At 41.9% G+C, this 225,452-nt stretch overlaps 6 protein-coding genes and 1 long non-coding RNA gene across 40 annotated transcripts; 3 read left to right on the top strand and 4 right to left on the bottom strand.

The window, feature by feature from the left end:
- Nucleotides 1-1,407: 1,407 nt before the first annotated feature.
- On the bottom strand, nt 1,408-73,520 carry CAB39L (calcium binding protein 39 like). 13 transcript variants are annotated; one of them, XM_065053585.1, is made up of 11 exons: nt 72,598-72,731; nt 53,911-54,135; nt 53,486-53,826; nt 45,417-45,560; nt 34,000-34,164; nt 22,616-22,734; nt 17,001-17,169; nt 13,463-13,522; nt 11,862-11,927; nt 11,047-11,190; nt 1,408-3,480 (listed from the first exon to the last, which is right to left on the bottom strand). In XM_065053585.1, the coding sequence occupies exons 4-11, from the start codon at nt 45,516-45,518 to the stop codon at nt 3,301-3,303; spliced, it is 1,005 nt and encodes a 334-aa protein (XP_064909657.1). In that variant the 5' UTR covers nt 45,519-45,560; nt 53,486-53,826; nt 53,911-54,135; nt 72,598-72,731; the 3' UTR covers nt 1,408-3,300. The 13 variants fall into 13 exon arrangements, with proteins under 13 accessions (XP_064909657.1, XP_064909668.1, XP_064909700.1 ...); XM_065053596.1 differs by lacking the exon at nt 72,598-72,731 and adding an exon at nt 72,460-72,577 and having other exon boundaries at nt 53,433-53,826; XM_065053628.1 differs by lacking the exons at nt 53,486-53,826; nt 72,598-72,731 and adding an exon at nt 73,408-73,520.
- On the top strand, nt 73,446-94,281 carry SETDB2 (SET domain bifurcated histone lysine methyltransferase 2). Of its 6 annotated transcripts, none has more exons than XM_065053492.1 (14): nt 73,446-73,619; nt 74,375-74,434; nt 77,567-77,689; nt 79,260-79,352; nt 79,990-80,092; nt 80,789-81,355; nt 82,864-82,983; nt 84,703-84,872; nt 85,286-85,514; nt 87,507-87,591; nt 88,576-88,684; nt 89,479-89,810; nt 90,992-91,080; nt 93,302-94,281. In XM_065053492.1, the coding sequence occupies exons 5-14, from the start codon at nt 79,998-80,000 to the stop codon at nt 93,417-93,419; spliced, it is 1,914 nt and encodes a 637-aa protein (XP_064909564.1). In that variant the 5' UTR covers nt 73,446-73,619; nt 74,375-74,434; nt 77,567-77,689; nt 79,260-79,352; nt 79,990-79,997; the 3' UTR covers nt 93,420-94,281. The 6 variants fall into 6 exon arrangements, with proteins under 6 accessions (XP_064909564.1, XP_064909573.1, XP_064909568.1 ...); XM_065053501.1 differs by lacking the exon at nt 79,260-79,352 and adding an exon at nt 79,129-79,194 and having other exon boundaries at nt 81,191-81,355; nt 84,730-84,872; XM_065053496.1 differs by lacking the exon at nt 79,260-79,352 and adding an exon at nt 79,129-79,194 and having other exon boundaries at nt 81,191-81,355.
- A 5,425-nt stretch (nt 94,282-99,706) lies between these two features.
- PHF11 (PHD finger protein 11) lies at nt 99,707-120,069 on the top strand. Of its 5 annotated transcripts, XM_065053676.1 has the most exons (12): nt 99,713-99,891; nt 102,254-102,398; nt 103,023-103,141; nt 104,034-104,169; nt 106,117-106,224; nt 106,967-107,100; nt 109,146-109,192; nt 112,712-112,770; nt 114,223-114,289; nt 116,171-116,293; nt 117,648-117,719; nt 119,195-120,069. In XM_065053676.1, exons 4-12 carry the CDS (start codon nt 104,062-104,064, stop codon nt 119,332-119,334), a joined length of 858 nt encoding a protein of 285 aa, XP_064909748.1. In that variant the 5' UTR covers nt 99,713-99,891; nt 102,254-102,398; nt 103,023-103,141; nt 104,034-104,061; the 3' UTR covers nt 119,335-120,069. The 5 variants fall into 5 exon arrangements, 4 of the variants coding, with proteins under 4 accessions (XP_064909738.1, XP_064909748.1, XP_064909755.1 ...); XM_065053683.1 differs by lacking the exon at nt 102,254-102,398 and having other exon boundaries at nt 99,721-99,891; XR_010470601.1 differs by lacking the exons at nt 102,254-102,398; nt 103,023-103,141 and adding an exon at nt 117,491-117,531 and having other exon boundaries at nt 99,725-99,891; nt 119,195-119,338.
- An 855-nt stretch (nt 120,070-120,924) lies between these two features.
- RCBTB1 (RCC1 and BTB domain containing protein 1) lies at nt 120,925-147,496 on the bottom strand. Of its 5 annotated transcripts, XM_065053538.1 has the most exons (13): nt 147,176-147,407; nt 140,903-141,073; nt 140,612-140,750; nt 139,917-140,067; nt 139,275-139,441; nt 136,455-136,613; nt 135,293-135,400; nt 134,026-134,168; nt 130,814-131,004; nt 126,912-127,038; nt 126,252-126,403; nt 125,471-125,601; nt 120,925-121,891 (listed from the first exon to the last, which is right to left on the bottom strand). In XM_065053538.1, the coding sequence occupies exons 5-13, from the start codon at nt 139,296-139,298 to the stop codon at nt 121,751-121,753; spliced, it is 1,176 nt and encodes a 391-aa protein (XP_064909610.1). In that variant the 5' UTR covers nt 139,299-139,441; nt 139,917-140,067; nt 140,612-140,750; nt 140,903-141,073; nt 147,176-147,407; the 3' UTR covers nt 120,925-121,750. The 5 variants fall into 5 exon arrangements, 3 of the variants coding, with proteins under 3 accessions (XP_064909610.1, XP_005501892.1, XP_064909615.1); XR_010470567.1 differs by lacking the exon at nt 140,612-140,750 and having other exon boundaries at nt 126,252-126,423; nt 147,176-147,401; XM_005501835.4 differs by lacking the exon at nt 140,612-140,750 and having other exon boundaries at nt 147,176-147,496.
- ARL11 (ADP ribosylation factor like GTPase 11) lies at nt 147,426-164,243 on the top strand. 9 transcript variants are annotated; one of them, XR_010470609.1, is made up of 2 exons: nt 147,426-147,555; nt 155,382-155,522. XR_010470609.1 is itself a non-coding variant. In XM_065053710.1 (2 exons), exon 2 carries the CDS (start codon nt 156,671-156,673, stop codon nt 157,214-157,216), a length of 546 nt encoding a protein of 181 aa, XP_064909782.1. In that variant the 5' UTR covers nt 147,464-147,555; nt 156,252-156,670; the 3' UTR covers nt 157,217-157,989. The 9 variants fall into 9 exon arrangements, 2 of the variants coding, with proteins under 2 accessions (XP_064909782.1, XP_021142502.1); XR_010470611.1 differs by lacking the exon at nt 155,382-155,522 and adding an exon at nt 164,021-164,243 and having other exon boundaries at nt 147,435-147,555; XM_065053710.1 differs by lacking the exon at nt 155,382-155,522 and adding an exon at nt 156,252-157,989 and having other exon boundaries at nt 147,464-147,555.
- Nucleotides 164,235-170,551, bottom strand: LOC135578652 (uncharacterized). Its single transcript, XR_010470616.1, has 3 exons — nt 170,418-170,551; nt 165,075-165,189; nt 164,235-164,370 (listed from the first exon to the last, which is right to left on the bottom strand). It is a non-coding gene; the product is annotated as an uncharacterized LOC135578652 (long non-coding RNA).
- Nucleotides 170,552-170,656: 105 nt separating this feature from the next.
- On the bottom strand, nt 170,657-224,541 carry KPNA3 (karyopherin subunit alpha 3). The gene is made up of 17 exons (XM_065053515.1): nt 224,358-224,541; nt 203,815-203,859; nt 190,583-190,672; nt 190,395-190,424; nt 190,242-190,294; nt 190,058-190,153; nt 187,661-187,746; nt 184,671-184,757; nt 184,108-184,277; nt 182,950-182,994; nt 180,277-180,408; nt 178,978-179,106; nt 177,980-178,084; nt 177,773-177,844; nt 177,515-177,677; nt 176,476-176,570; nt 170,657-173,232 (listed from the first exon to the last, which is right to left on the bottom strand). The coding sequence occupies exons 1-17, from the start codon at nt 224,439-224,441 to the stop codon at nt 173,134-173,136; spliced, it is 1,581 nt and encodes a 526-aa protein (XP_064909587.1). The 5' UTR covers nt 224,442-224,541; the 3' UTR covers nt 170,657-173,133.
- Nucleotides 224,542-225,452: the final 911 nt, after the last annotated feature.

Genomic DNA, 225,452 nt, shown 5'->3' with positions numbered 1-225,452 from the left:
GATCGTACATCGCATGTTGGCAGAGATTCACTCGAATGAGCCAAACCTCCCTCAGTGCCGGGTGGGGATTGGAGTAGAGAGGTTGCAGCCCAAGCATCCTCCATCTCCTTTCTCTCTCCAGACTACACTCACCTGTCCTGACTCTGATTAACTGTGTCCTGCAATCACACAGCTACCCCCACATATTCATTTCAGAGAAACTGTAAGCTCCTGGTGGGAGCTGTTGCTTAGGGAGAAGAATCACCTTGATTGAATGCATCAAAGGAAATTGGAAGTTCTATTGTTACTTGAAAGTTGCATTAGAAAAGACCTCATTTTCACTTAATTAGGGATGTGTCCCCACCTGCTGTGAACTATTATTATGGTGCTTAATTTCATCTGCACCATTTATTTTGCTTTTTCTTCTTTCAGATAGCTAAGCAAGCTCAGCTTCGGGAAGACTCAGTTATTTTGAGGTGCATTGGCAATTTTTACTTCAGGACTGGCTTCTTGTAGGACAAGCTGCAAGGGGCCTGGCACATCATTTTACTGTAAAACCACTTGTTTTTTCCTCTCTTGCAGACACATGTCACACACATCCCTTTTTCACAAGCTCTCCTTACCACTTACTCCTGATGGACGGCTGCTGGCGCTGGAAAAGGCTGCCCATGCCGGGATGGGGCTCGGCACTATGCTCCCTGTTGGCCTCCCACAGCTCTGCCCACGCAAACACCAGGGTGTGGGTGTTACCTCGTTCCTGCTGTTACACCCCGGGTTTCATGTCTTCAATGGCACTTCTGTGTCCAGACCAGAGCAGCCCACAGCACTGACGTACTGGGCACGTCCGCATGGGTGACACTCCCAATGTCCGGGGCAGCCCCTGCCCAGCAACACACCCTTAGACACTTTTTCCAAGCATGGGCTGGAAGCCCCATGTTCTGATGTGACTCCAGAGGCTGAGGCAATGGCCACGTGTTAATCTCGGTGTTAATCCAGCCCTGGAGACAGCCCCACCCCAGGAGCTCCGAGCACAGCCAAGCACCCTTCGCTTTCAGGCTCCGAGTCTCTGAGGATCAGACTTAAATGACCAGCTCTGCGGAGCACTGTTCTGGAGATGGTCCTTTATCGACCCACAAGCTCCTGCAGACACTGAGTGCTCCCCAGGGGGTGGGAGCAAAGGTGACAATTGGGCTGTAAGCCAAACCGCAGCCCGGTTTGGGTTTGCCAGGCCCCCCGGCAGCCAGGGCTGCAGACACGATGCTTTTGAGCACGCCAGCTCAAAAGACAGTGCTCGTCTCTCTCTCCCTCTCCATCTGCTGACATAGGCGGGCAACGGAGTGAAAGAATTGAGCAGTGCACAGAGTCTGGCTATCTATCCAGAAAGGCAAGCAAAAAAAAACCCCAAAAAACAGAGATAGAAATAAAAGGTGATCAGTAGTCATGCCTTTAATAGCTTGTAAATATATAATTTTTTTTAAATTCCAGGCAACTAAGATGTACATTTGTTGTGTGTATCTGACATTTAAAAAAACCAAGAGTCCACAATCTGTTCTGTTTCATCCCTTTTCTAAAACACATAAGTTAAAGTACCACTCACTCCAATATACAACAGTTCTATGAAGGAAAAAAGTCTTGTTCTGTTTTTACAATTCATTGTCACCTTTTTAACTGAAGCATTAGCTAGACTTTTAGCTAGATAACTGTCTTACAACAAACAGGAAAACTCAGAACTTCCGCTGTCAGAAAATTCAAGAAATTTCCACTCCCTGCTCTCAAACTTCACTTCCTAATAAAGCATCAGAATAACATTTTCATTTCCCACTAGAAAACAAGAGACCCCAAGAACTCTTTGAACACACCTGGGAAACACTGTTTGGACTACAGAGCTTATTAAACTTAAAACATTAACAGTGCAATGATTCCCCTTCTGCAACTTCAACACAGAACCTGAATTCACATCGGGACCAACAAGGAAGAAACTTTTTTGAACAAGGAAGAAAGTTTTTACACTCAGGGTGGTCAAACACTGGCCCAGGTTGCCCAGAGAGGTGGTAGATGCCCCATCCCTGGAGACATCCCAGGCCAGGCTGGACGGGGCTCTGAGCAACATGATCTAGTTGAAGATGTCCCTGCTCATTGCAGGGGGTTGGACTAGATGGGCTCTGAAGGTCCCTTCCAACCCAAAGGACAGAAAATGCCAGACTGCAAGTAGCCTTTGGTGCCTGAGGCTGCTAAATGGGCTCCCACACTTGGTTTAGGTGCCCAATAAATACTGTCAGCTTTGAGTGGACCTGCAGACTCTGGGACCCCAGGCTACTCAGACATTCCAGCATCCCCTTACTGCACTTGGCTCAACCCCACCTTGCACAGGCGGGATTTAAATCCAGATGGGAAGATGCTGAAGACCCTCCTCCTGCACTGGGGCTCAGCTCTTGGCACGATTCAGCCACCACCCAATGTCACTCCCACTGACACTGGGGACAGATTTCTTGCTGATTTTAGTAGGTGCAGGATCACTTTGTCAGCGATACAGCATGGGCCTTGATGGAGGGGGGTTGGTCCTACATTCTCCCCATTGAGGAGTACGTGGGCACCGTGTACCTGGGGCTGTTCCTCATCAGTCTGCTTGGGAGCTGGTGGGAACAGCCTGTGTTCTACCACAAGGCAGAGGCAGACAGCAACAGCTCATCTGGCTGATGTCTTCATCCATTTCCTAGCACTGAATAGAAAACCTCTGATCTAGGGGAAAAAGAAGCTTAAAGACAAAAGAAAACAAAATAAAGCAAAAATGTATACTGCTTTTTCATCTCCCACTGCTTTGACTAAAAAATTTGATTTGTAAGTGCAGCTAACTCCAGAGACAAACGTACTCTTTCACAGTCTTGTGTGTGAGCGGCGCTAGAACAAAGTCACAATTACAGGTGCAAAGGAACAACATTACAGTCCCCTGGAGACCAACTCTGTGCACACACCAACAGCTTGAGTTTGCTGATAAAGTGAAGCAAAGAGGTTCATTCTTCTTGAGCAGTCAAACCAGCTTCTATTACAGAGAGATTCTAAATTGACATAAATAATTAGTCTTGATTAAAAAGAATATATTATTCTAGATTTTTGTGGTGGTGTGGTTCTTTTGTTTTGTCTTGTTTATTTATTTATTTTTAGTTTTCATGTAAAACCCTCTACTCTTGACATCTAGGAACAAAGACAAAATAAAACCCAGGCACTTGCTGTGCCTTCTCAAGCACTATTGTGGTATTTAAGGGACACAGAGAAACTTAACGAATGAGATTAACACCTACAGTGGAAAACAAGAGTAGTTCTTCATGCTGTTGGCTTTTTCAAGTCTCGGATTTGCTTAATCAGGTAGTTCTTCTCATCAGTGAATTGCTCATCATCCGTCCTCTCCTTCTGGAAGTTACTCAGAAACTCAATTAGCTTGGGTTGGTTTTTCAAGAGGATCTCCACAATAGGCTGTGTTTTGTTTGGACTGGCCACAAAAACCTAACATGCAAAAAAAAACCAGGCACAGTGAGACACAGAGAGAGAGAGAGAGACACATCAGTCACAATATCACCCTAAATTATTTTTTAAGAAGTCACCTGAAGGCTGCCAGGCAGCTGCTCTTCCACTACACACCTTGTCCCAAGGCAGAGAGAGGAGTTACAAACACGTTGGTTCAACAGCAAGCTGAAGCAAAGTTACGCCTGCATATGGTATCGCTTCCCTTTAATTTTGCTCTTTGTTGATAAAGCATTTGATTGTAAACCCAGCTGTTGAGAGCGAGCTATCAATCCTCAGCCTCTTCCACATGCAAGACTTAAATACACAGAAATTAATTATCAGGAGAACGGAAAAGCTTTGTGTCACTATTGATATCATTTCCATACTAAACCAGGCCTAAAATTAGACTTGCCAGCTTTGTTTTGGTTTGGAAAAATATGTCAGAGGCTCCACTTCCCTCTGCCTAATCCATTCACGGGAGCGTGGAAATTTCCAGCAGCGGGAGCAGGAACGCCGTGGTGCTCGCAGCGCCTGCGCTGCCCTCGCCGAGCAGAGGAGGGTGGCCACGCAGGGAGGCCATGTTTGACAAGACCAGCACCGTGGGCTTATTGGTCTTCTCAAATAGTAGTTTTTATGGATTAACCTAGCCATGTGGTGCTTCTTCCTTCTGTAAAACTTAAAGCCACAGAGTTTTCCAGCTCTGAACACGATCCCCTATGCCACAACGCTGTTTAACATTTTCTCTGCCTTACGCGCTGGCTGATGACAGGAAACTTCAGGCCGGTTGTAAAGGCCAGTGGTGACAAACTCTTCCCAGGGACCTCAGGATGCCATGGAGATGCGGGTTCTGCAGACATCAGCCATGGGGGACAGATGAACAGGGGTGCAGCACGCCCCTGGCCACCCCAGGAGGAGCTCCCACATCTGGCTCACACCAAGGTTACCATGGCTGGTCAACAAAACACCGCCCAAGTACTTGTGCAACAACATAAATAACTTGAGTTATTCTCTACCCAATGAGAAGAAATTAAGGATGGACAGAACTGGAAAATGTCCAGTTTTCCTTCAAGCCTGTCCAAACTAGAATGAAAACAAACATCTGCTGACTGGGCAGAATGGCACGTTGTCAGGCCCAGCGCAGGCGGCACCACCACTTGCCCAGCCCCAGAGCCACTGCCTCCAGACTTGGGGCTCCTTGCAGGGTCATTTATCTCTGCTGAGATTGTGTCCATGCGAGAAGCTGGGTCATGTCCAGCCGCACATGCAGGTGCTGTGTGATGTGACGTGATGTGATGAGGAACACACACACACTGTCCTGGGGGGCTGAGTTACAGCCCCTTGCCCCCAGAAACAACACCCAGTAAAGCCTGGGAGAAGATTCAGACTGGACCCAGCACCAGGTTTTGTACCCCCCAACTAGGGGGTTTTATATGAATGCTGTGGAAAACACCACATGTGGGGAATGTGTGGAAGGCATGGGGTTCTGCCCACATCAATAGTGCCACAATAAGTACTTCTGCCCAGACAGGGAGGTAAGACTGTTTTATTAATTCCATAAAGGTGAGGCAAAGCATCTACTCTTAAACCTTGTAATTTTCTGAGGCCAAAGAGCCCTAATCCCCACCTGTGCTTTTGTCTCCTCTGGATCCCTCCTCCTCAGATCACTCCTAGGAGTCCCTGTTTCAAGGTACTTTTCCCTTTGCCCTGGGGAAAGAGCTACAACCTCCCCTATGCTGGGTGAACTGGCTGCATGGCAGAGCTCAGAGGGTTGTGATCAATGGTGCAGAGTCTGACTGGAGGCCTGTAGTTAATGGGGCTCCCCAGGGGTCAGTACGGGGTCCAGTCCTGTTCAACCTGTTCATCAATGACCTGGCTGTGCTGCCATTCAGTGAGACCTGGACAGGCTGGAGAACTGGGCAAAGAAGAGCCTAATGAAGTTTAACAAGGGCAAATATAGGGTCCTGCACCTGGGGAGGAATAACCCCAGGCACCAGTACACGTCAGGGGCAGACCTGCTGGAAAGCAGCGCTGCAGAGAAGGACCTGGGACTTCTGGTCAACAACAGGTTGACCATGAGTCAACAATGTGCCCTTGTGGCCAAGAAGGCCAACGGTATCCTGCGGTGCATAAAGAAAAGTGTGACCAGCAGGTCCAGGGAGGTTCTCCTCCCCCTCTACTCTGCCCTGGTGAGGTCACATCTGGAGTACTGTGTGCAGTTCTGGCCTCCCCAGTTTAAGAAGGACAAGGAATTACTGGAGGGAGTGCAGCAGCAGCTACAAAGATGACGAGGGGCCTAAAGCACTCTTCTCTCAGCCCAGGCCCAAAGTCTTTTACAAAGTTTTTCTCGGTTAAGTGGCCAGGCCCATGGTCCCTGTGACAGTATAATATACAGTTATTCACACTCTCTTTGCACAGGCCTCCATATTGCCTTCCTCTGATCACCCTGAGCTAAAATCTCAAATTATTTCTTTTTATGCCTCCTTGCTACCTACAGCTTCTCAGGAGTAGCCCCAACTCCCAAGGATCCCTTCAGAGCAGCCCCTCTGAAATAACAGCTTTCCTGTGCGATGGTCCAAGCACTCAAGTGCAACATCTTACCAGGGAGATGTCTGTCAATCAGTGGGTCGGACAGCCCAAGCTGTCACTACACTTGATAGACTGTCAATAGCTGACTGCTCTGTCACCGCCTGCAGCATCTCAAAGCAATATCCCTCCCCTTGCAAATAATTTTGAGATGCTGCTATTCATGCATTGATTCCCTGTATGAGAAATCAAGGGTTTGGGGATGTAAATCACCACCGAATGTACTTTTACAGCTTCCAGTCTGTGCCTTATCTAAGGAACACGAATCTTGAAATATCGTGTGTACAAATGTTTTGCTCAGTCTGGGACTGCGGCAGTTGATGCCCTCGGCTCGAGCAGCCCCACGATGCATCTCCCCACGGGCTGACCTACAGCACGTCATCACGTTGATGAAGGCTGGATACTTCAGGATTTGGGCCACGGTTAAGCCCTAAGTAGCCTGGACAAGTTTCCTTTGAGAAAAGCAGTACCTAGTCCTACAGGCAGGGATGAGGAAAGTAACCGTTACAGATCTTCATTGAAAGTTTTTAATTTTGGATTTCAGTTCCCCCTTTGTGAACAAGAGAAGAAAACCATCAAGCACAGCGGCAGGACCCACATTTTCAGAAATAATCTGATCACAGTGCAAATGCGATCCATTAAAGAAGGCCTGGCCTTGAAGTGCTGAACATCTTCCACCATTTAATATTAGGCCTCCTTATAAAGATAGCTGAAGGCTGACTCTCAAATGAATAAATCTAAATCATTCTTCTTGTAAGAGTTATCTGGCCTGGAAACAGAACTGGAACGTTTTAGTGGTAAACCTAGTAAACACCAGCATTTTATATCGGTCCTACAACTGGCATTACCATAGCAAAAAAATAAAGAACTTGGTTTAATAGAAAACATCACATCCTGTTTATCTTCCTGCTTGATTATTTATAATCTTCCCCTTGCAAACCAAGCATTCAAACAAAGATCATCTTGACTGCCAGTCTTGCTCAGTGTCAACAGGGACTCGTAAAGAGAGAAGGTTAAAGGACCAGAAAATTCCTGAAATGTTATTCAATACTTCAGCTAAGCAAACAGAATCAATTCTGCTGTATCAACTAATCAGCTTCACAAAGGCCAGGATTAGGACCACCATGAGACTTTACTTTTAAAAGAGCCCCCTTCATTCAGAACTCTGTATTGTCATAGAGAAGGAGACAAATCCCTGAAAACAGAAATCGTTATTCATGTTATCTGGAACATTTCTACTATAATGAAGTTCAACTGAAGCTAAAACACTCCACAGAAAATCTTGTTTCACCCACGGTTTTATTATGAAAGGTCGCATGTTCTAGAGCACTTAAGTCAGATATATGAGAGGGACAGAGACCAAAATAAAGACAGTACTCATGTTAAAATTCCAAGTCTAAAAATAGCTGCTTCAGCACAGTTCCGTTTTGTGAATATCTGCAAAAGACCTAGAAAGAAAATCAGCTCTGAAGCTTCAAAAGTTGTCCAGAGTGGAAATGTTGCTCTTTTCTCCATTCAAAGTTACACACCAGATTTCTTCAAACAAACACCAAAATCACTTCATTAGAGAACCTGACCTTGTTTCCTTGCAATTAATAATGAGGCATCACCACCCTCTGGGACTACAGCAGGGCAAAAGCTATTACAGAGGTTGGATACCCTGGACTGGGTATTTTAAGACTTACTCTGGGGTCATGCAGAATCTTACTGTGCCAGGAAACTGCACACAGAAGTGCCTTGTGCTTCATGTTGCTTATAGTACAATGCTTCACACAACACGTTTTGCCCTTTAAACTCTCCACCTAAGAAACAGAGAGGACACATCCCCACAAATGTGGTTTCAGCTTCACACCAAGAGGAAACTGTCAGTACGGTCCAATTATGTGAGACCATTTGCAGAGCAAGCTGCAGGAGGTTGCTCTGTAATGTGCACGAAAGAGCATGGAAAAACGAAACTAAGGTCACAAAACACAGTGTACCCATTATATTTTTAGATTTAAGCAGTAAAATATATCTTGCTAAATGTCTGCTTAAGAACAAGAAAGTTGCATAATCCCAATTCACTGCTACAGGGTGTTTTCCTCAAAATAATCTCAGTGTTTATGTGAAAGCCAAGAGAGCTCGTTATTAGCCTTTTTTTCTAAATGCAGTGGGTTAAAGGAATATCTTCACCGTGTTCACGTATGTCTGAAAGCTTTGGCAAACTCAAAGTAGCCTCCACTAATAACTCACAAATCTGCCACAGGAGCTGGATAGCCCTTCCCAACATTCGGTCCCCAAAGTGTGCACACTCAAGACTGAGACCTCTCCACTAAAATCAGTGCAGAGAAGAACGGGTGACTCTGGAAGCTTACAGCTCTAGGTGATCACATTGGATTACTTATGGAGCAGGAGAGAAGAGGTGAGGTGTGCCAGCCTTTTCTAATGATTAAATACTGGCTAATCCTTATGTATGCATTGTCTGGGATATCCAGCTTTACAAAGCAGCCACAGGCCTTTAGGACGGTGCTGCAAGGCAAAAGCTCCATTTGCTCAAGCAAAAGGAAGAGAAGGAGCTGAAGCTAGGAGGAAGATCAAGCATCTCCTCAATGGAGAATGGAAGCCCACTGCAGGTGGGCTCTCTGTCTTCAGTTTCTCACCCAAAGCACCCTGGATGAGTGAAATGTTCTTAGAGCTTGAAGGGGTACTGACATTTTCAGCCACAAAATGTTCCTGCAAAGTATTTTTGCACTAGAGGTGTTCATCATTTTCATCTCTGTCTTACAGTTTTGAAACTTCAACAGCTAGAAATTGCCTCAGGGAGGTGAGAGTCACATGCCTTTTTTTGGGTCAGTTGGGGCATGGGAGTGTTGGAATCTGAACGCTTACAAAACAAGCACTTTTTCATTTCAAATGTGTCTAACTGGTGAAACATCTAAATCAGGTAATTTAAACCCAAATCTTTTGGCAGTTCAGACAGAGCAGCAACTATCTGCTTCTCAGCAGACCTTTGATTTCAAATTACTGTCGTTAGTCTACTGTAATTTCAACCAGGACCGCACAGGTATTTGCAAGCCCAATTTAAAAACGCAGGCACAGTCTAAAATTTATGAGATTAAAAGCTGAGGACAAGATTCCTCTCCCAGCTACATTAGCATGGAATTATTACAGATGACATGAGAACTGGGCTGAGGGACCCTAACCCAGAAACAGGACACAGGGGCATTGCAGAACAGGCCACAACAAGGCAGTAGTGTTTTCCCTCATTCTCTTAAATATTTTAAGATTTCCTTTAGTAGTTCTCAAAAAGTTAGAATTCAATTTAAAAAGTGAAATCAGAAGTAAACACTCTTCTCTAACCCATTCTACAAAGCTAAGTCACCATGTAAATTTCTATAACCTACCCTATACCTACCCTGCGCATGTGAAAAAAACATCATCTCAGGGAGGTTGGTACCTGAGGACAGAGTCTGGCTCCTTGAACTGGAGAGATATGACATTACCACCACATGTTCTTTTGTGCTGGGTACCCAAAGGCATCAGCGTTACATCCACATGGTTGCGATTGCAAATACTCAAGCAAGGCTGTGCCTACAATATCTCCGCTCTAACTGCAAATGGGATGCAACATACTGGAAAAGGAAAGGAAGAGAGGAATGGGAAGGCTGAATGGGAGCAACAGCAATGTGTGACGTGGTTGCACACTGGAATCCTTTCAAGTTATTCCAAAGCCTTTCAAATGTCTGTTAAAATAAGCAAAATCAGCTGTTCCCAAGGCCTAGGCCATGCCTATCATTAATTCAGGAGCAGCAACAAATGTTTCATACATAAAAGCTTGGCATTTATTCACAGGGTGGCTAAGAAAGCCCAGTCCTCTGAGATCCCTTCCCTCCATAGACATCGCAAAGGCTGCAAGTGTTTGGAGCCTGACTGCTCTCTTGTCTCGGAGCCACATACCTCCTGATAAGAAGGAGGAGTAGAAGTTACAGTGGTTCAGCTAACTATAGAGGAAGTCAGCAAGAGAACAGCTTACCAAGCTGCTTATTTCAGGGAGATGATTTTTTTTAATCCTTCTTGAAGCTTTTTTTTTTTTGGAAATGAAAAGCTTTGGGGAGAGGTTGCACATCCTCTAAGCCTCTGCACTGAAGATCTGAAAGCTTTTTTTCAAATCAGAAATGGCAGAAGTACAAAACTCAACAAGTCAACCTGAATTTGTGGAGGGTGATGTCACCTTTTTCACAATAGCATGCCTTTTGCTGTGATCTGGTATCTTCCTTAACTATCCTGGGGAAGGATAACCTCCCAGGCTTAGTATTCCTTTTCCGAAAATCATTAACAACTCTATTTACATAGTTTGAAATGAATGCATTCATTCACAATTAAAAGTAGTTTTGCATAATAACAATCCAATTTTATAGGAAAACTGTAAACTTTTCATTTATTAATCATCATGAAAAAAGAGACACTGGGTCTGCTTATTGTTTAAGACTGCATTAATGACCACTGCAAAGGACGGAAGGATTAAACTCATTTCAAGCTCAGATTTAATAAATCTTTCTAATACCTTTAAAACCAAATTGTGCTCACACTTGATGCACAGCGCTAACACCATCTACTTCTAGTCTTAATGTGGAATGTTAAGACTTCTTTTTTTAATCTCTACCCAGAATCACACGGGAAAATGACCTAAGAGTTGGGGGAAGGTACTGAGGATACAACTTAAAAGCTAAGATTTTATTACCTGTAGCATCAATGTCATAGCTACTTGAGCGACTACCCGCAGCACAAACCGAAGTGATGCTGCTTTAGATCTCAACTGAAGAAAGACAAACAGAAATCAGAGGCTAAGTGATAGGAAGGTTTTCAATTAAGATATTCTCAAACACTGTAAGTGACTGTAAATCCCAGCCTTCAGCCTTTTCTTTTTTTTCTGGGCTTTCTCTTGCCCACCTTGACAAACACTTTTATGAGGAGAAGTCTGCCATCTCTACAGCTCATACTAACCTTGAACACATGGAATGCTTCAAACTGAATGTTGGGGCTTTTATCTCGCAGCAAGTTCATCATCAGCTTGAGATTTTCTGGTTTGCTGATGTATTTTGTCATGATGGCAAAGTTGTGTCGGTCCAGAATCAATTCACCCAGCAGCTACAGAAACAATTACAAAATAACACAGGTTTTTCAATTTACCACACTATTTTTGAATGCAAAGAAAGCACCATGTATTTTGATGCTTGCCAAAGAGGTTTCAATGTCACTACTTTAAAAAAGAAAACAAGAAACAAGATTTGTTATCATGCAGTGAATTACTTAGTGCCCAGTAATGCTTATCTTGTAAATACTACAGAGAGGGATCCCACATATGGGGAATAGGAGCTGGCGTGAGCCAGCCAGGACAGAAGCAAGTGTAGCACAGCTGTCCCACAAAGATGCCTTCATTTCATGTGGATGTTACATTAACACACCTCTCTGGTCCTATCTGCAGGTCACGTCACACTTGGCGCTGTAGCAGCAAGCAGCACCAGACAGACCATCGTGTTACTCTCAAGTTCTGGTTAACCTACGCTCTGAACCAAAGTACAAATCTGAGGTCAGAAAAAAAAATGATAGTGCTTGTTCCTCAGAAATGGCCCGATGCTTCATCAGAGATCCAGGAAAGAAAATTCACAGTGAACTCTTGTGCACTGTAGGAGCAGCATCCCCAAGCACTTATTTACTTTTTTTAGAAAGTACGTGGCTGCTCTGTTGCCATACACGCATCTTCATATTACGCATAACATGGAGTTCAAATTTAGAAGGAAAGCGCTGAGAAACTTTACCTTCAAAGATTGTCTCTTCGTTACGTAATTCTCAGAATGAAGGAGTTTTTCATAATCCTCAAAGATCTAGAGTAACAAGAAAACACAAATGTATCTGATTCATGTCTATCCTTCCTTCTCCCGGTCCTTCCCACCCCAGAGGAGCAGCAGAGGCTGCAGAAGTGCCACCCTCAAACATCTCACTGCAATGCCAGCTCCAGCTCTCATCGCCTTTTTTCCTGGCTGGTTACCACGCAGTGAATTAATGCCCAGGAACACTCCTCTTCCAAATACTGCAGAGAGAGATACCACATATGGCTTGGATGTATCAGGAGCTGGTGTGAGCCAACTAGGACAGAAGTAAAGCCAGTGCCTGTAGAGCCTTCTCTTACAAGAGGGCAGGACATGTGGGTCCCACACGTAACGTCCACTCACTCATGTCATGGTCATGACTTGTTTTGTGATTCAATGCAATACCCCAAACTGGTGACAGTGCATCCCATACTGACGTATGCCAAAAGCTCCTTCGGTGAGGTGCCACCTGCCTTCAGCACCTTTACTTGTTAAAGCCCAACAAGGGCCACTGGGCACCAAGCACATGCAGGCTTTTGTGGGATCAGGCCAAGGGAATCTTGTGGTCAAGAAGACTGAGTGAGAGGGCGCTGCTATCTTCAAACCATCTAACAAACAAGCAAAAAACCCAACACTGCTGTCCAAGGATCATTTAAAAAAATGCTCACTTCCACAAATTATACTTAAAATTTTAATTGTTAAACAAAGGTAGAACAGGGGCTCTTCCAATGCCAGTGCTTCAGTACTAAAAGATTAGCAGAGACACTAATTTTGCTCCAGTTAAGCTCCATTTGTGACTCAGCAATAACAAGTCTTATTTTTATTTAACCTTCTTGGTAACTCTAGAATTAAATAAATAGTCTTCAGCCTTTTCACTTTGGCCAATTAAATAAAGAATATTTCAGGTAACATGAGAACACAACCTGTAGACTAAATCCATGATCCATATCAGCCCAACTTTAGTTGATTCTAATGGAATTTTTCTGACCCACATTTAGTTCAAAACTGAGCCAAAATTTCAAAGTGAAAAATGGCAGGAAACCAAGGGACTAATTGTTTTAGGATGGTAAGAAGAATACTTGCACCTTAGTCCCCCTGTCAGATACGTGTAATTTCCAGTAATGCTAAAACTTCTTCCAGCACCTTTTCTCCTCTGTCTCAGAGTATTATATATCACACTGGTATGGCCCTATCAGTGCTGGAATATCACAAAACTCTTCAAAAATGCGCACACCTTTTTCCCCATGATCTATTCACATACAAAGTTGACAGTTCCATTCACATATGAGGAGATGTGATGCATGCAGAGAGGAATAAAACTTGCTTTTAAACTATGAATGCTCCTGAAACCTTGGCGCATACCCCCATGTGCGTGCAGGGGGGGTACCTGTATTTCAAACACCACGCAAGGATTCTGCTTTACTAAAAGCAATGTTTTGCAGTCCTATGTGACTATTTTATGCGGAGCATGAAGCCCTCTGCTATTGAAAGCTCACTTCTTCCAGCTAAGTACGAACAGATTTTCTTAAGAATTGTTCTTTTACACTTACCGCATCATAATTCTGTTCCAGAAATTCGGCTACCAGCAATTTGTGTCGCGTTAACAGGTCCTGGGGAAGAACAGAAAAAGGTTACCTGAGAGACTGTGCTCATTATATTGTCCCTTGCTTCTCAAAGGTATTTTAGAGTATTTTTTTTAACCAGGTCATCTTTTAGAAGGTATTTACAATGTGATTTCTATAGACAGAAAGCATTTAAAAAACAAAGCTGTATTGTGCTTTTATTAGGATTTCAAGGAGAATTCAGTGAATGCTCACAGAATCAATATAAAACTATTCAAACACTTGCTCTTTATATTCCTTTTCACTCCCACCTTTTCTTAAGGCCATCGTGCACAGTACTTACAATAAAATGGGGCGTGGGAAAGGAAGAAAGTAAATTAAGCCTTTATGGGGGAATCAGCTATGGTCCCAAAGCCAAAACTGATCTACATGCTACACCACAGCTGGAAAATTGTGCTAAGTTTGATCAGACTCAAATTCAACCACTCTATACATACATTTCTTTATTTAAAGCCTAAAAGTTAGGCACCAACCTAAGCCAGCCATGCAGGCTCCCTTCACAGCCACTCCATCACCAGAAAGGGTCCTCGGGTAGGTGGGATGAATCCCTTCTGCAGCTCTTTTTCTGCCCATGGTGGGCTGACAAGAAGCAGTAGCAGACCTTTTAGTCAGCTGGACGGGATGCCTCCCATGCTAAAAGGTCAACTAATTCATATTTAAATTCAAGCAACCTCTCCCACAGAATGGGAACGCTGGTGCACAGTGACAGAGATGCGAATGTTCAGCTCCAGAGGAAATCAAGTCTCTTTGCTGGATGAATAGTTATGAAATGGCCAGTTTGAGGCATTTAAGTTTAATTTTTATCTTATTGCCTCTTTTAAAACATAAAATTGATCACAAAGAATGCCTGATGAAGTCCATTCAAGTCGGTATTTTTCCACTGAATCAGCTTCTGCTATCTTTTTCACAATTTTTTGCCTTGGTTTCCCAACCCAATCAGAGACTGAAGCTGATGAGCAGTTGAAGCAGATGCACAGACACGTCCTCTACAGCATCGCAAATAAAAGAAATCCTTTACATACTAATCCTTTAATTTATTTTTACCATCAATTATAAGAGGAAAGCAGAGTGCTATAAAATCCAGTATGTGTTTTTAATACATTCCTTTATTTAGCAGGACTGCAGTGATAGCGGTTTAAATGGCTGAGTGCAACAAACATGACTCATGAGCTTTTACGCAGGGCACTTAGGAGAGAAGTACAACATTTTTCAATAGGGGGCACAAATGGAATATAATCCAAAATGAGTTTTTCATGAAGAATCACGAGAGAGCACAGAGCAACGGTATTCAATAAGTACTCTTTCCAGCCGCTGCTTGTACCCTCCACAGCCAACTATATCTCTTAAATACACGTCATCTTCTTCTGCATTTTTAACAGCTCTGTTTCCTCCCTGCAGTACACCTGGCTGCATTTAATTAAGAAGTACATCTCCAGATCACCAAAAATTCCAATACTTCCCTACTATAAATATCCTCAGACTTTGATGCACATTTAATAGAGCACTCCTCTGGTGCACAGGCTATCCAAGGTTTTCAGCTCTGAACCAGACACCCTGGTGGCAACACTACAAACACAACACAGGGGCGACAGAACCGAAAACATGAGTTCAGTAACCCAGCCAGCAAGAAATCAGAGCACTTATTTCTATGGTATTAGAAATTAGGTAGCTCCATATTTCATGATTCAATGACTTCCACATCAGTTCTTGCTGTTCCAGCTATGCAGAGTAAGACAAATGAGAGATGAGCAGCTGGTTTATTTCCAGACCTGACCATGTATCAGGTGCTAAGACGGAATTTTAAAAGAAAAAATACAGTTCCTAGATTTTTCCCCAAGCATTTTAAAAGGTGATTTCTGACCTATGTGTGAGGATGAACTGCCCTCACACTCCTCTCTTTCCAGTGCACATGAGGATGTGGAATCCTATTTTTAAATCCTGCTAAAAATACACTTGGTTCACAGGGGTTAGAAGTCAGTTCCACAGATGTAGATCTGTGGACAACATCAATCTCTGTTTTTTTGGGGGAGGGCTGCAGCAGACTGTGGTCCTTGCCCCAACTTAACTGACCCTCGTCCCCATCCTGCCTCCTGGTTGGGGTGAAGACTGTCCATCACCACCAACACAATCTGCTGTCGTGCTCAAAGCAGGGCCTGGGGAAAAGATGTAAATCTGTTCTGTCAAGCTGGGAACAAAGTCCAGGAGCACTTTTTCTGACCAGAGACAAATATTCTTCCGAGCACAGGGTAAAATGCCAGAGACAGAAGATTTCAATATCTCAGTTACGTACCATTTTTATACAGTCCTACACTGTACTTTCACTTGTCTGTGTTTCTGTGCTACTTTCACTTTCATCACATTTACACTACAACTTAAAATAAGTGGAAGATGCTGCTATTGATTAAAGAGTGTTTGAACTGGCAATCCTGCTCATTACTGACAAATGAAATGTTATTTCCATCATGCAAATCTTAACCCCATTCAATAGAGTAGTAAAAACAGAAGCCAGATTTAAGCATGCACTGAATTGCTGAACTGAATTCTAACATTCCTTACAGTTATTCCTAAGGTCTATCTAATCATGTTTCTAATTAGCTTTGAGAAGAAAGAATGAACAACTTGTTTCTATGACAGCAAGGAACCCGATGACAGAAGGAAAAAAAGAAAAAAAGAGAGTTACATCTATATTTAGAAGAGTCTTTACCTGAAAAGAATTTTCTCTGTATTTCTTAAATTATTTTACAGAACTAAATTAATCCTCCCTGCACATAAAACTCATAGGCACCAAATTTTGCTCAGAGACTGTATTAACACCTTGCAGGAAAGACAACGGTCACAAACTCCAAGAAACTTGGCAAGCTTTGCCCAACCTCATTTTTAATACAACTCAGACTCTATACAGAGTCTATGCAGTGCTTTCTCCTACTTACAGCAGTATGGTCCTTACACTGAACTACGGGTCACAAAAGTAAGCATACAAATAAGCTGGAAAATAATCAGTGGGCATGGTGTTAGTCTAAACTTGACTGCCAAACTCAGAATGGTCAGCAAAAATGAAAGGATTTTTAAAAGTGAATTTTAAATGATTCGTTTTATTTACAGGTTGTGGTTATGATGGATAGTGGTTTTGTCTCCAAGGGAAGTTAGGGAGAAAAAAAATGTTATGCATTTTACAAGAGCTGTACATAGTACATGATTAATTTGAGTTTTAAAAGGCTGCATAAAAGACCTTGGGTTATCAAGATGAAGAACATTCGTGAAATGTAAATCTGTATTGAATTCAAGATTCTTTGCAGACTTGATCACTGTTGTGAATCCTGTTACAAACAGACTAAAGATTAATTATATCCTTTACTGAACAACAAAAAAAGTCACCCAGTTTAAAGGCAACAAAACATTCAGTGGCAACTCCTGATGGAGTGACATTTTTGACACAACACTATGATGCAGGCATTGAATAATTTACCTTGAATGTAGCGAAGGCATCAGAAGCTATATCAAATGTTGACATTTCCACATATTTAAAAAAGTCTCTGAACTGTTCCGAAAAAAGTATGATTTTGGCCAAGGGTTCATGCCGGATACACTCTCTCAGCATAATTCCACAGCGTAAGGCAATATTTGGGGATTCATACCTGAAGAATAAAAAGAAACAGAGAAGATCAAGCCTAGAAGAACAAAGATAAGCAGGCACTCTTCTAGCAATGAGGAACTTTGTAGCACAGGGAGGATGTGTGCCAGCGGGGACACGACACAAAGCTAAGGAGCAGGCGCACATAAAGCTGCCAGTGCTTTCCACTGCAAACCTTTGTCTTCCCAAGCCAAAACACATCCTGGTGTGAACGTGCACTGCACCTCCTCTCTGCCAAAAGGCCATGGGGAGCATGTAATGTTTCCGCAAAGCTCCCTTTTGGATTGATGAGAAAGCAAAGTCCATACAATATAACAACCTCCCTTTTCAGATTTAATTCTGAGCTCCCCAGTTTATCCAAGAAACATGTAACACCTCATGACCATCCATCACCTCCTACTCTCCTTCTAGAGAATGTCGTTCTAGAATATTAATATCTACTGAGGAAGACAGGAGGAGTTGATGCAGGAAGTCTACACAGGATTAAGCTTTCTGCAGGTGTGAAGATCTTTGTTGCAGTTTAGGAGGAATTCTGCTCAATTCCCCCTCTGCAGAGGCTATGACTTTGTTCAGGAGACAAGTATTCGTTCCTCAAGTTACGATCCTGTTACGGCACAAGCACTGCAATAGCCAGGAGCCAGCACGCTGCTCCATCTTGGAAAGGGAGGGAGGGGGGAGGAGATTCAGATCATCTTCTATTTCTATAAAGTCTTGATTACTTTAAAGCTGAAATTAATCTGAAACAAAACTGTTAGAAACACCAAAAAAAAAAAAAAAAAAAAAAAGGAAAGAAAAAAAAAAAGAAATCCAACAGTCAGGAAGGACTTAAAATGAACTTCTTCCAACAATCTTCAGTCATGTGAAAGTGGTGAAGTCCTGGGGGACAGAAAGCACGCTCTGTTTCAATAAGCCGGTCATACTATATCAGAACTGTGTATTATCAGCCAGAGTTTATCAGCATCATTTTTCTTTTGCACAATTCATTCTTATCACTAGGCCAAAAAAAAAAAGAAAAACACAAAACGCCATCTGTGCTATAAGTGAGTGGGCCCTCCATTTACCACCAGCTTGCAATTTAAAAGAATGGTAGTGTTTTGCGAGCATACCAGAGCGGCATACTTCAACCTGATGTCAACAATAGCTGTCTTAATGAAAAATGAACTACTATTCCAAACAGGCAAATGAAACTTACCACCCTCAAGGAAATGCAGGCACTCAAGCCCTTATTTGTTTCCTTCTGGGAAACATTTGCAAATGTGAATTTATAACCCTCTAGACAATGGAGATTCGCTGATGTTTTCCGCTGAGGCGTACCTCTCCTCAATGTCATTAACAGGAATACTAATTTCCAAGCAAAAAGAGGCGGAGTTGCTCCTAGGAGCAGAGCCAGGAAAATATTAAATAGTTGGCTACAGAATATTTTGGTTGGAATAAGAGCAAATTATATTGTTTCCAGCACAATAACTTTTTAAAACACAAGTATCAACAGAATCATTCTTAGTCAAATAACCCATTATCTGGAGGTGGGTTATGGACTTTTGGCTGTTCACATAAGCGAGGGAAGTTGGGTTTGGCTCCTGAAATATGCCTGAAGAAGTTTACAGGCTGCCTGGTCATAACTGGTATGTTCTCCTCACCCACACTTACAGGCAAAGCCACCAAGCACGAATGATAAAGATGTGGTTCAAAATCACTTCTAATGAGCAATTAGTGCTCTATGCTAATATACTCCTGCAGCAGAAAAAAGAAGTATAGAGTACGCCTCTGTTTGGATGAGCTTACAACCTAAAGAAACTTCCACATACTGGCTACCAGGGACAACCAGAAATGGAAATAATGGACTTGAAATATTTTTAAATACTTATTGTAGAGGCTGAAAGAGGCAAGACTGAGAACAGAGATGCATTTCAGCGCAAACGGAATCATACTTGTGTGGCTAGTGTGGAAGACGGCACAAGGTAAGGATCACAGGCAGGACATAGGAAGGCACTGAGCCTGGGAGACACAAGGTCTTGACAAACAGCTATATTCTGATCTGATTTTACACTAAAACTCCTATAGCTTAAGTTTATCCTTGGATACGGAATTTATCCTTGGATAAATTCAAGGGGAATTCTGCAACTTTAGCCAATATACCATTAAAACTTTGACTGCACTGTGATATGAAGAGATCATCACAGAACAGATTGAGGCAGTGGCTGAGTACATTAGACAGCATGTGGCAAGATATATATTCACAAAGGAGCTTATAAATTTGTCACTTGGAACAAACAATGCAAGTGCCACTTCAAGTCCTCTACAGTCATAGTACTAGAGGGAAAATATTTTCAATTACAAAGGACCAAAGTTATTTCTAGGCTAATGCAATATGCTGACACAGGAGAAAAAACTGGCCCAAATATAACCAGTACTCTATAATATGCACCAAACATTGTATTAATCTGAAATCCTATTCATACACAAAGGCTGCACACAGAGAAAATAAGATACTATTAAAGCAAGTCCTCATGCAGCAGGGAAGTCAACTTATTAAAAAAAAAAAAAAAGAAGGAAAAAAAAGTAAAAAAAAGTAGTGAACTATGTGTTCCATGTTTTTCTGGAGCTTGGAAGCTGGAAGGAAGTAGCCAACAAGTAAAGCAAAGCCTAAAAGGTAAGAACAGTTATCTCAAGCTGGCAGTGCCACGGGAGGATTAGGCAGGAAACACTGGGCGGGAGCTCTGATTCAGGATCCTTCCCACTCACATTATGTAATGAAAAAGCAACCTTTTGTTGAGAATTTTGCATCCAATACAAGTAAAACAATGACGAGTCTTCACAATAATGCCAGGCTGTTTGTTTTATAGCCATGGCTGATCTTTTTTTTTTTTTTTTTTCCCTCTTCAAATAATGCCATATACAAGCCAGATAAATCCACTTTCCTTTAAGCAGATTTTTATATCATGTATTTCATTTAACTTCATCTTCAAGTCACGTTTTCAAGTGGTGGTGTCTAACACATGAAGTGTGCCGATGGCACACCAGCACCGCATGCTGCCTGTACACAGCCGCACATTCGGGGCCCTACCCTTGCTTTCGGCACATATTTTAAGTATCATTTTTAAACAGCCCTGGCAGCAGGTCAGAGGCAGGTAAGACAGTATTGCGTCTGACGTCATTACACTGTTCTGCGGCAGCTGCTCAGACACTGTCAGGGTTGGATAGAACTGTCTTCTGGACTGCTACTGATGAATTCAACAGCACTTTCTAACGAGAAACTCCAGCAATGGCAGTGCTGATACAGTGCAGTGCTGTGGAGAGATAGCCAAGAAATCCAGAGCAAGGAGCCTGACGACCAGCTAACACAGACATGCTGCTGCATGCAGCAGCAATCTCCAAAAAAGCACCTAAACAATGACATTTGAATATATCCAGTGGTTCTGATCGCCTACTGTAAAATGTCTGTCAGCAGTACGTATGCATAACATAAAATCTTTATTATCATCTTAATATCCTTGGTTGTTACAGATGCCAAGGAATATCTGGAACATCACCCAAAATTATTTTTTAGCTTTAAATAAAACCCAGACATATGGTAACGATACATGCGCAACATGCAAAACCAAATTGAGTGAAAAAGCGAGGAGGAGATCGCCAAAGCAAAGACAGAGATGAGGGAAGAAAATGATTGTATCTATATATACGAAATTGAAAACAGTTGCACAACTTAGCGACAACTGAGAGAATTATCACCACTGTTCTGAAACAACCAGTTCGAGGTTCATATAAATGGTGAATTTTAATGAACAAACAAAACCAAAATGCATTTAACTAGCTTACTCGTTTCCTCTCTGAGGAAGCTGGCATTTAGTAACACAAAACAAGTCAAGAGTTTCAAAATGAAAGCTAAATCACAACAAATCGCCATACTTGTAAGAGTAAGACCTGGCTCAGCCCGGCTGCCCACCTGGGCCTCCACCAGCCTGCCCGCAAGGACGGCAGCAGGTCCAGGCCTCCTGTCACAGCAACCAAGAGCTCTGGCCACCACCGCCAACCGCAAGCTCAAAGTTCCCGAAATCCCTAGTTTTGACCAGTTCCCTTGGTTAATTCCCCTCCCCCAACTACTCAGCTGTGCTGGAATGTGGCCAATTTTGAAGGAAAGAACTATTTTGGAAGACTCCCATGCAAATCCCTCTCTTGGCTCGGGTCCGCCCCTGGGAGAAGAAGGAGGGTGAGGGGAAGTTTATCCTTGGGGTTCCAGCCTTGTCCTGCACAAATCTTAGATGGTGTTTGAGTATTTTCCTAACTCTGGCTGTGGAACAAATGGCAAAATCGCAAATCTTCAACCTCAAAAGCAAGACAGTATATATATAAAAAAATATATATATAATTATCTTAAGTACCATTAGTTTAAAAGGCTTATGTCATGTTTTTGAATGGTTGTTACTAGTGTGACCATACAACTATAGGAGTCCACACAGTTTCATCCTGATCAGCTAATACATGCACTTGTTTCTGCATCGTTTCTTCAATCCAAATCACATATATTCTCATTTCCTTAGGGAAAAATAAACAAAATCCTAAAGCTTAGGCTTCTTTGGCTTGTGTGGTTTGGAAAACCACAGGAAACTGAGCAGAAAGCAGCAGACTTCACGGGGCTGGAAAAGCAAAGCTTGTCACTGAATGGAAAGTGCTTTTGGTCAAAAGCAAAGGAGATAAGAAACCTCAAGAGTTTTAGGCCAACACTTGTGCACTCCTGAATGCAACTCCAGCTGATGTCCTCTCCACACAGCAGTCTGCTCCACATCCTTAGCCAGCTTACCTTGGGAACCACCGACTTATAGCTGAGCACTGACTCTCTCAAAGGTTAAAAGACACACACACACAAAAAGCTGAAAGTTGTGGAGTTCATCACTGAATTAATTTGAAATTGAAATTCACATGTGGCTACAAGCATTGGAGAAGTCTGCTGCACAGACACAACTATTCTTTTTATGCATTTTTGCTTCTCCCTGTTCTACCACATGGTGGGTCCAGCATTTGACTCCACTTATTTACAGACAGCGCTGTAAGTCACTCCTGCAATGCAAAAAGCTCTAAACGAAACTCAGTTGTCAACAACGCTACACAAGAGTTTACGGCAAGAACTGAAGTACACATCGTGTGGGGAGCAGTCAAAACCAATCACACATAATTACTCCAACATGAAATTTGGTGAAGAAATAACGGCCAATTAAAATAATCCAGTCATTGAAAAGTATGCAGTTAAGTCGAAAGAAAGTCAGTACAAAAGAAACAAAATAAGAAATCTGGAACAAAATCTGAAAATCCCTCTTATTAAAAACAAACACACAAAAACCAACCAACCAAACAAAACGACAACAAAAACACCCAAAAGTGAGGAAGCAGATCAACTGCATTGCCAGCCTGTTCCAGGCAACGCTCTTTAATAAAAATCAAATTAAAGCACCCACCCTTTTAGAAGCATGAATAGGATATGTGGATGGGCACTAATGTATTCCACAGTAGGGCTGCGTGTGCCAATTTGTCTTCTCAAGATGTTGTTAAATATCTGGGAAACATCCTTTTTGCCCTGTTAAAAAAAGCAAAATATATCTTCAACAGGAAAAACATGAACAAAAGACCATTTATGATAATCTCTATTTTAAGTGGAAATGAAATAGAAACCAAAACAAGTCAGTCTCTTTTTTTTGAGCCCTCCACAGTCCCACCACCTCATACTTGCTGTTGTCTTCAACACCACGAGAAGGCTTCCTCCCTCAGGTAGCTCTCCCCCAATTTACACTTTTCTTTTTTGAAGTGAAGATGTGCATCCCCCTTATTCTGTCAAACAAGTCCCTGGCTATCTAAATAGCAACATTACAGTACCAAAAAAGCAAGACACTACCCTGAGGCAAACAGGTTTTTGCAGCGTGTACTACTGCTCCAGCAGCCTCCAAATTTAAGTTGCCACGCTAGTACCAAGTACACCACCCCACAGCCTAGACTTACTAAGTTAAAGCTTTTCATTATTCAAATGCAATCAATGTCAAGTCTGATTGCATTTTTGGAAATTGGGTTTAAATTTAAAACTGCACCCATTATTTCACTATGAAGAATGAAAGAACTACTACTCGTAAAAAAGGCTGAGTCACACACGTCTCTGCTTTTGTCACAACTAAAATCCTTCATTTTGTCCTAATTTTCTCCTGTATACATGCATCTGCACAATTACATTTTGTCTTAAAACGTTTCCCTGTGCAAACAACTTTTCAGAAGGTCTTTCCAAATTATGTTCTACTCAGCCACAGTGTTTGCCAGTACATCTTGCGTTAGATGTCCTCCTCCTCCCCCACCACTTTCTCCCCTGGCCACAGGAGACAAGCTGATGTGTGAAATTAATGGAGAGGGGAGACTGCTGCACTAATGACCAGTAACCAAGGCATTGAGTCAACAGTGGGTCACTATGCACAGGGCAAGCTAAAGCAAAAGGTTACTTACAATCTGTACATGCTCATCGATCTGTCTTCAGAGGACAAACATTCCTTGGCAGGGAACTTACTGAATGTTTGAAGCCAAGGAGCAGATAGTTTCACACAGAGGGAAATTCCCTAGTTTCACCTCTACAAATAAATCACCGCTGAGAAACACAAAATATTCTGCTTTCATACTCGTTCCAACCCAGCTGGCTTGAGTACTCGGGGACTCAGGGAATTAAACAGGAGAATCAAATCAGAGCAGGCCAGTCCATCTGCCTTTGTCTGCAACACTTTTGACCCTCAGACATTTTTTTCATTAGGCTAATGCTTTATAAAGTCATCCCATTCTCCTCTGTCTTTACAACACCCATAACATATGTCTGGAATCCTGTGATCTTCAGCAGCTTCAGCAGTTACTCCAAGACAAAACCAGTGCAGATGGAGAAGAGCTGTTGAAAGGGTAAGGTGAAAATGGCCAAAAAATTCCATGATCCTCTCTGCCATGCCAAATTTTACATGAATTACTTAATATGAGGTGCACTACGGCATTATAGCAAATAGCAGAGAATATATACATATATGTAATTATATCAACATTTTCTAGAGACCAGCAATGGTAAAAGCCAGAGAAACTGGTCTCTTTGGGTTCTCCTGGAATGAACGAAGCCAGACAGGAGGGAACCAAGACAGACTTCCCTCACTACCAGACATCTATAAAAATTGTCAGAATGCTTTTGCATTACTGTTACTTGGATCTGCAATTTGATTTTACCTTACAATGAAATACTTATGGCCACTGAAGCACAAGGTAAGGCAGCACAGAGAGACAGCAGTTAGATAACAAAAGAAGAGCCAAGGATGCCATTATATAAATAACAAATTGCACAACACCTATACCATCATTTAGCTTCCGTTTCAAGACAAAATAAGGGAAAGCTTCTAACGTCACCAGTCCCGGGCTTGTGGCTATTAATTGCCTCCCTGAGTGGCTTTACAGTTTGTGAACCTTTAGGCTTACATGCACACAGTAGCACAACATCTTTTAATTAACTTTTACTCTGTGCACACTTCCCTTAGCTTTTCAAAGTTCAGAGAATCACAGAATGTTAGGGATTGGAAGGGACCTCGAAAGATCATCTAATCCAAACAATAAATTTTGTATTTTAAATTTCCAAAAATCCAGCCTGACCTTGATTCTGGGCTCCTGCTTAAACGCAGCTTTATTGCTTCATAAACAGTACCATCAGCAAAATTATCTATTGTATCATGAGTGGCAGAAGCAATAAACCTGTGTTTTCTATAAATGACTGATGAACATGATGAACTCAGTTCCTCGGATCAGCTGACTGAAGCCAGCTCTGCCGGAGCCGGGAGCGAAATCTCGAAGCTACAGAGGTAAGAGAGGGTAAAGAGAGGGGTTTCTGGTCGCGTTTTCGATTCCGCTACCCGGGAGTCCCCGGCAGCCCTTGCGGAACCGGCTGACGTGGCGCGACCGTTACCACGGTGACGCGGGAGATTTAAAAGCGGCTGTAACTCGAGACAAGCACTCAGTTCCTCGGATCAGCTGACTGAAGCCAGCTCTGCCGGAGCCGGGAGCGAAATCTCGAAGCTACAGAGGTAAGAGAGGGTAAAGAGAGGGGTTTCTGGTCGCGTTTTCGATTCCGCTACCCGGGAGTCCCCGGCAGCCCTTGCGGAACCGGCTGACGTGGCGCGACCGTTACCACGGTGACGCGGGAGATTTAAAAGCGGCTGTAACTCGAGACAAGCACTCAGTTCCTCGGATCAGCTGACTGAAGCCAGCTCTGCCGGAGCCGGGAGCGAAATCTCGAAGCTACAGAGGTAAGAGAGGGTAAAGAGAGGGGTTTCTGGTCGCGTTTTCGATTCCGCTACCCGGGAGTCCCCGGCAGCCCTTGCGGAACCGGCTGACGTGGCGCGACCGTTACCACGGTGACGCGGGAGATTTAAAAGCGGCTGTAACTCGAGACAAGCACTCAGTTCCTCGGATCAGCTGACTGAAGCCAGCTCTGCCGGAGCCGGGAGCGAAATCTCGAAGCTACAGAGGTAAGAGAGGGTAAAGAGAGGGGTTTCTGGTCGCGTTTTCGATTCCGCTACCCGGGAGTCCCCGGCAGCCCTTGCGGAACCGGCTGACGTGGCGCGACCGTTACCACGGTGACGCGGGAGATTTAAAAGCGGCTGTAACTCGAGACAAGCACTCAGTTCCTCGGATCAGCTGACTGAAGCCAGCTCTGCCGGAGCCGGGAGCGAAATCTCGAAGCTACAGAGGTAAGAGAGGGTAAAGAGAGGGGTTTCTGGTCGCGTTTTCGATTCCGCTACCCGGGAGTCCCCGGCAGCCCTTGCGGAACCGGCTGACGTGGCGCGACCGTTACCACGGTGACGCGGGAGATTTAAAAGCGGCTGTAACTCGAGACAAGCACTCAGTTCCTCGGATCAGCTGACTGAAGCCAGCTCTGCCGGAGCCGGGAGCGAAATCTCGAAGCTACAGAGGTAAGAGAGGGTAAAGAGAGGGGTTTCTGGTCGCGTTTTCGATTCCGCTACCCGGGAGTCCCCGGCAGCCCTTGCGGAACCGGCTGACGTGGCGCGACCGTTACCACGGTGACGCGGGAGATTTAAAAGCGGCTGTAACTCGAGACAAGCACTCAGTTCCTCGGATCAGCTGACTGAAGCCAGCTCTGCCGGAGCCGGGAGCGAAATCTCGAAGCTACAGAGGTAAGAGAGGGTAAAGAGAGGGGTTTCTGGTCGCGTTTTCGATTCCGCTACCCGGGAGTCCCCGGCAGCCCTTGCGGAACCGGCTGACGTGGCGCGACCGTTACCACGGTGACGCGGGAGATTTAAAAGCGGCTGTAACTCGAGACAAGCACTCAGTTCCTCGGATCAGCTGACTGAAGCCAGCTCTGCCGGAGCCGGGAGCGAAATCTCGAAGCTACAGAGGTAAGAGAGGGTAAAGAGAGGGGTTTCTGGTCGCGTTTTCGATTCCGCTACCCGGGAGTCCCCGGCAGCCCTTGCGGAACCGGCTGACGTGGCGCGACCGTTACCACGGTGACGCGGGAGATTTAAAAGCGGCTGTAACTCGAGACAAGCACTCAGTTCCTCGGATCAGCTGACTGAAGCCAGCTCTGCCGGAGCCGGGAGCGAAATCTCGAAGCTACAGAGGTAAGAGAGGGTAAAGAGAGGGGTTTCTGGTCGCGTTTTCGATTCCGCTACCCGGGAGTCCCCGGCAGCCCTTGCGGAACCGGCTGACGTGGCGCGACCGTTACCACGGTGACGCGGGAGATTTAAAAGCGGCTGTAACTCGAGACAAGCACTCAGTTCCTCGGATCAGCTGACTGAAGCCAGCTCTGCCGGAGCCGGGAGCGAAATCTCGAAGCTACAGAGGTAAGAGAGGGTAAAGAGAGGGGTTTCTGGTCGCGTTTTCGATTCCGCTACCCGGGAGTCCCCGGCAGCCCTTGCGGAACCGGCTGACGTGGCGCGACCGTTACCACGGTGACGGAAGTCACACCCCTCCCCCTTGCTTTGAAAAAGCCTCTTGGAGGGCAGCGACACGTCGCTGCCCACCAGGCGCTGGAAGGTGAAGTGCTTGTGAGGCAGGTGAGCACCACCCACACGGTGCTGCAGCAGCGACTGGGGCTGCTTGTGCAGTGGGGCTCAGAGGTTCTGTCACTCCTCGCTGTTAGACCTCTCACTTGCTGCTGGTGACACAGACTGGGGTGTGGCAGGGCAAGTAGACTGGACACAACTAGCTCTTGTAGGTGAGTTTGTCCGGGGTTACATTTGTTTTCTTGTCCCCAATTTAGCTAAGGGTAGCAATGGTTTCTAGAAAAAGGAAAGCTGTTGCTGCCGTTAATACAAAGAGTGTGTCTACACAGACACTACCTGCCAAGAAGGATGCAGCCACCCAGGCTTCTGGCTGCGCAGAGTGTCTGTGCCTGGCATTGGTATCCGAGAATGGTATGGGAGACACCTGTGTACGATGTGACCAGGTGAATGACTTACTGTGCCTAGTGGCAGAGCTTAAGGAAGAGGTGGAGAGACTAAGGAGCATTAGGGAGAGTGAAAAAGAAATAGACTGGTGGGGTCAGGCTCTTTTGACTCCTAAGGGTGTGCAACAGGAGATGGCAAAGCCTTGTCCCTCCTGCCATAAGGCGGATACAGCAGATCTAATTAATGAGGGGGAATGGAAACAGGTCCCTGATCGGAGAGGTAAAAGAACCCTCTCTCGAACCCCATCACCACCCTTGGTGCCCCTAACAAATAGATATGAGGCCCTGGACCCTGAAAATCAGGCAGAGGATAGCCAAGAAGATCCACCTGGAGAGCCCTCTGGATGGACCTCATCAACAAAAAGAATCGTAACTGCAGCTGTAAGAGGAAAAAAAAAAAAAAGAAGAGTGGTAGTAGTCGGCGACTCTCTTCTGAGGGGAACAGAGGGCCCTATATGTCGCCCAGACCCATCCCACAGGGAGGTCTGCTGCCTTCCTGGGGCCAGGGTGAGGGACATTAATAGAAGACTTCCGGAGCTAATTCAGCCCTCAGACTACTATCCCCTGTTAGTAGTCCAAGCTGGCAGCGAGGACATCAACAGAAGAAGTATCAAGATAATTAAGAAGGACTTTAAAGCACTGGGTCAGTCAGTTCATGGGACGGGAGCACAAGTGATATTTGCCTCAGTTCCTGTGCTAGCTGGGATGGGTGAGGAGCTAAATAAAGAGAGGAGTAGAAAAGCCCATCTCATCAACAGGTGGCTTAAGGATTGGTGTCACCGTCAAAATTTTGGGTTTTTTGACCATGGGCCAAGCTTCGTGGTACCCAGTCTCCTCAAATCAGATGGGCTTCATCCTTCTAGGGGGAGCAAGAGGACTATAGCCCATAAGTTGGCAGGGCTGATCAGGAGGGCTTTAAACTAGGTTTGAAGGGGGAAGGGATTGAAACTGGGCTCTCCAAAAATCAGCCTACGGATGGAAAGCCCAAATTAAGAGGGAAATCAGCAGCCCACTTGAAGTGCATGTACACTAATGCACGCAGTATGGGCAACAAACAAGAGGAGCTGGAAGCCATCGTGCAGCAGGAAAGCTATGACATAATTGCCATCACAGAAACATGGTGGGATGACTCATATGACTGGAGTGCTGCTATGTGTGGCTACAAGCTCTTCAGAAAAGATAGGCAGGGTAGGAGAGGTGGAGGGGTGGCTTTATATGTTAGAGAGTCACTTGACTCTGTTAAACTTGAGGTCAGCAGTGACAAGGTTGAGTGCCTGTGGACCAGAGTCAGGGGGAAGTCCAACAAGGCTGACATCCTCGTGGGTGTCTGTTACAGACCACCCAACCAGGACGATGAAGGAGATGAATTATTCTACAAGCAGCTGGCAGATGTCTCAAAATCGACGGCCCTTGTTCTTGTGGGTGACTTTAACCTGCCAGATATCTGCTGGGAGCTCAATACTGCACAGAAGAGGCAGTCTAGGAAGTTCCTAGAGTGTATAGAGGACAATTTCCTTCATCAGCTGGTAAATGAGCCCACCAGGGGCAAGACCCCGCTAGGCCTACTGTTTACAAACAGAGAAGGGCTGGTGGGAGATGTGGTGGTTGGAGGCCGCCTGGGGCATAGCGACCATGAAATAATAGAATTTTCAATACTCAGAGATGCAGGGAGAACCATTAACAAAACCTCTACGCTGGACTTCCGGAGGGCAGATTTTTGCCTATTCAGAAGTCTAGTTCAGAGCATACCCTGGGAAACAATGCTTAAAAACAAGGGGGCCCAGGAGGGTTGGACATGCTTCAAGCAGGTGGTTTTGAGTGCACAGGAACAGGCTATACCAGTGTGCCGAAAGGCTAGCCGGCGGGGAAGACAACCGGCTTGGCTAAACAGGGAGATTTTGAATGAAATCAGAAATAAAAAGAGACTTTACCGACTGTGGAAAAAAGGGCTGGCTACTTATGAAGAATTTATGGAAATAGCTAGATCATGCAGAAAAAAGATCAGGGAAACAAAAGTGCAATTTGAAGTTAACTTGGCCAATTCTGTCAGGGATAATAAAAAGTCCTTCTTCAAATATGTTAATAACAAAAGGAGGGGCAAGGAAAACCTCCATTCTCTGTTGGACTATGAAGGAAATATAGTTAACAAAGATGAGGAGAAAGCTGAGGTACTTAATACCTACTTTGCCTCAGTTTTTACCAGTAATACAGGTGGCCCTCAGGACAACTCATCTCTGGAGGTGGTTGGCAGAGATAGGAAGCCAAATAGGCCCCTTGTATTCCAGGAGGACATAGTTGGTGATTTACTGAGCCATCTGGATCCTCACAAGTCTATGGGACCAGATGGGATCCATCCTAGGGTGATGAGGGAGCTAGCAGAAGAACTTGCCAAGCCGCTCTCCATCATCTTCCAACAGTCCTGGCTCACTGGGGAGGTCCCATATGATTGGAAATTGGCCAACGTTACCCCAGTCCACAAAAAGGGCTGCAGAGCTGACCCTGGCAACTACAGGCCTGTCAGCCTGACCTCGGTGCCTGGCAGGGTTATGGAGCAGATCATCCTGAATGGAATCACACAGCACCTTCAGGATGGACAAGCGATCAGACCCAGCCAGCATGGGTTTAGGAGGGGCAGGTCCTGTCTGACCAACCTGATCTCCTTCTATGATCAGGTGACTCACCTGGTGGATGAGGGGAAAGCTGTGGATGTGGTCTATCTGGACTTCAGCAAGGCCTTTGACACTGTCTCCCATAATATACTCTTGCAAAAGCTGGTAGCCCATGGCTTGGACAAGTGTACTCTACGCTGGGTTAAGAACTGGCTGGAGGGCCGGGCCCAGAGAGTGCTGGTGAATGGGGCTGCATCCAGCTGGCGGCCAGTCACTAGTGGTGTTCCCCAGGGGTCGGTGTTGGGTCCAGTCCTGTTTAACATCTTTATTGATGATTTGGACGAGGGGATTGAGACCATCATCAGCAAATTTGCTGATGACACCAAGTTGGGAGGGAGTGTCGACCTGCTGGAAGGCAGGAGGGCTCTGCAGAGGGATCTGGATAGACTGGAAAAATGGGCTGATTCCAATGGGATGAAGTTCAATAAGGCCAAATGCCGGGTGCTGCACTTTGGTCACAACAACCCCCTGCAGCGCTACAGGCTGGGCGCAGAGTGGCTGGAGAGCAGTCAGACAGAAAGGGACCTGGGGGTGCTAATTGACAGGAAGCTCAACATGAGCCAACAGTGTGCCCAGGTGGCCAAGAAGGCCAACGGTATCCTGTCCTGTATCAAAAACAGCGTGGTCAGCAGAACAAGGGAAGTGATCCTTCCCCTGTACTCTGCATTGGTGAGGCCACACCTGGAGTATTGTGTTCAGTTCTGGGCCCCTCAGTTCAGGAAAGACATTGAAGTGCTGGAGCGGGTCCAGAGAAGAGCAACACGACTGGTGAAGGGACTTGAACATAAGACCTATGAGGAGAGGCTGAGGGAGCTGGGGTTGTTTAGTCTAGAGAAGAGGAGGCTTAGAGGTGACCTCATCACTCTCTATAACTACCTGAAGGGAAGTTATAGCCAGGTGGGGATTGGTCTCTTCTCCCAGGCAGTTAGCAATAGGACAAGGGGGCATGGGCTTAAACTCTACCAGGGGAAATTTAGGCTGGATATTAGGAAGAAATTCTTTACAGAGAGAGTGATCAGGCATTGGAATGGCCTGCCCAGGGAGGTAGTGGACTCGCCGTCCCTGGAGGTTTTTAAACTGAGATTGGACATGGCACTTAGTGCCATGATCTAGTAAACGGACTGGAGTTGGACCAAGGGTTGGACTCGATGATCTCTGAGGTCTCTTCCAACCCAGTCGATTCTGTGATTCTGTGATTCTGTGATATGTGCAAGGACATGACAGTCTCCCCCTACACACATGCCCACCCCAGCCACATGTGCTGTAAGGTACTGGTAGATGAAACACAAACGAGAAAGGACTCGAGTCTCTGCTTCTGTCTTTTCCTGGGTAGAGGCATTAGCTCTGGTCTCACTCTTCTAAACAGCCATCAGGTTTCATGAAGTCTTTGAAAACACATCTTCAAAAAGGAACTACAGCTGTGCAAAACTGGGCAGGCGCTGATCTCTTCTGTCTGGTGACCAGTGACAGAACCCAAGGGAGTGGCAGGAAAATGTGGCAGTGGAGGTTCAGGTTGGACATTCGGAAAAGGTTCTTCCCCCATATGGTGGTGAAGCACTGGAACAGGCTCCCCAGGGAGGTGTCACGGCCCCAAGCCTGACAGTGTTCAAGAAGAGACTGGACAACACCCTCAGACACATGGTGTGAACTTTGGGGTTGTCCTGCGCAGGGACAGGAATTGGACTCGATGATCCTTGTGGGTCCCTTCCAATTCAGCTCATTCAGTGATTCTCTGATTCCCTTCAGAAATCAGATTTACAAGTGACTTAGAATTTTTCTTTCTACTATTGCATATGGATCAAAAAATTAATTTGCATATTATAAAGTGGTGAAATTGCTTGTTCAACAGAGAAACGTAAATGCCAGCTGTGGCCACCAATATGACAAAACGGAAGCAGAAAAGTTAAGGAACTGAAAATCTCAGTGAGAATATGAACACAGAGCAACAAATGCTCCTCTGTCGTCTTCTTCAATGACATTTCATCCACACTGAGAGTACACGTAACAGTTTTGCTAAATGACCGAAAAAATTTTATCATGGAAAAATCTATTTTGCAATAAAAGTTATTAGAAGTGTTTGTAATAACAGTAACTCAGCAATACATTTGGTATTTTATTCAATGCTTGCATATGAAGACTACGTTTGAAATGTCCAAACATAATTTTTTTGTCTGACAAAATCAATATAGACTGCCAGGCAAATAAAATAATGCAGTGGTTTCCATTCCATGGTGTATTTGCTAACAATATCTTCCCCCCACCTCCTTTCTTAAAAATAAATAAATATTTTTAAAGGGGTTTGGGTTGTTGGGGTTTTTTTTGTGTGTACTTAAGACATCTAACAACAACCAGAGGTGGCAGGGAGATGACAAATGAAAGGATCCGAAGAAATTCTAGCATTAAAAAAATAAAACTCCTGAACTCAAGACCTGAGGAAGAGCGGGAGGACTCCACTAGCAACATTTTCAAAAAGGAATAATCAATAAATAAATCTATCTGTCCCTTGGATCCTGGATTTACTGGGTATATAGGGAAGATGGGGCAAAAGTAAACATACACCTCCCACCATCTACAAAACTGAAAGAAAAGTAAAAACAAATAACTTCAGTAAGAGGAGAAATCTTCCACAGAAACTAACTCCCACAAGAGGTGACTCTGAGAGCATCAGATGATCTCTCTGGAGACCTGATTTTTAAACTCAGTGGCTGCCCTGCCCTACCTGTCAGGTTCAGACCGCAGTAGCGGAGCTTGGTTCCTGGGGATTTCTCACTGCTCTGTGATGCTCAGGCACTTGTGATGATTCACCAGCACCCGGGAGCCATAAAAATCAGAGGACTCACAAAAGCAGTCCCTGGGAACCACTATCCCATCTGAACCATGGACCACAAGAACACTATAATGACCTGCCAGCGACAAAGCTTCTTGCCGGTCCTTGCCAGTCAAAGGTCAGTTAAAAGGGTTTATATTTATCCCAAATTACTGCAAGACTTTCTATCATAACTCTTCTTATTTATAAGCAAGTTCAGTTATCTTAGTAGTTATCTACTAAGTTCTTGGCTTTAACAACAAAACTGTCAAGGACTTCCATGAACCAAATAATGAAAAAATATATTACTATTACTCTTTCTGCTGGCAAAAAGATATATTAGTTTCTTTTTTTTAAATCTAAATAATTAAGTGGGAGCAACCCAATTTGCCTTGCTACTTGCTGTCAGTTTTTAACACCTTTTTCAACTCCTTTCCTCTCAACAATACCATCCCAATTTTTCAGTTTTCTTCACACAACATTTTCCCATGCTTCCAATTATTTTCCTTCCCCATTCCTGGACCCCTGGAAACACTCTTCAGAGATGGCATTTGGCTCTACTTGCACTATCCCAAAGTAAGAGGTTAGTCACTGCAGCTTACGAGGCTGGTCACGGACAGTGTTCTCAGCATTATTTCCTATCTTGCTTGGATACACATGGCAATATTTTTTTTTCTTGTTTTTGTTTTCAGAAAATCCCCCCAAAATAAATCAGATGCATTGCATTTGCTTCCAGTATATAGGCACATCTATCAGGACACTGATCAATCTACAGCTGCTACTTTCTTCAGCATGCAAAAAACAGTCTCGATGCAATAAAATTATTTAGACCTCAGAAAAATACAGCTATACTCACTGACAACACTGAGACCAAGGAGACAGAAAGGTTTATGGATGCTGACCCACCTCAAAATCTATCAACTGGAGGTTGGCAATAAGCGTCACTAGAAGGCCACTGTTGTATAGCTCTTGAGCCAGCTGAGCCACGACTTCTGTGGGCGGCTCCTTGTCTGCGGTCCCACACAGAATTTCTTTCATTGCTTGCAGAGATTTTGACACTTCCTCTGATGCCTATTTGCCAGCAGATGCAGGTTTTGTTTGAAAAAAAGAAAAAAAAATAGCATTTTATTTTAAAAGACAAGCAGTTCAAAACAAAAGCTTCTAACCGTGCTTACAATGATCATTATCTATTGTAAAATGGTTAAATAATTTCACGTAATCACTAAGCCTGGAGCATCCACCCTGGATCCTGCAGGTCCTACACATACACACAGATATATGCAATTTAAAGACAGTGTGTCTTCATTAACAGACCAGGGGCAGGAGTGCAATTACTAACCAGCACTAGAAAGATCCTTTAAGGCTTTGGAGGCAGGTGCTGCCCCACAGAAGCAGCAGCACTTGGACCATCTCTCCCCACATCCTCCCCAGTGAGGTCCATCAGCACGTGTGGGGCAAGAGGTGCCAGACAGAGGTACCAAACTGGCCGGCTTCTCCTGTTGGCAGAGTGGCTGCTGTGCTGCTTCCCCACCAACTGCTCACTGATGGACTGTCCTGATTCCCCTACTGGTAACCCAAATAAATCCTTGTACCCCTACCAGCTTTGCATTGCCATCACCTGTTTCTCCTCATCATGTGTGGTTTTGGCCAGCATCTCCTGCAAGGGATTTGCCTACTGAGCACCCAGGCATGCCAGTCTCAGGTTGGGAAATTAATTAAATTAAACTATTTGCTTTAGGAAAGCTCCTTGCCACCAAGCAAACTAAAATCAGTCTTTCATCTCTTACTCCCACCTAGTGTATACTAATTTCGTGCCATGTTTCAGGTACCTAATGTAGAGGACAAATCAGGAATTACCTTACAAAATGTCTTGAACAGAAAACGAAAGAGCAACGTGTATAAACAGGTAACAGTTTGGCGTTCGTGGCAGTCAGCAGGTTTAAATCAGATGTGAATTATACCGTCCCACTTCCCACGGGAAACGACTGCTGGCCACAGCACGGCAGCTCTGGCTCACCCTCCTCTCCCAGGTTTGCTCCACTTTGTATAAATAAAGACTCATGGAGCAAAAGTGTTATTTTTTTCATGTATGTGTGTGTGTGCGCTTTAAATCCCACCTGCTCTAGCCATAGTGCTATGGAGACAATGACTCTTTCTGGGTCGGGGTATATTTAACACACGCGTGACCCGCAGAAACGCTGGTTGGATTTTTTGGCAGAGAGTGGGAAGGAAGCAAGGGAGAGGTTTGAAAGCAAATCTGAGAATGGAAGGAAAGTGCCAGGCAAGATAGTTAAAGATGCTGAAGATAGGACAGCATTTCACGCCTATATTGCAAAACATTTATTTGAAATGAGCATTTTGTTAGTTTAGCAGGGACGGGAAAAAATAAATAATCAAGAGACACAGAGAAAACGCAAGAGTCATTTGTAAAAGCTAAGCAGACATTAATGGATGTTCAAAGCCAGATCAATAATTTCAATACATCTCCCACATACCTGAAAGGAAAAATGTCATGCTTTGAAATACCACCCCATCAATCTGTATAAAATAACCCCACAGTGCTGCAAAAAGACATCCCTCAACTGCTGATCTCCCAACACTTTAACGCTGATTTAAATCGCAGATTAGTCAATAAAAATCCTAGAAAAAGCCTAGAAATTAAAAACAAACAAACAAAACCCAACGAACAAAAAAAACCCCCACCACAACAAAACCAAACAACAACCAAAAAAGCCACCTTCACATTACATCTACCTGGAAGATTCAAGCATTGATTTTGTGCAGCATAAATGTTCTCCCCCAATCTGTTTGTATCTGCTACGTGAGATAGGTCAGCATGAGCAGCATGTAAATGAATATGACTATGTGATAACTTTGACCACAGCAGAAGTCTTGTTGTTCTTTACTGTTGCTCAGCAAAAGAGCCTATTTTTACCTCAATGTTAGTGGTATGTCACCAGAGATATCCCACAGAGTCCAGATGGGATTAACAACAGGGGTGCTATCTTGGAAACTAAAGCTCTAAATCTTTATAAGAGCTGTGCAAATATTTTCATATCAAAGGAAAAAGCCATACATTCTGCTGGGCAGGGTGTGAATATCTCTGACATTCTGTGGTTTAAAAAAAATACATTCCCTTTCAAGTATATGTAGTTCTTTGTGATATGTAGAAAAATGTCTGCAACACCCAGCTTTAGGTTTAATTATCAAAAAAGAGGCCAAAAAGTAAAGCATTGCAGGAGAAAAAGAAACCACAGAACACCCCGGTGTTGACAGGCACAAATGGGCACAATAGTTGTATTTCTCTAATCACCTGCCATCCCATCTGCTCATCTTCTTGGCTCTTCTACATGCAATTTACATTTAGTGTTTAACTTCCTCCCCCTTCATTTCCTCTGGATGGTCTGTGGTTTGACATTCAACCCACCATCAAAAGCTATTCCCGGTCAAATCTAAGGACTGCTCTTCTGTGCCTACTCCTCATCATCTATCTGGAGAATAATCCTGAACACAGATTCTTAAATTAACAGCCACTTCTAGCTTCCACTTTGACATTTCCACTTAATCTTACAGCATTTTAAAAATAATACCGTAAGCATATAAGCACCATTTCTGGGATAGAAGCTTGCTCAAGACTCAGAAGAGAGAGGGAAAAAAAAGAAGACATTCCAAGATCCAAAGGCCTGAGATCTGTCCAAAACAAATAACAAAGCAAATACATTACCTTGAACATATGAAAAATACAAGATGACAGAAATATAGCTGCAGAACGGCTTGTTGTAAGAAGCCAGACCAGTCCTGACTCCCTTTAGGAAAATTTGCAAAACCCAACAAAACCCTCAGCAGCACATCCTTTCCCCAACAATGTGGCAAATAGAATTTTGTGATTAAAAAACCCCACAGATTTGCTAAAAGCTCCAAAATATATTATGACTTCCATACTACTGCTTGTTCTCCACCAGTGGCAACAGCAACAATAGCAGAATGCTGCAACTCTCACTTCAGCAGAAGTTATAGAGCAAAATAAAAGGTTACGTGAAATATCTAAGCACTTTAAGCCATTCGTCTCGTTCTTGCATTTAAGCACAATCTTATTTCCAGAAGATTTTCCTTTTGTCCTCTAGCTATGGGTCTTTTATATCATGACTGAGTTTGTGTTGTTATATTTAGAGAAGTCGGTGATGAGCAGAAGGAAAAAAGAGGGAGAGGAGATAACTGAACACAGAATCCTAAACTGAACAGCTTATATATATTATATACAAATGTCGAAAGTGAGATAGGCTGAACTTTGGACAACAAAAATTGCAGACAGGGACAACAAAGCACAAAATGAACTGCAAGCTGATTTATACCACATGCATTTATTTAACATTTGCATTGCTGTCACTGTACAGATATCAGAATCTTGACCTCCTAAAGCAACTCACTGTTTTCTAGTCTACAGGCATCTCAGTTCACAACATTCAAACTTGAGAGGATCCAATTTCACCACAGAATACTAAAATTCAAGGTGGGTACATGGGTAACTCACAAATGAATGACAAGTTGATTTGCAATAGCTGTGTAAGGGGGCTGAAGGAGAGCACAACCCGCACCGATCCAGGCAGCGAAGGCAAGATTTTTTCAGTGATAGCATTTCTTCTCTACTTTGGCCCAACACTGGACTAACAAGTTTTTTCCAACAAGAAATAACTCTTTATCCACAGAACATAGTTTATAGTGACCAGCAACTGACAAGAAGCTTCTGGGTCCATTTATAAATATAACATTTTGTGTACACGTGGAAGTCTAACAATTCTTGTATCACTTTGCTAACCCTACTGGACTAGATGACACACAATAGGCTTGGAGCTTGAGAACTGACAGCATAGATAAGCACATACAATGTTTTTAAGTTAAATTACGAACATACTCGATGACCCCTGCTTATAAAGTTGCGAGTTTGTCAGTGTTCATGTGTCTCTCCAAACTTACCAACAGCTTCAACAACAAGAGATGGAAACTTTTATGAGTTGAAGATACTTGGTCTCAAGCTTATTTTCCTCATAGATGAAAGTCTTGTCATTGTTGACTTAATGCAATCATAACACAAAGACAGGAGCTTACGAAGACATTGTTTCCTGAAACTCTCTATTTTTAAAAAATTTTTCCTGAAAGACCTCAAGACTCTTCTCTCCACAACGTAACACACATGTGAAGACCAGTTGATTTTGTTGCAACAGTCCACTCTTTATTAAAGAATGGATAACACTACTATTTCACTACTACTGAAATATTTCCATACTCCAGTGTTGATCTTCCTTGCCCACAGTGCTTATATATTGAGTTCTTCAGTTTAACTTGCTCTGTGCAGTCTAGAAGACAATTTCTGAGTTTTATCCATTTTTTTGACTGATCTCTACAGCAGGGCCAAAGAACATGACAAGGTCCTTAGGGCAGTAATTTAGCATTATTGAGGAATGCTGTCAAAGAGTTAATTTTTTCCCTATATTCCACAATTATACAAGACAGTTTGTTTTGTTTTTTTCATTAAGGGATTACAAATAAATCCTCCAAGACTTAAAATTTCTCTTCTAAAATCTTCCAGAGAGATTTTTAAAAGTAGCATGGAAGGCTAAAACAAGGGTCTTATCTGTTGTTTATGCAGAAAGCAGGATTTTTATTTCCATATTACAAGAGCTGGGACTTTCCATACTCAAAGGATAAACTGGTTTAGCTCCAACGCTGCTTCTGTGTGATACAGCGAAGCAAACAAAGCAGATCTTCTGGTTCAGAAATCAAAACTTCATAAAGGCAGTTTTTTAAAAACCCGATTAGCACACCGTAAGATCCTTTACCAAGAATCCCCAACATCAGCAACTTAAATTTCTACCTATTCCAACTGGCTTAATAAAAGTTGCCTCTACTTATGAACTTTACCCTTCCCCTCTTCTTAGCTACTTAGAGCAATTTCACATTTATCTTACAAGTGCCAATATTAAGTACTCGTGATCCAGACGTAATAAGCTTGCCAGAAGGACAGAGAGATGGATCTCCTGTTGTGCAATGTAGATTCATTGCACCTTTTTAATCCTCTGCAAGAAAGATGTAAAAAAAAACCCCACCAAACAACAAAAGAACAAAAGGAGAAAAGTATCAGGCCTTGAATAATCAACAGTCAGAGCTATTACACCTGAACTGCAACTTTTTGAAGCTTTCAGTAGGTTGTTTCTATTTTACCTCTGTTTCACCAACAGGTTAAAGGTTTCACATATATGGACATATGTTACAAGTCAGAAGGACTTACTCTCACTTTTATTTATCTGGGAACTTAATATAACATTTATGAGCAACCATAACAGTGAAGAAAAAACAGATTGCGCGAACTTCTTCCACCTTTCCAAACTCAGATACCAGACATACATAAGCAAAATACAGGATGCCCGACACTGGCATCTGTATAGCCATAAGGAAATCCTCAGTTGTTCACAAGAATAAGATGAATAGGATCATACAGCTTCTGTTTGTGTACCTAGCATATTTCCAGGGCAAAAATATCTTTCTAAACTGTTCCTATCTTGCACAGCAGCAGACAGTAACACACACAGACGCCTGCCAGTGTGATGTTAAATACTCCAATGTGTGATTCAGTGAACTGCCAGTATTCTAGGCTATACACTGCAACCAAAACCATAAGGCTCCTTGGTTTGGCTTTGTCTTGTTTTAGCTTACAGTCCTGCTTAAATATATTTGCACTGTGTGATTCAAACAATGTTTTTCTCCTAAAAGAAGAGTGCCAACACAACTCTATGTGCAACTGTAAGGACTCCCAAGATAAGCCATGAGCAGAATCCGAATCCAACATTTACACAGCTTCAGGATCATCCCAGCTGACTTATTCTTGGTACAATTTCATGCTAAATGGATATATAGGAAAAAATTGTGGACATTTAGGACCAGGAATTTTGTAATTTAGCAACATATTATGGCCTAGTACCCAAGGAACCTGGCAAAGACAATTTGGCCAAGGAAGCACATCAGGGAAGCACCTTTTAAAAGGTCTTATGATTAAATGGAAGTGACAGGCTTGCCTCACCTGGACATAAATTCCTTTCCCACTGTTAATCCTGCATATAAGACAGAACTACAGGTTGTAAAGTCCTTAAAAATATTTAAAAAAAAAAAAAAAAAAAAGGGGGCAACCAGAAGAGACAGGTTTTAAACCAGAACCTGATAGCATCTGGAGCTTCTCCCCTCTCTAGAGCAGCAACAGGCTTTAGCAAAACAGGGAAGTTGAAAAATGAAACGCTCCCAAAAACACCAGGACATGCAGAGCGAGAAGGAAGTGGTGCCAAACCCTTCTTATCTCACTCGCTTCGTTTCAATGTGCAGCAAAGAAGTTGAAGGCAATTTTGCAACTGACTTTGGCAGCTGCAGAATCGCACCCAGGGGCATTTGCCTTCCCAGTAGTCAGGCAACTGTTCTTCTACGCAAATTCACATCACGTCCTCTGCACGCACCTCATCTCACACACCAGTCCCCAGCCGCTTTATTAGCACGGGGCGAGCAAGGTGAACAGGAGCCGATAGCGGTTTCATTGTTGCCATGTAAAAAATCAGGATTTATCAATATAAATATTTGTTCTGGAAATCTGAAAGTCTTTTAACTGTAGCTTTATTTAAAGGCTGCTCTCCTGATCCTTCTGAACAGTACACAGAGATGAAACAGAGGACAGATTACAGTGACCTACCTAAACAAGCAGCCTCATTAAATATATTTAAGTGAAAGGAGAAGACGCTAGACACTTCAGGTTATTTTACAACCAGCTTCACTATGTTTCTGAGCATTGACTAAGGGCGTTGCAGCCTGCAGTTCTGCCAGGAAACACTCAGCACAGTGCCCTGAACCAGCTCTAACTCACTTGGCCTCAGCTTCCACAACGAAGCCCAGTCTTGGACCAGCTATGCCAGAAACTGCAAATCTTTCAGCCCATCTAGGCCAAGCGCAAAGATTAGGCCAGGTTTCAACTGACCCTAGACCCATTTGCTGTTCTACGTTAAAAGCCTGTGACATTTTGAAGGCTTTTTTTGCAGAACGGGTTCAGAAAATGTTACCAAACCTGTATGCGCCACAGATGGCACTGAGTCACGGATGCCGCACCCAGAGGTGTGTGGTTGGCAGCGATGTGCTCAAGGACATCCTTCAGTGACATGCTGGATGCCACCTGCTCTGCTTTGTGCTGACTGGGCTCGGTGGCTGAACAGGAGACTCTAAGAAGTCAAGATATCACCCCAGTTTTGTGAGATAGTTCAGGTATCCTTGCTATTAATGTTCTTTTACAACATCCATCAACAAAAGACATGGCAGCAGGTCAGTAATCAATGAAGCAGCGTGACCAGCGTGTCACATGCTGTCCATTCGTCCTCACGTTCAACAGATCTGTCCACTCCTGCTCCCTGTTTACATGTATCCTCCAAACGCTACAGGAGTTCGTGCCAGAAAGAAGGATGAGAGTCTAAGCTCTAAAGGCTTAATTTCATAGTTATTTAAATACTTCCCTGCTTTTCTAGTTAATTCCAGAACAGGTATTTCTCACTAAATCCAAGCACAGTTTGGTCTACCTGACTGAGATTAACTTTTTATGATATTTATAGAATTCTGTAATAAAGCATAATTAATTGTTCTTCACCGCATCAAAGCCTGAAAAAGGATGTCAGCAATTCTGCATTTCACAAGAAAACCTTATTTATTTCAGACGTTGGAAGGGAGAAGGATGCTTGTTAAAGAAGGATTCAGTCCATTTTTCCAGCTCAGTCTTACCATACTTAATCCCCCAGTTATTACATTTGATTTGCCAGTGCTGCAATATCTTATTTAAAATACACATTATTTTAAAAAAATTCAAAAACAAGGTATTAGAAAGAGCAATTCAGAGGAAGAGGAGCCACGTGTGGTGGCACTTTTTAACTAGTGGTCTATCAATCCCACAAGAATGTAGCTAAGAAAATTGCAAACAAACAAAACAACCCACCCATAAAATAAAAGTATGAACCAAACATTAAAACTTAGCCTACTTTTCAACTGAGAATGTTTAAAAAGCATTATGGCATTACTGCACATATTAATAGGGTGTTTTTTTTTAAAAAAAAGGACACATGGAGGAACTGGGTCAAATTCAATCCTTATCTAAGACAAGTGCTAGCATAGTCAATAGAATTTAGTCAAAGTCTGAATGGATCCGATTCTACAACTAACAAAAAGCATCATTAAGAAAGAGTACAAACTTCCGTATATTATGTGTGTGCATGGAAATGTGTCTCGGGAAATATGTGTAATTGCCTTTATACCTACAAGTGGCTTCTCTGCATCCCATCTATAAAGTTGTGTCCTCCCCGCTCTTCCCGTTACTCAGAAAGTCTTGACTGATCTGCTGCAAAGCTCCAATTACCTACCTACCGCATAGCTTGGTAGGAACGATCATTTCTGCATTATCTAAAAACAGCCCCTCCGAGGCACAGATGGTTCCTGAAGAAAGTTGCACTAAGTTGTATTAGAAGCATCAACCCTCTCCCTGTTCAACTTTGCAGCGCATCCCCCCGCCCCAGCTGCCCAAGGCATCTTCACCCCATATTTATGAGTTCTCAACTGAGAAAGGAAACAAGGAGGTTCTCTGCTAGCCCTGCAGTTAATTTAGGCTTTGCCACACTTCTCTGCCAATTCCGGCTGTATTAGCAGCTTTTAGCTGTCTCAGCCCACATAACACACTGGCTGTGCTACAATAACAGCTCAATCGTCACAGGATAAATCTTGTTTAAGCATCCAAGGCAAGTCCTAGTTGGAAGCTATTCTGCATGCGACCAAAATCAGGGGTGCTATGGAATTGTACCCCAGAAGTCCTGGAAACTCCAGTTTTACGGTGAGGCAAAATGGCACTTCTCCAGTTCATATGGAAGACGACAAGGAGCCAGAAATCTGAAAAATCTGAGAGCCCTCATCACCAAACTTCTGCATTCATAGGCCCAAAAGGTCTAAAATCAGCTCTGGGATATCTAGTGCCTGTGGCTCTTGCAGGAGCCAGATCTCTGGGCTCTTTTATGAAAGTGTGACACATTTAATCTCCCTTTGGAAATAAAACTGGAGGCAAATTTTAAAACCTTGCCAGGTTTTGAAGAGCAGAGTGCAGCGCTGTGCTTTGGTTTTCTTTGCTTTTGTTTTCAGTTTAATTTATCTAATCATACTCATGAAAATACATTATGTTATTCATAAGTATTACTAAATGAGTAAGTATTGAAAATCTATGCACCTTTGAAAGTCTCCCCATCATTTTTTCTTCTTCAATTCAAATGTAAACAACACTTAAAAAGGGTTTTACTAAGCCCAGAAACCACTATGGATAGTAAGAGATGTGATGGGGTAATTATTTTTGCAAGAGTTATCTTTCCTGCCATTTTTTAAAGTTTATCATTGTCACAGTACTAAAGATATTCCTCATGATTTATTTCCCTAAACTCTGGAGAATTAATCTGGCTATTTTCTTTAACGGGTATTTATTTCAGGACAGCTCAGTGCAACACTTTCGATGAAAGGCAGCGATACTGGGCAGTCTCACATCTTCCCTTCCGAAGGGAGAAAGGCCCTATGTGCTTCCTCTGCGTCACACCGCTAAGTCCTGAGTCAACAAGCCATGTAAAGCAGATGTGTAAATACAACCCAAAAAAGGCTGCTTTCTTCACTTGCTGCTGAAGTGGCTGCCTTGTCCCCCTTTCCTTCCCTCGTCCAATCAGCCACATTCACCTCAGGAACAGACTACATCCCACAGCAATGAACTACAGCAGAAAATACTGAAAACAAACCTCCTCCTGCAAAATAAGCTTTGACATTAAATTCACAAGCTATTTCCATCCTAATATGCCAGGAGAACGTTCCCATATCTTCTGCTTTGTGAGGAAGACACACACCAGCTGTTTTGACTTTTATGCAAAATTTGCATTGAGTTCTTGATTTTCTAAGAAGTCTGAATTTCTCTGCCTTTGTCACTGACACCCAAAAAACCAAACCAGCTCAAAGCCAAAAATCCTGAAAACCACAACCCAGAGGAGTCATGCTGCAAAGTAAATCAAAAAGAAACCCAAGTCTAGAGCTTCTGCTTTGAATGTCTTCTTTAATCAGGCTCTGAAGGATGAATTCAGTAGGGCACGACACATTCTGTTGGTTTATTTAGTTACTTATTTTAAGTTTTAGTTCAGAGTCAAATCCTCTCAGTGTTTTGCAGTTAACTGAAGGTATTTCAGCATGAGACAGCAAGTACTAGAGGCCTCCCTGAAAGCTGTGTGACTGATCTTACATAATTAACGTACTCTGAGCTACTTGCTTTGAACCAAAAAATTTCAAGAGGATTTCACTAAGGGCACAAAGGGCTCCATGCCTACCTTTTGGGCTGGGTTCATTCTAATACAGGCTTCTGCACCAGGTGGGGGAAGCACAACATGCACACACAAACAGCAGCTTCACAAAAACTGTGTTGATGTCACTTATCAGATATTTCTGTTTCCAATGACATTCAGTTTTAAGCTAAAATAGTTTAGTTTTGTTATTAAAATCACATACTTCTTCGTGTACTTCTACTACAGTAATAATATAGAGGGCCAGAATCTCATATTTTAAAAAAACAAACAAACAAAACAAAACAAACGTAGCACAGATTCCCAATTGGGAGCATTTTGTATGCTGGGGCGCATCTTCTCAATGAATCACTGGAAAAGTGGGGAAAGTAACTCAGGTATGTGTCACAACATTAGAGGAGAGCAACAGAATTAGGAAAAACATAGCACTATAGTTAGAATACAAGTAGCACAGCCCATTTAGGAAAAGCTAGCACCCAGAAGATTGGAAAGAATGGATAGACATCTTTTTTATATACATCAGAATACATATAGGTTTGCTGTTTTATACAAACAATGTTCCTCAGAAGTAAGTTTAGCTCTGTGGGCACCTAAACATTAATTGCCAGTCTCATTTGATATCCTGCTAAAACAATTAATTGTATAATAGTTTTCAAATAGCCTTCTAAACTGTTTCACTAGATGTATTACTATTTGAAGCAGTAGATCACCCTTTGTTTTGGCTGAGGCTCCTAAATCTCAACATTTTCTGTTTGACCCCCAGATCTGTTGTACTTCATGCAAAAGGCCTCCGATTTCAGCAGAACCATTCAAACACAAAGCTACTCACATGTGCAAGTGCTTGCAGAATCACGGCAGTAAGCAAACACAATTTTAGTCCCTGTGTTCTACTGTTTCCCCAGCATAAAAACCTTATTGGTCTTCTACAGCTTTACCTCATACCTTGTCTGTCTTTTTGTCTTGTTTTTCCAATATGGCCATGTTTTCTTTCAGAATTTTCACAATCTCAGCAGGATTTTTGTGCGATTTACTAAACAAAGGCATGGTTTTTCTTCACCTGGATTTCTTCCTTCAGGATAGGACTGCCTTAAATCAAACAAGAAACAAAAATGGCTTTTAAGGCTTATGAGAAAATGCAATAAAAACACACAAAGACATCATGAACAAGAAAAGGATATGCCTCAGGCACTGTATTTTGCTTCAGCTACTCAGTAAAGCAGTAAAATTTCTCACATACAGTTACTGCAAGTTCATCAAGGATTCACAAGCCACTGTTACCATGTGGAAAGCAACTACTCAGCACCTCTGCAGGAGCTGGATGCTCCCTAAAGCCCCGACCTACAGGCCAGTGCTCCAGCAAGGCTGTGCCTATGTCCAAGGGTTGTTGGACACTGCATATCTGGCAGCTTCCACTAGATTTCTGATAGGGGTTTCTGCCAAAATTCACCAGCTTCATCTTGCTGCAGATAACTAACTGTAGACGCCAGCATATGAAGTGTCACTTGTTTAGAGCACTGCAAGATAAGGTCCCAGCTTCTCCACCATCACTCCTTCTTCTTCAGATGCTTCTCTTTCTCAGCCCAAATCTTCTCAAGAAGCAGCAGTTTAAGCTGTCCCCTAAGTCTGCAGATTTCAAGAACCTGTGGGTCAGATCTCACTTGTGTAAAACACTGCCTGAATTAAATAAGGAACAAAAGACCAGGCCCAAATACAGACACAAATGTTTTCATGACATTTAAATGAAAGACTGAGTATTTTAACAAAAATGGTTTTGTTTAATTTAAAACATTCTTCCTCTGTATGGTTAGAAGTGCAAACACCACATCACTGTATTTATACATGAAACAAACCAGGTAGCTTAGTTTCTACATAGCATTAAGTTGTGAATTCCCATGGGTTTTGCTGAGGGTCTGATACAAAGATCTAATGAAGTTAATGAACCGGATTAGGTGTTTAAAAGACGTATAGATGAAGTTCTTAGGGACATGGTTTAGTGCCAGTGTTAGGTTAATGGCTGGACTTGATGATCTCGAGGGTCTCTTCCAACCAAAAGGATTCTATGAGTCTATAGATGGGAATATGCTCTGGTTAAGGCAGCACCACCTTCCAGGGAAAGCCCAGTATCACTCTGGACTGCATTCCAGTTTGTACAGTAACAAAAGAGTGACCAAAAAAAAAACCCTCAATCACATGAAAGTACAAAATTCCAACCACAGACCTTACCAAAAAAATAAAAATCTATACAGACTCTGTCCTAACGTCCTATTAAAAACATTTCAAGTATTTTTGCAGATTATCTTTACTAGAACAGTTTGTAGACATGCAGGAAATATTTTTAAATGTCTTATTTCAACCAAAAATTCCTTTATGCCCAGAGTAAGTGAATTTGTGTATAGCTTCTTCTTTGTTCTTAGGTAGGTGAGTTTTACAGGACTATTTTCATGTTGAACATCTGAAAGCTCACCACTTTCAGATTGTCGTTTTTAAGTTCTTCACAATTCAGTTCAAACTCATTTTTATTTCTGCAGTTTTGGCTACACAGCCTTCACTCCTTGGCTGAGCTCTCAACTGCAGAGTTCTGCTCCCATGGAGCTCACAACCGCAAGGTCTGCCAGCACCATCCGAGCAGCAACAGAGTCACCTCAACCTGACAACCTGCAAGACTGAAGACGGGGTATACGAACAACTAACTCATCTGGGCACGTACAGCGACATACAAGCACTGGAAAAGACTGGAATGCCAGTATTATACAATAAATTAATTTTAAATGCTGCTAGCAAGTGCCAAGCACCCCGTAATCCCACACGTGTCGCAATTAGAAGATTAGTAATTCACAACAGACTTCCAGAAGGACTTGATTCTATATGTTTTTATTATCCGTGAAGACATGGCATGAGGATGTGAAAATGCAAAAGAGAAAAAGTCTGAGAGCAGGAGCTTAACAGACACTGCATTTCAGAAAGGAAGTGTTTTCATCCAAGGTAGGGTAGGTTTATCAGGTTGCTGAAGCCATCCTTTCATCTTCCCTTTCAGAAGTCTCCAGACAAGGAAGAGCAAAGGGGTAGCTAATTTAATTTTTAAATTGAAATACTGATGAGCTAGAGGTTGTGAGATTAAAAGAGTCCACATTTCTAACTGAAATGTTGACTATAAACATACTTTCCTGCAAAAAGGTAACTTACATAGCTGTCTACAGTATGGTGTCTGTATTTAAATAATCGCTAATTTTGCCATAAAACTCCAAAAGCCAGGCTGGTGCTTTTCCATTGTACAGTTCCAGTCTCACCATCAAGTCACCACAGCTCAGTGATAAAACAGCATTTCTCTTCACTTCATACCCTACCAATGTCCTGATCACAACAGCAAAATCACCAATAATACAGGAGGAAGGGACTCAAGAGATGGTTTATCTCATCCCTTGGCTGAACACATTCAGGTCTTTGCTTCACTTCATTTATCAGCCTTACATACAAAGCAAAGCATCTGCTGCATGCAAGTGGAAGGAGACAGAGAGAAAAAGCAGAAGAGCCCCAGACAGGCATTAAATCATCTTTTTTGATTTACCCCTTTTCAGGACACACTTCTTAACCCATCAGCATCTGGCAAAAGATGATCCATCACTTCAGAAAATACACACTGGCAGCTGCAGATTATGGCCCCTTTTGCTTCTCAATGCAGGAATCTCCCAGGGGGCACATGCTACTCAATTACAGGTAGAAGCAAATGGGGGCAAAGTCACTTTGCTGAGATTTGGGAGTTGTACTCCTTAGTCCTATGGCTGGGTATTCCATAAGGTGCTCATCAGTATTTCAATTTAAAAATTAAATTAGCTACCCCTTTGCTCTTCCTTGTCTGGAGACTTCTGAAAGGGAAGATGAAAGGATGGCTTCAGCAATCTGATAAACCTACCCTACCTTGGATGAAAACACTTCTTTTCTGAAATGCAGCGTGTCTGTTTAAGGTTATTCCACATGGCAAAACAGCTCCAGCTTTGCTCCTCATGACTGGATTCTCTAACTTCAAAGGAAGCATAAGCTTTGCTAAAGCTCTTAACACAGCTGGGGCATTTCTGCCCATACTGCTCCTTAGATCAGCTCTCCACTCACCAAGCTTTACTTGGAAAGTCTTCTCTTCGGTAGAGGCACTAATTTGGTTTAAATTCCCTATTCCTTTCATCACCTATTTTCAGTTCATTTTTTGGAACTCTTGTGTTTTTTCAGGCATCTAGCCTTCTGTCAAGGTTGCTTGAAATTGGCCAGTATGTTCAGAAGCTACCATGTGAAGACAAGTAGGATGAGAGATGGACAGCATGACCACATAAGCTTCGTTTCCTCAAGAAATCAGTCTAAAAATAACTGAAATACAAAGACAAATTACAACTGACAAGAATGCAACACAGGCTTACCAACAGCAGCTCATACTGCAATCCCTTATAAACACATTTTTAGGCAGAGAAAACACTGCAGAATCCATGCATCTGACATGAAAATACACTCAGTTGAATGTAATTGAAAATAAACTAGTTGAAGGAAAATTACCATGTACAGGATGCCTGATTATCTGAAAAGGCAAGAGCAATTTGGAGATGGGATCTTATTTAGAGAGGCATGAGAATTAAGAGCCTACCCAAAAATTGCAGTGACTCAGAACAGGAAGATAGTATCAACACAGAAAAAGGACTGGAATATCACTACCTGAGAAAGTAGATGGGCTCAAGGACTGAGATAATAAAAACGGCATAAAAATTAAGAGTAACAAGTATCAGATAATGCTGGAAACAGAGAGGTGGTAGATGCCCCATCCCTGGAGGTATTCAAGGCCAGGCTGGATGGGGCTCTGAGCAACCTGATTGAGTTGAAGATGTCCCTGCTCATTGCAGGGGGTTGGACTAGATGACCTCTGAAGGTCCCTTCCAACCCAAACTATTCTATGAGTCTATGAATGTCTGCTCCAAGCTGAGGAGTCACCGTGAGAAATCACAAAGACAGGTGCCCCGTGACTACACTGGTATTTTACTGACAAGAGAAAGACAGACACAAATCTGTGATTAATTAAGAAAGTAGTGCATGTCTTCGTACAAAGTCTTGATGGAATTTTATATGGAACATTGTAAACAATCCTGAACACCTGCAGTCAAGTAAAACCAACAGAAGTTGGAGGGGGTGTAGAGAAGGACCCTCAGGTGGCCAGAAAAACAGGAAGCTAAAAGTGCTTGCCTTGGTAAGCTTAGAAGAAAAATACAGGGAAGCCCAAGAAGTTATTTCAGCTCAAATAACAATAACACTTTATTTACGCAGAACTGAGTGGCTATAAACTGCTGATGAATAAACTTAACCTGAAAATATGAAGGTTTCTCACTGTTGGAGCTTTAACATTTTTAAATTACCTCCTCTAGCAGGCTCACTACAGAGCATCTGTTCATAAAGTTTTGACGCTGTTGTCTGGCAGGAAGGGACAGGGCTCAATGAGCCCCTTTCTTTCCTACTTTCTTAGAAAACTAATGGTTATTCAACAGCATATGTTTTTATAACATCAGAAACACATCGTGGATGCTCCTGAATTCTTAACAGGGGACGAGCCAAATTTTGAAACATTTAGTTGTGATGATTTTGTTTCACTAGTGCTCTTGTGAGGAGCTTATGAGACCAAGGAAGAAACAGCTGTATCTCACCAGACCAACTCCTGGCCTCGGGGGTTGTCTCTCCCAGTTGTGGGGTGAACACCCCGGCACCGCTGCAGCAGGAACAATGGTTTCCAAAGCCTGATGTTGCCATCAGTATGAACGGGATGTTTCAGCCACCAGAGCTGGAGAGTCCAGCGCATTTTACGAGCCACATTTTCACAAAAGCACTTTCTCGGGGAATATGACTCCACGTTTGTTTGGGAGAAAAAAAAATGGTTTTATTTTAGGTAAGTAACAGAAACACCAAAAGGCAATTTTAAAGCGCCACTTTCCAAATGTTTGGCTGTTTCTGTTCAACTCAAAAAACGAAAAAGAAATATATATATCACACAGACTAAAGCAGCAAGTTGAATCCAGAAGTAGATGAGGTTTACGAGACGTGAGTTTTAGGGTATTCAGTAGCCTGTCAAAATTAATACAACATCCCTTCATACTCAGGGCATGCCTTCCCTCGGAGGCCTCCAACTCTGCAAACATTTAACCAAGATGGAAAGCACACTTCAAAAAAACCCTATATACCTGTTGTTACTCTGCTGTCTCTGCAAAGGGAGAAGCTGAAGCACAGAAAGATTAGAAGACCGACCCAAGGCCAACGTTAAAAAAAACCCAACCAAACAGTGTTTTTGTCAGGAATGAAAGGTAGATCATTCAACACCAAAGCCAGTGCTTTATCAGTCTTCAAAGTATCTCTTCCACCAAGTTATCTGCTCATAAAAGGAATGTACCAATAAAAAAAAAAAAATAGTGCATCTTGTGTTCTTTAATACAACTATAAAGTACACTAAGAAATTTGGTTCTGTTTATAAGCACTCTCCCCATTTTTTTTTGCTCTTAGTCATATACTGTCTCAGAAGATGACAGCCCAACTGAGCTTGTAAGCACGATGAAGGAAGAATACAGATGGTAACATCACTCTGCTCACCAGCCCATCCCACTATGAAGTTACTCAGTTCAGCAGCTCAGTCACAAACGCTTCCTCCTGCCCAGGAAGGTGACAATGAGGGCACGTCAGCCCATCCATGCACTCTTCGCAGATGTTCCTCCAGATAAGCCATTTGGTCTTAAAAAATTAATGAGTGAAAAAATTTCCTTCCTTTCAAATATCAGACATCTGTCTTGTCTTATTTCCTACCTTTCACCTACTTATTGATCAGAATTGAAAGATTTTATGAAAACCGCCTCAAGTTGAGCCAGGGAAGGTTTAGATTGGATATCCGGAAAAAATTCTTCACAGAAAGGGTTGTCAGGCATTGGAACAGGCTGCCCAGGGAAGTGGTTGAGTCACCATCCCTGGAGGTGTTTAAAAGATGCATGAATTACATTCTTAGGGACATTGGTTTAGTGACAATGTCAGGTCAACGGTTGGACTCAATGATCTTGAGGGTCTTTTCCAACCAAAATGATTCTATGATTAACTCATACTGGGTGAGAGCTTCTTTGATGAAAAAAAGAACTTCATTTTCCATTTACCTCAGTTTGCCTACGACTCATATATTTTGGGCCTGAACAAGCATGATTTCTTCATGATTTTGCCTTCATAATAAAAGTGATGCCTTATTCCCTCATTGCCGCCTTCCGCAATATTTGGGAAGGTTGTTGCAATTACAGAGTCACATACTCAAAACAGGGAATGGAAGTCATCTGATCACCTGGAGAAGTCAAATCCAAGGAATGGAAGCACTCAAAGAAATTAGTAATTCTGTTCTAAATTGAGTGCTTGAATGTTCATTCAATACAAAATGAAAAGCACATATGTCTCTCAGCAAACACATGGGATAAAATGAAACATCGAACAGCTCTCTGGTCGCAGAGGACACAGTTTGATAAACACTTTGTCCCATGACAGTGCCACTGTGCTCCACACCTATTCCCATCTCTACAGCCTCTGTTGGAATGGTACAGCTGTTCACAGGGCCACATGGTGAGCCAGGTCAGGGAACTGATCCAGGTTAACAAAAATAGGCTGGTGGGGAAATAAACGCTCACACAGGTTTTCAGTCCAGTTCTCCCCACAGCCTTACAAAGAGCTGTTCCAGCACAAGAGGGGAAGAAGAAGGTGGACGAGGTGTGTACAGAGACTAGGCTGCTGGAGCAGACGCTACAGGTCAGGAGTTCACCAGCCAAACCCAGAATGAGGTAGCGATGATGGGAAAGGGGCTATAAATGTGTGATGATACAAAACAAGACTGGAAGTTAATCTAAGTGTCTTGAGTGGTGTACAGAGCACAGACTACACTGGCACAGATAAATGCCAGAATTAAAGTTAGGAACTTCTTCAGTGTTTGACTTCACTGCCTACTGTCCTTTTATTGCAACAAGTCCTGTGCTATCATATCTGTTATTATAAAATATTTATGATAAAAAATATATGCACACTGCAATGCCAGGTAACATTCAGATTCTAAACCCATGCAGAAGCAGCATCTGCATTAACTACGGGGTTACCTGTGATACAGAGGTGATTGATGCAGGTGTGAGTATGGTGCTACAGGATTACCTGTGATACAGAGATACTTCCATCCATGCTAATAAACTAAATAGAAGCAGTAGGTTGCCTATGCTGAATAAAACTATAAAGACAAGAAACCAGCAGATTTACTGCCACTAAATATGCAGGATTGATGAATCAAGAATATCTGGGGTTCTTATTTCCATAAAGGTCTTTCAAACCTAAAATATTAAGAATTCAATTCCATGCCTAACTGTAGTCCATAGCAAAGTTCCCACAAGCTCAGTCATGCAGAAAGATGTCTCTGAAGTACACACAATTCCAAGGTAACAGCCCTTTAACAGCTTTTCACTTACTTAAGTAAAAGGGAAACCAAGTTAAATTTCCATTTCTAGTAGTAATCGTAATTATAGAAATAATGGAAATTGGTAATATAAATAACATAGATAGAAGCCAAGAAGGGCTGGGACTTCCTCTAAACCCATTAGCAAGGAATGTGAATACTATTTTTGCATTTTGTTCAATATTACTGAAAGTTACCCCTCCACACAGCATTCACTTGACCATGTCCTTAGCAAGCCTGCTATGTTACTTTCAATAGCTTCAAAAGACAACAAAATAATTTGCTATAGCAGTAATTTCACTTCACTACTAATATTAGCCCAAGAAAGAGCCTTTGCTAAGAAAAAAAAAATCCAAACTTCCCTTAAGCTCAATGAAAGCTCTACCTGACAACCACTTCAGGAATAGCCCATTGCACAGAATTAGCATTTCAGTTTGACAAGACCTAGCGACTGTAGATAACGAGATGGTTAATTTACATACGTTTCTTGTGGCAGTTCACACACGCTCATCTTCCTTTAATCTCTCACCATTACCTTCTGCCTTATGCAAGCAGCCACGCTCTCATTCCTCCACATCTCAAGAGCCAGTCTGCAGCTGCAGGCAGTCAGCGGAGAGGAACAAGAGCAATGATATATTGCAGATATTTTATTTTTGGAAACCGCACTGTAAATAAAGCCATTCCCAGAGATATTCCATGGACACGGAGCGCTCAGTTGCGGAGCCAGCGCCTTATGTAACAGGAGGAGTATTGTTTAGGGTCGCCTGCTCTAAAAAGCCACTCCTGGTAACACAGTTTACAAAGCTATAAAAAGCTAACAGCGTAACTATCGAGAAGAAGCAGACAAGCAGCTTATTACGACAAGGATGATGCTCGCTGGAAAAAAAGAAAAAAATAAAAGTTTCATTAAATTGCTTAACTTTCTGTTACTCGGCGGACATCATCTCGGCTGACACTTACTGTGTGCGGAAGGTGGGGGCTCCTACGCAGCCCGGCGCAGCCCCATGGCCAGGTGCTGAAGACAGCTCTGCCGCCTCCCCGCAGCCCACGCCGCCAACAGCCGCCTTCAGTTATCTTCCATTGAATTCCGCTTTATTTCCCCCCCGCGATGATTATCGACACGTGGCAGAGACGAGGGATCCCGCGACTCGGCCTCCCGCTCTTCTGCCCAGCGACTGCCAGCCTCTGGAAAAGCGTGAGAAATGCAGAAAGGATCGCTGGAACACGCACAGGCGCTCACAAGCAGCTGTAAATTTCCACTCCCCGCTGCCTGCGGCCGGACTGCCGGCCTCGCTCCGGCTCCTCGTCGCTCCTGCTCCAACTAGCTCCGTGCATGGGTGTGCATTTTCCACCCCCCTCGCCGCCCTCCCCGTTTTCCCACTCCCCTCGCTCGCCTGGCTCGCAGGCTCACACACCCCCAAAACTCCACGTCAGAGGAACGCGTGGAGAGGCGAAGGAAGAAGCGATCGCTCCGCCGAGAGATTTCTCTGGGGTTAAGGGAGGAGATGTGAGGATTTCGTATCACTTCAGTAAGTTTCCATTCCCCTCCGAAGTCTGTTGGTGCTGGGGAGGCATCGCTGATGGCTCCTCGCACCATCACGTGGCGGAGGCTGCTGGAATTAAATTATTCACCTTGCCGTCCTGCTGAGAATGCAAATAAGGGAGCCCAACAGCGGGCTGCTGTTACAAGATAATCATAAAATCAACATGCTCACGCACCACATCTTTCAGCAGCGTCCTGCCCGGAGAAGCTGAAGTTAAGCTGCTTCCTGCCCGACTACGTAACATGAAGATCTGAATACTTTTCCACAGTAATAAGGTGGTGGTGGTGGGGGAATCTGCAGTATACTCTAAGCAAAATTTAAATCCCACTGAAGAAATGCATTAGCCTAACATAGTTTTTCAAAGGCTAATGTGATGGCGGGGGGGGGGGGGGGGGGGGAGGGGGGAAGGAATCACACCATTAAAATATTTTGAAACAAGTACTACCAGCTATTACCAGGCATAGAAATACAGCAAAATGCAATTACAGGAATTTTTAATGCTTCACTTTTCTCTCTTGGCAGCTATTGCTCATCAAGCGCCACATATTCCCAAAGGGAATGGCAAGTGGCCTTCTCCCCCACCCCCTCCCTCCCCCGGCTGTCTAACAGGCGATGAGAGCAGGGAAAGGAGGATGCTTCACCAGCCACCACGGGCACTGCGGGGTGGGATTTCAGTCTCATCCTCACCCGAATCTCAGACAAGCCCCAGCGAGGATGAGAGCCCAGCATGCATTTATGCAGAGCTCACCAGCTCGGGGGGAGATTTCACCTCCCACCCCCCCTCTTCCTTACAGCAAAGCCCAACCGAAGTCCCACATTATTATCAATAATTCTGTATATTACAATGTTTGCCTGGGGAGCTGATCTCAGGCCCTGCCGCATACCAGCACTACAGTTGCATCAGATCTTAACTTAAGGCTCACCTGCAGTAGCTATTCACAGCCCTGCCTTAAAAGCAACAAAAAAAACCCATGAGAAACCTCATTTCTGAGCAATATAGCTAAACCAGCCACCTTTAAAGGGCTAACACCCTTTGCCAGTGATCTCAGCTCCTAACTGAGGCAAACAGGAGTACCCCAAATCCTCACTTCGAAGAGCCAAGAACCAGCAGCCTGCCAGGCTTTGGTCGCTCCCCATCCCCCCTGCTCCCTCATCCTCCCCATATTTGCTCCTGCGTTTGCACAGGAGGTGCTGAGCCGACCTCAGATCAGCAGATTTGTGCTCTAGACTTATCTGTAAAGCATGCCGTCGTCTGTGCTTACATTTTACCTAACAGATCAAGATACCTCAGTCCTGTGTTTTCAGGCTGCCCTGAACAGGGCTGGGAACAGTACTAGTGCTGTTCCTGCTGCACCAAGGGACACCAAGTGGCAGTATCTGCTCCAAACCTGTGGTAAGATACTCCTCCAGCACAGAACTAAAGGTTCCACGTTGGACACCCAGGCCAGGTTTCCTCTCCAGGTCACCACCAGAGAGAGCTCAGCGAGGGACGCTGTGGACACCAAGCTCAGAGCACGACAAGCTGCCTCTGAAGCGGCGGCATCTTTCTCCATGAGCTTAGCAGGCACATGTGCAACCAGCACAGGGTGATGTTTTGTGACATGAAGGACTTAGCGGGGGGGAAAATCCAGTGCCAGGCACCATTTTACGGGCGCCTCGCTCTGCCCCAGCTCGGCGGGGAGAGGGAAGGGGTGCTGCACCCCACAGCACCCTGGCACCTCACACCCACTCTGGGGTTGGCCTTTTCTTTTTTATCAGATATCATGGCCATTGGGTAAACGTCATAGCCAAAGTCAAATGATAAAAACCCTGCCCTTGGGCTACTTCTGAAGGTATCGGCTTTTTCTAAGGCAACACAAAAATCGAGCATATTATGTCATTAATTTGCACTTCTAAGAGACCAACTCCTTTTTCTCCTCTCCCAAGGGAAATTATATCCTTTCTGTAGTGCATCCACCACTACTTCAACAGGTAAAAAGACACCCTTCTGTCATCCCATGGAGTTCAGCGTTGGTGTGTGCTACCCTGCAGTTGAATAATCACCAAAAAAAGATGAAATAATCACAAAAAAGCTGATGTAGTTGCACGTTAAGGGGCCCCACTGGATAATCTGCGTATCACAGAGTTGCATTCACAGCAGATTCTCAGTAAGCAGCACTCTGAAAGTGTAAGAACTTTATCTAGAAAAATCACTATCCTCTGTTTTGGACTAAACATGACCATTTTCCTGTTTCTGAGGAGTAAACTGAATTTGCACTCAATTTTTAGTTCAACTCTGCCAATATTCTACCTGAGGAAATACTTCTGGACTTTAATAGGAGCCCTCTAGACACCAGGAGGGCAAGACACATGTCCACCCCCATCCCTGCATTGCAGCAGGAGAAACATCGCAAAACAGAGTAGCTAAAGGGGCAGGGAAAATAAAACCAAAAAACCCTCTGATTTTTGCAATACTGTTTCATCTTCTGTGCCGTTAATTCTCAGATGACAGGAAAAAGCCCTGCAGCATCCAACATGAATTAAGGCGTAATTACTTAGTGCTCCTACCTGTTATGTTTTTTGTTACCAAGAGGTTATTAAATAATTCAAAAGAAGTGTTTGCTTCAATTCATAATTTGTAGCCATCTCAAATCTGGAATGATGTAATTATGAACATCCAACAATTCTTTATAGCCTTAAAGTATACTGAAAAAAAATCTCTGTGCACTGCTAAAGAACTCCAGCCTCCACACACTTAAATTCCATTATATTTGTTTCCTTTAAAGCGAGCAGAGTCCTCAGGCTAAAGCATGGTTAGAGTACTTTTAGAGAAATGTTTGTCCTTGTTTTCATAACTTAATATCACGCCATCTAATAAAGACCAAAGGAAGGAAACCCCAGTCCATTATTCCTGCCCTTTCCATTTATTTTCTAAAGTGGAAAAGAGAAATTAGGGAGCTTGAACAATGAGTGTGGTAGCAATAAATTACAGAGGCGGATGATAAACACACAGTACATGTATATTAATTCTGCTCATTTAATCACCCACTACCATTCTGTCTACCTCCTCCGAGTTGACTTCCAGCATTCCAAAGCCCTAAGCAGTCTCAGAGAGTAACAACAAAAGATTTCCTTCTTTTCCCCCAAAACTGTTCAATTACAAGGCACCAGGCCATCAAAATTCTTCTCCACAGTGACAGCTTTAGTTGTGTAATACTGGAAGAGGAACTTTACAAGAAGATAAACTTTAGGATTCTAAAATTATTCCCCCACCCTCCAAAACCTGAAAACTAAAGAACTACCCCTCCCCGCCCCCCCGCCCCGCCATCACAGGATTTTGTCCTACTCTTACAGATCCCAAGATATCAATATTACGGCAATTTATCGGGGTGGGAGGGAACTAAAAACAAATTATATCATCTACATCATAAAGCTGTTACACTTTAACTCCAAGCATTTAGCTTTAAGACAAAGCAATATAAAAAGTGTGCCCAAAGTCACTTCTAAAACCTCATAAGAGAGAGACTTTACAGTAACTTTGTGTTTGTATGTTAATCTGCAAGCTTACAGATACTAATATTCCTCAGATCCGCTGCAAGAGAAACGTGGCCACTCCAAATTAGCACCATTAAAACCCATCTAATCGACCCCTAATACAAACACCCCCCCCCAACCCCCATATAATCTTGGAGGAAGACTAACTCAGGACTAAGCCTATACACAGATTCCCTCTAAAAAAAGCCACTAGCACTGAAAGGCAAATTAACCTTTGGCTGCCCATCCAAACACAAACAATTCAAAAAAAGGGTGTATGGTCTACAGAGGGGCGGGTGGGCTTCCCTACAGCCATTTAAAAAGCTTCTGGCCTCCCTCAGTACTAGGAAATTGAAATTTCTTTATTGACGCGTGGGGTGTCAGCGAGCAGCCAGAGGCAGCGGCCGACCTGTAGCTGCGTTTTAGCTGAAGTAGGCGGGAGGGTTTAAATGGATGCTTTGTATAAGCTGTTCCTTAAAATGCAAAGATGTCTTAAATGGTTTTCCCCTCTTCCTCCTCCAGGCTCCCTCTAGTGCTTTTAAGCACATACTGCCTTTCCCTTCCTGATTTATGTAAATATAAGCAGTTGCTAAGGCAATTTAATTTTTTTTTTTTAAGATCTGCTCTAACTCTAATAAACTGCTCAGGAAGATATTATTTATATATATATATATATTATATATATATATAATATTATATTATATTATTATTATTTACCGAAGATATTATTCACGTGTATGTCACTCCAGCGATCATTCACTGACACTGGTCTTTCTACCAGAATCTTTTATGTATTAAATACTTTATATACAGACAAGCATGTTTAGACTTTCATTCATTTTAAAGGCATCCATCAACTCCATCCTTCAAGAAAGTCAGCTAAAATTAATCCCTTTCCTTGCACATTCTCACCCCGAAAAGGAATCTAAATAGGAGGTTACTAAAGTCTAAAAGATGAAAACTGAAACAGATTAAAATGTTATGCCTGCTCTAAAGAGTCACTTATAAGATGTTAATTGCATCCCTTATCTACTGTGTTCCAACATAAAACATCATTAAGAATCACAACTGCACTCCCACTTTTATGAGTGGAGGGACAAGGAACTCATGACGGCACCGTGCTTTTTACCTGTTGACATACGCAAACATAAAGTAGTCCTCTAAAATCAGTTACTCCCTGAAGAGCTGAGCAGGTATTTGTAATATAATTAAAGTCTTCACCTCTCCAAACTGCTTCTGTCTCAGCTCTGTATAGTCAATTACTTCAGTGGCCATGTTTTTTTGTTTAAGGTCCATTTACAGAATCTAAAATGTGAAAAGGAAAGCTCATTTCAGAAGGAACAAGAAAAAGAGCTTTGCTGAAGATTTAAAATCTAACATCTCATCAGACATGTACATGAGAGGCCCAATCTTACAGTTTGCATCACAGCACACTAAAATAAAAGTTATTTACAGTAGCAACAAACAGAAGTTATACACAGCCAAATAAGCCCTTTCTGTCTAGTATGCTGGAAGACAGTCCTTGCATCACTGCTGGCATTTTTCTTCATTAGACTGCAAAAATCTTTCGTGTGGAGAAGAGAATTTGTCTGCCATCTCCCATTTCTGAAATATTCAAACAACATTAATAGTGTTTAGTCTCCTTGCAATTACTGAATTTAGTTGCTGGTTTCCACATAACTTCAGTAAGCTATTTTCTTAATGTTAGGCACATGTTAGTAGGACAGCATGTGGCCCTGCATGTTAAGACATCCCATTCCAACACACTCATGTATGCAAAAAACCCCATCTATGTTCCCTACAATGTTCCCTGGGGGTGAAAGACAACAGAGCATCCCTAACCAGAACTTTAAACTTCCTAATAGTGCTTAAAGCTGAAAGCTGTATTAGTGCACATTCCTCGCACTATTGGTGATGTGCAATGAAAATACCAGGCAGATCAACTGACTTTTGATAAGCATCATTTCTTTATAAACAGTATGTGGCTCTGTTTCTGACAAGGTGGGAGGCACTTTGGGATTAAGACTTCTCCTCTATTGACCATTCCTATGTCATTTGTCATCAGATGCTCTCAAGACGACTTGCAAACAAACAAAATCAAGCTTAATCTGAAACACAAGTTAAATACTCCTGCAAGGCACTCACTGTAACACCCACTTCGGCATGAGGAAACTGAGTTGGCACCAAGCAAACACCCAGAGATGTGCACTCTAAAATGTACTGTTAAAGAATATCAGTAGATAGGAACCATCATTCCAGATCAGACAAGGCTCGATCAAATCCCATCTCCAAGAGCAGCTGACACCAAGTGCAAAGTAGAAAAATAATGATAATACCAGAAGAAGGACCACTCCACTCTGCTTCTGGTAATTAGCACCTTAGAGGTTTCCTGAAGCATTACCCAAAATCACTATGCTAATCAGCTACAAATGGCTCCACACCCATTCGCTTTAAAGATCCTAAAAGAGCAACTATTCCTCTTGGTGGACTTTGAAATCATATCTGAAATACTTGGATACAACAGATTGCTCCCGATTGTTCCAGGCAAGAGCAACCATTACTACCAGGAAGTCCCATACAGAGGCAGGGTGTTGTACTGATAAAGAAATTAATCCAGACCAAAAAAAACCAAGAGTCAGTTCCTATTTGTGTCATACATTTCTACATGATCTTGAAAAGGCCACTTCGTCTCCCCACAAGAAAATGAATGCGTTCAAGATCATAAGGTGCTTTGACACTAGTGATGGAACCCAAACAAACATCCTAAGCAGTACCCAGCTTGCTGTGGCCTTTTCTTGTAGATTGGGACAGCAATCTTGCAGTTTGTGGGATGTACATCTCCAGAAACCATACCCACAGACAGAACAAACTTGAGTCTCTTCTCAACGCAAGTTAAGAATCTTAATAAAGCAGAACAGTTGAATCAAAACTAGAACAATATTAGGCTAAAAGTGCCTAAACTGCTACTTTCAGATGAGGAATTACAGTTTTTTCCAGCATCAAACAATGAAACCTAAGCGTTGTTACAATTCTTGAAAAATGGCTGTTATTTTTAAGCAACTGTTGCTCTAAACTGGCTTGCTCAAAGTCACATAAGAAAATCTCCAGCTGTCAACACTCTTCCTCTGAAGAAAGAGAACCCAGGGTCTTTTCACATTTTGCTCTTTACCAGTTTTTGTCCCGCAAGAATGTTAGTTTAAAATATTGGATCAGGATAGGGAACCTTGAGAATTCATTAAGCTCAAGTTGCGCACAGAGACATTGTCTTCACAAGCACCCCAAGGTCATTCCTCCTGACAAACAATTAAGTATATTCATCACTTGTCATACTGCAAATACATTTGTCTTCATGTGACAGATACACAATCAGTCATGAAACACTGGATGCTTGCAATTTCTGTCTCGCAATACAGATCATAACATGACTACAAGGGGATCATCCTACCTGTTAGGTGACGAATGGTCCCTGTTTCCACAAATCCCCTATCACAGACTCTAGTCACATATTCTTCTGGTCTCAGGATGGAGCCTCCTATGCCTCTCTAAAGAGCTATGTAGTCCATCCTCGCCAAAAGTTGGCTATATTGAACTAATTAACTGGCATGGTATCCTGTGAAGTTCAATACTGTTACTCCCCACTGGAGAAAACCTAATCATGAACATTCCCACCCTACTAAAAAGCCATTCGCTGTTCTCCCTATCTGTGTTGCCCAACAACCGACATCACAAATTAATTATTATGTCACAACCACACAAAGTATCCAATTAAGGGCCAAGTTCCTCTAGCTTTAATTAATAAACCAGCAAGCCCACTGTAGGCTGGCGTTTTTTAGCATGGGAAGCCTGTCCTGAGCAAGGACCAACATGCAGCAGTGTTCTTGTCTTCAGCACAATCTCTGTTTTGGAGGTGTTGCAGCTGAAGCACCTGGGTGTGCTTTGATCTAGTTCTTCTCCTGGGTAGCTTCAACAGTGAAGACTGCTGGATACTTGGAAGAAAATAACTTACCATGTGACATAAACAGCATGTTCTAGATATATAGGTTGTATCGAGTTAAATATACTGATGAAAATGTTCTTAGCAAACACCACTCTTCTACACATCTCTCAATGAAATCTGGCAGTTCTTTTATTACACAGCATACAGATCTATACTTACAAACAAGGCCATGCCCTCTGGAAACAGTTCAAGAAATGACTGTTTTCTCATGCTAATGGTAGTTTATAAATCTGCTCTCTTCCTGTGGAAGCAACTGATAATTTTTTTCTCCACTGTGTGAGTTTTTGCAGTGTGCATTCACAAAATCACTTTATCTGCCACCCAAATCTACACTTTGAAACGGTAAAAGACTGCTACTGTCCAATTAAAAAAAGTCACGATTAACACTGAAAATTACTAAGGTGTACTCCCTCACAAATGAAAAAGGAGTGTCAAGCTGTATCAGCCCAGACATAAGAAGTTACCCAGTATCTTTGCAAAAACAAACAAACAGCTTGTATCATAGTCAGAAACTATCCAAGTCTGAACACTGGCAGAACACATTTTCTAATATCAAATACGCATTCAAGGCCTCATTTCTCTCTCATGACTTTCCTCAATGTCATATACAAGACTAACATCAGAAGGAGACAAAATTTTGTATCTACTGAATGGAGCAGAGGTTCCTAAACCCAAGGCATCAGAGCCATAGGCCTGGTAGCGGAATTGAAATACAAAACTCCATAAAACGTTTATTTCAAAACATTTGTGCTCATAAGGACATATAACTATGTCTGGCATTACTGCCAACTTTGGAGTTTCCACCCAAGTACGAGGGAAAAGAAACAGCTTGTTTTCTAAGAGCAGGCAAGATCCTGTGCGAAGGTCACCGACTAAGAATCATTCCAGTTTAACTTTCCATGACCACAGCAAGACAGACTATAGTAGCTGTCATCACGGGATGAAATTGCTTTCATGAGCATAAGAATTTCCATTGAAAGATTTCAGTACGCAAAGACTTGTGTCCAAACAGCTGCATATTAGCCAAGTAACTAAGGACGTAAACCTAACCTTGTCATTTAACCCAACCACCACAATACCTATTTTTACATTTTTCTATTTAAAAAAGAATGTAGATGTTACAGTGAGGAAGTTTAAAAGTAACATATAATAAGGATCTGTGACAATTCACACATAAATTGCAGAGAGGTCCAATGCTTGCTATAGACTTACAAAATAGCCTTATTTGGGAAAAAAAAAATGTTTGAAACTCATCTTTTCCTCTTCTCAAGAAATGAATGTTGTTACTACAAACAAAGGAATTTAAAAATTGTAAAGATCTACTCTGGTTCTCACAAAGCATCAATTACTGTCTGACATAGCTCAACAGCTTCTTGAACAAGAGAAGTTTTTTTAAAAGATTTTGGATCTTGACATTAATTTCCCGTTTTGGAGAATCTATGAAGTCAATCAATAAGCGAGTGCAATAGTTAACTAGTTAACACTTAAAATATTTTTTCACTTTATGCAAGTTAATATTCTTTTTTTACTTACTGCTTCTGTTTGCAAATGTACGCTCTTTGAAGCTCCCCATTTTGTTCAAGGATAGGTACATGATCAAATCACTTTAACAAACTCAGAATTTACTTCAACGTCACTATCCTCATTAAGTTCATAGATATGTCCTTCCAACACCTATAGCCACTACTGGCTTTGATTTAAACATGTGTCTTGAAGTGAATCCATCAAACTCTATTATTAATATATTCCAGAAGTGAGGTCAATAATACTGGGAAGGAAATCTCCTGTTCTGCATTCAGTGTATTCAACCACTATCAGCTCTTGGCTGCCACTTATCTACAGGGAGTATCTTGTCTGCTGCCCATGAGCCTTGACACCTTACAGCGCTGTTTTTTAGCATAATGTTCCTCATCCTTAAGGTGTAACCAGCCTTTTTCATGGTGATTAATTTCCCGAAGGTTTGACTCCATCTTCCAAAAGAGTCAGCTAACATGCTCTTTAATTCAATCAAATACATGACACCATGCCATCATTTGTCATTTTTCTACTCTACATGACCCTGATAAAACCATCAGGAAGGATACTGTGTTTTCTTCCAACTGTGTTTTCATTTGGCTTTTGTTTGGTTTTGTGGGATTTTTCCAAACAAATATCCAGTGATTGAACATCAGAAAATTTAACCTTAATTCAATTATTCTTCATGGAGTATAACATTTTCTGCAGTCAGTTTCTTAGACAAGATCAAACCCTTTATCTAACTGATATACTAGATAGTTTATAATACTTGTTTTCTATTAATCATATTGAATAGCACTTGTTACACACTTAAGATTTTGGACAGTTTTACATTTGCCATTAAAAAAAAATATCCTTAGTCTACAAAAATTTGTAACTCAGATTTTCAAAAGTGTTCTTTCAGTCTTTATTTACTTTGCAATATGATGGATTTGTTCGCTGTTATATGATTATTTGTGATATTCAGCTTTGTTCTCACTACAGATGTACATTAACAGTTCTGTCTTTTCAGCATTGTTGTTGACAACTTTAGTGCAGCCATTAAACATATGTCACTGTTCTTTTTGTTCCTGGTATTTTTAGAATTTCTCATTAGCCTTAGATCCTAAAGAAAATCCGAAGAGTTAAAAAAAATTACGTATTCCTGCTGCCCTTGAACCACTTCTAAATCAAGATGGGACTCTGAGTATTTGGCTCTGCACATTCCAGATAGCCACATGTTCTCACTCTTCTCCACCCCCAGATTTGAGAGGGACTTTTGTAAACAATGTCAGAAATACATTAGTGATGTAACAGCACACATCACATCACGCAAAACTGAAGATTTGCTTAGTCCTCCATGTTTTCCACCCTCAGAGACTGGAATGTCACCTACTTCTCCAGCCACCTTCTCCCATGATCTTATGAACCGCCATGAGCAAATCCTCAGTTTACAGGGCAGAGAGAGTTCAGCGAGAGGAGAAAAACAATGGGCAGCATCTCTGTGCATGTTTTCTCAGCATTTAACTGCTGCCCAAGAAACCAGAATAGCATGAGGGTATCTCAGAAAATCCTCTGGCAACATCTTCCCTTCCACGGCAAAAGAGGGAGAAACACAGATGAATAGCAGGGACATGTACCTCCTCACATTAATGTTGTTTTTTTTTTGTTTTTCTGAAGGGAAAAACCTTTTCCAAACAGTGCATATGCTAAAAACTACCAAGCCAATCTGACCTCAGAGTTTATTCAAGCCTCCCTTCCTTCAGACTGCCTTTAACCAAAAGCACTTTTGTATTTTGCCCAAGGCTGGGTGTGATGCTTGCAAGAGAGGAGTACAGTTACACACCTCAACATGGATTGTAACATAAAACACAAGAGCTATCAATGGCCCGCTGATGAGGAGGAGCAGGAGCAAAGGTCAACACAATTTCTATGTAATAAGCTTGTATTCAAAAGGTTCAGCCTTACTTAGCTCATTTGCTAAGATACATTAACCAATTAAAAAAAATACAATCAAAAAGCCCACAAACCCACAAACAAAATACCCACACACACACAAAAAAAATAAAAGACAATAAAATCTCAAGCCCACACTTGCCCGAGAGATTGATTACATGATATACATGGTATTGACCTTAACAGATGACAATTACCCTGCAATCCTGCCCTCACCATAAACATTTCAATTTGGTCTCTTACTTGTAACATCAAACAAATTGAATATTGCTGACAGCTTCTCCCATAACCAAACCAGCAGTTAGTGAATGACCACCATGAAGTGGCAGTCTTTAGCTGATTTGCAGAAGTGAAAGACAGCTGCTAGACTGCCAGTGAACAGCAGAAACTGAGAGTTCATTAAAAGCTACCCCTGAGGAGGTAAAGTTGATCCAGCAGTGCCTCCCCACCGACACATGGAAAAAAGGCCTAATTGTTGCTAGGATCACTCAGATGCTGGAAGTGAATTCTCTTTCCACATTATTTTAATCTCTCTATATGCAGCAATCTCCGGTGCCCTGACTTAAAAAGCTCCACACAACTTCCTTCCAACACTTAAGAGCAAGTTAACTATATTCTTTGCTGCAATACATTTGTACGTATAAATTTGTACGAGTGCCTTTGTGCTAGATTGGCATGAGGTCTTTAACAAAGATCACCCAATCCAACAGTTGTCACTCAACTGTCCATACATTTCAAAGTCTGGTTATAGAGCAGCACTTTCTGTCATCTTAATTATCATCTCTTGCAACAGGAAACACAAGGCACAAACATTACTGAGATATCAGAAATTGTTTTTGAACTCATGCTGTAAAGTGGTTTAAAGATGTTGTTTCACAATTGATTAAGTTGCTCTAAGATTACATCGCTGCCAAAAAGGGAAAGTTCTGCCCTGCCTGCCATCACCTCCCCTGCGCCAGTTCTAGGAATGGCAGCCTGTTGGGCACCCTGAAAATTTAACAGCTAGAAAAAAAATCAAACCCCTCTTACTTCCCTTAAAAATGCAGCTTTTTGAGGAGTTACTAGAACTTACTAAATGCAACTTGTGTGAATTTTTTGGCACTACCTTTATCAGTCATTTTTAAAATGGACTATCCAGGCTATGACACTAAAAGAAGAAAAGAAAAAAAAATCCATTCACTCTGAACACTTTTTTGGAGGAGGGGAGATGCAATTTTAAAATATTTCCACAATATGTGGTAGCAAAAAAAGCTAAAAAAAAAAAAGATCCTGTCCCTTCTCTCTCATTCCTATACCAAGGCTGCAACCACACATCCTGATCTGCTAATGCAAGGGTTGTAGCACCCCGCTATGAATTCATTAACAAAATCAATTCATCTTAAAACTAATCCTTCACTTCAAACTTATGCTACCAAAGCACAACTCAACTGGTTCATCACAAACTTGACAGAAACCATAGCTGCACACTAAATCAAGCTAACCAGCAGCATTTCATGGACATTTATTTTTTTGGCAGATACACATAAAATCTATGTGGCACTGCTCAGCACTCAACCTAAAGCTTTTTTCCTTTTTTTTAAGATGTCAGTCCGCATGCAATCTACATTGGCATTGCTACTACTTTGTAACAAACAGCATATCTATCTACTTCTGTGAAATGAATGTCAAATTCATACATTAGAGCCACTTAAATAACATTTCTTATTAAAAAGGGTTGCAAAGGTCAAAGGTTTGGACCGACAGTTCACTTCACTTATCCAATGCTGCTGAAAGGGCATTTCATACATTTTCAATACAGCTTCTTTGGTTCCAGTCATTCAAGAATTTTACAGAAAAAATATTAAATAAGTTAATTCAGTCACCTCCAGAATAAACTCATTAATCTCCACTACCTGTAAAAAGCAGGAGGGGTTTTTGGTTTACCATGACTGAGAAAGCAGAGGGGGCTTAGGACAGCTCTGCTGTGCAATAAAGACACAATAAGTTTTCTGCCCATACCAGCACTTCACTCATACTAAAAAAAGCAGTTGCACACTTCAAACTCGGATAAATGACATTGACAATAAAATTAGAAAGCAATCCATCCATCTCCAGGTGCTCATTTTGCCCCTAGGCTTCTCATCCTTGCTCCTCCTGTTCTCCACACCTTACTGCCAGATTCTACACCTCTACAAAGTTAGGCCAAACTGCTGATGCAGCACAGTGAAGTGGATCAGGAAAAACCATAAACTAAAAAAACAGGGTTTTCTTCAGCTAAATTAGTTTTCTCAGAAGAGGCTGCGACTAAGGACTACTTAGTCCAGAATATTCTTTTTAAAAGCCCTGTTGTTGAGCCTCTACACGGATCTGCCCTGTTTTCTATGGTTGCAGTCAAATTCCTTTTAGTATATCTGAAACCTTAGAAGTTTCGGTTTTATTTGAAATCAGTCATTCCATCTATACACAAGAATGACCTCAGGTTTTAGCCATATGTCTCCTTTTGATGGCTTTTATTAGGTCAGGTCCAATTCTATGCCAGGCACTCACTGCTTTGCCTTTGTACAGCTGCTACCGAGACCAGGCTGATAACTTTACAACAGCTGGCATCACAAGGACACCTTCCTCTATGCTTTGTTTTAAAAAATAAAAGGCAAATCAAAAAGAAGTTGTGGAAGACTCCAGAGAACATCTCTTAAGAATGTGAATGTGGCAAACTTATTAAATCTTGAAGATAAGTTGGAAATTTTTTTCTGCTACATATTCATTTAATGAAAACACTTTGTGCGGAGACTTTAATCTGCACGTAAACCCACAAACACAGCCCATCAAAAAGGTCAGAATACTTTATAATCACTAGCTTTACTTCAGAAAACACCAGTGAAAATTTATTTCAGATAAATACATAGCTGTGTTCACATGGAGAAATGACGATGAAAAGGTTTTTAGGCATCTATTTATTTTAGGTTCCTTTCATCATATACATTTACTGCCTGGTTTCCAGAGATCTCAAGCCCTTTCAAGTGCAACTGTAATCATGGGCTTTCAAATCTTGTTAATTCACCCAAGTCACCCAAAATTAGAGGACACAGTTTTAGGTCTTGATCAGTGTATTGTGGTGGGGCTGCGGCACAGAAAAGACAACACATGCTGCTCAACCTATTCCGGCATTATTGCACATCTAAACCAGTTCTTTCTGTGTTCATGCAACTGTCTGGAATCTATGTTGGCAATGAATACTGAGCCTGTAAGACAGAAATATAGCTAAAAATGATAACGTTTCTACTACATAAAGAGTATATAAAGAAGAAATCCACTACATTACCCGTCTCCAAATGCTGACCTTAAAGGATATGCCAGCTATTGGATGGTTAAGAGTTTCAGCATATTGGGCCAGACTCCAAAACCCTCAAGCCAGTTGGTAATTAACAGACATCGAGGTCCTCCACATGAAAGAAGTCTATTGTTTAAACAGTGACACAAATTTTTCCTTTCCTTTTCATGGCCAGTCTCTGTCTGTGTTTAAGATTCCCTTAGGACCATAACAGTGTACGATTTTAGAAGCTCCATTCTCAAACAGACAATTTGTTTGACTTTTAGTTGCCAGGAATGCAAACGTGCTTACATCACAGGCAGAACAAATAATTTTACAGCCTGAGTGGCTTCTTGGACATCCCAAATCTCCCCTTTGTTTGATTTAATAGCTAGAAAAATTAGTATCCAAATAACTTAATAATACTTAAAACCTAACATATATATACTAGCAAAAGAATTACAATACACAGCACTGAGGGCCTGTAAACAGTCTGTGACAAGTCCAATTAGCAAGCAACATACTTACAGGGCATAAGTATTAGCATGCATCTTCATAAACAATGATGGGTTACAGCAAAACTTCGGTGATAAACCAAAGGATAGTGCACTGAACAAGTTCTGTAAAGCAGCCATGGTCTGTTTTAAATTACCTGTTCTCTGATCTGTCTGTTATCTTAGTCAAGACAGATGAGATGGGTGAAAAACAAGGGACTACTTATAAACTATACTTAAACTAATCAATGTAATAAAACATTATGTTAAACTTGCATTTTGAAATAATGAGGTGTAGGCACTCATCTATAAAGGATAAAGTTAAATCCCTGAGAAGGATAACAGGGAGGATGTGACAGAAAAGGAGCAGGTAAAAGTACTCATCCTTTAAGAAGATAAAGATATTTTAAGAAGGGTCAATAAAACAAAGAGCAAATCCAGTCAGAAAAGGACAAAAAGGCAAATGAGAATTATAAAGCATTTTCTGAATGCTCATGGTTTTCCAAAGTCCATGGGTTTGAGTGTTTTGCTGTTTTCTGTAGTCTGAATGATGTCTCTGTACCTCACACAAGCCTATTGGGCCATAGAGGGATACACCCAAATTCCCACCCCATCCAAGACGATAAAAACATCCCTGGAGAACTGGATGAAATAGTTCCTTTCGAACCAGCCTCACCTCCTCGCACTCAAAGGAGCCATTTGTGTTCAGCCTTTCTATGCAATCGTTCATCTGAAGTCTCCAAATACGACCAGAACTATGTAACGCAAACACATCATTCAGCAACTCAATCAACAGCACCGTTCACCAGGACAGTCGGCCCTTTCATTGTCATCTGAACTGAGGGGCCAGCAGACACGTCAGCACACGGAATGGGCTGTCCTCACCTCTCGGTGCAGTCAGTCCAAGTCTAGACTGCAGAAGCTGGTGGGAGAGCCCCAAGCAGCTTATAATGCTGCCAGAGAAGCGCTGCAGGTAGGTTACTGGGATGTCAGGTCAGCATCGCTTGCAAGCTCCTGCCACTCAACAAATTTGGGAAGAACAGAGGTTACTGTCTCACTGGCAGAATTTGCTGCTGTGTTTCAGAAAGCCCATCCCACAGCTCTAGGTAAAAGCAGAAACAAGGAAACTCAAGTATGTTTCAAAACTGACTCAGAGGCATTAATATTTGTTTTAAGGAAGCCATATTTCCCATTCCTTTTGCTTCAAATAACAAGCAAATTATATTACTGATTTGTTTTGTCCAAGACACGCAGTCATATTCTTCCAGCTTCTTCCATCATTCCCAGTTGCTAATAAAAGCTTCTGAGAGCTACTAACACTTTATAGGGAATAACACAGATTACACCAGTGCTACCTCTTTACTACTCGTCCTCTGCAAGCACTTTCTAAAATAAAGAAAACCGCATTTCCAGTCACGCTGACATAAAAAACATTTATATGTACGTGAATAATGCAAAAGTCTGACTTTAATCGGTCCTAAATTCCATTTTAGACTCCACGGTCAGCATTGGCTTCCCTGCCCTCTTTCCTGGAGGGAGGCCGCAGGGTGCGTGACCACTGGGGTTCACTGACAGGCATGGGGTGACAGACCCGCTGCAGTGGGTGGAACAAGCTCCAGCAGCTCGCTCAGGGCAGCGGGGCCGCTCTCAATGCTCCAGGACAAATCCTCCCAAGTAAAACCATCATCGCGGTCAGATTCCTAATACTTACATTGCAACGAGTTATTGCTGGAAAAAGGCTTGAGCTTATTTGCTGCTCATAACCATGAAGCATATGACAACTTTATAATCACAAAACCCCAATCATTTCCTAAGCGTAGCAGGCAAGCAGACATATACAATCCAACTGTAAATATGATTATTTAACAACTCATTGCTTATGAGATACCATCTCCACATCGCTGATTAATGCTTACCACATAGATTCTAATCATGCTGGCAAACACAGGAGGCCATTTAGGAGGCATTTAAAGAAGGAAAACTTTGTAAGAAAATAATTATTTAAGATAACTTCTAATTAATACAATCGTTATGATGCTTGGCTCCATCTTCTCTGCATTTGGTATATCCCCCATATACGATTTGAAATGCCCCAACTGCTTCATAACAGTCAGTATTCACTTGCACGTGCACATATAGCAATAATTCAGTAAAATAAAATTAATTAACCTGCAATCATAATCTTATAATGCAGTATACCACAAGGGCAAGAAAAGCTTGTAATCAATTTTAAAATAAACAAAAAAAAACATACAGGACAGAAATCTCTCTTTTTAAAACATAACCCACTATTTTTATTGGGAGATTTGTCAGCACCTTAGTACTGGTGAGCCACTCTGTTCCCAATGTTATTGTTAGTTGTCTCATCTCTCTGTGTAGTTAGGCAGTACTCACAGGCTAATCACTGAACTTCAAACACAGGCACAGATGCAGGTGTGCCTATGTAAACATTTAAAAGGTTTTATATAAGTATAAAGCAGGTACTGGAAATCCAAACCTTCTGGAGGATCCCGGGTGTGATCTGGTCATGTAAACATAGCATTCCCCCAGCGGCAAATGAAATTTCTATCCACCCACCCACACCAAGGAAATACTTGTAATAATTAAGTTCGAAGTGGTGATAAAAATAAAGAAGTGACAACAAGGTGATGACAAAACAGCCTCCACAATTTTTAAGAGTGGGTTAACTTTTGTCTCTCTGAAAAATCCCTTTATATAGCCACAATGCAAAGATTCATAAAGAAAAATTTTAAGAGCGATGTACTTTGACACTCTGAATCACAAAAAGCAGTAATAATCTAGCATTTCATAGGGTACAGCTGCAACTGCAAACGCAAATGGCAAGGGCCAGCAGTGAAGTTAAGCAACTCATGCACTCATCAAATATTTTAATTTGGTGGACTGGAATCTAAAGCCCAAACACCCTTCAGAAACTTGCTTTCATTCTGCCCCGCTCCCCACACATGTGCCTGCCGCCCCGCTGGGCTCAGCTGGCTGCCAGGACGCCTTCCCACAGGGGCCTAGCGAAGGCCTAGACTGCACCCGGGCTGTGGGAAGCCCCCGTGGGGTCGGGACACAACAAGCCGCCTCTCTCCACTGAGAAAAGCGCCACATCCCCCAGGATCTCCGGCTAGGGGACCCCACCAAGGGGTTACAGCAGCGCCCCGCCCCACCCCAGGACGCCCCACCTCCCGCTCGCCCCGCCCCAAGATGGCGACACACCTCCTGTCTGTCGGCTCTGCCCCCACCGCTGCTCCGCCGCCACATGGCCCCTTCCCCTCCACGCACCGCCCGCACCGGCGCCCCCGCCGGAGCCAATAGCAACAAAGAAACGTGCACGTCCGTCCGTGAGCGACCCACCTCCTGCGCACAGCCATTCGCTCTTCCGGCCTGGCCCCGCGTTGCGCATGCGCACTAGCTGTAACCCAGGAGATTCGGCGTCCAATCATCAGGGACTCGCCTGCCCCTCACGGGAGGGGGAGGGCCTATAGGCTCGGCGCATGCGCTCTCGACCCACCCGGCAGAGGGCGGGGCGGTGTGGCGCTAGTGCGCACGCGCAGTGCCCGCAGTGGCGGCCTGAGCGGGGGTGAGGCCTCTCCGGTGGGGCGGCGCCCCCTGGCGGACACGGGCGCTGCTGCAGTGCGCGCTCCCGGCGGAGGGTCCCCGCTTGAGTGGGGGCGCGGCTCGGCCCGGCCCGACCCGGCGCAGGTACCGCCGAGCGGGAGCGGGCTTGGGGGTGGCGGCGAACGAGGAGGAGGGCCGACTGGCCGGGGTCCGGCCCGCGGCTCCGCGCCGTCTCTCAGCAGAGCCCCGGTGGGCCTGTCCCTGCCTGCGCCGCGCCGGCGGTCGGTACCGGCGGGTGTTGCAGCCGCAGCCGCGCGGGGCCCGTCAGCTTGCGGGGGGATCGGCTCCCTGCAACCCCGGGAACGGGGTCGGAGGAAACACGGGGTAACTCCCGCGTCCCAGCGCGGCGGCGCGTCCTCCTGTCAGCGCCGCTTTAACCCTTCTCTCTCCTCAGCGCCCGGATGGGCTGGGGGACGTTGGCCCGAGGAGGGGGCGGTGCTGGGGAGAGACCCCGGGGGCTGGGCGACTGGCCCAGGGTGGCTAGGCTCACCCTCACAAGAGGTTGGCCGCGCCACAGGTTTGTCCCCACCACATGTTTCTCCTCACCACAGATTTGCCTCCCCACAGGTTCAGCCCACGCCGGCCCGGGATGTCACGGAGCCCCCAGGCTGACAGGCCGCTCAGCTCCTGCCCGTTGGAGGGAGGACAGCGAGATCAACGCTCCGCTCGCCTGCCTGGGCTGGGCTCGGCGCTGGCGACACCCCAATGAGTGTCACAGCCCCCCATGCAGCCACCCCAGAAGATGGAACAGAAAAGAAGTAAGCCTTGAAACAACAAAAAAACCCCGTTTTGAACAGGCGTTAGGCAGATCTTGCGAGAAACATTTTCTTTGCTTAGCCTCGTTTCCCAGTCAACCAAATGAAATTTCCGTGCCAAAATGAATGGAAACATTTTTTTCTGTTATAGCATAAAAAAAAATTAAATAGCTGACTTACAAGTCAGGTATGTTTTATACTCTCTGTGTCAGTGATCATAGTCAGAAATGTGATATCTTCAATGTGGTTGAAGAATGCTGCCTTACTTTTCCCTGATATTATTTCAGTGGAGACATCCTGCTGTATCTTGCATCTGTTGAGAAACAGATTAATTAATTTTTTAACCTAGAAAAGCCTTTATTTTTCCTAAACAAATCAGTTTATTTGCAGTACTGGCAGCATTAATTTAAAAAGAAAAAAATGTGAGCTAATAGGATGCGGGAGTTATGTGGGCTCAGCTGAATATGCTGGAAAGTATGGGTCACTTAGTGACAGTGTCATGCCTGAGGGATAATAAGAAATGACCCATGTAAAAAAAAATTGCCTCACGCAGCCCATTTCGTTTGAATGTTCTTCAGCTAGGTCTTGACAAGGTGTGGATGACTGTTTGAAAGTGGGATGACTCCTACTGCCAAGCTTTATCACACAGCGTTCCCACTGATACCTGCTGTAGTATTTACTTGTATAAATGCTGAAAAGCTAAGTAGCTACAGTCATTTTAATTTCTCACTTACTTGTCTATTGTGTACCTCTTGCAGTGCAGTGTGACTGCTTTGAAGTGAAGAATCTTGCCAGTTCCAGAGAGGAGAAGATTGAAGGTATGTTGTGGTTTAACCCCAGCCAGCAACGGGGACTGCGCAGCTGCTCACTTACTCCCCACCCCCACCAAGTGGGATGGAGGAGAGAACAGGAAAGGAAAAAAACCTCGTGGGTTGAGATAAGAACAATTTCATAGCACAGCAAAGGGAGAAAAACTAATAACAACAATAATAGCAGCATATGCAAACCAAGTGATGCACAATGCAATTGGTTGCTGCCTGCCACGTCAATAGCCCATCAGTTCCTGATAAGTGGTATTTGCCACCCAGCCAACTCCAGTTTGTACACTGGGCATGATGTCATATGGTAGGGAACAGCCATTTGGCCGCTTGGGTCAGCTGTCCTGGCTTTGCTCTGTCCCAGCTTCTCGTGCACCTGGCAGAGCAGGGGAAACCGAAAAGGCCTTGACTACCCAGCAACAACCAAAACATCATGTATTATCAACATTCTTCTCATACTAAATCCAAAACACACCGCTATACCAGCTACTAGAAAGAAAATTAACTGTATCCCAGCCGAAACCAGGACAAGGTAGTATAATTTGGATTTATGGAGGGAAAGGAGAAGGTAGTATATATTTGGCACCACTTCTGGTATGAAAATGCTAACCAGTAGAAAATAGTTTTGCCTCTTATGGTGTATGTGTAAGATATTAGTTGGCAGCACTATGGATCCTTTATAGGAAACACACACCCAAGTTATTTTTCCAATAGCTGACATAAGTAGCCCTGGTCTTGGCTGCTTGTTTCTTGCTCCAGCATCATTCCCCTTCACAATGATGAACAAAGAGATATGGTCCAAAGGATCCTATAGAGGGAAAAGCAAATCTCTCCAGAGGTGATGGCCTCACCCAGGTTTAGAGATGTTGCCACCAGATGCCCATCCATGCCCTGAGTCATGAGCTGGTGAGATCATTTTGAACGCTGATGAGGTAGATGCAACCTGTGTCTGTTCGTTCCCTGTCGCCCTGGCTAGGCTTGACAATGGCAGCATTAATACTGGAGAGGAGATGAGTGATGTGGACATCTGTCTTTTTTGAAATGAAAATTATACTATAAACTTCATATGCAATCTTTGCTTCTCTGTGCAAAACCAAATTTTTGCTGCTGGGGTTTTAGAGCACTCCAGCACAAGAACTGGGGAAGGATTTATTAATGTTTACAAATATATAAAGAGTGTCACGAGGATGGAGCCAGGCTCTTCTCGGTCACAGCCAGTGGTAGGACAAGGACTAATGGGTTCAAACTGGAACACAAGAGGTTCCACTTAAATTTGAGAAGAAACTTCTTCTCATTGAGGGTGACAGAGCACTGGAACAGGCTGCCCAGGGGGGTTGTGGAGTCTCCTTCTCCGGAGACATTCAAAACTCACCTGGACACATTTCTGTGTAGCCTCATCTAAGTGTTCCTGCTCCGGCAGGGGGATTGGACTAGATAATCTTTTGGGGTCACTTTCAATCCCTAACATTCTGTGATTCTGTGATTAGCAAGGTGAGTGAGTGGTTTGAGCACTACACATAGTATATGTTTGATTTCCTTTTGGCCTAGGCAAGATTATAACTGATGGCCCAGAAATTAAAAACTGTGTTCCTGCACCCATCCTCTGAAGTAATCTATCCACCGGTGCTATCGAGACTTAGCAAATGCATTGAAATGTCTGAAAACATATAAGAAATAAGGGCAGCAGTTTTGATCTATAGTGGCGGAACCTCTTACTAGAATTTTTGAATGTGTATTTTTAAACACATATTAAATATACGTATTTCTTGGTATTTTAAAGTTGTGATACTTTCATGCACAGCAAGTGGGTGGGAATGGCCCAGGGCAGATGTCTCTTGGAGCAGTACTGTAGGGTTCCAAGAAGTGTCGTGGGCATTTTTTGTAATGGGACTTCGACCTTTTCACATTTTTTTTTAAAGTTCTGTGGATATAAAAGCTCATGACATGATGTTGAGACTTAGTGCTGAATTAGTTGTTTTACAAGATAAAGTACTTTCAGCATTGCCTGTTAGTATTAAATATTATGCGCTTAGCTGTTGGTGACATAAGCAGCTGGTGTGGTAACAAAAGAGTGTTACTTTCCTCACTGCTGTTGTGACAATTTTGAGAGTAGCCGCAGGCTCTATACTGCTAGAGCATTACTTAGTTCCTGGTATCTTAGGCAACAGGAGTCATTCTCTGCTAACGAAAGAATTAAGGAAATACTTTTTTACTTGCTGTACAAGAACGTAAACCTAGTGTGGTGACAGTGGAGTCTACCTCTAGAAATGGAACAGGAAAACAGATTTACTTATTCTTTTATGCTTGATCACTGAAGAAGAGAAACATTAATCATGAGAGCAGGTTGTCTTTTTTGGCATCGTCTGTTGACAGGTTGAACCATGTTCCCTTTTCAGAGTCCCTGCCAAAGATGCACCTGCTAATGTTTTCACAAGGGCTTTCCTGAATGGGCTTAGTACCTCAAAGATACATACACTTGGAAGAGAAGTGGTTCTGAAGCAGTAGCTTAAAAAACATTTATTTAAACAAAATGTTCTTTATAAATAACTCTAGTGCAGGAAGGAGGCATGATATAAGGGGTGTATTAATTATTGCAACTGGTATCACCTGCTGAACAAAATTTATCAAACTGCTTTTATCTGAAAATATTTTGAACATTTTTTTCCCTAGAAAATATACCAAAAATACTGATGGGACAGGATAATCAGCTTGTGTAGCTTGTCTTTTTGTTTCATAATATGTTAGTTCATTCAGTTGAAAATATTCTCCTGTGTCTCTTCTATGAGTTTCAGTGGTAATTAATTTATAGTGGAATAATTTGCTAGTGTTTGGAGAATGGCTCCCACAGCACCCTTTGTAGACATGCTGGAAAAGTTACTTGAAGGCAGCATCATGGACCATCAGAAGCCACTCCCGTTCATCACTTGATTTCTGTTTCACTTTCATGATTGGGTTTGGGAATAGGCTTCTGAATGTGAAAGCCTGAAAAAGAAGAAAGCTGCCCTGGCCAGCTTTTCAGAAGTGCCTCCCAATGAAATGAGTGGGAGCCTTTGAGAAGTCCACGAGGAGCTACTTGTATTTTTAGACTTCTTGAGAGCTGTACAGGCTTGTAAATGGATATTTGCGTTTCAGGTGATTTGAAAATGTTCTGGACACAACTGGGAGGTAGAAGAGTGGACATCATATTTGAGCAGGTGCAAAATGTGCTCCTGTCACTAAAGGAAAAGATCAAGAATGGAACTGCCACAAACCAAGGTTTGAAATCCTTGTAACAGTTAAGCTGTTAAGCAAGTTAAGCAGAGGACCTGTGGCCTGCTTTGTGTGGGGCTATGTGATATCTGCCACAATTCAGATACCTTTGAATTTAAGTTACTTATTAGTTGGCATTTTTAGGCACTTGAAAAAATATTCCTGCTTTTTTTAAAAAAGACTAATAATTTCAGGTGAATTTTGTCATTTTCTCATTTTGCCTGTATACGTTTTCAAACAAAGTGTGGTTCTTAAGCATGTGGAACTGAAATGTTTATTCTTGATAAGTAATGAAATATCTGCAGTGCCTTGTGTTTCATTTATCATCAGAAGTTTCAGCCTTTCAAGCTGATCTCAGTGAACTGAATGGTTTTGGCGTGGGATTATAAGTATTATTTCATGTTGGAGACACCATTATAACTTGAAACATTAGTAGAAAAAGGTGACAGCAATGCATTTAGGATTGTTCTTGGTTTTCATGGAATTAAGTTACTTTTATCTACATCAAAATCAGGAGTCTGATAAGCCTGAAGATGTACACAGGTTTCTTTTTACTGGTTTATTTAATTCAGAAAAAATACTTTTTTTTAAATTTTGTGCATCACCCGTGTAAATGTAACCTATGGATCTTATTGATCTTTTATGCAAGAAAATGTACACTAGCGTAAGATGCTTTTTAACTGGTGTAGCCACATTGTACTGCTTTTTATAAATGGGTAGTGCCATTTTTTGTGTACTTGAGTTCCCACACCTTGATTTTTATGACAACATATTACAGCAGTGTGTAGCTAAAAGTTGGACTTGGATCCCCAGATGACACAATCTGACGTCTTTAACTTTGAATTTTTCTATGCTTTGTTCTGTAAGGATTTAAAACTAAAATATTAACATGGATTTTCCTGACACTTGTCTGTCACCTAGTAATATTTATTGCATGAGGTAAGAGTTTGAGACAGAACTGGTCTCTCCTGTGTGTTCTTACTATCCAAAGGCCATTTCCACCAATTTAGGAGTAGCATTGATTTGGTCTGACAAGATCCAGCCCTTCTTAGCCAGAAGATGACTGGTCTGATGACAAAGTAAAGAGAGAAACTTTTATGGTAAATTGTCTTTACCTGTATTACTGCCACTGGAAGCTGCTGGTTTGTGTGTGTTTGGAAACATTCTGGCAGCTTTTCATAAGCCTGAGGTTATGCAGTGCAGATTCACAACCCCTAATATGAGCTGTAATTTTATTGTAATTCATAGACGTGTCTATTAAGGACTCTGGTGAAAAAGGTTTCTAATAGTCTGAGTCTTACAATGCTCTAGACTAGCATAATGAGGAAACGTGTCTCTGGAGGACTTATATTTTGTTTTCCTTTTCAGTACTCCATAATGTCATTGTCCCTATTATCGTTACTTAAATTGCATTTCATATCTGTTCTCTTTCGATTTTTGCATAGAATGCTGGCAGGCTTGGGCACTGGTGAATGAAGCTAAACTAGGTGATCTCTTAGACTTGACAAATGGTATGTGCATCTTGATTATATTTATTTGGTATGTGGATTTAATTTGTCTTGTTTTACTTCACCAGGAGCTTGTTTCCTTTTGTTGAAATCCATAAAATAGATCTGAGAAGCCTGTTAGCATTACAAGGAATAAAAAACATAACTGTTACTGTCCTCAGGTACTGGACTATGGATTCTCAGCTGGGTTTGTAGTTTTGTAGTTTGTGTGTACGTGCATATGGCTTGTATTAAGAGGGTCTGAACCAATAAGCCCTGATGAACCTGAGCTGGCTGCAAGCAGAGTGATTTTGTGCATGGTTCCACCAGCTGTAATACGCTGGTATCCCTTTACCTCAAATAATGAAGAGAAATACAGATTAGTGGCTCATGTGCATGTTTTCTCCATGCCCTTTGAAAGCTGCATGGAAGATTTTAATATGCGGATCACCTGATGGTCTGTGGAAAAAGGCATTTTGCTTCAAGTTCATCAGTGCACACCCAAGTTTTTCCCCTTTGGAGGAAGGAAAGGAGAAGGAGGGAGGGAGAGGAGGAGCAGGAGAGGAAGCGTGGGCATGTGTGTTGTGTGTCAGCTAGTCACTCAATTGCACACCTATATGCAAACGTGACTTTTGTATAAGCTATAAAAAGCAGCTTCTTTTTTTAGTAGGGCACTTGCTAGCATGCTCTTTGTTAGCTGTAGTTCATAGCAATGCGTTGTTTTAATGTATTTTGGCATTTATCTCTTTAGTAATTAAGTTTGATTATAAATCAAAATGTGGATTGTTGAAGTTGTTGATTGCATTCACATTTTTTCAGTAAGTGATATGTCTGATGGAGGTGACACACAGGAAATGAAACCCAAATTGCAGCATCTTCTTACAGATGAGAACATTGCAAATGCTGTAGAAGGTTCTCACAGGTCAGTGTGTGTGATAGTTTATTCCAGCCCCTTATTTGACATATACTTTTGTGCATGTGAGAGAGATCTTAATCTCTCTTGTATTTCTAAATTCCAAGTTTTAAACCCAGTTTTGAATCCTGACAGTTTTCCAAGTGAAAATATTTTTAACTTGACCTACATGCAGAACCTGTGGTTTTGAGTAGACTTTTCTAATTGACCATGTGAGAACATTGCAGAATAAACCAGGGCATTTGCTTGTGAATAGAGATCCATGAGTATTACCAGGATTATCAGGGTTAGGATTTAACAATTTTTGAGTTCTCAAACTTTCCCAGACTGTGCAGATTGTCATGAACATGACTTAGTCTGTCCATATTTAGCTATTTAGCCCCAGGTACTTATTTGGAAGATGGGGGTAAAGATATTGTTCCTTTTTTTTTTTTTAATGTCCTTTCTGTGTTTCAGTATGTAAGTTCTTCCTGGGAAGAAGCTGTTGCCTTTTTTTTTTTTAATGCCACTGAATGTGTTTTCATACGATGTTTGGATAGTAACACAGTGTGAACAGTGATTCAATGAAATCTCTGAACTTGAATCAGTTGGCTGTTTCTTTCAACTAGTAATATTGAACCACTAAAAAACTGAGCGTTTTACTGGTTGTTTAAGATTCTGCTCTTTTTTCTTTTTATTTTCTTTATTTTTTTAAATTCCAAATAGCAAAAAGGAAGAGATGGAAAAAACAGGTTCAGGGAGTGAAGAAGCATCTAGTAAAATTCAAGATATACCTTTAAACCGAGGGTATCAGAACCACAAGTGCTCTAGTGCATGTCTTGCCAGCAGACCAGCAGGCTCTTACAAGGGTGAAAATCCTCTTAAGATACCAATCCTGTTTGACTTTCAAAGACGCCACGCAAAAGCAGACTGCCTTTCGAAATCACTGGATGTGAATTATAAAGCTCCTTGTGGCCGAAGTTTGAGAAGCTTCCAAGATGTGCAAAATTATCTGTTTGAAACAGAGTGCAATTTCTTATTTGTTGATCACTTCTCCTTCAACACATACGTTCTGCTGGGCAGGAATACTGTAAATCCTGAACCTCTTGTGTTTGATTTTGACATCAGCAACGGAGCTGAGTCAGTGCCCGTTTCCTTCTGCAATGATCTTGACCGTGCAAGATTACCTTATTTCAAATATCGGAGAGCATCGTGGCCGCGTGGATATTATCTCAACAATTTCTCCAGCGTGTTTGTTGATTCATGTGACTGCACAGATGGCTGCGTTGATAGGTAGGTAGAAAAATCCAATCCCAGGCAAGTGTTGGTGTAAGTGTGAAGGTGCTCACTACCAAATAGTGCTAAATAATGAAGGACCAATACTGCTGGAATATCTGTGATACTTGTCATGTGCCATGCTCTGTGTTGACTGACACCACTGTGTCTTTGTCTTCTCCAGAACCTGGGTGCTCCTATACTTCCAGCCTCTGTTGTAGGGGTGTAAGCATCCAACAGGAGGATTATTGTGTTTCTTTCCCTTCCCAAATTGGCAGTGCTTCTCCTCCAAGTGGAGCTGGCAAGCAGATCTCTCAGCTTTGGGAAAGGAGTGAGGAAAGGAGAGAGTCTTGTGCCAGCAGAGGAAGGCTCATTTTCCTGGCAGGCAGAGAAGGATCCTGCATGACAACTGCTGCTGCAGCTCCTGCTGTGGGATGGTGTCCTGACAGCCTGAAGAGATCAGATCATTTGGGACTTAGAAGGTTACTGAGGGCAGAGGAAGGAACATCCCAGTTCACAACTTCTACTTCCCATCCTTTCCCTTGTGTAAACAGAAACTGTGAAATCTTGGAGTCACGAAACACATTTATGTTCCTAGCAGTTCAAATGGTGTTGCTCATCACTGTCTTCTTTCTAAAGCCCAGTAACTCTGGGCTACATAGAACTGTGGGAACTTGCCACAGTTAACGTATGCAAGTTTGGTGATAATGTCCTCTTTCTTGAAGGGTGTTTGTCTTTGACCTGATCTCTGTCTGTAGGTGTTATTTGGTGTCAAATCCATTTTATATTATTGATAGCTAGAGTAGGTGTATGTGCTGGTGTACAGTATAATGGCCCATGACACAACAAAAACTTGAAATCACAGCCTAATATAGTGAAGCTTCAGTAATTATTTTGTTTCAGCTGAGCAGTGGGGAACAGCAAGCACTGCTGCTTCTTTGCACTGAACTTCCCGGAGACTTGAGATGCTTTTGATGTGTGGTTTTGGGGTTCAGGATTTGGTCCATTGCTGTTTGCCCAAACGCCATGGGTCTTTGGAGTTGTCATCATGTAAGATGGTGAAAAGCAGCATTATTGCCTGAGTCCTACAATCCGTAGTGCGAAATTCTTCACTTCCTGGGGACTAGTGTGGGAGAGAGGTAACAAGGTAGTGGCTGACAGACTGGGAGGCTGTGCCAGCACAGCTGATTTTCATTCATTCGTTCAAGCCATTTGATAGTGTCCTGTTTATAATACATTTCTGTCATACTTCAGCTGTTTGCGTGTGCCTTTTTACAGAGCTTGACAGAAGAATGGGATTGGGGTGGAGAGAACATGATTAATGTAAAGCAGGCGTAACCAGGCAAGAGACAAAGAAGGGCAGGTGCCTGAAGTGGCCTTGTGGAGTAAAAGTGAGAGGAAAAAAATACAGATATATATAAAACTCTGTGTGTCTCTATAGTCAAGTACATTTAAAATTATTTAGATTTATGTTTGATTTATGCAGTCCCAAATACATTCTAAGATGTTTTAATGTTATCTTTTAGGTCAAAATGTGCATGCCTACAGCTAACTGAGAGAGGCTATAGTAAAAGTTCTCTGTCTGCAAGCAGTAAAACATCCCATGGATACAGTTACAAAAGACTGGAGGGACCTGTTCCTAGTGGGTAAGAAAAACAGAACTATTAACTGTTATTTCATTTGTATGCTCTTTTAGTGTAAGTACTACAGGACTAAAATAACTGCAATTTCTGGGTTACTGAAACCTTCTACTTTTGTCACAATTTTACTGACAGATCACAGAATCACAGAATGTTAGGGATATGAAGGAACCTTGAAAGATCATCTAGTCCAATTCCCCCCACCAGAGCAGGAACACCCAGATGAGGTTACACAGGAAGGTGTCCAGGCGGGTTTTGAATGTCTCCAGAATAGGAGACTCCACAAATCCCCTGGGCAGACTGTTCCAGTGTCTGTTATCCTCACTGAGAAGAAGTTTCTTCTCAAATTTAAGTGGAACCTCTTGTGTTCCAGTTTGAACCCATTACCCCTTGTCCTACCATTGGTTGTCACCGAGAAGAGCCTGGCTCCATCCTTGTGACATTCACCCTTTATATATTTGTAACCATTAATAAGGTTAACCCTCAGTCTCCTCTTCTCCAAGCTAAAGAGATTCAGCTCCCTCAGCCTTTCCTCATAGGGGAGATGCTCCACTCCCTTAATCATCTTCGTTGCCCTGCACTGGACTCCATCAGCTCCCTGTCCTTCTTGAACTAAGGGGCCCAGAACTGGACACGATATTCCAGATGTGGTCTCACCAGGGCAGATCACGGTGATAAGAAATAATTAATTTGACTTGAGTAATAGGAGGTGAAAAAACACGTTTGTACTGCAGATACTACAACTTTCACTCCTTAGTTCAAGATCCAAGAAGAGTGTGAAGCGTAACAGTACTAGTCCAGGAGCTCAGGCCGTATCTGGCCCATGTGCTGGTTCATTCAGGCATGCCAAGGGGAAGAGGGAGAGGAAAGGGAAACCTGCCACAAAGGAAGGTCTATCACAAGACCATCACAGGATAAATCAGCCAAAGAAGTGGGAAGCAGTAGCCAGCCTTGGTTTTTGCCCTGTATTTTTACCACACGTTTGCTCTGTGGCATTAAGAGTCCTGCAGAAATACCAGCCAGCTGCTGCTGCTGCCAGGCTTGGTGACGTGCAGCTCTTCCAGGTGTCTCCAAAGCCATCCCAGTGCTACAAGTGTGTGCTTTTTCTCTTATTCAGCTCCCATAGTTTAATATGTGGTGTAGGGAAGGTGCCAGTAACCTCAGGTGTTCAGAGAGGAGTTGTGCAAAGGTAGCTTTCTGCAGTAGCCAAGGGCTGAACCCACAGGCTTACGGAGCCCTTTTCAGTCCTTCGTTGCTGTGTCATGTTAGTTTATCATTGGTGTGCGGAATTAAAGCTGCCAGTGGATTCAGAAACAAATACAAAAAAGAAAGCACAGTTGTGAATTCTTTAAAAAATATTTTGTAGCATCCTGAAACTCAAGGCAGCTGCAGTGAGGTCCAGGTAGTAATGTGTTCCAGCATAGAATAAGGTGCTTCATAGGCATTTCTGCTGCTTTGTGATTTACTTCTATGAAATAAAAAGGTATAATATATTTTTTCTGGTCTACTTATTCCAAAATCTGAGTGACAGACTCTTAAAATTGATGAAGCAGTGATCAAGCAAGTCATGAGCTTCAGAGCAGTGCTGTATAATGAGTTTTAGCCAGAGTCTCTATCTTTTCAGTCAACTGCCTTATTAATGCTCGGGAGGGAAAATAATGGTAGCATCTTTGTTTTGGTAATGCATTCTTTTATATCGTGTTTTGTTTTGCTTCCTTTTGACAGAATTTATGAGTGTAGTGTGTTGTGCAGGTGTGACAAGATGATGTGTCAGAACAGAGTTGTACAGCATGGCATTCAAGTCAGGCTGCAAGTGTTCAACACCGAGAAGAAAGGCTGGGCCGTCCGCTGCCTAGATGATATCGACAAGGGAACATTTATTTGTACTTATTCAGGTAACAGAAGGTGACCTGTAGAAGATGTGTAGCATAATTCTCCCTCGCCTGTGGCATGTGCCTTGGAAGTTTTTTGAGAACCAAACAGGGAAATATGGGGTTGGAAGAGAAATGAGTCAATATAATCTTAACTTGCAAGATGATCAAACAGATAGAAAAACCTTGAAGAACTCTGCAACGTGATGGTATCAGACAAACAAAACATTCTGGAGCAAAGCCTATCTCAGACTGTTGTTTTTTCCCTCACAGGTCTGTGCACCTTGTGTCAGGGCTAGTATAAATGGTTTCATATTTTGCTTTCCTGAATACTGTTCTTGTATTTTTTTTTATATAAGTTTGAGCTGTGATTGTGAGTGTGACCCATCTTAACAAACAAACGATTTTTTCAAAAGTCTTTTTTTTTTTCCTTCCAGGCAGATTGATGAGCAGAGCTGAACTTCAGGTACTGGGAGATGCTGGTCAAGAGCTGCAAGAGAAGAGTGCTATGAAGAGCAGAGGCCATGGCCTTTTTTCTAAAAGAAGAAAACTTGACAGTGATTGTTCGGACTCTGTGATTGAAGTAGCACAGACTGGCACAAACGATGCTCTTGAGAAGCACGAGCCTTTGTCTCAGACTGTGGATAATGAAAATGAAACAACCCTGTAAGTTTACCGAAGCAAACTTGAACATAACAAAACTTAATATTCTGCAATTCTAGAAAGTCCTTTGTAAAACTTAGAGTAGAATTGAATATCCTCAGCTGAGGGTGTCTTTTTCTTTTTCTCTCAACTTTTTTTGTTAATTTTTGATTATTTCTTCTAGTGGGACAGAGTTTTTCCTCTCTATTAATTTTACTTACTGTATGTACTACTTGACATTTTCTAGAAATCCAAGCCATTTCCTGCATGTACTTGATCTGTTCAGGGCATTAATCATTATGCTAATTTGAAAGAGTTAACTACTTGATACTTGAGATAAATGATTTAAAGATGACACTGGAGGCTTTGCTAACAGATGAGCCACTAACTGTCCTCTCCTTTGGGCCTAGTCTCTAAACTTCTTGTTCTTTCTAACATAACCTTTCCTGCTGGGAGTCTTAACCTTTCCTGTTAGGACCCTGACAGCTCCTCACTTTTGCAGTGAATGATGCAAAACTTCTGGTCCTGTTTTCATTTTACAGTCAGAGCCTCATAGCCCATCAGGATTCCTAAAACAAAATTATTGCAAAATGACTGTGTGGCATCATCAATAGCGTGCTGTAGTATTTTCAGAAGGAAGTCAGGAACCTGTTTCGTAGACTTTATTCCCTGCTCTGCCACACTACTTTGTAAACACTTCCTTTGTACTACTCATAAATGAGTGCACATTCTTGCTTATTTCATAGTAGATTATTGTGAATCTTTGAGAAGCACCATGAAATTGCAAGTGGAAGCTTTTTTAAATACCTGCCAGTATATTCTAGCCTGCATTTCAATATCTTGGAAAACTAATGAATTAATTTTGTAAATTATGTAATTATCAGCAATCAGCTAGATTTTACTTCTACTAATTCCTGTTACTAAAAATTGTAGGGAAGCACAGTTTTAAAGTTGAGTTTACTGTGCTACTACTTGAAATCTTGTAAATTTCCTTTCCAGAGAATAAACACATTTCCCATGTGGGCTGTGTAAAAAATATGGCAAACAAAAATACTTTGTTCTCTGCCTCTTAAGCAGTGACAGTCCAGCTGATCTGAGAAGCCTTTGAGAGGACATCAGTGTGCTAAGCTTGACATGTCATTCACCCAAACAGATTGCCTTAAAAAGGACAAACAGTGTAACCATGCACTAATGTCACAAATTCTTGTGGCTGCTGCAGCTTTTGAATTTACAAAGAGGTTTAAATCTTAAGAAAGTCTTAAAGAGTAACATTTGTTGCCGTTATAGGTGGCCCAAAGAAGTACTATGATGTTTTTCGTGGCAAGAAAACACATATAAATATTGAAGAATAAGAGTTTTTACTTATTGCTAGACATTGCACAGGTATTAAGATTGGTTTTGAAACTGGTGTTTACTGCTGCACTTTTAACGTAATCCAAATCCATGTGATTTTGGATGTTTTAAATGTAAATACCAGAGACTGCTTCCCATTCTTCCTCAACCTTTTCCTGACATGAAGGAGTGAGCTTTTTTTGTGCGAGACTTTTTTGTATCTGCCATACATTGACTGTCTCCCCCTCTGTCTCCCTCTCTATCCTTAGTCCCTGCAACATCTTTGCTTTCCTGTTTGAATGCTGCGCTGTTAAAACTATTGAAATTGGTAGCAGGAAAAAAGCAAAATTCTGTCTGTAGGTGCTCTGTTTTGAGATTATCCAATATAGTAAGTCAACAGAAAATTTGATTCTCAGCAGGAGAACTGGGAAAGGATATAAAAGCAACTGCAGATCTCTCAAGGAAAGTATGAACAACTGCTTTCTTACAAATACTATTGAGAACCTAACCTAGGTCCCCAGTTCTTAAAGGCAAAATAGTCACAGAACTTGGGTTGAGGCCAGACTGCAGGCCCTGGTATAGTCTGTTCTTTATGAACTAGAGGGTCTTAGAGAAATGTGTATTGTGAGAGTTACTTATGGGTCTTTTTGTCTTTTATAATTTTCTTTTGACCTTTCTGTACAGAGTTCATCCGAGGAATTTAAGTATTGGAACCTCGAGAAGGCCTGGAACTAGAACTGTTGTTTTTCATGATCGTCAGCTAAACATGGTAATAATAATAAGTGGGTTTAATAGATTCATTTTTCACTGTGCTGAATATGTATGTTAATTTTAACCTTTTCATCTTATGCATTTAAATTGTTCTAATGATCTTTCCTCATGAGATTGTGTCATACTGTGAGCTAAGCTGGTGTGCTGGAAGCTACACCCTGTCCCTTCTCCGACATTGTCTGTCCTTCAACATTTTCCCAGAGATCAGCACTAACTACTCTCACAACTTCTCCGCCCTTTACTTACACTCCAGCCTCAAGAGTCTTAAGAAATCATTCTCCTTTCCATCCCCAGTTGTAAATAACTGCCAGGTTAGGGGGTTGGAGTGATAATATTTTTGTGATGTCTCCCTAGAGAATGACATAGGAAGGAGAAAAGAAAATCTCAGGAGTTAGACACAGTTTTATTGTGCAGTGGCACAGTTGGGAGATTTAATCTGACCTGAGTGTGAAGTGTTGCATGGAAATATGTGCAAAGGAGGGAAAATGGGGTAAACTTTGTGCACTTCATTGGTTTCATTGCACTTAAGAAATGCATGTGGTATTTTGATGCTAACATTTGGTAGTGCTTCCATTCTGGAGCTCCCGTAACAAATCGCCTTTTTGTGGTGGGAGAGGAACATCTTGCCACTTCTGTTCATCTTATTGAAACTGTGTAAAAAGCATTTTTGAGTTTTGGCTTAGCAAATTAACACAAACGTTTGAATTCTGGTGAAGTTGTTGGGACTTAAGCACTTACTTAAATGCTTTCTTGAGTGGTGAGCTCCTTCCAGGTTATTTGGAAGCATAATTTGAAATTAAGATAAAAGTTGCATTGCAGTAAATGTGTGAACCTTTGAAACTCAGCCATAGCCATGCTTTACAGAAGTTTTGAAACTTCAGCCCTAGAGTCCTAAAAGCCACTTGCTATCCTGTGTTGACCCAGAGTTGCATACAGCAGCAATACATCACAGCCTTTTCATTATCTTTTATTCTGTTTAAAGGAAATTGATACACTGGTGCACAATGCCAGCTCAGATGAAGATAATAGTTCTCAGATTCATCAGTCAAGCAAAACAAAACTAACCAGTGGAACAAAGAAAGGAAAAGAAAGTAGGTTTGCAGAGCTATAAATACTTCACTCTTAGTACACTTGTCCCCCATCAGGCGATAGACTTAAAATGTAGAAAGTGATCTCTGGATGTGGGCAAACCTATTCTGAGAGTAGAATGATGTTGCCTGCGTAATGCTTAGACTGTCTTAAGAGAGCTCAGCGGTATGGAAATTATTGCTGCTTTGCCTGTTACAGTGTATTAACTGGTACAGGTCGGTCTTTTGCCTGCAAAGTTGGTCGTGGGCCATGATGAACAGTCCTGACAGCAGCTTTTAAAATACAGTGCAATTGTGGGAAAGTCAGTCTTGCAGATCTTTTGTGTCACATGCAATGCATGTTCCAGTCAACAAAAACTGAACAGGATATCATGCGGGAGCGGGAGGTCTTCAGGCTGGAGAGGCAGCGTGAAACTGATGCTGTTTGCACATGCATCTTGTTTCTGTCTTAATTACAGTTTGTGGTTCTCTTGGGAATTAAGGTGGAGAATGATGATCAAATACTGTGTGGAAGAAATCAGTTTGGAGTGGGATTTGAGAAGAATGAGACACTAGATCGCTCACAGGAGACTTGAGCCAAGTGCTTTAGGCACCGCAGCAGGAGACATAGTCATTTGCGGGAAGATTGCTGAGAGGCACGGAAAAGGGGAGATGTGTTATGGACTTGTAAATAGCAAGGGAGCTGCGTACATTTTGGAGTACGAAGACGGGTGGGTGGATAAGAATTCAGGGCCAAACGAAAGAAAGACTATGGCTTTTAACTGGCATTGAAAAATAACTTATGTGTCTGTTGACAGAATCCACTCAGCAGCAGAAGGAAGAATGTCCAATGGAAACTGGACAGACAGAGCCTGCTGACACGGACAGTGCAGAATGCAAAAGAAAGAGTCTGTCTCCACAGGGTGTTGCTTGTGGCACATCAGGTGTGCTGGATAACACGTGTGTTGTGAGGCCGTCCAAAAAAGTACCCGTAAAAGCTGACTGCAGAGAGGAAAATTGCAGGCAGCCAAAACAGGATATATTTTGTGAGGAGGCTGATGGTGACGGGACACTTCTAAAGAATGCTAATGAAGAAAATATTTATGTACTGGATGCCTCAAAAGAAGGAAATGTGGGTCGTTTTCTTAATGTAAGTAAAAAGTTGCATGTGTTCTCATAGTTGTTTTAGCTTAAATATACAAATTATGCATTTTCATAAGCTAGACAGCTTTTACAAATAACCCATATATGTGGTGGGTGCATGGCAAGGCAGATTGTGTGGCACTGTCTGCACTCTGAAGTGACAACAGCAGGATGGGCCACACCAGCTGTTCGTGCCTCCATAAGATGGTGCATGCTACCTACTAGCTGTAGTTTTTGGCACCACTAGATTCCTGAGTGAAATAGTCCCAATTAATGAGTGACATCTTTCTCCTGAATTTCTGAATGGCCTTTTTTTGGGGCCCACAGAGCAAATGGCATGTTTTGTTAAACCACAAGCCTTGTCTCAGCCTCATTTTTTTGTTCCCAAAGCATTGTAAATTCTGGTGTATGCTGATTTAGGGTAAGTGTTGTGATATTTAGGAAATCACTGTTCAATCACAGGTTCAGGAAGTAGCCTGTCATACAGTGTACATGCCTGCTAAATAAGTCTCTGAATTTTGACTTAACAAGGAATAGTAATGAATTACAGAGTACCTCCAACTAAGATGAATTTTTTATAAACATTTCTGCATGTACTCTGCAAGTACTTATTTCTCTTTATAGGCATGAATAGGTGTCTTACAGCAAAATCCTTGCATATATTTAAGCTATTATTCGTTGCAGAGGTAATATGGTGGTAAGATTAGTAGCGCCTCTTGCTGAAACCTTTCTTCTGCATCCACGACCACACATGTTTCTACATGCACCTGAATTAACTTTCACATCTTGTGTCTCTTTGCCAACAGACACAATCATTTAATTTATAGCTTGTTCCATAGTACTGGTCCCTTGGCTGACAGGGAGATACATCTGTCACATACTGGTTATTTGTGGTGCATCCTGAATCAAAGATGAATTATCACCATAAAATTCTAGAGGAGGGCTTGATAAAATAACTTGGTGTTTTTAGACAAAAGTGCTTTCAAAATATGATGGAAGTAATACTTCAAAGATGTATAGTTGCTGCAAAAAGAAGTGGCCATGGCATTGAGTAATAGAGAATCTGTGTGGGCTGGGGAAGGGAAGGAAGAAACTACCTTACTAGTGACAGATATCTGACACAAAATAGGTTCGTCAGTTGACAACGAGGTGCCTCACTCTTTCTAACTCAAATATTCTGTTTTACAGCACAGCTGCTGCCCAAATCTCTTTGCGCAGAGCGTGTTTGTAGAGACTCACAACAGAAGCTTCCCGTGGGTGGCATTCTTCACAAACAGGTATATTTTTGGAAGTTTAATGTTGTTCATTCAAGCACTGGAGGAAAAAGCAGTGCTTAGTTATTAGGAAATAATTATGTTAAGAGGTGGCTTGTGAATCTGGCACAGGCAGGATGCAGGAACAACCACAAAACCCTGGATGAAATGCAAAGAGTAAAATCATTTCCGTTACCTTGCCAGCTCGGGGATCGCTGAAGCAGCAGAGCTCAGTCCATCCTAGAGGATCCCCAAACCTGCTGTTTTCATCTGTATTTTGAGGATTCACACAGGCACAGTTTTCCATGCTGTGCTTTGATCTTCTCCACAGCAGGGTTGGAATCTCAAGCACATTTGATAAGGTGCCGCTCAGTAAATCACAGGCCTTTATTATTGAAAGACAGAGGTTCTACTTGGCAAGCACACAAGATCAAATAATAATTAGTATGATATATGTGTTTTTCTTTACCCTGGCTGCAAGTTGCTTGATCGTGTTTACAATCCTCCTCCACAGCCTTCTGTTATATTCCCACAGGGAGGCAGATGCTTAGATCATGAAACTGTAAAACTACTGTCTTACTGGTGACTTCTTATTGTGCACTGAAGACTGAAGAAATTCAGCTGTTGATTATCACTAATGAGTTTTTCTTAAGTTTTGCACTGAAATGTAAAGTGGGGAAGCTTAATTTTGATGCATCCTTTTCAGTGATAATTTTCTTCAGTGGAAATATAGGCTTAATTCAGAACAGTAATTTTGAAAGCAAAGATTCACTGATTCCAGTATTGTGTCTCAAGGAATGGCCAGCAGATCTGGATCCTATAGGGCAGGATTGGACTCCTGGGTCTTAAGGCTGAGACACTTGGTTGGCCAAACAAGCTGGCTCCAGACCTTCTCACTTTACATAGCCCAGTGTGTCCTGGGGAGGTAACACTAGGATGCTCAGAGGTGAAAACTTCCTCTGAAAGCAAAAGTTGCGAGTCTTCCCTTAGTGGATAACAGAAGGGGACGTACAGAGAAGTGGTGCCAGGGAGACACAAGAAGACGGCAGCTAAACCCAGAAAGGGAAAGATTAATTGCTTGAATGAAGACAGCTGATGCACATGACAGCGGGAGTGTAGGGTGAGAACTCACAATAGAGAGGACTTGTTCCAGACAAACTGACCCTCTGTGGAGCCTTGCAGCCCTGGTCCGGACTGACACAGATGCTGCAGATCATGCTGTGAGGAGCGCTTCCAAGAACTGTGAAGACAATCTTTTGAAATTTGTCAGAAAAAAATATTTTACTTTAGCTAGAGTCTTGATTACTCAGGTACTCAGTAAAGAAGTGTGTAGTAGAGACTGAGGCCAGTGGAGAGTGGTAACAGTGGTTGGCAGAAAACACATAGGGAAGAAGACTGTGGAAGGAATGTTCCCCTGGCTGGCCCTCTTGCTTTCTGGCAACCGCCCTTTAAACAACTTTTCTACATTAAGGACTGCATCTGGACCACCGAGCTTAATTGTGTATCTTCCATGAACTTGCACAGTCACCTTTTTATCCATTTTGTGTTTCTGGCCTCTAGAACATCCTAAGGCAGCAAGTCCCATGTTGCATTTATGTGCTGATTGAAAATTCCTCATTTTCTTTGTTCTCAGCCTGCTGCCTGGATGTACCTTGTTTTATATTCAGTGAAAAATATCAGACAATTACTCTCTTATTTGTAATACTCATATTTCATTGTATTTTCCCTCAGTCACCCCTCAGCATCTTAGTCTCAGGTATTTAATTTGACATTCCTTTTGAGCATTGAATTTACTACCTTAGAAGTTCCTTGTCTTTGGTGTACTGCCAGAGCCGCTGTGAGCAGCGATGTACTGTACATAGTAAAAATAACAAAACTGTCTATGTGCTCATTTAGTTGTATTCACTTGTGTGTGTTTTTTTTTTTTTTTTTTTTTTTTTTGTGTTTCCCGGAATAAGCATTGAAGTTAGAGCAGGTTGTTTAGACTCTGGCCCTATTGCACTGCTTGATAAATTCTTTTCTCTTAGGTATGGGTATTTGCACTCTCTAGAGCTCTGGCAGCCCAAGCAGCATGCGTGTGCCAGACACTCCTTTTATCTCTTGTTTCTCTCCCAACAAGCTGCCTGTGTTATGCTCCCTGGCCCATACGATTTTGGGGTTTGCATGTGAGTCATTAGTGGCAAACTGTAAGCACAGTACTGATTCACTTAGTTCAAACAAACTGACCGAGTGTTTTATTTCTTAGGCATGTGAAAGCTGGAACTGAACTCACGTGGGATTATGGTTATGAACCTGGAAGCATGCCAGAGGCAGAGATTTCCTGTCAGTGTGGAGTTCAGAAGTGCAGGAAAAAAACCTTATAGGCAAAGCCTTCCTGCTGTTAACACATCATGTACCTGAAGATTTGTAAGCTGCAAGGGACTACTACACAGCAAACAGTACACTTAAGTCTGTGGTGCTAATTACATTCAACTAAAATGTCTGTCACCTGATCGTTTTTTAAATTTACATTTAAATGTCACTTTTGTAGTTTACAGAGTTAGAACTGTTTCTCAAAAGAACAGGCATCAAACTTTTCCGAGATAATTTCTGTGCTCCTAGTCTTTCCTCGCGTCTCTTTTTGTTTGCAAGCAAAGTTCACAATGCACTGGAAGAACTCGTGCTTCTGTGTCATCTGCAGCAGAGACATGGCTGATGCAGAGCAATTGTTAGTTGATGTTTTCTGTGCAGTTCCACAATGCTGAGTTAGCAAAACTTGGGTTTCTGAAACTCATTATGAATGCAAGTCTGCCTGTTTGGGGGCTAAGTGTTATTAAAGCCTACCTAACCCTGATGGATCCAGTGGGACAGATGGTCTTGAACAGAGATGAGATTAATCAGGATGGTTTTGCACAGCTGTGTTCGTGCTGCAAAATGAGCTGGGCAAGTCCTGCTGCTGCAAGAGAAAAATTACTGAAATGGAGCAACGGATGGACGTGCAGGTATGTGACTTTTCAATGTGGTGGACTTTTGGGCAAAGAAGGTGGTTTTGTAGATGAGTGTTTTAGACCACTTGAAAAACCACCACCAAAAGTAATTTTACTGAAGTAAGATGTTGTAGAAGTAAGACTTAACAAAGTTCAATGGCAAGGTTCACTCTGTTACTGTAGAGGATATAATTGTGCTTCAAAATTACCAAATCAAAATCAAAGTCACCAATACAAAATCTAGTGTGCTACAATATAAGGTTATGTGTGATACCGGTCACTTACCAAAGATACCTCTGCAGTTGGTAAAGGGTCTCTCAGCTTCAAGGAGAAACCATGAGAGGTGTCCCAGCTCCAGGGGAGATCACCGCTGTGCAGCCAGCTGCTTACAGGAGAGCTCTAAGACAGCTCCCTCCAGCTGCCATGCTTATGGAATACAGTGGTTGGCTTGTAGTCAGATTACCTGCGATGGAAAAGGTAGGCATGAGAATCTTTGTACCCACATCTTTCTTTGTTCCTTGATAAATGAGTCTTGGAAGAACCACCTGCTATTCATGTGTTAATGGTATGGTTGGTGTTCCAGTTTCCAAGCTTATATGCATTGTTTGTCACCATGTCACCTTGTTCCTGTGAGGGTTTTCAAAGAACAGGTTGGAACTAGAGAAGTTTTTGACCTGGTTGTGGCCAAAGCCTTTGCTTCCTTTGGAGACTGAACCAAACTACCATGAGTTTGGTCAGGGAGTCAAGTGCATCCATCACAGGTGGATTTAAAGTTGGCCCTGCTGTGCACCTTCACTTCCTGAATTTGTGGGAGGCCTTGCATGGCAGATCATGTAGAATTGTCTTTTAGTATTTGCTCATCCATTAGCAGCGTTTTTGTCACTGGATTTCCTGTTCTACAGAGTGGAGAGAAGCACCATTTGCAAGAGTTAGTGATGATTTAGGCAATTGTCTATGGGAACGAAACATGCCTGTGAGAGACTACTATGGCCACAGAGTAGAGATTTTAAACCTATAGCTATTCTGCAAAATGAAAGAAAAGCAGGAAACAGTTCTTGGCCCTGAGGCCACAGGCAACGGATGACTTATGTCCACACGGCTTAGGGTTAGTCCTCTTTTAATTGGGTTGCGTCTCTGCTGTGTACCTGTGGACAAACGTGGTGCCTGTGGCCCTAAGCTGTTTATTGAGTTTGGTTTGAATGCTTCAAGCTTAAAAAACATGGGGTTGTGCTGCAACACATGATATTCTCAAATTTCTGAACAGCCTGTTAAAAATGGATAAAAAAAGATATATCAGACCTGTGAACCATCCTGCTCACCGTGAAACAGTATCACAGTATCACAGTATGTTTGGGATTGGAAGGGACCTCAAAAGATCATCTAGTCCAATCCCCCTGCTGGAGCAGGAACGCCTAAGTGAGGTCGCACAGGAACATGTCCAGGCGGGTTTTGAATGTCTCCAGAGAAGGAGACTCCACAACCTCCCTGGGCAGCCTGTTCCAGTGCTCTGTCACCCTCACTGTGAAGAAGTTTTTTCTCAAATTTAAGCGGAACCTCTTGTGTTCCAGCTTGATCCCATTACCCCTTGTCCTATCATTGTTGGCCACCGAGAAGAGCCTGGCTCCATCCTCATGGCACTCACCCTTTATATATTTATAAACATTAATGAGGTCCCCCCTTAGTCTCCTCTTCTCCAAACTAAAGAGCCCCAGCTCCCTCAGCCTTTCTTCATAAGGGAGATGCTCCACTCCCTTAATCATCTTTGTTGCCCTACGCTGGACCCTCTCCAGCAGTTCCCTGTCCTTCTGGAACTGAGGGGCCCAGAACTGGACACAATATTCCAGATGTGGTCTCACCAGGGCGGAGTAGAGGGGAAGGAGAACCTCTCTCGATCTACTAGCCACTCCCCTTCTAATACACCCCAGGATGCCATTGGCCTTCCTGGCCACAAGGGCACAGTGCTGGCTCATGGTCATCCTGCTGTCCACCAGGACCCCCAGGTCCCTTTCCCCTACACTGCTCTCTAATATGTAATTTCCCAACCTCAGCTCTGCTCTCCCATGGCCCTGTTTGAGAGCTTGACATAGCCATCAAGCAAACCCCTCCTCAGCTTTTGTCCCAGTCGTTGTGCTACGGGTTTCTGCGTGGTTTTGTCATGCATCTTCAGGGCTAAATGCAGAAGAGCAGGTTACCCACAATGTTGGTGCAGTCTTCCTTCAAAGGGTGAGGGCCACCTGCTCTTGCTCTAATCCCTCCCCTTCCACCCCTTTGTTGCTGAGGAGCACCACCATGTTAGCATCGGTCAGCGTTCAGCCCTGTTGCTTCTTGCTTCGTTGAAGATCTGTCTCTGAGGAAATATGCCATAGGATAACGTGCAATGTTAAAACCTCCAGACACGTGCTGAACCATGTGGCAAACCCACCCGTAACCCAACACTGTTGTAAGCCTTTTAAACAAGTGATAATCTTGTCTCTAAGCTAAGTGATATCTGTCTCTAAGCTCAACTTGAATGTGGAAAAACAGATCGGAATGTCATTAAAGCATAAAGGGGAGGGAAAAAAACATACATTTTACTGCTGTTGATTATATTTCCCAGATCAGTGGTAGGAATTCCGGTACTGGGCTGGTGAGGAAAAGCTGTTTCTTGCTGTAGGAAACAGACCTGAAGTTTCAAAAGCTCAAGCACTTCTTTGCTTTGTGTGGTCTGCAACTCTCAGAGAGCCTACTGTCAGCATGGATTTTATGGTAGATATGTGTATGAGATGGGGCTTTTTGCCTTGCTCTATCAGGTCTGTCTTCAGGCTGGTGCTTCTGCATTCTCATCCTCTGTGAGGACACAGTAGATACAGTGGTTGCAACCCAGCTCTAGTCCCTTCTCAGTCTGATGCTTTCACTGCTTATGAATCTGATCAGAAATCACAAGCTATCCTTTTGCACACTTACCTTACAAGGTATATTTTACACCTGGTTTTGTAATTTTATTGGAGAGGGTTCTGGTGAAGGTGGCTGGCAAGTATCCTCTGCAAATAATGGCTGTGCCAGTTTAATGCACATTGTGAGAGTGCTCATCTAAACTTGCTCTCTGCTCAGCTACTGGTTCCTCTGCTTGCCTGTACACAGCACAGGAGAAGGGTGTATTTCTGCACATAGCCCCATGTGTCACCTGTGATTTTTATCATGTAAAAGCACCAAGCACAAGCACTGATGGAAGAAGAGGTGAAACACTGGAAAGCACCTCTGGAATGACACATTTGGGACTTCTTGTCAGCCTGTCAGGGGGTATCAGGAGAGAAGAGTGGCTTATGGAAAATAGTTGCATTGAGACATGAAGCAGAGCTCTGGAGATGCCCCAAAATCAGAGTTTCTGTTGACCTGCAGGACAACGTAGGTTTTACAACACCGAGGGAGGACCAGCAGAGGGGAATTCTGAAACCAATCTGGGCTTTTTCGGGGCAGTACCTTGTTTCTGTGAAATGGTGTCATCCAGCCATGGAGTGTGGACATAGCTGACACTCTCATGGTGAGCAACATAGTGAGCAGGACTGTCCCAATGGAGGGACAGCAATGTGAAGGCATAGAAGGGCTCCTTGACCTACAGGGAAATAATTATTAGCACCCAAGGTGAGCACACAAATGCAAAGACAGCTGAAGATCAGCTATGGCATAGGCATAAAAGAAACTGGACTGGAGCACATTACACTGATTTTTTTCTTTTGGCAAAGAATTACTGAGCACTAATTTCCAGCTCCACCTATTTCAGCAGAACTCCGTGGCTCTGTAGGGCAGGGATTTGGAAGAGATCACAAGGGATTTGCACTTGGGTTTCCTCCACAGAGAATTATTTTTCTGTGTTGAAAAAACAGTCTTGTGTTAGGAAAATTTTCCTAGTGTAAGACTTACGCACTTGTGAGAGTGCTTGTATCCAGTTGACTCGTTTGAGTACCATCTAGATAACAGATTCAGGTGTTGTGTAGCAGCATCTGAGTGATGGATACAGTCTAATTGCAAGCCCAGACTGAGAAGCTGACTTTATCTCTGAAGTGCTGCGTCCGGGCTAGCACAAAGGAATTTGGGAAACCAGCTGGAATAATGCCAGCAGTGCTGAAAAGCTGAAGCTGTTCTATCCAGCAAAGGATGGAAAGGGTCGAAAAGCTCCATGTTGTGTTTGGTGTGGCCTCCTGATGGTCCAGGACATGCATGTTGTGTTGTGGCTGGTGAGCCATATGGGGGTAGAAATCTAGGGTTTGTTTAATTATCCCATGCAACATAAAGGAATTTCACATGGGCCTAAACCTTGGTCTCACTGCCATGATTTTGCCTTAAGCGTTGAGTTGCAGAAACTTTGCACCTGTGTGAAGCAGGCAGAGGAAATCTCCCAATGGTGTGTGTTGTGTTGGGACCTGCAGAGCAATGAGCTTCTCCTGGTATTGCTGACACTTTGCAGTGGCCTGGTGCACGCTCATCACCTCTTCACGGGGCAGCTGGAGGGGACCAGGGTCAATACAAACTATCAGGCTTATGAGCAAGGAAGCACCAGCAAAAAGTCTCACAGCAAGAGGCATGGTAGGAGGTCTAATATCTCCATCTGCCCGAGGACAAGCCTGTCTTTGATCTCCTGACCAGGGAAAGCGCAGACCAGTGGCACTTGGACAGCCTGGTCCTTCTTGTGCTGGGTGAGCACCCCATGGCTGGTCTTGAAGCCAGTGCACTGCAGCCACCTCCTCCTCTGCCGGGGAGGCAGGACCAAACGCAGGGCCTGATGGCTGCAGGACGGACATTGCCTGGCTTTTTCTGCACATTTCCTGAACCAGCTGCTTGATCAGTTGTCACCCTGCCAGCCCCACGCTGGGCACTGATCATGAGAGCCTCATCACATCAGGTCCCTCACCTGCCATCCCTCAGCCCTGCCCTTAACCAGGTTAAGGGACATGCAAAAGTGAACGGGGGGCGATGGGAGGATGCAGGATGTCCGCTTCCCTTTGGAGAATCACAGAATTGCAGAATGTCAGGGATTGGAAGGGACCTCAAAAATCCTTTAGTCCAATCCGCCTGCTGGAGCAGGAACACCCAGATGAGGTTACACAGGAAGGCGTCCAGGCGGGTTTTGAATGTCTCCAGAGAAGGAGACTCCACAACCTCCCTGGGCAGCCTGTTCCAGTGCTCTGGCACCCTCACTGAGAAGAAGTTTCTTCTCATATTTAAGTGGGACCTCCTGTTTTCCAGTTTATAACCATTGCCCCTTGTCCTATCGTTGGTTGTCACCAAGAAGAGCCTGGCTCCCTCCTTGTGACACTCACCCTTTATATATTTATAAACATTAAGGAGGTCACCCCTCAGTCTCCTCCAAGCTAAAGAGACCCAGCTCCCTCAGCCTTTCCTCATTAGGGAGATGGTCCACTCCATCATCTTCGTTGCTCTGCGCTGGACTCTCTCCACAGTTCCCTGTCCTTCTGGAACTGAGGGGCCCAGAACTGGACACAGTATTCCAGATGTGGTCTCAATCAGGGAACCCCCTAGGGAATTCCCTGGGGAAATGGCTGCTTGACGGTGGCTACCGGAATTGCCGGGCGCGGGTATCGAACCTCTGGCCGGGGCTCCATCGCGCCGCTCCCTCACCACGTGACCGGCGGAGGGGCGGAGCGCCTCCACCCTCCCTACCCCTCACGGCGGAGCCGCAGCCAATCAGCGCCGGGGAGGTGCACCACACGGTGCAGGGAGCAGCGGTGGGCGCCTACTGAGTATGCTCGGTGCCGCGGTTGGACACGCCCACTTCCTCACGGCAGTGGGGGGAGGGTTCGCAGACGAGGAAGTGGCCGGTTTCGCGGGCCGGTGTGTGAGGACTGGGGTGCATGGTTTCCGCCACCCCGCGGTAAGTCCCAGTGCGGAAACGAGGGGGGGGAGATGGGTGGTGGAAGTGGGGACACCCGCTGCTCGGCGCCCCCTCAGTGCCTGGCACCTCCCCCCCGCGCCCGGAGCGTCGATGAACGGGCCCGACTGGAGCTCGCGGGAGAACAGGCTTGTTGGGGCGACACCGGTTTTACCTCAGTGGGGTGGTCGTTGTTATGGAGGCCACATGGCAGGGCCGGCCAGTTGACAGCTCACTCTGTCAGGCCTCAGAGCACCAGGGCATGAGGGAAGGCATCGCTGCAGCAGGCCCCATCAGCACCCAGCTGCCCAAATCGGTGGAGACACGAAGGACACGAGAATGGTCAGAGGGTTGAAACAGCTCTGCTGTGGAAACAGGCTGAGAGAGTTGGGCTTGTACAGCCTGGAGAAGAGAAGGCTCTGGGGAGACCTTCTAGCAGCCTTCCAGAACTTTAAGGGGGCTTATAAGAAATTGGGACTTTTTACCAAGGCCTGTAGTGACAGGACGAAGGGCAATGATTTTAAACTGAAAGAGGTTATGTTTAGATTGGGCATAAGGAAGACATTTTTTACAAGGAGGGGGGTGAGATATGGGAACAGGCTGCCCAGATAAGCTGTGGATGCCCCATCCCCGTGAGTGTTCAAGGCCAGACTGGATGGGACTCTGAGCAACCTGGTCTGGTGAAAGATGCCCCTGCCCATGGCAGGGGGGTTGGATTAGGTGGTCATCAAAGGTCCCTTCCAACCCCAACCATTGCAAATAGGTGAGAGTTTAGCTCTGGTGAGGAACCCTCCAGTTACCCTCATCACTTGGGTCAGATGTAATAACATATACCTTTCTAAAGAAAATGTATATTTTATTTTTTTTAGATCTTGAAAAATATTTCCTCTGTAGCAAGTGAAAGGTGATAAGACAGATGGATTTCTCTTTTGTTTTTGTTTTGGAAGTTTTGTGAAGGCTGAATGTGTTTATGCTGCTGATGACTTGGTGAAGAACAGAGGGGTGTTTGTGCGGGTCATTCTTGGCTAATATATGACCTGTGTAAAATGTGTGTATTTTCATGTAAGGATGTTTTCAGAGTTGGTTCAGGGGAGGAAATACTTAGACAAACTAGTAATGTTTCAGCAAGGTGTAATTGGAAGTGGTGCAGTCCCTGTGCACTTGCTAACAATGTCCTCCTCCTTTTTTACTTTCTGTTTCGTTTCCCGATTTCTGCCATTTTGTCACTGTTGGAAAAATAAAACAAACAAACCTGCTTGTAGGAAATGGCACAAGTACCAGAGAAGCAGCCAGACGCTCGTGACTGTTTCTTTCCCTCTCTCACTTCTCCTCTGTCTTCTGTTAATTTTCTGTGTCGGTACTGGGGGGCAGTGGAAGGGGTTCTACCTCTCCGAGGTGAATTAGTCACTTGAGGTTCCCAAAGCCTGTTTTTGTGGCAGTGAAAGCTGGTAGTGAGGAACTGCAGAAGGACTTTGTGACTGAATGATTTGGCTATAAAATAGCAGGTGAAAATCTAAAATAAGTGGAAAATTATGCATGTCAGAGCAACAATCGTAATGCTGATGTGCTCTTTACTGACACCACTTAGGAAAGAGATCTGGGGGACTATAATGCAGAGTTCTGTGAAAGCGTCAGGCCTGTGCTCAGAAGCAGTCCAAAATGTGACTGAAATATTTAAGAAAAAGAAAGAGAAAAATACAGAATGCCATTGTGACTTTGTACTGTAAATGGTAGACCACCCTTCTGAAGGTTGTTTGCTCCTCTTGGAACATGACAGGACCAGAGACGAGATTGAGAAGTGACAGGGCTGATCAAAGATGTGGAGCGGCTTCTGTACAAGGGACAACTGAATAGTTTCAGATTCTTCGACTTGAAGAAGAGACAGTGGCAGAAAGAATAACAGACCTGTGCTGTCACGGGTGTTACTGGGGGAGCTGAGTAAGGAACAACTTTTTGCCTCTTCAGGCAGGTCCTGGGGTGTCAGTGGAACCCATGAGCAGCAGCCTTTAGACCTGTGAAAGCAAGGGGTTGTGTAGATGAAAAGTAAACAAACTGTGGATCTGGAACTGTGCCCTTAGTGCCTCTTCCCTTCTTGCTGGAGAGCAGCCAGCCCAGTCCATTGCACCATTTGGCTCAGTGTCCTCCCCCTGGCAGCAGTCTGTAGAAAGCTAGAGAAGAGCACAGGGCTGTAGGAATGCTCCCCTGGGGACAGGACACTGAGCTGAAGGTGGCAGTGGGGGCAGGCTGGCTGCTGTGACCATGAGGAATAGCCAAGAGCTGTCCTCCCACCACTTCAGGAATCCTGCAGAGGGGCTGGATTAACCCCAGGGCTGATCTTGACTGAGTGTCTTCTGTTGTCCTGCAGCACCAGCATTTCTTCTGGAGCCTCTAAGAACACCAGGGACTGTAGACTCCACCTTTAGCCTCTTCCTCACAAAATTCCCAAAGCCCCTGGAGCTGGATCCTCTGACTGGGCCTGAGCAGGGCCTATGTACCTCCATCCGCTCCAGGTATTAGCTTGCTGTAGAGAACTTTTCTTGAGTTCTAAACCATTTAAACTCTAGCTTGCTCTGCTTCTTAATTTCTTTGTGTCTTTGTTTTCTATTCTATTTCAAATATTTCTATTTTTATATATTTCTGTTTGTTTCTATCATATTTATTTAATGCTTAAGTTCTGAGACTGATGTGATGGCCACTGCATAGGTAGATACTGGAAATCAATCCCTACCTATCTCTTGCTTACAAGAGATAGAAGGATGCGGGGGAAAAAAAACCCTAGATGTGTGTGGAGGTGAAGTGACTTGCCTGTGATTAAGTCAGTTCTAAGTGGCAGGACCAGAGAGGTGGGGTGGGGGGGAATCAACATAAAACCAACCAAAAACCAGAAACTAAACTTGTACTCTGGTGGTGTTCTCACTTGAGACTACCCCCTCTGTTTTATGGAAGGAAAATGGTGACTAGTGAAAACAGAGGTTGGCTGTTGAAAGCTGCAGAAGAATGTGTGAGATTTACTGGACTGTGAGACTTCTTGCCTGTTTTGTACTTCAACCTTACTGCTTCTCTCTCACTAGAATAATTTAACTTCAAATCTTCTTGTTTCTTAAAACCACATTTTTCTTACTGTTATCTTATAGGAGTTTGTGCTGTCAGAGGTGACATCTCCACCAAAGGGCAGTTTGGAGTATCACACCCCGTAGGAGTGGGAAATTGTTGAAGATTTCTGCGGCAGACTTGCACAGAAACCACAGACAAAGTAAAACTTTTGCTACTAATGTGTGGCATGATGCTCTAAACTGCTGGTGGGGGATGCGGATGAAGGCTTATCCAGAAACATTTAGACTGTTCTGTAAAATAAGTAGCTGGCCTTAAAATTTTGCAGCTGCTGGGGAAAAGAGAGACTGTATAAAGAACAATTAAGACTTGAGTGGATATGTCAATAAAAAGAGAACAGATGTCCATGGGGCAAATCCCAGGGTACAGAGAAAATTCTATCACTCATGTTAGCGTTCTGCCTCATGGAGAGAGAGTGGTCAAATCTCTCATTTCTGACTCTTCTGCCGCCTTTTCTTTGCAAGCTTCTGCATCCTTCTTTGTTACATCCTAGTCACAGTAAGGAATTAGTGTTTCTTCCTTGTTTTCTGTGAATTCCTGGAAGGTACTGGAGAAGTTTAGGGACAGCAATTTTTCTCTCCTTGGTTGACTTGCAGACTCACATGGTGCAAAACTAGCTTAAGGAAGGCACTGCTATGGATAACTGATCTTCTGCAAATAAAACAGGTTTCACATCTAGGGTATGATGTGCTGGCCTGCTCTTGGGGCTGTTAGAGCAGATATTGCCAACCAAGCTTGAAAACTCTTGTGTCAGCTCCCATGACTTGTTAGTGACTTTTCAAGAGGAAATAAACCAGTTTTCCTCCTGCTCTTAACTGCTGGAGCTCTTGGGAGCTGGTTTTCATCCCAGTGCTGTCCCAAGACTGGGCTTTGCCTTTTCTACTCGTAGTTGTTGCTGGAGGAACACAGCACCAAGGTTCAGGGAATGCAGGGGATTGGGTAGTTAGAGGGCAAGAGCTAGTAAGCTCTGCTTTCTTCTGTTCGTCCTGCTTGGTGTATGCTAGTTGCATCAATTGCTTTGTGTTTTGTCCCAGTTTTCCTGCTCCAGGTGTTTTCTGGATAATGGCGAAGATGGTGAGAAGAACCTGTGCATTTTGTTCAGAAGGGGAGGCTGGTTCTGTAATGTATATTGCCAAAGAGCGAAATGTTGCAGCTCATCAGGATTGTCTGGTAAGTGGATTTTAGTTGGTTAGTACCTAAGTGAAATGGCAAAGAAGGACTAAAGGGGAAGTTTCTACTGCTTGTCTATTTTTGACTCTGCAATGATGTCTGAATTAAAAGGTTAGTTGCACAAACCAGCAAATTATATTAAATTGAAAAGCTATCAAAAGCAACAGGACTCAGCCAGAACTGGATGTGTTGATTTGTGGTGTTTTCATGCACGTCTGCTCCTGATCAGTGGTTCTGGACACACCTACAGTTCAGCAGTAGGAGCAGTTCTTCTTGAGAGACTAAATTGGATCAGGCGTCTCAGACCACAGAAAGTTGTGTACTAAACCTTTGCAGGAAAATATTCATATCACTTGATATATCAAGGTAGAAAACTTCCCGATCAGTGCCTTATATAAAATAAGGAATAAAAATATCAGAAGTTGATTATATAAAAATATCTAAAAAAGCTCTAAATATGCTATGATCCTAGAACGTATTTACTCTTCTTGCTGTCAAAATGCCTCCCCTTTATTCTGGGATCTCAGTAGAGCTGGTTCTTGGTTTGCAGAATCAATTACAGATGCCATATTATCCCTTCAGTGAGGGTCGCTTAGTGCAGCAGATGAGTCTGCTACTGGAACAGCTTTCTGGCTTTCACTGTTCCAGCAGCCTTACTCTTGCAGGTTTTATGTTTACATCTTTATTTTTCTGATATTTTTTACTTATTATTTTTCGTAGAATGTTTTTTTTAATGCAATAACTTCACTAATTTCTCTGCCTTGGGCTTCTTTGTGCTATTTGGCTTTTTCATAGTTAACCATCCCCTTCTGAGCAGACAGACTGTGCCTGCCAGTTGACGGAAGGGTAGCTCGCTTTCGTTTGGAATTAGCTGTATGTAATGATTAGGAAAAAAAGTTGCAAAGAACTTCCCCTTCCTCACTTACTGTCATGGCTCAGTTTTTTTGTGGGAATTACAGTGGCCCAAATGTGCATGTATGCATCTTCTCTGGGTTTCTCCCTGGCTTCATACAGTGCTCCTGTGTTTCTCATGTGGTCAAATCTTTTCTTTGCAGCATTGGACTGCACAGAAATTTTATTAGAGAGAGATGGTGCATCCAGCTCTAAGGCTGAACATCTGAGCAGATAACAAGGTGTTCAAGGTGTGGAGGTCTGTCAGCTGAAGAGCTTCTGCTTACTCTGAGTAGCCTGGACTTCCAGACTTGCTTCACTCACACTTCTTACTAACTTCATTTTCTCACCTTGTTATCTCTTCTTAGTTCACCTTCAGAACTGTCCTATTTCTCTTCAGAAATCTCCTGTTAATACATAGACAGAGGAACTTCTTTTGACTGGGAAAAGGTTTAAGCCCAGCTCCTTCTTCAACGTAGGAGAAACCTCTTAAAAAAAACCAAAAAAAACCAAACCAACCCAAAACACTAAAAAACCAGAGAAAAATCAGCCTTTCTTAGGTAGGGCAAGTATAAGAACAAAAGGTGATTTTATGAGGAGTGGCTGAGGGAACTGGGGCTGTTCAGCCTGGAGAAAAGGAGGCTGAGGGGAGACCTGATCGCTGTCTACAACTACCTGAAAGGAGGTTGTAGCATGGAGGGTGTTGGTCTCTTCTCCCAGGTAGCAAGTGACAGGATGAGAGGAAATGGCCTCAAGTTGTACCAGGGGAGGTTTAGATTGAATATTAGGACAACTTTATTCATGGGTAGGATTGTCAGGCGTTGGAACAGGCTGCCCAGGGAAGCGGTAGAGTCACCATCCTTGGAGGTGTTTAAAAGATGTGTAGATGTGGTGCTCAGGGTCACGGTTTAGTGCCAGAGTTAGGTTACGGTTGGACTCGATGATTTTAAGGGTCTCAGCCGAAATGATTTTATGTACTCTTCCTCTCTTTTCTCTGGAATACACTGGTGACTGGGTCCTTCTATCAATTCTTAATATTGTCTCTTTTGTATTTAGTTATTTTCCTCAGGGTTTGTGGAATCTGAAGAGTATAACCCAAATAATCTGGATCTAAGGTTTGATGTGGCATCAGTATTGAAAGAACTTAAGAGAGGAAAGCGGCTGGTAAGGAGTTTCTTTCTGAATCTGCACTTAGTCCTATCTCATGGTACTGAAGGTTGTCTGGCCTGTTTTATGCTTCAAAAAAATGCAGAAAGCATCTACTAAGACTAGGGAAAATACAGATTTAGAATTAGAAACATTGATTTGACATTGTGTTTGGTGAAATGTAGTTAATTCTGTATTAAAATGTGTCGTTTTTTCTGGCCTTTAAGTCCTTAGTCTAAGTTTCCTAAGAGACTTTGATAATGGACTGAGCCCATGCCTGAAACAAAATTGTGCAATCCATAAGTGTAAAGGGAAACACCTTCTGGTTTTAGCAGAAGGAAGGTTATTTATATGAGGTTTTCTTATTGGCTTTGTCCTCAGCTGCCCTCCTTCCTTCCATCCTGAGTGGAATTCTTTTCACTATGAAGTTAGCCTAGAAAACATAAATACAAGCACTGTTACCAATAGATATTGAAATAACTTGGGCAAGATTTAGGAGAGGGAGGGATGTTGCCCAGTGCTCTCACATGACACTTTGCATCATTTTACAAAATTCAGCAGTACAAAATAGAGGTGAGACAGCAAAAAGGCAGCTGAAGTAATGGCCGGGGTAGGAGTTTGCAGACACAAACTTTCCTGATACAAAAGAGACGCACAATGGAAGATTTTATTTTCCCACAGAGGGGAGTATTTGCTTTGTGTGGCCAGATTTTCAGCAGCTGTCGGTCATGTTTACTTGCTAAATCTCATCCTGCTCTAGGTGTGCAACTTCTGTCGCAAGAAAGGAGCCACTGTGGGATGCGAGGAAAGAGCCTGTCGCAGGAGTTATCACTACTTCTGTGCGCTCTGCGATGATGCAACAATAGAAACAGATGAAGTAAATGGAGTCTACCGGTATTTAACCAAATATTTTCTCACTAATTATTGTCAAGGTTTTGGTGGTGGTGTCAGGAAGAAAGACCTAAAAGTTGTGTGGGGGTTTTTTAAAGTTTTTTTTTGACAAGGAAGTATGTTTCCCTTTCAAAGTGGTGTTCAGTCGTCTGTTCACAAGCAATAGGGAAAATGTTTTTCTTTAACAGGAAAACACCACAGAAGGAATCTACACTGTGTTTAAGCCTGCAATGCAGCTGAAAGATCACTAGGCCAAAACTGGGGAAGTCAGTCCTTACTGACCATCTAGCTAGTCTTCAGGGACCAAGATTTTTATTCATGTCACTCAGATTCTCAATTTTTTTTGGTTCACAAGCTTCAATAAATGTGGTCTGAGCACAGAGCAGGTTATAGCACTTCTGGATCTGTTCACATTAGGCAAATTCTGGCATTTTTCCCTCCTTATGCGAGCAGAGAACTTTTTATTCCCACCAAAGACCTTCAAGTGCATTGCTAGCATTAACACAATTAAACAGACTTTAAATTCTGAGTTGCCGTTGTTGTGCTGATGAGCAATGGTTATCAAAACAAGTAGAGCAGAACAAAAAAGAGAAGGCATACAGAGCTATGGAAGTGGCTAGTAAGAGGAGAAGTGGGGAAATAAGTGTAAATGGTCTTGTCATCTTGCAAAAATTACATTAGGGAAGTGCTTCCAACTAAAGTGGCCTGAGTAGTAAAAGGTATTGTCCTTTATAAGATGGTCCTGTACTTAGGAAGGTTGTTTTTAACTGAGAAATAATAGAATTAAAGGAAGAGGGGGAAAAAGCAACCTCTAAAGGGTAATATTACAAATTCAGGGATGTAAGTAAGGTGCCTCTAGTACTTACTAGCTTTCTGATTGAATTGTTAGGCATGCATAAATTTGGGGGTTTTTGTGGATCAAAATGAGTTTCATGCGAAAAAAGCGTAGCTGATCAAGGAAGCAGACTATGATTCTAAGGTCAGTGCTTGTGTTTTGTTAAAATAAACAAATGACAATAATGAGAAAATGTCCTAGCAAACACAGATCCCTTTAAAAATTGCATCCAAACACTTGAGCGTTAGTCTTGGCAAATGGATTCGTAATGAAGAAATGGGCTAAACCACGCTCTCAATAAGGCAATTTTGCTTAAAAAGTTATTTGGGATCCTTCTGTAAGAAAGGCAGGTTATAGAAGCTGGTTCATGTTCTCTCCATATTATTATATCCAGAAAATAAGGAATATTTCCAGCTGTATTTGTGGCATTTTGCCTCTTCCAAGGAATTTGCATTGCTCTCCTGGAACCAGAGAAAATAATCCCATCTTGCATACCATTGAAGTATTTTAAGGCATGAATGGATTGAGCAGCTTTAAGCTGCTGGATCTCAAACAGGGACTCCTGCTTCCTCAGGATTTGGGGACCACCTCAGCAGCACTGGGCAGCAGAAAGGGAAGGGTTTGGGGCACAGAGATCTCTGACCAGTAACTGGTGGTGCGGGGCCCTGTGGCTGTGCCAGCACGTTGTGCGGGGCTTGTAAGTTCAAGTTGACTGGTGAGCAGATACATCTGAAGAAGTTCTGGACCTGGCCTGAGTGGTACAGGGCAAAGGGGCAGAATCACAGGAGCTGTGATCAATATTAGTACTGTGGTGTTTCATCTTGACAGCACGGATCTTGTTTTAATAAGGCGTTTCAGTAAGAGTAGCCCGGCCACAGTGATTTCCACACCAGTTGGAATGTGTCTGACTCAGGCTTAGAACAGTGAGCAAGTCCGGAGGCGGGTAATTAAACTGGTAAATCAAAGCTTCAGTGTTCAGAGTCTGCTGAGGCTCTAACAGTATGAATACAAGCTTGTCTGTGTGTGTGACTGTACAGCAGGTGATTTCCAAGGTAGGTAATGCTGAACAAAAATAATGATAATTTTTTTAAGCATCTTTCAGTTCATGTTCAATGAAAAGAGGGGGAAATACCTGGTAAAATCAGTCAACATAACTGTTTACATTTTTATTAATACTTCTTCTCTTTTTCTTAAAATTGAACTTAAATTTTAGAGTGTTCTGCCCAAAACATGACCCAGGCAATAGGACCAATCGCTATGGTGAGTTTCTTTAATGGCTTCATTGATTTCATTTGTTTTAAAAGTTTGCATCCTGCAGTCAGTAACTCATTTGAACAAAATAAACATTACTCCACCTTTATATTGAGTGGTGGATTTCTAATCTTGCACGTGTGGTTTGGTTGAGATCCATGCATATGCATTAAAATCGGGAAGGCTTTTTGAAGTAGGAAATGTTTATATTTTATCTTCCCCGACTCTCGCTCAAAACTGACACTGTGGACCTGATCCTTGATGGAATTATTCTGACTGTGTGCAGGCAGGCAGGCCCAAGCAGCTTGTAAAGCCCATGTGAGAGATGAGAGCCATGCTAAGAAGTGATCCACAAGCTTGCACTTGATTAGCAAAGAGAGGGCTGCTACAGGAGTGGTCACCTTGGGATTTTGATCTGCAGTTATGTCAAAACGTTCACATTTCCGTCTTCTGTATTCACTGCAGTAGGTTTTTAAATAGGGCCTTTCATTCTGAAGGATCCCAAAGAGCTTTTTAAGTGTAACAGAAGGGTTATACAACCCCTGTTTAAGGATTGCTTCCTATGCTATGGAAATGCAGCTTTCTTGGGCAGTCCTGGTCCTTGCTGGTTCAGAAGTAGTCAGGAATCTCGCTGAATTAACTGACCAAAGCTGCGTCTTCGTTAATGCGTACAATCCTGCTCAAAATGGGGTGGCTCCTAGGCTGGCCTTCACTTTGAAGTTAAGCTCAATGAAACTGAGAGCACTAATGCTAGGAGTGGTGTGCTCCCGCTGAAGTCTAGCGAAGTTTGGCTTATCTTGACAAAGTCTGTCTCCACCCTGATGCCTCTCAAGGGTCAGGTTAGCTGATTGTCACAGGGTGTGAAGCTTCTTAGCCAGACATACAGTCTGTTTAACACCTGATATTGCTGTTGTTCAAGAACCCAATGCAGCTTCTTATTTCACTTAGTAGTTTTGCTTTTTACTTATCCATAGTTCTGAGGCCTGACATTCCCTCCCTTTTTAAAATTAATTTGATTTCTGTGGTCTCATGGTTGTTGGTTTGTTGGGTCTGTCCAGGGTCCCAGGTGTTCTCCTGTCCGAGCACTAGACAAGGCCAGGATTGCTTCGTTTCCAGTATGAGATGAGATTCAGGTGTTAGGCCAAGCCCTCTAGACCACCCACTTCATAAGAAAGGCTTAAATTTTATGAGGTTGAAGTTCTTAGGGTCTTCAACTGCTGCATATACAATGTATGGCCTGTTCCCTGGGAAGAGTTTTCTCCTAGAGGAGATCTTCCAGAGACACATAATCTGGAGACCCTCTGTTAATGAGAGGTAACTGGATTCTGCTGGCAGTGTCTGCCCTGCCTCCTGAATGGGCTTCACCCACCCCTGTCAGAGAGCAGCTGTACCCCAGGAGGTGGGGATCAGCTCTGACGGCTGGGTAAATGACACTTGGTTCTCCAAGCCCAACATCTCCAGCCTCTGAGCGGCTCTCAGACGCTTGTATGGTGCTCAGAACAGCCAGGGCTATCTGCTGGTGAGGTGGCTGAAGAAGCAAGTGCTCTGTCTGGCCCAGCCCTGGCCCGTGTGGGCAAGCAGGGGACACCCATGCTCAGTGTGTTTGCCGGCAGGCTGGGATGGAAGCGCTCCATGGTGGAGTTTTGACTCAGGATCCAGCTCGGGCAGAGTAGCTCAGCTGTTCCCCTGGGGCAGGCTGTGCCAGCACTGGGCTGTATGGGAGCAGGAGCTGGTACAAAAGGGCTGCCTCTCCAGGCTTGTTTTCCCCAGTAGCTTGGAGAAAATGGGGTCAAGGAAATTCCTGTCAGTGTTCCTGTGCTGAAATGTCAGGGTTCTGCTGTGTGACTGGAAGGAGATCTGGTGCCTTAGGAGCCAAGAGGTCACCTTGCAGCTCTGTACAGCAGGGATGGGATGGCAGTTTGGACTTGAAAACAGGCTCCAGCCTCTGCTTAACTGGAAATGTTGGGTGTGCCCAACACCTGACAAACGTAGAAGACAAGAGAACACTGTGGGGATCAGGAACAGTCAGGCTGCTCTTTCGACTATGTTCCTTATGTTTAGTAAGGCATCCCTAAAGCAGGTGTCAGGAAGATTTGAGCAAATCCTACTGCAGATCAAAGATGTCATGTGAGACAACAAGCAACGCTTGGTGCCTGCAGCAGCATTTCCTAGACTGCTGCAAATTAGGCCACCCAGCTTTATTTTGGATGAAGTGATTTCCTTTCAGGCCATGAAAAATGAAAATGTACAGCACCACACTCAGACAAGAGTAACCAAACCCCAATCTTTCAACTGCCTTCCTGTACCAACAGTAATTCCTCATTCACAGAATTGCAGAATGTCAGGGATCGGAAGGGACCTCAAAAGATCATCCAGTCCAATCCCCCTGCCGTAGCAGGAACACCCAGATGAGGTTACACAGGAAGGTGTCCAGACAGGTTTTGAATGTCTCCAGAGTAGGAGACTCCACAACCCCCCTGGGTAACCTCTTCCAGTGTCTGTCACCCTCACTGAGAAGTTTCTTCTCAAATTTAAGTGGAACCTCTTGTGTTCCAGTTTGAACCCATTACCCCTTGTCCTACCATTGGTTGTCACCGAGAAGAGCCTGGCTCCATCCTCGTGACACTCACCCTTTACATATTTGTAAACATTCCTCTTAATAGATTGATTTCTAGTAGGAAAAACCTTACTAAGTGCTGCCCAATGGATGTAGAGGTCACTGGGAAGGGGGCATAGTAACCCCACTGCATTTAAAAGCCTTGGTTTTGGTGGGTGGTTGAACTCTGGCTTTTTCTGCTCCTGTTGTGTCTTCCTTGCCAGAGTTACCCTCCTCTGCTTGTGATGCTGCAGCTGTTTGCAGCAGCTGCCAGGTGTGATGTTGGAGGGTGGCTGGTGCATGCTCATAGAAAGGACAGAGCGAAAGCAGATGATTCTGCAGAGATCCCGTACCACATCACTAAAAATACTTTGTAGCATAAATAGTATTAAACTTACAAGTCAAATTGCTTTTGGAGGCTTTCTAGGAGGCTGTTTTATTGATGAAAACCATAATGCCATTTATGTGTCTTTGGGCACCTAAAATAATTCTCTATGTAGTTTTAGATTTGAGCATGTATCAACAAGGATACACTGAAAACAAACAGTCATCTCTCATAAATTTGCCCGATGTTTTTACCACTCAGAGGTAGTGCTGCTGTCGGGGAGAATCAGTTCACTCTGCTGCAGTCTAAAATCTTATGTTAAAAGCTGCGATTTGCTTTACACTGAGTTTAAAAGGTGAAGTGGTATTGTAATGCTACAGTGATTTGCACTTCTTCCTAATGGTTCAGGCTTGTAATTTTTCTTACGTGGAAATAATGTGAATTCCACTGAAACCTCAAGTATTTAGGGAAGCTGAAGCGTATTCTTGCCTTGCCACCCAAAGTGCCTCTCTTTCATAGCTTTTTGGGAAAGGAGAGAATTTCAGTGATGTGAAAGCGTCAGTCTGAGATTGGCACATTTCTCACTTTGTTGTTTCTTGATTCCTAGGTGCAGCTAGTAAAAGGAGAAGACATGCATTGAAGTCTTCCACCATCACGGAACAAATGGTAATTCTGCCTTTAAGTAGTCCTGAAAGAGGACCCCACATCTGGCTTCTTCTTTAGTGGAGCATTTTGATGGTGGATTCAGAAAGACTTCTTCACAGAAGCAGTAACTTTTCCTTTACAGCCTCTTGTTTTGATCTTGTCATTCTGTCAAAACAAAACTCTTTCCATGTGGAGCTGCTCCAGGCAGAGCCAGCGCTGCCCTCGGGTAACGTGGCACGAATGTGACAGGAACCACTGAGCCAGGCTGTGATCTTGACGTGACCAGAAGGAGCTTCCCTTTGGGGGCTTCTTCTCTTTGGAAGTACTACGGCCCTCAGATTTGCTTAGGGCTTGACACAGTTTCCAGGAAAAGCTGCTTTTGGAGGGTCACTTGGCATTTTAAACCAGCACGTCCTTGTTTGGGAGCCTGCGCTCAGTAAATGTGTCTGGTTTTCGTTGCTGATCTGGCAGTTCTCAGCTCTGCTGGTGGAGATGGCATTTCCAAGGGTTTGGGAGCTATCGAGCGGGACATCCCTCTGGTTGCAGGGGCAGTTGTTTTAGAGGCTGCAGTTAGAAAACCTGTAAGAACAGGTTATTTTAAGTTTTGAAATTATTCTTTTGGCTTCATGGAAGTATGCATGGGAGCTCCCATGGGCTCTTGCAGGGGTCCAGATTTCTGCTTCCTAGAGGATTTGGCATCCAGCTTTCCTTGGGACAAACTTCAGCCTTTCGCAGGTCTTGAGATGAAAGGGAGGCCATGTGAGGCCTTTGCAGCTTTTGCACTCTCAGAAGGGAAGGTTATTTGTTTCGAAGAATTTTATCAGCTGGAAATCCACTTGCATTCATGGTACTATAGCTGAGATTTGTGTCACGTGTTACCCACAGCAATGTGCTGTTTCTGCTGCTTTCCAGTGCTAGCAATCTCAGAAATCAATACAAACACTGCAAATAAGGTGTTATCACCGCAGGATAAATTGCTTACCGTTGTGTAAGCATTGCATTTTTACACTGGTGGAGTTTTGTGACAGCGTAAGAATAATTTGTTGTACTGTGGTATGGCACGGAACAGCAGAGAATGACTGTGTCCTGTCCAAAGGAAAAGAAAAACATGTCCCCTCCTCTCAAATCCTTTCTACCATTACACCTGGTCTAGGGAACTAAACATCATTTGCCCTGTGAGTTGGCAGTGGGCGTTTGTTAACATCTGTGCTATTTGCAAATGCAATAATAATTAAGGAGGGTGGTGTCCCAGGTGTTGGGCTTTTCTGAGAGAGTTCTTGCTTTCAAGCAGTTTTTGCTTCTTTTTTTTACAAAATGGAATGGAGAGGAATATTGTTAGCTGTGCAGAGAAGCGGATTGTCTTCACAGAAATCTGTGCTGCTTTTTATCTTTCTGCTGATATACAGGTAAGATAATGAAAACAGAGTAAATGTCAGTATGGGGTAAAAAGATGTTGTTTTGATTTTCTTACAGAGCACAGAAGAGACAACAGAAGAAGAGAGTTTACGAATACTAGAAAGAAAAAACAACAGGCATAAAGGTGCGACTCACTTTATCGAACTACTAGGAGATACTGTGATCTGTTGTGTTGAAGTTTAGACCTTGGAAATGGTTGATAGCAGTGGTGCTGCAAATGTATTTTTATTATTCTCCTGACACGAGTGACTTTCCATGCTCTGGCAAGGGAGCAGAAGTCTGATTTGCAGAATAACTGCTCAGCTTTTAATAGTTGTGCAGTGAATGAATCTCTGCTTTGGCTGAAAGATGCTGTAAGACCTGAGCCGGTAAATTCACCAGGATTTCTATAAGACCCCTGCTGAGTTCAGCAGTGTGTCTCCAGTGAACAGCAGCAAACAGGGATGCCTCTCTCCCCCCCCTCAATATAGTTAAATTTAAAAGGCAATCAGTCCTTCATGTCCATCTCGTTGCACTGAGCACCTCTGGAAGGAGGCAAAGGGAGCAGTTCTGGCAGGGCTTAGCAGAGGAGGTGTTGCAAGGAGGGGGGTTGAGCACTGACCCAGCAGTGGGGGGGGAATTCAGCACCCCTTTAGCAGGAGCTCCAGCTCATGGGGGAAAAATGGGGCTCACGAAATACTGCTGCAGTTATTGCTGCCATGACGTGCTTGTCTTATTGTGAGCCCTAGGTGTGCACAGGGTGCTTACGTCAATATAGGATTTTACTGCATACGTATGGTGCTACAACAGTTAAATCAACCACTGGACCCATCCTTCAGTTATGCAGTTTTCATGTTACCCCGAAAGTCCTGCTGTTGCTTGGAAGTTTAGAAGGTATTAGTGGTGAAGGGGTAATGGTTTTAAACTAAAGGAGGAGAGCTTCTGGTTAGACATGACAAAGAAATCTTTTACACTGAGGGTGGTGAAACACTGGCCCAGGTTGCCCAGAGGGGTGTAGATGCCCCATCCTGGAAACAGCCCAGGCCAGGCTGGACGGGGCTCCGAGCAACCTGATCTAGTTGAAGATGTCACTGCTCGTTGTGGGGGGTTGGACTAGATGACCTTTGAAGGTCCCTTCCATCCCAAACTATTCTATGATTTTATGAGTATTCACCTTCCCGTGGCTGTGCTTGGTATATGGACACGGTGTTGGAACAAGTAGGTGGTTGCCTAGTGTTTTTCCCTAATTTTTACTACCAATAAAGAATCCTGGAATACTTTGTAGGGCATCTAGTGCAAGTGAAATGACATTTCTTTTCTCACAAATTGGTTCAGTAAAAAGTAACATTGTTTTTAATACTGGCAGACTTCTGTTAGCTGTCTGATAGCTCTTTTCTTTTGAACAGCCCATTGAATTGATCTTACTGAAACTTGTCACTGACTTGCTGCTCTGAGATGAAGAAAAAAATAGGTAGTTATTTCCCTAGCAATTCAAATCTGACAAAGGAGGTATATAAAATGGGCTGTAATAAATGAGTTTAATGCCTGAATCACTTGGAGTAAAAGTAGCCTTAATTCTCTTACCAAATCCAATACTTGGATTCTCCAATTCACTCCTTGCACTATTTTTTTATCCTTTAGCCTGTTCAGTCCACGGTGTGGTCTGGAGAATTAGAAGCAAAAAAAAAAGCAAGACAAATCACTTGCTTTCCTATATTAGGGAGTATCAGGAGGGTTTAGGAATGATGCATTTGGAGTTGTGGAGATATTTGCTTTTGGTGAATGAAGCCAAATCTAGAGCTTAGGTGATTTCATACCCAGTGTAATGCTTATGTTTGCTGGACCGCATTTCTGTTCCTGCTGAAAATGGCTGAGTAAGTAGCTGGAGGAGCCAGAGCTTTGCATAAGCATTTTTCACTGGAAAAGGGACTTGAGCCAAAGTTTGATTATAGTTTCTGAAGCAAGCGAGTATAGGCCACTTTACAGATCACTTCTGGGTAAGAGTGTGGTTTTTTTGTTTTAACAGTCCGAATAGACTTTGTTAGAAAATGCAAGCAGGCTGGGCTTCTGGATGACATATTTGAAGAGATGCTGGACACACTTCACCTGGCGCAGGAAAAACTGATGGATGACAACACTTCAGAAACAGGTACGGAGCCCCCTGGGGGGACTCTGGTCCCCGAGCAGAAATGCTGATCAGAATACCGGGCACTGGGTCGCTTTCCTGAGGAGGCTTCTGTGGTGCTAAATAACCGAGTCCTGTCTTATTTCTGCAGCTGCACAGCAGGTCGACAGTGAGTATTTTATGGTATACCCGTGTCAGTAGACATACAGATGTGTCAGTTGGCAGGCTGCCAACTCAGCATGCTCTAGTAAGACCTTCTAATTTTGAATTTTTGAAGCCACCTTTTTACTCATTGGCATAAGCATAGGTGGGTTCAGCCAGACTTGTTTTCCCGGGCACTGACGAAGGGAGAGGTCCTGAAGACAACCAGAAGGTTTTATTTGGATCGCAAGTCTGTGTTGTTCTTGCAGCTTCACAGAGGGAGCAGCTGTCTGGAAATAACAAAACTCTTTTGAGGGAGAGATCCCTGAGTATGTACATTTTAAATTTTTGGATTATTCGTTAGAACTTTATGGTCAACTGTTAGTGTGTATTTGGGGCTTTCATTGGTGTAGACATCAGCTTGTATGAAGCACTTTGTTCTTGGAGGATTCCACTCTGATGTTGCTTTGTCCACAGCACAGTTAAAAAGAAAATGTCAAACCTTTGTCTCCTATTGTCCTCCCAGGTTTACAAAGTTATGAATAGTACCTTTGGCTAAAGAACTCTAATTTATGCAAAATAACTGAAGCACATGCGTGGGAAGCGAAATGTCCCACCCGGCTAAATCCTCCTGAGGAGCAGCTTGTGTGTAACACGGCAGCAGCTGCTGGAAGCAGTCGTGAAGTCCAGGACACATAAGGGGTTCAGAGGTCTTCACCGTTAAGCAGGTCTCTTAACGGTCGTGCAAGCTCTGTAGGCATTTCATGTTTTGTTTCAATGGAAGCCCCAGTTATGAAACTGAGGTGAAAATCTGGGCTGGTTTTTAACATGGGACAGTGATGGCACTGTTCCACCTCTCACATGATCTGTCAAGAGAAATTGGTGCAGTCAGCCCTGCTGTTACACATATAGTCCTAACACGATGGAATGAAATATAACTTAAGTATATCACTTGTGTTTAAATGGACTGTTCATGTGGTGCAAACCCAAAAAGGGAATTACAATAGGTCCCCTTTCCTATTTTCTGTATGAAAAACAAACAAAGTAGAATTGACAGATTGATCCTTCTTTCTCAAATAGATCAGATGAGAAGGAAGACATCTTAAAACCTCAAGCAATCGGTATGATATAAAATAATTACTGTTTTTGCACTACTTCTAATTAGTGCTCTGCATTAATATGAGGGTTCTGTAAATCTTTACCCTGTAATATTAAACCAAATTTTCTCTTTCCCCAGAGTATGAAGAGACAGTGATGTCACTCTTCGACTGTGGACTGTTTGAAAATATACTCACAAATATTCATTCAGGTATGTGAAAAAAGCTGTCAGAGCAGTAGCAGTTGGGAAGGTTTTTGACATTGAAGTTATTGTTCTAAGCATTTTGATAAAATGACCATTTAACATGAAAATTCCAAGAAACGATTTCTCAACACTATATACATAACTGAATAAAAGCCATTGCTACCTGAATCTTTAGAAATACAGTATGTCCAATCCAGCTGGCTGACCTGAAGGGGAGGGAAGTGCCAGTTCCGCAGCTTTAAAAGACCGAAGGGTCTCTGCCCCAGAGAAGCGTCCCTGGTCCTTCTCCCTCTCCCGCAGGCTGCACTCAGCTCCTGCCTCTGCAGGTTATTTCCTTCTCCGCAGCCTCACTTCTGCAGCTTGTCTGTGTCACAGCTCTGCTCCTGGTTGACACCTACTGTTCAGACTGGCTGTGTGTTTCAGTTAAGAGCACTAAATGCCATGAGCAGACTTACCTGCACCTGATGGCACTTTTAACTAAGGTGCTTTGAAAAACAGGCTGAGAATGTTAGGCTCCATGGGCAGGAGCGGTCTCTTGGGCCCACCAGTGTGGAAGGAGACACTGGAGCTTGGACTCCAGCGTCAGCTATCGAAAGCAACAAGGTTAAAAACTGATTTTCAGCTAGGCAGGTCTCTTGCTCCCATTTCACTCTCTAACAGTTAACAGCGTTGTTCTAAATTTGGCTTTAATTTATCCCCGTGGAAAGGGAAATGGGTTTTAATTAGTTAGCTTTGAGGTTCAAGTGTGTGAAGATGGTGTTTGCAGTTTTCCCCATTCCACCTTTACTTGACTGAAAAATCCAGGCTCCTCTCTTTAGTCTTCTCTTATCACATTTAAATTCCTCTTTTGGAAGTGGGAGTGACTGACATTGCAAAGTTATCCAACACAAGGTTCCACCAGTGCCTCCTCTGAGAGCATTAAAACATCCCCATTTATAACTCCTCATGTGACACAAGCTTGGATCACACTTGTTTCTTCCACAGCTGCATCAATTATTTCATCCTCTTCTCAACTTACTTGAGAAATTTTTTATATTGGCAACTACACACACTGAACCATGTGATTGTCATGTAAAAGTTGTCCTCTCTCAGATTCCCTGCTACCGCAGCAGCTCAGTTCCTCCTGTATCACAGAATTTTTTTTCCTGATACCGTCACCCTACTTTTAATTTCAAGGTCAATAATGAAAACACTCATCAAAGTTGGCTCCAAAACTGATCCAAGAGGAGCTCTTAAAATGAACCAGTCAGAAAGGAATGAACACCGTGTTAGCTACAAGTGAAACTGTGGGGAGAGAAGGAGAGAGAGGGCTTTTTCCTTTTTTTTCCCTTGTGTCCCAATCTGTCTTCCAAGGTTTTATTGTAGGTTAAACTAGGCATTGTTAGGCTCTGCAGTGTTAATGCATATATAACATGTATTTTAAATTAATAATAGTTACATATGAATAAAAGCTTTTATCCCCTTCTTTTTTTTCATCATAGGAACAGAGGAAAAAATCCGGGAGCTTCTGGAAAGCACAAAAAGACTGGATAACAAGATTGAGCTACTGCAGGAATTAAAAGAAGTTGTCCTTCCTCCCCAGGAGAACACTGCTAGTACATCTAGTACCATGTCTGAATAACCCCTAAGTCTGTCCGTAATGGTGTTGGTATTTAGGATTTTCTGATGATATGAACTATAGAGCACATCTGTCAGTGTCTAAGTAATTCCCCTTTCTTCCCCCAAGATAGGGACACAAGGCGGAACTGCGTGTTTTCCGTTTTTATACTTCACTGTTGCAATAATTTTAAGTTGTCCCTTTCTTTAAATTTTACCATAACAATAAGTGTTATACACCAAATTTTAGCTTTTTTTAAAGCTTGACAAAACCCTCCAATGAAGACACTTTTCTCAAAGACAAGGGAACATCAGCTGCCACAGCATGCTGGTTAAAGTCACTTTGACTGTGGGTGGTAGCTGCTTCCCTCTCTGCATCTAGACAATGATGTTGGATGGATCATGTTGCTACTTTGGCTTTCCAAAGAAGATAAATCAGCAGAACTTGCACTCAAAGAAGTCTTCTGAATTGTAACCAAGAGTTTTTTATAATTAAATGATTCTTGATTGCTTAATGTATAATGAGCTCTGCTGTAGTGGCAGTGAAACACTGTTTGCAGGCAGACCAGAAATGGTTGGGCGTCATACTCTAAACAACATGTACAATGGAAAAGGGATCAAACAATGGACTGTGTCTTCCTTTCACCATTAAGAAAGGATAACACTTCTGTATGTTTTTGTCTTAAAAAACGTTTAAATACAGAAAAGCATTGTTTAGCTACAAAAGGTTAAGTTAACAAAATAAAATGTTTTTCAGAAAGCTGTGTCTTTAGTCATGCTCACTAGCCTGCTGTTGCATGGGACATGGCTGAGAAAGGCTTACACTGTCACACTGTGGTGTAACCACACCGAGCCTCCATTGTCCTGATGATCATGTCAAACACCGCTCATCATGACAAGCTGCAGCACCATTCTGTTAAACCAGCTGTACGTGTGCCAGCGCTAGTAAACATCTGTAACTTCAGCTTGTTCTGTATGAAAGTGGAGATCAGCAAGCACAAAACAACAACGTTCCAAACATTAGCTCTTGGGGTAGAGCTAGGAGCTGTGCCAAACAGAACAAAGTCCTGGTATTTTCACTTGCTTCTGCCTAATAACAGCACTGATTTATCTGTCAAGGGGGAAGCACTGTCATGGGAAAAGCATAAAAACTCTGGCAACTTCTGTTTCCCTATGGCAGCAATCAATTACTGACAAGCTTCAGGGCAGAGGAAAGGTCCCATGCTCTTCTGTTCCATACCCCCACCAAGCTTGACCTTTAGTCTAGAGTTTGTAATGCAAAATAAGTTTATTAGAACTATGTATGACCATACATAACCTGCTGTAAGTTTACACTCCTATATGGGCTGCTTAGTGAAAAAAATCAGATCCACAGATTGTAATTACTGGATTCTAAATTAGTGCCTACAACTTAATCTGCAGTTTTCTAAAACTGAAATGGCAAGTATTTGCCAAGCACAGTGACATCAGCAGGATTCAGTAATACACAGGCTGTGGGTTTTCTGCGTTTTTGTTGATTTTGTATTTTTTAAATAAAGCAACTTCTATGCTGTATGTAACATGGAAAGCTTGCAATTTTCTTCAAAATCTGAAGAAGTTTGCTAGTGAACAGGTACAAAATACAAAAAAGTGAATTTTATTATGTGTAGTTTGAATTTATACAACACTTAAATGCAAACCCCCCACTTTCAGAACAGTGTATCCCTTCCCCTCCAAGGGAACCAGTGTAATCTGAAGTCAACAGAGGGATTTTCTTTTCCATCATCAACCATTATAAATATTGCTTGAACAAATTACACAAAGTACACATTACAGTTTATATTAAAGTATACCCAAAGACTTACTTCCAATTAGATTTGCTAGTTACCCATTTCTTCAAAGCCACTTGCATAGGCTTTGAGAATTTATTGGTTTTGCACGCTTTTCTAAGCACCAAATACACTTGATTAATCACATACAGCAAATGGCAGATTCATTCACAATCATGCAAATGCAGTAAGAGATATCCACGCCATTTGCTTCTCTATAATCCCAGGGATTTAAGGATTTAATTGACATCATTCAGTAGCTCAAGGTCAGACTATTCTCTAGCCCCAAAAAGTAAATTGAAAATATGAACACAGGTGGTGCTGGAGTGGAGATTTCTGAGGCAAAATAGGTAAGTCCTTAACACCAGCTGGTGTCCTTTGCATACTGCAGTGGTTCCTCTGTCTGGAATCTTGAGGTGGTTCCACCATCGAGGTTTGTGAAATGCAAGCAAATATTTTGCTTGACATTTTTACAAGAGTTCACTCCTGAGCACAGACATTTGCTATCAGTGTGGCCTCTCACATCTCCTGGTACAAGAGACCAGGTAGCACTTGCTTTTACCTGTACAGTTACAACATCCTGCTACAACTGCAAGAAACCCTACACACACCCCCAGAACTTACAGCCTCATTTCAGTTCTTAAAGGCTCCACATTTACTGGCTCTAGCAATGAATTCCTTTAGCAGGGGACCATCCATTTGCCAAAATGCTGTAGTTTGTGTCACTTCTGTCAAATGATTGACACAAAATTTAAAGCAGAATTCCTCTAAGTCCTAAACAGGAAAAAAAAAGAAAAAAAGAAAGAAGTCTTATTATGTTTGTTTCCATTACAGAAAAATACACTCAGGCAGAAATGCCTGCATATACTTTATTTTTGCAGAGATTAAGATAAACCCATTAATGTAGTGGCTTTCAATGTTTTCTCCCACACAGCATCACTATTTAAACACAACAGCAAATAATAATTCTACCCATATAACATTGTTACAAAGGGAAAAGTAGCCATAATTTGGTTCTCATTATATAAACGCAGTCACAAAAATCAGCTATTCTGAGCAATCTGTATTTTAAGCTTCCCACTTAAGGCATTTCATCTGCATTCACTGACAGCTACTAAAACCCAACACAGACAGGAGATCTTGGGTTAATGATATATAACCAAGAACGCGGATTATAGAAATCCAGCTCTTTTGTTCCATACCATAAACTCAAATCTATACATAGTGTTTCTTGACTTCCTGCTTAGTTAGGGGCTGAATTAAAGCCTTGAAGTTGCATGTCACTGGGCTCAATGCAAGCGTGTGCTAACCGGGGAGTTTTAAAGCACAGTTTAGGCAGAAAGCCTTTCTGTGTAGAAAAAACAGACTCATGTGAACAAAGTATTTCACAGATGTTCCTCAAATGATTCAAAAGAAGTAGTGTGGCACAATACAGCATAATAATTCTTGCAGACAGTGAACTCTGGATATTTGAGTCTATTTGGCAATGCCTTCCATATGAGGGTTAGAAAAGCCTCACATAAACCATCATTGCACCCACATGATGTCAGAGAGAAAGGATGACTAAAAAAAAACAAGAGACAGTTGTTGTCAATATAACCTTGACCAGAGAATGTTTCCCACTCAGATTATTTGTTTCCAGCTCCTGCTTTGAGAAGCAAATCTACTCTTCGTAGCGTAGATCTAAGCTGCTACAAGGAGGATGCTGCAGCCCTCACAAAACATTTGTATAACTTCTACTTTATACATGAGAACATGCCCTTCCTTAGCTGCTCAGCAGACTGGGTGCTGCAATAAGCCATAACAAATTTGCAGAGCTCTTTAAGCCACATGAGGTATGAAAGACTGACGAATATTCGTGTTTTCACTTAAGGTCAACATTGAAAGCTACAGCAACTATGTGCCAGTGAGTGTTCTCAACACAACAATATAAAAATATATCCTGGCCTAAAACCAGGCATTCTGAAGCTTCAGATCTTGAGTTGTGTGGCATCTGTGCAATGAAAAAAGACAAACTTATTAGAACTGAACACTGGGGGTTTACTTTTTTTTTTTTAACGTAATAGAATGAACTAGCATTTAAAATAAAATTACATCGTACACATTAAAATATTTTGCACTGCTTTATTAAAAAAAACATATTCTAAGTCAATGCAACAGAAGTGTACAATAAATAGAAATAACGTAGTATTAGTTACTAACTTTGGAAAAATTAAAATTATGTATAAGAAAAGGCTGCATTTCATTTGCAGATGGATGCAATCCCAGAAAACTGTGCTTAATATAGACTGAAGTGGATAAACGCAAAAGTACATCCAATGATTATTTTTAAAGTTACAATAAGGAGCCAGACCTGACCTAATTATACCCACTTCAGTCAGTCACCAAAAGAAAGTATAGGAGAGTTTCATATCACGGCGGTATTTTAAAATAGTGAAGCAGGTTCTTCTAACTGTTGTCTTTCAGACACACAGTCCCTTCAATGAACTACATCACCCAGGCTATTTCAAGCCCCAATCTAGCACTGCTGCGTGTAAAAAATGCTTTTTACTAAAACCCAAACCCTTGGTGTTACCTATTATCTCCATGATGTAGCACTGCATTTAAGCCGACAGCTCTAACTTAATTTAGCTCATGAGGTACCACCAAGGCATAGCAACTGGATTTCTTCTACCCTTCACAAGTGCAATAAATCACACACTGAGGACCCATCCTGCAAAAAATCTTCTAAGGCTAAAATATGTAAATCTTTCTATTTTCCACTAACTCCCAAATAAATCATTATTCACAGTAGAGCTGACGCCACAATGCAGACACTAAAGCAGCCCTTTGGGTAAGGTATATCGAACAAGCAACATGGAACAAGGCTCTGAAAGAAGTTAAGACGTCTGCATGCCAATTGCTGGATATTAAGTACAAGAAAAAGCAAAGAGTTGTGTTACTTAGTACCGAAACTGCTTTACAAGGTTAAGTAGCCAGTTTAACAAATCACAAAGCTCCAAACATGATGCACAGATACTATGCTGAACACAAAGAGCCAAAGCAAGCCCAAAAATACTTCTGTTTAGTTCACGAAGCAGCACGTTAGTGATCTAGTAGTGAAATCAGACATAATGCAGCAGGGAAGTTTCACTAGGCTTTCCCACTTTTCACACAATTTTTCCATCTTAAAAATTTATTAGGCCCATAAAGCAGTTTTTATCCTGCCATTTCATTAGCATACTATGAAGGCTAAAACTCGCATTAGGTTTGCATGGTAAGGTTTAGGTAGTTGGGGAGACTGCAGGGATGGCTTCTGGAAGAAGCTACTAGAAGCTTCCCCTGTGTCCAACAGAGTTAATGCCAGCCGGCTCCAAGACAGACCCACCACTGACCAAGGCCGAGCTCATCAGCAATGGTGATGAACTGACCACAACCTCCACTCCCCTGTTCCCCTTCACTGCATGTGGGAGCAGGTAGGGAATTTGGGAGTGAAGCTGAGCCCAAGAAGAAGGGAAGGGTGGGGGAAGGTGTTTTTAAGATTTGGGCTTATTTCTCATTATCCTACTATGATTTGATTGGCAATAAATTAATTTCCCTGAGTGAAGTCTGTTTTGCTCTTAGCGGTAATTGGTGAGTGATCTTTCTGTCCTTATCTCAACCCACAAGCCTTTCATTATATTTTCTCTCCCCCGTCCAGCCGAGGAAGGGCGTGATGGAGCAGCTTTGCTGGACACCTGGCATCCAGCCATGGTCAACCCACCACAAAAGTGTATTTGACTATAGCTAAACAAAACAAAAAAAGCAGACAACAAAAAAACACCCTGCCAACCAAAAAAAACCCAAATGCACTTGATCGCCAAACCTATCACCATATCACATCACACATGCCACATAACCTTACAAGTAAGTAACTTAAGGCTTACAACACTGCTTTTCATAATGTTATGGGTTTTGCTTGTATTTAAACCCTTCCCTTGTTTCAGAGTTAGTGTTTTGATCCTCATAAATTGTTTGTTGCAGTTTGTCCCACAGAAACAGTAACTCATGAAGTTTGGCACACTGTCATAACCTTTTACCATGAAATTAAGCAACGCAAACATTTACAGATACTGAGTCTCAGCCTGGCACTTAAGTCATCTTTAGATATCTCTGTACTAGTTCACCTTCCCAGCACTGGCATATGAAAAAAAACCCATACCTCTTTCATGGCAAATACAGATTTCATCAGTCCAATATTCTCAAATTCTTAAAACGGCAAACAGTATTATCTGATAGCGAGAGTTTACACGAAAAATATAACCAGTTGCTTTTCACTACAGTCTAAGTCAGAAAGCAACCACCTATTTAAAAGATTGAAGCTTAGAAGTTTACCTCTGCATCATATCTGACAGCAGCAGAAAGCAATGAAAATGCATTTTCCACAGTAATTCCTCTCTTGATAATGTGTTGACACAACTTTTTCAGTCTATTTTCACAGTATGAAGTAGCCAAATCCAAAAGCCCTGCAATTAAAATGCAATTGTGTTAGTCAGATGTAACGATCTCTGCTCTTTCAACAAATTTTTGCTCCTGGGGTACAGGTTGCATCTGTAGTCTGTATGCAATATACTTTTTGCAAGTAGGTCACTATTCAGAAAAAATGTATTTTACCTTTACACAGGAAGAAAGGCCTTTTATTACCTCCTGTTCAAGCTGTTCCACTGATTTGCATACCTAACTGCTTACGAGAGTGGAACTGTCACCAAACAAGCACCACAACACAAGCAAAAAGCTATTACTATAAAAAACTGTGCTTAAATTACAGCTTGCTCTTTGCTCTGCTGTCCAAGTTTCCCCTATCAGATCTACTGAAATTCTTTCATATAATTCTAAACACTAATTGATCCAATTTAGTAAAATATGCAAGTATTGTAACCCAGAGAAATAGTTTCTCTCCCAAGCTTGAAAATACTGCTCATAGTTTATTTCTAAATATGCACCACTTTTGCTGTAATAAGTTCGCTACAACCATGTTTTAAAGACAGCTTAGCTAATCACCAGTAAAATGCATCACAGGCTGGACTAGAAGCCTATATTAATACATTTATTCTGCATCCCCTGCCTCATTTTTTCCAGATGCTGCTTTCTAACATAATTGGACCATAAGCAATACCTATTGCATCTTCAGGCGGAAGGTCAACACTGTCTGTATACAAGTACTCAAGAAAGGCACGATACACAGGATAAGAAAACTGGTCTATTTCTATCACTTCCTTCATATCCTCATTCCAGTATGACTGGAACATGGTTCTGAAGTGTTCACACCTAAGAGACAAAGACATAATCTGGAACACTATTATATAAACACATGAAGATTACATTACAGCCTCCCCCCAAAATATGTATTTGGTATGCTCTGCAATGTTCACAAATACTTTAACACACCCCATCACAGCCAGTGGTCCACATTTTGTTTCCTAATACTGTGGGCATTGTTACACTTTGCATTAAGATAAAACTCTTAGTTGATCTAAGCTACAGAAACGTCTTTGTATACATTGCAATCAGATCAACTTAACAGTATTTATTATCTTGGAAACAACAAATAGGCTTAGTGACAATTGAATATAGATCGTTTTAAGACAAAATTTAATATGAACCATTTTAAGAAAGAGTTTCGATTCAACTCCTTTCACAGTCACTTCATTTAAAGTGATTATGGATATATTAGATGGTTTAGGGGTCCCTCCCTACCACTTACTTTCCACCCCCCTTAGATGCAATACGGAGAGGTTATTCTGTATAAATGAAAGCTGTGAAATGTGACCACTACCTGATTTTCAGAACAGCTTTGTGGACATAGATGTACTTTCCATCCACACGAAACTTTAGGTCTGAGGTTTCTGGGCTGTCAAACTCTTTCTTCAGAGATTCTGCTACTGTTAAAAAGTCTTCATGCTCTACAGAGACAATTTTAAAATGAACAAAACAAACATGTTAAGCATCTTAAACAGAACATACACATCACTAATGAAAGCTAGCAGCTCAACTAAGAGCATTTCAAGGAAAATAGGTCAGTATCAGGATTCTATTGCCTTAAGCAGTGAAATGGGAAGCATTAATTAATCCAACACCATTTCCTGTTGGCAAGGACTACTCCACAACAGCTACAGGCAGCAGTGGCCAGCAGTTCCTGTTCCAGCTCATTATGCAGAGGTAGCACAGCACCAAGGAAAGTACCTGGAGAACTTCCTTTCTTGTTCTCCACCTGGGCAGCACCCATGAAATTGCCAGCCTCCTGGCAGCCCACTGCTAGTGCTGGGGCAACTCTGCACACTGCAGGTAATGGAAGTCTACAGCATCACCTGCAACTCACTTGAGACAGGGTGTACAGCTGCACTGGGATGGTGTGATCTGAGCCTAAATAGTAAGAAAACACGACATCAGTTGACCACTTTTTTGTGCTGGCAGATCAGACATAGTCTGTGCCTGCAGCTTGTGTGTTAACGTCTCTTCTGGGGCTCACTAACATGAACTATCATTGACATCATTATACTCAGTTTATTAGTCAGTTACGACAAAAGAAAATCCAAAAGCAGTTGAAGAAGAATGACAGTATGTTATTGGTACAACCAAGGACAGAGGACTTCAGCAATTTTGGAAGCGGATTAAAGCTGAGATATCACAGTTCTTTATACTAAGGCCTATGGCACTGGTCCCCCCAGATGTTCCATTCTGTGTCTCTAGAAATCATACAAGAGTTGCAGCACAAAGTTGGTGAAGGCTTGTGGCAAAGCAAAAACCCTGAAGTTTTAGAAAACCTAACAGAAGCCACTATTTGAAGCTTCTGTTGATGCATCTTAAAGGTGTGTTTCAAAACACGTGGCTTCTAAGCAGCAAAGGATGGAAAAGTGGATTTCCCCTATAATGGGATGTGGTCTGTCTCCTGTGTCCCACAGGACTGCATATTGTTCATCCATACACTATCCACAAATAACTTTTCACCATTAGGAACAGTTAAATTACTTTGTATTTAAAAATAAATACTGCTATAACAAATTGCTGTAACAGACAAGCCACGTTTGTGCTACAAGAGACCATACAGTCCTCTGATTTCCATGGATCATCCACAGAACCTGCACCTCATCAGGGCTAACTAAACCATGCTCCAATCCCCCTCCATCTGCTCATGTGATTTTTTTTCTAGGTCATCAGCTTAGCTTAAGCTATGCAGTAGATCAACTTTCACTTCAAATACCTAAAGTTCATTCCTCAAAAAAGGCTGCAGATTTGTATTTCACCACAGCCAATCCTGAATGACTGATTCATGTTTCTGGCACAGCCATCATAACTGGAAGTAGAACAATAACCTTTATGCAGAGTTAGCTCTCACTAAGAAAAACAAAAGAGTTTATGTGTGGTTTTTTCTTTGGCTTTGTGGTTTTTGTGGTTTTTTGTTGTTGTTGGTTTTTTTTGTTTTAACTGTGCTGGTTTGACCGAAAATGGGTTAATTTTCTCCATGCAGTTAGAAACCTTTCTTTTTTATAGCTAGCATGCTCATTATTTGGACTTAATTTGAGAACAAGAGATAACACAGAGCTAATGTTTTTAATTGCTCTGATCTGAGAGCCAAGGACACTCTGAGCACTCTCCCCACAGGTGTGAAGCATAGAGGAAGGGGGACAGAAATGGGGTAGAACTTGACTGACAACCAGACTGATCAATAACAGTATTCCATCCCACTAGCGCCATGCCTCATATTTAAGGAGAGTTGGGACCTTCCAGTTGGCTCTTCCGCTTTCTTTCATCTCTTCACTCTTTTTGTCGGAGCAGGGGGAGTTTTTGGTGTGGGACACCAGACCTTTTGACATTTTGCAGAGGCTTCTGGGCTTTTCTGCCTTTTTCCTCTCTTTTCTCTCTCTGGGATCAGCTTTAGGACCAGGTGTGGCTTGCTGGGACTGGCTGCTCAGCTGTGGATGGAGTTAGTTTGGAATTGCTTTGAGTATCTTTTATTTCTATTTTTTATATAAATATTTGCTAGTAGTGTATTAGTATTTGGTTATTTTATTAAACTGTGTTTATCTCAATCCAAGTTTCTCCCTTCCCTTTTGATTCTCTCCCCTATTGGGGGGGTGGGGGAGGGGGTGAGCGAGTGGCTATCGTGGTTGTATTGTTAGCTCATGTTAAACCACGACATTAACCTTGTATGAATAAAAAAGGTGGGAAAGGAAAAATGTATATGGAAAACAGAAATTAAAAATGCCCCCAGGATTAATGCTTTTGATTCAAATATTCAGTAAGTAGGATTATCAACATCAGAATAGAAGAAGGCCCAAAGGCCAAGAGAAATTAAAATACAGGAACAAAATTCAAATTCCTTGTTATACTCAGTCTTGGAGTACTTCAAAAAAAATCAGAAACTTGAAAGGTAACGAAACTGGGGAGATGTCATTTAAACAGCCTTCACCATTAGCAAAAGGCAACAGACCTGGACAACCATCAGACCTCTACAGAGGGCAAGACTAACATATCCCAGAGGATTAGAGAATGGAGAAAGTGAGAAGTAGGATAAAACAAGACTTGGATTTACCCAGAAGTAGATCATTCCAAGCTAATCTACTCTCTCTTCAGTAAAACTATTCAGTTTTCCTCTATAGATGAAATGCTGTAATCTGGACCTCTATAAATGGGATAGCATGCTAAATGACAAGTTAAACTGGAGAAGCTGGGTTTGGACACGCCTCATGCAAAGATCTGAGTCTGGAAAAAGGTTCCTTAGGATGTGATTCCCTCCACAAAACCAGTTTTGTACAGGGACTAACAAAATTAAGATCTATTATCAATATGGAAACAGAGTAAGACATCCGGAATGATGAGAACTGAAGCAGCAGATTCAAGATGAAAACATCTTCATGTTTTGAACATGAAAACACTTTCATGTTTTCAACAAAGTGCAAGATAAGCACTTTATAGCATATTTAGGGTCAAAAAAAGAATTAGAAGCATATGAATTAAAGATAATCAAGAAGAAAGCCTTGGGCTTATTTGTTGGACACAGAAACTCCATCCCCAAGTGTAATCACAGGTAGTATAAGAGAGTTCCAACAGAGAAAACAACTATATTTTGCTCTTGTTATACAGTGACTAGCATTTACAAGGCTGCCTGTCTTCAGGGAAAGCCAAACTAAATCAAGCTGAGATAAATCATCTCACAAAATCAAAACTTTGAATTCTGTTACTTTACTTTCTTAACATGAAATGCATGAGAAAGATTTGCTCCTACATATTCATATTGGGCAAGCTAGAGACAACACTTTGGTATCTACCAACTTAGAATTCTAAGTAGCAAGCATCATGAACAGCCTTTCAAGTAGAAACAGTTTTAAGAGAAAAAAGTTATGTTTAATGATCCAGGAGTCCTTCCCAATCCTGAGCTGGAGCTCAAACAATACAAATATAAGAAATATACAATATACACAGTGCAGTGGTAAAACAGGGTTCTCTCCAGTTGTATACTGGCAAACAATCTTGTTAACCCTGCTCTGGTTCCTTGGCTGCTGAAGTAGACTGCTTTCTTCAAAAGAGAAAAAAAAAACTAGCTAAAAGAATTACTTTTAATTGCGGCTTCTCCATAAAGCAGAAACCATCCTGTCATAGAAGTTGTAACCTGTACTAATCACTACAAACGTAGACAGATATTATAGCGCTGGCTGCCATATCGCAGCCTATTCTTACCTACTGATAGAAGACGCCACATAACGGCGGGGGTAGCAAAGCAAGCAAACACATCGTCAGTGCAGGCAAAGTGCGTGAGGTGGGGAAGGATCACTGACTGCCCACGGCACTGGCCCCACATGTACACCTGGCCGCTTTGGGTCTTGGCAGCCGACGTGTGAGCAGAGTGGCAGGCTGCGATCTCCACAACCCTGCAACCAGAAAAAACCTTGTAAGATACTTACAGGTAAGGAATTGAGTGACTTTTCAAATACTTCACCAAAATAACAGCCAACAAAACTATGCATCTACACTCCTGTATTTCTTTCTTTGTCCTGAATGAATGCTATAGTTTGAATGTATCACTATTTAAAAACTGCAGTGACATTTTCAGATTGCTTGTACATTTCTATTGTAATCAGATATTGCTTTAATCATGTCATTCTCATCAGTTGACATTCCCTCTTTTCTTTCATAACCATGGGAAAGGGATGAAGAAAATTGAAGTTTTGTTTTTTTTCCTTTAAAACCAATACACATCAGACACTTATTTTCAAGAAGAAATGCTTATGGAGCTTCTGAAGCTTCCAGTTACGGAACAGGCAGCAAAGCTATACTAAGATTCTAGCAGAGCATTTTTCAGGACTTCATTCAAACAGATGTTGTAAAAACTCTTACTTTGAGATTAGGATTCTATGTATTTTTCAATTAACTGTTTATTAAGAAACACTTCTAGAAACCCTTTAATCTGGTTTTTGTATTTAGACAGAGGTCTGACCTGCTGCCTGTACTTCTGACTTCTTATTTTGCTGTTAGTCTCCTTTCTTCACAACTGAAATTCAGCATGGAACATGGACAGTGCTTCATTTGAGGAGAGGTGAAAACACACACTTAACTTCACATTCTTGAAGAGCTATGGTTGCTTTTAAAATAAAGTCCATATAGTATTTTCACTCATCTCACATAGTTCCTTAAATATTAGAGCTGCTGATGCACACTTATGTATTATGTTCTCCCATTGCTCACACAATCCCTGTCTTGCTATCTGAAACATCACAAGAATTGAGAAGAATCACATTTCCATTAAAAGGACCACAAGGATGTTTCCAGAGTCTCTGTTCACATGATAAGTGAAAACTGGGGGAACTTCTAGCATTAGTTCAAGATAAAAGCTACGCTTTCCTGGTTTTCCTCCATGTTAAAAATGCAGCAGAGGATTTCATGTCTTTGTGCCAGAAACAGATCAACTTGGACAAATAAATATCTTTCCAAGCAGTCTAAGAGTATATGTATCAAAATGTCTATTCCTTTACAGAATAATATCCATGAAGAGGTAGCTTTTTAGGCAAGAAGCTTTTTCAGCACAAAGCCCACATTTTAGGTGCAAAAATTATTTCAAGGTAAAACACAAAGAATCTACAATCACTTTCAGTATATTTATCGACAATTTCTGGCAGATAAGAAACTACTGGGTTGTTTTACACCATCATCAACTTATGAACCTCTATGTAACACTGAAATCTTTCAGCACCTTTACATAAGACACCTTAAAGTAATTATTTAAGGGACAACTTATTGTCCATCATAGCTATCCACCTAAATTACGTCCTCCCCCAAACTTTCCTTAGGAGAACGGATTCTCATTTTTAGATTAACTATACTATACTTAAGAAGCATAATAGAACATACACTATAATATGTATAGTACACGTACAGTATACTTACAGTACACGTACAGGATAACATGTTAAGCACATACTTAACATCAAAATTCAGGAAGCTAGCCTTCATAACTGTTCCTCCAAGCTAACACAAAGTCCAAAAGTTCCTTACAAGCTATATGTGCACTATTCTTCAAGATAGCATCAAATGCCACCAGCATCACATATAAATGACAAAAGAGTTATCTAAATGAAAGGACCAGGAAAAGCAGCATTAATATGCTTCATGGGACATAACAGCTCACCCACTTATAGTACTGTTTCCAAGGGAGCCCAGTCAAGCAAGATGCGTAAGTTCAAGTGACTTATCTCTCCCTTGGATTCCAAGCAGAAGTTCTATGATATTTTTCTCCCTCCTTCAGTCGTTGAACAAATGCCAGTTTTATTATCATCCCATGCTTGAGTTCACATGCAATTCTAAACGCACAGTTCCTCTTAGTTCACTGAAGAAATAAATCGCTAAGAAAACAAAGTCAATCTGTTTGCAAACTTACACATTTCTCTTCCAGTCCTTTCTTAAAGGATATTTCATTTTGCTTCGTTAGTGTCAGTTCCTTCACAAATAAGCCAGCCTCACTTCAGTGGTTTCTATTGTGATGGTCCCTTTTTTCTTTACCTCCAACCATTTTTTTAAGCTCTTACATAATCTCAGTACTGTGCAGCTTTTAATTTAAAGTTAAGCGTGAGAAACAGGAAAAAAAAAGGAATGACTTTCCTGAAGGACAGTTCAGAAATGGAGGAGAAAAACCAAGCACAAGTGTTTCCCAGTTAAGAGAAGATTATAAATTAAGATATTTACAGGTTAAGGGATTTATAGACTGAGGTTTCCAAATAGGGGTACATTAATCTATAGGTATACACACGGGTCCAGAGAACAGGACTGTGGTCCAAGTTTGTAGGTGAACAACAAATGAGCCATCCCAAATACAAGGATGACAATGGTGCTGAAAGAGCGTGGACAAGGGTTAGGGTTATTCTTTTATGAGTCTAGGAAGCTAAGAAACTACAACGTATTAGGTGGTACTACTGATAAAAGTGGTATTATCTCTCCCTTGCTCTAGCAACCTTGCAAATTGAGTTCTTTTTACATGGTTGGCTATTGTCAGCCTTTCAGAAAGTTGTTTACTCCCCATGTGTCACTTCTATAAAGTTACTTCCCTCTCTCCCCAGTTTTTTTTAACGTAGGCCTCAATACAGCTTAAAAGCTTGGCTTACCAATTTCCCAGCTCCAAATTTTTAATGAAAGGAACCATATTTACAATAGCGTAACACAGTTATTCATTATCTTTCAGTATCAGGTAAGCACGAAGTATGTTTAGTTTCAGTAATCATTACAAATCACAAAAAGCACTGAGTCTATATTAAACAGTAAGTTACCATCCTTTCCTATGCTTTTAACATTAGCAATAGGAAAACAATCCACCAAGCCCTACACACGCATGCTTCCAGTGCTAGAGACTGCATAACACATGCTCAGACTTACATATCCAGAAACAGCTTCAGCAAGATTACCTTTCTTTTTCCATCATGATCTGCACCGGGCTTAGCTGGTTACTTTTATTGCCAGTTCCCAGCTGCCCGTAAGTGTTAGCTCCCCAGGCATAGAGCAAACCCTCATCTGTTAGTGCTAGTGTGTGCGCATAGCCACAGGCAATCTGTAAGTAAATGTATAAGCATTACTACTAAACAAAAAAAGAGATGACAAACAAAATTATTGCACACTTTACTTTAGTCTAGCTGATGTTAAATACCTTGGGCATTCTTCATTTAGCACTACAATGTGTTATTTCTCAGTGCTTAAAGCTAACACAAAATACATTAACTTTAGGTACTGGAGAAGTCCCAGCTTTATTAATGTTCATTGGTTACTCCTAAATAATTTACTGCACTCTTGCAAAGTCTCGCTAGCCTTTACTTGCTTTCAGTTGCAGACTCTTCATACAAAGAACAGTGATCATCACCATGTCTTGCAACTCTGAAATACTTTCAGAATTTGATATTTGGAATACTATACAAATTTTAAGAGCTGCAGTTCAACAGCCAACAACCGTTCAACCCAAGTTATGACATGAAACTCCACAGAACCTTACTAAAAACCCAGGAAATCCCAATTTTTAGTTTTATTCTTCAGCTGGAAACAAACAAACCTAGCCAAAAACAAACAAAAAACCCAACCACCAAACAACCAAACCCACACCCATGACTCTCATTTTCCCTCTCCCCTTACTTATCACAGAATCATAGAACGGTTTGGGTTAGAAGGGACCTTAAAGACCATCTAGTTCCAGGCTCCCTGACATGGGCAGGGACACCTTCCACTAGACCAGGTTGCCCAAAGCCCCATCCAGCCTGGCCTTGAACACTTCCAGGGACGGAGCATTCACAACTTCTCTGGGCAACCTGTTCCAGTGCTTCACCGCCCTCATGGAGCTACTTCTGAAGGGCTAATTAGAATATAAATGTAGATTCTAATTTGAACATCTTATTGCCTTTAATTTCTTGTCTTTGCCTAGCGCATGTCATTCATTCATCTTTGTAACAAAGATTTGTATTCATAACATACTTTACTTATAGTTACACTAGCTAACTTTAAATAATTCAGAACATTTACAAAAGCAAGTATTTTACAGCTTACTTGCACTTCCTATATGCCTAAATAGGAACTAAAAAAATTCAGTATTTGTATTGTGACATCTAGAAGCAGGTATAAGACTCCAAAGATACAGTTTTAGCAGATGCTAGCAACATTACTGTATTTTCATTTGCATGTTAGACATACCTGGAGTATGCACACACCATGTAACGCAGCCACTCTGCATGGTGTTAGTTGATTGCCATTGTTTCCAAGACCTAGCTGACCATTACCATTGTAACCCCAGCCATAAACCTGATTGCAAAAGGAAAATAAAATTAAACCACTCCTCTATAGAAGCACAGAACATTTATGACTTAGCATCAAGCACAAGTAAAAAAATGTACATCTTATTAAAAAAACTGTACACTGTTTCAAGATTAATATAGAGAAGGCAGAAAGATATTAAATATACTGCAATGACTGACTCTATTCCACTTTTCAATCCTGCATTTACCTTTTAAAGAAGCTTAGTAAAATATATTTGTCTTTGAACTACTAGGAATATCACACTAAACTTAACAATACGTTAAATATTTCCCATAGCCACAAGATTTTAGTTGACTTTTACACCTTATTTTCTCCTTATTACTTTTCTTTTTATCTTTAAAGAAAACAATAAATTAGTTTTTGTGATCAGCTGATTAGCTATAGGATTAGTTTAAACTAATTTTTCCTTTAGTTTTGTTATGGCGGACACATCAAGACAAATGTATGTACAATGGAATCTCATCTCAACCTCAGGGACTTTTATAGTCCCTGCAGTCACAAAGAAATGCTACACTCCAAGTTTGATGAAATGCAGTACAATTGAGGTTACAGTTCATACCTAGAAGCAAGATAGCACCACAAATATGTAAAACAGAACAGTTGCACAACACTTGGACAACATTCAAAAGCTTGGTTTTGTTGCTGGCAATTAAGCAATGTGCTTAAGAACCAGGATCAGCCAGTGTATTCCTGCAGAAAGATTAACTATTTAATTGTGCATGCTTTCAAAAAGTCTCATTACAGACATATGTTAAACAATCTATTGAAATATGGAAGACAGACATGTTTAATGCAACTGTTCAAATTCTTGCAGCTGCAGACTCAGTAAGAATTCTGTTCCAGTACAGCATTTGCCATAAGAAATAATGCTTAGAGCAAAGATAGTATCTCCGGTTAACTGCAGAGTTTTCCTTAAAATGGTCTCACAGAAGTTATCAATATAACTCTATAATTTGAACATGCCATGTTCAGACATTAGCTTCATAAATTTGGGTAACAGAGAGAGAGAGAGAGAACGTGAGAATGCAGCAATGCTTACCTCACCATTGCTTACTACAGCCATGGAGGAGGTCTGACCACAAGCAATGCCAACTACCATTTTACCCTGTAAACAGTTTGAAACTCTACGAGGAGTTGGCTGGTTTGCTGTAGATCCAGATCCCACTTGACCACAGTTATTATAGCCCCAAGCGTACAGCTGTCCATAAAAAACAAACAAGCAAAAAGTTGCAGTATAGGTCTGAATGACAGTAATAAATTATAATCTTACTGTAGTCAGCGTCAGACTGGGTAAACTATCCTATTTAATGAGCTAAAACACTTAAAATTATTTTCAGCAGCTGAAAATTATAAACAGCAATAGGACTGACGTAGCAAATATGAACATAGTTCTTTTTTCAGCTTCTTGCTACAGAACCAGAGCATCTGACTACAACAGGAAACAAAAGAAACATATTTCCATACAAATAGTCAGACTATAAGACAAAAGAGCACAGTGAGTGGACTGTCTTCATATAATACTTCCATGATGTTGGAAAAAGGAATGCAAGCCCAAATGTCACTTGTTTCCTAGGCTAAACTCCCCATTTTACAGCTTTTTAGTTCTCTTCATAGAACTCTAAATCAGGTTATTTCTGGACTCTCATCATACCTCTTTTATATCTTTCAAGAGCTATGAAAGGAGATGGTTTTGTCAGCCTATGTTTCACAGTAGCAGAACTCTCTTACACAATGGCCTTAACAAAAAAGCACCATCTCTGCCAATTCAAAGTTTGCTAGTAGCAAACTAATAATAATGAAACAAAAATATTGGTTCCTTTCATCTAGAAGTCCAGAAAACAGGGAAGTAGTTTGCTACCAAAAAAAAAATATAGCTTTGTATTTTCAGTTCCTTCAATTTTTATTATGTGTATACACACCTATAGACTATTTCTGATTGTTCATCCTGTGGTGCTTCACCCAGTTAAACAGTTTTGCCCTCTTAGAAATATCCAGCCATGGACATGCTAGCCAGTAGAAGCACACTGACAGATACCCTAATGTGAAGTCTGCACACCCTTTGGTGCCAGAAGCTGTCTGCGTACTGCAACACTAAACCAAAAGTCAAGTCATTAGAAACAAACACCTCCCCTGTCACAAACCAACCAACCACACACTCACAACCCAACATCCAAAAAGTACCCCACATCAACCAAAGAAAAATACCAAAGACAAGAACAAAAAAACTCTCACCAACACAACTTATTTACCATGTCTGATATGAACAAAAGAAAGCATTCGTCCTTTGCTTTTTGTTACTTATATTTGCTGGTTCTTTGAATCCTACATAATATTTGAAGATGCTCTATAAAATAACTTTATTTCAATGACACGGAAAAAACTGAGGTGGAAAATCTCAGAAGCTAGATCAACATGCCAAAGAACTAATCAGTTTTCCCTCTCAGAGAAGCATGAATGTCTGCAGTCCTTGAAGTCCATAATTTTTTTTAATTTGCACTGTATTAAAATTGCACTGAACCAAATGTACAAATAAATCATACCAAGTATTTCCACTAATACTTCCAACTTCAATGCCTCTCTGAAACTCTAGATATATCTAAGTCACAATGGTTGTTGCAGATAAATCTTTCTGTAAATAAAACTCTACTCAACATATTTCTCTGCTTTTAGTATAATCACTTCTGGTAAAGATAAAACCTCAGAGCACAAACAGACTAAGCTACTGCAAGGTACACTACGGATGGACTTATAGCACATTAACTAGCCACAAAGGTGAATGAGCTGAAAATAGCAACTCCATGGTAAATACAAACATTCTTCCCCTCTTCCATTGATGTGTCAAGCATGCTACATTTATTACAAGAGACAGTATGGCCATCACTGGCAGCTAACACACAGCAGCTGGTACCACTAGCTTGACTAGTACACGAACGTCCTTGCCTTCCACACAGAAACCAAATTTTATAGATTAGCCAGGAACATCTTTCCTAAGTGTACACTCTCCTTTCAGATACAACACAGATCACCTAAATTAACACAATGTCTCTTTCCTACCCCCAAAATACTGATTTGCTACTTTGTATTACTGCTGTACTATGACTTCATACTGAATCAACAAACATGGTCAGATTACAAGAATGGAAAGAATCGTGGTTTCCATTTTCATTGTTATAAAGGTTTTAAAATTAGAACTCTTATTTTGTTAAAGCGGAGCTGAAACGAGGCTTTATTCCATGCAGTAACATGTAACTCAAATCAGACACACACATACACTGGTCAAATCTAGCTAACTGGAAACTAATTGTACATGTTTCTCATGACAGATAGCCTTAAGTCATGTAAACAGCATAAAGGAGACTCTTTCACTGCCTACACACAAAGGTATTCAGAGGTGTGCAGAGCAACATTCCTTCCCAGTACCAGTGAGGAAATAATGAAGACTACAAGAAACAGACTAAAGGCTACCAGTGAATACAAACAACTCGATATAGCCCTTAATAACAGGATCGCAAGCAAATAACCATGTTAGATTCTACACCTTACAAATCATTATTTCACCTGCATCACAGCTTTCTGGTCTCATCCTTGTGAGACATACAATAAATGAAAAGACACAAAGGTTTAATAGCCTTTTATTCTAATTTTTGTGGTTGGGGTCTTTTCACTGGGGTTTGTGGGTGTGGGGTTTTTTAACTTGTTTTCAAGTCCGCTCTTAAAAAAGGACACCCAACTTTGAAGCAGCAGGAAGAAAAGGTTATGTTGCAACTACACTGTAGAGCAACAGAGAACTTCAGACTGCAAGGTCATCTGCACTATTCAATGCAAGGAGATTAAGGAATTTGAACAAGTTTCAACTTACATCCCCATCAAATGACAGCGCCATGGAATGATGAGAGCCACAGGCTACTTCCACCACTTTCTTTATTAACAGATTTGTGCAAACTTGAACAGGAGTAATGCCCTGATTTGTTGTGCCATTCCCAAGCTGGCTGTAACCATTATGCCCCCAAGCATACACTTCACCATCTGAAAAAATATTCAAGTTTGTGATAAAAAAATGTCAAAAATTTCAAGGAAGATAAACAGAATTGTAAGAAAGTAGAAAACACTGACATTAAAATGAAAGGACAGTAACAAATTGTGGAACTATTACAAGAATTATCTGTATACTAAAAAAACTATGCACTTTGTATACAGCTTTTATATACATATATCACAGTATAATCTCTAGATGTATTGTGGGAATACATGAAAGTGCACAGGTAAGGCTTAGCACATGATAAATTATAGAGAAAAACTCTACAGTTGCAACATAATGGAAATGTAACAGATATTTAATTTACCTATTACAGAATACATTCAGTTCCACTTAAGACCAGTGAGAACCCCTTAGTGTGCGTTGCCCACTTAATACCATTATACCGTAATCCACCCCTTGTTAAGTGTAAGTAGAACTTAAAATCTGTAACTTATTTTTCTATACTAAATGTTAATTTTCTACCTTCAGTGCAAAGTACAACATGGGGTCCACTTCCATAACTGAGACTGGAAATCTTCTTTCCACATAAGGCTTCTAATTTCTTTGGTACTATTGTGCTCTGATTATCTCCAGTTCCCAAACAATTGCTGCAATTCAGTCCAAAAACAAATACCTGAAAAACAGAGGAAAACTAATTTTAAGTGATGTATACTCAGGTATGCACAGATGTGGCAATAACCATGTCTTCATCAAGGCAGGACAGAGTTTTGTCATGGACTCTTAAGGGCTGAAGACTTCCCTTGTGGAAGTTAATAAGCTCAAAATTCAGTACGGGGACACTTCGGAAGTTAATGAGTCTGAATTCTTCAGATCTGTGCAGGACTGGAAGCCAGGCTTCTCATTTTCAGGAACTGTACTAGAAAAAGTATTAAACTGTGAAAGTGGAAGACAACACCTTTTTCTAAAAGAAGTTTGTAAATAGCTACAGCTGGGAGGCTCATCCCACAGGCAGCTTTGATAGGACTTAGAGAAAAATTTCCTACTCTACCCAGTCTCACAAGAAACCCTCCCATTACCACATCCCAGAACATCTAGCTTGCTTCCTTTCAGTAGCACAGTGCTAATTTGCATTGAGTTTCTGAATAATTAAAATCCACTGATAATCTTCTGCTTTATTATTACTTAGCAAGCCATAACCTCATTTTATATCTTCATACCTGGAGCACTTGCACTTAATTTCAAGCTATCAGAACTTCTTTTGAATTCTGACTGTCTTCAAAAGTGCATGAAATCCATCCTGGCCTTTGTCATTTGTTAGTTTTCTAAATACTCCATCTACATTGTCCCCATACAAGACTAAAAAAAAAAAGTTACAAGTTAAATCCAACATGTTTTGAAATATACAAATTTCACACAATGTTTTTGAAAACTTATTAATTTGCAAGTATTCAGTGGACTCTGAAAACAGAAAATTGTAGAGTATACACTCTGCTTTATTACAGCCTTACCTCATCATTGTGCGTTATATATATAGCTTCATTGGCTGAGGTACCAAATACACATGCTTTCCGAATAGATGCTACTTCTTGAGGTGACAGTAAGGTAAATATTGGCCACTTTCCTACATCCACCATGATGCTGCTATGTGTCATGATATTTCTACAAGTAAGATGACATTGCTGTAATAAAAACAAAAGTATATTAAAAGGCCTATTTTGCATTTTCACCAACAGGCAATAAGACAATTTCCTTTAGATAAAAGGTACATGTTGTGTCTCTGAAAGTATAGCATTCTATTCTATATGAAATATAGAATCATACTTCCATGTATTAAGGTGAACAAATAGCAAGTCACTGGTAAGACATTTGAAGAACAGATCTTTTCTTAATAGGATATTTAAGTAAACTGTACAGTTCAATACAGCTGAACATTTGCTGTTCTACAAGCAAACTTATTTAAAGCTCGTGATCTGGCAAATATCCACTGGTGACAGAGTGGATTTTTGAAGGAATTTTCAGAGGGGATTTCAACCAAAATTCCCATTTATAAGATTTTCACTTGTGAAATTTCTTTGTAGTCTTACAATCTATACATGACATGTAAACAAGCTGTTGATGTATCTGTGAATCCTGCAAAAAACCCAAAGCTAGGGTTGTTGTGCATATGACCCAAATCTGCCATGTCTTGCATAATCAAAAGCTGTTATTATGGTCAAAAACCATTTGTGAGAGCACAAAAGCATGAAATAAACTCATGCATTCATACAATTAAGCAGTGAAACACATTGGAAGAACGTGATTAAGTGAAACTGTCATAGTCTGTTACTTAGAAACAAGCTGGACCACATCAATGTCTATACCACATGACTGGGTATAGACATCACCTGTCAATTAACACATGTATACAATCCATCCTTCCACAATACTTATTCTTTCCAGTTTCCTCAGGGCAGTTGCACCAGTTCAAGAACAAAGCTGACAGTCAACAGAAACCTACAGAGCTTATTTAGGCTTTCAATGCCACACACGAAAACTGTAACATTACTCATACCCTGAAGGGATTCTGTCACTGACAATCTATGATCCATGCTCAGGGTATCAGTGAGTTTTGTGAAATCTGAAAAGCACTAGGTGGAGAATTCCACAGAATGTCAGTGACACGATACAAATTGCAATAAACCATTAACAAAAAAAAATGCAGCTAAGGAACTATTCAATGGGCAAGAAATGCAGTCTCTATTCAGATGCCATCCTCTCATCAACATTTAGTTCTTTCTTTTCATTTGTTTGCTTCAGCCCTATCCCATCCCCCTATTCTTTGCTCTGCTGCTTTCAAGTCAGGCTTCTTATTGATGATGCCTGGGTATCAGATATGAACAACAGTGAGAACACAAGACAGCCTTTTCACTTCTGATGCTTGGTTCTCAAAACTGTGCTGACAGCCAAGACATGGCTTCAGAAAGCTATTCAAGACGAGCAGTTAATCCTAAAATACAGGTTGTTCAGCATAGATGTTTTTTGGAAGAAGGGGTATTATTACTATTATTATTATTTTAAAGTCTGAGAAACACTTAGGTCACAGTGGAAGTACATGTATAAAAAACCCCAACACAAACAAAAACCAGACTTGTCTCCTTACCAGATTTTGTAACCTTGCTCCAACAAACCCAGCTCTGCTCTATAGGCACCTCCCTCACCAAGAGCCTGACTTCACTCTACTTTTCATATTTGAAGCAGGTCTTGAAAACTCCCAAAGTCTCCAGATGGTACATTCACAACAGATGTATTTGTAGAAGAGCTTTTGAAGTCTACCTGATGCCAAGACCACATCACATTCTACACAGCTAAACAGATTTGAATGGATTTAAGCCTTCTTAATTTCTAGTCCAGTTACAAACTCAGGCTAGTTAGCTGCTAAGAGTGGTTACCTCACTTTGGCAAATCTTTTAACATATGACAATGTCAATCAATTAAAAGGAGACAGCAATGACTTAGTTTTTTGAGCAGACCAAATAATTGTCCCTTCTAACTTCATGTATTTACTTTGCCCATATAATATACGATTGGCAGGACACAAACATCTCATAAACTGGACATTAGGAAAAATATTTTCTTCACTGAAGTTCTTTTCAACACATCCTGTCAATATAAGACATGCAGACAAATGTTATTTTGATGGAGCGTGTCCTGATAAATCAACGTTAACAAGTTTTACAGTACCCTGAGAACCCTTTCTACTCTAAAGGTAACCAGTTTAAAATGTTCTCCTTTATGATCTTACTGATCTTTGCACTAGGTCTTTAATCCTCTTGGCTTATTCTTCACTACTGCACGACTCAGTTAATCATTCATTTCTGACAAAACCTATGTGAGTTACACTGCATTTCCCATACCTCAAAGCTCAACTGGATATCTTGTCAGACAAACTAATAGCAGTAAACAAAAGAAAAGCTTTCAAGCACACAGGACTTTCCAGATTAGACATGAGCAATTAACTTCATTCACAGATGAAGAACCTTATAATTTTTGACAGATGTAACACTGCTTTATCTAAAACAATGCTGTATATTTCCAATTTGAATTGTCACTACAATCCTAAAAAGTAATTTCAATAGTTATCCCTAAAAGGTTTTTAATGACAACTCATCAGCCACTGGCAGGCTAGTTTCTTTAATAAATCACAATCCCAAATTATCTTCAGGTTTAACAACCAATAAAAGTTAACAAAAATCCTTAAAACCAACCAAACAACAGAAAGTATCTGTTGCATTTTATACAACGTGTATTGTTTATCTTCAAACATACAACTTTTCCCCATCCTCTACAAATACTAAGTATTGTCCTTAAATGCTGCCATTTGCTGGAGTACCTATCATCATTCAGCTGCAACATTTTCACGGTAGCAATTGCAGCTATTTTTGTTCATGCTCCTGTCTAAATGAGTGACACAACATACAAACCTGAAGGTTCTGGGGTTTATACATGGGCTACTGTTTCTTAAATAAAAATGTGCATAGAAAGCTGTTTCAACTACTTATTATCCATTTCCTGCAGAAATACCCAACCTAGGCAAAAGCATCACCTTTTTCCTCTCCAAACATAGATTCCTTAACCACCTTAGCCACTTTCCTAGCTTTCCAATAAAAGTCCTAGTTGTCACAGGAGGGAAAAAAGGTCTATAGTGGAAAAAGAAGTATTTGGGGAATACATACTTATATATAGTACTGTAAATGGGAGATGTCAGTAAAGTAACTCAGTGTTATCAAAAAACCAAATTAATTTTAGTATCCTTTACGACATACTGTACGCTTTCTAAAAACAGTAGACACTCTGCAATATTGTGACTGACCTCTCACACAAATCACATTCAAACTTCATCCTTGTGCAACATTTGCCTGATTATGAGGGGAAAGGCTTGCACAGACTTTCTTCTGGGCAAATCCTTGCTACAGAAGGCTGATCTAGGGGACTTCAGTCACATTGTTGCAAGCAGCTCCACAAAGAAACAGTGTCCTCTCCCCTTTCCTGTACTGCATCAGTAAGAGAGCTAAGGTTATTTTTTACTTCTCCTGATAATCACATCTAGACTGGACCCTGCTACATTACATACTACGCAACCACTGCACCTGAAGTGAAAGTTTGTAAGAGCAATGTAGTAGCACATGTACCAGATGGAGTCCGAAGTAATGAAGTTATTTTAATCTGTATGCAAATAGCTGTCTCAATATATTAGCTCTCAAGCTATTATTTAGATTCTTCATGCAACATGGCAGCAGCAGTTTTAAGGAGTATCTGTCACTTATATTTCAACATCTAGATTTTAAGTTAAGTGCAATTAAAAACTTTATGACTATGAAAGTTATAAGCTTAAACTTGGTGCTCTGGTAGACAGTTGCTTCTAGAAACACCATATGTCACTGCTTTTAACTATCTTTTCATTTCTGCTGTATGATTCAGTGATAAACAACTATACACCAAGCAGCTTTATTTCTGCTGCAGAACTAACCAGCAGAGGGAGCTTCTATAATATCAGCACCACCTCTTCTAATTGCTTTGACCTCTTTGAAGTTATCCAACAATAACTGTATGCAAACAGGAACAGAAACAAAAGATGATTGTTTTAATTTCAGTGAGGCTAAAAATAAGCAAGAAAGGATGACTTGTTGAGATGGGAACTGAAGCAGCTACATATTGTGATACAGAGAAATTGAATTTGGAGCAGTCACTAACAGTGAAAAAATCTAGATCTGCTCACAAAAAAGCCACATGCTTTCAGAGACAGAAGTCCTTCAAAAGTTCTATGCTAAACTGCTGCCTATGCATTCAGCTTCTCACTATTTTGCTTTCTAAATAAGCAGTATGCAGGCTTATTCTCAGCAATACATGAAGGCAAATATGTATCCCCATCTTAAAAAAAAAAAAAAGTGTCTACAAAATGTCTGTTTAAATGATTTCAAATAAAATTTTACAGAGTTTATAATTCAGCTAAACAAATCCGTGCTGCAAAGAACAATAGCCAAATATGACATCCTACTGGGAAACAGTACCAATTGTCGTTCCAACAAAAAACTATAGTTAACTCCTTGAAGACCTTATTTGTAAAGACTATTTGAACACAATTGTGTGTTTGTTTCACTCTTTCCTCAGGCTCCAATGCTGCAGTCTGTTCTAGCTCGGTAGACTTAACTCTTGAACAGAAAGAAACTGCAGACTCAGGCCTTCACTTCTCCTAATTGTCTACGGGAATTTTAAACAGCAGTGATAACAAAAAAGCTAGGATATTTGGCTTTAGAACTACAAGAAAGGTCTGTCACACTTGATCCTTTTTTAATTTTAAGTACACCTCAACCAAGAAAGTAAAATTCTAGACATGCTAATCTCCCTCACGTTTTCTACAGTTTTTGGTTTCTAATATCATAGTTCAGTATTGAGAAACAATAGGGAAACAATACATACTATTGACACTAATCAGATGTATGAACCAAGTGATTTTATTGCAGCTTTCTTCCTGCCAACAAAAATCATGTGCCTTAACTTACTTTCCTTAGACCTTACATAAGACAAGATTTCTATGACAAAATCTGTGTTCAAACCTCTGCACGATTTATTTTTGGATGTCTTTTATGAGTAACACAGAGAAAGAAAAACCTGCTGATCTAAGAACTGACAACCAGACCTCCCATTTGCTTTGAGTGTTCAGCTGAAAGAGATACAAACAAGCAAAAAGCATTATGTACATTAATACTATTAACCATGATACTGCTTTAACCATACAGGAAAAAAACCCTTAGAGCAGGATGTCAGTCATCCAGCCACCATAACAAGACTATAATCACAATCAATCTGAGCAATTACTGCAATTTACTGAACCTATTCACTCAGGACATCCTCTAATCTTCTATATTTTATTCTAATGCATACAGAGACAAGTATTCAGAGGAAAACATTAATTTTAATGCTCCAAAGAATCACTAAATCTTCCAATCACTCTTTTTCCTAAAAAAACTTTGTGCTCCAAAAACATCTCCATTTAGGATGTTTAGCACCTTCTTCTCATGACCCCATCCCTAGCTTAAACAATTAAAAGCCCATTTTACCTTTTGTCAGTAGACAACAGCACGCTTTCCAAAAGGTCAATTAAACTGTCTAAACTAGAACTCTGAAAGTTCCTTTAAAAAAGTAAATACTCCTTTAATAGTTAATTTAGAACTGTATTAAAAACTGAAGAAACACTAATTCTTTATATAAAGCCCAGTGAGGAGGGAAAAAAAATATTAAGAGCCTTGGTTTTTCAGTAAGCTAGATCTCAGCCTTCAGGAAGCTGACAACAAAGGGAAGAATGAACTGAAACACCATGAATCAGAAAAAAAAAAAAAAACACAACACAAAAACAACAAACGACACGCACAACTGTAAGAAAATATTGTGAGCTGTGCCAAGCAGGAAGAGAGACTTTCAGAGAGCTAGACAAAGCTTTGTGAGAGAAATTCACAGGCAGACCAAGAGAAAGTCCCTCGGATGACGCCCCCACAACCAAGCCCTGCTAACGTAAGAAGAACCCTTTCCCCATCCGGATGGTTAGCACCAGTTTTACAGATCCTCACCGCGGCCTCCGCGGTGACCTCCGTCCAGCCGCTCCCCACCGCCGACAGCTCCCGCCCCCGCCACACCACAGCCCCCACAGCGCCCCGACAGAACTGCCCGGGTCCGGAGAATGCGCAGCCCGGAGGCTGCGGGGCACCTATCTGGCCCCGCGCGCTGTCCCGCCAAACGCTCCTCACCCGGCCTCTGCGACATCCCCCGGTAGGCTCCCTGCGGCCCCTCCGCCCGGCGGGCTGGGCGCTGCCGCTGCTTCCAAGGTGTCCCCCGGCAGAGCCGCTGCCGTCACAACCGTTAGAGTCGTTAGGACCGTTACAGCCGCCCGGCACCTGGCCCGCCGCGCGCCGAGTAGCCGAAGGGGTGCGCAGCGCGCGCCAGCCCCGCCCACGTGACAGCAGCAAGCGCGGAGGGGGTGGGGTGGGGAGGGAGAAGCGCGTCACGTGACGCCAAGCCTCGGGGAGGGGAGGGGAGGGGGGCCTCCCGCTTGACCGTTCGCGCGCGCCGTCACGTGGCAGACCGTAGGCGGATCTTCGCCCCCTTTCCTCACCTCCTGTTGGGCGCTGTATGACCACGTGACCCCTCGTTATCCCGCCTGGCGGCGAGAGCCCTGTTTCCTCAGGAGGGGGTCGGGAGGTGCTCGCCAAGACCCTCTCGACACTTCGTTTGCGGCTGCTGTTCCGGTACAGCCTCCCCGCCTCAGCCGGCGTCTCCGCAGACATCGCCCCGATGGCGCTCAAACGGGCCCGGGGGCTCGTGTGAGGCCTCCGGACGGGGCGCGGCGCCATGGTCGACCGGGCCCAGCGAGCAACTCCGCAGGCTGATTGTGATTGGAGGGGTCTCGGCATGGGCAGGCTGGCGGGTATGGCTGGATGGCACCTTTCTGCCGCTGCATCCTCACTGCTGTGAAGTTGAGGGAAAAAGCCACAAAGGTGATTAAGGAAGCGGAACGTTTGCCTTACGAGGAAAGGCTGAGGGAGCTCAGTTTCTTTAGCTTGGAGGAGACTGAGGGGTGACCTCATTAACATTTATAAATATGTAAAGAGTGAGTGTCACAAAGATGGAGCCAGGCTCTTCTCAGTCACAACCAATGATAGGACAAGGGGCAATGGGTATAAACTGGAACACAAGAGGTTTCGTTTAAATTCAAGAAGAAAGTTCTTCATGGTGAGGGTGACAGAACACCTGAACAGGCTGCCCAGGGAGGTTGTGGAGTCTCCTCTGGAGACATTCAAAACCTGCCTGGACGCCTTCCTGTGTAACTTCATCTAGGTGTTCCTGCTGTGGCAGGCGTATTGGACTAGGTGATCTTTTGAAGTCCCTTCCAATCCCTGACAATTTGTGAAAACATGGGGTTGCCACCAGCCCAGGCTTCCTGCCCTGACCGCAATCAGAATCTCACAGGGCTGTGGCAGGATCCATGCTGGTTATATATAAGGCTAGTGCCTGTATCACCAGCAGAGACAAAGAGGTCATTATCACACTCTTTAGCTGTCATCATGTCACACCTGGAATGCTGTGTTTGGTTTTGGTCCCTGCTATACAGGCTGGAGAGGGTCCAGAGAAAGGTCACGAAGATGATCAAAGGACTGAGAAGCTGCCATACGAGGAAAGGCTGAGAGAACAGGGCTTGTTCAGCCTTAAGGGAGACCTCATCACCATCCATGTTCCAGTATTTAAAGGATGGCTACCAAGAAGATGAAGACTCTCTTTTTACAAAGAGTCACATGGAAAAGAGGAGGGGCAATGGGTACAAGTTACTCCTGGGAAGAGTCTGATTGTATGCAAGAGGGAAATTTTTCAGAATAACAGCAATCAGCTATTACGATAATCTCCCCAGGGAAGTGGTGGATTCCCCAATGTCGAACATTTTTAAGACTCAGCTGGACAGGGTACCAGGCCATCTTGTCTAGACTGTGCTTTTGCCAAGAAAGGTTAGTCCAGATGATCCTTGAGGTCCCTTTTGACCTGCTATTCTGTGATTCTATAATTATGTCTCTTTACAGCTCTCTCTGTGTTTATAACTGCAGCTCAAGTAGAAGACAAAGCTGTGGGGGAGCATCCAGGAAAAGGAAGATTGGAGACCAGCCCTCCCAAGAGAGCTCTTTTGTTACACAAAGTTGTTACCAGGAAATAACTTCCATTTTTCTAAAAATTAATTTTTTTTCCTGACGGTGCACAGGGTCAGAAGGCAGCTGGGGCCTGCAGTGAGTGGGAAGTTGATCGATCTGAAACACAAACCAGTAGGGTAGAGCCCACTGGAAGTGTCAATCTATCTTTAGGGATGGTCAATTTAGGAGAAAGCTGTTTAAAGAAGAAATTTTTTTTTTAAAGACAAGAAAAAAACTATTTCAGTTCCTGGGAATCAAGTGTGGATGGGTTGCTCTGAGAAGGAATCAGTTAGGCTGAAGAAATTCTGCCCTGGAACATGAGGCAAGGACAGCACAGCAGTAGGTCCAGGGTCAAAAGAGATTTTCCATGGCAAGTTCCCACTTGCTGTGCGGTTGAGTGACTTTAGCTGGCATCAGGAAGGCACTGCTGAATAGGTTGTACAAATTCTGGAGCAACAAAAGAAGGCGGCATAAATAAGAAGATATGTGGAAAAGTGTCATCAGAGCATCCACGGGAAGCCCTAAAAGGGCCGGAAGGGAATACGCACAACACTTTTTTTTTTTTTTTTTTTCTGCTTGTGTTTGTGGTTCCACAGAGGAATCATCTGTCAAGAGCAGCTGCCTTTCTTGACATTGCTAGGAAATGGTGCGAACGTGGAACTCTGTAAACAGAACTTTGATCCTATTTAATACTGTAAACCGATGTGCTTAGTTATGATATACAGACACCCAGTTGTTTTATCAAGTACTGCAACACAAGCCCCCAGTCAGGTTTTTTGTTCATGTGCTCTAAGTTTCTTGTTGTTACTTATCACTAATTAGTTTTTACAGTGTGCAATAAGTCCTTAAACAGTAGTTGCAGGCAGCTGATAGTGTGTCTGAGCTTGACAATCAGCTGAAACAGCTAAAAAGTGCTCTGGATGAAGACCAAGGTAATTTTATAATCTCATGAACATCTAGCTTCAGTTATTTTAATTTCAGTTTGGCTTCTCGTAAAAGCCAACAATAACAAGAAGGGACCTCTCCCAATCATTTTTTTTTCTAGAAGGAAAAGGGATTTGAAACCTTATATCCATCCTGGAAAAGTTATAACAGGAAATGTTATGAAAGCATTAAATAGGCCAACCAGGCAAAGCAATGATATTCAGAGACAAGTTTTGTAGAATAAAAGGAGTTATTATAGAATCATGGAATCATTTTGGTTGGAAGAGACCCTCAGGATCATCAACTTCAACCATAACCTAACCTAACTCTAGCACTAAACCATGTTCCTGAGAACCTCATCTAACCACCTTTTAAACACCTCCAGGAATGGTGACTCCACCACTTCCCTGGGCAGCCTGTTCCAATGCCTGACCACCCTTTCTGTGAATAAATTTTTCCTAATATCCAATCTAAACCTCCCCTGGTGCAACTTGAGGCCATTTCCTCTCATCCTGTCACTTGTTACTTGGGAGAAGAGACCAACACCCTCCATGCTACAACCTCCTTTCAGGTAGTTGTAGACAGCGATCAGGTCTCCCCTCAGCCTCCTTTTCTCCAGGCTAAACAGCCCCAGTTCCCTCAGCCGCTCCTCATCAGACTGCTCAAGACAGATACCTGTGTAACTTGTTGCTGACTTCAGCAGGTTAACTCAGATGCGGATCCCTCTCTTAAACTGTCTCAGCTTACATCTCTTTTGATAACAGTAGCAGATGACTCTGAAGTGCTTTTCTCATGTAGCCAAACTGGCAACATTTGGGATTCTAAATGAACAATAACATGGCTTGGAATTACATCCCAAACTCTAATGCAACCTGAATCAGTGGTTTCATTCGTAAGTACATATTGTTGAAACTGGAGATTACAAAGGTGTGCATAGTCATAGATAAATCCAAGTTTAGGAGAATTTATAAACTTACCAGTTGTAGATTAAAGAGTGTTCTGTTTCTGCAGCTCTGTAAGTGACCACAGTGGCAACTGTCAGTGACCTGTCAAAGGACATTAAAAGAAGAAAGCACTTCAAAGTGTTTCTCTTCTCCTCATTCAGTATTAGTTTTTCCATCAATTTATTAACTTTTAATTCGAACTGCAGAGTCCTAGGATACGATGCCAGCTAAATCTGACAGGAAAACAATCTGGAGCTAAATGTCACCTTCATGGAACTGGTGTCTTATTCCAACTCTGTTCTGCGCTCTTCACCATCAGCTTTCTATGGATGTGAAAGAACAAGTATACAAAAATATGTACAGCTGTTAAGCAAAACCTGTTTCAAAGTGATTCTGCTGCAAAAGGGTGCCAAAGGCCTGAGGGTGCTAAGTCGTCCCCTGATCAAAGCGGGAGCTCTGACATCTGCGATTTGACAGGAGCCGATTCCCCTGGAGACCCTTTCCACTGAGAGACGTGTGGGATAACAGTGACACTCTGTGGCCAGCCAATTTCAGTGCAGTTTCTGGATCTTCACAACTTAGCTTTCATCCGTTTTTCCAGGCAGAAGGGTGGTAATGATCAGTTTGTAGCTTTCATTCTTGTTAATAATTTCCAGTATATTTTCAAGACGTTTCTGTTGGTGTTTCAAAATATCCTAACCATGTAAACGAAAACAAAAACTAAGAGCAAATGATCATCCAAAAGCCATGAATCTGAGGAGCACTGAGAGGGAGACTCCACTGTTTATCTGGAACTTGGCATGTTGTACAAAATGCATTTTTCAGGTCCACACTTACAGTGTAATTTTAATCACGTTTTTCTCCTGTGGAACTGGAACGAGGGAAGGCCCCACAAGGGGAGCTGGATTTGTGAATTGCAAAGCAGAATTTCATCCAGACTAACATGGAGGGATGAGCATCAGGCCACCTCCAAGCTGTAAGTTTTATTTCCCATAGAAGTAACAAATATTACTTGTATTATATATTGTGCAGGTGGGTGATATGGTTAACCATCATTAGATAGCCTCTGTGGGGCTTCCTCTTGATAGCAACTGAAGGAATAGTCAAAATAAAAATAGTCATTGCTTCATAGCTTTTACATTCAACTAGGATATGTGAAAGGATGGAGTAAAAGCCTTTTTGGCACACAGAAATTTTATATTTTTGTGTGTACCTATTTTTTTCTCCTTTTTTTTTTTCTTTTTAATTAGAAACATTAAAAACAATGGAAGAATTGAAATTAAGGCATTTCAAGATAGAGCTGTATTTTAACTAGTATCTACAGTGAAAACAGTGTGTATGCAGTATGTAGCATAGATTCATGTATGACCTAAACTTGGACAGAGACCAACCGTAAGAGGAAAAGCTAATGAATAGTCTTGGAAAAGGGAGTGATCATGTTAGGATAGGTAAGGAAGCCAAAGCAGCTCAGTTTTGAATTGCCCTGAGGAGGAGACAAATCTGAAATGTCAAGAGTCAAAGAGGAAGAGATCTGTGAATTTAAGACATAAGAAGAAGGACCCAGAATGAGAGTTCTGGTGGTATAGACAGAGGAGTACAGAGCATTGTGATTTTATGTGGAAAAAACTAAAATAATTTGGGTAGCACTTGAATAAATGAGCCTACAGAGAGGACGTGCATCCTGGTGAAGTTGTAAATAGCTTTGGAAATTATAAATTCAGAAACTGGAGTAAAAATATTTATGAAAAATACTCTACACTCGTATATACAAGATGCAGTAGTTCACACATCAAGGCAAGGTAGGTAGCTTTCCTTTCCTCATTAGCTGTTGCAACACTTGCCAGCTAAGGGATGAGGGCAAAGTCTTTGCGCTGTGCTGTGTTTCTCCACATCTGCCTCCCTGTCAGAGTGCAGTGAGGGCTCCCAGCGGGGCATCAGGGCAGGATCTGGGAGCCTCCTCATTGCCCCCAGCATCAGGCACCTCCCTCAGAAAAGAGATGGGCTGAGGCTTTCACATGCCTCTGATCACCTCTTTGGTCACTGCATGTCTAATGGAAGGGGCAGAGCAACAGTGGCTGGGCAATGCCTGTGAGGCCACTAATGGAAAGTGCTTTGCACTAGTAAAAGGGAAGGATCAAGGTGCAACTTTGCTTGGAAGATTTTGCCTTGCTTTTGGGGATACTTCTGGTAATTTGGTAATGTGTAATACGGGCACTGCCTTCTCAAGCAGCATTTCTGGTGGACTTTTGCACCTGTAGCACCTTTGCTACATGATTAACACTGATTTCCAGTGAATTGGATAGAATTAGATGCACCTGCTTCAAAGCTCAGCCTGTTTTGGTGTATGGCACCACTGCCATGAAGACTATCTTGACAACCATGCTAACAGTGTCACAGTCTAACCCTAAGTTATCATGGTCTCCCTGTGGAACCATCAGCTATTGGTTTGTTCTCCAAAGCCTGTGTCTCATGTCCTACTGCAGGTCACAGAATCAGATTAATAGAATCATAGAATGGTTTGGGTTGAAAGGGACCTTAGAAGATCATCTAGTTCCAACCCCCTGGCCGTGAGCAGGGGGCACCTTCCACTAGACCAGGTTTCTCAAAGCCCCATCCAGCCTGGCCTTGAATGCTTCCAGGAATGGGGCATCCACAATTTTTCTGGGTAACCTGTGGCAGTGTCTCACCACCCTTATTGTAAAAAAAGTCCTCCTTATGTCCAATTGAATTCTACCCTCTTTCAGTTTAAAGTCTCTTTCTTCCTCCCCTCTGTGGCCCATTGAGTGAGGGCAAAATGCTTTGACAGTGAATATAGTGTTTGGAACAAAATTCCAGTTACTGGAATATTTAGGGCATGGGGAGGAGAGAGGATTCTGTTCTGCAGTACTAGTCCTGATTATTGCTCTTTGTGATGAATATCTAGGCAACAGGCGAATGCATGCCTAGCAAACAGAACAAAAAAAACGAACAAACTGAAATTCTATGAAATTATAAATGGAATTAGTGGCCACTGGCTTTGCTTCTGTGAATTTGGAGACAAGAAACACAAGGCAAAAACATTTGTACTGCCCATGTAAGACACAGCCGGGGTAGGGGCTGTCCTCATCTCTGAACACAATTTCTGAATTATTTAGCATACGGCCTTTCTGCCCTGGCAATAGACTCACTCGGAGCTCATCTCATCTGCTTTTACTTTCTTTTTTTTCATTCTTAAACAGACTTGCAATTGCTCCCATGTATTATTTATTGGAAATACTATGCTTTTATAACATAGCTGTGGGTGGAACAGACTCTGTAGGCACAGTTTGTACCCCATATTTGGAATGATTGTCAGGAAGAAAGAAAACAGGCTGCAGTTCAATACGTAGGGTATGAGAATGTAAAGAGAAAGAAAAAAGAGTTCCCTCTGTTTGCCCATGTATTACTCTGTTCTGTGCCATAGAAAACCTGAAAGCAATCTTCAGTGAAACTGTAGCCTAGTTGCATGCTTTGCTTTTTTTTTATTATTTTTACAGAAGCAGCCTACTTCTGTAACATGTCAGAGAATGATGCAGTAAAGACTCCATCACATCATATTTCAAATACTCGGTTATTGATCAGATGGTAGAATCTCCACCCTTGCTTCCTGTATCTATATTTTAGTTTACTTTAAAGAAATTTCAGTGCTATAAATGTCTGGTCAGGTGAAACAGCTGCATACCACAGCCTCCTATCAAGCCTTAGATAAGATGAGCAGTAGCAAATGCAAGAGAAACACGAAAAGATAGAGGCAATTCACTTGACCCACCGATAGATCAAAAAACACCAACTACATTGATCTTAAAGTACAATGTGATATGGGGAAGAAAGTTTTCCCAAAATGGAGAACAAGCAGATTAAGTAGCCAGAAAACAATTTAACTTATTTTTTAAAAATGAAGAACTCAGACAAATGGGTAACCCTCGGGCAGCAACATGCACTGCAGAGCATGCACAGAGTTCCCTGAAGGATCAAGATCCGCTGCACATAGTAGTTACCTTTTTTTATTTCCAGCTAGAGATCTTGCTGCCCTTTTTCCATTTATAGACTGGTTTCAGAAAAGATCACACATGAACCTATACTGCGTGATTTATCACAGGCATGCTGGTACATTTATACCATTTAATAACTCTGCAGCAACTGCTGTAAATAAACATTAGCTTTTGAATTAACCTAAAGCCTGGCCCTAGCAACACACCTTATCTGTACACAAGCTGCACAAAGCTCATGGAGGCTCTTGGTGCCACCCAGCTCTGTGGGTTAACTATGGGAGGGACGTGTCACAGAAATATCTTGCAAAACACAGTCTGTAGGACCCCTCGCAATTCCATGCAGTCTGTCTGGGCTGGAGTCCTCATTCTGTTTTGTTTTTCATTCATCTTTCCTTTCTTTAGAAGGTGGGAAACGGACACATCTTCCCCCCAGGGTAAGAAATATGCTTCTGGTTGGCCACCAGTAACTTTGTCACTGTCCAGACAGTCCCTTCGACACCCTGAACTTCATCCCCAGTGATGGCGACTTGCGACATGGAGGCGTCATGTGGAGACCATAGCTTGGGAAACCACAACTCCCACAGACACGTGGAAGTCCCCCGTGGTCCCAGAGAAGCATAGATGAATCATGTTTCCTTCTTCATCATCAAACAAAGGTGGCTGGAGATCAGGTCCACATTAAAGCCACGACGTGACATTTACAGCTACTTTCAGTTCTGTGTGCCTTTGAACAGCCTTTCGGGAGCAAAACCCAACCAATAAAGAAGGTAAATACCGGCTTTGTGGGGCCCCTGCCTGGCTGCCACAGCCGCTCTTGCACAAGCGACTCTGGGAGCTGTTTCAGCAGCACATTTTTGCCTCTAGCATGTAAAGTTCAAGTGGTGCTGTCTTGTTAAACATTTTTCCTTTCTTTTAAGATATTTTTTTACCCCCTCAGCCACAGAGAACAGTCTTTGCTTCAGTAAATACCTTGATATAAAGAATTTTATAGCTTTTCACCCCAGGGAAAGCGCTCTGACTGGTCGTATTTCAATGAGACATTAAAAAAACATGCTTGTGTGCATTATTTTAAATTGCTGGTTTTACCATCTGCATAACAGGTACTGAAAGCTGATGCTACAGAGATCAGTTTTATACTTTCTACCGTAAGACTGGCAGAAAAACTGTCAGTTGTTGCTCATGTTTAAACCCACACCCTTGAGCTGTGATTCAGCAAATTCCGAGAGCAACTCTGATCTGAAACCCGGTTTCCTCCTTGTTCTGTCCTGCCAGGAGTGGATTTCCCCTAGAGAAGCCAATGAACAAAAGGTCATTTATTTCTGCATGCAATGAGGAAGAAACTTGCTCCACCATTTCCCCGCCTCTTCCTGCAAGATGTTGGCTCCTTTCTGCACTGATCACTTCAGGTCGTGAATGGAAATGGAAGTTGGCGGCAGCGGAGCTGGGATATAGAAATAGTTGTTTCCAGCGGCACTCCCTGGCTCTGCTCCACACCTCATAAATAATAACTCTCACCTTGTTTTAGCTACGAAGAGAAGCAAAAGCAAGCTGCCTGTGTCTTCAGCAAACCTAAGGTGGTCTCTTGGAGAGGCAGAACTGAGCACTGTTTTTAACTAATATTATTGAGGAAATAAGCTTGCTTTATTTTTTTGGCTGCAATTTTTTTTTCCCACGCTTGTGACAGCATCTTGATGGGGAAGCTGATCTCCAAAGGCTATCACAAAAGAGATGCTCGAGTTGTCATGCTAGGGCTCGACTTTGCTGGCAAATCCACCATTCTATACAAACTGAAGAGCAGCTGGGCTATGGAGACTAGCCCAACGGTGGGCTTCAACGTGGAGTCTCTGCAAACACCCTGTGGCGTCTCCTTCACCCTCTGGGACATCGGTGGACAAGGCAGCCTGCGGACAAGCTGGCCTGACTACCTGGAGGACACCAACGCCCTCATCTTTGTGTTTGACAGCACGGACACGGCCCGGCTGCCTGAAGCAGTGGCGGCGCTGGAGGAAGTGCTGAGCCACCCCAGCATGGCTGGTGTCCCCGTCCTCCTCCTGGCCAACAAGCAGGAGGTACCGGGAGCGCTGGCTCCTGCCAAGCTGGGGGAGAGGCTGCAGCAGGGGCGGCTGGTGGGGCACCGCTGGGTGCTGCGGGGGTGCAGTGCCTGCACCGGGCAGGGCCTGCAGGAAGCCCTGGCCGTCCTGGGAGTGCTGCTGCGGGGTCTGGAGCAGAGGTCCTGAGCCTGAGAGCAAACCCGAGTCCCAGCGCAAACCTGAACCTCGGGCAGACTTTTCCCACTCGTTGATGCCCACAGGTTTGCCATAGAGGATCCCAGCCTCATGTGCCCCCTGAACTGAGCAGATCTGCACTTGGCACATACCACGCGGAAAAACACCCATCCACTCACCACTGAAACCTCTTGCCACCAGGAAGACCTCTGAGCAGAACTCCCATCGTGGAGCATTTTTTGCTCCATCTCTTGGACTTTCATCACTGGCTGCAGCTTTTCCCACAGTCACCAGGCTCTGCTTATCTTCCTTATGTATGTCCAGTGCTTCAGCAGGGACGCTTTTTGCCAGAGCAATATAAATTACACCAGAAATGCACACAAGAGACTGGGGCGTTACTTTCTTACCATGGCTCTCAGCCCCAATGCAGCTATCTTGATGGGCTGATGCCCACGGAGGGGTATTTGAACATGCTCCATGGTGCTTCTCGATCAGCTCGAATCACACTTTCATCCGCTAGAAAATCAGCAGCTGCTAAAAGGGAATGGCTGAACTGGAGCAGTGTAAGCAAAGGACTTAGAACAACCAGCAGCTAATTGGTTTTAATGAGGCATCTACAGGTATAATCTTCGAGCCATGGATGTGAGTCAGGATTGGATGTGTATATATTAATTTCTGTATTTCTTGGTTTAGGTCCTGTTCAATTGTTATATTTATCAAATACTGATTTAATGAAAGCTGTACCTCATTTTCCTTGGATTATATTTAAATATGAAGAAATCAAACCTGACTTTAGATGCTTGGGAACACATCCACATGACCAGTCAACCTCTAAATATCCTCACGGTGGCCTTAACAGCCAACATGAAGCTCAGTTTCTCAGACTTTTGAAACTGGTGAGACCACTCTACAGGCAATGGCTGGTAACTATGGGTGCCTCTGGGCATAGGCAGGTTGGTAACCAAAGGGCTCTCCACTGCATCTGGAGCAGCTGGAAGGCCCCTGGCACCTCATGATGGGGCCAGGTCCCTTGTTGCAGTGATGGTTTTTGTCCAATCCTGCTCAATCTGCCATTGGAAAGGCCTATAAAACACGTGCCTAAGACCTCCCTGTACCCAAAGTTCTGTTATTCAGGGTTAAAATTAAGAAATTTCACAGCAGTCCCTACTTTATTATGAAATTAATGAAAGTGGTGAGGGAAGTGGTGAGAAAGGACACAAAATTTTCAAGCAGCAGAAGTCAGCTGCTTTCAAGGAAGAACTTCCTCAACCTAGAAACACCAAGGAGAAATACGTGGTGAAATCTTCTGTTCATACCAGAGCATTTTACAGTTGTTAAGGAATTATCACCCAGCTTTTACTAGTGCTGTTCTTAGCCTCACTTCATAGGGGGCAGCAGCTGGAATAGAGAGCTTAAACAGTCATGAAGAAAGATAATCTGACATTTACAGGAAGGTCTCAATAAAATAAATCCTTTCCAATGGAAAAAGTCACCTTTTTTTTTTTTAGCTGTGTCACTGTAGAAGAACTATTATATGCTATAAAATAGTGCTTCAGTGTTGATCTGACCTAAGTGGTCATGGTTATGAGCATACTTAAACAGCACTGAATTGTATAATTAATTATATGACAAACCTGTGTGCATGGTAAGGAGGATAAAAATTACATCTTTGCATCTTTGCAGTTAACGTGAGCAGGTTGATCTGCCTTTGTGGTGGTGGTGGTGGTCATTGTTTGCTTCTCACACACAAGCTGTCTCCAATGCACGTGGAGTATCTGTCAGAACCAGACTGAGCAGTTTCTGTGACACAGCATAGGTGCTCATATCTAGACAGAGCTGAACAAACTCAGGTCATCTATGCGGCCTGGTTGCCAGTACATGAAAAAGCCGCATCTTCTCGCGGGCCTTTTGGCCATTTTGAACATCAGTCCTAGAGGCACAATGCAAAAGGCTCTGTGTTGCATTGCCATGCCAAAAAACATTCTCCGTATTGAGTTCGCTGGCATTTTGGTCTTTCGTCTCATGTGGTACAAAATAAAGTATTGTACATTAGGGTGGTGGATCAGCAATATTTTAAACTCAACATAGACTGAAGTCCTGATGATGATTTACTCTTAATTGGCTCTTGATGTGTGCATTTGACTCTACAGGATTGTCTGCTGGTGGTTAAAAATGGCACTGAAGCCTTCCCATTCCACCATGAGTGTTTTTTAAACCCTTTAAAGAGAAAAAATAGGCTCCTCTGGCAGCAAATAGAGGTAACCACCAGCCTTTGCTAGATACCACCAATTAAAAATCTAAATAGCAAGGTAGGAGGCGGTGGAGAAGGGGTTGTTCTTGGCAGCGGGAACCCTAAATGCCTGAAACTGATGAAGTAACATCCCAGTTACTGAAAGTGTTCTCACTTCCCCTGAAGCAGTAATTTGGCAAAATACCCTGTCTCATGGGGCACCGTGTGATTTACCATCCTTGTTTTATCGAATAAGGCTTTTCTAGATGCTCGGTCACATTACTCAGCTCATTTATGCCTTTGTTAGAGACTGTCAAAATGATGCTGGGTCAAAAAGTTTGAAACAGCAATTTATAATTATTTTCTCCTGCATTGGAAAGCACGTTTAAACAAGTCAATCTAATGAGCCCTGCACTGCTCTAACCAAACGTGTGCGGGATGCTCACCCAACAACACTTGAATGCTTCACTGTCAAAACTCCTGCCTGGTTCAAAGGAAGCAGTGTGGAAGATTGCAGGAAGAAGTCAGCTCTAGGGAGGGAAGTTTCTTGCCTCTTTTTCTAGGTAATCCTGCAGGAGAGCCTCTGCCACATGAGTCCCTTAAACATCTGCACTTACGGACTCCAGCCAGGAGGCCACCCTCAAACCGACAGTTTCCATCTTCCTGGGTGTGTGACAGATGTCGGAGCCTCTGTGCCGATTTCTAAAATATCACAGCTTCTCTCTTAGTAACAGGCAAAATAAAAATCCTGAGAACACTCTTGTTTCAGGTTCCTCACAAATTTGAAGTATCCTTTGGGTTATAGGTCCCAGACTCTACACTAGCTGGTCAAGAGCCCTTTTTAGCAGCTTTTCTGGATGTTAAGCCCATCCAGTTGCTCTCTCCGATGCTGGCTGTCTCAAAGTTAAAAGGAGATGTTTAGAACAGCAGGATGTTTTATTTCCTTTTTGGTTTTCTTCAGCAACAGGTATTTATTTGGCTCTCTTTATTTAGTAGTGCCCAACAATAGGATGAGGGGCAATGGACACAGACTGAAGCACAGGAGGTTCCACCTGAATATGAGAAGAAACTTCTTTATTTTGAGAGTACCAGAGCACTGGAACAGGCTGCCCAGAGGGGCTGTGGAGTCTCATTCTCTGGAGACATTCAAGACCCACATGGACGTATTCCTGTGTGATTTGCTGTAGGTGAACCTGCTTTAGCAGGTGCATTGGACTAGATGATCTCCATAGGTCCCTTCCAAGCCCAGTCATTCCATGACTGTGGAAAGTATTGCTTGGGAATAGTTTAACTGATGTTTTTCCCCCCTCAAACCACCCTTGTTATAACTTGCATCCCACTTTGGCCTCTGCTAGTAGCTTCCTACAGCTTCATCAGCTCTCTTTAATTGACCCAGTCGGTATTTGGTTGCTGATGTGGTCTTCTTTTTTGTGATCTTGGATCTGGTGGCTATGAGCTAAATGTATTGGCGAAAGTGGCTAGCTCATAGGATACCAAGGTTTGGAAGGGACACCTGATCCAAAACCCTTTTTAAGTCAGGTAGCTTGAGGCCTGGTGCTGCAGGTTTGAACGTCTCTAAGGATGAAGGTTCAAGAAGCTGACACCCTCAGAGGCGTTCTGGTGTGTATTAACTTTTACAGTCACTTAACTGGAAGTGATCATTTTGCATTAATCACCACTTCACTGAGAAGAGCCATACTGGTGAGTATCTGTCTTTGCATGGAACTGTCAGAGCAGCCTCCTTGCCCATGGCCATCAGCTCCTCCAGCCCTGGGACCTCCCATCCCTTCTCTGCTTTCCAGGGATCACTGCACTGGGAGCTGCCTCTGGGTCCTGCTGCCTCTTTCCAGAGCACCAAGACACTTGGGTCATCCTTCACACTGTTTACGAAAGGACACAGCTAATTACTCGCCGATGTACTAAACTTTCTGTGGGACTCGTTTTTTAAACCAGCTTCAACAAACCCTTTTCATGACTATGAACCCAGCACAGATTTATTTTTTCATTTCTGACAAGGAGTTTTTCATTCACCCTCAGATAGAAGGAAACAGTGAGCTGGAAAAAAAACCCAAAAACCAACCAACCGATGTTAAAAACCAGTAACGGAAGAATGAGTCACCTTTTCCCCTTCACCACTACAAGAAGGACAATTCACCTTTTCCCCGGTCTCTTCACGACTTCCATATTTCAGCCAGTCAGTGACACAAAATGGTTTCTACTTGTGCATTAGCCGATTTCTGCTCTTCGCACCGTTTCTTTGTTTTTGGAGGGACCTACATCACATTTGCCCCACGGTTACTAATGGGGCTTCTCTGATGGGTTTCACCACGGTCTTTCTGAAAGGCCTGAGATCAGAGGGGAACCGGGCGACCCCAGGGCTGCAGGGTGAGGGCAGGAACGGTTGACAATGAACTATTTAAAGAGGGAACAGGCGGCCACCGGGAGCTGTGACCGGCTGTAACACTGGGAGAAGAGTTTTAGGGCAGCAGCCAGGGACCTGGGAAACACCTGGGGGAAGAAAGGTCAATATTAATTCTTTTAGAAAGTTAAGAAGAGCTTTCTTTTCAAATACAACACGAAAAAAAATATTAAAGATTGCAAGGAAAAAGGCTGTATAATGCGGTGCAATGTCTTAATTATCACTTCAATACACCTAACAGCTGTGAATTAATTTCCTCCTCTTAAAGAAACCATGAAATATGACCTATAAAGATAAGTGTGTAACTCACCAAGAAAAAACAAGGAGTAAAACCATGTGTGACACCACTTCCTTGCCAAATGGTATTAAAAGCCAGCCACGTAATTACGGCTAAGACAAATGACAAACTGCAGTTCAAAACATTACAGCCCTCAAAGAGTTAATTAAATGGACTCCATCTAAACTTCCCGATACTTGATTTTTTTTGTGAAGCATTTGCTTGAGTTGCAGCCCTAAGCTTGCTGTCTGGATATCATTAAAAACATCAGATGAAGGCTGGTGTGTGTGTTTGGGCCCCAGCGATGCATCCTTGGCTAGGACCGCATCACCCCCCAGCTCGTGCTTCACACAGTGCCATTTGTACAACATTACCGCAAAAAGGAAAAAAGAAAAAAAGGATAAATCAGCCAACTGCCGAGAAAGGTGATGCCAACCCAGACATGGAAAGCATGTCCCCCTCTGCCCGCGGCCCTGTCTGCCTCTCTGTGGTCAGACCAGAGGTGTAAACCCAATCCAATGCTTGTCACCTCCAAAGCTCTAATGCTTTAAATCAGTCCTGCACCGTCAACGTCTTGTGTGCTAACTGCTGTGGGAAACAATCTCCCTGGAGCTGATGGACTGTTCTGAAATCCTCCCTTAGGCCTCAGATTGTTAGTAATTCTTTTTTGGCCTATGCTGGCTAACCACACTTGAATGTGGCAACACGTTTTTTTTTCAACAGGCCACAACTGCTTACACAAACCAAAACCACTTGGCAATTGGCAGCTCTGTGGTAATGCTCCGCTTTGCCTTGGACGTAGGTGCAATATTTGCTTTTTAACCAAACCACAGCAAGGTTACGAAGCCACCAGCTTCTGCAATGAGAGGACAAAGCCACAGGGGCCTATGTGAGGTTTGATAATGAAGGGAGAGGACTTTGGAAAGACCAAACTGGAGATTTCCTTGGGTAGAACACCATCAGCTGAGAGCAGAGCTGGAGGCATCTGATCTGTTTTCTGGAGGCATCTGATCAGGCAAGGGTCTGTTCTGCTCATAAAGATGGGCACTTTACTCATTATTATTTTCTGGCTTCTGACAGCACTTAACAGTAGTCCTTCTCTCTGATAATAGCATAAATGAAGACCAGTGCTACAAGTCCATCCTGCAACACAGGCAGCATTTCCAGAGACACGAGTTTCGGGTCAGTACAGAGCTGGAGCAGGAGTCCAGCATGGCACCAGTTGTGAGGTATCTGCACAATGTTCCTCGGGGCTGAGCTTCCACAGGAGTGGAGAAGGAGCTTCCCCCTGTTCCTGGGGAAGGTCAATACAGAGGAAAACATAACTGAGCGTTCTCGAGGATGCCCCATTTCTACAAGATGGGATGGGCCCATCACCAGCAAAGCAAGGGAAGCTCAGCAAGGAAGAGCAGTTTTTGGGCTGCAATCATGGGAATGTGATCCCGAGGCTCCAGAGCTGCCCCAGGAGTGATGGGGACAATGTTCACCATGCCCCTGAGGAAAAAGCAGCTTTTCAAAGACAGCACGTGGGAACGAGTGGGAGGTCAGTGGACATATCCTGGTGGAGGTGGCTGCAGGCAGCCCCAGGGCTTTGGGTGATGTGGGCACCATGGCCTGGCAGGAGGTGCTGGTTTGGCCACATGGTTCCCCTTAGGCTTTCTCCCTTAGAGAGACCTTTATTGTCCTGTATTTCCTCCCTGGGAAGAAGCACTTGTGACTTACTTCAATCCGACGCCACTCAGTCTTTGGTAAAGAAAACATCCTCAATATTTTTGTTGTTATTTTCTGCCTGGTGTCTTCATCCCATATAAAAAAAGTCACATTGCCATCTATCCCCTCAGCACCATCAGCAGAGGCAACAAATGACCTTGCTGTTCTCTCCCCTTGCAGAGCTGAAGACCCCAGTAGCCGTGAGTGTCAAGTCTCCAGGGAAGATCACGGCCTCGGCCAGAGGGAGAAGCTGAAAATGCCACAGATGGGTTTATGGCAGGCTGCAGCTCCCTGCATCTGTGGGGCTGGCCCCAGTTCCTCCTGCTTTTGCTGGTCATTTGATTTCATCACCAGCAATTCCCTGAGACGGGGTCCCCCGACCACCTGGTTCATGGCCACCAGCTCTCCAGCCACACGGGAGCATCTCACAGTCTCTGCCGTCTTCTGCATGAGAGATGCATCCTAATTAAATGATTTCAGTTTCGTTTGGACTTAATGGAGCTTCTTGCCATTTTCTTGGAGGTGATGTGCTGCAGGAAAGAAAATGGGTGCAAGGGAAGAACTTCTGAGAACATGCTGTGAATTTCAAGACTGCATGTTATACCTGTGGTGCTGGTAAAAGTGCTGTGCTAAAAGACATGTCAGCCTTTTGAAAAGGAAAAAAGATAAAGTAGCAATGTAAGTAATACGTCTGGGGAAACAAACAAACAAACAAAATGCAAAGCAAAGCCCCAAACCGTAAAAACCAGGAACAGTGCAGGAAGTTCCAGATGGAAACCAAAAGCTACACCCAAACCAGTCTGTCTCATTAAAGGCATCAGCTATGGAGTTGAGAAAATTAAGAAGTCAGTAAGTAAGTCAGACTGTTTGATTTTGTCACGTCCTGCCTAGATTTTGGTTTATTCATACCTGGTTAGGGGCACAGCAGCGTGTATTCCCAGCACCGCACAATCTCTGTATTCAGCGACTGAACCCAGCACATTCAGTCCAGGGGCATAAGCTGCTCCTGATACTGCAGGACACACTCCGCACTGCAGCTTTAGGACAAAAACCTTCCCAGAAACAGGAACCATCAGTGCTCCAGTAAAAGTTTCATGTTAATTTTTAAAGGTTTAGAAGCAGTGAAATAAAAAAAAATAAATTTAAAGCTACAGTAATTTTTCTGGGAGATTTTGTCATTCCCTAACATTCTGTGATTCGGTGTGTGATTCTGTGATGTGCGGACGATGCTCACCTGAGTCAGCTGCAGGAACACTCAGTAGGAATCTCACTGTGGCTTCACCCTGCTTTGCGTCTGCTGGCCACTCCCCTGCTGCCTCCTATGGGACTTCACTGACTTGTCCTTATGTCTGTAAACAGAGTGGAAGATCAAGGTTGTGTGTCTTATTGCCAGTGAGCACGCACACCAGCCTATTCCGTTCAGCTCTGCCTGCCATATATTTAAAACGTTAAGCCTCCCCTCGGCATTTCTCTCTGATATTATACTTGAGGAGGTTTTAAATTCTGAGTGTAGGTAGAAGGTGAGCTCTAGGATAGGACGTGGCTCTTGTGGGAGTTTGTTCTGACCTCATCACCCAGAAGCTTTCAGAGAGAGCTGGCAGTGCTGGAAAGCTGAAGATGTCCTCCAGAAGCTGCGTTGATAACCGTGGCAATCCTTGCAGAGCTGGAGGAAAGCTGCTGCACCTTGAGACAGAATTCTGGGCTCTTTAGAAGGTGGCAGGTCCTTGGTGCTGGGGCAACGCACCATGCGGTCTTCAAGGCCAAGGACTTCATTGGCAAGTGTCTCAAGCTGCTGTTGCCCCATGGAGGGGGAATTTGTCATGAAGCTGCAAGCTACCAGGACAGGTGGTCTCTCAAATGTGTATGGAGATGCCACCAGGAGGAGAGATCCCCTGCTGAGGAGTCTCAGGGAAGCTCCAAACCTTGCCTGTGACCTTCAAACCCAAAGCCCAACTGGATGAAGCTTCCCAAAATGATTTCTTCACCTTCCTCCTGCTGGGAGCATGAGAAACAAACCCAAATGTACTCAAATAAAGTAGGAGGAGCGAGTTTTCCCCAATCTGCCCAAGCTGCTGCATGGAGACCATGCTTTCCAAGACACCCTGGGGATGAGATGCCCTGATCCAATACCTGCTAATTAGCAGGCAACAGGTTACAAAAAGGGAAGCTTGATTTTGATCTACAGTCCATTGCTGCCAAGTGGCCACCTTTACTCCCAGCAAAGGCAAAATAGTTTATTCCCTGTTTTTTTAGCAGAAACCGAGGAGCCGGGCCACGCGGAGGAGGAAGGCAGCTGCCGGCCAGAGCTCCTGTCCCACCAGCACCCAGCTGGTCATTGAGCTACTTCTTCCAGGTGTGTTTTCATCTGTGAAATGAAGCAGAAGTGGACACTGGTGCTCCGACTACAGCAGCCCTGCATGAGCTGAGACCAGCTAACCTCCCAACTTGGCTTTTATCACAGGACTAAACCTGTTGACGTAACTTAAGCTCCTAATGCAGTGATGCATCTATGTTTGATGTTGCAAAAGGGCAGTTTTTAACCTCTTATATGTCAGTAGTCACCTTGTCCAAGATGCAAACCAGCACCAAAAGCCTCAAACAGCAAACTGCCTCGAGTCTGTTGTTTGGTTCCCAGGGATAAGCAGCCAGCCCGCCTCCATGCAGCCGTCTGCTTCGCAGCTCCGAGCAGCTACACAACAAGTAAGCCAGGAGCAAGGTACACACACACTGAGCTTCTCAGGTGTAATGGAGGGCAAAAGCCTGACTTGGGATGTCAGTCCCTGGGCATGGAGCCTGCAGCTGGCACTGAAACCTGCCCAGCTTTTGCCTCTCTGCCACCACTTTTAGCTCACACAAACTTAGCTTGGAAGGAATATTGATGCAGTTTAGCAACCTCTTCTTTTGATAATTTCCAAGTGAGAGAGGAGAAGAAAAGATCCCCCAAGTCCTCAGCATTAACACATTAATGCTTGCAGCATTTCTCTTTGAGTAGATAATTGGGGTTGGGGTAAGAGCAAAACACTGAGGAACTCAAGGGTTCCGAGGAATCTTTGTAGCAGTATTCCTGCAACTGGAAGCATGAGAAGTAGTCCCCAAGTTATGTCAAGAAGAATCACAGAAGTTTAATAGATTTCTATTTCTAAACCTGTAGGAGTCATGTTTTCAAATTTTCTCTCCCATCTTTAAGGGCCAAATCTTTCTTCTGTTTAATCTAGGCTAATAGGCAACTGCTTACGGCAGTAAAACTCCTGGAGTATTCCAAGAGCTCAGACATTGACTAAAATACTCAATACAGAGAAAACCGTGACCGCTGCAAGCAATGATTATTTCCTTTCCCATCAGTTTTTAAAATTTCATGCTCAGACCTCTGGTTGAGCTCCCCTAAAACCACGTCCCGGGCTATCGATAGCTGTGCAAAGCTCAGCACAAACACAAGATGCTGCCTTGCTAAATACTCCCCTTGGACTGTGCCTTTTTCTCAGCAAAGGCCTAAACATTTCAGCATAGGGCCCTGAAACACTGAGATTACAGACAGAGCTGGAAGTGAGTATTATCACTAGGTGTCCAACTCAGTGTCTGCACATCCAGCTCCTTGCAAGTGTTCACAAATGAGCCCTTTGGATGCATTTTTCCATGCAAGATGCAGGCATCAGAATGTGTCTTAGCAACAGTTGAACCTTTTAATTTACTGTTTTTTCTCCACTTCCAAACCTGCAGAAAACAGGTAGTTTTTTAAACTCTCATTTTTTTTTGGAAAAAAATTATTTTTAATATTTGTTCTAAACCAGTAAAGGCAACAGCTCAGCGATGTGAAAAATGACAGGTATCAAGGCATGCAAAGGCTGGAAGACTATGTTTTTGAGGAAGCTATGCATTTTTGGAAGAGTTTGGATGTCTTTGATTTAAACAGGAGAATTTGACAATTCCAAAGATGACTCCTCCACGCATTCCATTCCTTGAGTTTTCTTATGTGCTGCCATGCTGTAAAGAAAACCATTCCCAAAGAAATGATGTCAAGGGACAGACTTTGCTGCAGTCACTTCTGTAAGCTAGGGTCAGCATGACAAAACAGGGAGATCTTATCCTTTATTTCCAATATTATAAAATGCAGGCAGTATCTAGAATTGAGGGAGCCCCACCAGGATGTAGAAGTATGAAATGCAGGGGGAAACAGCTGTGAACTACATCAAACAGAAAGGAACAGTGATGGGTCTAATCCCAGAGCAGGGGGTGCAGCTTCCTTAACTGTCTCCTTGCACAAACCTGGAACTGAACTTGCTGAAGCCACTGGCAAAGTATTTTAATTTCATCCTCTATTTTAATGTACAGAGAATTTGTATGGGGGATCATCTAGCCTCACGAAGCAGGGTTCAAAAGAAAAAAAGGAGAAAAGTAACTAAAGGTGATCAGCTTGCAAATAATTAGGATGAAGACATGAACTCCTGTGCTGGTTTTGGCTGGGATACAGTTAATTTTCTTCACGGTAGCCAGTATGGGGCTCTGTTTTGGATTTGTGCTGAGAACAGTGTTGATAACACAGGGATGTTTTAGTTACTGCTGAGCCATGTTTACCGAGTCAAGGCCTCTTCTGCTCCTCACACCAACCCAGCAGTGAGTGGGCTGGGGGTACACAACAAGTTGGGAGGGGACACAGCTGGGACAGCTGACCCAACTGACCAAAGGGACATTCCATATCATATGATGTCATGCTCGGCATATAAAGCTGGGGGAAGAAGGAGCAAGGCAGGGGACATTTGGAGTGATGGCGTTTGTCTTCCTAAGCAACCATTAGGCTTTCCTGGAGATGGCTGAACACCTGTGGGCCCGTGGGAAGCAGTGAATGAATCCCTCGTTTCGTTTTGCTTGTGCACTCAGCTTTTGCTTTACCTGTTAAACTGTCTTTATCTATTAAACTGAACCCATGAATTTTCTCACGTTTACCCTTCCAATTCTCTTCCCTGTTGCATTGCAGGTGGAGGAGTGAGCGAGCGGCTGCGTGGGGCTTAGTTGCCAGCTGGGGTTAAACCACAACAGCTCCCTCCCTTATCTTCCGTTTCAGCACATGAGGAAGATCCAACCACCACCATCTCCTGCAGGACTCCATTTAAAGAGGATGGTTAATCCATCTTCCCCATCTTCAGGTGTCCCTGGGCTCTACTTACTGTACACTGAGCAATCTGAAAACTCCTCCTGCAGTTCCCTCACTGTGTCCAGGGAAGAGCCTGCCCATGGGGCACCTAAATCCTTCACAAAATTTTTCCACTGAGGTTGTGTGGTGACGTTCACCCTATTTTACTGCTGATGGGTGAAGGCAGAGAGCAGTAAAGACTCCAGCCTTCATTTAATAACACAAGAATCGTGGTTTTAATCTTTTTAGGTGTGATGCACAAGGCTGTAATGTCCCCAACACACTTTTTTTAAAACTAAGGTTGAGTAAAAACAACCCCTACTCCTTCACAAGCCTGTGTGCTGCTGAAGAAAGGTTTCTCGCTAATGTGTTTGACAAGGAAGCTGCTTGTGCTGCTGCAGCGGCAGCTGGAGGTCTCTGCAGCACACGTCAGACCTGCCCACGACCGCTTCTGCAGTGGGGTAATGCACACACACACACACACACACACACACACACACACACAGACGAATCAGGGAAGTGTGAAGCTGCTCTAGTTCATAACTCCATGTCCCACCACGAGGCAATTTTCCTGAGCACCCTGAAGCAGATCTGAGAAGGTTCCAGCTCACTCTGCTCATGCTGCCACAGAGGGATGGTGACAAACCCCTGCAGCAAAATCTCCCAAGGTTTTGCTATTGGAGCCCATCATTTTCTACTATTTTCTTCCTTTTCTTCCTGAAAAGTGCTTTCTAATGGCTTGGCATAATTTGTTGTCCTACATATGTTTGAATAGAAGCATAATTATGCCACAAAAGGGAGTCTTTTTTATGCAACAAAACAGAAGGAACACAACGTAACTAGGCTGCCTTGGTAGAAAAGGCTAGTTTGAAATACACTCAGAATCCAGAGGACATTATAGATCAGACTAAAATAACAAAATGGGCCTGAACTATCATTCAGTCTACTGAGATTTTCTTTTTTTAAATATGCCTGTTAGTGGATCTTCTTAGTCATTTCACTGTTTAGCAGATCATCCAAACAAAATGAAAGTGTTTATATTTTTAGAAGCATCGGGATATTAAGATATACTCTAGGTTTTATTATTTCTAATTAAGATGTCTCCTAAACTAATGAGTTCTTTATTCCAGTGTAGCGTCTTCCAAGTCACACAGGTAGGACCTGCTGGATAATTAACAGGTTGCAAAAAACCCACAAGATTCAAGAGTTTTGTCAACTAAAAGCTGAAGGAACCAGAGATTAAACTGCTTTTGGAAATAGCTGTTGGGTTATTTTGAGACCGTTATCCTTTATATCCCCATGGAAGAGCATCTGCAAAGATTAAACTAAGGCGTGGGAAGCTCATCTCCATCATCCACCCACCCACAGAGAGAAGGGGCCTCTCCAGGTGGCTCCCCCAGGTGACAAGGAGCAGGGACGGCAAACCCAGAGCGGGGGAGCCACAGGTACCTCTCCAGCAGTTCAAGAGAACGTGTTTGGGAAACTTCTCCTCAAAAAGCCGAAAACTCCGTAGCAGCACAGTATCCAAGGTTTCAGAGATGACTGCATTAGCTTACTTTATTCATTCTTGTAACATACTTCCAACTTTGATGGGGAGTTCTGCTAATACCTTGTCAAAGACAAAAAAAACCCCAAAGTCAGTCTGTGAAGACCAAGCAGTTTCATAATCTTCAAAATAAGTTCTTGAATTTTTTTATAGTATTTGATAGCAGCTTTTTATTGGTTACAAAACCTAAGCCCATATACAAAATTAGGAACACATTTAGATGCCTCTTTGAAAGAACGTTTTAGTCTATTTTAACTGATAGTTTAAAAAAATAATAAAAACAATGCAATTTTAAACACTGTTCTGAAAACGTAAAAGTGCAGCAATATACTTTGTTTCCTTTATTAACTATGAAATGGTGCAATCCCAATCAAAAGCTGATAAGGTCACAACACGAAGAACTGAGCAAATGCGTTGTCCTGCCTTACCCAGTTCTCCCATGTTCACTTTTAACGTAATGCATTGAGTGCAAGAAAAGGATCAAATCTTCACAGTAGTGGAAAACGGTTGTTTCAGGATCAATTTGTATGGAATCTCCGGGATAACAGTGAGTGCAGGCTGACCAGGGTTTCCGTCAGTCTATATGGCATACAGGGAGACTAAATTGAATTAGAAGGGGGCAAATATTTGTTCACAATAACATCTGCTGGAACTCTAATTTCACAAAAACTTTGTGACCTTACCTAACTTTGACGCTTTATTGTTTAGTTTTTTTTTAGCGAACACCACACAGTTTCAAGATTTTAGACTATAGTGTGTGAATAGGATGCAGTTACCATATGAAGCTTCAACTCAACTTTTGGGAAAAGAAAAAAGGCACAATGAACTTCAACTCAATTTTATGTGCACAAGAGTTGAAAAATCTGAGCCACCTTAAAGAGAAATTGATTCTAAAATTTATAAAACCTATAAATAATCAGAGGCCAAACCACTATATTAAAACAGATTATCTAGCAAGTAAAAATCTTGCAGTTTAAACATACGCTTGTATCCAGTTGCGATACAAGACAACTCACTCTTTAAAGTGGCTCCACCTTGGCAGATATATATTTAATGAATGCACACCTGCTATGCGTTGTTCATCAGTGGAAAAACAGCTGATCCACAAAGCTCTGATGGCATCTGTCCTTATCTTCATCACAGTAAATACAACCCACATCCAATAACTAAATTAGTTTAGATTTTTCTATCCCTTCACATCAATGCATTGGGAAATTACACCCAGTAAACAACAGCAACAAAACCAGTTTGTGTGATAGCTTACAGAATTCCAAAAGTATCGACCTTCACCCCAGCAAGACCAAAATCCCTTTGAAAATGACTGGGTCAGACGATTTTCCAAAAGCAATGACCTCACGTATTTTATGTAAAGTTATTTAATGTGCGCTGCACATCAGGTTTGCGCTGAATAACGGCAGCTTCCATACGGCCTCACACATCAACCAGTTCGTATCTTTCAAAATCGTGTGAATAAGATTTGAGACTAATTTCTGACTTACTCTTCCAATACTCCAAGAATGAAGCTTTTATGACGCTTCTAAGTAGTTGCTGGTTTGTTGCCAACCACATCATCATAAGCACTGGTTACTAAGTAAAAAATAGTTTAAGACTAAATTACAGTAAACATGAAAGCTCCACAGTTTAAACCCAATATAAATCAACCATATCCAATTATCAATTTAAAACAAAATATATTGACTACTGAAAGTTGAAAGCAAGATTCTTTTTAACTAATACATTTTTTGGACATTTTTTTTTCTACGCTCTGGGACTCTTGCTTTCAGCTTAAACAGAAGTTCAAGTCCATAACAGGTTGTAGCTCAGGTAAAATACCATGCACAGCATTTGATTACTTCAAAACAGCAGGAACACACAGGCTGAAGTGAGTGGTCAAATAGGGCTCGCTGTTCTCAAAAATTAGGTATAATGGCAAAAGCTTTACCAGTCCAAATCTATAGTTCATTCTCCAACCCTGGTTTCTGAGGCAGTTAATGAACACACATCAATTACTGATAGCTGAAGTAGTTTTTCTGTTTGTTTTAAACTTAAGTGTTTAATCAATTGCCAAGTGGTTTTTTTAAAGTTACTTTTATTTCAGTTTCACCAATGAAATTCATTTGGCTTGCATGTTTGAATCTATTCTTCCACATAAAGTATATGAAAATATGTTTGTGGAGGACGATGATGGAGGCTCAGAGCAAACCGGGCCCCTGTAAAGTCTTCCAAAACGTACGCATCATACCAAAGTGTCTTGATCCACAGCGCACCATTTTCCAAAGAAGCTACTTTTCCGTGGAAAGCCAATGTGCCACCACTATGGAATATTCTTAACAAAACTGCAGATTGCGGTTGTCAGCATGTGGCACCAGGAAAAAGGCAAAAAAAGGTAGTTGGGACTGTTAAAAAGAATTCTGAAACAGTTTAAGAGATCATGCATATGCATTTACAGTCCATGTGATAGTGACGTTTGGCAACTGCAAAGTGACCGATACATGGCTTGCTTTAGAAGCATCAAAACGAAGAGGCATGTGTGTCTTGGAGCCTTTTGTTTCTTCACTTGGTAGCCATCTGGTGGTGCTTCATACTGGTGTGGGACAGAGAAGCTGCACTTTTCTGAACTTAAAAATTAAATTCTTTCGTTTGAAGGTTGGCTGTTGGGTCAAAGTTGTAAGTACCTCCTTGAGTGGCTTCAGGAATGAGACTGGGATCTTCATCGATCTAGAAAATACAACAACAACAATACATGAGAGGCCAATTCCCTGCACGGTTCAGTACATGTAGAAGAGATTCACAAATGCTCATCTTCTTTTTTAAAATGTTATTGCAATTGCAGTTCTCCCAGTTCAATTCCTCAAATACATTTAAAAGGAAGAACACATCAACTCTGCTCTAATACCATCAGGGAAAAAGAAAACTGAAATGGTTAGAGACTGGGTTGCTGCTTGGTCAAGGCAGTTGCTATTTTAGCTGTATGATTTAATATTTCGGTGCCAATTTTTAGTACTTCTGGAGTTGGCTAATCACTAGTTGTGAATTCCAAAATTAGTTTTGTACTTTCTCCCATTTTTTCAACGTGAAAATAATTTTTATTGGCAGCTGATAGAAATAATTATAAAAAGCTTAAAAGAGTACTCAGTATCTCCTATCAGAATCTGGAGGATTTAGAATTACTCATTTCAGAGCAGTTTCATATAGCTCTCATGAGCACAATCTGAATTTTTTTTAAACCTGAAGTACTTCATTACTCTGTAGATATAGAATGAAAGACATCAGTATCCACCTTCACTCAGCTTCTCCAGAGCTGTTAGAATTTGGGTATTTACTGCCTCTAGGAACAGCAAATAACACGGTCAGTAGCAGCAACATGCACAAATTCATACCCTCCTCATCCTCCTCCAAACCATCAGCTGCGCCTATTCCCTGAACCTCTGCAAACCAGGCTGCTGGATCTAAACGCCTCGTTTCAAACCCTGTGTCATTCTGAAGCAGGTAAGAGCCCTCGTGCCTGGGGTCTGAGCAGCTCCCTGAGACCCAGCCTTGGAGCAGTGCGGACGTCAGAACTGACTCACCCAAAATCTTTGTTTCTCTTTACTGCGGGTGACAATACCTAAATTGCAAGGAGAGATTAAGGCCTTTGGTGACAGCGAGAATCATCAGGAGGAAGACTGGGGGCATGTCATGCCCAAATGAAGATCAAATCTGGTTTCAGAATGTTTTGCAAAATGTTTGTGAGTTGATAAATTAGCCTTCTGCAACTCTACCTAAATTCCCATGCCTTTAACACAGTAACCTAAAGCCAGGAAGCCATTAGTGCTGGTCCTTAAAGTACAGGCCTGTGCACTTGATAGGGCTCAGCACAGGAGCAGGTGGGATTAACAATGAGGAGATATCTAGTGGCCAGCAACACCTTGTGAGAATACAGAAGATCCTGAACTGACAGAAGGCAGGAATATTCCTGAGCAGCCCATCTCAACACCGCCAAGCAGGCTAATGTAACCAGTCACGTGTCTCCCTAGGACAATTTTCTTTTTTCTGGGTGTTTGTTTTTGGACGAGTTCTCAAACAACACGGGTTATTTTCCTACTTATATTTACTACCTGAGTTTTATGTTTTAACTCTTATCTCCCCATCATAGAATTTCTACAATGTCACATTTCAGAACCCCCCAGAAAACATGATAACTGAAACACAGAATCATTTTGGGTTGGAAAGGACATTCAAAGGTCATCTAGTTCAACCCCCTGCAATGAGCAGGGACATCTTCAACTAGATCAGGTTGCTCAGAGCCCCGTCCAGCCTGGCCTGGGGTGTCTCCAGGGATGCAGCATCTACCACCTCTCTGGGCAACCTGGGCCAGTGTTTCACCACCCTTTGTAAAAAAAGGTCTTCCTCATGTCCAGCCTGAATCTCCCCTTCTTTAGTTTAAAGTCGTGACCCCTGCCCTGCTAAAAAGTCTGTCTCCATCTTTGTTACAGGCCCGTTTTAAGTACCGAAAGGCTGCAATAAGGTCTCCCCGGAGAGTTCTCCTCTCCAGGCTGAACAACCCCAACTCTCTCAGCCTGTGCTCACAGCAGAGCTGTTACAGTCCTCTGATCATTTTCATGTCCCCCCTCTGGCCCCTCTCCAACAGGTCCAGGTCTCTCCTCCTGTACTGAGGCTCCAGAGCTGAACACAGGACTCCAGGTGGGGTTTCAACAGAGCAAAGGGGCAGAATCAGCTCCCTCAGCCTGCTGGCCACACTGCTTTTGATGCTGCCCAAGATAAGATTTGCCTTCTGGGCTGTGAGCACACATTGGTGGCTCATGTCCAATTTTTCATCCCCCAGTACCCCCAAATCCTTCTCACAGGGCTGCTCTCAATCCTTTCATCCTCCAGCCTGTACTGATACTGGGGTTGCCCCAACTCAGATGCAGGACCTTGCATTTGGACAGTAAAAATGGCATATACAGCAGTATAAACAATAATCTGAAGTAAAGTTTTGCTCCTGAGTAAAAGGGGTAAATTCAGAATATCAGGCAAAGAATAAATTGCATTAGTGTATGTAAAAAGTAAATGCACAGAAGGCAGTACTAACCTCAAAAGGGTGATTTTCCCCCCTGCACCAACTAGGCTCTGCTCTTCAGTTGGCTATGGAAGCCTCAGAGCCATTATGGAGACTATTTGACACTGCTCACAGAATCAATACAAGCACAGGGAACTTTACATATCTTAATTTCTGGTGACTTTAACTTCACAGTCACATGACAAACGCGTGAATTGAAAGTCTTAAAGTCAGAGCTGGAATCTGCCGAGTTCAATTTAAGAGAAGAACTGAAAACAATCTTGCTCAGCTGCAGAACTACAGACACCCTGGGTGGCCTAGAAAACATAATTATCATTTGTCTTCAAATTTCTTGTTGAAGTGCCTCTGAGGCACTCTCACAAGCAGCCAGTAACAGAAAGAGCTAGAACCCAGAGGGTCAAAATACCTAGCCAGGGTGCAAGAAAACGTCAGATGGTCTAGATCAATCAGTTACAGTTTTGATGACTCTTTTCAATGCAGAATCCAGATGGAACAATTAGAGCTGAAATAGAGCAATCTATCTGAAAGTGAGGATCCACCTCTCCTCCCCCCAAAGTCTGATGTATGAGAAAGTAAAAAGGAGAGCCAGAGAACTGTTTAGATGCTAATGGCAAGTAATTACATGTCAATTTACGTGTCAGTGTGACAAAATTAGGCCACTGCCAATCCATTTATTAGGCAAAACCAGAGTAGTTATCTTCACGTTGCTAAATAAAATTCTGGGTATTGAGAAACTCTTCCGAGGCTTTCAATTAAGGGAAGCTGTACTGAGAAAGGAGCAGGAAAACCAACTTTCCAGGTAACCTATATTCATGATGATTGGAACTGAGGAACAATGACAAAGTACTTACTAAGCTAACAGCACAGCGCATATACTCTGCAATATTTAGCATACTTACATCATCACCAGAGAAATACTGATCTATGATTTCAAATGCTAGCTTATAAATGTCTTCATTCTCATGCTGTTGCAAAGCTTCGATTTTCTCTAACCCTGAATAAAAGAAAATGGAGAAGAGTTTTGTAAGTTTAAACTGGACTTATTGACTACCTTGGAAAAACTAGGAAAAATAATGAAACATCACTACTGAAACATATTAGAAAATATGTATCTCAGTTTGCATATATTATGTATTAGTAGCTATCTTTGTCTCTATGAGGAAAGAAGTAGTTTGTGAACCTTTGCATGTCATGTAATATCCCTTTTTACGAAGAAAGGATAATGGAATTGTCTCCCTTTTTAGATAAAACTCTCCGTATTTAATTTTTCAAAGACCTCTGCCTGCTACATAGCTTTTGTTTCAGCCACTGTGCTTTATGTATATCACCAAAAGGAAGTGGCTACATTTGTGTGCTGCATACGAGTTTAAAACAACAAAGCGACAAAGCCTCACACCAAAAGCAGCTTAAAACGCTAGTCCCATTTTCAAACTGGATATGGAATAATACAGGGGAAAAACTTCCAGTGTAGTATGTTCTTCAACATCCTTTTGCTGCTATCTTACTATAATGCATTAATTAGCACGTGTTAAAACTTGGATTGCGATATCCAAAAGACTCCTCATCCCACTTTGGCCTGTAATGAAATTATGATCCTAACAACGGCTTCAAAGGCAATGAATTAAAGCAAGAATTGTGTGTTTTACTACAGAACAAAGTACACTCAGTAATCAAATGAAAAGAAATACAATTCTCACTTCAAGCTAAAAAAATCCCTAAGCTACAGAAAGCTCATTCAATGATGGGCTCTAACATGATCATCTCTAAACCAAGCAAAACAGAAAAAAAAAAAAGTTATTTGTCTCATTACAGAAGTCTCAGTTGCTTATTAAAATAGCCCATGGTAAAAAAATGCTGTAGTAAATATCAAAAGCAGCAAAAGGAAGACAGAATAATATCCCCCAAATTAATTTTTATGAAAGCCAAATAAGCACTTACCTCCACACTCTTCTATAATCTCAGCTATTGTGCTAGCCTCATCTCCAGCCATTATCAGGATGTTTTTCAGACCATCCAGCACCACCTGTACCACTTGAGAATCCTTTACTGAGAGGAGATTGCAGAATGGTGGGATTACATTTTGCTGTACGAGGTATTCAACCTAAATAATGAAAAAACATGCTTTCAATGTTGTGCTTCTTACAAATGGCTGCATGTGCAACGTTTTAGTGCCAGCTGAAATCCCAATACACATACCTGATCTTTTCTGCCACTTATTGTCAAATTGCTAATTGCCCAAGCAGCTTCCTTTTGTGTTCCAAAGTCCCCCTGAAAAAGAAAATTAAGAGCTCATTAAAATCAGCATGGAAACATCTGTCAAGCTTATTATTAAAAACCACAGACTCCTCATGTCAGATTTATAAAAAGAGGATGACAACTTGCATAGCTGATAGTTTGACTGACCTTAGCCAGCTGGTGTATGATCATAGGGATTAGCCCAGCATCTATTACAGCCTGAACTTGTTGCTGGTTTCCTGCTGTGATATTGGAAAGGAACCAAACTGCTTCCTACAATTGGAAAAATAAAAAAGCAAAAAAGCAAAACACTCTTAAAAACAGTCAACAGATAAAAACCAAAAACCTAACCAAACAACCTCAAAACCTAAAATCAAACTATGACCAACCACCAAACAGAGCCTCCAGGTTTCCTCCCCAGTAGCACTTTTAGTGCACAAACTTTTATTGCACTGTGAAAGCCAAATGCACAGGGGATCAATGTAATATCAATATGATTAATTAACAGGGCCAGATTATTACTTGCACAAGAAGTGTCTCCATACACTGGGAGCAATACAGACTTAAACCTTAGATCTGCTTTGCATTGCTGGAGTCACAGCCATATTTTAAACTTGAGATCAGTGTTGCAAAGAAAACAGGGAAACTGCTAAAACTTCATATAAAAAGGACTTATCCTGCAATATTTGACTTAGCCACTCAGCAGTATCTTTCTGTGCTGATACAAGGAAAAACAGCTCCAGCTCCCATTTTCTTCCTGAAACATGAAGTGGAGCTCCCAAAGCTCACTCAAGGATCAGACAGGACTCTGAGTCTTGAGACTTTACTCAGCTGTTATCTCCTTCAAGGGGTTCATTGGCACAGCTAACATCTATCTGATGGCAGCTATAAATTCCTGGTTACAAAGGGGGGGATACTTGGCAAGGCAATACAGAACATCTTAAAAAGGCTCTGATCTTAAGTAAAAAACAACCAGATGTGGCAAGCAGCCGATTATGAAGTACTTCAGGAAAAAAACATAATGAGTTCCATTTTTTTAGGGATGTGTATTTGGCTTTTACTTGTATGTGCCCCTCACAACATGCACCTCAAACAAAACTCAAAGCATCTAAGAGTCCCCTTATAAAAAATTAATTCCAGTCTTGGCATTCAAAAGGAGCTCTTACCTTGTTTATCTTCTCTTTTGGATGCGTCAGGAGGTTTGGGAAATAAGACAAAACATCACAATTGAGAACAACTTGTGTCTGTTCATCAGTACCAGTTACTATGTTGCCTACTGCTCTCAGTGCTGCTGTCTGAATATCCAAAGTGGGAAGGAAAAAAAATTGCATGTTAAAGACATTGCTGTTACTTATGCTATAACAAAGATCATTTTAAGATTTTTCTTTATAAAAACACTTTGCAAAATACACTTTAGCACTTTATCCTCTGAGCTACTTCCTAAAAATGGGTAATGTTTCATTAAAACAGAAACACACAGTACAGGATTTTACTGAACAGACACACTGCAGCTCACCTCAAAAAGCATAAAGATTAAAAATTAAAATAATATTAAAACAATAGAAGAGTTAATTAATCACGTATCTGATCTGAGCTACAATTACATTATCTGTTTCTAGGCTTTGACTATGTCTGCCAAGGTTCCTTACTTCTCCATTCAGCTCTCCACTACAGAATTAGAAAATCCATGACTACTTTATTTATTCTCAGTTGACTTTCAGAAACGGACTCTGTATCTCTATGTACTGGTTAGTAAATGCTTTAACAAGGGACGGAATACTGGAAAGACTCCTTTTCATCAAGTTAACTGGTCTGACAAATTTCAAGACAGCCCAGTCTCATACAAAGCACAGACTAAACAAGCACGGCAAATGCACAGATCAGTAAAAATGCTCCCAATTGCGATGGCGGGTTTAGAAAAATCAAGTACACAGTAACTTTTAGTTTCCCTTTGTCTTTGAAATTAATCAATGAAGTGCAGTTATCCTACCTTTTGTAGCTAATTAGAAATTTACTTCACTAAAAGGACTCAGCATCTGCAAATATTTTAACATTCAAAAGGTCCCAAAATATTAATTGATTTTCATGAGCTATTCAGACAGAATATGCACAACCATGTATGCAGCCACAGAAAAGAGCGTATACAACTTCAATTCTGGAAAATGTAAAATCCGTTGTCATTAAATATTTTTGGACTACAAAAGGAAGGCACCCCTGATAATCACACAATGGAAGTTAATGTCTAACCTTCACTTAAAACTACATTAGAACTGTTTTGTTTGAGTTTTCTTTCATTTTAATAATGGCTTTTTCCTCAGTGTAGGAAACACCTTTTGTTCAGTTTTACCTGCAACAAATGTAGCTACGAACACCCACGTCAGTACTCCACTAATAAGCACTCTAAGGCACATTTTTTAGAAAACAGCTTACGAAGAACCATTCAATAGCAACTGAACCAGACTTACTTGAACTTTAACCTCCTGATGACTCAGAAGGGGAACTAGAAAAGGTACAACTCCTGAATCAATCACCATTTGTATCTGTTCATTTCCACCATCTGTCAAGTAGGACAAAGCCCAAACAGTGTCCACAAGAATCTACAAATTGGAAAGAATGTGGTTTACACACTGAGCAGTAAAATCCATACAATGGAGTCTTAAATTATTGATAAACATTCCACATGTCTGGGGTAAAAAAAAAGAAAAGAGCATGCAATTTAATTACAGGGAAAACTCAAACATTATGATGAGACCTAATTAGTAAAATGATAGATTATTACATACAACTATGAAAACTGGGGCCATTTGTTCCAGAATAATAATTTATATATGCCCTCTCTCATTTTTTTAAAATAAATACCACATTTTGGTGCACAGAATGACAGCATACATCATCTCACAAAGGTAAACTGTTGGGTTTGATTTGCATCTCAAAGATAGACAATGAGCTCAGCTGAGTAGTTATGCTGGTAATGTTCTGAAGAAAATACCAACCCAGCCTCCTAGCACTGCTACAATTTGTCAGTTGTGTCTTCTTCTGGTTACAGAACACCTGAGTCCCCTCAGTCTCCAATCCATGTACCTTACATCTTAGTGTTTTTGATCCATAATGTAGTTCTCAAGAGAAACTGCAAACTGTTCTGGATGTCTGCTGTTTTTTGCCTTTATATTAAGAATTAAATCCACAGCAAAGGAAAGGAATTATTATACCAAACCAACTAAAGGACTAGCAACTATTGTAATGTGGCAACCGTTCAAGCAAAGAGAAAATTCACAGAGAAATTACTATCATGCATCTTAGTGTCTTAAAGAAAAGGAAGACAGAGCTACTGATGACTTCATAAGGATTATTTGAGAGCCCTCAAAACCAGAAAGGTACAAAAGTTACAGTCATTGAAAAGTAGTGTCCGAAGCAGAAACAAAGCCAGCAGAAAGAGGGATATTCCATCTCTTAGAGGTGGTATTAGGAACTGCAGGGAGAGACATCTGGACCCCACTGAGGACATCATCTGGTGAATTATCTGTATCTACTCTATTTCTAACAAAGATACCCATTTAAAATTTCTTGCTATCAAGACAGCTAAATACTACAGCACTGAACCATATGAAGGACCAAAGTCCTGATCCACAGGCTGCTTCCACTCAGCTCCAGGGACCAGCCAGCACAGACCCAAGGCTCTCCTGGCCCAGCGTGCTGCTGCCCTCACCTGCCATTGCCACAGGGACAGCAGAAGGTGCTGCAGTGGAGATGGTATCGCAGCAGAAGCAGTGAAAGATGGTGCCTCACCAGCTTGCTGCCCCACAGCCCCGCTGTTGACGAGAGCAGCAGCTGCCAGAAGCGCTCACGACTGCTGGCTGACCTACCTCCATCACTGACTCATCTCCAAAGACAGGCTTGCTGCTCCAGTACAGAGGGGCTGGGACCAGAATGGCACCTCCAAACTAGCACCTGACCCTCAAGATCAAAAAGATGGGCACCCTAATTGAGATCAGTCAAAACCTGGCATCACATAGTCTTGTATCTACTTCACGAAGCTCTCACACAGTCATTGCTTGTGAGAGATGGCAAATTTGTCAGGAAATAAAAAAGCCTATAGGCTAGAAGTATGTTTGGGTTTGCTATGAATTTCCATTTGAGTTTGTCCAAATTACGAATTGGAAAGTCACCATGTGCTGTCTCCCACTCATATTACACTGGGAAAGCCCTGGCAAAATTCCAAATTAAACTGTTTGCAAATATTTTGTGGAGCCAAGCCCACTTCACCATCAAAAAAACAGCAGAAACACCACTACAACAGTGTGGAAATAACAAAAGACAGTTCCACCAGTCTTCTGCTCTATCCCCACACTCACCAGAAGGGTTCAATTCCTGCTTCCCTAAATTGGAGAATCACTACAGGGAGCAAGAGTAAAGACATCAAAGTCCTGATGGGAGGAGAGCGGCTCTTCTAGCCTATAGGCAGTATCCCTCGGTTACACGGATCTTTGCTCCTGAAGTCCCAATATAAGGCTTCGGGAGGTAAGTCCACTCCCCTAGGGCTTTACTCAGAAAACATACGTAAGCCCATGGATCAGGAATGTGAGAAGTATTGAAAGTTTAGTATTAATAACATGAATAAAAGTTGTCAAAGGTGCCACAAAACAATAACTTATTCCTGTTTAAGTAAATTTTTCTATGTGATTTCCTTCGTTAAACAGGTTGCAAAGTCAAGCAACAGGTTATGAAACTCAGATTTACCCATATGATCTCAGTTTTCATTGGACTGATATGTAGAATTATATTTTTTTCTACACATGCATTATATGTCATCTATGCAAAACTATAAAGTGGGGCAGAATTGAAGTGAAGCTGATGGTGAAGTGCTCAATTCCGCAAGAGAACTTTTTAAAAATGTGGCTTTTAAATGTGATTAAAAAAACTTTTAGAAAAGATATTTCAGGAATGGTGTTTTCACTTTCTTTTTCATGCTCTGAATGACTACGATTATATTAGTCTTCATACTTAATTGTGCATTTACTAGTTAATTATACATGAAATGACACACGAAACTAAGGTTGCCACTTAAATACAATCTTGAAGTATTTTCTCTTCAGAGAAAACAAAGAATCTAAATATCTAAAACTTGAGAAATTACTTACGTTTATATCTGTATGGTAAATGAGAACACACAATGCTGGCAAAATCTGAAAAGAAGTTAATCGGTCACTACAGTAGAATAAAATTGGCCATACAATCATGACTCCATGTACAGCAGCCACAAAACTTGGCTTGAGAATGCTTTAGCACACTGCGTTCACACACTTCCCAGCAGCTGGTCATTCCCTCAAAGTATACATAAAAATATATCTATTATACTTAAAATTAGTAAAAATAAAAGCCAGTACTGTATTCCAAAGACACATAAAGCAGACTATATTTTGAGGGAAAACAAGCAAACAACTGGGATAAGACATCCCCCCTGTTATTTTGAAAGCTTTGTTACCACACAATATAATAAAAATCATCAGCTTAATATCAATATATGAAACCCTCTTGGATTAAAGTAAAATTTTGTTTTTGTATTAATGTACGGAGAAAATACAAAACTGAGCTATGAGAAGACTACTTAGAACAGGGCTTTTTATTTGGTAATTATTACTTGTAGAAGTTTCCCCATTCTTCGCTTCATTTTTAAAATTTCATTGAAGTTTAGTTGCACACAATATTATACTTCACATGGCTTCAAAAACTATCTACATTTTGCAATTTATCTTAAAATGAAGAACTTAACATACAACTACAGTTCTAGTCAAATAGCATCTCCTTACTAGCTGTGCCTACTCTATAAACTGCATTTGCTCTGTTCACCAGTGTAAAAGGATTTTCAGATGCTTCTCTTCTTGAGGACTTGACATTGCACGTTCACAGCTAGTCAAAACAAACTATATTCACTAGCTTACTTACATTTCCTCTTACTGAAAATAATATTTGAATACTTCTATATCATGTTCTTAGCCTTTTTTGGAGAAAAAAAAAGGAATGTTGAGTATGTTAACACTTTCTAGTGCATTAATGTTTTGTTTTGTCCATTTAAATATATGGCTCTTCAGTCTTACTCAGTTTCAGATGTTACAAATACCTTCATTACAACCTTGGTAAGAAGTATCAAATTGGTCAAATTACTTCATTTAACAACTAGTTAGTGGCACAAGATACTGGCAAAAAAACATGCATAAATTCATAGTGTGACAATGTAAAACATTTGGCCTCTAGCCCACAGTATAAAAAAATTATCTGTCTCATAATTCTTTATTTACCTCCTGAACTGTCTCCATAGGCGGTGGGGGGTCCTTATTCCTGCAGAGATTTACAATGACCCATGTGACGTTCCGAAGGAAGGTGATGGGAATGGAGGGATTGATGAAGGACAGAAGAGGTTTGACAACTCCCAGTGATATGACATAATCTCTACACTGAGGACCATCACCTACAGAAATGAAAATTGTTGTAAAAGAAATTACATTAAAAATGGAAAATCTTGAAATGTATGCAATGGCAGGTTGGGATACTGAAATTCTATGTTTCCTCACCAATAATCTACTACTAAAAGGTCGTGTTCAAATAAATATACATACGCGCAGATATGTATGTATATTTTACGAAACACAAAATTTATCCTGTTAATATTTTGTGTAGGAAGTGATACTATTTCTTCAGAAAAAATAGGACGTACATATATAATTCTAGCCACATGAAAAATCATATTAAGCCACAGAATTTAGAGGAAACATAGTCTCATATGATAATGCCAATGTTCAAAAAGTCAAATTCTAAAATGAAACGCTCCCTGAATTCAGATCATTATAACAACACGAGTTACCTATAATATTTCCGAGAGCCCAGACGGCTTGCTCACAAACATTCTGGTGTGGTGAATGAAGTAGTCTCAAGAAGAGGGGTACTGCATCTGTAGAATGCAAAGATTGGATTTGTTTTTACCGGAATATGGTATATGCACAATACTTTCAATTGATTAATACAAAACACTTCCTCTACCATACCTAATACATGCTTCTATTATGAAGAGCATAAAAAAACCCCTCAGTTAAACATTTCTATATTTATCTAGAGGGGGGAAATATAGATTTGAGAACAAGAAACTCTTAAACAACAATGCTCCCCACATTAAAACATTTCCCCATATTCCTCAAAGTGATATGCAAGAGCCTTAAGCATGTAGGTGCTGGGTTTCGTGTCCTGGAAATTCACATTTTCCAGTTATCCAGGACCATGCTACGTACCTAACAGAATGACATGCCTACTCATGCAAACGTGCTTCAAATCTTGACTTTAAGAAAACAGCCTCCTTCCAAGAGGTGGCTATAGTTAGTTTCCACATGCAGTGAAGATTTAGATCCATCTGCCACTCCTAAGACACGTTTTAATTTGCTCTTATACAACGCAGGCAACATACCAGATTAAGGAAGTGATACTGATTTTAGATCTCAGTCTCTGCTAAATTCAATATATTTAATAGAGCTACGAAACCATCCCTCTACTATTCCCATGCACTACTTCCCTTCAGACAACTGTTTGAAAGAGTAATTCTTGCAGCAATTTTTAAAATCTATATATGATCATACTCGTGCAATAGCCTTTCTAAGCAAAGTAAAATAGATCAATTTATACAATGTTGAAGGAAAGAGTAGTTTTTCTCACAAAAATAGCTTCAGAAATAGCTTCAGAAATTTAAAAAAACTGCAAGGCAATTTGTGAGCAACTGTGAATCAATGTTCTGTTGATAATTTAACATGTGATAAGGAGCCAAAAATCCTTCATGTATTTTCCTGTAAAATAGAGAGCAATGAAGAATAGACAACCTAAAATTCCTTCCCCACCCTAGATGAGTAATTCAGCAATTGCCTACAACTGACAAGTTGAGAGTGACGGCAACACACCGTTGCTTAAGAACACTCTCACTGTTCTTGTAACAATCTTCCCACTTCTATTGGCTCAAGTGGAATATTCCAGCTTGCTTCTCAGCGATTACTGAGATTACACTTCACTGTATTCAACGTATTTCAGACAGGAGGGTCAAGTATGTAGTTTATATGAAATTGCAATCCTGGTACGCTTTCAAAAGTACAAATGAAATTATTTCATACCAGTACTCAGGCAGAAAGACAGCTGGAGAAAGCACGAGGTGCAGGTTATCTCCTTGTCTCAAAAAATGAATTACTTCTGCTCCACACTGGCTCCTGCCAACTTCTATTCTGTGTGTATAGTACTTGCCTCTTTTGCTGGGCCTTCCAATTGCCACCTGTCCCTCTTGATTGCAGGAGGCTATCTTTTGTATTTTTTTATTTTCTTCTTTTGTGTTTAGGCCACACCAGCCTCTCCTACAGCTGCAAGGGCTCATTGCTTTGTTTCCTCAAACCATCCCTTATCTGAAGGGAGTAGCGCTGAGAGGCTGCTTTCCCTTACTCATCTTCCAGCCAAAGCAGCGACACTTTTAGACTAAACTCCTTTCATTTTGTTTTTTGGAGTAAAGCTTGGAAAATGCTTTTTGCCTCTCTAAAGTCATTTTATCATATTTTCTTTTTTTCAAGCATGAGCTAAACAGATTTTTGGGAGAGAAATACCCCAGCCTGAACTTCTAGTAATGCTTCAGGTAACAGCAACACTTTTGGCTGTGCTGCACATATTTTCATCCTAATTTTTAATTTTCCCTATAAGATTTTTTTCTAGATTTTCTCTTTTAATCCTTTTCATTAGATTCATTCATTCAAATATGATAACACTACGGAACTTGAAAAAGGAAGATAACGACTAACTAATGAACAAGCTGGGAAGGATGAAAAAACTCAAACAGATTTTCAAAGTTATTTAGACACCAGAAAAACAATCTAAAAACAGAGTTGCCCAAATCACATCAGGATTTTTTTAAGCAAACTCAAGATATTCATTTTTTTTAAAGGTTTTGGATTTTTATTCAAAGACCATTTGTATTAGCATTCTTATTCTATTGCTCCAGTATTTGAAATATACAGAATCTAACAATTAGTGACATAATTCATTAGCTATTAAAACGTACAAACCAGCATTTTCATTTGAAAGGTAGGTTCATACACTTAAAAAATAAATCAAATAACTAAGTCACCGTTTTCCCATATAAAAACAGTGAATATGAATAAGCCAAAACAATTTATTACATATCTGCTTAGTCTCCTGTTGTATTCAGCATAAAGGTTTTAAGATAAGCGTGCTGATACAAAAAAAATCTATATATAAAATCCTGAAAAAGTATTTTGAATAATTTATCTTCAATTAACTCTACTGTTTATTTCCTATCTCTTTTCACAATGGAAACCTCACTGGCTGGTTATGCAAGAAACAAAGGCAGCACAACAAACATGGTGTGCACAGGAGATATTAATCATATGGTCAAGGAAAGAATGATAATTTTCTTAAATCTGTATTTAAATGAGCAGCCTATTAACAACTTCAGCAACACTGATGAACACACCTTTGAGGTAGAAAAGAATTACTTCCTAACATAAGTTTTAGCCATAGGGAAATTAACGGTACAACACTCCAGAAATAAGAATCAGAAAGGACTAACATTTTTTGTCATACTCCTAGCATCTGTCATTCTCTATCTTCTTTAAAGGAAAATCAGGTCTGGGAGCCTTAATATTAATTGTCAGTGACAAAGAGATGTTTAAGAGCAATGTAGAAACTTTTTGAAAAATACAACATCCATGCATTTCTTATTTTAATAGTTTGGATAACATTCGTTATCCAAATATCCCTTCTTCGCTTTTACCCACAATATCAACCACCCCCCCAAAACCAAATTGTAATACTTACTAGACTGTACAACAGCTTGAGTCTGTGCAGAAGTGCCTGATGCTATGTTAGTCAATGCCCATGCAGCTTCAAATTGTAATGAAGGACTGTAATGAAATAATTATACAGTAATAAGTTGAAACACGATCTGCTGATTATTTTATGGTTCATTTCAGTATTAATAGCTGTATCCACTCTGAGACGCTCTATATCTAAGCAGTTTTTTAAAAAAAACACTAAGCCTAGACATTTCAGAGGAAAAAGCTATGAGGGGAAAAAAAGAAAAGATACCAGATTCTATGACCTTTTGTAAACCACCCATCATTCTGACTTCCTACTAGTAGTTAAAAAAATAAAACCAGTAATACTTGTTAAAGCACACACCAACCAGTGAAGCTGACCACTGCTCTAGTCAACTAATTACCTCCTGTATGAAAGATTTCTAGCACTCCTCATCGTAAAATTTAATTATGCCTCTCTAACGGGTATCACAGACCTCTTCACATTCAACTGATCCAAATGCCATCCATATTTAGTGAAGAAAGTGCAGCTCTCTGGCTGCCATTAGGACTTCTCAATAAATTAACCATGTCTGACCACAACTAACAAAAACTTGGCCCTTCTGACATTACATCCCATATCAAGTGTAAGCTGGTATACTGGGATAAAGACATTTTTCTGCTCCATCCCAGACAGGGGAAAAGACCAAGCATCAGTATCAAAAGGCAGCATGATACCTGTATTAAAACTGACTTATTAAATGCAGATAAAATTAGTCACAAATATTACGAAAGCTGGGGGAACATTTCTTCCAAGACGCCTGTCATGTGTTGCCTGTGCCAACAGCAGTTTAGTAAAACAGTTTGCATGAAAACCAGTCTCAAGCGTATGATCAAGATTAAGAGTTCTAGAAGCTACAGAAGAGTTTACAGCTTATGGTGGTTAGCATAACAGTAAGGTGTCAGCTGGGAGGAGCAAAGAATATTTACTGTTAGGTGACTATTTTTCATTTGCATGCTTTTTTGGATCTTTATCAGTTATGTTTTGGATATAGCTATAACACCTGCTTCCTTTAAGCTTTTTTTTTTGTGCGTTATCTTCCAAAGCATTTTAAGGTTTTATTGGGGATGAAATTGGATAAGAAACAGATAGGAGGGCCCAAGATGTGTAAATAAGGATTTGTAAAAACAAATAGCACCTGTCAGCAGCTATCTATAAACCTTTAGATTCTAGGATCAAATGCATTAAAATTCTAGTTCTAGGTCGGTCCTTCTTTTCTCCCTCTTGCAATAAGCTTTCCCTTATAACACAAACAACAGCTTTAACAATCTGCTATACAAAGTCTTTGCAGAATTTACCTCTGCTAAATATTATATAGCAATCACAATTAAAAGGATTGCTTCAGAAAATGTTCAGTTCAATTCTGAAATGCTTATTTAACATACATAAACGATCCAAAAACTAGACAGAAAATTCAAATTAAAATAATTCTTCACAGCACTAAACCATCTACTTCTAGAGCAAACAGGCATTCACGACCCATTTTAAAATCCTATCCTGATTTGAACATTATTGCCAGCTGCCTTCTAGGCAACTGTTTTGTTAAACAACCTGAAAAAAAAGCTACTCACGCTTGATGTTTTGCAACCACCAAATTATACCAAATATACCAATTTGCATTCTTAAGTTCATAGCCCTTGTGGCTGCAGAAATCACCTTGAAAATGGAAATACTGTAAACACATGTATGGTTGCCTGATACCAAAGACAAGCTAAAACATTTACCTCAAAATGTGTTAGTTCCCATCTATCTGAATAAGGGGCTCACAGATTGTGGAATACGGCATTTTTCTTACATGTCATTAAATTCTTGCAAGTACATGCTCCGTGTTCTCTACCTCCTTCACTGAAGCTTGTTTTCAAGCACAGAATCATGAGAGAGAGCATGTTTGCTGTGTTGTACCATCACAGGAGGGAGCAGCACAGAGCCAGCAGGAAACCCACCTTGCAGTGTGAACGCAAGCAGCTAGAAACTTAAGCTAATAACCTTAATGAAAAAGGTGACAAGTGTGCTCTGGAAAAGAATAGTGCCCTGTTCACAACCAGCCACATTCTCTGCCTTCACATAAATACATGCAGTAACTCTGAGACAGGTTTATTAAAAATATCCATATCCAATGAGAAATTTAGTAGGGCTTTCTCCAGTAGCTGGATATGCTCATGCAAGTTCTAAAAACTACACTGACATTTCTGTGGCAGAATAAATACTCCTGGAGAATTTATGGTTTATCATCATGAAATGTGATCAACTGGGACAAATTATATGGTGCTATGAATCCTCAGTTTCATTTGAAATAACAAGGGGTTTTTTTGGATGCAGATTTTCAGTAAGGATGAACATTTTTCAAAGTATACTTACTTATCATCCCTTTCTAGGCATTTTACCAGAATAGGTAAAATTCCTGATTTTATTAAGTCATCAATAGGTGGATTTCTGTCGCTGGATAGGAGTTTTCTGTGAAATTAAACATAAAAGTAAATAAGTAACTTTCATAATTAAAAACATGTGGGAAATATATCTCTGTGCCATTCTTTATTTTTACCTTGCAGCCTGGACAGCACTCAGTTGGATCACTGGGTTGTCACTTGTGGCATTCTATAAATAAATAAATAATCAATAAATAATCAATAAAACCTAAAAATGCACAAAATACACACTTCTAATTAAAAAAAAAAAATAGCTAAACATAACATACCTGCAATATAGCTTCTAGCGTTACATTTTGCTTGAAAAGAAAAAAAAAAGTTTTAGTAATTTTGTTGCTAAATTATATTATTTTTAAACATTTAATACAACCAAACTGATTTTAACAAAGTATCAGTTCGTAATTCTACTTTACAATGTTTTGAGACACTACCAAAGTTTTAAAAATAAGGCGCTTACTGCTTTGAAGTCAGCATCAACATCAGAATCTTCTAAACTTTCTTCTTGGGGAACATTTCTTTTTTTCAAAAGATGTTCGTCTCTTTTGTTCTGTAACAGAATGACAGAAAAGACACAATGCTTATTACTACAGGGTGATGATATAGTGGCCCCTTTCAAAATAAAAGTTAAGACAAGACTGCTATTTTTTAAGATACATTTGTAACTGCAAATAGAATTTGCAGTATTTCAGCTGTAAGAATCTATAAGCTTGTTAATCACAGAACTATGACAACCCATGCCATTTGAATCAATTAAAACTTATAGTTTGGGGATCAATTTTGTAACAGACATTTACCATACACATAGATCTGCATGACATTAACATTTAGCCACACATAACAGAAATTATTTTCCAGTGTCAGATTAGTTTTCAGCTAAACCTACTTCAACGTTCCCTGGTTACATGTATTTTCATCTTGTGTGTAAAGTAGCACAATCCATGTACATTGACACTTGTAATAAATATTGCCCACTTACACTGTTAGCCTGATTTCTGACTCAAAATAAAGCATCCGCTAGCCTTAGCTCCTTTAAGGAACTACTGAAGAAAAAATTACCTTCTCAGTGGTAAAGTACCCATTTAACATTTCTACCTTGCTTAATTAGAATATTTGAACACTTAAAGCCCTAATTTAAAAAGGAATCAAATCATCAATTGTAACTGTAACCAGATGCATGTTTTCACAAATTTAAAATGTACTAAAGCTATTATTCCAAACGCATGAAGCAAAGTTTTCTAAATTTTAGACTTTATCTTTTGCTTGATACGCCTAGAGGTACAATCAAGGATCAAACAGGCAATTGAAGATTATGATGCAGCACATATATAGCTAAATACCTTTCTGTGGTTTTGTTTTTAATAAGCACATTCAGATTTTAATCTCTAATGAAGAAAAACATTGAAAAATGTGTAAAAAATAGCTGTAACACCTAAACCAAATATACTAACAAGGAAAACCAGGCTTTTCAGTCTCAAACAACTATCTGACAACCAAACAGTACTGATTATAGAGACCACACTATACCATGCCTTGCTTGTAATATATAAATATAAATATATATATATATTATTTTTTAATTTTAGAAAAAAAGAGCAACATGACATCCAAAATTTCTAGGACCTGCTTACTTTTTAGACATTTTAAAAATAGACGTTTTAAAAATAATTTAAAACAACTTTTCCAGCCTCAGTTTGAAAGGCTCTCAAGCAATATATTAATAGTGGCAGCATACTCAGACCACATCCATACAGACAACATATTTTGTTGTCAAGTGGTTTTGGAGAGAAGGAAGATGGAAATGAGCAGGCAGTTAAACAGTGTTGCGCAGACAAATGGCATCAGACAGGTACACACTGGGGGATGCTTTCGCTATAAAGTCCTAGAATATATTTGATTTTCCACACTAAGTACATGGCACTGCCATTTTAAGCAAAGAAGTGCTAGGGAATAGACTGCCTTGGCTTAATGAATTATTTGGTATACTGACTCTTGTGGAACTTGTTTAGAAAGTGCTTATATAGAATTCTCTTAGCACAGGTAAAATTTGCTTTGCGTAATTTCTGCAAGCTGTGAACCTTTGAAACTTTCTGCTTCATTAAATAAAAAAGGCCTCAGAGTCTTCAGGCTAGAAGATGAGGGGAGCTGCATCCCTGGAGATAAGTAAAGGAACAGAACGGTGTCTAACACAGAAGATAAACCAGAAGAATGTTTCAGTTTGCCCAGAACTTTTTCTTCAGCTGCAGGTACAGGTCTGGCCTTTGACTGACAGCACACCTGATGAAAATGAAGAACAGGGAGACCCCAGACTCTAATTTTGCAATTGGCCTGGAGTGCCACACTAGGCAGTGGGGGGGCTTGGACTGCAGGGCTATAATCATCCAAGTTTTTGTTCTGCTGAGGGTCCCTCTTCAGGAGACCCCCAGCTCGAGCTGCTCTACACTGTACCTTGTGAATAAATTATTTGTTTTAGAAGACTTTCTGGAATCCGTGCCTGAGTCTCTGCTGTGGGGAACCTAGGGAAAAGGAACATCCCTAATGAGGAAACTTCATTCAAACCAAATCAATCTGGCTTTGCTCAAGTACAATTCCTTTTCCTACTGTTCATCTAAACGGTAGCTATACTTTGGCAACTACAGGGACTGGACCAAATTTCCAGAGGCCTATGCTCAGGTCAGCTTTCTCCAGCACAGGGCTACTACATGCATCTCCCCAGGGAGGAAGGGCCTCCTGCCCCCCTCGGATGAACGGCTCCCCCAGGATCAGCTGTGCTGCCAGGGTAAAACAAGCCAGTCTCGGGACAAGGGACTGAAGCTAGCGGAAGGCCCTGTCTTGAGTCAACTGTCCTCCTCTTCCCACCCAGAGGCATCACCACAGTTCATGGGCATGAGCAAGTCAATACATGCATGAACATACAGGAATTTACATATTTATTTAGGAGGATGGCAGACACTGGTCCCGCAGATGTTCCCTGGCTACTGAAAAGGTGCAGCCTGAAGGAATTGTGGTCTTAGTGCAGAACCATCACCAGCTGTATGCTGGACCAAGTCAAATGATCCATATTAGATCATTGACTTGGAAGGGTCAAGTTTCTTTGTCACTATCAGTAAACTACTGTGGTACAAGGCAGGTTTTTCCCAGTTCTGCTCTGCTCTGCCTGAGGTATTTGGTTGAATTTTATACATCTTGTGCTCATAAAAGTCAGAGAAAGAGATTTGCAGAGTTTTTGGAAAATATGGTTCTTGTAAGAATTGTTATTCACAGATTCAGTTGGTGATATTTACTTGTTTCTCAAACAATTTTTTCAGTATCAGCAGCACTCAACTATGTGTCTTGCAAGATCTTGCAATTAGGACAGGTGATATTTACTTTTAAATTTCTGTAGAAAAGTCTTTTAGATGCTGGCCTCTTGCAGATTCTTCGATTCAAAAGATGATTAAATTGATTGCTCAAGAACTTACTATTAACTAAACTATTGACTAACTAAGAACATACTATTACTAAACTATTTTTATTGAACTTACTGAAAATAAAATTCTAGTTAGGAAATGTCACATCTCATTTGATATTTTCACATTTATTGTGTAATTAAAAAAAGAAAAAGCTTTTTATGCGCTCAAACAGCAGATTCTCCCATTTAGGTGTTTCACATCACTGTATTAGCAGATTCCCTCACCACCGAATCCTCTGACCTTACGGAACTATCCCCTTATTTGGGGAGAATTATGTCACCCACAACATACTCATAGGTAAGCTTAGGAAGTGTGGGTTAGACAAGTGCTCAATGACATGGATCATGAACTGGCTGGATGGCAGAGCTCAGAGGGTTGTGATCAATGGTGCAGAGTCTGATTGGAGGCCTGTAGTTGGTGGGGCTCCCCAGGGATCAGTACGGGGTCCAGTCCTGTTCAACCTGTTCATCAATGACCTGGATGAAGAGACTGAGTGCACCCTCAGCAAGTTTGCTGATGATACCAAACTGGGAGGAAGGGCTGACACACCAGAAGGCTGTGCTGCCATTCAGCAAGACCTGGACAGGCTGGAGGACTGGGCAGAGCAGAATCTAATGAAGTTTAACAAGGGCAAGCGTAGGGTCCTGCACCTGGGGAGGAATAACCCCAGGCACCAGTACAGATTAGGGGTGGACCTGCTGGAAAGCAGCGCTGCAGAGAGGAACCTAGGCATGCTGGTGGACAGCAGGTCGACCATGAGTCAGTAACGTACCCTTGTGGCCAAGAAGGCTAACAGTATCCTGGGGTGCACTAGAAAAAGCGTGATCAGCAGGTTGAGGGAGGTTCTCCTCCCCCTCTACTCTGCCCTGGTAAGGCCACATCTGGAGTACTGTGTCCAGTTCTGGGCTCCCCAGTTTAAGAAGGACAAGGAATTACTGGAGGGAGTCCAGTGGCAGGCTATGAGATCATGAGGAAAGACTGAGAGAGCTGGGTCTGTTCAGCCTGGAAAAGGCCGAGAAGGGATCTCGTCGATGTTTATAAATATCTCAAGGGTGGGTGTCAAGAGGATGGGACCAGACTCCTTTCAGTGGTGCCCAACAATAGGATGAGGGGAAACGGCCACAGACTGAAACACAGGAGGTTCCATCTAAACACATAGAGAAACTTCTTTACTTTGAGGGTGTCAGAGCACTAGAACAGGCTGCCCAGAAAGGTTGTGGAGTCTCCTTCTCTGGAGACATTCAAACCCACCTGGACACATTCCTGTGCAACCTGCTTTGGTGAACCTGCTTTAGCTGGTGGGTTGGACCAGATGATCTCCAGAGGTCGCTTCCAATCCCAACCATTCTGTAAGAGAAACTGGTACACTACCATTCTGTGTTGCTCCCCACAAAAGAACCTATGTTTGTACAGAATGGATGCACTTTGGGGAGCTTTGACTGAAGTCTGTCCAAAATGCAGAGGATAAGCAAAAGCCATTTAAAGGGATATTACTTCACTGCTGTCATATGTGGAAACTTAAACAAGGCCAAAGCCTTCTCAATTTTGTTGAAATTAAATAGATGGCATCCATTTGGAATGAAGATCACATTATTAAAATGGGTAAGAATATTAGATATTCACATAGATGTGGGCTGCATCTATCGTGCATGTTCCACCCTCAATACTTTTCATCCCCAAAAGACATTAACCATAAACAGTTGAAACCATATCATACATTTTCTAGCTTGAAAGATCTCCAAGTTTTTGGATTCAAAAAGCAAAGCCACACTGCAACAACTGTGGTACTGAATGTGTATCCCTCTATAGGTGTGTATCCCTCTCTTCAACATACACAATCACATCATTCTGAGTGATAAGGGTTTGTCAGGGTTGTGCCTCTACTAGAGTGTAACATAAGGGCTATTATACCCAGTTACTCCAGAGAGCAAGAATGAAGGTGAATCTTGAGATCCTCTCTCAAACACCCCAAAATACCAGGATGGCAGTGGCTGGAATATAGCTGGAACAAAGCAAGAGTCCCACTGTGGGTGACCGAACAGCATCCTCCCAGAATGACAGGAATGAGCCGCATGGCCTTCCGCAGCCAAATAGCTAGAAAATCACCTTCCACAAACACGAGGCAGAAAGTCTGGAGCATAACAGTGGACAAAGCACTAGATTATTTCATGCCACTTCACCCAAAGATCTTCAGAAAGACTACCTGCCTGTAACCATTATGTGATACACACTTCATGGTTAATCACTCAAGTACTGTTAGCTGAAATAATTCCCTTGAGTAGTATTTAGAGGGGCATGTACAAATTGTCTCTGCTTGGGGCTACAGAATTGGTGATGAACACTTTTTTTGGTAGAAATCTCTCAGGAACTTGGACAAAGAAGAAAGGAGGGCAGGTTGTAAATGAACACATATTTACAGAAGAACAGCAGGAGAACAGTAACTTGCCTCTCTACTTCAAGCAACTGTCCATACCCACATTGAGGCAGTGGGTATCTCCAAGCAGTATTCCTCACAAAAATTCAACTTCCCTGGAGGAGAGTCCCTTGAATCCCCAGGTGAACAGATACTGAAGGACTGTTCTCCTAATGGCAGCAGCACGCTGAGAGGTAAAATAAAGCAGAGAACCACTTAACTGTTCTGCCGCTATCAGGAACAGAGACATCCCACTGGGAGGCCACCGATGGGTGAAGATTATAACAAAGGAACAACCTTTCAAAGTCTGGCCACCAAACACATATAATCTAGGTTTAAATTCCACTATGAGACACAGCCCGTTGGCAAGAGAAAAACTGCATCAGACTAATTAGAAATCTCAACACCATAAGACAGCAACACTGAAAAGCCTTCTAATTGTAGCTGATTGTTAACAATGGCCATAATAGACACCACAACTGAGACAACCAAGAGCCCAGTTCTCACTTGTTCCAGCAAGCAAGTTAATAGCTCCTTAGAGAGCCTTTATACCTGTATACACAACCATTCAATTCCTTTGGCAACATGAGCATGCCTAGGAGGATGCTTCCTAACGTTAATGTTGACCAAAATACATATGAGTAAGCAGGTGTATTCTAATACCAAGATATTTTACCCTCCTTAGAAGATACAGCTGAACTTCACAGGACATAATTGACCACAAGTTGATGCTAGAATTTCTGTGAATGCAGACAACATCTTCAGGCTGTCAGTCATGTGGTGCCACAAAAAATGACCTTAGCCCCAGAAAGTATGAGCAAGCAAGAATGTTCCTGTAGCTACTCACTGTTTGCAGATGGTTGGGCTGAAAGCAACTGTCAGAAACACACCTAAAGGAGCTTTCACAACAGCCTGAAGCAGAGAAGCTAGCGCTTATTCAAAAGCACTAAAATTTTCTTACTAGGTAAAAGCTATCCTTATTAGCATTTCTTATAAAGTCAAAACGTTCACAGAACCTTCCGGTCCTAAGAAGTGGCCCTAAGGCTATTTGAAACAGTTCTGTTTGTTTGGAGAAGCATCCAATTCCTGGACAGCTAAACCACTGTATGCTGTAATTTGACAGACAAATCCCACCCCCCCGCATGAGGTAACAGAATACGATTTGCAGCTTGGCATGACCATACTGTGACAAACTAAAAAGTTTTTGCCTAAATCACAGCACCGGCCTCTTCTGCAGGCTCCTGTGGTGAAAATGAAACCAAATGAGCACACCTGGATACAGCCATCCTGTTCAAAGCATGGTGAGAGAGCCCTTTCCAAGGGAGAGGTCTCAGACTGGAATCCCTGATGAAGGCTAAGACCTTGTCACCAACAAAACTGAGAAGCTGTCCTTCAGAAGTGAAGATCCTCAACCACTGCTTGTACCATGCATGATATCATGATATGTACAACCAAGTCTGAAAGCTCACAAACCGTTGGTTATAAGCACGTCAACATTCTGGTAGAAATCCTACTAACACTGTCTACAGAGGTTTCAGTATGAACAAAAGCTATGTGGACACATTCGCCAGGCAAAAATGCTGAATGGTTAGAAACAACAGGAATGATACCATGAGTGTGATGATCTGTTGAGAGTTTTTGATGACAGATACCCATTGTCTGCTTCACTGACAGTGGGAAGGTCAGGCTACATGAACAGTAAATATGCAAACCCTGCAGATCCTGGTACTTCTTGCTGACCTTCTTGGAAGATGGCCACAGGATTAAAAAAAGTTCCTATTAATGCAAACAAGTTTCAAAGACAACATGATTAACAGAAGAAGAATCCTTGTGGGCAACAAGGATGTCCATCAGCTCTGCGCAACATTCCACTTTAGTACTATAGCACATGACCAATAGGATATGCTAATGGAGTGGTCAAAGGTGTTAAGCATAAATTTATACATGGTTTTCAGCATTTGACACATAACTCTGTGAAGTCTCAACTCTGTTGGGAAGATTCAAGATCACAAGAGAAAAGAAATACACAAAATCTTTGCCTTCAGGTAGCAAACACCATTACTAAATGCTTCTTCAGATCACGGAGAGGCTTAGGAACTCAGCAACCAGTAGGATGAAGTTCTTTTGTTATGAAGGTTATGATATTTATGTTTGAGTCCTCTGAGGACAAAGAGTAGAACTTAAAGAACATCTCAACATTAGAAACTGAAGTGCCATCCAGCATTAGCTTTATTCACAGGTGAAAAGCAGCAGCTCTTTCATCTGCTCTTACATCCTAGGAAAGACTAAAGGATCAGGCCAGTGATGGAGGTAGATTCAGGTTGTCCAGATGTCCCTTTTAAGCTACCATGATTTCGACAGATTGAGCTGAACTTCTAGGTTTCACTTACATGTAATGTCCAATTTTGGTTTTGGGGAGTGAGAGCACCTGCCACAGTCCATCATGAAGAAAAAGCCTACCACTCCAGCCTCATCATGGTAAAGGGATGCTCTGAAAACCTCTACTGAATATCCTCCAAATCAAAGTTTTCACAGGTGGCCTATCTAGCCTGAGTAAATTTAGTAAAAGCTTTTGGATATGAACCTTGGGGAAGATTCTATTTCTTTAATGGTTGGGAAAGGACTATTAGTTGGCTCTACTCACTGTCTTAGAACTGATTAGCGCCTACGGAGATTTAAAAAAAATAAACCCAAACTGTAAAAAGGCTGAACAGGTCAATCTGATGATCCTACAATCCATGGATATCAAAATTACACCCCGCATGCTCAGTGAACTATGTGCCTTGCATCCAAAGGCAATCAAATCAAAGTGATTCCAAGACTGTTCTTCAGATAGAAAGCACAGCTACAGATATGCAGTTGGAAGACGAGGGCTAGTTCTCTACATTTGAGCTCTGCTAACTCACTTTTGTGACAACAGACAGCAGTCACAATGTTCCTGTTGGGCCAGTGCACATCATGGAAGATGAGCAGGTTGACTAAAAATAAGTAGACATGTACACGTACACCAGCATGTGGCCCCAAGCAGAGATTGCAAAGGCTGAGGCTGGTTAAGTTAACCAAAGCAAACTCTTACTAAAATGGATTCAAGCAATCCTCCAAGGAATTTCTTCATAGCCTTTTTCAACCAAGTCTCCAGAAGAACACACTGAGGACGTAATTTTCCTCCTAGGGTCTTTTTTTTTAATTTGAGGAATCAGTTAAGGCACAGTAGATGCAAGCTCTTTCCTAAGAATCTGTGCTACTTACACTGGATAGAGAACCCTCCAGAAGAAAATACTAATAGTGCTTCAGTCTCCCTGTGATTATAGCTGTTTCTTTGAACTTGGTGGACTTAGACCTAAAAAATGTGCTTTACAGTGAATGGAAGGTTACACTTTCACATTCAACTGGAAAAGACACGTAACCAAAGCAAGTTTTACTGTCTTGAACATGAAAATGTGGACTTCTTTAACTTTTTTCTTTGCGTTTTTAGACTTCCTGGGAATCAGAAAAATATTTTTCCCACCCTAGGTCTCCCAGCAAGATGAAGACAGACTCCTTTCCTTAAGGCACACTACTTTATTTAGGTGCTATTGTGGATATAAGCCATCTTATTTAAGAAAGATCAGAGTAGGGGCAACAAGTACAGTATGACAGAGAAACAGGTAAAAAAGACTTATGCCCACTGCTCCTTAATCCACCACTTGTTTAGCAAATAATTGCTTTGCCTTGCATCTAACTTAATTGGCAATTAGAGCTTTCATGAGCTCATGTCTATGAGCTCTCAGAGGCAGTGGAGTTTGCCAAGAAAGTAAAAAATAAACCTTGTGAGAGATCCTGGAAGTTTTTAGCATTCCAGTTAGTTAGCAGGCCTCAAAGGAGGGCAGGATCCCCTGTTTCTGCTGAGGTTAGGAGTGTTAAGGCCTCCTCTGAAGGGTGGCATCTGACTGAATGACCACAGCATTGATCACCTTTCTTAGAGCACACAAGCTGCCCAGCTCAAGCTTCCTCCTCACCAAAGGCCAAGCGCCCAAGAATGAAAGGTGCTCTCACAGCAATGGACTTACAGGCTTTGTCAGGGATGGAACCTTAAACTGAATCCTAACCATTACTCACCCACCCCACTCCCCTTTAGTGTGAGACTAATCAGCTAGGTTAGGCAATTAATTCCAGAGTCCCTGTTGCTAACAGATCAGCCTTTTGGCTTCTGTAATGTTAAAATTAAGTGTTAAACATTCTAAATCAGACTTCGCAAAGACACTATACCAAGAAACTTACATTTTAAATCCTGAGACAGTCTCCATGACCAGAACTGACATCATTATCTTGTCTGTCTGGCAAGAGAAATGTGCTTTGGCCCATTGCTGCACTAACAATATAGCCAGAGACCATCTTTCCAGAAGTTTAGTAGGTCTGTTCCCAATATGCGTAAAACACATGTTCAGCAAGGCCAATATGGAATCAGAAAAGGGCACCTGACCACCAGGAGCACCATCTGACTGGCTCGCAGTGCCAAGCCTCGCCTCAGCCAGGATCCTGCCAGATAACTGCTATCCTTTTATGTCATAGATAACTTTGTTAGCTCAATTCCTAATGAAAAAGTGAGAAAACTGGGAAGGAAAAAAAGTAAGGTTTCTTTCTGAAGAAGAGCTGCAGTGTGGTGTGAAGATAGTGAACAGAGATAATACATTTTGAAATACAGAATGTGTTTCAAATGCACCTTGATGTCTGTAATCTCAAAAGAATAAACACCTCACACTAATGCATGCAGAAATTGTTTACTTACTACTGTTCAAAGCTGTGAGGTTTTTTATTTATTCCATCTTGCAAAACAAAGATGTAAGCAACTTTATCAGATCCATTCATTTAATATTTATATTATGGTATATTCAAAAGACAAACCCATTACTATATAGTGTTTCACCCGAACAGATTAAGAATATGCTCAATTTTCCTGTTTCTTCAAAAGCACACACAGCATCTGGATAGCTGGGATAAAGGGAAGATGACTCTGTTTTGAAGAGGCACTGATGGATTACTGAAGTCACACCAACACAAACAATTCCTATGTTTGGCATACTCTTGCTAGGGTAGCAGTGTTAGCCATGAAGATGAAGACTGAAGCAATGATATTACAGCTTATCCTTTCCACTGTTGGAGCTTAATAAAATGTATCCCTTTATATTTCAGTCCCAATTCTTTACCAGAAGCAACAGCCTCATATCTGCCACAGAGTTCCCACAGCAAACCAGTTACCCACAAGCACCAGTTCAACTGCTCCAAACCAGCAATTCGGACACATGCTGAATCTCTTAATGAAGCAGATTTCTTCTGCTCTCTGCAGTGAAAGATGTTCAGCAACCACTCTAGAAGAATGCAACTTCCTACGTTTAAATGTTCTGCAGCTGCTGTTCACTCTTGATTTACAGTCTGACCTACATCCAGTGCTTAGGCTTCTCTAAATGTGTAACTGATCTTTGCACATGCAGTTTTCAGTGAAAAGTCACTAGCAGCTCACAGGCTTCCTCTTCCTCATTTTCACTCATGTATTACTGGCACATACAAGACTCCTTGCACACAGAACAATCCATTTCCTTAAGTGTATGACTTGTTCCCCACCATGCTTCTGTAATAAAATGACCTTGAAACTGTGACCTGTTACAAAAAACAATTATGAGAATTAAATTAAAATTAAAATTCTCACTTTGTACTGCAAAGCTCTCTCCAAAGTCTGCACTGGAATGCTTGCATACAGTCTCAATTTAACAAGATGTATGTGGATATGCTGCATTAGCTAAGCCATCTTTTACAGCACTGCTTTGCTAGCAGGCATTGGCTGCCAAAGTGTTATGAATGATTCTTCCCAGTGCAAATTTCACAGTTACACAGTGAGTTTACACTGAGTCAACACACTAGTTCTGAACAGAGAAGGCCTTTATAATATCAACATAAACTTCAGCTGTTGATAATTCAGAAACCAAAATTACCTGAATCTCATTTTAATAAAAAACTGGCTAATTTCCTTTTTCACTTGGCACCTGCCACTGTATGTAAAAGTCACCTTCTCCACACCTTGGTCATCTGGCAGTACTGGTAAGGCTTAAGCTTAAGCTACACAACACATTCAGACATCTTCAGCTAGATTCTTTGCTTAGGAAAATATGAAAGCATTAAACAATTTTTAGATGACACATCATGTTCATGTTATTATGATTTTTTTTCCAGTCATCTGTGTCCAATTAGGTTTCCTCAACTAATTCTTATAGTCTCAGGATGAACCTTACAGATAGTTATTGTAATGAGATACAGAAGGTTTTCTATGAGACCTGGGGAAAAAAAAGGTCTCTTCAAAAAGAGCTGAAGGATCCCAAGAACATACTAGCACAACATTTTTGGTAGCTCCTACACAATCAGGGGATAAGTGCAGACACAACTTCTCAAAAACAAGTCAGGCTAATTTTTATCAACATAACTTCCATTCAGAAACACTTCACTTTGATTTTAGCAAGGTTTTCATCTTCTCTCTCAGTTTGCAAGTACTGAAAAGAAAATTTAGATGAAATTGGGCGGGTGTGCACTCCCAAGTATGGCCCAGACTGTCAATGGTTCAACTGGCAAACTGGAGATACGCATCACATGGGAGACCCAAAGAAGATTGTCCTACAACTAGAATACTGAAAGCACACACTTCCACCAAGTCATTCATGAAACTGTTAGAAAACATGGGTGATACCAAGGTGGGGAAGTCTTAAAGCATTCTGGGGAACAGAATGGGAATTCAGGTTAAGAAAGTCTGGGAATAGCAGAGACAATTCAAAAGACAAGAAGCAATCATGTTTAAAACTTCTGCATTTATTTAACTATGCAAATAGAGAACACAAACAACTATCCTTGCTTTGCGGTACTGTAGGAAGAAGTGTCCAAAGAATGTAACAAACCACAGACTGAGTGCAAGTCAACAACATACTCAATATAAATAAGAATACTGTGTGAAAAATTGTTTTTCACTGTCCCATTTAAACCTCAGCTGTGGCCTGCATACATCTGCACTTCCAGAAAGATACAGGCAATTTGGATCTGAGGAGCAGCAACAAGTCAAATCTAGGAAACAGAATGTTGAAGGAAAGGGCGAAGAACTGAATTTGTCTCAACAGGATAAAGCTAAAGGGGCCAGTATCAGTATTCAAATGTATTGAAGGTACGCAAAAGCAGATAAAAGTTCACCCTTTCTCTTTACACACATAGCCCAAGAGTGGTTTAGCTTGTGAAAACGTCCTCCAGCAGCAATCAACCCTTCAAGGTGCTTAGAAAGGCTGTTGGCAGTGTTATGAAAGATGAGGGTGTAACACACCTTGTATTTAGGCAGAGCACTGAACTAGATCACCTCTCAGAGTCATGTTCTTCCCAGCTATATTGGCATTTACCCAATACAATCAAAATATGAGCCTAAAATTAACTCCCCTCTATAGCACAGAAGCAGTAATGTCCAGAAAACAAAATAAACGAACATACACACTTTCTAAATCCTAAAGCTCTCCCTTTACCCATTTGGAGGCTTTAAACATTTAAACTGATGACGCCTTCACTGTAACAATAAGGGAACTGGTACAGAAGCTGAATATGGATTATTTGCAAGTGATACACTGGAGTACAGCAGTACTGTTCCGCTGTACTGAGCTTAAGGACTTGGAGAGTAAAACTAACATTAGAATCTGCAGTTAGTAATCTACAAATTTTTTTATGTAAGTTTGGAGCCATGAAGCAAAGCTTATGGCAAAATATCTACCTTGGACATCAGAGCACTATTAGTAAAGTAACACAGTTGACAAACAAAAGCAGACTCACCTTCCGCAGTTCAATTGTAACTTCATTTCTGTGTCTTCTCATAGTCTGTAAATAAAAAATAGAAAATATTTGCATGTAAAGAAAGAAGTGTTTTGGTTTAGAGTCAGTTGTTTCTAGGTCAAAAGTGCAGTTATTCATCAAAAAGACACTGAAACCAGTGTGTGTAATTTATAATTCAATCTTTCTTAGCAAGATGCACGAGTTGTTGTTGTGTTTTTTTTTTTTTAATTTTATTTTATTTTTAAAGACTACATCTTACAGAAAGCTTTGTCATAAACTACAATAAGTATCCCAAAGGCAGAAAACATTTACTTCCTCATGGAGTCTCACTGGAATGACTCTTCAAGTACTTACATGTGCACATCAAAAGGAGCAGCAAATGCAGGTTAGACAGTCTCGTATTCGCATATGATCACTTTCATAACCTAAACGCGTAACCTATGCCAGTTATTTGGCCAAAGTCAACCATGAGTGACAGAAGATGACTGAGCTCAATGCAAACAAGACAGATAAGGCTTGTGGTAAAAGAAAATTAAGCACAGTGACACTGAGTCTTCTTAAGTTCTATAGCCTGAACACTGTAAAGAAAAACCAGCCCATAAACATATCAGCTCCTTAAAGATACTGGGAACTCAAGACACATCCCCTACAGTGCTTCTTAGCTGAAAGAGATCACAAGCCTGAGAAAGAACAATTTTAGCCTAGTAAAGGCAATCTCCCTGCATTCATTTCACAATCAATGGAAAAGACATGTAGCATCAGAATGCAATAGAGTGAAAATCGGAACTGGATGACTGCTGGCAGCCTACAAAGATCACCCACGCTAACTAAAATTAGCCTTCAAAATACATTCTGTGTCCTATCCTTCCTACTGACCTTCACTGCTGCTATCACGTTCCTTTTGAGTTTGGGCAAGTAACTTCCCTAAACTACAAAGTCTTAGTGAAGACCAGCAGTACACAGAAAACATCAGCACTCCCCATCAGCCATCTAAAGAAACACCAAACATGCTAAAACTCAAACACAAGTAAATAAAATGAGCAAACTTCACACCATGAATCTACACAGGATGTAGTTTCAGTGCTTAGATCACTACCTTAACTTCACTGTTCTCAACCAGTTTGCATAGCAGTATTCATTTTATTACCTTAAGTTAATTTAAAAGTATGGAAGGTGTAAGGCTTGTTTTCCTGTCCACTGCTTGATTAACCAACTCACTCAAGTAAACACAGACACAATTCTAATTTTTACATCTACAAGCATCAACTACACTACTTTAAATAAAACAAGTCCTCATTGCAGTAAGAGGACACTCTCACTACAGTATCTAACAGAACTACGTTTTTCTTCCTCCTCGTTATTTTGCAAAACCATTTGAATCTTGTGAGCATCTGAGCCTGCTGTAAACACTCAGTATGACAGGACTGGACTGCTGGGGAATTGGGAGGGCATTGGGTAGGTGGGGAATGGACAAATTGAAGAACCTGAAAAGTCATTGCATGCAACTAGCAAGACCAGTCATTCAAGTTTCTCATTATATTAGAATTTCATATTTGAATGATTTTAAAAACTGGATCAAATTTAAGGGCACTAAACACCCTAAAAATGTTTTTCAACACTTCTTCCCCATGATAACTCCCATTTCAATGGAAAAATGTTGTTAGGCAAAGCTGTCTTAGATTTCTGCTATAAAAGCTCATTTTCTCGATCATTCCAAACGTGCTAGACACCAAAAGTCCTTTATGGAACTTCCCACTAGAAACAACCCCCCCAACTCCACTCTAAAATCTAATATTTTGTTCCTACTTACCTTAAATGTTATGGGGTACTCAAATACATGAGAAATTAGTTAACTTGAGTGTCTATTCGCATTTTCTCCCCAAAATCCAGTACTGTATGTGCCAGATTTGAAATCTCAGTGATTTCATGGATGCAAGACACAATTTACTTAAGTTTGCTCCTGGTTACAATTTATTTTTTCATTTATCTATGGAATAACACTCTAGAGTATTTTCTATTGAGCAAAAAAATCAGACCAAACCTGAAGCTTTTTAGGGGACAAGCATAACATTTGCCAACTACCATTCTTCTGGAAGCAAGGCAGATTTAAGAAAGATTATATGTTGTGTTCAACAGTTCAACAGCTTAGTATTTTTCATTTACAAAAAGACCAATACAACACAGTCCCAGTCAAGGCATTACTATTCATTTCATCAATTTACTCTAAAACCTCCTTTAACAATGCTTTGACTAAAGACAGTTTCTCAGAGTCATCCATCCATAAAGGCTCTTCTGGGAAGATTCTAAGCTTCTTTCTAAAGGCAAATAATTCACTCAGCTTCTCAGTTAGGGTTTTATCTTTGTTTCATACTTCCATTATTTCAGCCCCACTGATCCTACCCTATTGCAATTCTGTCTCAATATTTTTTACTAGTTTTTCGCTTTTATCAAACTGTTCTTCAAAATATTTGACTACTCCATAATGGTTTTACATTTAATGTGCAAGAATCTCTCATCTTCTCCTCATTTACAAAGCTACCACTCTTTAGAAAGATTCTTCAAAAAGGTTATCAAATACGTGGATGTTTTGCTGACTAGTGGCATACATTTTCTGAGCTTTAATATGCATCTTAAGGCAATCTCCGTACTACCTAGGCTTTATCCTTTCAGCTGTTCTTCTGTATTTCCCTTTAAACTTTTTATATGTAGCTTCTCTTTCAAAGCAGTTCTGGTTCATTTGCTTTTCTTCCTTCCTCCTTTAAAAGACAGAATAGGCAGCAGTCACCATTAAGTCCAGAGCTGCTTCTCTATTCACAGAGCAAGCAGGTTGATAACTGGGGATATCACTTAGCCTCAGCTTCACAGAAGTGCTGAGTTTTGTCTGGCCCCCACTGAATTAAGGTCTCCCAGTCCTGCAGAGCTTCCTGCCAGCACGACATCTTTAAAAACTCAGCATGTTGGGGTCACCAGGGTCATCCAAGAATCAGCAGTACAGTGTTAGGACTACTGGAAGTCGTCCTACAAGGATAGGTACTGAAGTTCTCAAAGAGCCTATGGTACATTCTGGCAGTTAAACTCGGTTGCCATGGTGGGACCGTGACCAGTGCCCTCAGCTAGATGTATGCTGACATTATTTCTAACTTGATGATACTCATATTTCACTTCCATGTCCCTGACATGAGATGACCATTGCATACCAATATATTTAAGACCACGGAATCCACTTCATATATATAAATTGTTGCAATTATAGACTGTACATGCAAAACATGTATGCACTTGACAATGGCCTGATTTCTCAGTTTTACACCTGCTACTTAACTGGGATTTATTCAGGCTGTTACCCATCATGATCTTCTCTTTACCACAAGAGCTGCTACACTAGTGATGAACTGCTCTACAATAAACTGCTGCAATTCTGCAATTTGGCTCTCTTTGCCTAGAGAGACCACACTCTTAAGATCAAAAATATGCTTCAACTTCATTACATTACACAAAATCAAAGTATACGTATAGCACCATGTTATATATTGGACTCTCCTGCTGGAGTTTTGTAAGCTTTATTTTAAAACCTGCAGACTGATAGGCACAATTTCTAATCTAATCTTTTGGGGAATGGGGGGTGGGGACAGGCAGGGAGGGCTGGCAAATCCCGAATTTTATTCCTCCAAAGTCAGACTTAAAACAATCCAGGTCATTTTTTGTCCCGATTTGGCATTTCTTAAAAGGTAGCTATTTAAAGCTTGTTTTTCTGATGAAGCATTTTAGAAATACAGCAGGTTATCAGGACCTTCCTACAGCCTTTGAAAAAGTAAACATACTATAATCCAACAGTATATAAAGGAAGCAGTCTTAAATACCACTGTGAGCCTCCCTTTAAGGAAGCATTACCACTGTAAGCAGAACACCACACTTTTATACTACCTGCAAGCCCCAGCATGCAGGGAACTGACAGGCTTGCTTACAAGAGATTTATACAGTAGTAGAAAGGTTAAACATTTTCCCCAGCTAACACAGGTCAGCTGAAACAGAGAGAAGAGACAAAATTATTCTGCAACTTAACCCCACAGATTCATTATCAGCTTTCAGGCTGGGAGGACAACCATCTGCCAAAGTCTATATATGCTATACTAGTTGAAGCCTAAAAAGATGTTACCGATGGATCTAATAGTGTTTGACATGCACAGCATCTGACTACGGTCACTTCTCAGCTTAACATACTCAAACAAGTAACTTCACATCACACCGAAACAGCACATCTCAAAACTACCTCCCCGAGACAAATCTGAACTGTTTCACTGAATTAAGAAAATCAGACTTCAAATCTCAGAGAGGGAAAACTTGGCATAGACAAAACCCTACAAACCACAGAAAATTATGACAGTTTATTCTTGCAAAATTTGAACTGTGAGGCCACACCTAAACACAAGGGTACTAATGCACCACACACAAGGTGCAGAAAGTAAAAATTAATAACTATCAGTCAGTATGTACTATTGAGAAACAAGAATATACAACACTTCCCAAGTTGTGCTACAACATTACAACTCAATTGTTACACATGACTCAAGTCAGACTTAAGTTCATAAAGCTTCTGTAACAAGAGATTTCTTTTCCCCAGTTCCCCATCTGTGAAGAATAATTACTTACCAGTGTGTTTGACAGGTTGACATAACCACAGTAATTCACCAAGTACCCTGTCTTATTACAAGTCAGAAGTATTCAGCAGTATTTCTAATTTCAAGTTCCTTTGCATGTTGTTATAAATAAAATAAATCAGAAAATAATAATAATAAAAAAATAAATCTATCAGATGCTGTTAAATAGATCAGTGTTCTCACTTCTACCTTGAAATTCTGAATACTATTCCAAAGCCAGATACAAAGCATTACATGCCAATATCTCTCCCCAACACCTTCCAGTTGAAAGAAAAAGGATCCTTAGGTTCCCTCAAAGTATCAAAATGGAAATTAATTTAATATGCCCATTATTTAATATGCCCATTTAAAAAAAAAAAAAAAAACACTACACATATTAGGGCTGTTATGTCAAGGGCTGCAAGGAACCTTCTTTCATGGCGATACAAACCACAAAAATGCTAAGCTGACAAAAAAGACACTTGACCTTGAAAACAAAGCAAGCCTCAAGTGAATGTCCAAAATAAGGTTTCAAAGAATGCCCTGTAAAACTGCCTTTGACACTCTCAGTGAGCAGAAGTGACACAGAATACAGCTTTCCTCATCAGACCAGTGTTTCAGCTGGTATCTCTCTCCCAAGAAGAAGCTGACAAGAAACTCAAAGCTCAATTTCAAGGCATCTGTGGAGAAGAGAAATGCTTTGGTTTATGACAGAACAAAAAACTGTACATAAAACTCCTGATATCAACAGTAAGCCTTACTGTCAGCACATCAAAGAATTGTTTTGATGTAATTAAACATTTGGGACCCTCTGGTTCAACTATGTCATACTTCACAAGTACTGTTTATGAAACCCTGTACAAAGGTGCAGGAGATGCTCATTACATGTTAAAGAGCAAGCATCACTGCTGTAACACTACCACTTTATGTCTTAAGACAGCCCATGCACACCTTCCTGGCAAATGAACAAAAAGATTACTTTCAATTTTTGAACAGCATTAAGATTCTAAGGAGAGAATAAAGTCTAACAAGCTTCTCTGGCTTCTTGACCCTTTGTTTAACATAAAAACCATTGAACAGCGTAAGTCATGTAACTGCCAGAAAGGCAACTCATATAGCTCCTGTAAACTAAAAAAAAAAAAAAAAAAAAAAAAAAAAAAAAAAAAAAAATCAAGGCATCCCAAAAATCAATCTGCTGTACCTGTCTAACATACACCAGAACAAGATAACATTTTTCAAACCCTCTGTAGCCAATCCATAATGTAGAAAGTTTTTCCTGAGGGGGACACAACGACAACAAAAATCAAAGGAAGCCAACAAACCCCACCAGAGCTATACAAGACTACAAGAACAAAACTCAGGCTAATTCCAAAGGACAAACTCCTATCTGAGACAAAGCAGTCAAAATAATCCTATTTATGAAAGAACAATTTAAAATACTGGTACTACTTTATGCAGGTTAGATCTCATTCACAATGAAATAACTGAACTAGTCTTAGGGTTTCTGTTAATTTGAAATTTCTACTCAATATCTAAAAATAAATCTTAATTGATTATAAGCACTTTAAAGTCCCTTAAGTCTATCACTTTCAGAGACAAGAAATTCTGGATACTCAATAAGTTACTTCATCCTCAGTTACAGTACAAATCGAAAAACCAAAACTATTTGTATGTGTGAATGATACAACTAGTGAGAAGCTCAAGTCATTACATTCCCTTTATTATGCTGGGATAAAGATTTTCTAAATGAAATTAAAAACAAAGTTTCGTGTACAAGGTGTTTAATAATGTACATTCTCTGCACAGAAAAAAAAAATCAAATGCTGCAGTGGTTTTAAACATTTTAACCATTTTTAGCTACACCAACTGCATCAGATGGAAGATTGAAGTATAACCATAACCTAATGACTAAAAAGTCTACCTACCATTGTAACAATGAGATCTGGAGCTCAGTGTGGTGCTCACCCTGACTAGACACCTCATTAAGTGGGAAACCTGAAGTGTCATCTTTTAATTAACACATTTACACCCCTTCCACTGCAACAGGAGCAAGTCCAGATAACACCAGAGATGGAGAGGCAAGAAACAGATGTTTTTATGCCAGCCAGCACACCAATATTGCCAGGACAGCTGGCCTGACAGCTGCCCTGCATGCAAGCAGTTCATTGGCTGCCCCTGCTCTCCTGCAGGCCAACCGGCACGCACCGGTCTCCAGCCAGTTCACAAAGTGGGAAAGCCAGGCTCATCTTGACAAGACAAACACCACACAAGGTCAGTTTTGGCTATTCTGTGGATACACGAGACACATTTCCAGAAACTTTGGTAAGATGTGCATTTAGTTGCTTTTTAAAGTTCAGCTCCTGTGCTGGTTTTGCCTGGGACAGAGCTGATTTTCTTCCTAGTAGCTAGTACAGTGCAGTGTTTTGGATTTATACTGGAAACAGTGTCAATAAATACAGGGATGTTTTAATGATTGGCCGAGCCATGCTGACACAGAGTCAAGGCCTTTTTTGCTGCCCACACCACCCTACCAGCAAGTCATCTGGGTGTGCACAAGAAGTTGGGAAGGGACACAGGTGGGACAGCTGACCAAAGGAACATTCCATACCATATGATGCCATGTTCAGTATATAAAGCTGAGGTAAGAAGAAGGGGGTGACATTTGGAGTGATGGTGTTTGTCTTCCTAAGTAACTGTTATGCATGATGGAGCCCAGCCTTCCTGGAGATGGCTGAAGACTTGCCTGCCCATGGGAAGTGGTGAATGAATTCCTTGTTTTGCTTTTCTTGTGTGCACAGCTTTTGCTTTACCTTTTAAACTGTCTTTATCTCAACCCCCAAGTTTTCTCGCTTTTACTCTTCTGATTCTCTCCCCCATCCCATGGTGGGGGATGGCAGGGGGAGAAGCGAGTGGCTGTGTGGTGCTTAGTTGCCCGCTGGTGTTAAACAACAACAAGCTATTAAGCGGAAAAGAGAACAAATTCACTGACTGATTCTAACTTTTCTGCATCTACAAACTTCTTTAAAAGATAACTGGCCATTTAAATTCTTTATTTCTGCTCTTGCCTCTCAACATTACAGGAACCGGACTCAGAAAAACAGAAGATATGTGCTTATAGGAAAGAGCTGCCCTGAATATGTAGCTGGGATAGCAAAGTAGCTTGATTAAACATATAGAGTACCCAAAGAGCTTAGCATTTGCAAGTCAATTCCAGACTCCTTCCACCTGCCTAAACTGAAAGAAAAAATTTGGCCCAGTTCCAACAGTTGGATTGGATTTAACTAATACCTCCCCTCTTGCATATGAGCATACTCTAGAGCAGGGGTGTCACTCATTTTCACTGGGGGCCACCTCAGCCTCGCGGCTGCCTTCAAAGGGCCGAATGTAGAGCCGAATGTAATTTTAGGACATTCGGCCCTTTGAAGGCAGCCGCGAGGCTGAGGTGGCCCCCAGTGAAAACGAGTGACACCCCTGCTCTAGAGTATAGTTTAAATACAATGTAGGTGTGGGTGCAATACAGTGAAAGGAGAATGTGTTTAAATTGATGAAGTAAACACTGTTCTTCCATAGAAATTGCTTTACTAGCTTTTTTTCCTTATTCCTTTTCTGACACCTTTTAATGAGCATGGAATACTGCAATGCACATGAAAATGCAGAAGCCTCAGGAGCTGGGCTGGTTTTGGGCAGAAAAAAAACCCCTCAAGTGCTTTTTTGTACACAATAGTTGAGATGATTAAGGTTGTCAGCTGCCTATTTTCGGTTAACAGTAGAAATTAAATATTCCATATTTGCACAGGAACACAATTTGTTAATACATATAAAGTTGAGGCTCAGAACAATGACACTGTTCTACTTGTTCTGGCACAGTTGGCTTCAGCCAAAAATAAAGAGACAAATGGACACTGATAGAAGATGACACTGATGTTCTACCTGTTCAGACTTTCAAAGTGCATATAGCTTAGTCCAAGAATTGCAAGCAAATCACAATACATGAAGGAAAAATTCTGGGATTACTAAATCAAAATTCTGGGGCAGCATCATGATGGTCTGAATGCAACTACTTAATCACAACTGAAAGAACTAAAATCAACAATGCTGTGCATGCTGATCCCCTCTATTTCTTTTGAATGTGCAAAAAAATTTGACATCCATGCCAAACTAAACTAAATGTTTTGCCAAAATTAACCCTTCCTGCTAGATTTCTTCCTTCAGTCACAAGCACCATGGATTATTACTCAACCTTTTTTTGCCTCTAGTGTATGTTCTAGGCAGCCCTTCCCCACACCTAAGTTTGAGATTTACCTAATTACCAAGTACTCTTATAAGGCTCCAAATTGTCTTTCTAAGAAAAACAGTGATTTTTTTTTCAGTCATATAGACTACAAAGTTAGAACAACTTCACCTCTGGCTTTGTTATCATAGCTCCATATTAAATTATGCTGACCCAGTTAGAAATGCAGGCAGGGGGCATGGATTCCACAGTACAAGCAACAGATCATAGAATCACAGATCCACCAAAGAAGCCAAATACACTTAGAATGTGCCTGTACCCTGATCTGAGACTCCAAGAGTCTTATTTCATTTGATTACTGGTGGACCTGAACAGTATTTGCTCCTCTTTTATGGAAACATTCTATAATTTTGCAGAAAGTAATAGGACTCAGTTCAGATTCTCTGTGTGCTGCAGAACCTTAATACTATAAAGTTTCCTTCTGGCTTGTAATTTTTAATGCAGCAATGGTACATTAGGAGCAGAATGCAGTATTTATGCTACTGTATTTTATGCCATAATCTGTCTGGGACTTGTGTTCCTCAGGGTTAGGAAAGGCCACTGAAGGAAAACTAGTTCTTTTGTAGCTCGAGCTGCCATGCTTTTGCCTTTTTTTTTTTTTTTTTTAATCCCCAGTTTGGGGCCCCTAAAATGAATACCAGCTGCTTTTTGCTAGCCAGTCTGTGGCAAGATAATTCAAGTATCTATGTGAACCTGGCTAGTCTCAGCAAACTGGATGCGTGAGATATCCACTGTGATTCCTTTACTTGGTGAAGGGTAATGACTCACCAAAGCCGGACATGCGTGTCAATATGAAAAGCCACAAGCCTCCAATTATTGTTGCTGACGGTGCTGACTCACCTGAAAGCCCTATGGAAGCAAACAAAGCTGCCCATTCACATTATCTACTTCTATTGCCCCAAAATATATTGGCAGAAAAGCAATTCCTAAGTTTATTTCATACCAGTTCTTTTGTAAGCATATTCTTCTAGGTCCTGATATCCTCTATGCATTTGTTTAACCTGCATACTGAGCTACTACCAGTTAAGAAGTGAGATGTGAGCACACGTTTTAATTTCCATATACCAATTACCCAGTTTACAAGTACAGACATATCAAACAAACCTCAGGAAACTGGACCTGAAGCAATTTAGCTGGCTGCATTCAACAAAAATTGCACCAATACTGAAGGACACAAAGCAGTCCAGGATATAATCAACGTGTTATCTGCTGTTTTAATATAGAATAAAAGAGCTGGAATCTCTATTCAACACCAAAACTCAGCTGGGGGAAGGATGACAGAATCTAGTAGATTTTCAGTTACTGCTCTTGTGTGAATCAAGGACATTATACCTAGTCAAAAGCTGTACAGCATTTCCATTCAGATGTAGATCTTAACACCATTAATCACACCTTTACTGACATCAGACCAAAGACCACAATGCAGCTATATGGCCTCCACCTGAAGTCAAACTGAAGTCTCCAGGTAATCCCACGACACACCAAGCTAACTCATCACTGCACAACAGTTGGTCTGCACAGACCAGCGGGCAGGCAGCAAGGATCACCAACTAATTCAAAATATTTGGCTTGTCCTGTGGTCCTAGCAGGGCAAGGAACCTGTCCATGTAGTCTTCCAAAGAGCTGCGGCAACGCAGCCACTGCTATCTCCACTTTGACAAGAGCCCACCATGAAGAACTTCACTGTGGAGTTTGGTCATTTATGCAACAGCCCAAAAGAAACTACTGGTCTGAAGGATAATTCTATCAAGTTATTTGTTTGGTTTTTGTTTGGCTGGTTGTGCTTTTGTTTTTTTCCCCTGTACTTTTTGAAAACAGAAGAGCACACTTAATTTTACAATGATGCCAGCTCTGCCTATCTGGGCACTGTGATATGCCCAATAAGCACCAAGAACAGTGGATAACCTAGACAGTCAAACAATTCCTATTCACACTTTTTTAAAAACTTAGGAGATTAAGGCTTGACACAGTCTAAATACGTACAAGTATTTGAAACTTGTTACAGTTTTGTCACAGGAATCTGCTTTTGCCAGTACACAAATTTCTATTAAGTTATGTGAACACTAAAAAGATATTTGTTATTTTCCCATATTGCACAGTGTAGCAGATGCTTTAGAATCTCCTGGAAATAGAAGTTTATCCTGCCCTTGAGAGAAAACAAGCAAAGCACCTATATGACTCCCAGGTCTCTCCAAGACATGACACCACCTCTGTCTTCCAGAATTTCTAAGCAAGCATCCCTCCCATCATTCCCTTAGCGAGGGAGGAAAGTACACCAACCTGTCTACTCAAGCAGAACAGTTGATTGCCACTGCAAAAGAGCAGGAGTCCCTTTCCTCTTTTATAGTCTAGAATACCCCAATTCAGAGGTATAGGTACAGATTGTTCTAACAGATGTTGGCAGAAACCAAATGCACCACAGACTTTTAATGCCATACTTCAGAGCAAAAATACTGTCTTTGCTTGTGTGCAGGACACAAAAACAGAAAATAGCAGAGCAAAATTAAAATGATTATTCGTGGTAACTATCTGAAAACATCAGACGAAAATTTTGATTTTTAGATCACCATAAAGATTTAAATAAATTCTTTTAAATGTAAAAACTTTTATAAAAATAGTAGATAACCACTTTCAAGAATCTAATTACAAAATCAAGTGTTTGGTCAAAAAGGTCTCACAGACTTCTGGGGCAAATGCCACAGAAGACCAGACACTCTTAAGCTTGCCAAATATTTATACTAGTTTCCCCTAGGAAGAAAAAAAAAAAAATAAAACCTTCTAGACTAAATACTAGCCAGATACCTTCTTGTGCAATCTGTGTTTGAACAGACACTCCCTTTCCAGATACGTGAACAGTCTTCAACTGTAATATCAAAGTACCTGACAACTATTCTATGATTCTATGATGTATTTATAAGCACCTCCCTGTGAAGAGAGAAAAAAGTCCTATTATTCCATCTATAAAATAGGAAACAATAATTGCAATTTGCATATATTCATAGGGTGCCATGAAAAAAACAACAAACCAAGTCCCTACAGAGCTAGTCTATATTCAATCACAGCAAGGGTTTGTTTTTTTTTTTTATAATATTACATGGCTCAAATGAAATCAGATTTTTTAATCTATTTTTTGAAAGATAAAAATCAAAAGGCAAAAAAAAGATTAAACATGTGCTAGCTGCCTAATTAAATCTATGAAGAGATGATTCTGCTCAAGATGCAAGATAAAACAACAAACCCAGCTGACAACCCAGGAAGAAGATGGAGCATCAGGAATTGGAAAATACACTCCAATAACATTCCACAGTCTCTTATGAACCCTGCCAGCAACCCTTCTGATTTAATAATTTTAGTATTCTGAAAGCTAGGTGCTTCTACCTCACTTTTTAACATGATATAAGCCCCAATTCTATGTTTCTGCTGTTTGAACATTTTGGGTATCATACTTTTCTCCTTGAGGATACCTTCAGTTTCTAAAAATTCCAATTTATACATCTTTCCATAGAAAGGGTATCAGCTAGCCTTAAGAAGTCACTTAGACCACCAGAAGCAGTCTGGTTTTGATGAACAAGAACCAGTACAAAATTCCTTCAAACCTCACAGCTATAGAGCCCACCAAAACACAGGTTCCATAGAGGTATAGTGGGCAGTATCCCTACTGGCAATGGGCATGAGGAGAAGGTACTGCCAGATTCTGAACTGGTGACTCCTGATGCTCAAAAGCGCCACCATCTTGGTTGTCTATGTCAGAGCTCCTTAAACATCTCTTCTTGTCTGGAAGGTTGTTCTTCACTGTTGTTTGTTCAGTGTTATGAACACTACCCATTACCAGCCTACGTTCTCCTTGCATGCCTGACAAACAGTGGTTAACAGGATCCTGCTGACTCCTAGCAGGGCTCTCTCATTTCAAGATTCTCTCTTGATGTGGAAAGCCTTCTATATCTGGATGCAAGTCAGGTTTTTGGTGCAGAGAAATCACTACCACTGACTTTGCATCTAACAGTTGTGTGCAGGGAAAGAAGCAAGAAACCCTGATGCCAAAAAGCTTCATGCAAAGACAATATCTGCTGCTTAGGGTGACCTTAGCTTACCTGGGTAAGAGCTACAATGTCTCTCTGCATAATTCCATCAACTTTCTGACTTGCACTGTAGTTGACCAGGAAAACACAAGGGCCAGGGCATCCTGAGAACTGCAAACCTGAAATCTCACACTGCACCTGGCCAGGAATCCCTTACTGCATCTCTGAAAACCTGGCCAGAACTCACCCAGGCACCCTGTCTGACCACCTTCTCCTCCTGCAAACATGCTTTAACTATGTTCCATGCCAGCAGGTTTGCAATGATGCTCAAGCACTCACTAAAATACAGGGTTTTTCAAAAAGACAGACCTGATTTTTTACTTACACCATTTTGAAATTGGGTCCCCCTTTTTGAAACACCCTGAACATCTCTATCAGGGCTAACAAATGAGGAAGCCATTTCTCCAAGTTGATTTTGCAAATCACCTATTCCATCACTACCTCCAAAGTCCATCTTACTGAAACTGAAAATAACCAAAGTTAAAAAACACAAAACAAGAGATCCTCAGCTGGTCAGACATGACAGAATATAGGGAACAGAGTAATTCAGTAATAGGTCTTTGAATGGGGAAGATATTAATTTTGTCTCCTGTTCTGCTGCTATTTTTACAGTATATGTTCCTATTTTTTACTTGCTGTATTTATTAAACATACACACAAAATAAAGCTTAAAACTCACTGTAACATTTGTTTGACCTGAGAAACGAGATGAGTGTCAGCTGACCCAGAAGAAACTACGTGGAGCTTCCCCCATAGATTTAATGGTGTCAACCTGACTGTGAAGAGATAATAATCCAACAGTTAAATATCACAAGACAAGGTGTACCTCCTCCCCTTCACACTGACCTCTATGAGCCAGCGCTGGTCTTCCCCAGACATGAAGAGCTGGCTGAGGAAGCTAAGGGAGCAGAAAATTACGGAAATATTAAAAGCTTTGTAACTACTTAACTCCAAGGCACCGCCAGCTCTGATGCAGGACTACCTTCTTGGAAGAAACTAGCTCTTTTGACTACCCATGTCAAATTTTGTGAAATGGGAAGCGAAGCCCACAGATTCTGCTGTTACAGAATTAATCGGGGAATACAAATTCAGTATCAGAGTTCCACAGTGCTGGGTATTTTGGAAGGAACTGATAGATCCTATTCTTGGAAAACATAGAGGTTTAGATTCCTTTTTCATTTCATGTCAGTTCATTTGGAAATTTGTCTTAACTACTTGATGACATGCCCCATCAGCTTCAATCAGTTTGTTGCTCCTTCTGGCCTAACCTTATAAATTAGATGCCTAATTTCACTTCCAACCCCACAATAAATACAGATTTGATCACTCGCTTGTAGCTGGTACATCCTCCTAATCGCTGCCTTGTCAGATAACACAGTTTTAGAGGACAAAATGTGCTGGAATTGCGAAATATTATGAAAACCTAAAAGGATTTATGTGAAAATAGCTAAAGAGCTGTCAAAACTAGTACGCCAGTTATGCTGCTACCAACTTTGACCAGACTTTGACAGTTTACAAGTTAGAAATCAATCCCTTAATAGAAGCAGCTTTAGAGATATCAGTGCAACTGCTATGGTGTTACAAATACGCAAGAATGAAGAAAAACAGATTCTGTAATTACAGGAAGATTAGCTAGGGCTTGGTATATCACAACAACAAATAGCAATAATTGGGCCTCAATACAGCAAGCAGCGATCCCAATCAGCTTATGAAGATTATGTTCATCATGAGATGCCATCTCCAAATTGTTTTCTGAAATAAACTATGGCTTCATAAGGTATCTGTGTCTTTAAACATTTTAAAATGCAACACATTCAATTGATTTTTGACCTCACAAGGAAAATACAAGACAGCATATTTAAGTGGAGCTAAATGTTGTTTGCTTTCTGCCAAGAGCCCAAAACATTTAACGGCATTGTACTACCTACATGCAGATTAACTGAAGTTTGGAGAATCCTGTAGCAATAGCAACTGAGGAGGCTTCACACATCTACCTCTTACTTCTTACCCATGTTATTTTTTCCAAGGTACAAACACACACCTGTATTCTCCCAAAAGTATATTGGCCTGAGAGTGCAATAAGAAGCTGCAGGAGTCAGAGCTTAGAAACTCTGTGTGAAAGTACTGGATCTTATATGAAATCCAGTTCTTAACAGGAAGCTACCTGACAGCTGTGTTTTCACTTGAACTATTGAGATTCACTGAGTCCATGAGGTTATTAAGACAGCAGGTCTATAGTATCTCAAACCAACCTAAATCAGCTGTCCCAGCCCTATTCCCTCCCATCTCTTCGTTTTGCCAGTATCAGTTCCTGTACCAACAAAGTAAAAGGCAGAAAGCTGATAAATTTGTAAAAATTTGCTCCTGAAAGAAACTGAGTTGTTGTAGAGTATCTGGGAGTAAAAGGCTTTCTGGTATTGCTACAAGCCTTATTTGCTTAATATAGTGTTTGAGGGGAACACAGCGGAGTACAGCAAAAACACCAGCCAGTATCAGGCAATGAGCCGGTAGCATCACATCTGCTCATTCTTAACATTGCCCAGCTATGGTACCTCCACTACAATAAGCCTTTGACCAGAACATGGCTTTAAGACAACCTATACCTTTCTCAGATGCCCACAAACTACAGATTTGGCCTCCCCAGAATGACACTCTTCTGCTAGCAAAAAAAAATCATGGCAGCATGACAGAAAAATGTGAATAAATTCAAGCATCCTCAAGAACTAGATCCACACTGTTAGCAAAGCAACAACGGTAAATACACTGAAGCTGCCAGAGCTGATGATTGAGATCTGAGCTATGCGCAGTTTCTTCTTCTGCCTCATCTGGGGTCAGAATAAAGATACAGAATGAAAATGAATCCTTCAAAGTCCCTGAACCCAAAGGTGATACAAAGCAAAAGGTGATCCAGTTGCCCCCAAAAAACTCTAAATGGGGAAAAGACATAAGTGGCCAGGACCTCTGAAGCTTAAAATCAAACAGAGTGGGAGTAGATGAAAGACGACAGAAGAGCTACATCTCCTTTTGGTAAATAGTCTTCAAAAATTTCAGGAGGTTAATCCTATGGCCTAAACAACATAAGTTCAAGGACTTGTGTTCTTGACTTATGATTAGGGGTGTGACAAATAAACGAAATTTTAATCCCCATCATTCAAGTGGTTTTACAGAAAGATATTTAGGCTATAATGCACTAAATCCTCACTAGTTCTTGTTGGTTTGGGTCTTTTGTCCTTTTGTTTGGTTGGTTTGGGTTTTGGCTTTGTTTGGTATTTGGTTGTGGGTTTTTTTTGTGTGTGTGGTGTTTGTTGGGGGAGGGGGGGGTGTTTAACTTTTTGTTGTTGTTTTGTTTTTTAAATGAGTGCACATGGAGCTTTATTATTGAACCAGTATGCATTTTGCTAATTATATGACCACATAGCCTCACTGCATTACACACAAAAATAACAGTAAGTCATGCAGATAGCCCTACAAATTATAACATCTCCATTCATCAAGAATTTTTCCTCAGTTTAAGTCAGGGATGCTGACTAATCCCGACAAAAAGAAATGGGCTGGATTGTTTGATTTGTCACCTTAAACATCACAACAATGAGCCAACATATGGGTGCCTGCTATTGTAATAAAGAATAAGTAACACCTCTAGTCCAATAAGTTAGAGGAGTAAAAAAGTCTAAGAAGGATGTTACTAGGCGAAGAATGAAGGTGAAGAACTGTAAATAGAAAAATCAGAAGGCTCAAACTAGGCTTTCTTTTTTGAAAGCTAGTCTACCTTAGACGTCAACATAAACAAAAAAATACAGCAGTTACAAGGGTTATCACAAATTAAGTGACTGCAACTTTTCAGTCTTGTCCTATAAAGACTCAATTGTATTGGAATAATCAGTGCCATACACTTAGAAGAAACCCACTGAGACTTAAGACTACATGCCTACAATCAACACAGGAACACCTTCTCTTCATATATGAGACAATTTAAAAAGCCCTTTCACATCTCTGGAGAATATAAAATTGAGAAGGTTGTGCAGAGAAACTGTTCTGGAAGTTGTTTGTCCAGATGAAGCCACTAGTGTCTTGGCTCCTTTTCATTCAGCTCTGCAGGTTCAGATTAGCTCTGTCTGCTGCTAATCACATGTCAGTACCTACAAAAATAGAAGAGTCTCACTAATAAAAACAGGAACACAAACTCTCATTACCTGAGTAATGCTTCATTTCTGGCATTTGATTTTCCTATTATCCCTTTTAGGGGCTAAATACTTTTTGGAATTATTAACAACCTCAAGATCAGAATTCCAGTTCTATACACACAACCTATCTCCCTAACAGAGGAAGCCAACAAAAAGGTAAGAAACTTCCACCCAGACCTGAAACTATGAAATGTGCAGGTCAAGGATTCAGAAGCTTTGACTTCTGCTCAACAGATCCTTTTCTTTGCTAACAGAAAAGGAGCATAGTGAGAAGTTGCATGGGGTACTGAGATCTGCCTCAAAATAAAACAAAAATAGTTATCTTTTCTTTCCCTTAAAACTGCATTAACAAAAAGCAAAGACAATTACATGGTATAAGAAACCTAGTAATAAAACCTGAGTTAACAACAAATTAAAGGAGTAAGTATTTTGGTCTGCCAGAAGAGTCTGTACCCAGAGGGGATCAGTAATAACTCATCAGTATTTATAAGAAGCCAAAGGAAGATTACTAAAGAATGTATTCAAACCTGATGAGTTTAAAGGTAGTGACTGTCTCCAGGCAGAAGGTGACTCAAATGCCACTGTTCTCAAACTGAACTTGAGAGCATACAGCTTGGAATATCTTAGACCATGATTTATTACTCCATCATCCTAACCATTTATTTTATCTTTGGTGGAATTTGACAAAATGTGTAGATCAATGTCAATGATAGCACTGATGCCTCCTGGTTTCCAAAGTTAAATACAGAAAACTGGAAGAAGAATCTCTATTAAAAACTCCTTACTGTAGCACAGGCACCAAAACAATTGTATTTAATTGCTGACCATTGGGAATTATGTAGAATATTTGATTTAGAAAATAAACATTTTGTGGAGAACTGGTAACTTTCACTAAAGACAGACAATTTGTCCAATCAGCAGGTCAGCCTGTGTACCAGTATTTCAACAGAAGCACAGTAAGTAATGGCAGTTATACAACACTGCTGTGCTCCTTCATTCTCCACTATAAACTGAACTGATATTGTTTTACTTCTAGAGAGTTAAGTTAAAGTTTACCTGGAAGGGTACTTCTAACACAAACTTATTTAAATAAATACCAGATCAGAAAAGAGGCAAAAAGGAGGTCTGGTAAAAAATTTCAGACATTTAATACAAATTAGGCTATTTTGAAAGACGCTGACACATTTCTAATCTTGTACAGTCCTTTAAATGAATCTAAATTTCATTTTAGCCTATCACTACGTGTATACAACTTGGACATACTTCTGTGTTTCATCTGTTTGTTGCCCATAAAAGAAAGATGCTTCTTAGATTTTAACCCTTTTCAAAAGCATGGATGAAACCTTTAACCACATTAACATTGTTGGAGCTATCTACTAAACGACCTCAGGCTCAGCCACAAAAAGAAGCCAGTCAGCACACCGGAAGATAACCCTAGAGGATATACTTCTCCCTAACAGCAAATACCCAATTCCAAAATAATTAATCCCCTTCAGGAGCTAAACTACCTTAGCTGGTCTGGCATAACTAATTTCAGGAAAGCTCAGGCAGTCAATTCCCTTCTTCCCGCCGTAGAGGCAGATATTTAATTCCCCTAATCTCGGGCATGCTATAATATAAGCAAGTATGGATGGTAGATCAGTTCACACGAGGCACAAACATACCTAACCTTTCCCTGTTTAGAGGTTTGATGGATTCAGGCCAGTGACTGAGAAAGCAGCAGCAAAGTCAGTAATCAAGACAGGGAGATGAGACAAGGACAAAATGAATGAGGAGTAGTAGGACGAGCCTCACTGGATGAGAAGGGGAAAAAGAAACCCCTCACGCCTCCTCCTTCCCCTGAAAAGTGAATGCTAAACAGAAGGATGGGCAATTTTTAGTTACCTTCTAACATTTCCTAAGGTTAGCCAGAAGTGTTGAAGTTACCATACCCTTTACACACAATATTTTCTGTGAAAAAGATTCACTGTCACCAAGTTAAACAAAAAATAAGATAAAGATAAGTTTACACTGTGAATGTCATCTTAAAGACACTGCTGCTGCTAAGCCTGACCTGCATAAAATTGTCTCCACCCAAACAATAGCAGCAGAGGTGTGGATTCTGCTAAGATATAAAATGTGCTTTCAAAGGACCAAAAAACAAGCCCTGCTGACCACAGAATTAAGTGATAAAATCAACAGAGGCATTGAAAACACCCTCAGGTGAAGTCAAAGTAACCTGACACATTATCTAGGTTTTCACTCTAGCGAATCCTAATCGGATTTCAATACTAGTCTGATTCCAGAACAACTCCCTCCCCGTTCCTTTCCTATTACAGAAACTTAAACACAAGATCTGGGATTGCCTCCCTTTTCAGTTGAGACTAGAACTGAAGATGTCCCCGGTAATGTCACACAGATTCAGAAGACCTTCGGAATACCTCCAGAGAATAAGCTTCCAATCACCCAGGGTCTCTCAAATTCGGGAGAGTAAACTAATACCCCATTAGCCTTAATAAGCACCACACTCCTTCCCGATTTAGCTGGAGACGCCCAGCAGACGATTACTTTTGTGCCTACAAGCATTAAGGAAAAAAAAAAAAAAAAAAAGAAAAAAGAAAAAAAAAAAAGGGTTGATTTAAGGCAATACAGGAAGCAAAATGGGCCAGCATGGTACCCGGTAAAAAGGCGGATCAGAGTGTGGGAGCGGCCCCTACCACCAGCAGAGGCCTCCGTGTGCGGCAGCGGCACAGCGGGGCACGGGAGGACGGGCAGGGCAGCCCCTCGCCCCGGCGGAAGGGTTACTACCGCCCCGAGGGGCTGGCACAAAAGGAAGCCGACACCATTGTCCACCCCACCCGAGCCCCGATCCCGCCGCGCACGGGGGAGGGGGCCCGGGGAGGAGGCAGGACGGGAGGCAGCTGGGCCGGGAGTGAGGAGCGCTGCGGGAGGAGGGGACGCGGGGCGGGGTGGGGGGGGGGCGGGATGCATCCCCCCGCCTACCGGCCCTGCCCGGGCACCGCCGTCGGCGCGGGGCCCAGCGGGCTCTCCCGAAGCCCGGCAAGCCGGGGAGGCGGTGAAGGGGGCGCGGTGAGGCCCGCACGCCGCCCGCCGGGGTTGCGCTTGGCCCGGCCGCGCCAACCCTTCCCCCGCCGCCGCCTCCTTCGCCCCCCGCCGGCCGCGCCCGCATGACGGAGGAGAAAAATCCCCCGCGGGCGTTCTCCCCGCCGCCGCCCGCCCGCCCGCCCCGGGCGACGGCTCTCCGCCTCCTTCCCGCCGCCCGCCGGCGGCGACACGAGCGCGGCCAGGCCCCGGCCCCTCCTCTCGCCCGCCGGAGGCGGAGGCCGGGCCCGGCCGGGGGCCCCGCACCTACCTCCACGTCGCGGCCCTTGTTCTTGAAGCTCTTGATGCGGTGGTTCTCCAGGCCCGCAGCGGCGGCGGCGGCGTTCTCGGCCATGGCGGCGGCGGCTCCCGGCGGCGGCGGCTCGCGGCTCCTGTGAGGCGGCTCCGGCGGCGGCTCCCGGCGGCTCGCGCGAGGGGCGGGCGCGGGGGGAGGAGAGGGGGGCGGGGGGACGCGGGACGCTCCGTGACGAGTGCGAGGGGGGAGGGAGGGGGGAGAAGAGCGAAGAGGGGGGGCCGAGCGCGCGCGCCGTTGCTGAGTGACGGGGAGGGCGGCCGCGAGCCCACGTGACGCGGCGGGCGGGCCCCGCCAATCGCGGCGCCGCCGCCTCGCCCCGCCCGCCCCGCGTGACCGGCGCAGGGAGCCCTGCGGGGCGGGGGCGCCGGTGCCGCACCGCATTCTGGGGGGTGTAGTCCTGGGGGGCGGTGGCCTCGCACGTGGAGCGGGCGGGAGCGCGCCCTGCCGGGCGGGCGGGGACGCCGCCGGGCTCCCGGCTCCGGCCGCGGAGTTCCCGCTCAATGCTGAATCCTGTTGGGCTCCGGGAAACGCTCCGGGCGGCGGGGAGGCCCTGGCAGCGGTGCGGCCTCATGCTTCTGAGGGGCGCCAGGGCCTTACGTGCCCCGTCCGGATCAACCCTGATGGGGCTGCGGTGGGTACAGGGCACCCCGGCCTCCGGGAAGCTCCCCGAGCCCCCGCGCCCCTGTTAGCTGCCGGTTTGTCCCCACAGTGCGCTGCGCGGTGACCTCGCTGGCGTGGCTCACCCGCAGAGCCGGCCTCGGGTGGCTCTGGCAGCCACGGGTGCACAGGGGGCCGCTCCGCACCTCCCTCAGCGCTGACATCCCTGTATGGTGCCTGGCATATGCTGCACGACAAGCACCCAGCAAATCCGGATGTTTTGGGAAGCCCCAAGTCTCCTTCAGCTCCCATGCCACACAAGGGAGCCCTACCTGGGAAGAAAGTCCTGCACTGTGCGAACGTGCCCTTCGTGCCACACGTGCACGTGGCAGCCCTGTGCGTCCCCGGGATAGCGTACCTGCTGCAATGTGGAGCACCCAAATTGTCAAAACT

The sequence above is a fragment of the Columba livia genome, chromosome 1 (genome assembly GCF_036013475.1).
Source record: "Columba livia isolate bColLiv1 breed racing homer chromosome 1, bColLiv1.pat.W.v2, whole genome shotgun sequence".
In the NCBI taxonomy this organism is placed as follows: domain Eukaryota; kingdom Metazoa; phylum Chordata; class Aves; order Columbiformes; family Columbidae; genus Columba; species Columba livia.
This window is presented reverse-complemented; position numbering and strand designations above follow the sequence as displayed.

Coding starts and splice junctions, on each gene's coding strand:
- SETDB2 (XM_005501831.3), top strand. CDS start 73,586: ATGCAGCCACCCCAGAAGATGGAACAGAAAAGAA. Junction 73,620..74,374: donor GAAGATGGAACAGAAAAGAA/GTAAGCCTTGAA, acceptor TACCTCTTGCAG/TGCAGTGTGACTGCTTTGAA. Junction 85,515..87,506: donor AATGAAAATGAAACAACCCT/GTAAGTTTACCG, acceptor CTTTCTGTACAG/AGTTCATCCGAGGAATTTAA.
- RCBTB1 (XM_005501835.4), bottom strand. CDS start 141,046: ATGACACATAGCAGCATCATGGTGGATGTAGGAAAGTGGCCAATATTT. Junction 131,005..134,025: donor ATCATGATGGAAAAAGAAAG/GTAATCTTGCTG, acceptor TTCTGGTTGCAG/GGTTGTGGAGATCGCAGCCT. Junction 125,602..126,251: donor TCCGCCTGAAGATGCAATAG/GTATTGCTTATG, acceptor TTTTAATTGCAG/GGCTTTTGGATTTGGCTACT.
- CAB39L (XM_065053628.1), bottom strand. CDS start 45,518: ATGCCTTTGTTTAGTAAATCGCACAAAAATCCTGCTGAGATTGTGAAA. Junction 13,523..17,000: donor ATGCCTTCGCTACATTCAAG/GTAAATTATTCA, acceptor GTTCTTCCCCAG/GACCTGTTAACGCGACACAA. Junction 11,928..13,462: donor TGGAACAGAATTATGATGCG/GTAAGTGTAAAA, acceptor TTGTTACTCTAG/ATCTTTGAGGATTATGAAAA.
- PHF11 (XM_065053666.1), top strand. CDS start 99,872: ATGGTTTCCGCCACCCCGCG. Junction 114,290..116,170: donor AAAAAACAACAGGCATAAAG/GTGCGACTCACT, acceptor TTGTTTTAACAG/TCCGAATAGACTTTGTTAGA. Junction 117,720..119,194: donor ACTCACAAATATTCATTCAG/GTATGTGAAAAA, acceptor TTTTCATCATAG/GAACAGAGGAAAAAATCCGG.
- ARL11 (XM_065053710.1), top strand. CDS start 156,671: ATGGGGAAGCTGATCTCCAAAGGCTATCACAAAAGAGATGCTCGAGTT.
- KPNA3 (XM_065053515.1), bottom strand. CDS start 224,441: ATGGCCGAGAACGCCGCCGCCGCCGCTGCGGGCCTGGAGAACCACCGC. Junction 176,571..177,514: donor GATTATAGAAGAGTGTGGAG/GTAAGTGCTTAT, acceptor TCTTTTATTCAG/GGTTAGAGAAAATCGAAGCT. Junction 173,233..176,475: donor AGTATTTCTCTGGTGATGAT/GTAAGTATGCTA, acceptor TGTATTTTCTAG/ATCGATGAAGATCCCAGTCT.